This window comes from Saccostrea echinata, unplaced genomic scaffold (genome assembly GCF_033153115.1).
Source record: "Saccostrea echinata isolate AGI-Se365-2 ecotype Australia unplaced genomic scaffold, CSIRO_AGI_Sech_v1 ptg000030l, whole genome shotgun sequence".
In the NCBI taxonomy this organism is placed as follows: Eukaryota; Metazoa; Mollusca; class Bivalvia; order Ostreida; family Ostreidae; genus Saccostrea; species Saccostrea echinata.
In genome coordinates, this window is record NW_026889779.1 from 10,441,129 (window position 1) to 10,700,178 (window position 259,050).

Sequence of the window (259,050 nt, forward strand, 5' to 3'; positions counted from 1 at the left end):
TATCTATGGATTGACCAAATAAAAGGGCTACATTCTACAAAGGCTTCATTTGATATATTATTTTTTAAAGAAAGAAAAACTATGTCCTTCAAAACATTTTGTGTTACAGTATGCTTGTCATGGAGTTGGTATGGCTAATTTATTCGATCTAAAGCGCTTTCTGTTCTGTATAAAGAAAATACCCCCTTTTTTTGAGAATAAAAATAAATTAAATAAATAAATCGACAAAAGATGGCACAGGATCGCTGCTTTAATTCCCCTATGGTAGGGTCAATCAAACACGTGTTATTTTTTTAAGTTAGTTTGTTTGTTGTTGTTATCGTTTAATCTTTTATTTCCTTCTATTTTATTTTTTCGGTTAGAAGAAGATCGAATGAAAAGACAGAGTGACGGATGGCTGAACACAGACAATATTTCTTTTATAAATGAGCATATTGACTTCTGCAGATTGTTGAAATTATGTTCGGTTGTGTACATTTAAAGCTATTAGATCGTCATGGACAGCGTTTTGCACAGATAACGCAATGGATAAACGCAATTCAAACATGGTAGCACTAAAAAAATGGACATTTATTTTCAAGGTGACAAATGGGATGTACTTGTTGGCAATTTTATCCGTTATTGTCCTTTATCAGCTTTGGGACCAGAATCGTCAGTTGTTCAAATTTTCCAACTCGTTCAGGAAAATAAAAGGGGATTTATTCTACTTCTTTAACCCCACAATTCTCATCAAAGCTAATACCAGCTACCCAAAACATAACATCCATAGTCATTTTGACCAAGAAAACTACGTCTTTCAATCTAGTGGCAATCAAGGAAGAACAAAAACTGGAAGAAGAGCAGTAAGACCTTTGTCGTGTAATTCTTGTTTTGTTCACAACTTTGACTATGTTTTAAATAACAGAAACATTTGTAATACAGATAATGGCGATAGTTCAATTTGGGTTATTATCCTGATCTTCAGCACACACGCAAATTCTGACAGACGAAAGGCTTTGAGAGAATCATGGCTTCTACCATCTAGACGTAACGAAGGCAACTTCCGGTATGCTTTTCTTATAGGAATGACTCCAAACAAGAGTTTACAATTGGCACTTGAGACAGAGAGTGCAACCCATAAAGACATTGTTCAAGAAAATTTTCTAGACAGTTATTTTAATCTTACTTATAAAGCGATAATGGCGTTAAAATGGGCTAGCACATACTGCAAACACGCCAAGTATATGATGAAGACAGATGATGATATGTATGTGAATACAGGATCTCTAAAAATCGCACTTAATCAACATGAAGACCTTTTATTTAAATCCATCGGAGGACATTGCTGGATGAGGGGAAAACCTCTGAGACAAAAAAGTTCTAAATGGTACGCATCGTACCGGATGTATCCACAGAAGAAGTATCCGGGCTTCTGTTCCGGAACCGGATATGTGACTACGGTTCATATGGTTAAGAAATTGTTTAAGGTTTCCCCAAATGTTCCTTTCTTCCACTTAGAAGATGTGTATATGGGGCTTTGTCTCTATGCCCTTGGTCTGACCGTCACTCCGATCAGAGGGTTCCATATAGAACAGGTCCCCCTTGGTTGTGTCTATAAAAGCAATTCAGTGATTATACATCACATAAACTAGATCCCCACAAACTCATTTCAGTGTGGCATTTAAATTGTTAAAATCGTGCTCTAACTATTATAATAAAATAGTTGACTGCTCTGTCGATGATGTTTAAGGACTAAAGAAACGATGATTTACAGGAACTGTGACAAGAATGCACGACAAAGAAATGGCTCATGACGATGCACAACTCTTTGTACATACGTGTATTTCAGTAGCATTTACAATCTGAATTATTATGAAATAGTTCTTGTGAATAATGAATTTGTTCAAGACTATTCTTACTTTTCCCGAAATGGTATATAAAACACAAAGAAAATCATTGAATTTTTTTTTGGGGGGGGGGGTATATTGGACTATCTTTTGTCTCATTGGTTCCATTCGTACTCTTAGACATTTAAACCATTTTAAAAGGTACAAACAGACAAACAAATCAGTCTGTAAAAATGTCCTATCATTTTTGTAAGGAATCTGCATGGTTTGTTACAACTGCATGGCATCGAATACATGTAAAGCCAAGGTTGTCTGAAGCTCTATGATTATATTGAACTAAACTTATTGTATAATGTAATCTGACCTTGACTATATGTATATGTTATTAGTAATTTTAAATGGCAAACACCAAAAATTACTTAATTACTAGATACGACGATACATTGTGTAATAATTAAGCAGCTTATCAGTCTCGTAAAAATGAAGTAAAATGATGTAAGGCTTTTGATACTGCAAGTATTCTTAAGAGAAACATTATTTGACCACAATTTCTTTGAAAACATCAAAGGAGAGACTCTTCAGAATTTTAGTGGAAGTGTTGAAAAGTAAAATGGGAGTTCCGCAAACGTCCCGTAATGATTCCGATATCGTACCTCGAATGAAAACAAGTCGAGAGCTTGCGTACGTAAGTGCACTGAACATTAACAAATCTCATATTGGTAAGTACTCTCTCTTTCTTTCTCTATTAATCAAACTATTTCACAGTGACCAGATCCCAATGAATCTTAAATTCCGTATATCAATTTATTATTACAATTACACAAATTATCATATCTTTTATTATAATTTCCCTAATGCTTAAAAAAATTTTGTACCAGCACTTCTTTCGTGTATTGTTTTAATCTGATCATAGAACCTATATTCTCTAAAAGGTATTTCCACGAAAAAAAAAATCAAACTATAAAAAATGAATTATAATAATCAGACAGATTTTCAGAAATCTAGTTTCATCCCTTTGTAGGTGAAATCTTTCCTCCTTAGTAGGTGAAATCTTTCCTCCTTTGTAGGTGAAATCTTTCCTCCTTTGTAGGTGAAATCGTGTCCGGGAGGAATATAACAGAATCTAAGCTACTGGAAACCAGGCTGGAACTTCTAGAAAAAGACAAACGAGTTCTGGAAAAAGAACACTTTTGGAAGCAGAGGCAATTTTTCATACACAATGTGTTCGACAAGGATCGCCGTCTAAAGTAAGTTTCACCGAAAAATCGTTTAACATGGTATAAATCTAAAGACCAATGATAAGATATAGCATTAAGGTTAAATAAACAAGCTTTTTTCACAAAAATCAGCAATATATCTATTAAATTTATGTTCATATAGTTATAGTGTAACTTGAATGATGTTTTTGCCACATTAAATATGGTCATTTTGTATGAATTTTTAACAATCTTATAAAATGTGTTTATACACAAAATGCCACAAAGTCGCATATTTGAACTTCAAAGAATACTTACGATTTCTTTATATCTTAGGCATTTCTAAGTATATTTGACAGAGAGAGAGAGAGATAGAGAGAGAGATTTAGCTGAAGGTTTAGTTGTACTGTTAGTTTCTTTGGTATCTTTGATTTCTATTTTTAACTTAGGTATGCCGGTATTGCCAATAAGATTTCCGAGGTAAAGAAGGACCAAGAGAAATCCAGAACAGCCTCTAAACTTCCTAGCATTTCTAAGTCTGCAAAATATGACGTAAGATTTTACTCACACCTTACGTAATTTTCCCCCTGACTTACTATTATTTGATATATCACACGGTTTATCTCCTTTTGTTTAAAGTTATTCAATTTAAATGCCATTTTATGCCCCACCATGAATATGGCTGGGACGTATAGAGTATGTCATGTCCGTCTTCCGTCCTCCTATCCTTCTGTTCTTCCGTCGCGCTTTGCGTTAAGCTCAGTTCAAAGCTCAGTTTCAAAGAAACTATTCAAGATATTTTTATCAAACCTCATATGCTGATACATATTTATGAGAGCTATTCAACTGCATCAACATTTTTTGAACTTCACCTTTTTTTGTCCTTGACCTCACTTTTCTTAAATTAGTGTGTAGCTCAGTGTTAAAGAAACCATTAAAGATACATGTATCAAACTTCATATGCTGATACGTACTGAAATAAGCTACTTAACTGCATCAACAATTTTTTTACCTTTCCTTTGACCTTGACCTCATCTTTCTTAACTTAGTGTTTAGCTCAGTTTTAAAGAATCAAGATATTTTTATCAAACTTCATAGGCTGATACATATTTATGAGAGCTACTCAACTGCATCAACATTTTTTGAACTTCACCTTTTTTGTCCTTGACCTCACTTTTCTTAAATTAGTGTGTAGCTCAGTGTTAAAGAAACCATTAAAGATACATGTATCAAACTTCATATGCTGATACGTACTGAAATAAGCTACTTAACTGCATCAACAATTTTTTTTTACCTTTCCTTTGACCTTGACCTCATCTTTCTTAACTTAGTGTTTAGCTCAGTTTTAAAGAATCAAGATATTTTTATCAAACTTCATATGCTAATACAGACTGCTGAGAGCTATTCAACTGCATCAACATTTTTTGTCCTTGAGGTTTCTTTTGACCTTGACCTCACTTTTCTTAAATTAGTGTTTAGCCCAGTTTTAAATCAACAATTTAAGATATTTCATCAAACTTAATATGCTGGTACATACTAGTATTAGTGAGAGCTATTCAACTGCATCAAAAAACTGTTAACTTTGACCTTTCCTGTGACCTTCACTTCACTTTTCTTAAATTTGCATTTTGCTTAGTTTTAAAGAAACCGTTTAAGATATTTTTATGTAAGCTTATGCACTTATACATAATTTGGTGAGAATTTATCATCTATATCCAATTTTTAGATTCCAATTTCAAAGAAACTATTCATGATATTCTCATCAAACTTCATACACTTTTAATGTTGCCTTTCTTATATGCCCTCGGCGGGGCATTCATGTCCTATGAACATATTTCTTGTTTAAAATATCAAATACATGCTGCTGATAATGATACGTATAAGCTATTTTTCTTAATTAGGTCTCACTAACTAAGCATTTCTTCCCGGGGAAAATTGATCAAAGAAAGAGTGTTAATTATAAACTCGTACTGCATGGACAAGAGAAACTAAGAGCAGCAGTGAACGCATTTCAAGCTGCACTAGAAATTCGTAAACGTTATTTAGAGAAGAAGAAAAATGAAGGTCTAGAAAAAGAACAGAATAGTGATTTAGAAGACGAAAGACAAGAAGGCAAGAGTACCAACAAAGATGGTGAAGTTGATTCTACTGACAGGTCCATCTCCGAAATTCAAAAAAGCAATTTCATCAAATACGTTGTGAAAAATTGGAAAAGCTATAAAAAGTCAGAGACACACTCGACACAAACAAACAAAATTTCCAAAGAAACAATAAAACAAGCAAGCAATAGCAAAGAGTCCCAAGAAGGAAAGTTGCTTGGAAACCGGACACGTGACCGCCGTCGTCACTCCTTGGTGAAAACTGAAGAGGACAAATTACTGCTTAAACTGGCCATGACGCTTCCTCCAAACGTTTTGACGGAGGCTAACGACAAGTTATCAGATCTGAGTACTGTGTTGGGGTTCTCCTCACGAAATGAGAGACTCCGTCAGCAGGCAGAGAGTGTATTACACCGACCAGTCCTCACTGACCAAAGATTTGTTAATCTTCAGAAGACATTAATTAGGTCATCAACAACTCACAACTGATGTTTGAATGAGCTCTTTTGAAATACCGTTCACCCCCATCCGCCCTTAAGGTCAGACGACACGTTACTCGATTATATGTTTTGTATACCTTGGTATTATATCAAAAATTATTCATAATTGTCATTCTCTTGTGATTTCTTAATTGTTTTCAATATGTTTTAAAAAATAAGTACACCAGAAATTGTAACATTGGCCATTCAAAAGATTACCTATATGGATTATATAGGAAATATCACCCTCTGGTATCTTGCCCAAATGCCTGGTAAGGTACCTCAATTTTGGTGAGGAAACTTGTTTAAGTAGCAATACTTCAATGACAAATTCTTGGGAAAAATTATATATTTTTGAGGAACGTGTCGTCTGACCTTAACATCTGAAGTTTCCAAAAAAAAATAAATCATTTCATTTTTTTCAGCTTGTAAACAAATTTGTAAACAAAATATGAATGCAAGTGTATTTGCTGCAAATAGTTACATTGTGTCGTTTTGTTTTATTCAAATATTATACAGTATAAAAATCGTGAAACTGTCATTCATGATTTAAAAAATGCACGATACGTAGGTACTGCATGAATATTTCTTTAACTTTAAAATAAAACAAAAAGCATATCCCTGCAAATTTAAGAGGATATATATATGTTAGCGGCATGCAAATCAATAAATACCTAAATTGTACCAACTTTTTTCCTAAATTGCATTTATTTCATTAACATTTATGGACGTTTGCTTTACTGTGGTAAGCATACAGAAACAAGTAAATTAACAATACAATAAGATATATCTAAGCTATTTTTAAATGTGTCATTTTAAAATTAATAATCAGAATATTGACATTTTTCCTAGGTTAAAACATGCACACAGCTTATAACTAACAAGTCTGTAGCTTAAATGTCTTTGAAATAAATCATACATCAATTCAAACGGGCGTTGAAGTGGAAGAGGAAATTGTACATATATTCCTTTCTTTTCGTGGAATATAAAAAAATATCAAAATATTGACCTAGAATAGAAATACGTGATTGAAGAAAAGGAAAGTGAAGTTTTTGATGAACCTCGATAAGAATTCCACCGAGATGTCGCCAATTGTTCACCTTTCGTGCAAAGTTTGAATTTTATACCTTAACAATTATCATAAGTACTAGATGACAAGCGGTGATAGGTCTCAGTCAATCACATGTCTATTAATTGATAAATAAATTAAACGGTCATTTCGTTTATAATCATGATTGCATTTTTCAAAAGAATCCAATAAATATGAAGTGTGAATTGTTCCTTGTGAATGGAAGTTTCATGCACAACTTTAAATTCCTTTATGATGCTCTACACAGCGAAACCAAAAGAATAATTTTCACCTGTGAAGTCGAAAGGAAATGAATCGATCTTAAATCCCATGACCTAAACCCCACCCCCCACCCCCCAGCATCTCATAGATGAAAATATCGTTCAAGAAACCCGAGTATCTTAAAACCTGAGAATTTTTAATTTTGCTATTGTTAGAGTATCTTTAAAGGACCCTCATCACACTTCACACTGAAGAGTTAATTCAGAATAGAAAGGGACTTTAAAAGACAATGGCCCTCTGCATGCTTACAAAAATGAATTCCCCCTGAAAATATTACAAATTTCTAAATAAAAATGGAAACAACATTTTTCAGCAAATTTAGTAAATATTTGAAGAAAATCATTGTCGAAGATGAAAATAACATTTTAAATTTCAATTTATTTGATTTTAGCTCTAAGGGTAGATCACTCTTACTGCATAAAATTTGGAGTGCATGGTAAAAAAGATCCTCAATAATATTCAATCTTAGATATATTTCTTCTACCAGAGGGAATCTCTACTCAAAAGTAACAATAAATAAGAGAATCTGGTATTCTTTATGAATTAAAAACAAAACTCCCTCTCGTAAATAAATAATAGCACACAATAAACCAAATCCCAGTTACAAGAAAAACCAGGAATTTCGAATCAAAGAAAATGAATCAGGAGAACTGATAAAAACTTTATTAATTTAAGCTTATAAATAGAATGTGCATGTGCAGTTACTGTGTCACGTCGATGCACTATAGTTCAATGATATCATTAACTAAGAATTAAAAGCAAAAATAATGGAATTTTCATTAAGATTGTTATTAATATTTATGACATGCACTCGTAGGGACCCAAAGAACATCTTTGAAAGACACTGTCAATTAATATATTTGCAATGTTTCTAATTAACATAAATTTCGTGCATCTAATAACTTATTTCATACTTTCCCTACACTGGCCTCCTTCTTGTGTCGTACGTAAATTAATCACAGAGAAAACAAGATATTTAACAGAATAACAAGATCCCGGATGCGCATTTGTTTATTTTGTGTTGAACATTTGCCATGGAGGGACATAAATTTGTGGCACTCATATTCCTCATTTGTGTGGATCTCCATTATTCCTTGACCCAGGACACCCAGCTTCTGGGACCCGCCAACCTTGATAGTAAGTAAGCCATGGGAAACATAGATCCGCTACTGAAGCAAGTGTTATGTAGATTTATTCTTACTTATGATTTAATAGGAGCTTAATCTGTGTATCACCCTTGAGGTAAGAATGCATGTTTTTGTTAAATCTGAAAATCCAAGTGAATATTGCTGATGGAGTACTGTGTAATAACATTCTCTGACGAGGAGGACCGTGGAGAATACACGTGACACAGGTGCTGTAGATATTTCTTTAACATTCAAATTATTTATCAATTATCTTCGTGAATCAGTTACAGAATCAATGGCAAAGGGTTTTCAAAATTAATTACATGTATTCAAATTCTGCAGATTACATCATGGTACTAAGTGGGCGACGACAAATAATTAACACATTTTAAAATCTTCATTTACTCGTGGTTAATTAATGCACAGCAACAAAAAAGCAGTTTATTTGTAATTAAAATTCTCTTATAAAAACACACGATCATTCATGCATATAAGTGAAGTTTCAAAGGCCCTTATACACATAGATTGTAGCACAGTCTCCATGCAGAAATACCATGTTACAAAACTAATTGCTTGATTACATTTTAAATCGTTGCTTACACAAGAGTCTTAAACATAATGAAAAACTTAATGAGCTGTATATTCTCATAATGTTACATCACATTTATCAAATAAAGGCCGGGCGTTAAAATGTCCACATCTTTTTTGCTGGTCTTTCGGGATTTCAATTTGCTATAGCATGAGGTGAGAAGCATATCTAGTTATAGAACACCAAATTGTTCAGTATTTTAAATAATACCAACGTAGAATTTCATATAATCAAATCTTTTTAATGAAATTGACGTGTAAATAAAGAGAAGTTAATAAATGTATTTATTACGATATCAGTTAAACCGAAATTAGATCAATGTGTAATAAAATTGAAAACATCTTTAGTTCGGATGCACGCATGTGTCTTTGAATTTAAGATGGAATAAATTGTACACCAGATCACATATTTAATTTCACCTGGCCCTTTTTACCTACACCTAATGAAACATCTAAATGTATATTAAAATCAAGTACATATTGTAATGGATTAAAGAAAGGTTGATAGGTGCAATTAATCGAAGAAAAAAGATATGCAGATCAATTATTTATGACATTAAAATGTATATGTAAATAATTTGAAGATAAAGACAAAAATATTTTTGTAATTAACATCCTTAAAGGAATCGGCATCTATCTTCGGTAGATACTAGAATTTTTTTTTTTGTTTTTTGGGTTTTTTTTTTCGTATTTATTTGGTGTTCCATATTCTTGATAAATGATTCTATGATGTGAAATTTCAAAGAAAATGCATACAGTATTTCACAACAAAACCTAAATGTAAATCATTATTGCAAACGTATTAAACAATTTTGATTATCACTTTATAATTCAAAGATAAAATATGCATAGATACATATTCGTACTATTGCCAATGGCCAGGTTACTCAGTCATATCATCCCCCAAAATATAAACATACATAAATCATGAATGGACCTTGGTAAACATAGACATTAATTCATTTTGACTGGCTTTAGCTTTGAACAGAGAAGTTCGGAGACATCTTCTGTCAACCATTACACGAGAGTTGTCGACCGTGAAAAAGATGATAGATTCCATGCAGCCAAAAATGGCAGATTGTCAGAACAAGACGCATGCGCTGATGGGAGACTGCATCCACTGTGTCAATGATTTGTGCCAAAACAGGTTATACAAAAATTAATTTATCTTTTACAAATTAATGAGTACGCGTGTAGCCACAGTACGGGTAGTATTTAGCTATTATGGATGGGATTTTTATTATTAAAACATGTCAAAGTATTTCACGTGAGAAGTGTGACTTCAATCGACTTACTGACATTTTTTTCATTCAACCCCCCCCCCCCTTTTAGAAGGTTTCACAAAGGTAAAAATATAAAAAGATAAGAGAGTGGCAAATTCTACTTAATTATTAAAAGAAATGACTTGTCATCTCAAATAAGGCTCATTTCCCCTGATTATGTGCATTTTTTAATGAATAAATTCTGTTAGAAATCTGTACCACCTCACTCATTTGACCATTGGATCGGCATGATTATGTACATATATACATGGTTAATTTTAATTGTTCAAGTGGAATCCGACTGGCGTCACACGACCAATGGTCTGAATAATTGCTAAAATATCGAGGAAATGTCAAGTACAAAACGTAACTGATTTACAAATGTAATATAATTATTGATTACAGAATCAGGAAGTGCCGAGGAATCACAAAAGTTCTTCTACCTGCCACAGGTGGCGTCTCGGTCTCCAACCACCAAAACGAGGCTGGAGAATCCATCGTAAAGATCTGCAGCATCCTCCGCGATAACTCTAGGTCATGTCAAACGATCATGAATCCCGATGGTATCATGGTCTCATCTATTTCCAACATGGGGAACACTCTCCAGGTATATATATCAGGATTCAGGACAAAGAAATACAAAGACTATTTCTTGTGTTTATATACTTCTGCATTAAATCCACTTTTTCTTTAAGATTTACAGTTTTTGAAGGTCGAGTGTTTTTATTTTTATTTTGCCCATCCAATGTATAAGGAAAAAAAATAAAACTGAGAAAGTAACATTGTCGACTTAAAAGTGCATTTTCTAATTTCAAAACACCGAAAACCACAAAACATCGAATGACAAATGAGATCCCAGCTCTAGGAAACAACAAGAAACAACCAATCTTAATGTGTAAAATAGATAAAAACAGTACCAACCACATTTAAAGCGACACAATTTAACGTTAAATAAACTGGTTTTAAAAACAAAACAAGATGTTAATTTATGAATAAATGTTGTTTTCCATTCCTTTTGATAGGTGCATCTGCAAGGCGCAGTAAATGACCTTGGCGGAAACGTTGGAACATTCATCAACGGCATGCAGACCTTTATTGGAGGATTCAGTCCATCAAAATCCTCCCTAAATGCCTCAGAGTGGCAAGCCCTGCAACGGGCAGGGGAACAGTATGGACGGATTGCAAACGAAATGGGACAGCAGGTAAAAAGAACATACATGTACCACCTTAACTCATCAATAAGCTCTTTAGATATTAATTTTACAGTAAAGTGTTGTCTTGTTTAAATCAATCTCTTGTTTAAGTATGAAATGATAAATCATTCTATGCTCCATCTTAATTGTTGTTGTAGTTATGCTTACACTTTCCACTGAAACTATTTCACAAATGCTTAACGATATTCTATTTAATACAGAAGTTTACTTCTTTTATCAGATGACCCAGATGGGTATGGAAATGGGTCGTTCTATGAATGATTTTGCCCAGGGAATGAACCAAGGAATGAACCAAATGGCCATGGGATTAACAGACATGTTTAACAACATGGCTGCCAGTTTTGGACAATGGAACGTTCCAAACGGCGCCCCAGGCGTTGTCAACATCAACTCGCAAATACCAGGCAATTCACACAGTGTAGTTAATATTAACTCCAACATAGGATCATATCAAGATCCAGTTGTCCAGAGTCCAGTCAATCTCCAACAGGTTGATATGCGCATGCCTGAATTTCCTTCAACAGTGAACATAAATTCTCAGATCCACACACAAAACAACATACCCAACTCACCCAAAACACTTCACAATCACCAGCCTGTCTCGTCTTCGAGTGTCGTGAGGATCAATAATAAGGTTTATCGACAGAAAAATAATAATGTTCCGCATGTCTTAAATATCGACACACACATTCAGAACAAAAATGGTAAAGCTCAACGTAATCAGAACCTCAACATGGGAAACTCTTTTGGAGCATTTGATGGACACGCATTTGCAGCTAACATGAATAATTACATGACGAATCTTTTTAGTAAGTACAAGTCCTCACTTTTCCAAATATGATAAATTTTATAACGCACAATATATCAAAACACAATTCATGTTTTAAACTTTCCTCTATCAGGTAACATCTTTGGAAGGAAAAAGCGAGCCGTTCCTACTTTTAAACCAACAACAACAACTTCAGCTACACCTAGTCTGAAACGATTTAAAGTAAAAAGCAGACGATCGCGAAGGAGAAATTCAAAATCAAGAAAGTCTGGAACGAAACAGAGATTCTCTACTACCACCACTACACCTGCGCCAGTCAGCCCGGAAACAGCGCCTAAAACTGCGGCAGCACCCACCACAACCCCGTCACTACCAACTCCAGCAGTTAAAGTTCACTCTGATCAACTTGCCTCTCAACTGGAGCAGACCATTGTTGACCGATTTACGCAACCAAGCAAAGAAACGCCAAAAGTATTATAAAAACCGATTCTTATTCCAAAAGCAGCTATAAAATTTTCAAATTTGTCTTGCCAAAATCTGGTATTACTTATAAAATATAGTAACTTATTTCTTTCTTGATAGGTAACAACAGTTGTTATTGATCCACCAAAGACATCAGAACTGTCGTTTGATCCAGAGGTTATTTCGCAAAAGCTGGGAACAACAGAGAAAATTCCCAACTCGCATGATGATTCCCCTGCCCTGCAGGCATTGTTAGGAGTTATCCTGCCAGAGGAAGCTTATGATTTCCCCATGCAATCCACTACGGTGGCTCCTATCACGCCCATTAGCCTTGGACTGGAGGATCTGTTTAAGTCTATGACTGTTCCGCCAAAAGTTGATAGTTCAACGGATGTTCCCGACTGCGGAACTATAGTTATCGATCCAGATTCATGTGCTAGGTATAAATCCCAGTGTGCAACATGTGCCAACTACATCGACAAAAATAAAGGAGATATTCTACAAAAAGGTATTAAAATCTTTTTGATTCTTGGTAAATGTAATTTTCAAATGCATTGTTGCCCAGTGGGTGACAATATTCTGTTTTGCGTTCCTTTTGATTTACTACACGAGGTACTGCATATTCTGTATTGCATGATTACAAATACTAAAACCTTTAATAACGTATGAACAATTGCAATATGTTAAGATTTTCGGTAGTTGCTGAAAAATAAAGGTAAGGAATAAAATCTGGAAAATTTACCCGACTTTTCGCATGCTAACAATTGGTTTGCCTAGATACTTGAAGCCTTCCCCGAATTTTGGAATAATTCTTCATAATTCATGTCTGAAAAATCACACTAAACTTTGGTAGGTTCTAGCTATTAGTGTGTGCACATGGGTGACACTGTTGCTCGCTTCAAATAAGTGATTTGAATGATTATTATCGGCCGCAGCATCAGTGTTACCTAGGTGCACACTAATGCTAGAACCTGGTGAAGACATGAATTATGAAGAAGTGTCTGAGATTTGGTGAAGGCTTTAGTCCAGCTAAGCAGAATCTCAGCCGAGATAAGCTAACACTTGCTCAACATTTAAAGTATACGTCGTATTTGAAAGTTCGAAGTGACTTGAGTATGTTTGTCTAAAACTTTAATGTGAACCGTCTTGATTATTAAACTATAAATTAAAAAGATGCCATCATCATTTTGGCCTAAGAGAAGCCTCCAGTTTCAGTTTAAATCAGTGCCATGTCAATAGCCACTTAAAAATATATTTCTGAGAGAATTTTTCTTACCAACTTTTACCTACAATTAATACCATTAATCCGAATGCTTTTAATAACCAATACTTGACAGAAATTTGGAAAACTTAAACTAGTCATATCACATAGCAGATTGGCTTTGTTCAACGTGAAACGTAAATCAAACTATGCTTGACATTGTTGAACAGAATTCCAAGTCATTTGTCGAGTTTGACAGATCGTTAATCACACGACAGACAAGTTTTCATGTTAAATACTGTGTGACTGGTATTAATTAAAGTGTAACCAATTATTTAATTTGTGCACTTGACAATGATGGTTAAGCGTCATGGTATTATAACTCTCCCTATTACCTTTCCAGACTTATTTTGTTGTTTTCCCTCAACAAAATAATCATTGTGCCTTGCCATAATTTTGACATTATGGTGCTACAAATGTCAGAAAATTCAACCTTAGTGATCTCATTTTCACAGTGCATACAATACAGTACATACACAGTTAATACAATCTATCCTTAAGTCGAATGTTGACTGACGTTTTTCATACAGATTGTTAGGCCATTATTTTCTTACTGAATTGTCTACGGATTTTTCCGTTTGCCCAATCATGACAAGGAGCACAGGGCGGATGTGACCAGTCGACTGGGGATGCTTACTTCTCCATGGGACCTGATCCTACCATTGATATTTTTAGAGTTCCGTGTTTGCTCTGCTCCCCAATTTGTATTGTTTCAATTAATGGACTTTTGAGCTTGATTGTTGTTCGTTATCATCATGTATTAAATAATAACCATATTAACTGTTCTTGTTTTAAACAGTGTGTGGTACAAGAATTGTAAAGAATGGAAATAAACTGACAGAAAAGCTAGAAAAACTCAACGAAGTTTACGATCAAGTGATATCCTCCTCAAATTTTATCACAGAGGTAAGATTTTTGCCTTGTATAATGCAAAACAGTGTAAAGAAGTACTACAAAATATGCCAAAAATAATCTGAATTTCAAATAATAATATTTGTTGGTTTTTGTTTTGTAGGTTGAATTTCAAAGGTCAAACATCGATCCCGTGACCTTAACGGTTCCAGGGATGAAGGTCAGGGCACTAGTGAGAGGAAAGCCTCTCCGATTTTCCTCAAAGGCTCCTCTTTATGTGTTCGATATGACAAAAACAGCCAAGACATTATCTAAACAAATCTGGCAATACTGGTCTCCAAACCACTACAAAACACTATAGCATACTTATCGAGAGCATGCGCAAAGGACATGTGTAAGACTGGACTGCTTAGATGGTTAGGTGATTCCATTTCGTGAGATGCCCTTTATTTACAAGATAACCTTTATTTATTATACTGCGTATGTGTTAAGTATTTGAAGTTTTACCGTAACAAGAGGAAGAAAGACGATGATATTTTATGATTTCTCATAGGAGAAAGGTTGTGTTTTATTGTTTTATGTTTATTTATTTCATTTGTTGATCATTGTAATAAACATACAGAACTCTTCACGTATAATTTATTTTTATCAAGCAGTAAATAGAATGAATAATAGTAGTTCTGAGTGCTTCGTCACAATAAAATTCAATTGAATTTTTGGGATAAAGATTTAATGGTGAATCATTTTCATTGAAAACTGGTGACTCAGATGAGAACTCATTTTTCATCAAACAGAAAAATGCTTTGTTAATTAATTTTCCGATGTATAGAACAGACACATCTTGAATTTAAAAATACACATGTAACAGTTTTGGTCTGTTTTTCCTCCAAAAAGGTTAACCTTGCCCATAACTTTTGAAGGGTTGGTGCTAGGGCTTTCGTATTTCACATGTATATTCCTTGTAACAAGACTCTTTGGGAACTTACATTTTTGACCTCATGGCCCTGACTTCCTTTTTGACCTTTTTATGAAAATTTTAACCAATTTTCACCTTGGCCATAACTTCTGAATGATTGGTGAAAGAGCTTTCATATTTCACACAATATCTTATGACAAGGCCTTTCTTTGGGTATCAACATTTTTGACCTCATGTCCTTGACCTTGGAGTTTACCTATTTTTGAAAAAAATTAGACCCTGGTCACAATTTCTGAACAGTGGATGCTTAGGGCTTTCATGTTTTACACGTGCATTTATTGTGACCAGGACCTTTCTTTGGGTACTAACATTTTTGACCTCATGACATTAGGGTTTTACCTATTTTTGAAAAACTGTCATCTTTGCCATAACTTTAGAATGATTGGTGCCAGAGTTTTCATATTTTACACGTGTATTCCTTATGACCATGACCTTTCTTGAGGTACTGTTATTTTTGACATCATGCTTTACTTTGGAGTTTGACCTACTTTTGAAAAACTTTGACTTTGGCTTTAACTTCTGAACGGTTGCTGCTAGGGGTTTCATATTTCACATGTGTATTCCTTGTGACAAGACCTTTCTTTGAGTATCAACAGTTTTGATCTCATGACCTTGGAGTTTTACATACGGGGTCATCAGTGTTTCGCAACTTACATCTTATTCAAAATGTCATTTCTATGAAATTCTCATGACAGGACTAAAATCATCAAACGAACCGTACATTGAAAAAAGCATTACAAATCAGAGTAGAGGGGGAAAACTTTAACAAATCATCGTGGAATATCTATATATCTAATGAACACAGAATACGTTTACGTACTAGAACTTTATTTTAATTATCTGATCATCTAAATACATGTAATACTGAATGTAAAAGTAGATAACGCAGGCATTCAAGAATCCATTATCGGTATGGGAAACACTTTTTCGGATTTATTTCTTATCACCTGTTCCGCTTAAATTCTTATCACTTCTATTAACCATAGGTACTTCATGTATATCACTAATACTCTGAGAATATATGTGAGAATTGCTGCTTGAGTCTGCGATACCTGTCTCGAGAGTTGAGGTACGAACCAAATATGGCGACGACATTTTCTGTTTTGGATTATTGCTTATTTGCTGCAGTTCTTCTTGTGTCTGCAGTTGTAGGACTTTATTATTTTCTCAAAGAAAAGTTTGGGAAGAAAGAGATGACAGCAGACGACCTTTTGATGGGAGGACGTGATATGGGTGTGTTTCCAGTAGCCATGTCTTTGGTTGCTAGTTACATGTCGGCAATCACCGTACTCGGTCTGTATTACTTTACAGCAACATTACGATCATGTTCAAATTACGGAGATGGGGTAATATATACAGTATATGTATTTTAGAAAGCATATATTAGAAAATATTTGAAATTAAACCAAAGAACATGACATCTCTTTGCAGGCGTACCGACCGAGATGTACGTTTATGGTACACAATATTTTCTCGTGGGATTTTCTGGGCTGATGACCTATCCAGCCACTTGTTTTATTTTTCTTCCTTTTTTTCATAACCTTGGACTGACCAGTGCATATCAGGTATAATATTAGTATCCATTACATAAACACATTAAATATTCTCCCTAGTGGTTTAAAGTACCCCTGAACTTACTTCCGTTCAACGCGGATTGAAAGAGCTATGGTTTTATGCTTGTTTCTTATTGGGAAATTTAATGAAATACGCCATGTCTCGTATTAGCTTTTGCTTTAGACCAATAAACAATTCATACAAAGCTTTACGTAATTCCTTTGAAACTTTTAAATAGACTATTAAAAAAAAAAAAAAAAAAAAAAAAAAAAAAAAAAAAAACGAAAGCAAGTCTTTACTTGGATTCTCCAACATCAGAATACGGACTAGACAATTTTTTTTAGATATGGATGTTGCCTTTCATAGGCCCTTTCAACTGCCAAATATTTCAGAAGGTAATAAATCCGAATTATCCCGTAGGTCCTTCATGCATTGCATTCCACCATATTTTAAGCTGAAGTCTACAACCTGCATTTCCTACAGAAAGTTTCTTAAAACTGTTGCATCCAAACTTTTCACCATCCTTAAAAACAGTTTTATTTTATACTGCTTGATCTCAACAACATTTCAAGGCAACTTGCAGATTTTTACTTAAGTTTGAATTGTTCATGATCTTGGAGCCAGGTCTTCCATCAATCTGTTGGAATACTAATGGGCACAGATTGTGTGTGTGTGTGTTTTTTTTAAATAAATCCTTTTCTGTTTTTTGTATTCTTATGAAGCAGAATTTATTCAAAAACTTCTACAGTTGAAGAAAGCTCTTACTGTGGCTTTAAAATATACTGACAACGTCTATAAACTAACAATGTTCATTTTGATGTCGACTAAATACATGTATACTGACAACGTCTATAAACTAACAATGTTCATCATGATGTCGACTCAATACATGTATACTGACAACGTCTATAAACTAACAATGTTCATTTTGATGTCGACTAAATACATGTATACTGACAACGTCTATAAACTAACAATGTTCATCATGATGTCGACTCAATACATGTATACTGACAACGTCTATAAACTAACAATGTTCATTTTGATGTCGACTCAATACATGTATACTGACAACGTCTATAAACTAACAATATTCATTATGATGTCGACTAAATACATGTATATTGACAACGTCTATAAACTAACAATATTCATTATGATGTCGACTCAATACATGTATACTGACAACGTCTATAAACTGACAATATTCATTATGATGTCGACTCAATACATGTATACTGACAACGTCTATAAACTAACAATATTCATTATGATGTCGACTCAATACATGTATACTGACAACGTCTATAAACTAACAATATTCATTATGATGTCGACTCAATACATGTATACTGACAACGTCTATAAACTAACAATATTCATTATGATGTTGACTAAATACATGTATACTGACAACGTCTATAAACTAACAATATTCAATTTGATGTCGACTCAATACATGTATACTGACAACGTCTATAAACTAACAATGTTCATTTTGATGTCGACTAAATACATGTATACTGACAACGTCTATAAACTAACAATGTTCATTTTGATGTCGACTCAATACATGTATATTGACAACGTCTATAAACTAACAATATTCATTATGATGTCGACTAAATACATGTATATTGACAACGTCTATAAACTAACAATATTCATTATGATGTCGACTCAATACATGTATACTGACAACGTCTATAAACTAACAATATTCATTATGATGTCGACTCAATACATGTATACTGACAACGTCTATAAACTAACAATATTCATTATGATGTCGACTAAATACATGTATATTGACAACGTCTATAAACTAACAATATTCATTTTGATGTCGACTAAATACATGTATACTGACAACGTCTATAAACTAACAATATTCATTTTGATGTCGACTCAATACATGTATACTGACAACGTCTATAAACTAACAATGTACATTTTGATGTCGACTCAATACATGTATACTGACAACGTCTATAAACTAACAATATTCATTTTGATGTCGACTCAATACATGTATACTGACAACGTCTATAAACTAACAATATTCATCATGATGTCGACTCAATACATGTATACTGACAACGTCTATAAACTAACAATATTCATTTTGATGTCGACTAAATACATGTATACTGACAACGTCTATAAACTAACAATATTCATTTTGATGTCGACTCAATACATGTATACTGACAACGTCTATAAACTAACAATGTTCATTTTGATGTCGACTCAATACATGTATACTGACAACGTCTATAAACTAACAATGTTCATTTTGTTGTCGACTCAATACATGTATACTGACAACGTCTATAAACTAACAATATTCATTTTGATGTCGACTAAATACATGTATACTGACAACGTCTATAAACTAACAATATTCATCATGATTTCGACTCAATACATGTATATTGACAACGTCTATAAACTAACAATGTTCATTTTGATGTCGACTAAATATATTTCACTGAAATCGAAATGAAAGAAACCCATACTGCCATCCACAATTGTTTCATACTTGGATGTTTTACTTAATATAGACTTAAATGGCAAAACACAAAACAATATGACAAATGGAATAAATTCAGCTTTTCCATCAACTTTCCACATTTGGTAGCAACATTCTATTATCACCTGCATAGGGTGTTATGTTTCCCAACTGATTCGGTACGTAAAGGCATGTTCTGTGTACCAAATTGGACTAATCGCAAAAAGATTTGATGTAAACAGTTGCGTTTACCGTCTATGATCATTTTAAATGGCCTTATTTGCAAATGCAGAACATCACTCGGTTGAATTTTGAGTGACATATTTCATACCAATTGTTAGACCATGTTTTCATACTAATTTTATCTACGGGTTATCCTCTTCACCTGATCAATACAAGAGGGTTCACGCCAGGTGTGTCGGGTCGACAGGATATTCTTAAATGTACTTCGCCTAGGCACCTGATCCCACCTCTAATGTTTCCAGGGGTTCGTGTTTTTGCCCTCCTCTCCATTTGCATTGCCTTTAGATTTCTGAGATTGATCATTCAGTATCTTCATCTTTATGACCAATCAAATACAATATATATACAAGTTATACTGAAGTTCATCGTCGCAAACCATGGCCAAAATGTATGACCCTCTCCCATTCTGGAGAGAGCTAGATGCGGACTCCGGACGGTGGCTTGATACGATGACAGAAGTTTAGAAAGTGGTGTAAGTTTTTTTGGAATAGTGGAGGGTACTTACCAATCGAGTGCCTTTGAGAAATGAAATGTCAAACTTACATGATTTGGGTGTTTTTTTTTTTATCATGAGGAAATACTCTTCTCAACCTTTGTATGATATGTAATATGTCTTAACTTCAGTATCTGGAGCTCCGGTTCAACCGATGGACAAGATGTCTTGCTTCTTTTGTGTTCGTCCTCGAAATGGTAGGTAATTTTTTATTCTAGGTGTTGGAAATTTTTCTTGAATCTGGAAATAAACCCTGTCTTAAATTCTTTCAATTTTAGATTTTATACATGGCCGTTGTTTTATATGCACCTGCACTTGCTCTTAATCAAGGTAGGCATTTTCATTGTTTGTGACATTGTTGCACTAGGTTAATTTAAGATTTAGCGAAGAGAATCAGTTCCTACGATGCCTTTTTTTTAGCCCACACAAGCTCCATTTTCTGAGAGGTAATAGTTCGGTGCGTTGTTGACTGATCATATGAATTTTGTTTTAGTGACTGGGCTATCCTTGTGGGGTTCTATTGTCAGTGTCGGTGTCGTGGTGACATTTTACACCTCTCTGGTAAGCATTTTACTTTTCTTCAAGATAATAAAATAGAAGCATCTCAGTAACGCAGACTTTGCATATTTGTTTTGGGGGGAAAATAGAAAATAATATAATGCAAAAAGTGTATAATTGCATTTGTGGGCGTCTGTTTAGAGTACGTTAATTTTTATCGAAATATCTTATATAATAATCATCGATCCAAGTTCCCCCTCCCCTTTGACTCACCTTAGGATAAACTTTCTCATTACTGTGAAGGGTGGGCTACGAGCCGTGGTCTGGACCGACACATTTCAGACATTTGTTGTTGTCGGAGGATTGATTGGGATTATTATCATGGGAAGCAACAAACTGGGAGGAATAGGAGAAGTGTGGAGGATCTCTCAGGAGGGAGAAAGGATAGAGTTCTTCGAGTAAGGCTAGTATATAAATGACAAATTACCAGTATCTTTACTTGTAAAAAAAAAATGCAGTTTTCGATGATTGGTAAAAAAAACCTTACTGATATTATTATAAACATTATGCAAGAAATAATATGCATGACCTGATCTTAACTTTTATGGCATCATGTAGAACAACACTAGTTTTACAAATAACACACTTACAAACGGACCAAATGGAAATTATCAAAATAATCATCTTTCGCTACAGTTTTGACTTCAGTCCTTTCAAACGCTGCACATTTTGGGGCCTCATTGTTGGAAGCTTTATTGGTCAACTGACAATTTACGGATCCAGCCAGACCATGCTACAGCGTTACATGAGTATAAGCAATGTGCGCAAGTCACAACTGTACGTCACATCCGGTTTTTAAAAATCTTTTAACATGGAGTGTATTTTTTTTTTTACCAACTTAAGTTGACTTTATTTGCTCTTCAGTGCACTGTTCGTAAGTCTACCCACCACTATACTTCTCGTAGCTTTAGTCTGTGTGGCAGGTCTTGTTATATACGCTACTTACCATGCTTGTGATCCTCTCCTTGATGGGAAAATTATTTCTCGAGATCAGGTAAAACTTAATAAAATTAAACTTATAAAAATTATATATATTAAATAAGGAACACTTCAAAAATAAGTGAAATAGCCAAATATGTATAATTTATAATAGTACATACTAATGATTTTTCGGATCTCCTTATCATGATATGTTTGTCTTTTAAGTTGTTGCCTTATTACGTGATGGAGTCCCTTGGGGGGATACCTGGTGTCCCGGGCATATTTGTCGCCTGTATTTTCAGTGCTTCTTTGAGGTAACGTTTGGCCCTTTAATCTTGTGCTCCTAAATCGTTGCTTCATCTAATGAGACATTAAAACATTTCATCTCCTATTAGCTCCATTTCCTCTTGTTTGAACGCCGTGTCAATCACAATTCTAGAGGATCTTGTCAAGCCAGCCATGGAGTATTTTGACAAGACAATGTGCATGCAAACAGAGGCAAGGCTGGCCAAGTTCCTAGGTATGATTGCATAACCAAAAATATAGGCATATTCAGAACCATCTGAATGTTTCTTTCCTTCTCTTGCTCAAAATATATTTTGAATATAGCTACAATTTGTTCATGATTTTCAGGAATATTGGGAGGAGTCCTAGTTATAGCATTTGCCTTCCTGTGCACAATACTTGGCTCTACTGTGTTGCAAGTATGTCTTATCCTCGTTATGTTTCATCAAACAAGGATTTGAATGATCTTTTTTCGAATTTACTCTCTAATTTTTTTCACTTACAGATAATGATTAGTGTCTTTGGATTGGCAGGTGGTCCTCTGTTAGGTGTAATAGTACTAGGAATGTTCTTTCCTTGTGTAAATGGCAAGGCAAGTTATAATTTTATTCAATCTACAACAATTTGAAATAAAAGTGAATAATAATTGTAATAGTAATAAAATATTTCTTAAAAATCAATGAATGATTGATCAACAGGGTGCCTTGGCAGCACTGATCTTGAGCACAGTAATAATGTTCTGGATCGTGATTGGTTCCTTTGTTTACGAAGTGCCTATGCCCGTTCTTCCCTTTTCAACAGAGGGTTGTATAGCTGATGAAAGTACTGTATCTTACATTTTCAATGCATTCACCACTCACATCAGCGATCTAAGTCACGTGATTCCTCATACAGTAACAACGACACTTGCACCATGGATAGAATGGTAAGGAAAAACCATTTATATATTTTCGGAAAATATCTCTTGTTCGATACGATAAGTTTTGAATTTTCCCCCATATATTAAAAAGATTGTTCTCGTTGTTTGAGACAGGATTGTTATCACTACACGTTTAGAATTTGTCCCTTTTTTCCTAAGATGATGGTGTTCATTGTTTGACTATATTTTTTGACAATTTGAAATGTTTTAGCAATGGCATCTCCTTTTTAGTTCACCTGAGCCAAAGGCTCAAGTGAGCTTTTCTGATCAAAATTTGTCCGTTGTCTGTCGTTGTCGTCGGCGTCGTTGTACACTTTTCACAATTTCATCTTCTTCTCCAGAACTACTGGGCCAATTTCAACCAAACTTGCCACAAAGTATCCTTGGATGAAGGGGATTCAAGTTTGTTCAAATGAAGGGCCACGCCCTCTTTCAAGGGGAGATAATAAAGAATTAGTGGAAAATTAATAGCATCATTTAAAAATCTCCTTCTCAAGAACCACAGGGCCAGGAAAGATGAAACTCATGTGGAAGCATCCTCAGGTAGTGTAGATTCAAATTTGTTCAAATCATGACCCCCGGGGGTAGGGCGGGGCCACAATGGAGGATCAAAGTTTTACATAGAAATATATAGGAAAAATCTTTAGAAATCTTCTTCTCAAGAACAGCAAAGCCATTGTGAGTCATATTTATATGGAAGCATCCTCGGGTAGTGTAGATTCAAATTTGTTCAAATCATGACCCCCAGGGGTAGGGCGGGGCCACAATGGAGGATCAAAGTTTTACATAGAAATATATAGGAAAAGTCTTTAAAAATCTTCTTCTCATGAACAGCAAAGCCATGATGAGTCATACTTATATGGAAGCATCCTCAGGTAGTGTAGATTCAGGTTTGTTCAAATCATGACCCCCAGGGGTAGGGCAGGGCCACAATGGACTATCAAAGTTTTACATAGAAGTATATAGGAAAAACCTTTAAAAATCATCTTCTCATGAACAGCAAAGCCATGGTGTGTCATATTTATATGGAAGCATCCTCAGGTAGTGTAGATTCTATTTTGATCAAATCATGACCCCTGGTTGTAGGGTGGGGCCACAATGGAGGATCAAAGTCTTAAATAGTACTGCAAAGCCATGTTTAGTCATATTGATATCAAAGCATCCTCAGGTAGTGTAGATTCAAATTTGTTAAAATGATGACCCCTGGGGATAGGGACGGGCCACAATGCAGAATCAAAAATTTTACATAAGAACATATAGGAAAAATATTCTTCTCAAGAGCAGAAAAGCTATGTTTAGTCATATTGATATGGAAGCATCCTCAGGTAGTGTAGATTCAAGTTTGATCAAATGATGACCCCTGGGATAGGGAGGAGCCACAATGGGGGATCAAATTTTTACAAAGGAATATATGGGAAATTTTTTTTAAAATCTTCTCGAGTACAACAAAGCCATATTATATTGACATGGAAGCATCATCAGGTAGTTTAAAATTCAAATAATCTTTTCAAAACTGAACTGAATTGTGCTTTTGCCAAGCCAATGTGCTCAGGTGAGTGATGTAGCCCATGGGCCTCTTATTTAGTCTGTTTTAAATCATCTTCAGGTCTGGTTTTAAAATGATCTACAGTATATCCTTCCTTTGGTACCCCACCGTGGCCCTGTTTGTCGCTCTAGTGGTCGGAATTTTTGTTAGCTGTGTCACTGGTTTGTAAATCTTCAACAAGGACGTCCTTGCACTCCTAACACCTACACCAACTTTCTACATATCACTTGAGATGTATAAAGTATGTGTAATTTTACCAAGATTAAATTGATCCTTTTATTTTGAAGGTTGGACAAAACAGCCAACAAGTTCCCGATTTGTCTACCCTGTTGCAGAAAAGCTATGTTGCTGTTTTCCTTACCAAGCTAGATGGCAGTTTAATAAGCTTTTTACATATGTAAGAAAATTTATCGATTTACACGTATACATATTAATATCATTCAAATTCAATATCTGTGTGCAGAGAAAGTTTTTGAATTACGTTTATACAATATACTTGTATGTACTTAGCAGTATATCCCCAGTTCAACTTCCTGTTAAAAATATCATATTTATCTGTAGAATGTACTCTCCGCTGGTGGGGAGGAATTATTGACAGATGAAGAAGACGAAGATACTAACTCCTCGAAAACTCTAAAAATGTGTTCCCGGGAGACAGCCAGACTTCTTCCCAAGGAAACAAATAGATTGGACAGTTTTGAAACAGAACTGGACGTTACGACCCCTGTCTGAATCAATGTGTTTTTTTTCCAAGTGGTACTTGTCTCGACTGTATATTTGACGGTGTTTTTCTAGAAGTTTGTATTTTTTGAACGAAATGTACTTGTCTCGATTGTTTCCTTGACAACTTTCAACTGAAAGATTCAATAATACTGTGGATAATTATGTTTATGAATGGATTTTATAATAAACATGTGTATTTTAAAATTGAAAGTCTTCACTTGGCTCTTCTTTCTCCTCAAAGAAACGAAAGAAAAACAAACACAAAGCTGGGGAACAAAAAATATACACATAAAGATACCGTATTCTACTAGGTCCTCAAGGCTATGGGACTTTATGTATAATTCAAGCAGGCCTTTAATTTACTATATTATGAAAAAGGAGATTAAATTCCACTCTCAGTTTGTTATTCATAATTCACAAAATTAATGACAGTTTTCTACCATTTTTTTGTCGCCCTCATGGCGCATGCGCAGTAACTTGTTAGAGCGTCTGTTCTAGAGTCGTCGGAGTAAGGAGTTGATTCTTATGTCACAAGTTCGAATCTACTGCGAGACCGGTCTTTCGAATGAGACCGGAAATGCTGGCATGAAATAGATCCTTCACTAATGCGGAGTACAGGTCCAAATTTGCAGTCCTCCACCGGCAAGTGGTGGTGTTTCAATATGAGTGAAAAATTCTCTAAAGGACGTTAAACAAAAAAACATACCAATCTACCATTTTTTAAAAGTCTGTAGCTGACATTAGAACTGCTGAAAACAACGGTGACATCTTGTTTACGTACAATATTATTTCTATTGATGACTTCTTTAAACACCAGGATTGAAAGCATCTAATACCTATTAGAAAACTAACTAAACGTCTGCAATCAAAATACAGGGATGGAACATTTTCAAAAGCAAACACTTTTCTGAGTCCGAAGTCTGTACCCTTTTCCAAGTAAACGATATTCAAACTTTGGATTCAAAAACCTATCATGTCTTCTGTAGCAGTGCCTTCTAGTAATAATTAAGACGTTCTAAAGACAACTCCAGGTAGCTTGATTTTGCATCTTCCCTCTCTCAATTTTTATTTCCTTTTTGTGCATCAAAATAATTCATTTTAATCATATAGTATACGGGCACTGGAAGTTAATGTAAATATATATATATATAGTATGTGCATGTATGAAAAAGGAATTCAAGAGAAGGACACTCTTTTTGAGGCAAATTGAGAGTGGGGTACTGTGGATGTTTTTCAAACGCTCTAATGAGATAAATCATTCATATATACATTACTTACAATATGCATATACATTGCTTTGGTCCACTCCAATGCATTTTTCTCGAAAAACAGATATCTAAACACCTCCAAGTGCCTTAGAATTTGCAGGCCTGCCTTACTTCCTACTTCCGGTTACAATCACAGTGAAATTAAAAGTAAATTCTAATTGGTCTTCATGTACAGGAATATTAGTTTTAAAATTAGAAATTGCAAGATGGAAAAGGTGTCACTTTCTTCTCGATTTTGAGCCTTTTCTCAGTGGATTTTAGAGTTGTTATATTTTCTTTGGCAGGTGCTTCACTTCTGATATCAATTTCTGAATCAGAATTTGCCTGATTCGGTTTGGATTTGTGCAATGGTTACCTTTGTTACAATCCTAGCATGAACAAAATGATGCTTCGAACTATTTTATTTCAAACAAAATTTTATTATAAATAGTAATAAGACCATTCAACTCAATCCCAAAACATGTTTACACACAATAAGTATACTACCATAAACATGGTTGGCCCAAATATTCCGTACTTTTTTCATCATCACACGAGATAACAACCAGACGACAGACAGACAGTTCATAAACGAAAAATGATATGTGCCATGTATCCTACATGTATATTTTTGGAAAATACCGCGATACAATGGAACCCGCGATATAATGAGAACGGAAGTATATAAATACCAGAAGACGTTGATCTGGATTAAAAGCTTTAGATAAAGTCACTTTATTATCTTTTTTTGAAATTCATTTCATGATGATTCCATCAATTGAACTTGCCAGTGTTAACAAACGAGTAAGGCATCAGAACTGTTGGGATGATGAATTATTTTGAATATAAACTATGTCTTTAGGCAATTCAAATCTAACAGATGTACGAGATGTCCATGTTCAGGTGACCTCCCCTTATGTTGCATATCTTACAGAGTCGACACTTTATATCGATTTAGAGGTCCTTGTGTCGCACGACAGCGGAATTTATCGTTAATGATAAGCGATTCAAGAAAATTCGGAAGCATGCTTGATATAGATAACGGTACAGGGAAAGAGTTAATGTTCAAATTTTTCACGGAAATAACAGAGTTTAAAGAATGCATCTATTGACATCGAGTAATATCACCTGTTCAGTTATTGAAATTCCCTCTAATCTTTGCAATTGCAGGTTGTTAATTAATTTTCCAAGAAAATTATATAATGATTTAATTCAAAACGAAGTTATTAAAATTAAAAAATGCGTAACTTCAAAAATTTCAACTTAAATATTGGTTTTGTACATTTCATGTACACTCTACAAACGTAACGATTTTCTTTCTACATTTTAACATTTCCACCTTTCCCCTGATAAAACCCTGTTAAACCCAGAGACATTACGAAGGGAGGGCGAAATACGTAGGACTACGATAAAATATCAGCTGAAGCTAATCAACTATACCCTAATCAGGAATAAATGTTTTCACTTCAGGCAGCTGCACAAATGACATCAACAATTTCAACCAGTGTGATTTCTATTTTTCTCTAGGAAATTTAATTTGTTGTAAAATTTGTAATCTGTGATTGTAACATTTTGGACTAGTGTTTGATACCAGTGTGTGAGATTCACAATGGTGGCAGAGACTTGTCAGAAGGTCTGTGAGCTATGTCCGGGGGAGAAAATCGGGTCCTTTGTGGCCGTGGATTATGTCCTATTTGCCCTTGTTCTGGTCGTCTCGGCCCTCATTGGAGTATTCTACATGATCAAGGAGTACCGGGCAGTCAAAAACATGACGTCCGACGATGTACTCATGGGAGGAAGAGACATTGGGATCTTTCCCATCGCCATGTCTTTAATGGCAAGCTTCATGGGAGCTATCACGGTTTTAGGGACCCCCACGGAAATGTATAATAATAATACTAGTTACTGGATCGCTGGTATGGCCATGCTGATCACTGTGCCATTAACAAATCACATTTTCCTGCCGTTTTTCCATGACTTGTCTTTGACGTCTGCTTATGAGGTAGGTAACCGAAACGTTGTATTTATTTACCAAACAAAGCAGCACAGGAAATAAAACAGAATCCCTGAGAAAAGGATTTGTTTCCGTTATGCTTCAGATGTTTGAAGTTAATCAAATAAAAAAATTATCTGATTTTAGAATAATTATATAGTTCCAAACTTAGGATATACCAACACATATCGTTTATCAAAAGACACTTTGAAGGGTTTGAAAAGAGTACCTTCTACCCTGCAAACAATGTTATCAACGATATAGGACGACAAATTATTAAGGAAAACTTTTCATAGACGCAGTCCAGTCTGATATAAGGGTTATCAATAGGACAATTTGGTACAAGTACATTCTCTTTTCTTAAATACAAGGAATGATAAATTATATTTTCTCTTTGGTCGCAGGAAAGGATAAAGATTTATGTCTTAACGAGTGGAGGACAGCTCATCAAACTGAAAATAATTAAACAGGATTTATAAATGAGGTTTATGATATTTTCACTTAACTACATCTGACCTCAATAAGAATTTCAGAACTATTCTAATAGAAACAGTATTAAAGCATTGAGAATCTAGCAAGTACACGAACTAGTTTTGTTTGATGAAAGTAGTAATCAAATATAATCCAATGTGTTATATAACCACGCCTTCACCATCGCTTAGATCCCTGCCAAGTACTGTCGCTATCTTGGTATGTCAACTCTATTCACCCAATTTCCTCCCAGAATCAATAGACGCCCCCTTTTTATTCTCACATTATTAACTTTATCAGATAAGAGCGAATGATTACAATAGGTGTTAAATATGAAGTAGACAATTGTTTCTTTTTATTTTTTCCCCACTCAAAGTCCTGCCATCATATATACTGATTATATCTAGAAGGAAAACAGCATATTGGAAACACCCCCATAGATTAGACGATATACTAGTATATACATGTACATGTACTCTTTGTCCTATCAAATTGATGTATTTCTAAAAATAATTTTATGAATATGAAAAATAGGTGTTTAATGTTGCAAAAAAGTCATATCAAACAGACAAATCCATTAATCGTTTGGTATTTCATACTAAAATTCATTATTCTTCAATCATTGAATTTATAACAATTTTTTGACATGTTAAAGCAGGGTCAAACTTTTCAGTGTAAGAATTTTCATTTCCAACATAATGCATTTTTAGCCCTTTAGTTTATATATTAAAAAAAATGTTTATAGTCTTTTTCTGTTTTCCGGTGATTTTTTTTAATTAAACGGCCAAAATTGAGCGAAAAACTAACTGTTTTAAGTAATGCTTTTAAGTGGATGTGATGCAAGATGTCTGTCACTTTTGGAAAAGTAAGGAATCAGATGCAATTGCCAATCATAACATGCACTCATAAAGAATAAAAGTGTGTTCACTTTTCAAAATTTCTGAAATCGGCCATCAGGATTCTTTCTGGAAAATATAATGAATTTCGATTTCAATTTGAATTTTAATCATCTTGTAAATATAGGATCTTTGAATGTGGTTTTTATTTTTAACCTACGAGATGTGTTTTCACAAAAAATGTAGCGAGTTGGATTTTATTAAATTATTTGGAAATTTACTTCGATCCTCCATGTTTACTAAAGCAAATACATGTAATTATTTATATGATATCAATATCACTAGTCGTCGGAATACAAAATATTTAATAAGAAAACAATGCTATCGTATGTCCGATATCTCTTGTACAAAGGGTTAATATCTGATAAATAGCTTTGTCCGATAGATAAAAAAGTCCATATCTATTGTGCGACAATAACTGATTCTTTAGTTTATTTTAACTTTTCCACAAAATTCGTGTCATACGACAAACGAAAATAGTGAAGATGGAATGAAAATTAAACATAGAGGCAAAGATAAAATGTAATCTTAACGAGATGACTCTGGACCAGATTGTATTTTAATTGATTGTAAGATTATATTTTTTTAGTACATTACCAATTAATGTAACTGTATTGTGGAACAACAACAACAACAAAAACAAACAAAAAACAAAAAGAAAAAAAGTTGTGTAGGTTAAAGTTTCTCAAATGCAAGTCAAATTCCAAGGTCAAGGTCAAGAGATCAAAAATGTTGTTACCCAAAGAAAGGACTTGTGTCAATGGATAAACCTGGTAAATATGAAAGCCCAGGCACCAACCATTCAAAAGTTACGGTGAAGGCTAATGATTACTCAAAGTGAGTAAAACTCGAAGATCAAGCTCAAAAGGTCTTATTTAAATAGTGAGGAGGGGAAGACCTTGTCATAAGAAACACACGTGCAAAATATAAAAGCCCTAGCACCAACTGTTCAAAAGATATGGCGAAGGTTAAAGTTTTTCAAAAGTAGGTCAAACTCCAAAATCAAGATCAAAAGGTCAAAATTGTTGGTATCCAAAGAAAGGTCTTGTCACAAGGAATATACCTGTGAAATTTGAAAACCCTACTACTAACTGTTAAAAGTTATGGCCAATGTTAAAGTTTTTAAAAGTGGGTCAAACTCTGAGGTCAAGATCAAAAATATTTACACCCATGGAAGTTCTTGTCACAATAAATACATAGTCATGTAAAATATGAAAGTGAAGATGCCTCATATATAAGAAAATGCATGATATTTTATTGGGGAAATTGGCTCTGGTGGAAATCGCACTCTGTAACAATTACACAGAGTAGGATCCACCCCTACCCCCGGAAAATTGAATCTGGTGTGGGATTTCCTCGGGGGAAGTCCTATTCTGGAGTCATTTTTCCTTTAAGTTAGGGGAAATCCTACTCTAGAGCCTATTTTCCAGGGGGAAATCCTACTCTAGACCCAGTATTCCGGAAGAAAGATTTTAGAGGGGAAAGCCTACTCTACAAGACCGGTCTTTATCACCAAAATTTTGCAGGTCATCTCTTTGCTTTTAAATCATTCGTGTTTACATAAACTATATGCGGGAATTTCGTCATCTTTTTATATGGGTTGATTGCCATTTGCTCAAGGATCACACGTGTCCCACATTACAAGGGCTTCTTGTGCACTCCCTTGAAGAAAAAAACAAAACAAAATTGATCCCTATTTATGTCAAGATGTATTTGTGAAACACTGATGCCCCCGTATGGCAACTTAAAGCAAAGGTTAAACTTTCTCAAATGCAAATCAAATATGTTGGTACCCAAAGTAAGGTCTTGTCTCGAGGAATAAACCTGAAAATATGAAAGCTCTAGCAACAACCATTGAATAGATATGGAAAAGGTTAAAGTTTTTTTCAAAAGTATGTCAAACATCAAGGTCAAATGGTCAAAATTAATGGTGCCGAAGGAAAGGCCTTCTCCGAAGAAATACACAGTTGAAATATGAAAGCGGAAGCACCAATCGTTCAAAAGTTATGACCAAGGTTAAAGTTTTCCAAAAGTAGGTCAAACTCCAAGGTCAAGATCAAAGGGTCAAAGTTATTGGTATCCCTAGAAAGGTCTTCTCACAAGGATTACATATGTGAAGTATGAAAGCCCTAGCACTAATTGTTCATAAGTTATGGCCAAGGTTAAAGTTTTCAAAAAGTAGGTCAAACTCCAAGGTCAAAGGGTCAAAGTTGTTGGTATCTAAAGGAACGTCTTGTCACAAGGATTACACATGTGAAATATGAAAGTCCTAGCACAATTGTGGCCAAGGTTAAAGTTTTCCCAAAGTAGGTCAAACTCCAAAGTTAAGGTCAATAGGTCAAAGTTGTTGGTATCCAAAGGAAGGTCTTGTCACAAAGATTACACATGTGAAGTATGAAAGCCCTAGCACAATTGTTCAAAAGTTATGGGCAAAGTTAAAGTTTGGTAAGATTTTGCAAAACTGGATCAAACTCCAAGGTCAAGGTCAAAAGGTCAAATATGTTGGTTTCCAAATAAAGGTCTTGTCACAAGGAATACACTTGTAAAATATGAAAGCCATAGCTCCAACCAATCAAAAGTTATGGGCAAGTTTTTGCGAACAAACAGACAAAGAGAAAGACGGACGGACAGGGCAAAAACTATATACCCCCGAATGTTCGATACGGGGGCATAGAAATCCTCATATTATTGTATCAATGCAAACAAACTTAGTACTTAGACACTGAAGGACCAGTAATTCGCAGAAAGCACCGATCGGACAGCCCATCTTTAGACTGAAGTTAACTTGCATGCATGTGAATTCTTTTATTATTCAACGTCATTTTTTTTCAGTATTTGCAGAAGAGATTCAGCAAGTCAGTTCGGATTTTTGCATCTGTGATATTTACATTAAACATGGTGAGTTATATGAAACATTAAATGGAATATATAAATATGCTAACTGAAAGAGAAATGATTACTGGAATAAGATTTTTTTCCATCCTTTACATAATGTTCATCTATTTGCCATAGCCAACACTTATATCTACATGTTCATGTGATGTCATAGCCAATGATTTAAGTTTAGTGACTAAAAACCAAAGAGTTCTCAGTATAATGGTAGGAATGATGCCCTAAAGGTAGACTATGAATGATGACTATAAAATAAGTCTTTGACCATCTGACCTGATCTGAACGGTAGGAGGGTCATCTACCCAGCAAGACCAGTTTTTTTTTTCTTTTTTTAAATTGAAGACTATCAAGTATAAGGTTGTCATTACGTTGGAGCCATTGGTTAATATCAACAGATGTAAAGCAATAGACCATCTTTTCAGAGCAAAAATGTTATAAAATGTTATATTTAATGGTCATCTTTTTTTCAGCTTTTATACATGGGCGTGGTATTATATGCCCCAGCTTTAGCTCTGAATCAAGGTATTTAGCTTTGTGTTTTGCTGATTGTTTACTGAATATAACGAATGATTATCGGCCGCAGGATCTATTTGTTGTTGTGTTAGAATGTGCACATGGGAGAAATGAGACTATTTTTTCATTGCGTCGATTGAAAAATTCCTTATTGATAATGTACATAAAAGTTATGAATAATATGTTTTAAAAATTGCTTAATACTAAGTCTGAAGGGGTGTTATTTCAATTTGTTTTTCATTCTCATCAGATATTTATTAATTTTTAAGATTTTATATATATATATATATATATATATATATATATATATATATATATATATATATATATATATATATATATATATATAAAAGAAAAAAAAAGTTACATGAACTGCTCCTCAACATGGACGAGCGTAAGATTTAAAAACAAAACGTATTAATATTCCGGATATGAATTACAGTACCTAAAATAATTATAAATTGTAAAAATTTTAAGGAGAGGTGAATTTTGTTTGAATGCACTACAGCTGCAAATGACACAATGATTTTTTTATCTGTACTTCACATTTATTGTGATACATATCATCGACATTATTACGATCCAGGGTATCAGCAGGTGAAGTTTGTTTGTCCTTGTCAGCATTCAGAAATTTATTATTAATTATTTTAGATATTTGTTGCATTTGTATCAAATAATTTGATGAGAATACATTCCTGTTCGGTTTTTATTCCCATGAATTTATTTATCTGGATTGATCACTGAAAATTAAGCATAAAAAATGAACAGAAAAGTAAGGCAAGTGTAATAATTTTTTTTCTTTGGACTCTTCTTGTGGAAATACTTTAAAATGCTAAAATTAATACATTTTTGTGGCCGATTTGATGCTTTACATCACTTTAACTTGTTTTCTCGTGTTTTTCTTTTTCAGTGACTGGCCTTAGTTTGGCATTATCGATAGTATTGATTGGACTTGTTTGTACATTCTATACCGCTTTGGTGAGTATACCAAAATGTATGTAAGATAAAAAAAAAAAACTTCAGTTTGGAAATGTACCACACGTGAGCTATTTCAACGTTTATCACCTGTGGGACATATACAAAACAATGCTTATATGGAAAACTTGTACAAAGAAAAATTTTGACTTTAAAGTAGCCTTTTTTCATTCAGGATCACTTATCATCCTCACAACAGAAGCAAATGTTACACCTGTATTCAACTGGCTCTTCCTTTCATCTTCAGATTTTTTACCCCATTATGTAAATTTTTGATCCCTGTTGTAGTCTCATCCATATACTCCAAATCCTGATCCTTCGGCCCTTAGGAGCTAATGTGATCCCGTGGTCTCATCCATACTCCAAATCTTGATTCTTGGGCTCTGGGGAGCTAATATTTTCAATCGTTGGTAAACTTAGAGGAGTTCAACAACAAAAAAATCATCCAAACACACTTGATAAGGGTAAAATTTTAGAAGTCATTGTTATTACAACTGGGATTCTTAAGAAAAAATTCCATATACCACTGAAAATCAATCAAATTCGTCAACAGGTTGTGATTTTGTTGTAGTCTAGGGTCCTTAAGTACTTAAGTAATATCACAAGCAATTGTTAAACCATATGAGCTATCTACACGAATATGTTTACACTAAAATTGAAGATGTTATATTTTCCTATTGTTTTAACCTAAATTGTTTCTGTAAATCCATCTTCGTTTACCCCACCGTGTACCAGTGTTGATATATCGGAAGAAAAAGGAAGTGTCAGGTGTTTTCAGACTAGTAGCATTGAATCCATTTCCATTATCTTTATTGTTCTGTGATACTTAGTTTGTAGTGCTTAGGTACTAAAAGCTTATTTTTACCCAGGGAGGACTACGAGCAGTTGTATGGACAGATACATTCCAGACGTTTGTCGTTATGGCTGGTTTGATTGCTATCATTGCTCAGGGTTCGGTAGATCTTGGAGGCTTTGGGAATATCTGGGACATTGCTAACGAAGGGGGCCGTATATTTTTCCTTGAGTAAGTCAACATTCTTCAGTAAGGAACTTGTTCAATTCTTTAAAACATTTTTCTTCATAAAATCATCAGGGAAAGTCTTTAATACTAGACACAGATCTATTGGTAAGGGGAGTAAAGTCAAATTAAGAGCTATGCCCTTCATCTGCTAAATAATCAGAAATGGTACATAATGCCTTAACTACACAAATCCGCCTTTTGTGTTGCATGTTCCTTATTTTACGAATTTACAGCGATATCATAATTTGCGAAAGCAATCAATTTCAAAAACTTTTCGAGAACAAGAAGGCTTTAATTTTTATACTTCCTGAAACAAAGTTGTTGACTTGCTTGTATTTGAATTACCATATCCGTTCGTTTACCTATGTTCTGAAGAACAAGGTTAAGATAATTCTTTTGGTCGAGTAATATATCCAAATCAATCAAACGTTTAGTTACATCTATAAATACTTAGTCTAAGGCATGCTTAGAATGCTTTATTTGCCTTCTAGACAACACTGACAGTGCCTAACGTCAGCATTGAAGGTTATCTCATCTTCTATTCCAAACTTGCATTTTGGTGCATCTATATATGCTTTGCATGACACATACTTTCGATGCTGCATTTGACCTATATTTTACGCTTAATTGACTCGGGTAAAAGTCAGTATTTGGTTTGTTAAAGCTTTTAATATCCAAAGGATTTACTAGTAGTTCATTTCATACCTGACATACAGATTGTGATTTTAATTTCATATATTGATGAGTTTGTTAGAGGTAAGAACACACTTTACTATAAATCACTGCGCCTATGATTTTACACAAATATCTGGGCCTTAGATTCTATAAAATTAACTTTCTAGTTGGAGTGGAGACCCTACAACACGCCATTCTGTTTGGTCTCTTGTGATTGGTTCAACATTTGGTCAGCTAACAATATATGCAGCCAATCAAACCATGATTCAACGATATCTCGCCATTAAAGAAATAAAAAATTCTCAAAGGTAAACGAGATACCTACACATCTTTATACAAATGAACATGCATTTCTAAGTAGATTTTCCTGCTACATATAACTGGTTTCTGTCTTTTATTTAGAGCACTCTATCTCAGTTTGCCTTTGACCCTTATTTTGTCTACAGTGGTGTGCTTGGTGGGACTAGTTATATACGCCACCTATCATGAATGTGATCCCTTCCTTCTAGGTCAGGTACATGCACGAGATCAAGTGAGTATTTATCATACAATACATGACTTCAAAATCTTGAGATGTTACAAAATAAAGACATAAGTATTTGTGATATGGAAAGCTTTGTATCAAACATAAGAAATAGCGAAATACACGTGCTTTTGAATTTTGTCTCGATTTGAAATACTTAGTAACTTTGATACGTGGATATTAAACAACCAGTTAACTTTTGCAGTTGTTACCTTTCATGGTGATGGACAGACTGACATTTTTACCGGGACTGCCGGGATTGTTTGTAGCTTGTCTCTTTAGCGCCTCTTTAAGTTCCATTTCCTCCGGATTAAATGCCCTAGCTATTGTAATTTTGGAAGACATATTGAAATTATATTGGGAGAAAACAGACACCACTCCATCAGTCATATGGCAAACCAGAATAGCCAAAATACTGGGTAAAACGCGCCAAATTACGATATATTGGGGATTTTTTTTTAAAATTAATTTGATTAACGTTCTACTTATTTTTTAAAACCTTTAATGTTTCTTTCAAAAGCAATATATTACATTGAGACTTTTTGAACATTTGCTGTATTGATATTATAGGTTTTGTTGCCGGTGGTATGGTGATAGGAATAGCTTTTATTGCTCAGTATCTTGGACAGACTGTTTTACAGGTGCGAGATTCATACAAAACGCACTTAAGTAGTTGATCAGATTGTTTGTTATACTTTCCGGTTGCTATAACAATACACCAATGACAAACTACCATATTACAGATCATGTTGAGTATATTTGGAATGGTTGGTGGACCTTTGCTCGGTCTTTTCATTTCTGGAATATTTTTCCCATTCATCAATGCACCAGTAAGTACAAAATCAATGAATTTGATATATAACAATTGTGTCTGTACCTATTTTTCAACAGAGAATGATAATATATAAAACAAAATCACTATCATCGAAACTTCTATTCCTTAGTACAACAATTGTGCAGTTAGAAAGATTGCTGAGAACTAATGCAAATTAACGAAATCGGTTATCTCGATATATTTTTACTATACGGATACCCTTTATGTCAATATAAGCGTTTCATATCCCAGGCGTTGTATTCCAACTCGTGATACAATGTACATACCTTTGTATTTGTAAACATGGAAGGTTTTCATAATAATAAAATAAAAGATTGCATAAGATAACACTTTAAAGGACATTTTTGCTTTTATTTTAATATGCACTATTTTTAGAGGTGTAATATTGTTTACATGTTATTATACGGTTTAAATTCAGCCGTTTTGTTTTGTTGAATTTTTAAAGAATATCTTGAAAAATTGTTCAGTTGTACAAAAATTACACCACCAAAAATTATATCCCTTGCCTTGAACATTGAACAGCATTTCAACCAATGAAATAATTGAATTTTTTTTTACAAAATGCATTTTCTACCAATTACAAAAGAAAAGTGCATAGTCGGAAGACAGTAAAACAAATTTGTATACCGTCTTCCGTGGAAGACGGTACAGTGTAATAAAGTACATGTATCCACATATACATATATAAAATAGATCCAGGCACCTGTGGGATGGGGATGAAAAAAAAAACCCTTACTTGTTGGGTAGAAATTATAATAAACCAATCACAAACCATAGTCCTGAAATTTATTGTTGGTTAATGGTCATGGCATCCATGTACTAGGATTGGAAAAAAAAAACTACAAAAAAACCTAAAACAAGTGACTGTCCTTATTTTTCTATTGTTGCATAATTACAGGGTGCTCTTTGTGGACTAATCGCGAGTGCGGTCCTGACATTTTGGGTCGGAGTTGGCGGTACAGTATTACTTCCGGTTCCGCCGATAACAGGTGTCAGCACTGCAAAGTGTGACTTGTTTCCCAAAAACTGTAATGGAACTGTATTTAATTCCACGGATTTTAATTTTACATCTACAGCGACAGTGAATACTTTGTCAGCCACAGATATGACAACGACAATAAACACAACTGCAGCACAGTCAATGGATGATTATCTGTTAGTGTCCCTTATGCTTTTCTTTCTTTATTTTAGATTTTTTTTTATTGTATTTTTTTTCTAATTTATGTTTAGTTGAATAGAATGTTTACTTTGAGTTATTTTGTTTATTTTCCAGGTGGATTTATAAATTGTCTTATTTATACTATGCTTTATTTGCTGTGATCATCTCAGTTGTTACGGGAATTATCGTTACCATCATATCAAGTATATTCACAGGTGGGTCGAATAATGAAGTTATCCCTCTTTGAACATTCTGAACATTTTTGTGAATGACGATGCTAACTTAATTTTTTGTAGATATGAACACGCCTAATGATTTTGATAAGAAATACGTCCATAAATGGGTAGACCGTGTTTTTTGCTACTTGCCTCTTGGCTGCCAAAAAGTCACCAGGCTTCAAAGATACGTAAGTGTAATGCATCTTTTTAAGAAGTTAGAATAAGAAAATTTTAAAAATGAATAATTCAAACGAGCAAAAACCGACAACATACCAAACGTCTCCACCAGAACTGCCATAAATATTCTTACTAGTAAAACAAACACAAAAACATTCAAGATATCCATTTCAAGCTATATCTTCATGATTATCTTTTATCGAGTAAAAATCAGAATATTCGCATAAATCAAATATTAACTATCGTTCTCATACCTTAGTATCTTATGCCAGACGAATAGATTGAAATTGTTCAAGCAGTACGTCTTAAGTGTCAAAATTTAAATTTTCCAGATCACATTGTAAATTTTAGAGCATTACATGTTGACACAAACATTTATATATTTGTATTATAAATTACTTAAAGTTTAACTGTCTTAAAACTTCCGTTGAATATTTTATTTTACTGGGTGGCCATAAAAACAAACATGACATTTTACAATATGAAGTAAAAATACCACGAGATGGTTTGAATCGAATCCAAGACTCTTTTTGTCTTACTTTCAGAACGAAGAGATCTCAACTATTTCCGGAGGAGGGTTTCATGACAATCCAGTGGCATTTGATTTAGAAATGAAGGACAGAAAAACTAAGAATGGGGCACCTTATTCATCATCGGACACAGAAATTGGAACCCAATTATGACGTTTTAAAACGAACCAAAATCCTTAGAATAACTTGATAAATTTTACCAATTGTGTATTTTTGCGACTCAGGGTTGTTAGGTGGACAAAGCAACGTCTCTCAGGGAATATGACGTTGCACGGTTTTAGGAGGAGATCTGAATGCACGTGATTCTTTTACAATATAAACATTTGGTGAGTGAAGAAAAGAACCACCTTCTTAAATGGTCGTCACGGATATGAAAACTTTGTAATATCGTACATATACTGTTTAGAATGCCATTGTTTAATTATTTTAAAAATATTAAAATTGACACAAAATTTGCTTCTTTGTAAGGCAAACGTGTTATTATTTGAAAAGTGTCGTGATTTTTTTTTAAGTACGTACATTTCGTACTATTAATTGACTGCATGCGTCTGCATGGCATTTTTTGGTGCAAAGTTATATGTACATTTCATTAAAATTTTTATAAGAAGGAAACTCTAATAAGTCGAAAAGTCAACAATATTTAGATAGAATTTTACGGGTTTTTTTTAATAAACCAATAAATGATCAACAGCACATCGTCACTGGTGTACTTTATAAGCGTCCTCTCCCTAGGTGTAAATTGTAAGCTCGTCATAAATACATGTGATAATACATTCAACTTTCAGTGCTCCAAGTCTAAATGAAGATAAATTGTAAAAAGGACTCCGCCTGTTACCTCCAGCCTGTTACGTTTCAAGACTTATCATCCAGTCGTAGACAGACTCGAGGGAATTCTCCATTTTAATTGGACGATGTCGTCTGCTGAAACCTTTGTAGTTCCCGCGCTGCAATAAGTGCCGAGATAAACCCTCTATCTAATCTTTTAATGATCCTTATTCCTCTCTCCATGTGTGCATAATTGCAAATAATTGTCAATGCATCCGAGTCATAAAGAGGCACGAATGAGGTCCGGTTATTCTATGGCGTTTGCCAGTCGAGTTTTATCGGAGAAACCGAACCCTCCGCGAGACCGCTAAGAAAATATTAGCATAATGATACCACCCTGATGATATATACGGCCCGGTATCTTCATCAGATGGAAGATTAACGAGAATGCACACGGCTATAAGTATGCACGATAAAAGCTGATGTTAGACATTTTGCGGAGAGTTTTTCTTAGCTATTAAAGTGAAGGAAACTTAATTTATCGAGCCATTCATTTTCTCTGGACAGAAATCGCTACGGCCGATTATTTCTCTGGAGTCGAAGAGTGATGTGCTCTATCGCTAATCTGATAAAACTAGGGATTTGACAAGCATTGCATAAATCATCAGCTAGTTATAACCCAAAAATCATTAACTGACGAGAGCTTTTCTACAGATTTTTAAAGATTCGTTAAAATGCGAAGTTACCAAAAAGATGGTTGATTGTCAATGGGTTCCACTCAAAAACAGTCCGTACCGGTCGGCTAGTTTAGAAATGAACATGCATTAAAATAAGAGATTTGTTCTTGAGAAAGATGACATACCACCAGTAAAAGCCAAACGACCAGTTAATCAGCACAAAACCTCTGAAAGCTTAGAACACAAATGTCAAAATATTGCAGTTGAGAAAACAAATTTCTTCTTCAGTTCAGATGAAATATAAATACATTATGAATTATTTTGACTGTCTTGCTTTGCTTGTATTCTTTTGGCTTTCCCCTGTGTCTGATGTGCCATTGCAGACTCTGAGAAGAGAAATGACTCGACTTTCGTGGCGGGAAGCACTCGTCGTCAAGTTGTCTCTTCTATGAAGACTGACGCCATGTTTTCACGTTCTGGCGATCATCAAGAGCTTGTATTTCCGGTTGAAGGAAAAAACTGATTTTTCGACAACACATGTGATATGTGGCAACTTTATCGATTTCTTTCAAAAAGTGCAAAACGTCAAGAAATCGAGAAAAACTTTATGATGCATTTTGAAGTGCGGTAATTTCCTTTACAATGCGATGTCAGTGTCTTCCGAGAGAGAAGACGCAAAAACACCCTGTACATAGCAGGACTCAATGAAACTTGTTCGCTCTTCTCTCCTGAAAAGATGCAACTATTTATTTAGAAATTTTGTTAATTATCATTAGTAACATCTGAAGAATGTGCTCCCACGGTGAAACATTTTGTTTCTCGCAAAAAATACAAGAAAACACAGAGCACTCATCCGATGAAAAATCGTTTAGAGCACATATCGAATAACGGTTAAATGGCATTGCTTTCCGAGCCGCCCTGCCAATTCCAGCTTTTTCTTCCCGTGAAATGGGCATTTGTCTCTGGAGCGCCTGAGATGTCAGTCGGTGTTCAGCCTCTCCCGGCTCGCTGGCGTCTCTTACATATGTCTACCCTTCGGAAGACACTCAATGCTGCTGGTTACTAATTAGTGCTTTCTCTTCTTCGGAGATACTGCTTGGTTTTATGGCGGACTGAAATAACTGATAGTACTAGTTTTGCTGGCAGTCGTAAAAGTGTTAATTACACGCTAAAAAAAATTACATATATATCGGTTGTACGGGTTTTGAGATGTTTTCAGTAAGAATTTATATAAACTGACATATATGATTAACAGGGATAAGACTCTTACAAATTGCTACTAGAATTTGAAATTAGCGTGCTCTATAAGCTTTCATTTCTCTTTGACAATATGACAAAGCAATAAGCTGTCTATGAGAGACTCTGCCTCGGCAATGTCCGTTACAATTCCTTGTACAAGTGTACGATTATAACGAACTCTGATATAGAGAATCTAAGAAGATAGCGAGTTGATTTTGTGTCCCGTAGAGGCTAAGAAAAATGAAAGTTGCATCTTTTGTAGCGAATTTTTAAGGTCTCGGCATTTTAAAAATTTAAGTGCTGACGTTATTTTTCGTAAACATTTTTATTTGAAATTTTAATTCATTTAAATTAGCAAAAAACTAGATGATCCCCATGGTAATTAAGTATTTAATATTCCCGTGAGCATATTCGGTAGTCATAAAAGGAAAACATGTATGTATTGCAAATTAGCTATGTATATACATTTACGAATTCGTTATACGGATATAAGGAATAACTGATTGCGAAGGAAATTCACGGGTCCACAGGACTTCGCCATAACCGAGTTTCACTATATATTTTTTTAAAGGAAACTGTGGAAATTTTACAATTTTCCCTTTGAATAGGTGTGTTTCTTTCAAATATATTGCGAAATCATTGAAAGAAATCGCTAAATATTTCTGTCCTTTATTATTTCTTAAAAATATGCGTCAAACTAGCATAATCAGAAATTAACTACTGATATGCAGTTATTCCGTTGCTAAATTAAAATATAACAGAAAATTTCAACCTTGTTTTCTAAGTGCTGTTATTTAAATTGGAAAAAAAACTACTTCTATACTGAAACAAACAAATAACAGCAAAACAATTTTAGTATTTTTCAAATTAAAAAAGAAAACAGTCATATTTTTTGTTTCTTTGTGCGACTAACTCGTGTGCTCTCCGTGAAATAATGTGACGGCTCCTGTGATGAAATCTTTTAGAAAGACTTTATCGTCGATCAAGTTCTTTCATGACATTCTTTTGTTGTGCATTTCGCATTTTCTTCCCAGCATATTCAGGGTTTCTCAGAGAGTTATGTGTATGACATTATGCTATAAAATAAAGCAGTTCGAAACAGGTCGTGCCAACAGGAAATAGAGGGCCATTGTGACCTTGAACTCGATGCTGACAATTTTATCATATTCTTAAATTACCTCTTAACCTTGCCCTTTCTTGTAAGAGAAACGAAAACAAAATTTTCTCATTGTAAAGTAAGATTTATTGATATTTTCAAGTAAGTCTAAATACAGTGTTAGTGGAGTGCGTCTAATACACATAGGTCATGGAATTGATTTTATTACTTGAACCAAACTGTTTCATATATTCATTAGGAATTATAGGAACAATTCTGCAATGCTTGCAACTGTTATTTAACATATACCTGACACAACAAAGATTGGATTATTCTTATAAAGTGTGTGAAAGTACTAACATATGTACATATATATATTTTCGATCCGTTCGAAATTTAGATAGAAGAGCATAAAATATAGTTGACCTTTGACACGTCTTCCATGTTTGGAGTTATAAAGCCGGATGTTACTAGTTCAAAAGTAAATTGATCCTATTGTAACTATGGTTTTCAAAATAGATAAAGGAGAAAATATTCGTTTAACTGATGTTAATATTAAGTCAGAAACTAGACTTTAAATTGGAACTAGAGACCGGAAGTCACTCCTCTGCAAAATGCCTACTGAGGACAAGACCCCAAGACCATAAACTGAGAACAGACTTTAGTCTAAATTAGATCTTGTTTTTTTTTTATAACAAGCTTTTCTTAAAGGTGCAAGTTTGTATAATTTTTAGATACAAAGAGTATTTTTTTTTATCAAATTATTTCGAAAGTAAATTATTTCGAAAGTTAAACTACTTTGAAGTGTTGACTTTGAAGTCAACTACCAGTACATGTATATGAAAATTGGGATCCGCAAGCTCCTTCATTAAAAAACCCAACAAAAAACAAATAAAAAACCTGCTGATTGTTTTCTAATATAGTTAAGTATTTTTCCTATTACAGTTTTTTTTACCTTAACTGTGGCATCCTGGCGGCACATGCAGATATTTTGTGTGACTCCATGGTCTTTTCTATACAGAACCAAGTGTAATACTATAATCTTATGAATTCTTTAGGCTTGTGCTGAAAACAAGTTTTTTTTCTCAAGTTTTTCACAACAGTTTGATTCTATGTTAAACGTTATACTAATATAATGTATTTTTATATTAACCGTGTGAAAGTAAATGCATAAGATTACAACACAAACATGTATGTTGTAAGGGGAAGGAAATGGAAAATCAAAAGGTAAACTAAATGAAACGAAAGCAATGAAATTCAATGTCGTATCCTTAAAAAACACCAAATGAAGTATTCATTTTATGCATATTCAATCTTCTTCTTTTTTTAATATTTTGCTAAACTGAAGAAAGTGTGTATGTCAAATATTCGATTGGTTAATGGACAATGGTACTGTCCGAAGTATGGGGCATTTGAAAATAGAAATAATTTGTACATCTTGCATGGAATTTCTACAAGCAACTTTTAATCGCCTTCCGATTTTATCATTGTTAGAATTTTTTCCAAGCATATCCTTAATATGCACGTATATGTATGAACCATATAGCACAGAGTTGGCTCTTTATGTTTTTCAGTGCATACATACTGATTACATGTATTTCAGACTAACTGTTATGAATATTACCTCGTTGAATATTTTAATTCGCATGAAGTAAAGATCATTGTCAATTGCTTTTCGAAGTTTCATCATCTTATTTCTGTACTTTAAAGATCAAAGGGAACTAATATTATTTTTTCATATTCGGTCATGGTTGCATTTGTGAGTAATTTGCTTAGCCGATAAAGTTACAAAAGTAAAGCAGATCTTGATAGCGCTTTATGTACATCTATAATTTCGTTCACTGCAGATTAGGCGTACAGTTATTTGGTCCAAGATATCAAAAATGAATATTTTTTCGATTAGAATTTTAAAATAATACTTATTTGTCTCTCGACAGAAAAAAACAGCTTTAATGAATAACACGTAACGTATTGGTCCGCATAGTTTAGAAAGTTTATTTCGCTTTTTTTCTATTTCTTACTTTTTTGATTTGGATATGGATGTTCAAAAAGTGGGATCAAAGAATACATGATTATATGAAAGGGGACAATATATAGGCATTACACTGCACTAGATGCAACGTTGGGGCGAGAAACATTTTCTACTCTCATGTAAATGTAGGATGAAAGAAATGTTCTATATGAATTAATAAACAAATCCTGTAAAAAATTCATAACTTGGACAGTGACAATAAGTTAACTTGGCTTATGACCAATGAAGATGTGCAATAACTAGTTCAAGTCAGTAAAATGATTATAAAACATCATGTAGTAACTCAATTCATTAAGGTCTGTTTTATGTAAAGTACATAGTTATTATGTTGGTTTTTAGTTCACTTTGAAATGTATATTAAATGAATGTCATGAATACTTAGAGTACAGGTTTACCAGTTAGACTGACTGTACACAGGCATCGTTCTTTGTACCCTCTGTATTCCAGTCACCGTTGTACACTATACAATAGTATGCTGCTATTATCATATTATCATTACTCAGTATTTATTTATCTTATATATATATATATATATATATATATATATATATATATATATATATATATATATATATATATAGTACACAGTACTATTTCAAATACTAGTGCAAGTCAATTTAGTGATTTTAAAAACTGTAATATAAGATATACCTGTAACTCATTTCAAAAATGTCTAGTTTGTGTAAAGTACACAATAATTTATAATGTACATTTTTTTACTTTTCCTTTCACTTTTATTATTAAATGAGTGTTTTGAATACTTAAAGTACAGATTTACCATGCAGTCAGAGTGACTGTACACAGCTAGGCACCGTCCCTTGGTACCCTCTGAATTTAAGCCACCTTTTTTCACTATAAAATAGTAGGCTGCTATTATCACTATATCTTCATGTGGTTTTCTACTTCTTCAATATTTTTACCTAGTTTCAGACAACTGTGGGAATGTTACATATTTTACATTTGCACAAGTATCATAAATGTGGTTTTATATATCTTCCATTTATACCTCCATTGTATAAATGATTCATATTTTATAATATTTAAATGTGATCATACTGGTATGATTATTAATGTCCCCTGAGGACCCTTGATTGATGAATAAACAGATTATTATTATTATCATATGAATTTAAAATGTGAAATCATGGAATATATCCACGGCATCGGATGCAACACTTTTTGACCGACTTCCAATCTTTATTCTTTTATCTTCTATTCTTATAGGAGTTTTGTTTAATTTGTTAATAAAACACCAAATTATACATTGACTACAAGTTTCCAATAGATATAACGAGAATCTATAAATGTGGTAAATGGTGTTTATGTATTAAGTGAAGCAATATGTATATCGCCACAGTTTAGATGTTAGAGGAAGGGTATTTTTCTTTGGATCTATGCATGAAAATTCATCATTCTTGGGCAATTAAATTGCTGCTTATTGTTCCTATAGTAAAAAATATAAATTTTGTCATAGAGTTTTCTAAATTGAAAAATTAATGATTAAAACATATTTGGAAATTTTGCAACAAGCTTTTTTTGTAGAATTCCAAAGATGCTAGCAGGTAGTTGTGACAAACTGGTATGTCAACTAATTTTACTAATGAAGCAGTTACTGTTCATGGTGTTCTAGAACACAATCTGTTCTTTTTTCATGAAATGATTTGAGATTTTAAACCTCATTTCTTTATTTCCTGAGTACTAATTTGTAATACAGAGATTTTTTGCTAAAAAATGTTGGAAGCAGTTTGATGGATGAGAAGTTTTGAAAAAAGCCTTCATAATTACTAAACTATATTATCATACTAAGTTATATCAAATATTGTTTTAGCTTTTCTAAATGCATAAATCTACATTTATTGAGGTTCTTTTTTGTATGTAAATCAAATGTTGATGCTTTTATTATGTTACTTGAGAAAAACATTAACATTACAAAGAATATTCTCCGGTAATCTTCCGTAACATTTTATATTGCAAAACGCTCAAACAAAAATAAATACATGTCATGTTGTGTTAGTCAATAGAAAGTTTCACATCCGCAACTGAGTGGGTGTTTCTTTTCTGCGGAGCGCCTCCCAGCGGGAGGTATGATAATCCAATCATATGCCTGCTTTTTTGTGACTGACACCACGTTTCTTGGAGGCTGGAGATGTTCTTTCTAAGAGGCCTGTGGGAGGGATTCCGTCACGGCCTGCACATGTTCTGATCCCACTACACTCTCTGTTTTGTCGTATCGCCTTTCAAAGCTTTGGCTTACAACTACATATGTTGGGAAGTCACTATGTAGAACAGTTATTTGCAGTAATACCTTTCATTCCGAGGAAGTGACCACAAAAAGAAGATTAATTTTTGCGGATTTTTACATTATTTTCCTTGAATGCCTGTGAAGTTACTTTCAGTAGATTTGTGATTTCTGTGTGCAATTCTCTAGCACTTGACAGTCGTCTGAAAACTCTTGATACCCAATCAGAAGAATGAGTACTTACGGCCTAGCATCTACTGAACATCACCATCAGTTTGCCAACAGCTTTGACAAAGTTGCAGCTTACCACAATGCCTTACAGAACAATAAAGCTAACTTCACCGTGAGTCACCTACTGGACTTGGAGGAATTACCCAGCGAAAATTGTGCCATGTATGCTAACACTGATCCCCAGCCAGGCCTTCCCACTCAGGCATGTACCCCGACCCTCAACGGCAATCCTCCAGGAACAGGAATGACAGACCTAGGCAATAATTCCCCCTCCCCGATACAGGACAGAATGCAACAACCCTCACCGAGTGATGGTAAAAGTCAAAGTGAGTTTTATTATAGTTTTGTCTTGTAGTGAAGATGATTCTTCTCTAGGTAGAGAACTTCGTCTTGTAGTGAAAAATAACTCTAGGTAGAGATTCTCATTTCTTAAAGCAACTGCGACGTAGTTGATGTGACTTGAGTAGAAGAAATTTGCGTATATTAAATTAGGGTTTGATAACAATGTCGAGATATACCTAATTAACCTTTGATAAGACCCAAAGCGTTAACGTTCATTACAAAAAACAACCAAAATATGTATCAAATTTTGTTTAGCAAATAGTGCATGTTAATGATGAAAGAATTCATTGAGTGATCTTCTTAAAATGTTCTCTTTTAAATAAAATACACGAAGATACGTTTATAAGAGCCCACCATTTTCTTGAATCACCATAGACACTTAGCATGTTCTTTCATACAAATTTATCAGTTCAAAGCAAATATAGATATTATCAAAGCAAATTATCATTGGGAACAGCCGTTTTATTTTTTCCCGACAGTAGGAATTGGTTGTGATGATTGAGAGGAAACTATATACAGTGGAGAAACGTTTGTTGCAATAAGCTCTCTAATATCCGGGGTAATACTAACTGGGCATGACAGGGCATTCCGAGATAAGTTAACTGATTTCATTCAGAAAATAGTGTTACTAATTAATATGGCGGTAAAATCTGTCACAACGATTTGCGGAGGAAATTAGCTCGTATGCTTATATTAGTGATGTGTATCTGGTAGCAAGAAACGTGTTTTCATTTATTAGTGATAATTTGTGTATTTGAGAATTTTTTGCGGCTGACGGGCGGTGGTTTTGATTAGGCATGGCAATGGTATACCGTTTTCAATGAAAACGATGTGGAATGAATTACCTATTCATTAAATACTGATTACCGTTTGTAAACACAAATTATAGTGGCTAGTAAATGGTTGCATCCTCTATGTTAAACAAGTGTTTGAATATCACTTTACACTGTGGTTGTTTCATTTTAAATTCAAAGCTAAAGAACAATACTTCTTAGGAATTTAGTGTTCTCTAATCATTTTGAGATTTTTGGCAGTTAATTTTCTTCTTGATTGCAGTAATTGAGTTTTTATTTAATTTGCAATTGATTACAGTTTGTTTCTTTTATCATAACATTTGATTTTAGCCACTTAAAAAATTTAATCTAAATGTAAAAATCTCAATCATCTATCATTATATAATTTATGCAATTTTGTTACGTGCGGTGATTTTCTGCAGATTTCATATATATATAACTTATTTTCCTTCATCAGATGGAGAGTTCTTTTCCGCTAAATTGCCTGTTTATGTACAGTAGTCGGTGTTTTGATTTGACGGTATCTGTCTTTTGTCAGACATCAATTCGTGTGCTCTAAATGTTGATATATGTTGATGAGTCTGTAAAAAGAACACTGCCGATCAATTCATGATATCTGGTTTATATATCATTTTACTTTTTCTTATTCAGTTGTTTCCATATTTTAATATATAGAAGTAAAGTTGCGAAAATTCACGTTATTTTTTTCACAAAGTAATTCAAAATAATTTCATAGAGGTTTGTTCGATAAAAAGTGGTAAAATTATAGGCATCTTTTACGAGTTTTTAGAAAAAATAGACACTTTATTATTATTTTTTTAAACATAAGATTCATTAACATTTTTTGCTACTTCATTGTACTTTGGAATCAATCAAAATACAGTACATGTAAAACAGTTACTGTTATAAGATAAATACAGGTTTTGGATTAAAAAATTCAATATTTTAAAATATAATTTCAACATAAGGATAAGTTCTTAATTTTAAAAAATAATCAAGGTTTGACAAACTTTTTCAGAACATCAATAAATAATCGGAATAACATTCCTTTGTTAGAACATCAATAATTTATCAGCATAGCATTAAAAACTAAATACACTATAGTGTTCATATTTAAGGCCCCTCTCTATACATTGCACGCTTCATGCACGAAGTTAAAGTGAAACTCAATATTTACACTTTTAAGTGAAATAATTTTTCAAATGATCCCAAAACGTTTTTTATTTATGAATCGTATAAATACACAAATTTTATGAAGCTCCATAGAATTTACCTGTGTTGCCACGCATGATAAAAAAAAGAATCCGTTCAAATGCGTTTGAACTCCACAAATTCTGTTTACTATGTTGAAGCAAAATAATATGCTGATATTCGAATTATAATACAAAGCTATTTTATAAACTAGATCAAAATAGTAAAGTGCCCTTAAAGGCTTTTTACTGCAAAAAAACAAAATTTTTGCGATACATTAAACATAAGGATATTCTCTTTACATATTAGTACATAGGATATCCAGTCTTATCGACATGTTTCCTGATTAATAAAGGACCTTGTAAATACATGTGCTGATCACTAGGGTTAATTCTGTTCACCGACGATCTCCCCATCCTATTTCCCTCGTTATAGGTATCGCTTTCCCGGGTTCTGTGGAGTCGTTATGATTTTGTTTTGATACCGCTGTGTTACTTGATGGGTTAGGAAAATGTTTGTCTACATCACATACGGACTGACATGACGGAGCGTTCGAAAGATAACATTAATTACCATCCTGGAAGTCCTGCTAATAATAGTAACTCTTCTCTTTCTCTCAGGAAACAATGTAATATTATTTATGTGTTTTGTATTCTCTGAATCAGCCTCTTGACATTTGCCGAAGCTTCCATATAAATCTTGAAATGACAAACTTGGGGTTGGTATAGTTCATTGATAAAATTAATGAAATAAATGGTGCGAATGAGATGCCCTCTCTAATCAACAACTGGTTGATACCGCCGTGCTTTTAATTACAGTTTCAAGTGTTAGCAGAATGATGGACGGTATTACATGAATTTAATTATTGGCATGTCGGACGGGTAACGTTCAGGGGTGATGAACGAGAGCGGAAATTTAAAGGGCTTCCAGTTTGGTTCTTCCAATTTCTCATTAGAATTTAATTTTTGACTCATGACAGTACCAGCATTGAAAAAAAAGGTTTGCAATATTACACAGAAGTTCTGAAAGAAATCTGAAAAGATAAATTGAAAGTTTTATTTAATTATAAAAATCGTAACTGCATGTTGAATATTTTTGATCTTAAGAAAAAATACTGCAGTCAGATGATAAAAAATATTAGCAAACAAAGTCTGAGTCGATTTGAAAATACCTCGTACGCTACATAATAAAGAAGAGTGGCCAAAAAACGGATAATGAAAATACAAACAGCAGATACATTTTCAAGGCACGTCACTTTCATGAACTTGCTCCAAAACTTATTATTATGCTTCATAAAATAGAAAATATTGCTAGTTCTGCTGCGGTCATACCGGTAAAGTTTGACATTTATTACATTCTGACATTTGTTGTCTTCAAAAAAAAAAGTAATCTTGGAAATAGCTAGAGTTATTTGACCCTACTTCCAACAATTTACGGTTTATCAAAAGCGATAGAAAACTCAGAAAATGCTCTGATAATCGCGAGATATTTTTCTACAAATTCTGATTATTACAGAATTTGAAAACGTTCAGGGTACGTGATGAAAGAGAAATTTTCCTTCCTTTTATCATAAGAGAGACCATACATAATTTTACTTGTCTACTGAGTGAGCCTAACGAGGCTCGTATTTTACAGTTATTTCCATGTTAAATCGTGCTAATGTCAAAACGATAGCCGCTGTAATACATTATTCCTTGCTATCACTCCCTCCCCCTGCTTATATTGCTATTGATAGATAAGCAAAATTGTGATTTTTAAAACAGAAAATAAATAATGTTTTCCGATGATAAAACATTTTATTACGATTTACTTAGGGATATATGATATCTTGATATTGTACCTTTAAAATAAAATCTTTTTCCCCCCATTGAGATTTATCAAAGAATTTGCTCTGGTACATCTTTGATACACTCTATTCAGGGTCATTTTTGCGGTTGACAATATGTAGACTGCTTGGAGCCTTTGCAAGCACCTATCATACCAAGAGGTTTCTTAATTATATAGATTCACATACGTACGACTGGCAGAATTAGGCTAAAATGGACAGCATATAGGATTTTTCGAATTTTTATTTCTCTAAGAAAAAAAGAAGTAAAACATGAGTAAACTTTTATTTGGTTGTTTGTTTATCAGTTAAGTCGATTGCTTTAGAGTTTTTTAGTGATAATTTTGAATTACAGAAGTTTTCAATGGCGATATTCTGTAGTCGTACAAAACATTTTATAGCAGCAGTCACGAATTACACCGAATCTAATTAGTGTGAACATCTACTGATAAGTAAACGGCTAATTGAAATGATAAAAGTCTTATATCATTATAAATCGATCTGCAAGCGATCCATGATCGTTTTTTTTAATTTTTTTTTTTTTTTTTTTTTTTTTTTTGAAAGGCAGAACAAAAACATTCATTTTATCTACGCCAAGTTTGAAAAAAAAGTTGTTTCGGCTTGCCATTGAAGAAGCAAATCAGCTTTACGTTATTTTGATTTTCAAGTACCATAGTTTCTAAAAGTTACCTTTGATAGTATAGTTAGGGAAAAAAATCCGTTTCTTTTTAGGCTAAAAAATTAAAATTATCAGTTCAATAATAATAGAAAAAAAAATTTAATCATGATAACTGTTTAATATTATCATGTAATAGATTATCAAATGCTACATGATAGTTGGAAAATAAATTCCCCATATACAGATTTTTTGATTACTGTGTAAGAATGTGTACATAATGTGTCCCAAGGGTCTTGTTTGAATGTGTATACATATCCACACACCACCGTGTATCTGACAGCCTCAGAAACACATGCCACATCCATACACACATGTAAACCCCCCTCTGCAATGATGGACTCTTAGTTGTCAAAAACTTGACATGGAAACATCGCTCAATAGTAGTCGTAAAGGATAGGAAGGAATTCTATACCCAATGTTCAAAATTCAGATCAAAGCAATATTAAATAGTCTTCTGAGAGAAGGAGAAATGTACACTTTGTCGAGTAGCTGCCATAGATTTCGAAACTTCGTCAAGAGTTACACTGCCTATTAATTAAAACATGTACAAATGAGGTTTCTGTGTTTCAGACCCTTCAAGCACTAGGTGCTCTCTAATCTGTTATTTATTACTTCAATTAACCGGCAAATTATTATGCTTGAACAAGAGAAACGTATTACCATCAACATTTCAGTGAATATATATCGCATAAAAATTCTCAACGATTGAGTGAAAATGTAACAGAAGGGCCCATTGTTCAATTCTGAAAATGAGTTTTGAAAAGTCAAAATGTCATCTTAGCCACATGGTACGCAAAAAATCTAAATCCTCAACAAGGGATAAACATTTAAGGTGTATCAAATTACCCTAAATAATCACTCCTCTTCTTGTCAGTTAGCACAGTCTTCGAGTCTGTGCTTGAAAAATACGGGCACTGCGGATATACAGTTTACTCTGGACCTAATAAATTTGTACATATTCACCAAGTTTTTCTATGTTTATACCACATAAACCTGAAAGAACAGTATTGTAATAAATTTCAGTGCCAAATTAATTTTTGGAGGATTTTAGTACTATTTTTGGCTGTTAGAGAAAAATGTTTTTCTTTAAAGTGTAATAAACCATTTACCCATGTCACATAAACATACAATGACATTACTTTATCATTGTGTTTTACGATTGTTCAAACACCTGATCCGATATAAGCTTTTGAAGCATAGCATGTCTACGAAGAGCTCTGCCAGAAATGGGATACTTTCTTGACTGAGGGGCAAAGATAAAAGTCTAATAAATTTCAGTCAAATTTTCTCGTATAACAAGTAATTACGTAATAGTATTTTGTCTTAGAAAATTATACGTGCCATATGATCCTAAGGAGTAAAGGTGTCTATATAAAAATTCAACGTGTCACAAAGTTTAAAAATGTTATCATGGTTATTGAAAATTCAGCTAAGATAGTAAAAAAAATATGTTTAAGGCAACTTATTATTATTTTTTTTTCACTAAAAGTATTTAAGAAAAATCTCTTTTTTCCAACTTTGAGATTACAGAAAAAAAATAAATAACATCCTCAACCCTTTCAAAATAAGAAATATTAGTTGGCATTTTTGTCTAGAAGTTTTAGTAAGGACGTGTATTGCTGGAAACAAAATCTCCAAAAACACTTGATGAAGACCGCTGGCGCCTTTGATGTCTTCATTTCGACAACATGACAGACTCCTCTCGCTGAGCAATATTTGAGCTTGCTCTGGGGTTAAGTAGAAGCGCTGCTACTAAGGCGCACACGTGGTCCGGTAAAGCCGGGTCGGTGTATTTTCTTAACAAAAGTCAACATTTGTGTTCATAATGTGCATTCCTGCCGAGCATATTGAGGAATGGTCGAAGAGACGTGAATGACTTCTGCCATAAAATCTCCTGAGGATTTTCTCCCTCCAAACAATGAATTATTTTAAATATTTTGTGTGGTAAAATATTTAATTTTGATTTTTCTCATTATCACGTGTACCTTATTTAAAATCTACAACGTTTTTCATGAGGTTTAAAAATTTATCATATTTAATCACAGTATTATATTATATTCTATTAAAAGTAGACAATTCATGTGAAACTTCAAAAAACATACAAATCTTCACTACAAACAGCGAAGACTTTCCTTTGTTTAATTAATCTAAAAATATATTTCATTCATTAAAATGAAGAGAATTGGGCATCAGGTAAAACAAATAAATACTCTGTTTCCTTCGTTAGAAAGTTGAACACTGAACTTGCTGAAGATTTTCCCATCATGCACATGGAATGGAACATGATTATAATGTTCGATAGTTCATTTGCAATCGTTTTCAGGTCTTTGATCAGAATCAGAATATAATCTGACATGCTATAAGCATCATATATATCTTTAATTAATATGTATATCATAATAGATTTGTTTATGATCGGTTTTTTAAGGAATAAATGAGGAAAAATTGACATATTTTAATTTGTGACTATTAATAAATCCAGATTTGATTGTTATGACACAAAAAGATATTGAAAAGACTTTAAAGACATTTTCAAGAAATGAAATTTTATTCATTGTCTTTTAAGTGTACTTTTTTCTGCATGTGAACAAAATTCAGTTATGTCAAGACCGATGATTAGCCCAACTGAACCATACACAACAACTAAAATGTACTCAATTTATAGGTGGAAACGAAGATGATGATAAAGATGACAAAGACAGCAAGCGGAGACGAAAGCAAAGACGCAACAGAACAACATTTAACAGCAACCAACTTGCAGCTTTGGAGCGAGTGTTCGAAAGGACGCATTATCCAGACGCGTTTGTTCGAGAGGAACTCGCAAGAAGAGTTAACTTGAGTGAGGCTCGAGTACAGGTAAACATTGGACTATAAGTTACCATTACGCAAAATCTTGAACAAAAAGCATTAATTTCACAATACTTGTACAAGAAAAAAATATATATCACAATATTAGTCAAGATATTTTTTTCCTTCAGGTTTGGTTCCAAAATAGAAGAGCAAAATTCAGGCGCAACGAAAGGAACATGATGGCTCAGAGAGGTAACTTGTATGGGCGACCAGAGACAACACCCATTGAGCAACCCATCACACCCAGACAATCTTCTATGGGATCCGCCGATACAATGAACTGGTACGCCCCTCCGGCCTACAGCCCCGCGTCATCATCTTCAAGTTGTGCTCTTGCAAATCATTCGTACTCCCCACCGCCTAATATTGGTTCAAGCATAGCATGTCTCAGGCTGAAGGCCCAGGAATATAACACTGTAATGCATAATCCATATTCTCATCAAATGCCACAGTGACCGGAGAGCAAAATGACCCGGGAACATTAAAAATTGTGACACCGTTCTGATGTAATTAATGGTGAAGTGAAACTGTGATTGTTTTGTGGGATAACTTTACCAACAACATGTTCATACGTGACGTGATTGGAATACATGGAGAAGGCAGTGATATGTCGATGCGATAAAAACTCAGGATACTAATGCTAGTATGGAATATGGCCTCGTCAAGTGTTGAGAGCAGAGAAAGTGAGATGGTACGACTGATTCTGTCACCTAACGGAGGAGTAGATGCGCTAGATGTCTGAACGGAAGCATTATCGTCACATCGAATCATTGTCATCGACATCATAATCGCTAACATCAAATAATCCTTGTCACAAATTCCTGCAACTTAGTTTTCCCTTCTATTTATAAATCAGTGGTTTAAATGGACATCTTATGTGGACCTAGATATCTGTGTCTCAATATTTCACAGGTGCGCATGTGCAAAGCATGACTTTGTCTATTTGTTTTGTAAGAATTGATATTTACTCGTCACAGGTTGTGGTTGTTGAAGTTGTATAATCACGTGATCTTTATGTTTAATCTGTTATTCGAACACACCTGTTCCCCTTATCCATCCGTCCTAGCGTCGGCATTGTACAGGGGCTTCCAAAAATTAAATGTGTAGATATATTAATTGTTTCATATTTGTTGAATATTGATATTGTCATTTTTACATGTACATTTTATCTGCTTGAAATGAAATGTAGAAAAAAGGTGCATGTGCAAAGCTGGGAAATGAATTTTATTATGAACTTCTCGATGAAAAAGACAAATACGTGTGCACGATTTGTTAAAATTTCCAGATAATTTTATTGACGTGTTTTTAGATTTTTTCATTTAAGAGGGATGGAAATCCTGCATGTTTTATTATCTAAATAACTCTATGCAAAATTAGTTTTTGTTTTCACATTTTTTTTTTAGTTTTTTACAAGGATGGTGAAGAAATTCCTGATTTATTAATGTTCGTGTCTTAGAATATTTGATTTGAATTAACTAGTAAAATGAACTATTTGTGCCTTGTCAATTAATGTTTTGAAAAACGATAAACAACGAACTTCCAGACTCAGATGAAATGTATATCACTCCATATTCAAATTTTCACTTGTTTATATTATGACTTTTCCAGAAGAACTCTCAAATTGCGTTTTGTAAATATATTTTGAATATTTTGATACCGTTTAAATGTTTATAATGAGGAGATATGCAAAATAAAATGTTATATAAATATATAATTTTTGTGAAGTCTGTTCTTTGGGTTCAATTTCATTTAATTCTGTATGCTCTACAGTTTTTTCCGTTACATTCCAAGAACACGTCTAATGCGCTCTCTCTCTCCGCCTATGTTGTGTTCCATGGGATTTTCGAGGAGCGCTTACATGTCTTCTTTGTCACCATGCCAACACCAGTGCTCTCTGCCAAACGAAAAGGAAATATTGGACACGTGTGTCTGAAAACAAAAGTTTTCTTAAGGGATATACGTTGTACATGTAGTTGTATAAAATAATAATGCTTAATGTTATTAACAAGAATATTATATAGAAATAAAAAGTGAGAAAGGAAAATAAAAGAATTATCTACACTAAAATAATTATGAACATTTCAATATAATGTAAGTTGACAAAGAGGAATATTTGCCATGTAAAAATCGAAGTAACCTTGTAATATACTCGTGAAAACATAAAACAATTCAATTTGTATACGCTGACCTTATTCTTTGGATTTGAAACGATATCAGATTGCATGAATTTTGCAAAACATGACGATAAATACTGATTGCACTTTGAATAATATTTGATAGTTGCACATTAAAAAACAAGCACTTTAGAACTATCGAAAAATCGTGCCACGAAATGTATGTTTGAAATTCATAATTCGTATAAAAATTGTGCCGCGGTATAGTAAAACATTAAGCGGTATTTTCAGATGCGATATGCATAGAATGCCTCGTCAAGAATCATATGGCGCACAGATGAGAAATCGTGCATGACTTTTATATATCTTGTGAACATATCTTTGGCGAAATGGATAGCCATTAAATGCCGTCCCGAGCACCCTTACTAAGCATGCTAAGTGTTTGTTTCCGCGCGGTTTCCCGGCTCGATGGTATCACAGACACACGGACGACAGGGCGAGACTTGGGGTGTCCGTTCCTGGGAACAATCTCTACCTCTTGGTTTCAAAAAATTTTATCTCTGATTTTTATGGGTTTTTGCTGTAGTTAGGCTGATCCTAATTCTCTGACCGGAAGTTGGTGATCTTTGCTGGCGACGCTAGACAATGCTTATTTTTAAGATCTAAGATCAATATCAGATGAGTGAATTTCCTACCCCAAGATTCTTTAAACAAGTAAGCTTTGGTTATCCATTTGAAATGTTTATATGTAACACAAAGGTAGCAGATGGAGACTTCAGTCTGAGAAATGTCTTATGATCACAACACCATGGTCACTGCATATTTGGTTGAGGGTTGTCTTAGTGACTTACCAGATAAAGCAACCAATTAAACAGATAATCCTTTCGCGTGTGGATTGCCCTCCGCAGGTTAAGCTCTAATTGTCAATTACTACCGCGCGTTATAAAATCCGCGGCAAAAACAAAGCATTAGGCCTTGTCAACACTTAGGTCTTTTATTGCATTTCCTTATCTTGAAAATCTACAGATGCAGTGGTTGTTGTTGCTTTGAGAAGAATTGTTAGATGTATCAGCTTTTTTTCTCTTTGGACATACATGTATATCTCTTGGTCAGCTGTAAGCAATGGTAAAAACGCTAAAACCATTTTCACCTTAAAATAGTGTGCAGAGTGTCATGGTCACCATTCACATCATTTTGGTAAAGAGTCAAAAATTCAAAATTATTTATCAAGTACATAAAAATAGTTTTGTTTTTTTTCTTTTCGATGTCGTCATCTACAGAATGAAACATTGATTGTTGGACAGTTGCTGGGAGGATGTGTGAATTTTTTCGGTGCGTTTGATAGGCGAGAACGTCTGACTCCGCCTTGTGTGATAACCTACATCAACAAAATATGAAACCTTTATTAATGGGAGTTTATGCATTATTTCACAAGAAGATGATAATTTGTAAATTCTTAAAATTTCCCAAGCGATAAATAGACTTTTAGCAAAACGCAAAAGTGGTTAAGAACAAAGAGAAACAACTCGTGTAACAGCACCAATAATATCTTTCGAGATACTTGCGTTACATTGATGGAAGAACACACTTCTTTCACTTCTTTATAGCTTTTAGAAACCGGTTCTAATTAGTTTAATTTAAATTGATTGTTTTAATAAAAAATAGTACTTAAGGAGAAATATTCAATGGATGTAAGAATAAATAAGTTACATGGCAAAAGTTATTCATAACACAATTCGCAAGAAGTCCCTAGGCCCATCCATTTATTGTAAAAGGACATCAAGAAACCTTCTACTGAAAAGCTAAAAGCTGAGTTATTAATCGTGTGTAAGAAATGCTCATAAGGTTAGCAGTTGACTCATGTTCTCAGTTACTCACAACAGAACGTGAATAAAACAGTCTAAGGTGTAATCGACAATACTTACATGTATCATCGCAAAAGGGTTCTCAATCTGCTTTTCTCGAATAATTATTGATTTCTAGCATCAGTTGTTGATTTATAGCATAAGAAAAAAAAATATTTTGCCAAATAAATAAAATTCTATACTAGTTTCCACATTCCTTTTCTTGGTATTATAACTTCATTTTTAGTGATTTTACAAAGGACCAGCATACTGAAAAAAAATCAAACAAAGCTGATGAAATGTTTCAAATTTCTGAATATTGCTTGTTGAAAACTTGATGAATGTTACAACAGACGTTTTGATGACGCTTTGCATTTTAATGTTTTAAGATCCTCATATTAAAAGTAAAAATTCATCATGAAAAAAAAGTTCATCTGTGAATCAATGTTAGCTGAAGTTTGGCTATTTATACGGAACAGTCCTTAAGCTGTTAAAAAAAATCAAACCACATATTACCATTGATTAATTTCTAGTTGCTGCATGGAAGACACATAAACTTTCAATAACAGTTTGCATAAGTATATTGTAGAAGCGTGTAAGACTGCACGGAGACAGAGACACGGTTTGTACTGATATAAGTGCACCTCCATTATGCTTAGATGAAATATGTACATTTATTTGAGGAAAAAAAAGAAACTTCTTACACAAGATTGATCAGTTGCTCCATTTTTAATATCGTCTCATACACACTAAAAAAACAGACACTTATTACCGATATTTACATAAAATAAGAATGCATACTTAAGGATTTATAATATGTTCAGATGTATCTTGCATTAATAATAATAAAACATGCTCTACATATTGAAATTTGGAAATAATGGTATACCACCAATATCCATACATGTATGTACTCAAAGAATTACTCTTGTGTTGTTTTTTGCACTTATAACATATATGTTGGATGATTATGCCCATTTGGGTCCTGACTTGGTAATAATTGCTGTTCTTTCATTTCTTTTCATACTTTACAGAAACTAATGAAGCAATTTGTTTTCTTCTATTTCACGTTGTCTATGTGGCGCAGTTAGTCTCATTCTTCAGAACTGAGAGTTACGTCCTACTGTAAATCAAAGTACCTCACAGCTCAAGTGCCGCGTAAAAGTCTAAGTTGTAGTCTTCCACCAGCAATTAATGGTGTCCCAATATATGAATCAAATATGATGGAAAGGAAGTAATCCAAGACAAAAATAATCTTAGACTTTCCGATTCTGGCCTCTGATTTTTTCCTACCCTTGGCCCCTCTTTCTTTTCCTACGCCACGCCTTCTCATACGACAACTAAGGACAAAATCAATGGGGAAATTTAAAAAAAAAATAGCAAGGAGTCATGCGGTTATAAAGGTTCAACCCTGTATTTTACTGGGATTTTTATTATTATTCAAATATATTTAATATAAAAGAGGCCCAAAGGCCTAGACGGTCACCTGAGTGTCATGAATTTCTCGGGCTATGAGTACTTTGGGCTTGGAACTGGTTTAGACTCTTGTGACGAAAATGTTACTGTTTGGTGAGGATTATATAGCCATAGTCATGCAGGTTGCCTCATAGAGGTTCAGGAGTAAAGAAGATATATTTCAATATGACCTGGTCCCTTGTCCCGGAGGCATCAAGTTTATAGTTGTGTATGTTTGTTGTAGAGGGATATTACTTATCATTATAATTATGCCAATAATTTTCCTTCTTCGTGTCCATGAGTAAAGAGGATTTTATAAGACATAATGCATTTTCAGTATATGACCAATAGCCCAACCCGGGCGCCAAAACCATGGACCAGAGGGACATAAATTTTCAAATTCTGTTAGAGGGCTTATAGTTAATTATATTCAAGAAAGCTGTAAGTTAATAATGAGATCTTCAAATTTATAGTGTATATAAAAATTTGACAAAATTAACTCCACTCTGGGGCCTGAACGTTAAACCATGCAGGAGGTATAAATTTTAAAATTTTAGTAAGGGAGTTATTTCTCAATTTCTTATTGTAATCATGCAAATAATTTGCATGATACAAGTCAATGGGTAAAGAGGAACATTTTCAAAGTTGTAAATAATGTGTTTTGTAAGATGACCAACTTAGCCTCATCCTGGGGCATAAACCTTGGATGCAGAGGGCCACGACTATCACAATTTTGGTAAAAGGTTGTTTACTCATTACAGTCATGTTTAAAGTTTATCTGCTAAAAGTCCGTAAGTACCGAAAATTTTCAAAGGCGCCATGTATTTTCACTTCGTAATCAACTAAGCCCCACCCTTGCATGGGTGTGAACGCTGGAACAAGAGGACATGAATTTAAGATTTAATGAAAATGAAAGAGTTCTGCACTCATTGTAACCATATATTTTTGCCCACTAGATGTCCTTTAGAAAAAGAAAACAAATTTTCGAAGATGTAATGAATATCCAAGTAAGACCAGTCCTGGAGTCTGTACCCTAGACCCAGGAGCCATGAAGCCTTAACCGGGGTATCATAATCATGTTAACAAGTTTTCCATGAGAAGAAATGAAGATTTTCCAACTTTAATGTATTTTCAATAGATGATCAACTTAGCCTCACCCTAGGGTCTGAAACATAGGCCAAGGGGATATGAATTTCACAACGTTAGTTAAAGGTTGAGTACTCAATAAAAACATGCAAACGATTTGCCTTCTAGAGTTCTTGAGTAAAGAAAAAGATATAATTTATGCATTTTTCAAAATATGACCAACTTAGCCCTAATCTTGTACCTAAACCCTGGAACCAGGGGCCATGAGTTTCACATAATCATGCCAACAGTTTAACTGCTAGATGTCCAGGACGTTCAGCAAGCTGAAAATTGACGACCACCAGCATTACGACCGACGAACGACGATGGACAAAAACAGATAGTAATAGGGCACCTGAATGACTCAGATGACCTAAAAAACTTTTCATGGCTTGTATTATTTGTGATCGAGTAGATAATGCCAAACTTATTTAAAATTATCACTATCTATTAATTGGATATGTGATATATGCAGGTATACATGTATATGTGGTATGGATCGAGACACTATACAGTTTGAAGGAACATATGCACACATCATATTGATACAGTATCATTGGCAAATGCTCGAAATCTTATTACTGAGTATAGGCTTTATATACATACACTTTATTTTAAATTTTATTTAATTATTTAATAAATTTTCTGAAGGAAATGGCTTTCTAGGATAATTTTAGTTGTGGAGCGACATAGCACAAAGTTTCATTACGACAGTCACTTCTACATGGACACTATATTTCAACTTTTTTAACATTTATTTCCCAGACCTATAACATTAAAGGAGATATTTAGGGCAGCTTCCAGGGATGGGGTCCTAACTAAGCTCCCTCTTTAACAATATAATAATTAACACTACAGAACAACGCAGGGCGCTTGAAATCGGAATACAATGTCACACATATTTATTTATAACATACATTGAACAGGTATATTAAATTTATAACAATTTAAAGCAAATAATATATCTATAAATTTCATATTCTTTAAAATTGTTACATTGTGTAGGATGACACCAACCTTTCAATGGAGAAAGGTAAGGATGGTCATGTTTTTGCTATACGTGAAGTAGTTTCTTATTGATCGAATTCATTTCACATCATTGCTCATCTCTTCAAAACAAAGGAGCCATTTCTGTTGGATATAAATTTCTATTGTAACATATCATTGCAAGTCTTCCATACTTGCTGAAATCATGATTTAATAAGCTAAGTAAGCAGAGAATGCAATGATCTAGAATTAGAGGAAGATATGAGATTTCAAAAATCAAACACGTCTTAAAAAATACCGTTTATTATTGCACATAAATCAACAAATTCATGAAAAAAATTTTAGGCTTCTTCTTTTTTATTTTTTTTATTTTTTAAACACTAATAGGTTTTCGTTTCTTTCAGTCCGTTTAATCACCAGGAGAAACAAAATAACATGAAAGAAGTTTTATTCTTGAGTTGTAAGAGTGGGAGGGATAAACTCTGATTTCTGTGTCTCACTATGGATAGATTTTCAGTAATAATCTGTTTCGAAGCGCTTCTCCTTTCTGAACTAGATTAATTCGAAGTGAAATGAATAATATTTTGCAAAACACATGAAGCGTTTTTAGAATCTTCTAATACATTTACGGTTCGTAAAATGTCATGCGAAATTAGCGGTTACTAGACACCAGTGGAACATCACAAGGGTCGTCGTAAATGAACCCTACCTAGGCAGATTCACTCCGTGTCTCGCTGAGGTATCCCCACGCACAATATGGCGGACCGAGTAATTGCAATGGCGACATACTAATTACTTCCGGTGAAGATCGGTTTTCTGGCAGTGTTGTGTTCTTTTCCAGTGTTTTGAAAACTTGAGTTATGACTAAATTTGAACACTTATTAAGATATTTAATAATTGCATCGGACAATTTCTAAAGGGAACAATGGATTTCTTCAGAGATGATAAAGATGAGGTTCCTGTAGTTGTCAGAGACAGGAGACACAAGGTCGACAAACAAGGAACAACGTTTGAATGCTTCAAGAGGAAAACAACATTTCAAGTCATCAGGAATTTCTACTTTAACACAAAAACATGCTGTAATCTTGAGAAAGATTAATGCTTTAAAAGTGCAAAATCTAATATCATATCCTTTGCCTTTGTCCTTGACTTATTTAGTTCCTTACCCAGCTGTTACCACGGCTTACAAAACAATACTATTTTACTGTGTGTGGTTAAAAACGTATTTCTCAAAGTATTCTTTTTTTTTCAGATAGTAAACATTTGATTCACTTTTCTCTTTCATAACTCAAAAAAATTTCCTTCCCTACATGTCCCGAAATATATCTTGAACTTAATTCCATAATATTTATAATTGGCATAAATGCATTGTACCAGATCTATACACATAAATAATTATATATGTCTCTGATTGTACATAGATGAGTTAGTATAATTTAAACTCACATGTACTGGAATAATCTTTGCCTGTAGTTTTTGATGGTAATGTATTCCTTAAAAACGAGACTTAAAGATAAGTTCATTAGTACTCGAAGAAAAGTTTAAACTTTTATTTTTTGTTTCAATTGGTTGAAAAGATATTTTTTTCCTGAATGATAGTTCCCAAGCTGAGAAATCTGTTGTAGTAATTATGTTATCGACATCAAACCGTTTAAGAACAGATATACGATTTTATCTTATACGACACTGTATCAGTCTGCTATTAAATTGGAGCAGGAACTCTCCGATTCATCTGAGAGAGAAATACATCACTCTTCCTGTTGGAATGATTGATTTTGTTTAAAAGGTATAGGAGCGTGAAAATATTAAATTTCTATAAAATGAGAGCCATAGTAGGCAAGAATTGTTGCTTTATAATGCAGATTTTTAATAGTATAATTTAGTATAGTGCCAGAATTATTTGCAGAAAATCTTGCTTTCATGTTTTCATTGCATATTCACTTTTTATGATCGGAGTCACTATCTTTTTTTTTTTTTTTTTTTTTTTTTTTTTTTGGTTTTTGTAATTTTTTTTTATAATGACCAAGAACTCTGTTAAAAGGAAGTAAGAATACTGCGGTAGAAGCTTGAATCTTTCATAAGTTTCGAGTGTTGGTTCCATTGGAAATAACCGTTAGTCAAACAACACGCCAATTTCTGGACATAACACCTATGATTTCAGAAATGGGTTAATTTTGTACTGCATTGCATTTCTTGGGTTCAATTTTAAATAATCCTTATGAAAATAGGGATTGCCTTTTACAATGACACAGTGGTATTGTCCAATCAAAACTCCATGTTAATGCAGTGATGTAATGTAGTGTTGTCGCATTGAACCGTTTTAGACCACTTTTTTTGTCTGGCTCACTTTGTAAATACTAAATGACCCAAGCCATTATATATAGTTAGAATGGTGCTCACTCGGGTCATGTAGGTGTAGGTCAACTTAGTTCTTTATCGTAAACCGAATTTGCAGGTGACTTACTATGTTTTCAAATACACGAAAAAGAATAAAATAATACTAAAGTATAAAACGACGGGCAAGCGAAAACAGCGAACACACAAAGATTTATTATGCAGAAGCTTCGAAGCTACGACTTTCCGGCAGGTGGCGTTATAATCTGACGACATAGTTCCTCTTTAAGTGTCTGCTCGAATCAAGTAGTTGTAATGTCTTGGAACGTCCCCCGCTAGTACATTCAGCCATCAAATGGTCGTTAACCCAGAGTCATGCAGTTCCTAAACAGAAACCGTTTTTGCCTTTTGTTTGTTTTAGTGTCTTTTTTGGGGGGTAATGATTTTCTGTGAGAACCTCCAGAATCAACTTCAGCCCATAGTATTTACACACAATACCCAATTAATGACCTGCTAAATCAAGAACGTCTCAGAGATATGTTGACGTTTTCGTAATGTTAAATATAACTTACATGTCAAAATAGATATACAGGAGAACTTTAGAGCTTGTGACGGTCTTTATTTTTTTTAAAAAAAATCCACGTTATGCACATCCTACAGTTAAATGAAAATTGGTATTCTTAATGAAATTTAAAATAAAAACCTTGCTGCATTGTAATTCACTAGACTTTTTTATGGTGAAAAAGTTAGGTTGAGAAAAAAAAATCTTTTTTTTTTTATTTTGGTGTTTAATTTCAAAAAAGTATACCAAAGTTTCTATTTTTCTCCGGAAATTAATATGCATAATTACAGATTGATTAGCTGTTTTTCAGATAAGTTATCACGGCCAGATTTGTAAGATCCAATAATTTTTCCATGAGATCAGTGTTAGAACATCATATGTTTGGTTTTTTTTTATCTCTCCTGCAAATCTGAGCAAAAATTGACGAAGAATTAACGACTTAGAATTGTTGAAAGTTTTACTCTCTTCTTCATATTTCATATCGTTTATATTTATATTTTTCAAATAAAATTCAAAAATGGTTTGGTAATTGTGTGAAATTTTTCTTTTGTGAAAAAGAACCGAATAACATGACATGATTGCTTCTCGGTTATATAGCACAACAGTTTTTCTGCAAATTCTACAAGTTATAAAAACCCCGAAAAAATGTACTTTGGCCCAAAGAAAAATACATGTACATTTTACTGTATGAACAAACATGATCATTTTTTTACTTGCTTTGATATGTTGGGTGGTTCAACAAATCAAACAAACAATAATGCCATCCATATGAGAAAAAAAAATCGATGAGAAAAATATATAAATATATATTTTATTTCTTTCAGCATTTCACAAAATTCTGCTACATATAATGACACATGTCTGTAATTGAATTTACGGACAAGTTATAATTGTGATTTGTGTTCACAGCGAACATGGCGAAAGCAGGTATTTGTTTGTTTAAAACTAATACTAAAAACTGTTTAATTATTTGGCACTGCATAGAGAGAAACAGATATTCGAGAATTCAGATGTCAATTACAATGGATGCAAAAAAATAAATCGAATAATGCATAAAATTATTTTTCGAGTACAACCAAAAACAGCAATATATAATATTCGTACACAGAAGATATCACTCGAGTGGAAAAAGAAAGAAAATTTTTTGATATAAAAGTTATTCGATTCCATAATCTGATAATGCATTCATGCAAACAGAATAGAGGATGCGCGGAACCAGCGGAATTAGGAGAATTCCATTGCTGTGCAGCAGCGTTCCAAGATATTTCTACATCAAACACCGATATTTCTTGTCCTATCTGGAGGTAGATAGTGAAACAGATAACCCTTACGGAGAATCACAGACACCAGAAGGAAGCGGTGACGGTGAAAGACACCGCCGCCATCGATCACACGCCACCGTAACGCCACGGCCCCAGACCCGGGAACTACAAAGATCTGCGCGCGACTCGACGTCTCTTACCTAATGGCTTTTCTAATTGGCCGAAACATCTTCATATACTTTTCTCTTTTCTGACAGAGTTTGGCGCGAATTGTTTTGATATCTTTCTATTTTCTACCATAATGACAATGATATTGTTTGGGGTTGAGATTTTCATACAATGTTTTCTAGCTTTGTGCAGTTTGCATGATAAGACTTGATGGAAACGTTTTTATCAAACACAAACGCGTCTGAATTTAATAATGGTTATCAATGTAAAGGTGATAATTCTTTGATTTAAAAAATTGTAACAACCCTGTTAAAAATTACGTACATGTATTCAGAAACTGAATTCTTTGAAATTATTCATTTTTAATTCTTATTAAACTTCTCAATATTTTAACATCATACTCACTTTATGTCTCGGCATTTCCATGTACATGTTGTATATTTCGTGCATATTTGTCTATTTGCACTTAAAAAAAAAAATCTTTTTCATTTCTGTTGTTTGTTGCATTCTTTCATTTTCTTTTAAATACTATTATAATATGGATATATGCTGAGTTATACTCCTATGTATATTTTAACCTTTTTCATTTCTTTCTTCCAAATACACGAGCGAAAATAAAATGTTCAGTTTTTCGTCTTCGGATCTATTATAAACAAATCCAAAAAAAAAAAAAAAAAAAAAAATCGGTACTAAGTATTCTTAGTTTGTTAATGCATCAAATTAATTCAGCATTGCCAAAAAGACCACGAAAACAAGCATTTAAAAGAAATGTCTGATAAAAAAAATCAAGTAAGGAAAAGAGACTGTTAAATAGAATTCTAAACGATTTTTAATTTCTGCAGTACAAAGTATTTACAAGGTACTGAGTGATAAAGATAAAATTATGTCAAGTTCAGCGATTTTTAAAAGGTATTTATACTCAAGTTCCGAGGGCCTAATTAAAGAAATCTTTTGATTAACTTACAAAAAAAACAACGAGGGGGAAATGAAATTGTTCCTATCGATATTTAAGATTATAATGTGTAAACATAAATTAATGTTCTAAAGTTATTTTTCCTTATTAAATTCGTAAACTACCAAATGATGGAGGAAACATTTCGCCTCACTTTCAATTTTTTGTTATCTCTACAAATTATTGCACATAATAAATGTGTCATAAAATAGTATAATATCATATTTAAACTTAAAACTTTAAACTCGTATATTATACAAAATATTAAATATCAAAGTACAAAATATATATACAAATATCTCATGTACTATATTGCAACCTTAATTATAACATACCTTAATTATAACATACTTTCAATTAAAGTCCTGACAAAAGTGACTGGCATTGTAAAAGAAAAACTTGGAAATCCATAGAAGTAATTCTGAAGTTTACAACTAATGAAGATCTGTCTATTGTAAAATAATAATAATATCAATAGAAACTGTAAATTTGCTTAAAGTTGTTAAGTGTTAAGCTTTTTTCTTTTAAAATAAAAATGTATTTTATAACAGAAATTTTTAAAAAGAGAGATAACTGCTACAATGGAATAGTAACTATGGCGATTTGGTCCAAAATCACTTACATTATTTAGCGAACTAGTTTTTAGAATCGTTATTCAACCAGCATCTTTCTTCGATGTATGAATACAGCTTAGAGTCTCAATAAATGTGCTTATTCGACTGAAAAAAAAATGTTCGCAGCAAGAAATAGTTTCCAATAAAATAAAAATTCATTATGATGTAATTTTAAAAAACATATCCGTTTTGGACTCATGTAACATATACATGTATCAATTATCGTATTATGATCATCCAGATTGCTTCGAATTGTTGAATTAATGAAGATAACTTCAAAAGTTTTGTCCTAAATGACTTCAGTTATTTATAAGGAAAAGGTATATTAATCAAAATGTGTGTTCCTTTCTAATTTTGCTAAAAATTAATTTCTTTAAAGGATATTTCAGGCCTCAAATATAATTTAAATCTGTAAAATCAATAAACTTTCTTGAATTATTTGTTTTTAAAAATAAAAAAGAAAGGAAGATGTTTTCTACAAAATATGAGGCCTCAACATTTTCGTTCTATTAACTTCAAATAAATTTCGCTCAATTAGCTAAAACTATATCTGAAAAACGATTGGAAATATTCACGGTTATGTCGGTTCTGATTGGTCAAATTGACCGTGCAGTTGTTTCAACAATTCTGGTTTTTGTTGGAAGCGATTAAGAGTCACGTGATTAAAATTTCTTTCTGAATTGTAAAACGTGTTGCACAAAAAAATTCAGATCATAGCGAACAACCATTATACGCAAACCTGTTTATCTTCATTTTTTCCAGACATTCTGGTCAGTGTCGTTTCCCCTTTCTTCAAACAAAATATATTCACTCAAGCAATATAAATGAATTATTTCATTTTTAATTGTGTAAACTTATGAATCGATTTTTTGAAGAAAAAAAAAATCGATATTATATATCTAACATATTTTAAAAGTAAGACATACGTGTTTACTTACCATTGAAAGGATAAAGAATAACATTTCAGAGAGTTTATAATTTTCCTAAATGTCAATTTCACCTTAAGGTCTTTTAACTTTTCAGTCTGAAAGCTTTCGAAACACCAAATGGTTTAGAACAAGCTTCACAAATTTACGTAAGTGTTTCGTTAGCCAGCAATTTTCTTTAATAGAGTTTAGATTTAATAAAGAAATGCAATTAGTATAACGAACTGATTTACAACATATTACTGTACAAGATACGTATGTTGTACAGCAACGCTGAAGTTTTAGTGTAAGCAGGTTGATAAGGAATATGTTGTAAACGACAAATTAAAAATGGCATTCGAACAAGGAAAATGATTTGTACACTTAAGATGTTTTGTTAATTTATGAAGATTTCGTATTTTTAGGAGAAACTTTGAAATAGAGCAGTGTTTATTTATTTCACTAAAGGCTACTTAAAAAAATTACAATGCACTAAAGTATCCGTTTTAAAAATATTTCAAGATAATTCAGTGTATTTTAATTCTTAAAATTTCTCGCAATGAATTTATTTCTGGAAAACTAATCACTTGTACACGATAGAAAGGTTCTTCAAAAATATTTCATGTGTACGCATGTGTATTCTTTTTCTTGCAAATGAAAAAGGTAAAGTTATATAATATATCCTGTAAAAAAATCATCGCCAACGGGGCACAAATACGAACCCACGAAAATACAAAATGTGTACCTGGTATCCTCTTTTCACTAAAGATAAAAAGTTGACAACTTTGTAATTCCTTTGTTTCATAAAGATATTTTTTGTTAAATGATATTCATATCATATTATATTCTTAGTATGCAATAGACTTCTATTGTTAAGATATTTCTTTGATAGTTGGAATAAATTTGTCTAATTCGTAAAATATTTTGTGAAAAGGTTACAGGTACCTAGGAGTTTAAAACATCCCCTGTCGACCGCTCACAGCCGCCATGAGGCTTGATGCATAGTCTTCTATTACATTATTTACTGATCACACCAGTACAGCGCTTTCCAAGAGTTTCATACGGTGTGAATACCAGCAGTACGTCCATTAATTAATAAATAAGCTTTGCAAGAAGAGAAAAAGAAATGAAATAAAGAAGATAAAAAAATGAAAAAAAAAAATCTAGATTTTTTTCTTTTTTTTCTTCATTTCTTTTTCTCCTCTATTTCCTGCATGGAGTGGAAATCGACTTCCCCATTCGTTTCAGGCATAACTTCCAATTTCCGAGCATTGTACATATGAAACAAGCGTCTCTCTCTCTCTCTCTCTCTTTTTAAATTAAATTGTGATTGCTTGGTTTTTGTACTCTTTTTTTTTTTTAAAGTTTGCAGTTTCGGTCTCTCTTATGATTGATTGATTGATTGGATGTTGTTTGACGCCTCGTTCAGATGAAGCATTCCAACAGAAGAGAGATAGAAATGAAGAAGAAAAAAATGGGAGAAAAGATTCAGCTTCACAAAATGGTTCAAGTATGAGTTTTTGTCTTACTCCTAAACCACGCATTACCTAAATATTAAAAAGCTTAAAATATCTTTTATTTTTAATTTGTGCAAGAGTAATATTTTTTTTTTTCAAACTAAAATATAATAATGATCTATTAAACCTGAATACTATATTTCTTGAAAAATCCATGGCTTGTGGATTGTGCAAAATTATTGTGTTTTACGAAGGATAACTCTAAAAACATAAAATCTTAACCAAATTTATTCTATAATGAAGCTATATAACACACATGAAAACTGAGAAATCTGACATGAAATTGCAATCTCAAGTAGAAAAATAATGAAAAGTGGTTGAAGGCCCATGAACAACAATTCTTTACGCACCGTTTTGTCTACTTGGGTTTCGTATACTAGTATCTACGTGCTACGGGTCACAAAATCGACAAATACGGTATTCTACAGGGCGTTTGTCTGTGCTGATATTTGACCTTGATGCCAGTTTAGTACTTCCTTATCATTTAAGCAGAAGAACACGACGAAAACGCTATCACTCACACAATGGTCGGTCTCCAGTTATTATTTCTTCCCTTAGTCCTTGGTAAGCGAACAAGATATTTTCTCCCAGTAAGCGAACAAGATATTTTCTCCCAAGTAAAATACAATCGAATACTCTTTTTATCATTAAGGTTCAATTTACATGTGTATATTATTTGCAGTATCACTATGATAGTATTTGATCTCAGTCTATTCCTCTCGTCTAGTTCATAGTCTTGATCCATGCCTCCATTATAATTCACATGACGATCCTCACAGAAGTGCGTTATTTCAACCAGAATCAACAGACAAGGAGAACTGTGACCATCAAATGAAAGAAGGTAAAGTGATTTAGAATCATTTAAGTGTTGTTGCACTTTTCGCTTTTGTTTTGAAAAGTCTCCAATTGGCTTGCATGTTTATTTGTTTCCCCCCCCCCCCATTTACCGTACCCCTATGAGGAGATTTTATAGAGTTGTACAGAACATGTACTCCTCATAACAACCCCAGTGTTGGTGGGGATTTAACCAAAGTACGAGTCATTTAATATATTTCCCTGTAACTTGCAAGCTGATGAAAAGTCTTAGTCATTTTATTTATTTTTTTTTTTAATTTTTTGGTTTTATTATAAATAAGAAACTTTTTCTCAAGCACACGACCTTATAATTTATGACAGGTTGGTATGTTTTTAATGGAGGGAATGACACAATTCCTAATCACTGCGTTACGAAATACCACTGTGGTACCAAGTTCCCAGTTTGGATGAAGGGTCAATTGCCATCTGTGAGGGATGGGGTCGTAAACAGACATGGTTGCATTGCGCTCACCCACTCTACCAATGTTCTTTGCTGCGAGATTGTTCTTGACATGAAAGTCAAAAACTGTGGATCTTTCTACGTGTATTACCTTAAACCAACGCCATTTTGCCCCGCTGCGTACTGTGCAGGTAGGTACCTGTAATCAAAAAAAGTTTCAGAAGTTTATCCCGAATATTGAATGCTTTTATGGTTTCATGTATTTATAAAGGGGAGACATACACGTGCAATGTTGGGAATTCTGGAGGACAATGCAAAGGTATGATGTTTTCCTACATAAAAGTCTTCAAAACTTCTACCTGTCGTTGTATTTTTGTGGTGATAAGTTAAATACGATTGATAAGTAACGCCATCTGAATTAGTAACTTATTAAAAATGATCTGCAAAATAGATCTCTATCCCAAAATGACCAGCTTTCCTGTGCTCAGAAAACCGGAAATTGTTTTGAATACAACGGTCAGGTTCCCGTGTGATGTGCAATATCCTCCTGGTCAACCGGATGTTGGGTTTGAAGTCACGTGGACTGTTGATGGCCAAACATTGGTGGATCCTGACACAGGGACACTAATTGTCGAACATCTCACCGGCGACTCAAGAACAGTATACCTTGATTACAATAAGTTGAAAGGAAACTTCGGCAAAACGGTAAACAAATTTGCTTTGAACAGTGGCCTAGTGCGGGCCTTGATTTTTGAATAATGGGCATAAAATCTATTTTGTTTTTTGGGACTAGTCTTTTATTCAGGAATATTCCTCTTCAAAAAATCATCGGATGTACGTGTAATTAAATACAATGACTGCAATTTTAAGCTATACTAGGTAAAGATCAGATGATCTTATATTGGCAGGTGTCCGTATGTCTGTCGGTTCATGTGTAAGCATACTCCTACTTCTTACTTATACTATATAAAGTTAGATTTTTCCAAGTGTCGAATGTTGATTTCTTAAGATTATCAAAAATGGAAAAATAGTTTAAATCTTTTTAAACACTTTTCATGACACAGTATTTATTCGATTATTGCAAATACCATCAAGATAAAAAAAAAATCTACATAAAAACACATCCTTAGGTTTTTTTAAATATTGATGTACGACATTTTTATGGTTTCAAATATAAATAAAATATAATAGCAGATTATCTCAAAATGCGTCTACTCCTCTAGTTTGGCCTTATTTCAATAAAGCATGGTCAATTTGGTACAAACATAGAGAAACATGCAAGACATTTAATTCTGTATTATTTGTTGATTTTTCATGTCGATGAGGATGTCACTGTAGTGCTAATATCTACCTTTTTAAGAAAAAGAATTTCAGATTGCTAGTCTTTAAAATACGAAGTGTTGTCACTTCAGAAAAAAATAATAATTCAAACAGATATGTAAGAAGTGACCATACCTCTAAGAACATCGTAAATTCAAACCAGAAGAGCTATACTGTCCCATAAGAAGCTTTTGATATGTTATAAGAATACTCTGGCTTTTATTTCAGTTGAAGTGTAGGGTCCGTAGCTACTACACAAACACTACAATTATCAAGAGCGACAGCATCACAAGTGATGGATACTACTGTGGAATCAAGGTATTAGAAATTTTAGTAGAAATTTCATCTTTATTTAATTTGAAGCTTATTTTTCTTAATTTAGCAATTATTAAAGGATTACATGTACATGATATTTTACACTTATTCTATCGAGTTGCACATATATACCTGTGTAGGTCCTAACAGAAAAAATCGTTGTGGATGAAAAAGGCCCGGAGAAGACGGTCCAGGTGGAGTCCACAATTCCGGTTCCGTGCAACACTGCGCACATAGACGAATGTAAAATAAGCTTCAGTGTGGATACACACACTAAAGGTTGTCTCATTTTTCCTTACTCTAAGTGATAGATATCACAGTTTGTATGAACGTCATGAATCGGTCAAAATAAGAAAGAGTTTATTCCCAGCTAGCAAATTTGTTACAATATATAAAAAAGAAAGGGGAAATTAATTGTTAATTGGGGAGCATATATTTTGCATTAAACGACATGTTTTAACTCGCAACTTTCTACGGTTCCAGATGCCATGTTTTCAACCTGTAGCTATGATATCAAACTTGACCCCGTGACCGGAAGATACCTGGGATCATTTAAAGTGACAGCCACAAAGGACTTTGTTAGCGATGGAACTCAAACACACGAAGTTTCGTTTAAGCCAATCGTTGACTTCAATCATCCAGTATGGATGGGCTATAACGTACATCCAATCCATGTAAGAACGACCTGGCTTCTATGACGTTGTTAATTTGATTATAAATTAAAATAAAAAAAAATCGATTGAATATTTTGAACAAGATTGACGAATTTGCCTTTATAACCTACATGTATTGGTATGTTTTTGATACTGTTCTTACGGTTACGTCATATTACTACTCACTAATCCTGTAAGTTCTATCATTAGGTGGAAACCCTAAGTCATGGTTAGTGTACGGCAACTATATATATATATATATATATATATATATATATATATATATATATATATATATATATATATATATATAGAGGCTTGTTCTTTTTCAAAGGTGACAACAGTAAGCAGTGAGCATGGCCACTGTAACGCCCACGGGGATCCCCACGTAATAGGAATGGACCATAAAAGGTATTGTGTTAAGAGATGAATTTACTTTTTGAGAATTCATGTGGACATGAACTACGATGCTTCACGCCTGCGTATTTGATGGAGCGCGTTAGCGCTTCATGATAAATATGCAGGCGTGAAGCGTTGTAGTTCATGTACATGTACCTCATGAATTCTCAAAAGTAAATTCCTATCTTATATATACATTATTTTTCTGATGACTTGCCACATATTTTTGTCATTCAACGATCATTTTTGAAAAAAAAGTCTGCACTATTTTTTTTTTACTTCAATCACATCACTATGGAAATATTTTTACTCGTCCCACGGTTGTTCATGAGAACATGAACTTTTTCTAATTTGCAAAGAATCTTAAGGAAAAATATTTGGAAATGTAAATATTAAGTTATATCGTCTGATACATGATGTACGATTATCCAAGCTGTTTTGTAAGATGGCCATTTCAAATTATTCCATAGGAACACCAACGTTTATGTTACTGGTGAAATGACACTGTATGAATGCAAATCAGCCAGCAATCCTCTGCAGGTACTAAACAGTGAAAACTACAATGCTGTACAATTATACAAAGTTGAATGAAATCTGAGTATAAATTATTCTTTCCCCATTTCAAAACAACTGTAGGTCCAGGTGAAGACATGGCCTTGTGGGAATTATCACCCCTGTATATGTGCTCTGGTTGCTAGAGAGGGTAACGACGCCGTACAAATTGATATGTGTGAGAGACGAAGGAACAAACATGCTGTACCGGAAGTCACGATTTTATCCGAACGTGGACTAAATGGAACCACGCTGTCTAGGGACCAAAGTGGAAAGAGCTTCTTCGTACGTTCATTGGTTTCTCATTAGGAATGCCAGTCATAATTTACTCTCTCAAAACTAAAGGCGTATTTTAGTATGACCTCAACATGACTGTCAGTAGCAAGTTTTTTGAAACAGTTTCATTCCAAGCCTAAAGACGGCCGATTGGAACTTAAAATGTAATTGAGGTAATAAGCATCGAAGTAAATTATACTTTTAATCAGCGGAAACAATGTTTCAGAGGAGTGAGAATGCAAAAAATGCGAGAAAAATAGCCGAAACGCGCGACAAAAAAGTGTCACCATAAATCGCAGGTTTTTATAATGGGTGGATCTGTAGATTTCTGTCCGAATTTTCTTTTCCGGGGAGCTACATCTCTGCAGCTAGAGATAGACAATATGGGTATATTCTGATTATGCAAAAATCAGTTCCCATTTTTTTTCTAAATTACGTAAGAGAAAACAAACTTACACCCAATGTCTTGTTTAAATTGACTTGCAGATTAACTTTCCATCCGGTGCACGCGTCTTTGCCAGTACCTATGTACTGAGCCCCCACGGTCATCCACATGAAAAGGACGGAATGATTAATGTAGATATTCAGGCCCCTCCTGACAATAAAGGATGTGGTCAAGGAATATGTGGCCTTTGGAACGACAATCCCAATGACGATCTAGTAGGGGCTGACGGAAGACATTACTCACATAAGCAGGTCACCGAGTTTGCCAACACATGGCGGTAATAAAAAAATTCTTAATAAAATGAATATAACTATTTTTAAGATTTATTTAATATAGCGATATCTGATGTAGTGAATAACTTTTCTTATTGTAATATTTTTATTCTAGAGTTAAATCATCAGAGAGACTTTTTAACCAAATCCTCAGCTATCAGCCTTTTTATTCCACCCAACATACGTACTGCACCTGTAGTAATGGAAGAGTTGATTGCACCAAAAAATCAAAAAACCCAAATAAAAATGTAAGAAATAACAATCAAGTATGAAAGTTACTGATACAGGAATGTTTCATTATACTGTGATTAACCGACTAGACATTAAAATGGTTCTGATAACAAATGCAACATACATTTGTCTTTACAGAATTGCAATGGAAAATGTAAATCTGTGAGAGCATCCAAATTAAATAGACACCGCTACAGACGTTATTCTGATGATGACTTAGACGGCGAAGAAGCAGTCGATGACGTCATCACACAGAAGAGAGGTATATCTTTTACTTTGAACCATTATCTTTCCTGAAATATCTTTTGTTAAAAATACAAAAAATGGTGTGCAATACAAAATTCCCTAATGTGGCCCTACCTTACCTTGGGGTCCACTTTATTCCGTTTGTAGAAAACTTTAACTACAAACCACGCGATGTGTTCCCCACCGGAACAGGAATTAACGAAACACAGGCAAAGAAGGTTTGTGTTGATGGTCTTGGAAAATCCACTCTGTACACCCGCTGTCATCATGAACCGGGAATGAATATAACAGCACTCATTGACTCCTGTATGGAGGATGTAAAGGTACAGTACTTTCTGTACGATAGAGAATCATCTAATGAGAAATTTGGCGGTCAAATTTTGGAGCAATGAAGGACACATGGTCACATGACTCTGTTTAACTACGTCATAGTCTCCGTTTATATAAGTGCAAAACGTTTAAACCATCAGTTCTTGTATAAATTTTTGACAATTTGTTTTACTTTGATTACCATCTTGTATTCAAAAAGTTTTAACATTCTTGTAAACATTAACAAATTATGATACTGCTGGAAGGTATATGTAAAAACCGTAAATAACCCACTAGTGTTTTGATGTCTGCGAGACTTTTCGCAATATTAAGTACTGGCGTAAAATAAGGAATCTACATGTACATAACTGGTCAAAATATTCAAGTACATGTAGGTTAAAGAAGAAGGGAAGAAGAAATGCAGATTCCCTAATGATATTTTTAATTACTAAACAAGAGTAAACAATAATCTTTTAGGGCAAAAATGAATTTCATTTTCAATGAAATATATGGAGGTAACGAACAGTATTCAAGCTCAAAAGTCCATTAAACAACACAAAATAGGAGCAGAGCAAACACGGACCTCCAAACATCAGAGGCGGGATCAGGTGCCATGGAGGAGCGAGCATCCCCCGCCGACCGGTCACACCCGCCGTGCGCTCCTTGTCATGATCGGGAAATAACGGAAAAATCCGTCGACAATTCAGTGTGTAAATAATGGCCTAACAATTTGTATGAAAAACGTCAGTCAGCATTTGACTCAATGATAAATTGTATTTGCTGACAAGGTCATTGTATCGACCATAGAACTTACGAAATGATGACTTTAAACGAGACAGCTGATATTCTTGTTTCATCAACTTATTTGTCAATAATTTACCTCGTTTTAGAAATTGAACATACGTAGAGCATGCTCTTGCGTATCGAATCAACTGAGAGATATATACCCCGTATGCAGGTGATGAAGGTATATTGCTGCATAAGTAAGGGAAGTTGACGATTGAAAAGTTAAAGTCATCACGTTTATCATAAAGCTTAGTTGTTAGATTACCATTAACGTCTTTTTCAAGTAAAATATCCAAATACGAAACAGATGTGTCAGACTCTGTGGTATCTTTTATCTCAAGTTCACCAGGATATATCGTATCGACATAAGAATGGAAATAGCCATTGTTAATTGACAATACGTCGTCGATATATCTAAATGTCGAGTTGAAGGCCACAGCAAGTGTTTTCTTCTTTTTTCTTCTTTTCACGTACAAGATTTTGGACAAATTGCTTCATATGAATACAAAAAAGGTCTGCTAATAACGGGGCGTAATTGGTACCCATGGGGATTCCAAGAGATTGTTGGAAGACCTGGTCTCCAAAAACCACATAGATATTGTCAATCAGAACCTCAAGCATCTTTTTAATGTCAACTTCAGAGTTCTTGTGTGTACAATCAGAATGTTTTTAACAAAATAATTTTGCAAATGACCAATGACAAGGTAAGTATATTAATTTTACGAGTTCCATTTTTATTGAAAAAGCAGCTGTCAATGATATCAAAAAGTCTGGACTTTAATTTATCGTGGGGAATGGTTGTGTATAAAGTTGAAAAGTCGTAAGTTTTTAAGCTGTTGATTTTGGTAAAATCTTGTGATTTCAAATTTTCCAAAAGTTCCTAAAAGTTCCAAAAGTTCAATAAACAGCTGTTGATTTTGGTAAAATCTTGTGATTTCAAATTTTCCAAAAGTTCCTAAAAGTTCCAAAAGTTCAATAAACAATAAAATAGAATCATTAGTCAATATTATGATACCATTATGCTTTTTAATATAACAGGCCTCCGGAAGTGATTTGTTCCTTGTCACACAAATGGCCGCATTCGATAGCTGGTGTCAAAACGAGGCTATGAAGAACATATCAAACTACAAAAAGAGCCCAGATGGAGATTTGATTCCCCCTCTCGACGTCACGGACCACGTTTGTCCTAATCAGTGCAGTCAGAGAGGGACTTGCCTTTTTGGTCAATGTAAATGTGCCCCGGGATACACAGCTGTAGACTGCAGTGTCAAGTCAAATGAACCACCAAACATTGTTCGTATCAGAGGGTAGGTTTTATAAAGCAATGATATATACATTCAACACAGTCTGGCGTGAATTCAAAATTTTGCAGAATTACAAAAATTAGTAAAAACTTTCTCATTAGTCTGCTACTGTAAAATTATTTTAATTGGGGGTGGGGGCAATGTTTGTGTAGAACCATAATTTTACTGATTCGATCGATTGTTTGCAGATTTACTTCCCTTGAAAGATTATTTCATTCATAAGAGACGTACATGCATATAGATACCAGTGAAGGGCTTCAAATTTAGACCTTTACTCGGCATTCGGGGCCCTTTTGAAATTCTTGATGCCTTCCGTGACAGGTAGCCTCGGTTAATAAGTTTCATCCGAAAACCTGGCAACTATACTTCAAAGTGCTGAGTGCTTGGAGCAGTTGTTTCTCGACTTGGGTTTGTCGCGGTGGCCGAGGCTTGAAATCGCGATCTTCCAATCAAGGAGCAAGCGCTCTACCGAATGAGGGTAGGGCGTATATACAGAAGAGACAAAAGCCGATATGTTAACAAATTTATTTCGTGTGCATGTCGATCCTGATATGAATTATTACTTGCCTTACTTCACTGTACATCTGTACATAGGTAAGTCAAGCTCAGGCGCGGACCCAGGGATTTTTCCGGGGGGGGGGGGGGCTGGTCCACCACAATCAAAAAATTTCAATCCAGAAATATTTGAAATATTTTGACAAGCCAAAAAACAAAAACAAACTGAAAGTCCATTCCCATATGTGAAAACCCCCTCACTATTTCGTGATGCTGGTGGTAGGGTCCACGTTTTCTAAAAGGGGGGGGTCCAATTTTTTTTTTGTTTTTGCTTCAGAATATACTTTTAATAACTCTCCCCCGACTTAACCGCCCTTCTAGATCCGCCCATGTAGCTAAATATTGTGATTGTACAAGTGTTGTTGAGAAGTAAATGTTTAAATACAATGTACATGCTTGAAAAATTCCGAGAATGATCGTGGAAACGTAAACCTGTAATTGTCGATTTCACTGCATTATTCAAGCTACATAGCTAAATATAGTTGATGTTGACAATAAATTTCGAATTCGATTGCACACAACTCAATATTTACATTTGGAAAAAGCAAAATAATGTATGTTATGTTTTATTATCCCCTAGTTCAATTTTATTTATGTGACTGGAGTACGAGAAGATCTAACAATAGATGAATAACGCGAATTCATGTCCACCACGAAAGGTAAAATTCCATTTATGTAACTATACGCAACAATTCTTCATCCACGAAATCAAATCCCTTACAAACCCGTAATTTTTTCCTCACACCGAAAAATTTTGACCCCACAAAAAATATGTGATTTTGGTTTATAAACTTGAATTGTCAAACCGGCGTACGCCGAATGCGCCGCTTGACCTTTGGTTAGCCGGCTTGTTGCTTCATTTGACAAAGGAAGGTTCGCCGATCTTGCCTGTTTGAGGTATTCGCCGGTTTTAGAAAGATGGAGGGAAGATATAATAAGTTGCTAAAATGCAAATACATTGTATCAAATTGGTATTTTCTTTGATTGTTTGCATTCAGTCAACAAATGTTAATTCATACCTTAAAAATCTATTTTTACCTAAAAAAGAAAAATCATCGTGAGGTCCATTAAAAAAATAGTCTATAGTTCCCTTAAATGATATACGTGTATATGAAAATGATATGAAAAGTTTATATGGAGTATAAAGTAAATATTTAGGTATCTACCTAAACAGTAACAAGTTGTTGCCTTAGTCCATCCTTAACCAGAAAATATTTGAATGATTTTATTTAGGTATGACTGCATTTAGATAATATTTGTTAAAAGTGGTCTTTATATTGAAAATGATGTAAATATGTGTTCAATTTTCTTCTCATATTACTTAAAGATTTGGCAATTTATCTAAAATTTATCCTTTCTACATCATCGATTTCGTGGTGCAGTGGTATGATTGCTGGAATGTAAATGTTGTGTTTTCGAGTTCGAGCACAACATTTCATATTCATGCCTTTTTGATATTTTCTTTGTGTAACTTTTACCACACTTTCTTCATTATGTTTTATAATAAGCATACTTCAAAAATCATCATAACTTTTGCCCGAGAAGGAAAATACACTTGTACATGAAATATTTTCTTTTATTTAAAAAATAAAGTTACTTTGATTACCCCTAAAGCCAGCCGCTCAATGTTTAAAGATCCTGATTGATGTTGAAAACTAAACAAGTATTCTTTTCTGAAGATGATTTTTTATTGCAAGTGATGGATTGTGTGACATAAGGAAAAGATTCTGTGTAAGGACGAATGTTCTTGCTGAGAATATAATGGAAACTGAGAAGATGACATGTCGTTTCCAACCATTGACAGTATGTTCTACATCTGAACTTTTAATTCTAAATCTTATAAATAATTTAAACTGAAGATTTTCGGAAAATAGAGCTCTAGCAAAAACAAGTTGTATTTTGCCGTTATGAAAGCGTTATGCATATCTTGAACGAAAGTGAGATTAATGACTCTACTATATATGAACGACAGAATACTAGTATACTGCGTATTATAACGTTTTTTTTTTTAAATTCAATTTAGGGTTCAGGAACCCTGAAAATTGTACCTGCTGAGCTTGTGTCAGCTTGGGAGATCCTCTGTCCAGTGCCTGTCCACTACGATGCTCATACAGGTGACAATCATACAATGATGATATTTACACATGTATGGTATTTAAACAGATACATATTTTAGCAATTTGTTCAATTAGGCAAAACGGAAATAGCCTTTCCATTTATAAATCTAATGACAATAAACTCGTGAAGTAGGGGGTCGAGTCTTATTCGGGTATGTGTTATTTATCAGGAAGAACGCTGCAGCAGTACAATGTCTCTATCTCATTAGACAATACTACCTTTAGCAATGAACAAACATACACAGTGTACGACTCCGTTTGTCAACAGTGTGACGTCACAGGACAATGTCTTTTTAAGGTATTTAGAGCCAATCAACACTTAAACAAACATGCGTTAGATATTTTTTATATGGAACTGGTTGATTTTAAAAACACTGGAAATTGACAATTAAATCCTTGTTTTACTAGAAAGACGCTTGCTTGATTGATGGAAACTGCTTCCAATCGGGTTACCTTAATGAACAGCACAATAAAGTTTGTAATCCATCTCAGTCGCAGTACCAGTGGTCAAGTCCAGGTAAGTCTTAATATGAAATCAGTCACATTACTAGTGGTCAAGTCCAGGTAAGTCTTAAGTTGAAATGAGTCACAGTACTAGTAGTCAAGTCCAGGTAAGTCTTAATATGAAATCACATCACGAGTGGTCAAGTCCAGGTAAGTCTAAATATGAAATCAGTCACAGTACTAGTGGTCAAGTCCAGGTAAGTCTTGATATGAAATCAATCACAGTATGAGAACCAGTCATCAAGTTCAGGTAAATCTTGATATCAAACAAGTCACAGTACAAGTGGTCAAGTTCAGGTAATCTTGATATCTAAACACACACATTACTAGTGGTCAAGTCAAGATAAGTCTTGAAATCAAATCAATCATTTTATTAGTGTCAACTCGAGTAATTCGGTAATCACATTAGTCACAGTATTAGTGGTCAAGTCTAGGTTAATCTTGATATTAAATCAGTCACTGTACTAGTGGTCAAGTCCAGTAAAGTCTTGAAATCAAAGCAGTCACATATAATATCAATTGTAAAACCCAGGTAAATGTTGAGATAAAATTAGTTAAAGTACCATGCAGTTGTAAAATCAAAGTATATCTTAATGTCAAATCAATCACAATATCGTCGGTCAAATCTAGCTAAAGAAATTTAAAGATCAAATCATTCATATTACCATCGGTCAAATTTGAAAATCAAATCAGCTATATTACCATTGGGCAAATCCAGTTTAGTAAATCTTAAAACAAATCAATTCCAGTACCAGTTGTTAAATCCTGGTAAATATTGAAATCCAATCAGTCAGGGTCAAACGAAGGTATTGAAATGAAATATTACAACACTTTTATATGTAAACGTTTCGAAGATCATGTAAATTCCAATACATGAAAATCTTAACCCTACCATAGAGCAACCCACCACTGGGGGCTGTATACCTACACTTGGGGGACATATATTGTTTAACATTATTACCATAGGAATGACATGTATTAATAAGAGCATATAAAGTCCAAAGAAAATGAATATTTAAAGCTAGGTAGGACAGGGACATGAATAAATATATATTTCTAAATTTTAAGGATGAAAGAGAAATTTTGAAGATTTAGCATTAGAAATTTTATGTGAATTATCTTCCAGAACTGGATCATTATACTGCCATTAGCTTCGGCTGTCAATGTCAACACGAGCAGTCCAGTTACAACTGCGCATGCTGTAGAAACGGTGGTTGTCAGTGTCCGAGGAATCCGAACAAATGTGGCAACTGTCACCACTTAGACTGCTAATGTGGCAACTGTCACCACTTAGACTACTAATGTGCAATTAGTTATCAACTTAAATCTACCAAATATACATGTATACAATTTTCTATTTATAATTTTCTTACACTAAGAAAACAGAATTTTGGTTTCCTCACAGCTTATCTCACAGGACCTTTAAGATAGTCAAAGAATATCCGTGGAGTAATAACGTAATAAAATATAATAATGTGTCGAGATAAGACACAAGAGCAGTGTTCAGGTTTTGCTTTTTTGTGAGACTGGCAGATTTGGGGAACTTTTCAAGCAAAATAAACTATGGCAAAAAATAATAATGGATATACTTACTTCAATAATACTTCAATAATTAAACTCAAGAGAGGAGCAGATCAGGAATTTCAAAATTGTATTTTTATCATGCTATTTAAATTATATCATTATATTTCTATTAATATTTCACCATTTAAGAGTAAAATCGATTTTTCAGATTCCCTGTAAATTAAATTACCGATTCCCTGAAACAGATGATTCGATTTTACTAGTTGATGTACATCTGTTCGGAACACTTATGAAAAAGATATTTACTGAATAAAGTCAGGAGTATTCATTATTGTTTATTTCGGTTAAATAGAAGGGAGTTGGCAAGCCTATTTACCGAGGCAAACTGTATATCATTGCATATCATTCAGGTGCCTTTTGTGTTTACAATCCTTTTAAAGAGAAATAATTTATTCAAAGAAATCAATATAAAAGATCAAATGGATACAAATCATCCAAGTAAAAGTTTTAAACGAAATGCGTGTGGTATATGCAATGCAATATTTTCCCCAAGGCGAACTGTATATCGTTGCTAATTATACGGGTACCCTTTGCGTTTATAATTCTGCGAAGAGATAGTTTATTCATAGCAATCAATATATTCATATATAAAAAAAAATGGATACAAATAATCCAAGTGTAAATTAAGTGGTTTATGCAACACAGTTTCTATATGCATTTTAAGTGATACTTTACCACACTTTAATGCTAAAATTTCAAAGGTTCCACTTTAATTTGCAAAGTCTTTGTTTTCGATTTCTTGTCTTTTTCTTTCTGCAACAAGCAGGCAAGTTCATACAGAGCCAGAAAATTGTTCACAAAAATGGGAATAATTAAAGCAAGAACAATAACTCCACTGACTGCGCAAAGAGTCCCAATTATGCGCCCGGAAGCGGTGACCGGATACAGATCACCGTAACCGACAGTTGTCATGGTGATTATTCCCCACCACCACGCCTCTGGAATGCTGGATATGTTCTGTTCGACAAAGAAGAGCATATTGGCAAAAATGTTGACTCCGACAAATAAAAATAACATAAGAATCAGTATTTCCTTGAAATTGGTTTTGAAACAGAAAGCGAGTACTTTGATAGCGGCAACATTCTGTACAATTCGGATCAGACGAAACACACGAAGCTGCTGAAGATAGACCAATATATCAAGATCTCCCCTGTCGAAGGTAAATTTGATTAAAAGATTTTCCAGAGCATATCCCAAAATACCACAAATTAGAACACCGGTGTCAATAACGTTCAGCGCTGACTTATAGTACGAGGCTAAGCTCGGACAAGTTACCAGTCTTAGGATTAGATCGACAGTGAACACTGCCAAGACAATTATGTCAATCAAGTCGAAGACTTTGAGGCGAGCGCTTTTATTTGGTAGTTTTATTTTTTTAAGTTTCCATTTGAATTCAATTTGCTTGGTATCCTCAATGTCCATTCCAGACGCTTTCACTTCTTTTATCTTTTCTCGAAACATTTCATCCGTGTAGGCTCCGTAATCTCCAAGAAAAGTCCTTAAAACGTCTTCTGCAGTTCTGTCACACTCCATGTGAGCGAAGTAATTCTCAACATCATCTTCATAGTCATGATAGTAAAATAATAAATCACGTGCTTCGCAAATCGTCAGTTTCCGCTGGAACGTCGGTAACGTGCTTAGTGATAGCGAGGCCAAAGACAGAAGAACAAAAAGAACGATGAATCCAAGATATAGCTGCAAAAACAACTTTAATTTGTAAGTATTCAAGTAATCAACTGCATTTAATATTGTTATTACTCTCACTCATTTTTTATAAAATCAACTCGATGAAGTCGAGATGCGTTTGTGCTATACCCACGGCATTGACGTCGACGTCTCGGTTAAAGCTTAGGATCAAGATCATTCTTAAGTACTTAACTATAAGCTCTTATTAGGCCAAACTTGCATGGATGATACATCTAGGAATGGACACCACCAGATTTGCTTCAAATGCTGGATCTGACCTAGATTTTCCAGATGAGTGACCAGGTTAAAGTTTTTGAAACAGATCCATTCCCAAGTAACTATAAGCCCCACCTGGACCAAACTTGCATGGATGATGCATCTATGAATTGACACTACCAGACACTCTTCAGATATTTGATCTGACGTACGAGGGCTGTTCATTAAATTATGTCCACGGTGTTCGGAAAGAAACAAAAAACACTTTTCAGTGATTTTGTCCTAATGATTTCCCTTAAATACTCTTCTTTAATTGAAACACATGTATGTAACATTTTTATCCAATTCCTAATTGTTTTTTAAAACACATTTTTGAGTATGCCCTTTGTATACTGGAATATGGTAGATCCTATGTTTTCCTGGACTTCTTTCTGAAAGGTGTTTTTTCAAGTTTGGAAAAAGAAACAAGTTGAAGGGTGAAAGATCTGGCGAATATTGTTGGTGTGACAAAACAATAACTTTCTGTTTATCAAAAAAAAACTTTTTTACTATTCATGACCTGTGGGTTGTGAAGAAAATTAATGTAGCAGATTCTTGATTCTGGTTCCATCCTTTTATAAACCTTTTGAATTTTTTTGCAACAATTGTGGTTTCTAGACTCGTCCAGAAATTGAAGGGCCTTCCCGAATAAGAATCTGAACAACAAGACCACTACTATTGACGAAAATGGCATATACAACGTTCCTTGTGTTCTGGCAATTCTTTGCTCTACCCAGACCTTTGCTGATTTTGGTCAAGTGTATCTTGTTGTAAATTTTTCTTTGGGGCTCAAAGAAATGGATTCAAGTTTCATTACCTGTTAGAATTTCAGACAAACGTGGATAACTACAATTTTTGATTTTTTTTTTTAAATGATTGTTTGGATATTCTTACACGATGCTGTTTTCACTCATTTGTCAAAACACAGGGCAACGATTGAGTACTAATCTTTATAGTGTCAAATGTTTCTTTAAAACTGTGTGAACTACCCCCAAAAATATGCCTACCAAATTTGCTATGCGTCTTGAAGTCATTCAAAAATCTTCAGTAATAATTTGTTGAATTTTGGCAAACATTACATCGGTTTTTATAAGTCCTAGTCGCCAAGGACGGTAATTATCTCTGATGCCCATTTTATCATTTTCTGATCATTGAAATCCACCTGCACATTTGCCTATAATACAAACATTGGTTGTTGTAAACATCACATATTTCAGTGAATATTTCTTTGGGATTCTTACCAAGTTTTACAGCAGCTTTAATGAAGCTTATAACTTCACTCTTGTTAACTGATTCTTTACCGTTCATTTTTAATGCAGTGTCTCGAATAGTCCTTGTTTTCCAGCTTCTCAAAATGAAACTTTATGATGAAACGTGGTCACATAAACGGTTATCGGTTTATCAAAGATTCAATCCTGAGAGAAAGTCGAGATTAATGTCATATGCTTTCTATGGTGTATGTCATAGAGTTCAGGACATAATTTATTGAACAGCCCTCGTACATTTTAGGATGAGTGAACAGGATGAAGATTTTTTAGGCAGATCCATTCTAAAATAACTATAAACCCTACCGGGACCAACGTATCATGGATGATATATCAAGGGATGGACATTACCAAACTTGCTTCGGATGCTTGATTTTACCTACATTTATCAGATGTGTGAACAGGTTTAAGTTTTTGGAGGATGTCCATTTCCAAGTAACTATAAGACCTACCTGGACCAAGCTTGCATGGACGATACCAGACTTGCTTCATATACTAGAAATAACCTTCATTTTTCGGACAAGTGAACAGGTTAAAGTTTTGGAACAGGTCCATTCTCCAGAAACCAAGAAACTATAAGCCTTGTCTGAACCAAACTTGAATGGATAATGCATCTATTGATGGACACTACCAGACATGGTTTTGATGCTTGATCTGACCTCATTTTATGGATGGGTAAACAGGTTAAAGTTTTTGGAGCAGGTCCATTTCCAAGTAACTTTAAGACTTACCTGGACCAAACTGGCATAAATGATGCATCTATGAATAGTACTACCAGACTCTCTTCAGATGCTTGAACTGACTTACATTTCCAAGTAACTTTCATCCTTACCTATACCAAACAAAACCCAACCCGGAGACCATGCATGGATGATATAATAGCAATGGACACTTTCAGACTTGTTTCAGACCCTAGATCTGACCTACATTTTCTAGATGAGTGACCAGGGTAATAAAATCATCGTAATCTGCAAGTGTGTACGCAAAATTGTTTTAAATTCAAGAATGAACTCGGATGAATTCAAATTGCTATCTTTTCTTCAAAACTCATGGCTACCATAGTATCCAAACACTCCCCAAGCATATATAACTGAAATCTTCTTAATCTAACAGGCTTTTGTGAAAAAAAATTAAATACACGTTTTGAAAAGAATTGTATTGCTTCTAAACTGCTTCTAAACAAACCGTCACGGTAGCTCATTCGGTAGAGTGCTCGCTCCGTGATCGGGAGGTCGTGGGTTCGAGTCCCGACCGCGACTGACCTAAGTCGATAAAAAATAGGTAGCAACTGTTCCTTCTCCAAGCGCTCGGCACTTTGAAGTGAAAGTTGCGGGTCCTTCGGATGAGACCTTAAAAACCGAGGCCCCGTGTCACGGCAGGCGTTGGCACGATAAAGATCCCTCACTGCTCAATGGCCCTGAGTACCGAGTAAAGGTCTTAGTTTGAAGCCCTTCACCAATATATGGTGACGTCTCTGTATGAGTGGAAAATTCTCGAACGGGACGTAAAACAACATGCAATCAATCAATCATATTGCTTCTAAACAAAGACCAAATTAAACATAAGATGAATTTTGCAATTTTATTTTAGTTTCACATTCATGATTCATATTTTACTTTCTGCTATTTAGTTGCTCCCTTTATGCATGAAAAAACATCCTTCATGCGATAAGGTATGCTTTGAATTGAGTTTTCACACAATACTTTTGAAACGGAGTTCCATTCCTGCTGGAGTGTCTTCCACATATCTTTATTAGTGTTTGGTATGTTTTGACCAAGTGTCCTATTCAACTCAACATGTTTTTTTTTTAATTGAGTTAAAATCGGGAGTGTTTCCTTGCCGTATAAGTTTAGAAACTACGTTCGGTTTTAGAAAGTATTCATTACTCAGGAGGAGATGTTCTACCATATGTGATTGTTTAGTATTTCATAGACATTTCCTTATTTAGCACCATATCATAACACAAAATTAATCCACAAGAGAGTTTTCAAACGTAGTGTTGTTTCTACAATGCCGTGGCCGGAAAACAGTCCTGATTTAAACCCAGTTGAAAATATTTGAGGTCGAAAAAAAGAGACGTTTGCTCAAATTATGCCGACAACTAGAAGAATTGCAGAATGATGCTCAATTCAGAATGAAAGTTTTGTAAAAACTTAATTCATAGCATGTATAGTAGCATTAAAGTTATTTGTGAGAAAAAGAAGAGCAATTATTTTAGTGTAAAAAAGTAAAAATATCAATGATGAATTAAAAATTATTTTAAAACTGCAATATTCACAATCCGTTTTGTATTCCTCTATGTTTAGTAGCAATAAAAGCTAGGTAGATAAAACATTCAATCAAACCTTGGCCTGCAATGACGATTCTCTGTTGTCTATGATTAACCAGAGCCTCTGTCTCCAGGAGGAGCCCGGGTTAATATTGGGGTGTAATGTCGGTGGAATTGTTTTTACGGAACTCTCTAGATATTTCCTCCTGTTGTTTGAACGACAAATATCTAAAGAAAAACTGTAGCAATTGTGGAAATACTGTGCATTACTTCATATTTTGCGCTACATTTTAATAATATGAGGTGGCGAAGACTGAGGTAATGTTATGCTAAAATTGGCTGCACAAATTGAATATTTGAAATTCTAAGTTCAACATTGTTTTCAATATCTTTCTTTTAATTACATTATATATATCTCATTTGCTCAAGAAATATTGATGATTTTGAATACTGGTACTAAATTTTTAGTTACAAATATTTTATAATTAATTTTATTTAAAAAAGCCTTTCTTTGAATAGTAATGTATTTAGAGAAAAGTAAATGCTATTAAGGAATTAATCATTCAACAAATGTGCTCTCTCTCTCTCTCTCTCTCTCTATATATATATACATATATGATGTCGATTTATATAATTGTTTTGGCCATAGAACTTGAAATATGTTGACTTTAATTGGGAGTATTGATATCCTTGTATCAATAGCTTGTTTGACAATAACAATAGTTTGTAAATACATGTACTAGCATACTGGATATATTGGTATGACCACATGCTATCTTTCCGCTACATACAAAAGTTTGAATCTATCAAATTGTGCAAATAGCAATACACAAAAAGAAAAGAAAAGCAACAAGCATTCCTTGGTAACTAGTGCGTAATTCTCCAACATATTTTTTTTTAAGTTCGATATCAAATATATCTTCAAGTTTTGATTTTTTTAAAAAATTTAATTTATACCTGTAAAGACAGCATGGTTCCAAAATCTCTGTCTGTATTCCCCAATATTCCATTTCTTCGGCGAATTCCTCGGGGCACAGATTAAGGGGCATATGTAGCTTGCCGGTAAGATAGAAGCTCCGAATGGCTTTGAAGGAGTCAACTGGACGGTTGAAAGAAATTTCCTCTCTTTTTTCCTTCGTTAATTCGGGTAACTTTTTTTCCAATAAAGTCCCTGGATGTTTAAGAATGTTTTCTACAGGAATTTCAAATTTTGTTCCTGACACAGAAATCTCAACAAAGGAAGATTTCGAGTATTTTGTATAAGATTTCGTTAGACTTTCTGATTTTCCTTCCATCTTTATAAGCTGAAAAAAGATGTTCAATAAAATATTTTCTTTTGGGAATACAGTTAATAGATGAAATGCGTTCAAATAGTTGATTCTTTAGCTCTAATGAGATATGTTAAAATACGATATCGATCATTCTAATTGCAGGATTAAACATGCATGAGTCTTATGCCATGAATAAATTTCAAAATACTAACGTATGAATTTGGTGAAAGACATAGGCTGTGTAAAATCATTACATCATTGTGTACAGTCGAATGTCAATATCCTAAAAAGATCAAGTTACAGCAGCAATTTACCAAAAATCATTGTTGGGTACGGTTGAATGACTTCGTTCGATAATAGCATCTCAATAGCTGTAAAAGCCCCTCTTTTCAACAGTAAAAAAATTCTGTTTTCTGGTCCACAATTTTGATACGCAGTATCATGAAAAATTAATATGATCTGCAAAACGCCTAGATAGAACGTTCTATCGTTAAAATGATATTGTCCTACGGACCCGGTTTAACGATAGAATTCGTTCCGTGTATTGGCAATGTTGCAAAATAAACACGGGCGATAACTCGTACTCTGTATTTTCTATGAACAATCCAGAGAGTTTCGAATGTCAACATGGCGTTAAATTTGAAGAGGGAAATAAACGTTGAGAAAATGAATTGTATTTTCGTATCTATATGGATTATTTTTTAGGTTAAAGACATATACCATCTCAAAAAGGTTTGTTATGATTACTTTGTTAGTTATTGTCAATGCAACTCCTTCTGTATTCTTTAAAATCGTTTCGGAGTGGATCCACTCCGATTTGCTACATTGCAAGTATATGGAACGTATTCTAACTGTGGTGAGGGCTTGTCCTGAGACACAGTTAGATAATTCTAACTACAAAACGCCATTCGATATTGATGAAGTCAGTCCAGTCATTCTACAATATAATTCGTCTCCAACTTTTTATAATGATAAACTAAAAAAAGTGGATGAGGTATTTTGGGCATAGCTGCAGAACTGTAGCTCTCTGGTTGAGAAAAATCGGACAGACAAACCAAGAGAGCTACAGATCCAAGCATAGTAAATACCTTCGATTTACGGTGTCGCTTTTTTGTTACTCGTTTCGGGTATTATTTCTTGTATTATATGCATTTCGCCGCAATAAGGATGATATTATGTAATTAACCATATTTTACTTGTATCCGCTTTCCGTTCCGTTTTCCGTTCCGCGTTTTAGCAACACCCTTGGATTGTCAGCTTTTAAAATTCGCATTCCGACGTCCATGTGGTGGGATCATGCTAGAAAAACGCACCCTAAAGGTAAATAAAGTATCAGGAATAAGGGTTAAATATATGGTTTATTAACAGATACCATACTTTAAGCCGGGGAACGCATATACTATACAGTAATACAAGAAACCCGAAGCGAGCGACAAAAAAGTGTCGCGTTAAACCAATTTTGTCAACAGAGAGCTACAGTTCTGCAGCTATTTTCGGCATAGATATATTGCTAAATAAGCAGGGACTCCCAAACGTATTCTCCTTTATTTCTAAGTTAAATTGTAATGATATGATATTGTCTGTTACTTTCACGTTGTGATTTAAGAAAAAAAAGGTTTCAGGTTCATTATTAGCTAAAATGAGCTTTTTCTGATTGAAATTTGTCCTTTGTCTGTCGAAGTCGTCCTAGTCGTAAACTTTTCTCATTCCCACTTTCTTCTGCAGAATCAACCAGACTTGGCACAGAGTATCCTTGGGTAAAGGGGATTCGAGTTTATTCAAATGAATGGCCACACCCTCTTGCAAGGGGAAAATTTTTATTTTGAAAATACTCTCAAGAACCATTGGGAAAGAAAAGATTAAACTAATGCGAAATCTTTCTAACATAATGTAGATTTAAATTCGTTCAGATCATGACCCCTGGGATAGGGTGGGGCCACTATGGACGATTAAAGTTTTACATCTGAAAATAAGGGAAAAATCTTTAAAACTCTTCTTCTAAAGAATAGCAGAGTCATGATCAGTCATATTTATATTGGAGCATCCTCAGGTAGTGTAGATTCAAGTTTGTTCAAGTCATGACCCCTGGGAGTAGGGTGGAGCTCAATGGGTGATCAAAATTTTACATAATATATAGGAAAAATAAAAATCTGATGAAAAACAGCAAGCCGTGATTAATCATTTTTGTTTAGAAGCATTCTCAGGTATTGTAGATCCAAGTTTTTTAAATCCTGATCCTCGGGGGATAGGACAGGGCCACTATTGGCGATCAAAGTTTTACTTGCAAATGTATAAGAAAAATCCTTTTAACCATTCCTCTCAAGAACAGAGAGCAATGATCAGTCATATTTATATGGAAGCATCTTCAGGTAGTGTAGATTCAAGTTTTTTTTTTTTCAAATCATCAAGCTCTTAGGTAAGGTAGGCTACAACAGGTGATTAAAATTTTACATAGGAATAAATAGGACAATCTTTTTTAAAAAAGTTTTTCTGAAGAACAGAAAAAATCATGATTACTCATATTTGTATCCACAGGAAGTGTAGATTCAAGCTTGTCAAATCATGACCTCCGGGGTAGGACGGGGCGACAATATCTGTCAAATTTTGACATAGGAATACATAGGGAAAACATCTGCTGCTGAAGAACAGAAGGGCCTTAGCGATTCATGTGAGCGTTATGGCCCATGGGCTTTTTTTTCTTTCTAATGGAATTTATTAAACTAAGAACTAAACGTATTCCAACACTACTTCTTATTCTACTGCATAGGCTACAGAATATCTGTCAAATCCTACACACTTCCTCAGTATTTTCCACGTGACGTCTTGCATGTCGTATATTGTAAACGTATCACATGTAACTTTGTATTCTATTTAGCGCCTTTAAAATTTGATGGTAGCCTTCCGCTAAAGCATGTCTTTTATATATATATATATATATATATATATATATATATATATATATATATATATATATATACATATTCATTTTGAAGTTGTTATATTGAGCATCTATGAAGAAGACTATTGGGAATTTCATTTGACACTGCCATACATAAACTAAAATTATTTTTGGTTTATTTATAAACATTTTAAATACAATGGTTTTGATAATACTTTTACGAATTACACTGGATAACATGTTGCCAATATAAATTTTGACCATTCCATTTGTATAAAAGTAGAAAACGCAATGATATCTTGCACGATACACAGCTGTTCTACATTCATGTATCCTTAAACATGTTCTTGCCTACCAAATACGTGTCTTGAGCACTCGATTCTTTAAGATCTGAAAATTGAACTGAAAAAGTGGTTGCTTAGTTGATGAACCAAAATTTTCCCTTTTAAAACTCGAGTTGTTCATGTTTCACTATATCCTTTCGTATAAGCAAAATATCTAGCGTTCGTATTTCTGGAGTAAACACTTTTAAATAAAATAGATTCTTTCTTGCTCTATTTTAACTTTTTGCTAGAAAAAAATCAATTAAATAAGTTAACAAGTTATTGAGACATTTTTCAGACATACAATGGACTATAAAATAAACGAATAGTAATCAAGCTCCAAGTATATTGAAACAATACAAATTTGGAGCAGAGCAAACATGGACCTCTAAAAACATCAGAGATGGGATCAAGTGCCATGGAGGAGGAAGCATCCCCTGTCGACCGGTCACACCCGCCGTGTGCTCGGACCAACGGAAAAAAAATCTGTAGACAATTTAGTGTGAAAATAATGGCCTAACAATTTGTATGAAAAACGTCAGTCAACATTCGACTTATTGATAGACTGTATTTGCTGACAAGGTCATTGTATCGACCATGGAACTTGTGAAATGTTGACTTTAAACAAGACTGTTGATATTCTTGTTTCATCAACTTATTTGATAATAGCTTGCCTCGATTTAGAAATTATTTGTAGGTAGAGCATGCTCTTGCGTATCGAATCTACTTGAAGACATAAAACCCATAATCAGGTGATAATGGTATATCGCTACATAAATAAGGGCATTTGACGATAGAAAAGATGAAGTCATAAAGTTTGTTGAACATTAGGTTACCATTAACGTCTTTTTCTGATTAAAATATCCAAAGATGAAACAGATGTATCAGGCTCTGTGGTATCTTTTAATTTATTTCGAGTTCAAAGGGTTATATCGAGTCAACGTAGGAATGGAAAATAAATGTTGTTAATTGATAAAACGTTGTCGATATATTTAATTGTTGAATTGAAGGCCACAGCAAGAGTTCTTTTCATGTAGAAGTTTTTGAATACAAGTATCTTGCAGCCAGCTTCGTTAGTTGAAACAGTAACAAAAGCATGTCATTTTAAATTGGTAATGTATTGACTTCGCTCTCTGATGAAAATTCTCAAATAATTGTAGATCAACTGAGCAAAATGATTTGTAGCATAGTTCTAGGACAATATTTTACCTTCGCAAACGGTTTTTTTTTAAATATCTCTCGGCTCATAGAGTAAGTTCTAGCTGTTTTTTAATTAATTTTCCATTCGTTGGATAAATCGAGTCCGACATGAAAAATGTTTACAAGTGCCTTAAAATTAATTATTAAAGTACCCGGATATTAATTGACTCTCTTTGTGAAATTCAATGATTAACACGTGTCACTATCCCATTAATTATTAATGTTTATTGATTAAAACAAAGGAGCAAAATATTGAACACCAGATTTTACAAAAATATTATTAATATATTTATTTACAGTTTGATTAAATCCTTTACAAAATTGATTTAGCTCCTACTAACCCCCCCCCCCCCTCTACAAAAATCTTTCGTTTTTATAGGTGTCGCTAAAAGTTTTCATTTTTTCTATTATTATCAATACTAAGCTAATTTAATTAAGAGGACAATTAATATTAATATTCAAATGCTTTATCTATTGGACTAGGATATCCCACGGGTAATCATGGTGCTTCATTTAGGTTAGGGTGAATAAACTGCTCACAAAGTACTCCGGAGCATTTGTCAATGTGTTTGATACTGGATATATTGAAGGCAAATATTTTTTTTTTTTCAAAATCCCGATACGGAATCTATTGTAATATAGTACATAATCTATTAAAATAAAATTTTAGTGGTGAATTATTAGTTAAGGAAGATACTCGTATACTTTTATACATTGATTTATATTTGACCAAAATTGATTTGAATGCTTAGAACAAAATTGTCGTTCAATAGATATAATATGGAGATAACGAATAGTATTCAAGCTCAAATTCCATTAAACAATACAAACCGGGTGTAGAGCAAACACGGACCTCCAAAAACATCATAATTATTAGGAGGAGTGAGCATCCCTGTCGACGGTCACACCCGCCGTGTGCTCATGATCGGTAATTAACGGTAAAATATGTCGACAATTTAGTGTGTAAATTATGGCTAACAATTAGTATGAAAAACGTCAATCAGCGTATGACTTAATGATAGATTGTATTTGCTGACAAAGTTATTGTATCGACCATAGAACTTAGGAAATGATGAATTTAAACGAGACTGTTGATATTCTTGTTTCATCAGCTTGTTTTTCAAGAACTCACCTCGTTTTAGAAATTGTTCATACGTAGAGCATGCTCTTGCGTATGGAATCAACTGAGATATATACACCCACCCCAAATGCCGGTATATTGCTGCATAAGTAAGGGATATTGACGATTGAAAAATTAAAGTCACCACTTTTACCATCAAGCTTTGTTGTTATAATACCATTAACGTCTTTTTCTCGTAAAATATCCAAATATGAAACAGATGTGTCAGACTCTGTAGTATCTTTTGTTTCAAGCTCTCTGGGATATATCGTGCCGACATATGAATGGAAATAACTATATTGTTAATTAATAATACGTCGTCGATATATCTAAATGTCGAGTTGAAAGCTACAGTGAGAGATTTCTTTTCTCATGTATAAGATTTTGAATAAATTCTGCTTCATATGAATACAATATTAGGTCTGCTAACAACGGGGCGCAATTGGTACCCAAGGGGATTTCAACAGATTGTAGGAAGACCCTGGTCTCCAAAAACCACATAGATATTGTCAATCAGAAACTTAAGCATCTTTTTAATATCAACTTCAGAGTACTTGTGTGTACAATCAGAATGTTTTTTTTAACAAAATAATTTTGCAAATGACCAATGACAAGGTAAGTAAATTTTCGAGTTCCATTTTAATGAAAAAGCAGCTGTCAATGATGTCAAAAAGCATGGACTTTAATTTATCGTGGGGAATGGTTGTGTACAGAGTTGAAAAGTCGTAAGTTTTTATGTTTATTGATTTTGGTAAAATTTTGTGATTTCGAATTTTCAAAAAGTTCCTTTGAATTTGTATGTATCCACATCTGATTTACACCACTTCTCGAATATATTGTTGCACAGTACTCCTGAAGTTTCTCCTTCACTGCTGTTAATATTTTAGTGAGGAGTAAACCCGCTAAGTATTTTGGTTTGTAAGGATTATTATAAAGTTTAGAAATCCAATATAAATATGGTAATTCAAATTCATTTTGGTTGTTGGGAATATTAAAAATATTTAAAACTGACATGTGATTTTGAAGAATTTCCTCCTTAGAAAGGGAGCTATGTAAGAATTTCCTCCTTAGAAATGAAGCTATGGGTGTAAGTTGGATTGCCGCGTGAAGAATTAAATTCCAGTTCTTCTAAAATACAATTATAATAATGAGTCTTACAAACAAAGGCAATGTTGTTACCTGCTTTGTCAACTGGGACCAGCACATACTGTTCGTATAGTCTATTTAATTCTTTCTTTTTTTTAACTTCTGAATTATTGAACATAGAAGGATAGATGGTTTTATATTGCCCCTCAATCGCTTAATGCGAGATTTTAACATACATCTGATACATTTAATTCATTCTGACAAAGTGTCAAAATCTTCTTTTTCATGTCTGGCCCATCGCCTGGTGTAATCTTCCACAGATTTCATAATATTTATGAAATTATGATTCCAGTTGAAAGATTTGATTTGCACAATTGGTTTGTATCACACAAAGTAATATATTATAAAATAACAACCATAAAAATCTAAAATAACTCAACCTTTTATTGACTAATCTTAAAAAATTATTGTATAAAAGCTATCCAGAGTGTTGCATTGTTTTCATGTAGGGCGCACTTTAACTTGCAATGTTTTTAATTTTTGTTCCTCTAGTTCATTATTTTCAAACAAATGTGCCATTTCATATAATGCAATGAAGTTGTTCACAAACAGAGGAATGATTAAAGCAAGAACTATAACTCCACAAAGAGCACAAAAAGACCCAATAATGCGCCCGACAGCGGTGACCGGATAGAGATCACCATAACCAACAGTTGTCATGGTGATTATTCCCCACCACCACGCCTGTGGAATGCTGGATATGTGCTTCTGTTCGACAAAGTAGAGCACGTTTGCGAAAAAGTTAACCCCGACAAATAAAAATAATATAAGAACCAATATTTCCTTAAAATTTGCTTTGAAGCAGAAAGCGAGTACTTTAATGGCGGCAACATTCTGGACGACGCGAAGCAGACGAAACACGCGAAGTTGCTGAAGATAGACTAATATATCAAGGTCTCCTCTGTCAAAAGTGAAGTCAATCAAAGATTTTTCCAAGGCATATCCCAGAATTCCACAAACCAAGACGATCGTGTCTATCACATTCAGCGCTGACTTGTAATACGAAAATATACTTGGACAAGTTGCAAGTCTTAGGATAAGATCCACACTAAAAACAACCAACACAATCTGGTCAATTAAATCAAACTCTTTCAGACGAGCAGTTTTATTTGGTATTTTAATTTGTTTTAATTTCCACTTGAATTTAAGATCATCGATGTCGTATTCAATCTCTGAAGAAGTGTTCCATTGACTGTTCCACAGTTGTATCGTTTCGTTAAATTTCTCGTCTGTGTAGTATGCATAATCTCCAAGTATGGACTTCAAAGCTTCATCTGCATCATCGTTGCAATGGACATTATGGGAGAGGTATTCTTCTACGTCATCATCGACGTAATGATCGTAAATCATTAAATCACGAGCTTCGCAAATCGTCAGTTTCCGCTGGAACTTCGGTAACGTGCTCAGTGATAGTGAGGCCAATGACAGAAAAACAAAAAGAAGGATGATTCCAAGATAAATCTGCAAAATAGTAAGAAATGCATACTTTAATAGTAAATGTATTAGTTTCAACACTGCAAGAAAGAAAAATGAAACTAAATAGTTTCCCCTATTATGTCAAACCTTGGCTAGAACCGACGATTCTCTATTGTCTATGATAAACCAAAGCCGCTGTCTACACGAGAACTCCCCTGAAATAGTTCCGGGATGCTTGGCCGATGGAATTGTTTCACGAAACTGTCTCGACATCTCTTCCTGTTGCTTAAAACGCAAAAACCTGAAGAAAAACAACAGCATTATATATATACTATATGGATAAAATTCTGAGAATGGTTCTCATCTTCTCAAAACTTATGCCCTAGAATCACTGGCGCTTGTTTTGTATACAGGGCACCCTACTTTTTCTTACCACAAGGTACCTGATTCAATTTCAGACACCCCCACTTTAAACTCGTATTTTATTAATTTATCGATCATAAATCTTCTTTAATCAAACATATTTTGCTTTGAGATATATTTTTTTCTTTTTTAATGAATCATTCCAGACGTCCTTCACCGAGCCTCTTAATTGTAAACCATTCATTTATTCCTATAAAATTATCTTAACACATTTTAAGACTTTACAAAGGACACATTAGCTTCTGGCAAGGCTTATAGCGGGCTGTGATAGATTGCATTAATTGTATACATGTATATATACTTCTGAATTTAGTCATTTAACGCCAAAATTCAGTTTAATTGTGCCAATGACCATGAAGAAATGTCCACTATATATAATACAATGTACCTCATGATAAAAAGAACATTTTTGATAATTTTCTGTATATTAAATCTTGATGAAAAAAGTATTGATATAGAAGATATCATTAAATATCAGTCGGAAACGGAGAGAGTCGGTCCTGGATAAATATAATAAGAATCAAATTTAACGTAAATCACTGTAAAGTAATTAACAAAACAGATGTTTAATTATCCTTTTATTCCTTCTGAAATCGTTTTAATAGCTTAAATTAATGGCATTATTGATAGCTTCGAATGAATGATTTTCAGTCCATATACGAGGGGTTTATCAAAAAGTTCGTGGACTGAGGCGCCGAGTGAGGATGAGATATAACAATTTTCGTTTCATAAGCACTACTATGGTAACTGCTTTTTAATACAGTATTTACATATTTTACTTCCGTGAAATGGATTGATGAAAAACATCAATTTGGCTAAGATTGTATTTGTCCAACAAAAACACAATTTCTATTCATACCGTCAGATTGGGCCTTCTTCCATTTATGTCAGCTCGATATATCCCTGTGAAATTGAAATAAAAGATACCGTGCAGAGTCTGACCTATCTGTTTCATATTTAGATATTTTACTAGAAAAAGACGTTAATGGTAACCTAACAAAAAATTATGATAAACGTAATGACTTCAACTTTGTATCCTCAACTTCCTTTTTTATGTAGCAATATACATGTACCCTTATCAATTGCATATGGAGTTTATGCCTCCCAGCTTATTCGATACACAAGAGCATGATCGACGTACAAACAATTTCTAAATGAGGTAAGTTCTTGACAAACAAGTTAATGAAACAAAGATATCAACAGTCTCGTTTAAAGTCATCATTTGGCAAGTTCTGTAGTCGATACAATGACCTTGTCAGCAAATACAATCTATCATTACGTCAAATTCTGACTGACGTTTTCCATACTAATTGTTAGGTCATTATTTTCACACTTTATTGTCTACGAATTTTTTCCTGTTTGCTCGATCATGACAAGGAGCACACGGAGGGTGTGACAGGTCGACAGGGGATGCCTACTCCTCTATAGCACCTGATCCCACGTTTGATGTTTTGTGTTTGCTCTGCTCCCAATTTGTATTGTTTAAATGGATTTTTGGGCTTGATTACCGTTCGTTATCTTCATATTTCATTTTCTGAGAGTTTCTTGATACTTTTATGTTTAAAAATTCCTTAAAATGACATATATTTCAGAGCAATATTTTACAGGTTTAATACCCCTTTTTTAAGTAAAACATTCCTTCTGTATACCAAGCACACTAAAAATATTGGTTTTAGTTTGTAAGAAGAAAATTTAAGATTGGCACAACAACTGAATTTGGACGTTAAATTATATATTTTTATTCTGTCTATACTACACATACACATACATGTCTGGTTTTTTTGAGCTGGAATGTAGTTACTACATTTGTATTATATGTGCTAAAATTACATGTAGTATTTGGACTTAGGATTTGTACTTTGGAATTTAATGGGCTAAGTTCAGATCAAGTTTTTAAACAGTTGTGCTAACATATCAGTAGCTAGACACTCTTAGATTCTTGTATGTAATTTGTATATATTACATGACATGTTTTTTATTATTTCAAAGGAAATATATTGTAAAATAAACCCATAGCAAGTAGGGAATTAATTAAGACAAGGTATTACCATTGCAATGAAAAGTAAAGAAAAATATCAAATAACATTTCGACATAAAGAACTCAAACTGTAAACAATATCATGCTTGATAGTTAATGCCGATGAAAAGGTTCCTACTATGCAGATTACATGTACGTGCATTAACTCGAACAAAATGGTGTATTACATTACATTACATGCATTTAACCTCTAAAGTCATCGACTGTAAAGACTAAAACCATTCCTGGCCTTATACATGCAATAGATCTTTTCTTATATATATACGAGGGGTTATCAAAAAGTTCGTGGACTAGCGTCATAAAATTAAAACCGCTTAAGATACATCAATGAATTTTTAAACATTAAATAAGCATCTTCTTTTCTATCCGTAAAATAAACTATAAATCATAAGTTTTATTTTTGAGTGAATCGTAAATGTTTTTGTAAGCAATGGTATGTCAAGGCGGCGCAACCTCGAACATGACGTATTTTCTACCTGAGTGTAACTGAGAAAAACTCTTCTAATATGAGCATTTGTCATCCGAAATTCCCATTAATTCACTCATGTGATATGACATAATTTTTCCGTAAAAGTTGCAATTTTTACCTGATTCTATATATTCTATGAAATTTTATCGTAAATTTTATAGGGAATGTCCAAACAATATAGGGGTTAAAAATGACGTCGAAAGGGGGTAGGGTGTCATTTTACAACTTTCTATAAAGTTTCAGCCCCTGGAAAACCTGACATAGACCTAGAAAATGTTTAAACAGGCTACAGAGAAATAAAATACATCCAGAGTACTTGTGTTTAAATACCAAGACAGATTCAGCAAGAAAAGAGACACACGGTTAATGTCGATTTGTAGTCAGGGTGTCCAAAGTCAGACACGTCGAAAAGTGACGTTGATCATTGGTTGACATTGAACACCGGCAAGAAAATTATGCAGGCAAATCAAGCGAGGATCTTTTCCAATGTATAGATTTAATATTTACAATATTAATGCATTGAAATCATGTGTTCATAACATTGTAAAGTCATATAAACAAGACGGGTTTAGGTCTTTACTTTACTCAAGAGAATCTCATCAAGATAAGTGTATTGAGGCAAAGGGAGCGGGCATGGAGAAATAATGACGTTGTCGGACGTCATAAAAATAAACGGCGACAGCGCCGGGTGATCATATAATGCTCTTTTTATTTAATGATAATTTGGCAAATTATCAACATATCAAGCTGAAATTTTCAACACTTCTTAAACTTTTGTTGTTTTATGTTCCCTACAAATTTTGTAATCATCAACTACATAGTATTAATTTTATCGCATCAGTCCACGAACTTTTTGATAACCCCTCGTATATTGAAACGATTCTTTATTTAAGATACGTAAATCGCAAGGGAAATCTTTGTTTTACTTTGCTAAAGCCAAACTTAACACACATTTGCAGAGAACTTGTGTGTTTTCTGCAAACGTAATTTGTTTATAAATAAAGTTAGCAAAGTAACATTCGTGTCCCCCCATAGTGCTCTTTTGTGCTGAATCAGAAACTCTGACAATTCTAAATTTGACGACGTATTTTTACGTACTAGTAACTTGACGAGAACGCTTACTTTATATGCGTTTCTATTAAGAAGATACATGTATATTCTTTCAATATAAAATATACAATGTATATGAGAGAGCACGTGAACTTTATCCCAATGTGAAAGAAAATTTGCCAGGCAAAACAAAATCTTTTCTTTCAAATTTTTGTCCAGTATTCTGTCTGATTGGTTGAAATAACGATTTATGTATTTTACCTATATCGACAACATGGTTCCAAAATTTCTGACCGTATTCCCCAATAGTCCATTTCTTCGGCGAATTCTCCGGGACACAAGTTCAAGGGCATATGTAGCTTGCCGGTAAGGTAGAAGTTCCGAATGGCTTTGAAGGAGTCATCTGAGCGGTTGAAGGAAATGTAATGCCCTCTACTTTCCTTCACAAGTTCAGGAAGCATTTGCTCAAGTAACGTTCCCGGATATTTAAGAATATTTTCCTTAGGAATCTCATATCTTGTTCCTGCCACAAAAATTTCAACAAGGGAAGATTTTTCATATTTAGTGTAAGATTGCACATGAACAGGTACTTTCTCTCCCATATTTGTGGTACACAAGTTTTGGATAATAGTTCCACGATCTGCACTTCATCAGAAGTATCGTCAAAGAACGTTTTCACGGGGTTTATTTCAGTTTATTATCCCCATTTTAAACCCGTGGTAAGTATGATAAAAGAGACACCGTATTGATTATTAGTTGAATTATCACATATACGCAGAAATGACAGATGAAATATTGATAAATTCCAAGTACAACACATCCCTATTATTTGCATTGCCTTGGACAAAGTAAAAATCTTGACCACTTAACACTTTTCAATATTAATGTAGTACTGACCAAATAAGCCGATATAATGAAGTTACACCACCTGATTTACCATTTAGCTTTATAACTCCCTCTCTTTCATTTTCTTTTAAAGTGTACTTCTAAAGATAATTCATCTTAACTGTTGACATCTCTGACTGTTGACACCATTCAGTGTGATAATTTGACTTTCGTTCCCTTTGTATGGAAATGAATCTCATAGGAATCGACTCTTTCATTAACATAAATGGAAGAGCGTATTGTTTGCAGTAAAACTCTCCTGGGTTTCTTTCACGGAGTAGCTGCAAACTTGTGGGTCGTTGGTCGGAAAAAAAAATTGGGAGGGACGACTAGAGAGCTATAGTGCCACCCATTGAAAAAAGAGAATATTTATTGTGCACAAAAAAGTGCGCTATTTCTCGATTTATTTCTCCATATACATGTATTTAAACTATCTCAAAATATCACTAACCGTCTTTTCCTAACATATTCTTTTACTATTTCTACAACAAAACATTCCCCATAATCGTTGTTTAAATAGCCCTTCTGGGTCTGAATTTGGTCTAACAAGGCGTACAAAATGCCTATAGCTTTAAATTTATAAAAGTCATATTCATTTTTGTGAATTTAGCATTAAGAGTAATATTCTTATCATTGAAAGAAAAGAAACTCTTCTGCGGAAAATTCTTTTGGCAAAAATCATTTCACACTTTTAAAAAAGATGTGATATTCTTGGGGTTCGATCCCAAGCACTAAAAATCTTGAGTATCAATTTTTCCTTTGAGACTAACACGCTAACCACTATATTGCTCATAACAAATATCGGCATTTAAATCATGTTCGTGATATGACCCTTGACGAAATGGACCAAAAGTTTCTCGGAAAGGTGCGAATCTTTTGTCATGTAAGTGTATTTTAGGTTAGAATGAGTCTTTGCTCCATTTTTACGCATACTTTGAATATAATAAAAATGGAGCGAACAAACACTCATATGAAAAAATTGTTTTAGTATAAAAAATTGATCATTTTTGCTCTCTTTTGTGTATTTATGCTATTTCATAGACGAATTGTTTCAATCTTTGTGAGATTGTTGCGACATGTGGATATTTAACATAAGGTACAAGTTAATGTTAAATGAAATATCAAAGAAAATTTTGATGTAATTGAGATTTAATTTTTCACTTTCATATTTGTCGCACAATAGGCATTTTGCTCGCCTTGTTCGCCAGTCCTCTCTCGTCTATTTAGCTGCCATTTTTGGGTGACGAGACATTTCGGTCCAACACGCTTCGTGCATATGTCAGATATGAGTGTATTTGATATAGGATGAAAGATTTTATTTTTTTGAAATCGAGCTTTCGTGCAGTTGAAGTAAAAATTTGGAGAAATAAATTCAGAACGGTGCGCAACTTTTTGTGCGCAATATATATATATATATATTTTGTTGTTTCAAAACTTTGAAGAAGAAAAAATCTTGATCATGTGTGGATCTGGGGTAGACATTATATATTGTGTAGGTATCGCCTTAGACAACAGGCTAATCCATTGAAAATGTTACTATATATTTCCTATGGATCGCCAGTCAAATGAGCTTGGTACCTATAGGTGTCACTGTGCTTGATCTACTTCAAACTTCATTTGATTTTTTTAGGTACTTCTTGATAAAAAAAAAAAGTCAGATCTCTTCCAAACAAAAAGACTGAAAATGTTGCTAATTCATTTAGGTGATTTTTCTACATATTCTTTAGTGCGTACAGACGATTTCTCATAATACTCAATCCCATCAAGTTGAAGGGTCGACTCGCAGGCACCTCAGGCCTTTCATTTTTTAAAGGTATTTTACATTAATCATAAGTTTTCAATTTTTTTTAGATTGAGTATTCTAAGTGATATCCTCTTTAGTTCACCGAAACTGAGGATTCAAAGAAGCTTTTCTGATCACCTGTTGTTCGTCGTCTGTGTGTGTTTCTGTCTGTGTGTGTTTCCGTCTGTTATCTTTACACATTTTCATTCTTTTCTTCAGATCCATTTCAACCAAACTTGCCAAATACATCCTTGGGTAAAAGTCCAGAACAGGGCGGATGTCTTTAAAAATTTCTTCCCAAGAACCACTGTTCCAGGAAAGATAAAAACTTATGTGAAACATTTCTGATATAGTGTAGATACAAGTTTGTTCAAATCATTGTCCACGGGGTATGGTGGGGCTACAAAGGTGATCAAAGTTTTACCTGGGAATAAAAAGTAAAAGAATCTTCTGAAGGTATCTTCCTCTAAAGAACAGCAAAGTCATGATTTGTCACATTGATATGAAAGCATCCTCAGGTAGTGCAGAATTCAAAATTGTTCAAATCACGGTCCTTGCCGAATGGATTCAAGTTTGGTTAAATCAAAACTCTTTGGGGTTAGGGATGTCCCACAACATGAGATAAATAATTTTCATGGGCATAAACGGGAAAATTAAAGTCTTATAAATTTAATCTGAAGAGAGCAGCCGGGTTGGTGACTTGGGTGAGCGTTTTGGTCCATGGGTTTCTTTTCAATGAATTATAGCTCATTTGTCTTCAGTACACATTATAACAATGTTCAAAATGTTTTCAATAAAAAATTCCGTCAAAACGATTCTTAGCCAAGCTTTTGTTCCGAAGCAAATACTGACTTAAATTTTTAAGCCATTATGAAAGCCGTAGTATTCGATTTTTACTCTGAATTTTTATGGATGATTATTTTCTGATGATGTGATCGGTAATGTGATCGCTCTTCTGAGCCTTGCGTGTTTTAAGTGTTTGCAAATACATGTAATTATAACCACGAACCATTAGTGATGGGAATCCAATGAATTCATAGCTTTTCGTTTCCCATGCTTGAAACTTTTCAATTATATTTTCAGGTATTCTGTTCAACTGATCAAAAGAATACAAATTCAAGAATTCATCAACAAATAATTATGTATTTATGCACTGGTTAAAACTAATTTCGTATTAAAATTTTAACTAGGTAGTAGCTTGCAATTCAAATGAAAATCATCTGAGAAAATGAAATTTAGCCGTAACCTTTTGGTGAGTTCTCTTCTCTTCGGCTTTAACCATGAGATGGGTATCAGAAAATGTGGTGTAAACTATGACCTCGGCTTGCGGGTCAGAGGGCAAACTGATGGTTAGGTCACCTAATAGAGAACAAGTGTCGTCTGTCACAGACTTGGGATTTTTGGCGGTTGATATATACATCATAAGAATCATTGAGGCTTGGTAAGGCGAAACTTTGTTGTAGGTTTTCGTTACCTGGTGTCTTCCTACATCTACTGCTTGGCCTACCTCTACAAGTTTATCAAAAAATCCAGCTTCTAATCGTCCGTCTTGTATAGTTCTGTCAAACGGGACATTTCTTTCGGAAGTTTGAATAGGTTTCACAGCCATGAATCCATAAGTATATTTGCATATTCGTGTTTGTACAGTCAGAGGGGCGTGGCCGTATATGACCGCGCCCTTTAGAATCGCCATAGATGGATGTTCAGGAATAACAATCCGTTTGTCTCTGAAGGTGTCTCTGATGGCTTTCTTTAGAACAGGGGATTCCGAGAATCCTCCAACAAGAAGCAGAGTGGACACATCTCGAGATCCATTTTCCTTAAACATCTCCTTCAGTTTACTTGTGATATTATCTATGGATACTGAAAACAAACTTTTAAAGCGCTCTGGTTGAACTATTAGTCTTCCAGAAGTCCATTCTAAGTCACCATCCATGGTCGACTGTTGGATGACATCCATTAATTTTTCGTCTGATTCGTCTTCGAACATCCTCACCAGAGACTCCGGTACCTTTAGCACCACTTCTTCATCATTTTCAAAAGAAATAAATTGTTTCTTGATTTCAAACTCGCTCATCATTTCCAAATAATCAAAGAATTTTTCATTTTTGAATTTAGTGATAATTGGTGCTCCCACAAGCTTGATGAGGAGATTGAGGAAGGAGCTATTGACTTGGGTCCCTCCCCAGTCCCCACCAACAGGTGGGTGTATCTCTGCGAGTGCCCGGTTCTCTTCAACTTTGTGTGTTACGATATCGACTGTTCCTCCTGTCACATGTAAAAAAAATATTTTAGATCAATAGATGCATAATTTTATCTTTCTTAATTCAACACAAGTGTCATAGCTGATAAAGATGAGTTATTATTATAAGTACCTCCCATGTCTAACACAGTGTATGACGTTCCCGGTGTGATAATTTTTCTACCATCAGGACTCTGATTGTGCATGGACCAACAACAAAGAGAAGCAGCTTCTGGTTCCAGGGCAAGGAGCAACTTGTTCTCATCGATACCCGCCTGCCAAATAGGAGTCACTCCTATACATACTGACGAGGAATTACTAATTAATAAACGCTAAATATTATTCTAATTCAATTTTGAAAATAAACCTGGAATTCTGTTGCTGAGACTCAATAAAATGCTTTTGACGCATACCCTGATTGCAGCCTCTTTCATGAACTCTTTGGCTGGATCAGTCCATATTGCAGGCACTGTAACGACCCACTGTATCTTCTGCATTGCCTCGTCCTTGTCTTTCATGCCTTGTTCCACTAATACGCCCAGCAGATGGTCTTTAAGATACCGTATTGAGCTGGTAAACACGTCCATGGCTTTGATACTTTTGCCCATTTCGTCCTCCAAGATGGAATCCAGGCTGAGGCGATCTTTGCCTTTCTGTAATTTTTTCCAAGATATTTTATCCCTCACACTTACTAAGTAAAATTCAGCCTCAAGTCATCCACATGTGTCCATGACATACGAATAAAATAGTCGGTTATCATAAACGAAAATTATTATTTTTTCTTCATTTCCGAAAAAAATCATTAGATTTCATTACTAAAAATTCAAAATGAGAAATACAGTGACTATGTATCTGGGGCCGTGTTACGCCAGAATTATGTCAACTTTAACTTTGGGCTAGCCTGTCAATACTCTGCAGTAAATGATATGCAAATTATCGTGTAAATTGTTGAAAAATATATATGTTTTAATCGGGTTTTAAATCGACAGTAAACAATGTTTCGCTAGAAATCGTGCTTAGAATTAATTAAATTCTTTCATAGCATCCTGCTAAATTTCCTTATTCACCTCTCCTTGTTCAAAAGGGGGACAACAGTACAACTGACGGAAAAGATAATTATCAAAATGAGACTTTCGGAAATGCTATACATTGTTTTGGAAATTAGCGAATGATTTTTTCGGTAATGATATAAAAATATTTTCGGTAATGATAACAAAAAATTTCGGTATTGCAATATCAATTTTCGATAATGCAAAACTGCGTAAGAGTCCTGTGTTCTTAATTAAAGGATGTAGTTTAATTGTTTGCAATTGGCAACTGATCAAGTATACATTTCTGCATTTGATACATGATTACATACACATTAAATTTTTTTTTTAAGATTTTAGATACAACTATATCAGTAAGAACTAATTTTTGGAATAAAGTTAATTGGACTCAGCGAAATTATACACTTAAATTTACATTTAATTTGCTACGATTGATTTAACAATCCCACTTTTTGTCAGTGCCTCGTATGAAGCGAAGTACCTTGGATTCGGTACTTAGCAAAAACATTTTTGCTAGCTTTTCCTACGTAGCAGCTAGGTTAGCATATCGTTCAAGATCATATCTCTATATCCCAGATTTCATTGTCGTGTTCGAATGGATGACGTACTTGTGTCGGTTGTCTTGTATTGCCTTTGTGTTTTCATTTTTTACTGAATGCAACTAATCTGACAATATAAATATTCAAAATTTAATAATGCTATACTTTCTTGCACTTACATCAACTTCCCTTTGGTGGAGGCGCATTTTGAAATTCCTGAAAAAGTACCAAGATTCATGTTTGTCCCTTAAAACTAGATTCAGGTACTTTTTCTCTGCCTCAAATCCAAACGAGTGAAATGTTTTGTCCTTATCAAACAAAACTGTGGTCGGAGTCTTCATGAACTTATCGCTGGTTCCCGTTCCTGATTTCCAAGCGCTGGTCTTGATGGGTGGGAATTGCTGTTTGAAGTCATTTTTAGAACAATATGCATACCCCGAGTATGTTGTCCCGAAGTCAATCGCGGCTGATATGTCGAACTCGTTCATTGCTGTTTTTGTCGTTAAACCGAAAGCGGAAGTGATATAACAAGATATTGGTAATCGATAATTATATTTTTTAAGATATCTTACCAATTTTATTTCGGTCAGTTAAATCATTGAATTAAAGCGACCCATTTTTAGCTCATCTCAACGAAGTTGGGGGAGTTTATGTAATACCCTCGGCGTCGGCCTCGGTGTGTCGGCTTCAGCGTCCCAGACACAGGCACTTATTTCGTATACGGGGCACCCCTACTTATTTTTACCGCAATAAGTAGGGATGCCCCGCTTATAAGAACAAGTGTGGTAAAAATAAGTAGGGGTGCAACGTATACAAAACAAGTGCCTGTGGTCCCAGGTTAAAGTTTTTGGTGCAGTTTTCTTTACAAGTACTTCTATGCCCTATATTAACCAGAGATGCATGGAGGATGCTTCTAGCATGTTACATTGTACATGTAACAGTCAAGGTTTCAGATGCTGCAATTTCAGCTGAAGAATGACCAGGTAAATGTTTTTGGAGCAGGTTTAAGTTCTTGGAGCAGGTAAAAGCTTTTGGAGCAGGTCTCATTTAAAAGTAACTATAAGCCCTTTATTGACCAAACTTGCATGCAAGATCCATCTAAGGTGCACACTACTGGACTTGCTTCGGATGCTGGATCTGACCTACATTTCCAGATGAGTGACCATGTTTAAGTTTTTGGAGCAGGTCTCATCTCCAAGTAACTATAAGCCCTATATTGACCAAACTTGCATGGATGGTACATCTAAAGATGCACACTACTGGACTTGCTTCAGATGCTGGATCTGACCTACATTTTCCGGATGAGTGACCAGTTTAAAGTTTTTAGAGCAGGTCTCATTTCTAGGTAACTATAAGCCCTATATTGACCAAACTTGCATGGATGATCCATCTAAGGATGCACACTACTGGACTTGCTTCGGATGCAGTATCTGACCTACATTTCGCAGATGAGAGACCAGGTTAAAGTAAACTATAAGGGCTATCTGAACCAAACTTGCATGGATGATGCATCATGGGATGAACACTCTCAAACTTGCTTCAGATGCTGGATATGACTTACATTTTCTGGATGAGTAACTAGTTTAAAGTTTTTAGGTAAGTCCTTTCCCAAGTAACTGCAAGCCCTATCGTACCAAAATTGCAAAAATGTTACATCAAGGGATGCTCACTACTAGATTATTAGTTTGGAAGTTTGCCTTACTTAAAGACAACATTCGTTGAGGTGAGCTCTGTAATCTCTGATTACATATGTTTTATTAATGATTTTGCCATTATAAACTTGAGTTTATTCCGATAGCCTAATACACATGTACAAGTTTGTCAATACAGAGCGCCAAATTACATAAATTAATATTTAATTTAACAGATCTTTAATTGAATGATATCTTTCAATTAATTGATTTACATCTTTAATTATTAATATCCAGCCGGTGTTATGGTTATTCTGATACTTACAAAACTATATAAAACCTCAGATTCCATGAAGTGAAGGAAAATGAGGTTGATTAACACTGGATAATATAGTGGGGGCACATGCCCCCAACCAAAGTTTCCAGAAAATAGATTACATGTGTTGACATATAAATTAAAGAAAAACTGTCATGATATTAAGATGAGCATATTAGAATACGTTGAAAATTGAAATAGATAAATGCATAAAATACAACATTTGGTACAACATGTATTGCAAAGGATCATAACATGGATTTTATACTTTTAAAGAAATCAAAATCATCGGTGAAATGATTTCCTTAAACATCTATTATGCCATCAGGTTTTGATACCAAAAATATTCTTAAGATGTCGTTTAACAGAAATTCTTTCAACCTCTGAAAGTGAAGAAGAATGATTTTGTTTACACGTGAAAATGGCGACCGTGGATCGGCAAAAAATAATGCATTTTCTCTTCCGTTGTTGATGAATACTAAAGAATTGGGGGGGGGGGGGTGGGGGGTTAAAATGACAACATCAGTAGTGAAATGTTTTAAGAATTTTTGGCATAAAATACTCCGAGATATGCTGTTTAGGAAACCAAGTCCAAAAGAGGCGCACATATTGCATGTGTAGCTTTATAATTTTTTTTCATCGAATCGTGCAGCCAATTGTAAACATGTATTTCAGAAAGCAGTTTAGTTTTACAAGATATCATAATTAGAGGGAAGGCAAGATTTAAAATATCTGACTAAAATGATACTCATTATAATTCTATCTTTTTATACTGAGTTTCACACAGTTTTATGAAATTTAAAGATATTGGAAATAATGTGTTATTTTTGTTGTCTTCGTCATTTGCACAGCAAAGTCATTCTGAATCAGAAATCATGCATTTCTGGGGGGGGGGGGGGGGCTAATATTTCCTAAAACTATTTCAACGTCTATTGATTACTACAAAAATGAGAAGACACCCATTGAGTCAAGAGGTGTCATCACACAAAATGAAAGAGGGCATGATAAATTAAAGAGTGTGTGTGTGTGTGACATGATCAAAGACAGGGAGTGATGTATACACAAGAAGTATAAGTAGATGGTCTCAAATCCCAGCTGAGTGACGAGCAAATAAGTTTGACCAGAAGGAAATGTACTTTAATGAGAAATTTTGCACAATTTGATTATCGATATAAAATGTGTTTGTTTTTGGAAGGGTGTAGCTAAGCCTATGAGGGCTAATTATAAGGATAAATTTTACTTCAAAAATCACTAAAATTCAGGAGCTTCGCCCCCTGGGCCCCACAAAGGCTTTGCCCTGGATCCACTGGGGGCCTTAAGGCCCAATACCCCCTGCCTCTGAAAAAACAAGAGGCCCAAGGGCTCTAACTGTAACCTGAGTATAATACAACACTGTGAAGGATCCATAGAAGTATCACCGAGCAGAATTAACCCTTTTTACCAATTTTCTTTTGAACTTTTATTTTGCACTTAAATATATAATTATGTTTTATCAGTTATCTTCATTGAAATTAGTTCTGAATCTTTATTCATTGTTGGACTATGAAACACCGAATTATTTTACTTAATTGCATAGTGACACTCTTTGGACAATTGCTGAGAACTACAAAGGGACAGAGTGTTAATACAACCACTCATTTCTAATACCTTATAAAAACATTCATGTAATTATTTTATTTATCTTTCTTTCATGTCTATCTTATCAAAACTCCTCACAGATTGTAATTTACTCAGCATATGTCATTTTGTCACTCAATTTGCTAATTGTTGTCAAAGAACTCTTTTATATACCAGTATCTGAATTGTATGTGGAAGTTCGGAGGCCTGACGCATTACTGGCCACTTCCGTCTGTGTTCCCCGCATGTATTTCTTGAATGTTAAAATTGTTGACCATCATTAAATTAAATGCTTTTATTAATAAACTCGGAAACTAAATTACCCGTTACTTTGGATTTATGATATGTGATTTCGGGAAGACCCCTAGGAATACGGCAATACTTCTTCCGGCCCACAGCGCCACTCGTTTTACGCCAACATTCCCTCTTACCCGATCAACGACATATAATATTTTTGACCCAAACACGTGGTCATAGAAGTATAAAACAAAATTAACTGATAGACGAAGCAATGTTGCCCAAGAATTTCAAAAATCTGGTAAAAATACCCTTGCTAATTGTAACGTGTGAGACCCGTGTGATCGTCTTGGGATCACACTTGATTTTCCCAAGCCTTAAAGGGATGATAATGAATGCAAAATATACAAATACAATGAACACTTGCCTATTGTGTAAGGTATTCAATATATACCACTTGCCTAGTGCTACAATTCAGTACACAGAGACTTGGCTGTATAATGTAGCTATTTGCAACATGTCACTAATTATAACAAGTCACCCTGGCTCTCTGTGATTCTTTGTTCTCTTTGATAAAGTATAAAACAACTTTATCCAGTCTCTTTGTCCAGTGTACAATTTCAAATTTTGCTAAATATTAAATAATCTTTCTATCAATCTTTTATATTGCTTTCCAGGCAAGAATATGACTTTGAGCATGCTTTGCTCATTTAAACATTCACTTTTATTTTGTTTCTATATATATAACATTCTTTCTTGTATTCTCATTCAATCAAATAACCTGTTAATTAAATTATATACAAAGATTTCTTGATTAACACAATCTAGCAAAGGGGAATAACTCTCATTTGCTTCACTTATTACAATTGTGTACTCTGTTTGCCTCCTAGATACCCAAGAGCAAAGAAAGGGCACATTTACTTATAATAATATCTAATACATGATATTATTGCATTTAGTTTGTTTGTTAAGTACTAAGGGGCAGAGAAGAAGATTGTCAAAGCATAAATGCAATTTTGCTGATTAATCAATAGAGCCCCACCAAAGCACCAGAACTCCTGACCCTGGGACCATGAAATTCACAATTTTGGAAGAGGCACACTTCCTAATCATAGGTATGTACTTAGTTCATCGCCTTAATACCCAGGAGCAGGGGAGAAGATTTTTAAAGAATTAATGCATTTTCTCTATATTATCATTTGAGTCCTGCCCTAACACAAGAACCCCTGACCCAGGGGTCATGAAATTCACAATTTTGGAAGAGGCACTCTTCATCATCATAAATATGTATTTCATTCATTGGCTTAATACCCAGGAGTAGAGGAGGAGATTTTTAAAGAATTAATGCATTTTCACTATATTATCATTAGAGCCCCACCATAACACCAGAACCCCTGACACAGGGGTCATGAAAATCACAATTTTGAAAGAGGCACCTTTCCTCATCATAACTATGTACTTAGTTCATTATCTTAATACCCAGGAGCAGAGAAGAAGATTTTTAAAGAATTAATGCATTTAACTACATAATCATTAAAACCCTGTCCTAACACCTGAACCCCTGACCCTGGGGCCATGAATTTCACAATTTTAGAAGAGGCACCTTTCCTCATCATTATTATTCATATATTCATATTGTTTGTTTTCTTAATTCCCAGGAACAGAGGAGAAGATTTTTTAAGAAATAATGCATTTTCACTATATATTCAACAGAGCCTCGCCCTTGCACCAGAACCCCTGAACCAGGGGCCATAAATTTCAAAATTTTGGTAGAGGGCTCAATGTTCATTACAATCATGCCAACTGTTTCACTGCTTGATGTCCAGGAGTAAAGAGGAAGATTTTTAAAGATTGCATTAATTTTAGTGGTTTTGGCCCCAACCCTCAGGCCCCAGGGGAGTAGGGACCATGAAATTCATAATTTTTGTTCCACTTCACCCATAGATGCTATATGCCAAAATTGGTTGAAATTGGTCAAGCAGTTTCAGAGAAGAGGCTGAAAATGTTTAAATGTTAACACACAATGCACGACGACAGACAAACACAGATAGCAATAGATCACCTGAGTAAACTCGGGTGACCTAAAATTTCATCCTCCAGCTTTTACCAATGAACTGAAATTCTGAATATAAAAATATGTAGATCAACAATCCTCCTTTCAAAAAAAAAAAAAAAAAAATATATATGTATCTCTGTATTTTTATTTTTATACACCTGTTCATAACCAATTCAACATATAAACAACAACAAAACACAATAACCATGCCAACAACTACCGGTATCATAATGTTAGAACATCAATTGCAGATATAACATCAAACAAATATTCTACCAAAGAAAATTAACTGGAATGTCTTTCTATAAGATTTGAGGATTTGTGATTTGCAGAATATTAATTATACTGAAAAAAATTGTCCCAAATGTTATTTTCACTCCCTTGATTTAATTTAAAACTTGAATAATTCATCAAAGAGCATGCACCAGAAAAAGGAAACAGCTTTGAGAGATTCCAAAATGAAATGAAAAGTATAGCATTGTCAATATCATACAGCTGAAGTATGCTCATAATCAATAATCATGACCTATTGACCCTGACCTATAACCCAAACTGTAACTTGTTTAGTGAAGTCATTAAGTTTAATAATTAAGGTCCCATTTCTGCACCACATGAAAATATTGACAAACATATCAATAATATTGACCTTTTGACCCCACTCTTTGCATAGTAGAACCAGACATATCAATCATCTTGATTCAATATCTGGAAGTGTCTCCCTGTTTCCTATCTGTGTAGTGTAGTATTCAACCCTTTCCTGTGTAGTGTAGTATTCAACCCTTTCCTGTGTAGTGTAGTATTCACCTACTAGTATTTCCTTTCTTTTCTGTGTAGTGTAGTATTCAACCCTTTCCTGTGTATTGTAATATTCAACCCTTTCCTGTGTAGTGTAGTATTCAACCCTTTCCTGTGTAGTGTAGTATTCAACCCTTTCCTGTGTAGTGTAGTATTCACCTACTAGTATTTCCTTTCTTTTCTGTGTAGTGTAGTATTCAACCCTTTCCTGTGTATTGTAATATTCAACCCTTTCCTGTGTAGTGTAGTATTCAACCCTTTCCTGTGTAGTGTAGTATTCACCTACTAGTATTTCCTTTCTGTGTAGTGTAGTATTCAACCTTTTCCTGTGTAGTGTAGTATTCAACCCTTTCCTGTGTAGTGTAGTATTCACCTACTAGTATTTCCTTTCTGTGTAGTGTAGTATGCACCCTTTTTTTATCTGTTTAGTGTAATATGCAGCCACTGGGAGCAGAGGAGCTCAAAATATTGCATCAGAAACACATTAAAGTGTACTAACCTTCACCTCTGCTCCTGGGTGACTATGTATACAGACTGAAATAATTGTCTTATATTGTTACTATGAACAATTCAAATATTTGACACCAAACATGAAATTCCTATACAGTTCCAATGTTGATGAAATAATAGTTAACAGCATATTACATATCAGAGATTGAACCACCAAGACCTATGCTATTAATGAATATATTCCAAGATGAAAGTGCTCTTTCAATGGAACACGAACACAAGTTTATCAATCCACCACACAATCATTAAATATTGATAGATTCTCTTACATGATAAACACAACCATATACTGAACTTGAATCAAAGTCAATACACTCAAATACACAAAAAAGCACCACTGTAAAAGAGAAGCAGACATTAAAAGATGTAGAAAGGTAGATCACAGAGTAAAAACTATCCTAAATTCTATGTCAGAAATATTTTATGCTAAAATTACAATCATTAACAAAATCTAAATAAAGATATTTCAGTGTTAAAGACACTATTCAGAATTTCAACATTCGTATGGGTGTTTTTATGAATAAGGCACTATATTAACTGAAACAAAATAGAAGTTTCTTTTATCAAATCATTTACTGTATGGAATACTCTGTCATCAAAGTGTAAATCAATTTTTATTCATAAGAACATTATTTTAGCATAATTATAAAGACGCTCTACTTGTGAAAATTTCATTTTAGGGAATATTTTATTCTTTAGAAATAAAATATGGTGATTTACAGTAGATGTTAATAATCACCTTTTTATTTGTGTGCACCTAATCTAATGCAAAAGGAAAAGAACCAGTAATTCCAAGTATAAATTATTGATCAAATCCATGGTCAGACAAATTTTTCTCTCTCTCTCTCTCTGTAATGTTTCATTGTTGTGTTTTGAATGTTGTTTGTTTGTTTGTTTTTTGTTTTTGTTTTTGTTTTTGTTTTTTTTTTGGGGGGGGGGGGGATGGGGGCACCATGGTTTTATAGGAAATAAAATACAGGTACAATGTAAAAGATTATTCCACTTATTTTACTGCTAGACAGCTGTATTCAAAATAATTTGAGAATGACTTCAAACTGTTTATTTAAAATGAATCAAACTGATTAAAATGCCAGCACTGGCATATGTTTACTGGTATATATAAATGGTTCTGCACACTTCTATCAAAGAGATACATGACTGTATGCAAGTCTAACAAAGATATTCTTTTTCTTAATCAAAAGTAAACTTCCATGTTCTTTGAAAATTCAAAATCTGGTTGTCATCTTCAATTTATTCACAGAAAAAGCAGCTGAATAACAAAAACAAAACCTTGAATTGTTATTTTAAGCTCCATTGCAGTAGTGTTTTGTGTATTTTACTGACTGATGAGGTAGAAGGCAAACACGGCCAGTACAGCGACAGTAACTGAGAGGAAGACAACCTTCCTATGTCTCTGTAGAAATGATGGCTTCTCCTCTTCTTCTGTAGCCTTGTGTTGACGTCTTTTTCGTCCCTTCATCTTTCTCTCATACTCTTCCAATTCTGCTTGCTGCTTTTTCCTTTCCTCTTCTTTTTTCTGTTTTTCTTTATCTTCCTCCAGCTGTGAGGGTAAATATTTGTTTACTAACTTACATACATGTAGATGTAACATATACTTGTAAGTGTTTGTCTTTGTATGCGTATATTTTTTTCACAGCATGTTCGAGTTATCACTTTTTGCACAATACATAAAAAATGTAAGTACATGTACGTGTATATGCTCAATGAATATTTGTTAAGTACATGTAAATGTTATTCTTTATGCTTTCCAAAAAGATTTTGTTAAGATAAATTATATCTGCCATGCAATCCTTCTGTGTACTGTACCTTTTTCTTACGCTCCTTTTCTTGCTGACAAATGTCATCACAGTCCAATTTTTTCCCATCCTTGACCTCTTTACACAGAAAGTCCTTTTTCTTGCGGCGACATTTACAGCGGACTGTGACCTTCTTTTCACATTTTCCAATATTGGGACATTCCCCAGCATGACATACAGCTCCACATGGGTGTCCACACGGCATCTACAAGGTCACCATAAAATACAGTCACCAAAAGTTTTGATCCAAAATAAGCAACATTAAATTTTTATAATTTTTTTAAAATTCAAGACTTCTTTATTTCAATTGCAAAGCAAGATAAATCATAAAATGGAATGCATTCTAAATTTCAAGACCCAAATTTCTAACTCCTCAAATGTATCAAAGTAAGCACCTTTGCTGCATCATATTCAGTACTGCAATATAATAGAAAATGGACAGCAAGAGAAAATTACCAGCTTGGGACACTCCCCACCACAAGACTGCAAGCTTTCTCTTTTCTCTACATTCCTGATCCATTCATCACAGCTGACGTGCTGCACACTAATCTGACAGTGGCACCTCATACGTAACATCTGCTGACAAGGGGGGCAGGGGCCTGGATGACACTTCATAGCTGGGCAAGTGTGGGTACAGCCCTCAGGGCGGGGCTTTTGACAACTTAACTCACATTCTTCACAGTTATCTCCACACTAAAATCAGAATATAGAAGTTTTATAATGATGTTGTTTGGGGATATCATAAACTGTAAAAGAAAGGAAAAACAAGAAGTCTTCGAGCCATTGCTCACTAGTAATACGCCCACTTTGATGTGAATATACATTCTGATGTGACTGTACACAAGTTCAGTTATGGACAGACACAATGATGAACAAGAAGTTGACATCAGATTCGTACAAAAATGAATCCCACCATATTGCAGGCTTAACAAAGAGTGCTTAAATTTCAAGCATCTGCAATCAGAAGTTGCTGAGAAAACTGTGACGAAAAATTTGTTCTGTATGGTACGGACAGACGCACGGATAAACAGGAAGTTGACATCAGATTCGTACAAAAATGATTCCCACCATTTGGCATGCCTAAGCAAAGAGTGTGCTAAAATTTCAAGCATCTGCAATCAGTAGTTGCTGAGAAAACTGTGACGAAAAATTTGTTATGTATGGTACGGACAGACACATGGATAAACAGAAAGTTGACATCGGATTCGTACAAAAATAAATCCCACCATATGGCATACCTAAGCAAAGAATGTGCTAAAATTTCAAGCATCTGCAATCAGTAGTTGCTGAGAAAACTGCGACGAAAAATTTGTTATGTATGGTACAGACAGACACGCAGATGAACAGGAAGTTGACATCAGATTCGTACAAAAACGATTCTCACTATACGGCATGCCTAAACAAAGAATGTGGTAAAATTTCAAGCATCTGCAATCAGTAGTTGCTGAGAAAACTGCGACCAAAATTTGTTATGTATGGTACGGCCAGACGCATGGATAAACAGGAAGTTGACATTGGATTTGTACAAAATTGAATCCCATCATATTGCATGCCTCAACAAAGTGTATGCTAAAATTTCAAACATCTGTGATGAGTAGTTGCTGAGAAAACTGTGACAGAAAATTTGTTACGGACAGACAGACAGACAAACAAGGGTAAAACAGTATACCCCCCTCTACTTCAGAGCAGGGGTACAATAAAAACACACAAAAAGTACCAGTAATAAGTAAGCAGTTAAAACAATTTATAACACTTAAATAGCACCTGTCCAGTAACATGTAAGCAGTCAAAACAATTCATAACACTCAAATAGACCAGAGTTCTCCATCATTTGAAATTTTACTGTGTTGCAGACTTTATGTGAACCACCAATATTCGTGGTATTTTCACAATCAAATTTGCAACTGAACCACTAATCATTATAATTACAAAAGCAAACACACACCTTTTTTGAATCAACAATTCTGTATACAAATTGTATGGTTGTACAGATTAATAAAAAGTAAATTAATGGAATGGATATTTAAAACAATTAAAATTTTTCAATACATGTATAATAATGTACATATACTATAAGACAAACTAACTATAAATCCCCCCCCCCAAACACACAACTTAAAATAATAAGTACGATATAAAAACAAACTGAAAATAATATACTTGTATCACTGTCTACAAGTTGCATGTGTAAATTAAACCTTGATATTTTTCAATTGTATATACAATGTTTATTACATTTTCAACAGTGAAATACTGTGATTTATTCATTGAATAAAAGTGATATCCTCTCACAGTGTGAAAGGATACCAAAGTGATATTCTGTCACAGAGTGAAAGGATATCGAAGTAAGTAAAATATAATTTCTGCCCTGTAACAAGATTGAGATAGAAACTAAACCATCTTGACAGAGATTAAAACTGCCAATTTCTTCCCAAATATGTTGCTAAAATCTATGCTACAATGTTTTCAATCTCACAACTGCGAAGCTATGACTTCTTAACTGCTACAACTATGACGCCACAGCCTATGACAGTGTTAAGAGAAGAGAGAGGCAAAGGGAAAAATCAAAGAAAATGTAATAAACAGAAAATTCAATGTTTTGTAGTTGGATATAGAATTTATTTTGCTCGTGAGACAGGATTTTTTGATATTTTCAAAAAATATCGCGCTTTGCACTCGTGAAAATATCAAAAATCCTGTCCCATTCGTGAAATAAATTCCATATCCAACTACAAAACATTGAATATCCTCTATATACATGTATTTAACTTCATATTTTACACATGCTCTCAGGAACAGAGGAAATTCTGGTAGAGATATACTTTTAGAGGATGCCTTTAAATTCTTCAGCAATATATTTACATTAATGAAATGATTACAGTACAACGTTTGACTCACAGTGCCAACATAATTCTAAAGACGTGGTTCTGAAGTATAAAGACATATATTTATGATAAATTTTTAATTTTCAAATAATATTTAAAAATTCAACTAGCAATTATACGGTTACATGGAAGTGTGAAAACAAATTATTTGTCTTTGTTCCTTCATGCGTAAAGACCAGCGAGAGTCTAGGAGATAATTGAGTATGCAAGGTGAAGCAAGACAGAGTGCCCTAATTAAGAGATATATGTAATTAAGTGCTTTGCCTTAAAAATTGATAGACGGTAGATTTATTTGATTAAAGTTTCAGTTAAAGAGAATTTATGTTCTGATTTTCTGATAATCAGGGATCTTACTGTGTCGCAAAATTTTTACTGTGTTGCATGCATAAAATTTGTAATCGTTACTGTGTCAGGGAAAATTTTACTGTGTCGGCCCCCGACACAGTAAAACAGCTCAAGAAGAACCCTGTAGACATTTAAAAAAAACAGTTCAGAGTAAATTGATGTGGGACTAGAATCTTGTATACTCATGCAAAATACAAGGTATCAGTTACTAGTAAGTCCATGAATATGAAAATTAAAAAAAACACTCATTTAGGAAGCTCAGCATACTTTTATAGTGTCTGGGGCATTAGTAACCAGGTGGCACTCCTTAGAACAGGTGTGATTCCCACATTCCAACTTGCGACCACACTTTCTGCCACATGAGTATTTCCGAACTTCTGAACATGGGAAATTAGAAATCTGTTGACAAAGAAACAAAAGTGTAAACTTGTAATACTGGTGTAACACTTGTATATATACATGATACCCTCTAGCTTTTATTTTTTGTACATGTATTGAATATATGTATGTAAAAAACAGGTATACTGTGGAATTATTAATTTTCATGAGGGTTTAATTTTCATCTTCAAGGCATGAAGAGACCCATAAATTCATGCCCACCATGCAATGTAAAATTTCATATACAAAACTACTCAACACTTTCCCAACCATGAAATCCAATCCCTCCTAACAAATATTTTTTCTTCAAACCTTGAAAATTTGACCCCACAAAAATATGTGATTTCAAAGTATCCACAAGGTATAAATGTCTATTTTCCCTTTCATGAAGTGGTGCAATAACTTCCTCTTACAAATGTTATAATTTCTCATAAAAACCATTCAAAATACTGCAGTCACAAACACTTAAGCTAGTGGAGAAATTTACAGTATACATTTTGCATGCACAAATACTCTAAATTGTAGGTTTGAATGCTGAAACTAAATGGACAGTTAGAGAATATCAATCCTTGTTCCCTATCAAAACATAAATAGAGATTTTAATTATAAATACTGAATAATTTAATTAATTATAAAAAAGTTTTGTAAAAGCTTACCTCATGGAGTCCCAGGCATTGTACAGGGATAGGAAACTGACAAGGTGGGCAAGGCTTACACACTATTTCCTCCTTTATGGTTGGCCTACCTTCCCATGGGCCTGCTCTCACAGTCTGAGGGAAATAATGCCAATAAAATCAAGTTCATAAAGAAAAAAAATCATATATTAACAACTAGAAATATGTCCATAGGACATGAATGCCCCGCCGAGGGTATATTAGTAATGCAATATTTTAACACAAATTGAGAAAAGTGAGGTCAAGGTCAAAGGAAAGGTCAAGGTGAAAAATATTGATGCAGTTGAATAGCTTACATCAGTATGTATCAGCATATGAAGTTTGACACTAATTTAAGAAAAGTGAGGTCAAGGTCAAAGGAAAGGCCAAAGTCAAAAATTGTTGATGCAGTTGAAAAGGTTACATCAGTATGTATAAGCATATGAAGTTTGATAAAAATATTATGAATGGTTTCTTTAAAACTGAGCTAAACACTAATTTTAAAAAAGTGAGGTCAAGGTCAAAGGAAAGGTCAAGGTAAAAAAATATTGATGCAGTTGAATAGCTCTCATCAGTATGTATCAGCATATGAAGTTTGACACTAATTTAAGAAAAGTGAGGTCAAGGTCAAAAGAAAGGTCAAGGTCAAAAAATGTTGATGCAGTTGAATAGCTTACATCAGTATGTATCAACATATGAAGTTTAATTACACTATCTTGAATGGTATCTTTAAAACTGAGCTAAACACTAATTTAAGAAAAGTGAGGTCAAGGTCAAAGGAAAGGTCAAGGTCAAAAAATGTTGATGCAGTTGCATAGCTCTCATCAATATCTATCAGCATATGAAGTTTGATAAAAATATCTTGGATAGTTTCTTTGAAACTGAGCTTTGAACAGAGCTAAACACAAAGTGTGACGGAAGGACAGACGGAAGGACGGAAGGATGGAAGACGGACATGACAAACACTATATGCCCCTGCCATATTCATGGCGGGGCATAAAAATGGTTTTGAAATATTAGAGTTAAGGGATTAGCTTTAAAATGTATGCCTCTTAATAAGAAAGACTTTCCTTCACATTCGGACTGTTAAAGAAAGAATATTGTTCCATACACACGAAAAAAGAAGAAGAAGCCTATAGACAAACTGAAAGACAAGATGGTTCCAGTACATCCCCAAGACTTTATTTGTGAGGTTATAAAAGATGATCAGAAATAGCTCATCTTTGAACTATATCTTCATACATGTATTGAAGCTGCACTTAAAAGGATTATGATGTCAAAAAAACTATCCCCTGAAACATGTTTTCTAGTAACAATAAGAAGTAATTATGGATTGACAGATGGATGACTGAACAATTCAACTGCTTACTCTTTATTATTTAAGGCATGGTCATTTTTGAGTTAAAATCAATTTTGCATTGAAAATCAATAGGGATCATCCTCTTACATGTAACCTAAGCACTTACATGTGATTAGAGAGAAAAACAAAAACAAAACAAATCAATTTTAAGTTCGATATATTCCAGAAATATGTTTTTTTTATTTCCATGTTAAGGTACCATTGACCTTTTATCTTAAAAACAATATGGAATTTCCTCACATGATTTGCCACCTATTTATTAAAGTTATAGAATGACTCAAAATCATGTGTTTCTTTTAAAATATCTGTCTCATAAAATGAAAGATTTATGAAAAAATATGAGTATAGCAAAGATATGACAAACTCAACTGCTTTGTAAAGCAAGAAAAGACTGCAAAATATAAGTGTCGGAAAAACAAAGGTTGTATCTAACATTTTGTTGTTATTTTGCATGTCAAGGTCACATGACTGTATTTTAGCATTAACTTGTAAACATTGAATTGGAGCATGCAAAGGTGAGAAATATGTTCTAAAATTCTTTTTTGAAAATTGTATCAAAATTCTTGGTCTACCGACATTCATTTTTTGGTAGTTGAGACCATGGTAATTTCTACAACTTTTCTGTGTATGTGTACAATAGGGTGGAAGAAGTGAAGCAAAATTTTCATTTTGGGCCAGACAAAATTTTTTTTCTCCATTACAGATTTTTTCAGGTTCCAAAATCTGTAATTTTTGGAAACCCAATACTTTCATAGGTCATGCACAAATTCTATTTTTGTCAATTTTCCCATTTGTGTGTTACAGTGTCACTTTAAGTTTGAACTTAAAAGAGCAATGAATTTAAGAATTTTCTGCAAGAAACCAGTTGGGTGCTTATCCATCTGCCCACCAGAACATCAATAGTAAAACGATACCTTGCAACTTCGTAAGCAGGGTATGAAGTATATAAGTTGCAGTTTAAAGCAAGTGACTCATGAATATTTACATTGTCTCTGATGATCATTTTAACAGCTGTGTGACACTGGGCTGGACAAGAGTGAGGACATCCTTCCAGCTGTTTCCCACAAACCAATCGACATGGCGGACAGTCTCCAAAATGACATCGGTGTGGGATCTGACTAGAGTGATGGCAGATTGGGGTTTTTCTAAAAACAAAAATAATAAACAAATTTATCTGATAACTTGCAGTCTTTCTCCAAGAATATTTTTTTAAATAATGTAACACCATTAAGAGTTTAATGAAATATACATATATGTACATACAGGTATATTGTATAAGAATACATCTTAAATATCAGAATCTTGAAGCATTAATACATAGTCATGATCTTGACAAGAAGACTTTAACATCAATGGTTTGAGTTTGTTCACAATAGTTTGGTTCATGGCCATGGCATATCCCCTGGCTATGCATAGACAACATTTATAAATATAACCTTCACATACCCAAAGGAGGTTCAAATATACATGTACATTTGATTTAATTTGAATTATGAATGCATTGTGTACAACCCTACCAGCATGGGTAGTTACATCTGAATTATGAATGTGTAATGAACAACCTACCTGCATGGGTAGTTACATCTTAATTATGAATAGGTAATGAACAACCTACCTGCATGGGTAGTTACATCGAGGTGGGCGAGTGACTTTTTCTTTCCCACATGGCACTGTGATACGAGTTGCTTTACAAAAGCAGGTTATCTGTACAGTTAATGGACAAGGATAACATGGTCCTGAAATTAAAAGAAATAAATGTAGAAAATCCAAGGCAATACGTTCATAATTCACTTTTTTTTTTAAATAGAATAGGGCTATTGTACGTTACCTCTATGACATCCACTAGCACACTTGTGGTTTTTACAGCTTAGCAATTTTCCACAAACTTGTTCACAGCTAGGACAGTTTCCATCACAACACTGTAAAATAAAACATGAACAGTTACTAATAAATCCATATTTCCTACCGATCCATGAAGTCCTGAAGTAGATTGCAGCAATACAAATCATGATAAGTTGCTCAAAATTCCAACTCATTTCACCTGTACTGAGATATTGTACATGTATGTACTGATCCTATTGTGTGTATTGCAAATGTTAATTACATGTATATTGTGTGTACTGCAAATGCTAATTATGCCTTTAATGACATTTAATTTTGCTTCAATTTGACTTGTAGTAAAATTAAATCCTCAGATGATCAATACACATAAAATTATATTTAACACTGATTTATACTTCACAATAAAAGTATATTTTTTTAATAAACAAAGTCTAACTTGACACTCAAGTGTTCTTCAGATATTTTTGAAATAAATACATGTACTGCTGTTTACAGATAAAATCTGCTAAGAAGAAAAAAGAAGAGGAATATGCTCACAGCCCTTACCCCTTTTTATTAAATTGCCCACTGACTTTATTGTTTATATTTATATAATTAAGTAATTATTTGCCAGGATCAGTAATGAGTAACCACAGCAAGATTAGTAATTACATGTAATAATTCTCATTATTATTATACAAGGACTTTATTTTTACTATAAAACAATTCTAAAAATAAAGTCCTTAACTTCCTGTGAATAAAATGTTTATTACATTGTATGTTTTTCCTACAACTTCCTCAATGGTCTTTAAAATGTTACATAAAAGACATATAAGGAATCTTATTTCCCCTCAGTAATCCCCACACAGACCTTTCTCTTACACTGGTGTTTGTTGCAGTCCCTCATCGCTGTACACTTGATTTCACACAGATATTGCTTTGAACATAAGACCTCTTTTTGCTTCTGTCCACATCGACATTTCTTTGTTACTAATTGTAGGCACTACACAAAAGAAAAGAGGAGTAAAATCTACATTTGTACATACAAAGAAGTATATGAATATACAGTTGCATAAAAATAGAAGCTATATTAATTAGACTACAGAGACTTAATTAAGGAAAATATTCATGTAATAGTTTCAGAAAGCAAGAAAAGAATGAAACATTGCTGAAACATTCTGTAAAAGAAAAGTTTTGAAGGAATATATATTTCACTTTTCCTTTTAGACAATAGCATAAATATAAGATCATGCTGAGACAATGACACACTCACAGATCCACAGTTGCCAGTGTGACAGCGTTGTGAACAGGTATGCATCCCACAATCCAACAGTTTACCACAAGTATCACCACAGGTTGGTACATCCTCTGTACAAGGCAGGTTGTATTCTAAAATTTATTTTTCTAAATTACTGCAAGATCTATATGAATGAATCTGTATGCTCTATATTCTGCACACATTTTCCATCCTACCCTCTCTAAATGCATCAAAGGTACCTGTTTTCCCACAAGGACAGAATCGTTGGCCAGATCTTGGACAAGGCCCACAACTCTCCTTGTGACAAATCTTCTCACATAGGTGGTTTCCACAGGAAAGTGTTTTGCCACAAGGCTGCAAGGGAGGGAAATAAGATTTAGTATTATCAGATCACAATATCATTCAATTTAGGACAACTCTAAATTAACAGATTTTAATTAGAAAAAAAAGATACAAAATTTCATCATTCATACCAACATACATGTACCAAATAATCTGATGCAATCTATAAAAAATAAAGCATATTCTAACTTTTTGTTACACAACTTGAACAGATACAGATTTATTATGTACCTGATCACACTTCCAATCTGGGCTGGCACATGGCCGTGTAGTGACTTTTTTCCCACAATAACAGGACTGCTTGCTTGTTTTAGGACAAGGGGCACATTCGCCTACTCATAATAAAGATTATTCACTTGTGTTTAAACAGGTACCTTGTCATAAAATTATAGCAGACTGTATAAGTTCCATTCCTCATGAGTTTAACTTTTCAGCAAGTCTTACCTTTGAAGGAATATCATTATTAATCTTAAATACTAGAACTATTAGCCAGAGTAAATTGAAATGCTATATTTAAAAATTACATGTATAACTCAAAAATTTCTATCATCAAACATTTCCTGCTTTACAACATATGTTTTTTTTTCCTTTGTAGTAAATGTTTTGCTTGGAATCACCTGCATGACAAGGGAGCTGGCAGTTGTGATGGCCACATGACAGCTTTTTCCCACATGGTTTTCCACATGACCATTGTTTAGCACTACACCTGACCACTTTAGGTTTCTGTTTACCACAATGACAGGTTACTGTCACGGTCTTAGGGCATGGAGGACAGGCTCCTACAAAAATCAAACAATAAAACTTACCCACTGAGCATACTTTAAGATAATCAGTCACATTTTAGCTATCATATAAAAAGAAACTGAAAAAGTAGCACAGATGCTGAGAGTATTTTTGAGAAAGGAAAACCCCAGTGAGAGATTAACCTGTATCACCTGAGTGACATACCTGGATGACACAGCAAAAGACAGGTGTGTCCACACTCTGGCTTCAAATTTCTGCCACAAGTCTGTCCACAGGAATGAGGTACTAACCATGGGTCAAACTTGGGGTTCACTTCCTTTCCACAAAAGCATAAGTATTTAGAGGGGCAGTCTTTTTGCTGGTACTCTGTTCTACATTTAGGACTGTAAAACATTTGCAAAACAGGAGTAAATCCATTGTGCATTTTGACACACATTTAAGGCATTTTATTTTCAAAAGCAAATAAGAAGGAGCAATCGTTAATGCCTTTACCAGTGCCAAGGAATGTCTTTGCTGGGAGTTTGTCCATCTGGTGATTTGTAGGCATGCTGATATATCCCTTCACGCACCCACTTCTGAATACACTGCATATGGAACATAGCATAGCAACCACTACAGTTCCAGATCTGAAGAAATAAAATTCCATCATTTCATTATAAACAGTGATGGCACTTGATACATGTATCTGACATTTCACTTGTTTATGAAGACATCCTGCAGCTTATAGGGAATAATGTAAATATGGAAATATCCCCAAAATGTTAATTAAAAAAATCTATTAAACCAGTCTTTGACAAATCCCGGGAGTCCGAAGCCCGGGACCTGATAAAATTGGAAGCGGGCATGTGGAAATTGCATACTTACAAGCCCGAAAGGGCGTGTAAATTCTGAGGCCTAAGCCTCCGTATTATCAACTTAAATAATACCAATAACATTAAATGTACTTTAAAGTCTGATTTTTCATCTAAAGTGGAGCACCAAATAAAATATTAACAACAGTTTATTCTACTGTGATTTCCAAAGAACTCTTTTGCAAAGGAGACACAAAAGGTATAAACATTGAAAACAATACGTGACTTCCAAGGAACTCTTTTGCAAAGGAGACACAAAAAGTGTACAGGTTGAAAACAATATTAATGGCGAGATAATAGATCTATAGAAATGGATTTCGGATCATTTCCTTGGCATGAAAAGGCAAATAAGAATAAAATTACTTGATAAAATTCTGGGCATGTAAATATTTGTTCGGGCTAGCGTAATAAGTGGTTAAACCTGCCCGAAGGGCATGTACTGAAAAAAAGATTTGGCGAAGACTGTTAAACAGACTGTGAATACATTTTGGGTTTATTTCAGCAATGCAGGCAAGTCTGACTCATTTCAGAGAAGGCTCTAGTCATAGGACTATTAACCCAGAAATTTCCTTATCATAAACATGTACCCAGTAGTTACTGCATAACTTTTCTGAGCATAATAATTCCATATTTACAGACCTTAAGAATAAAGTACTGATAGTGTAAGGCTTCAGAAATGATAATGCAGGACTTACAGCATCATTCTTTTTAATTGTTTCAATACAGATCAGACAGGCAGAAGAGCTGGAGCGGTAAGAATGTACCAAGTCTTCTTGAGCTGTTCCCTGTTCTCCAGTAGTGTCCCCTTCATTGCCTATGTAAAGCAAGATAAAAATTACCAGTCTAAAAAATAGTGATACTTGTGCCTCAATCTACATGTATGTCTTCCTTGTAGAAAAATCAAACCAAATAATAAGATTAAATATTGATGCCAAAAAACTGTCACACAACACATTTAATTGGATTACCCTATTCAAGTTTTTTGTATGTTTAGTGTCCATGTGCCCATTGGTTTTTTGACATCCAAGATCAGAAAAAAAACAAACAAAATCAGTAGTCTTGAAATTGATTATTTTGGTGGAAATCTTTGAATTCTGTCAATTTCTTTCAAAATTTGACTAGAATCTGTCAAATAAGGTATACACTGAGCATTTAATACCTTGATTTTGCAAAGAAATTATCTTTCTGCAAGAAAAATAGATTAATAAAATCAAATCCTTTGAATGATGTTGATTTTATGAATATAAAGTATGTGTTCTATTTATCAGCTTGTATTTTTTGTAAAAGTTTTTGAATGATAGATGGATGCTAAACCAAGAAAAAAAACTTGGAATGGCCTTATTATATATTATATATACAGAGAGGAGGTATATTAAAGTTGTACTGGTTTTGGCTTACTATACAAAGAAGAATAAGATTTAAACACTGTGTTGATGATGTCATCAGCAATGTCTTCCTCCTCTTCTTCCTTCTCTTCCTGCTGTATATGTTGCTGGATGGCCTGCTGGTGAGCTGTACTGGCCTGTAAAAACTTCTCCTCTGCATTCTTGTGTTTTTCTGCATTTTTGCCTTCAGAAAGAAAAAATATACACAGCTATGTTTAAATATACAAATGTAGAGGAAATCATTCTAAAAAAAAAGTTTATTTTCCTGTGGGGACAGAACAGGTGACATTTACAATTCAAAATATACAACTGAACTGCAGTTTCTCCAAGATCAATATTTTGAATTCCACAGACATGTTCAAGAGAGTTGGAAGTTCCAAATATATTTTTTTTTTATGTACCAGTATTTTAACCTCAATACAGTAAAACATGGTAATAGTGAACACACTTATGATGAATTCATGCTTACAGGAAAGTGATTTCCAGTCTGAATGGTTTAGTGTCTTTTGAATCATTGGATATCTTGAAGTGATTTCTTTGCCCCATGGAGTTCAAGATAACAAGGTTTAACTGTGTCTTATCAATTGATTTGTAAACCATCTTTACTTTTGTCTCTCACAAATCTTATTTCTTCCTCTTTATTGAAAAGTTTTTTTTACATATTTTGAAAAAAAATGTACTCTTTCAGACAATCTGACGTAAGCCTGCTAAGCCTTAGTTATGCTAATGATAGCATAAATAGAAGTCAGGCATTTAAATGTGACTGGAAAGAAGAAAACGTATGACTTGACCAGGAAAGGGACCCAGGGCCCGTGCATCACTAGTCAGGTGCTCTACCAAGCTACCCAGGCCAATATCCACAGCCCGAATCATTACATAAAAAATAAGATTGCTCTTTCAGAGTGAAAATCTTTTAATAATTTATCTCTTTGTCCTCGAAAATCTTTAAAAAAGGAAACATTTAAGATGGATTAAATTTAAAAGAAAGACAAGCTAATATTATCCCACATTCAATGGCTGCTAAGTAATAACAACACTTATAAAAGAATTTACCCGGTACCAAAGAACTACTATTGGTGTTATTTGTAGCACTGAAGTTGCTCCCCCTTCCTCTTCCACGGCCCTTTGGTTTTAGATACGATGGAACATGTGCCATTACTTACATCTGAAAAGGAGGTCATCTTTACTTAAATTAATGGGTTTATATAAAATTCAGTCTCTAAATAGCAGTATCAATCCTCTAAATAAGTACAGAACTCTCTTTTTAATGTTTGACATAAATGTGTGTGCATGTGGTGGATTTTCATATTATCACTATAAGATTTTTTTCTAAAATAAAAAAATGACAAAAGTGCACAGAAAGTCTAGAAAGGTCAGCACAGTTTCTGACCTCTCCAGACTTTCCCGTGCAATTTCACATAGTTAGAAATAATCACTTCTGTCGCTTTCCTTTTCAGTGCTAGGTATCAAGGATGTTTTGCTTCACTGCTTGTTTTATTCAGCAAGTGCAAATCGGCAGAAAATAGAAGGGAGTTATTCAAGCATTTTTGAAGCTTCTCTCACCCAACACTGGCAGGAAAAGTGTAGATATTGATTAAAATCATGTGTGAACCAAGGCACCCCCTAGAATTCCAGATGGCGTTTGTCATCCCTTGTGTCTTTTATTATGTACATTGAAATATGATTTTTTAAAGACTGCCAATTTCAGCGAATTTACATTTTTAATCAGTATATTTAGACAGACATAGAAATCACGCACTATACATCATCCTTAAACCGAGTCCCTATGAGGGCGAACAGACCCAATACCCGGCCTGATCACAGGGCTTGACATGATCAATCAGTCTTCTTTCTTTTTGACCACGCTACACCACGAGCCCCTGACCCTGTCCGACTGTGGTCTGTAATCTCAGTGAGATTCGTCGAGACTAAAAATTTTGGACAGGCGTCGCGTAAGAGATTATGTGGTCTGATTTCATTATTATCGACGTTTTAAATGATTGAAAGAAAATTCTTGTTATGAAAGATATAGACTATAATTCAATTAGTTAACTACTGCAGAAAATAGAGCTTCTCATACTCATTATACCGCACACGTCAGACTCTTTCGTCAATCGTCGGCATTCGACATGGGCGCAGCCATGAAATCAGTCAACCGTGAAATTATTTATATTTTTCATCTTTAAAAAAAAAAAATAATGTGTCGGCTAATGTTCCATATTTCAAAACAAAAAAAACCTGTCTTACCAGGAACTAAATTTTCAGTTTTTTTTTTTAAATCTCGTCCAAAACATATGTGCGAGATTACATAGATGGCGACAGAAAAACAACTGACGGTGGTGACATAATCATCTATTCTTACTTTTGTGTAAATGAAATGGAAGTATGGACTGCCTAATTCACATCAGAAGCTAAAACCTTCGTATGAACCCAGACGAGAAAAATTCTGAACAAAGTGGAATCTCTGCCGCAAGGTATTTTGTGTTTTGGTGTTCATTCATTTCCTTGTGCTGCTAAATCAGTAAATGGTATGCAAAATGAAAGTCCACTAATGTCACCTCCAATAAAAATATTTGATTGCCATATGTCTTATCTCTACATAACTGATGAGTTAACGTTCATGGTGTACATTGTAAACAGGTGTGAGTACATTGATTTTTTTCACACGTTCTATTTCACACCCCAGCATGCTGTACAGTCCCCATCCCCCCCCCCTCCACATACACCACACACACACACACACACACACACGATTGGTACTGGACAACTCTTGAAAGATATCTCATCAGTTTTGCTATTGTCCATAGAAATTGCCAATCGTATGAGACAGGTTTTTTTACTTTTTAAAATTTTTTTTGGATAGGATATTTACGTTGTATGCTATATAGCTGTTTCAGAATATAAAATTACTGTAGGAATCTAATAGCTTGTCTATAAAGGGGGGAAAAAAATAAATTTTAAAATAATCCAATCATCGATTATAATAAAAAAAATAAGTCGATTGCTGGCATAACACTGGATTACAAAATTTTTATTCCGTTTTATCGTTTTTTAAATTTTACAATCTTAATAGTTTTAAGCCAAAAATTCCAGCTGCAAGTTATCTATTATCTTATTTGTGTATCGTAATGACAAAGACGAACAAACAATTGTATCCATACCCGGGTAATAAAACACGTTTCTAGTTTTTGAATTTGTTTATTAATGTTTAGTTTAAACATGCTTTAAGGGTTAAGGTCAATGTTTGCAAAAATAATTTTTGTTTAATGAAAAATCTTTCCAAAGATACCATTTTTTTTTCTACATAAGCTTTTCCCTAGATTTTCAATTTTCCTATATAGTACACTTAAACAATATTCAATAATTTACATAGAATAAATAGAGGATATTCAATGTTTTGTAGATGAATATGGAATTTATTTCACGAGTGGAACAGGATTTTTTTTATATTTTCACGAGTGCGAAGCACAAGTGAAAATATTAAAAAATCCTGTCTTACAAGTGAAATTTCATATTCATCTACAAAACATTGAATTTTCTGTTTATTACATTTTCTTTGATGTTCTCTTTGCGTAACACAGTCACTGTGTCATAGGCTATGACGTCATAGTTAAGCGGTTGAGATGTCATAGCTAAGCGATTGAGAGATTGAAAAATGTTTTAAACATGGATTTTTAACAACATATCTGGAGAAACTTTGGCAGTTTTAGTCTCAGTCAGGACGGTTCATTTACTATATATTATGACAGACCAGGGAGTTTTTAAAAACACTCTTCGTGAAGGAAGAAAAATCTCGAGTTTTGCCGCACTTCTGATATTCTCTCATACTGTGAGAATATCATTGTAATATCCTTCCACACTATGTCAGAATATCACTTTTATTCAATAGATAAATTACAGTATTTCACTGTTGAAAATGTAATTATACTGATTTGAATATTTTTATAGAAGGAGTGAACACTGAAAACTTGGTGAAATAAAGGGGGAAAAGGCTATTTTAAAACAGCAAAGACAATTTTATAGAGTTAAAAGGAAATGTCTTAGTTTAATGTGCTATTGTATTTTATTATTAAAAGTGATTAATGTAATGCTTTATTTTATTTTCAAAAATGATAATATCTGTAAATTGAATGTTTTTATTTTCAGGGGTCCCAATTCTTTGTCAGAACAAATTCCAGAAAAAGAAGACGGAATGTAAGTGTCAGAGAAAAGATGTGTAAATTTTAGCACATTTTTGGTCCGATTTTAAGAGTGAAGCAGATATTTGGAATGGAGGAAAGAATTATTGCATCCACATTTGATATTGTGAAAAAATTATTAGGAAGTATCTAAAGTTAATCAATGTTGGTTATTTAGTGTATGCAATACAACTTAAGATCATTTTATTTTACATATGGCCATATCATTTAAATTTTTTATTTTTTTTAAGAGAATGTCATTTATTTTTTTATAACTCATCTATAGGAAACGTGCGGCAGCAAGACAGATGATAGAGAAGTATTACTATCAGCTAACGGATGGTTGTGGAAATGAAAATTGTCAGAATGAAGACTGTGCCTCTTGCTCCTCCTTTGCATTTAAAGATAAAACAAAGAATGAACTTGCCATCAAAGCAATTGATTTGTTCAAGGGTAAAGCTGACTTGTGTGGATCGCAGCCCAGCAAAGTACCACGTGCTGAAAATGTAGCAGGACCTTCAAAAGTCAGCAGCGAAGAAAAATCACCAACAGCAAAGGTCATCACAGAGGAAAAACCATCCTCATCCAAAGGGCAAACAACTGCTCTGTTTTCACAACAGTCAACATGCAATGTTATAAAACCTATTCCAACTTCTGGTAGGTTATTGCCTTCTCACTGTGTATCTTTTAACCATGGAAGATTGCTGTCATAAATTAATACTTTATATAAATAAATTTATGTATTCAGTATGAATTAAAGAGAAAAATTGGACTCGATTTTATGTCACAATTCAAATTTACTTCACATCATGATTTTTTTATTTAGACCTTTATTTGATTCCCTGTATAAATGGAAATAGTTTTAAATCCATATGAGGAAGTTTTTACTTTAAATTCTGAAGTTCCTTGTGCTTAGCAATGTATTTTTAAAAATTTGTATCATGTTCTTTCACCCACTTCCCGGCATTTGTATTAAATGTAATTATATTTATAGTGATATATGTACAAAAATATATATTTAATGAGGAAGGAGAACTTTTACATTACCGTAATTTTTCTATTTGTGCATTACAATCAAACCACCTTAAACCAAAAAAAGAAAAAAATTAGGACATTCTTAATATCTAGTAAAGAAACTATAATATAAATTATGGAATAATACCTTCCCTTTTTAGGTCACCTGAGTCGCTCAGGTGTCGCTCAGGTGACCTATTGCGATCTTTTTCGTCCATCATCGTACGGATGTGCATCATGCGGGTGTGCGTCGTGCGTAACTTTTCACATTTTCGACTTCTTCTCAAGAACTACCGGGCCAATTTCCACCAAACTTGCCACAAAGTATCCTTGGGTAAAGATGATTCTAATTTGTTCAAATGAAGGGCCACACCTTTTTCCAAGGGGAGATAATTAAGAATTAGTGAAAAATTAATGGTATCTTAAAAATCTTCTCAAGAACCACTGGACCAGGTAAGATGAAACTTATATGGAAACATCCTCAGGTAGTGTAGACTCAAGTTTAAAATCATAATCCCCAGGGTAGGGTGGGGCAACAATGAACCATCAGTTTTACATAGAAATACATAGAAGAAATCTTTAAAAATCTTCTTCTCCAGATCCACTGGGCCAAGAAAGATGAAACTTATTTGGAAACATCCTCAGGTAGTGTAGATTTAAGTTTTTTCAAATCATTACCCCCAGGGTTAGGGTGGGGCCACAATGGACAATGAAAGTTTTATTTGGAATATGTAGGAAAAATCTTGAAAAAATTCTTTTCTCAAAAACAGCAAAGCCATGATTGGTTATATTTACATGGAAACATCCTCAGGTAGTATAGATTCAAGTTTGTTCAAATCATGACTCAGGGGATAGGGTGGGGCCACAATGGAAGATCAAAGATTTACAAAAGCTTCTTCTATCAGTATATTTTATACTCTATGGATCCTCTGTAGATTGTTGTTTTATACTCAGGTGACTATTAAGGCCCTTGGGCCTCTTGTTTTATTTGTGATCGTTAATGCTGATTTAACGGTCACAAACAGAGTTTAACCAGCAATGCATAAGTGGAGCCGATAAAACAGATGTTTGTGACCCTTAAATCAGCATTTAATAAGTGTTGCTATTAACAAATGAGAAGATGGTTATTCCCATTCTAATGCAAAGTTTGCATTTTGTTTGATGTTTACATCTTATTTTGTTGAGTTTTTCTTTTTTTGGTTATATGGGTTTTATGAAATACATCAGATATGTGTATGCTTGATGTTGAATTTTGGATCCTTCTATTCAGACGTCACACTGTCTGAAAAGCTTTCACTCAGTAATGCTCATTAAACTGCCTCAAATGCCAGTGCATTAGCCATTCAAAATGCAGATTTACAAAACAGTTGTAATTCGAATTAAGATTAATGATGACCATTGACAGAAAATATATTTCACTCTTTTATTGACATCTTTATTCTCACCCCACTCCTCCCCCCCCCCCCCCCCCTTTCACAGATTAGTAGTACATGTATTCATGCATGGGTATTTTTTTAACAAACTGACCTGTTTCAACAAGTTTATCAATATGCTGCATGCGAAAACTTTTCAAACTTCAACTTAATATTGTTTGTAGTAATTTTTGTAATACCTTGAATTTAATTCTTTAAATTTTAACTCAAAGTAGAAGTTTATGTATACACTATTGACATGTTTATTCTAAACAGAGCCAGAACACTAAATTTTAAAGCTGAACATGACTCGTAAATAGGCATACGCCATTTTAGCTTTCTTGTCACTGGTACCTGCGTGGAATGGACAACACTGATTACACTGAAATGTGACCAAGTAATCGGCTTACTGTAAAATCTCTTATTTTCATGGGGTCAAATTATTATGATTAGGGGAAAAATTACTGGTTCGAGGGGATGTGATTTCGTGGTTAAAGGAGGATCATGATAAATCAGTATGTAATTTTCTCATTTCATGGGGGATATGAATTCGTGGGTCTCTTTATTCAATGAAACAACGAAAATTAAACCCCCATGAAAATTTGTGATTTCACAGTATATAAGGGCGGTACAGGTAACGGAAAATGCAGAGTAATATGGTAGACAAACATAGATCTTTGCCTTTTACAAATTGTGTTCAGCTTTAATTTGAAAAAAAATACATTAATCTTACTATAGAAATGGTAAAAGATGTGTTCTGTACAACCTGATTTGTCATTAATTATTATAATAATTCCATAATTATATGTTGTTTTCCAGCTGCTGAAACAATAAACTATTTAACAGAAGAGAAAGTTCTTAAGTTAATCAAAGATTGTGAGGAGGAAAATAACTGGTCCAAATTGATCCGAGTGATTGGTGCCACATTTAATAATGCAGACTCACTCATCATGAGTTTCCGTAGAAAGGAGGTTATGACAAGCTCCACCAGCACTGTGGAGGAGGAGAAAGTTTCTGAACAAGAGAGAAGTCAGTCTAGTACCTGTGACAGAGAAACGGCTCATTCTCTAGACTTGGAGGCTGTTCGTAGAACATTTCGCGCCTTAATGAAGATTCCAGACCTTCCTTATCAGGGTGCTCTAGTGAATGCTCTGTCTAGTTTGTCAAAGAATGTGGAAATGGAGCTCAGATATAGAAGACCTTTGGAACAAAATCCAAATTACATGAATATATTTTTGATTGTGATGGAAATTCCCCTGGACGAGCACGTAGATTTATTGGAAAATGCATTTCCAGAGTTCTGCAAGGCACTGGGTCACATGGATGTTTCAGGAAAAGCTAAACTTGCCAAAATTTGGTCCACTTTTGGAGCTGAATGGCTGCTGCAAATGACGAGAACTCTTCATCAAGTGATTACTGTCAGAATTGCACAAAACCATGGACGCTGGGGCCGTATGTACCAGTTAAATGATGATGAAGGCATTGGAGGTGCAACAAAAGTGATGAAGATTTTGTTCTATGCTAGCATAATAGGAGGAGGATTAGACCCAGATGCTGTTCTGGCTGAGGAGAAAGAAACAAATGAGAGGGAAGAAAGTTTACAGGATATGTTGCAAGGTGGAGCTGTGGGACATGAGCACAAAGACCTGATTAAACCCAAGGAAGATCCGCTGGCTCAGGAATTAAAAGTATCGGTTTTAGATTGTCGCAAGCCATTAGTTCCATATGATGAGTTTGTAAATGAACTTCTGAATGAATATGTGGACATTGAAGTAGACTATAAGAATAAGTTGGAATCCAAGTTTTCTTTTATGAATCACAATTTTATATTAAGTACTGCTTCTAAGCATATGTGTATGTATTATGACAACAGAGTTAGAATGTTTAATGAGAGAAGATCTTCCATATTAAACACGTTCTTAAGAGGACTACCCCCAACTCCTTTCTTACGACTTAGAGTGAGAAGAGATCACCTCATAGACGATGCCTTAGTTAATGTGAGTCAGATTGAAAGAATTTATGGTTTAGCATGTATAAGTCATATTGCAAGACTAAATGAACAATGAACATATATTTTGATTAATATTTTTTTTGGTATCTGTTAAATGCATGAACTTTTTAAGATAGCTATATACCAGTACAGTCAAACCTCATTATCTCAAACTCCATTGGGCTGAGAGAGAAAAAAAAAAATTGAGATATCTGAGGATTCGAGAAACTGAGGGTAAAATACATCAAGAAAAAAATACTCTGGACTTCCAAATGACTTTGACATATCCATGGTATTCGAGATATTGATGTTTGAGATACATGTACTGAAGTTCAACTGTAATGTTTAACTTCTTGTATATATGATGAATTTTCAAGTAATCCCAAATTTTTATTATGAATAATACAATATATGCATATGGTTGTCCATCATATTGGAACTGAAATTTGAATCTTCTGAAATAAGGAGTATAAATACATGTATTTGTTTGATTTTTATTGACAGTTGGAAATGACAGCTATGGACAACCCCCAGGATTTGAAAAAACAGCTCATCGTGGAGTTTGAAGGTGAACATGCAATGGATGAAGGGGGTGTGTCTAAAGAATTCTTCCAGCTTGTTGTTGAAGAAATCTTCAATCCAGATTTTGGTAAGCTATTTGATAACTTGCTAAACTTGAAAAACAGTGCTGTGTATCCTGATTTTTGGCTGCCAGGAGGGGTGTCAGCCATTGGAAACTGGAAAAAGTCGCAACATACATGGGGTACCTGTAAAATGCGAAACGAAATAGAAACGAAACGGAATGAAATGAAACGAAACGAAATCTACCGAAACGAAATGAAATCTTACGAAACGAAATGAAACCTACCGAAACGAAACAAAACGAAACTTACCGAAACGAAATCAAAACGAAACCTACCGAAACGAAATGAAAACTACAGAAACAAAAAACGAAATAAAATCGAGCAAAAGTAAAATATATATATATAAACATTATGATTTAAAATATATTATATAGTGTATATTTTATAAGTAACGAGTCTCTTTTGATACGCAGTGAAAGATAAAAAAGATTTTATGTGTTTCTAAACGTGCACATTTGTAAGTATGGATTACACTTTTAAATAGATATTGCTCATTTTAGTGCAACACATTAGACTAAGCCTATACATATAACCCAAGTTATCACTTTCGGGTTCTTGTTAATACAATCCATTTGTATGTATACTTGTATACTCAAAATCAGATTTTAAGACCTGGCGATTCTTGGTCTGCTTTTGTCCAACACTAAACTATATCAGATCACACACTTTTATAAACAGTAATTTAAAAGCGGAGGATAAGCATTTTTTTTAAAAAAAATAATAATAATAATAATACGGTAAAATTGAAACATAAAATTTAAATTAAATTCAAAGCAAATATTTATCGAAATTAAAATTCAATTTTTATCAAATAATTTGAACAAGCCTTGAAACCACCAGAGGAGGGGGGTGTGGTCCTTCTCGGAACTACCTCTCAAATAAAAAAAAAAAGCTGGACTCGACAATAATCAAAAGTATAATAATAATTAGGCTTTGTATAATTGATCACATATATATAAATAACAGTAATGCACTTTTTTCATTTAACTCAATGTGTACAGTTTCTTTTTTTTTTTTTTAAAGTTATGTTTAAAGACATTCGCAATACAACGGTACAGTAACTTTATTTCAATACGTAAATAGGAAAGCTTTTACATGTAGCACATCAATTATGAGAAATGTATTGTATTTCGATGGTTAAAGACTAAAAATAAAAGTAAGACATAAAAATTAGAGAATACTACGCTTATTTTGAAATGAGTATTTTGAAATTATATAGTATGCTCGTGCATATTTGTAGCTGGCAGTTGATTTACAGTATATATAAGCCTGTATAAGTAAATACATCACTAAAGAAGGGAGCATTTATCGGTGTTTAAATATTATATTAACAAGTGCTTGAACTATATAAATTTTATATGAAGTAAAAATAGTCCATATACAGTTACACATTATAATTTATATAATGATATACCTTGATTTGAAAAACATTCTGTTTCGTTTCGTTTCGGTAGGTTTCATTTTGAGTTCGTTTCGTTTTGTTTCGTTTCGGTAGGTTTCGTTTCTATTTCGTTTCGCATTGTACAGGTTCCCGTTTCGTTTCGGTAGGTTTCGTTTCATTTTGTTTCGTTTCTATTTCGTTTCGCACTTTACAGGTACCCACATACATGTAGGTTTCAGAGAGAAAAGTCAGTTACAAATGAAAATCGATAATTAGTTTGAAACTTTACCAAAATTTTGGGGGAAATAGTATGTTTTTCCACATTTACATATAGGAATGAGGCCAAATGTTTCAATTTTAGAGTCAAAAACCCTGCATGGATCTCTTTGGTAAAATATATATTTAAGCTCTGCAGAGCAACATTTTCTTTTTGGCATCTCCAATTGTTCTAAACTCAGCTATTTCCTTTTGTAGGAATGTTCACATACAACGAGCAAACCAGACAGTTTTGGTTTAACCCAACATCATTTGAAAATGATGGCCAGTTTACTCTTATTGGAATAGTGCTTGGACTAGCCATTTATAACAGTACCATCGTAGATATCCATTTTCCTTCAGTAGTTTACCGCAAGTTAATGGGAAAGAAAGGCAGATTTGAAGACTTAAAAGACTTAGATCCGGTAGGCTGAACTTTTATAGTGGTTATTTTAATTCAGAGACAGCATTTTTGTCCTCAAAGTTTACATTTCTTCAGATTCTAGTGTAGAGCATTTCTCGCTGGAGAAAAGACGAGAGAATGAGATCAGTTTTAGTTACCCGGTACTGACATTTTGAATGTAAGATTTGCTACTTTCAGTGTGGTATTACGTACCATAAAAGTAAGTCCTGGCCTTTAGGTCATAATATCTGTTATTATATACCCGGTACACTTTTTGAAGAGTGTAAATTTCCTTTCTGCAGACATTGTATGCTAGTCTACAACACATGTTAGAGTATGAAGGAGAGGACATAGAAGATGTGTTCATGCAGCCATTTAAAGTTGGATATAAAGATGTATTTGGATGTGACCTGACACACGAACTCAAAGAAAGGGGCGGGGAAATGCATGTCAATCATGAAAACAAAGAGGTGAGTGTAGATTTCTTGTCTCTAATTAAAACAATGCAGAAAAGTATTGTAAGCTAACCCTGAGTATATATGAATTCAAATATGATCTTAATTTTGCTTACTGGAAGGTAGAGGGATTTTAACCTGTGTTTCTGTAGAAAACCCCTGTCTTCTCTTGCAGACTTAAGTGTGTGTGTATGGTAATTTTTTAATGTTAACATCTTATATTAGAATTGATACTACATTTATTTAATTTGTACAATAATTATAATTATTTGAAGGTAGCTATTTATAAGTTTTTTCTTTTTTATCAATTTTCAAATAGGTCTTATCATTAATGATTTTGTGAAATATATATTCATGTACATTAGTGTGCATTTATTTGATGTAGGAATTTGTGGAGCTGTATTCCGACTTCATGCTCAACAAATCCGTCGAGAAACAATTCCGAGCTTTTAAGCGTGGATTTAACCTGGTGACCAGTGAGAGTCCTCTACGCATTCTCTTCCGACCAGAGGAAGTTGAAGTCTTGATCTGTGGGAGCACGGTGAGAAAACTTGCCCAAATTTCAATCTAAATGCTTGTTATATGAGATCAAAACATAATTATTGAATGTTTAAGTAAATTATGGGTGCGTGAATTTTAAATGTGAATCTTTTTTTTTTTGGGGGGTTAAATTTTAATTAGCTGAAAGTGCATGTATAATAATTTGGTGAGGAGTATCCACATGATAAAGTATTTGTTTATCAAGTTGTGATCTATTTTACAGCATTTTGATTTCTATGATCTACAAAAGTCAACAGAATATGATGGAGGTTTTACAGCAGATTCACCAACAATCAAGTAATGTTCATTTCTCAGAATCCCCAAAAAAAGATACAAAATGTACATGTATTATAGGCCTTTAGGAATATTTCTCCAGCTTAAAACTTCCATTAAATCTTATTCTAACAAAATTAGAAATGTTCCATTCAACATGGGAATATGTTTCCAAAATTGTTTACTGTTTTGTGTATTTCACATGGTAAAAAAAAATCTCATAAGCACTGTTTCAAGAAAAGAGAAGTTCATGTTGAAAATAAGGGCTAACATCCTGCATACAAAAACTTTTTGGATCGTAGTAAATTACAGTGTATTATCTTTATAATAATTAAGAATACTGCATCATTAAAAATATCTCACTAGCATTATATACATGTATATATAACTTTGTAGGCATTTTTGGGAAATTGTGCATGAATTCTCAGAAGATCAGAAAAGACGATTATTACAATTTACAACTGGAACAGACAGGGTTCCTGTAGGAGGCCTCACAAAAATCAAACTTATCATCGCTAGAAATGGCCCCGACTCGGATAGGTAAAGATTGCCCTGCTGGCCTCTTGGATATCATCAACTTTAATACTTACCTTCCATTTTGCTTGTTTAGTAAATGATAAAAAAATAATGCACTTATACCATGACAGTATACACAAGAGATTTCGCTTTAGTTAATATTTTTATTTAAAATACATTAACTCTTTTACAGGTTGCCAACTGCCCACACTTGTTTTAATGTGTTGCTTCTGCCAGATTATTGCACCAAAGAAAAGTTGAAAGATAGATTAGAAAAGGCAGTGGATTACTCAAAAGGATTTGGAATGCTGTGATATATACAATGTACATGTATTTTTTATTGCCAGTTCTGTTTATACATCAAATGTATACTGCATCTTCTCAAATTGCAAGACATTATTTTTTTTTAAATTTTATGCAAAACAGTGAAAACAATTTGGGATAAAAATCCCTAAGACCTGATGTAAGGTATTCCCAAGGTCAAATGTCCAACCATAAAATCTGACTTAAAGACCATGTAGAGCAAGAAAATGTTTTGCAGAGCTCTGTTGAATATTTTCATTGTAAAACTAAACTGAAAACTATTCATACCACATAAGAGGGTTTTTAAAATGTATCAAATGACTAAATTTTATGCAACCATTTAGGTTCATTGATTTTGAGTTTTAGCAATGGGAATGAAGTAATTTTTCAGTCATTAAAAATGGTGATCAATAGGACTATGGTAGGAATCTTTGGATAAATATGTGTACTTGAAGCTTGTACATGTACCGTACCTTATTCAGTGACTTTTTTAAACCTGTGCCTCCAAGAGTTATTAATTTAAAGAGTACAGTTGGATATGAATGCTAGTTACTGATATTTTTTTCACTTCATTCATAAGCAGAAGCCCTTCCCTATTAAAATCCTACACAAAGAAGGTGATGATTTTAATCTGTATCATTTGATTGATTCAGACGTTTGTTGTGTACATGAGAAGGAAACAGTCATGGTTATTTGACTTATGGTGTAAGAAAGATCTCTCATAATTGTTTGTTAAGAGCCACTCTCTTACAGTGCATTTGTAGTAGTCTTAAGCACTATGAAATGTCTCTGTTGCCATACATACCTGCAAGAGACTCGGAAATGTTGCAAAAACATTATATAAACTGTGTTAGAGGATACATTTATGCATGCAAGAATAAAAATAATAGCTATTGTAAAACAGGTAATGTTCAGTTTGTGTATTTAGATTCCATGGTTAGCAGTTTGTTGTGTGTGAAAAGAAGTCTGTAAAATCTAGTCCCTTTCATGCAAATGTTAAATGTACATGTATTTGATAGTTCTTTCTGGAGTTTTCAACATAAAATACAGGGTGATCTCTGGTTTACTGCAGTGTGTAACTTTTAAAAGTACAACTTTATTTTCAGAAATCAACTATTAAGACTCTTTAAAATACAGCTTTATTTTCAGAAATTAACTTGAATGGACTCTCATGGTTCGAGAAAAGTTAACAAAAATAATAGCTTGTTTGTTGTGTGCATTGTGGATTTCAGTTGATTTTCCAAATTGGGATACAAAGTCTCGTACATTTTTTCAACATTATTAATGGTTTTTCAATGGACTGTGTCAAAAAAGATTGTCATTAGAAAGAAACGGTTGTATACGATTGTGAGGAAAGAATAACAGGTGAAATCCAATTTGTTTAAGAAAACCAAACTTAAAGCATGCTTTCTGTTGAGTGTTAATGTACTGTAACTTCAGCATGAACATTGACTTGGAACATGCCTGGAAGTGTGTCAAGACCAATAAATTTAAAATGAAAAAACATTTCTTTTGTGCAGTTTATTTTGTATGGAAACCTTTGGAAAGGAAATTGAGATTTCTTCAAATAAATGGCCACACCTGATTTCAACACAGGACAATTGGTAATTATTGCCCCTGCAGGTCCAGCTGTCCATTTGCAATCTTGTTGAGACAACTTTCTAAGACTTGACACAAGGATTGCTTATAACCTGAGAATGTGTCTTTATTTCTTCAACCGAAAGCCTGTGTATCAAGAATGAGAGGAAATTACTAACCTATTTTGACACAACAGAATATCCATGAAGTTGCCTTTGGGCTTTATCTTTTAAAATCTTAAACTTTTTGGTCAGGCTTATTTGCTGCAGGCCAAGTACCCATCTTCAGTTAGCACTTTGTGTGTGAATCCAGTTTGCATTTATTCCCTTCTTGTTACAGGCTTTAGGCAAGCTTGTTGTATTCAAGATTGAAAGGTTATATTTTTAGCTCACCTGAGCTGAAAGCTCAAGTGAGCTTTTCTGATCACATTTTGTCCGGCGTCTGTCTGTCTGTCTGTAAACTTTTCACATTTTCAACTTCTTCTCAAGAACCACTGGGCCAATTTCAACCAAACTTGCCACAAAGTATCCTTGGGTAAAGGGGATTCAAGTTTGTTCAAATGAAGGGCCATGCCCTCTTTCAAGGGGAGATAATTAGGAATTAGTGAAAAAATAATGGCATCATTTAAAAATCTTCTTCTCAAGAACCATAGGGCCAGGAAAGATGAAACTCATGTGGAAGCATCCTCAGGTAGTGTAGATTCAAGTTTGTTCAAATCATGACCCCCGGGGGTAGGGCGGGGCCACAATGGAGGATCAAAGTTTTACATGGAATTATCTTAGAAAAATCTTTAAAAATCTTCTCAAGAACAGCAGAGCCCTGATATGTCGTATTTATATGGAAGCATCCTCAGTTAGTGTAGATTCAAGTTTGTTCAAACCATGACCCCCGGGGGTAGGGCGGTGCCACAATGGAGGATCAAAGTTTTACATAGAAATATATTGGAAAAATCTTTAAAAATCTTCTCAAGAACAGCAAAGCCATGATGAGTCATATTTATATGGAAGCATCCTCAGTTAGTGTAGATTCAAGTTTGTTCAAACCATGACCCCCGGGGGTAGGGCGGGGCCACAATGGAGGATCAAAGTTTTACATAGAAATATATTGGAAAAATCTTTAAAAATCTTCTTTTCAAGAACAGCAAAGCCATAATGAGTCATATTTATATGGAAGCATCCTCAGTTAGTGTAGATTCAAGTTTGTTCAAATCATGAGCCCTGGGGGTAGGGCGGGGCCGCAATGGAGGATTAAAGTTTTACATAGAAATATATAGGAAAATTTTTTAAAAATCTTCTTCTCAAGAACAGCAAAGCCATGATGAGTCATATTTATATGGAAGCATCCTCAGGTAGTGTAGATTCAAGTTTGTTCAAATCATGACCCCTGGAGGTAGGGCGGGGCCACAATGGAGGATCAAAGTTTTACATAGAAATATATGGGAAAAATCTTTAAAAATCTTCTTCTCAAGAACAGCAAAGTCAGGATGAGTCATATTTATATGGAAGCATCCTCAGTTAGTGTAGATTCAAGTTTGTTCAAATCATGATCCTTGGGGGTAGGGCAGGGCTGCAATGGAGGATCAAAGATTTACATAGAAATATATTGGAAAAATCTTTAAAAATCTTTTTCTCAAGAATAGCAAAGCCATGATGAGTCATATTGGAAGCATCCTCAGGTAGTGTAGATTCAATTTTGTTCAAATGATGACCCCCAGGGGTAGGGTGGGGCCCAATGGGGGATGGAAAGTTTTACATAAGAACATATAGAAAAAATATTTCTTCTCAAGAACAGAAAAGCTATGTTTAGTCATATTGATATGGAAGCATCCTCAGGTAGTGTAGATTCAAGTTTGTTCAAATGATGACCCCTCGGATAGGGAGGAGCCACAATGGGGGATCAAATTTTTACAAAGGAATATTGGAAATTTTTTTTAAAATCTTTCCAAGTACAACAAAGCCATTTGTTATATTGACATGGAAGCATCAACAGGTAGTTTAAAATTCAAGCCAATGTGTTCAGGTGAGCGATGTGGCCCATGGGCCTCTTGTTATTATGCCCGCCATGAAAAAGTGGTCCGTACGTTGGTCACTCAGTGGACCAAGTGTCATCTGCTCAATATCTTGAGGACCCTTCGTTTGACCAACATCATACTTGGTACACCATTTCACCCTAAGGAGTAGATGGTCCCTATTAATTTTAAGGTGACAAGATTAAAGGTCAATAGTCAAGATATTGACTGTTCAATATCTTGAGGATGCTTTGCTTGACAAACATCAAACTAGACACACTGGTTTCCCTCAGTATATAATCCCTGAGGATTTTGTTCAAGGTCATAGGTCAATCTGACATAGGAAGATGTTGACCTCTCAGCATCTTCAGAATCGTATGCTTGACATTAAATTTGGTACACTGGTCTTCTCAAGGACTAGATATCCCTGTGGATTTTAAGTCAACAAAGTCAAAGGTCAAAATACACTGACCCAAAATCAATTTTTAAAAAATTCAATACATTTCAATCAGCAATTTGAATTATTTTGAATTTCTATTTTCTCTGGAGGCTTTCATTAAACACTAAAATTTATTCCTTTCGCACACCATTTCATATATGAATGCAACTGGTGAGTGCAGGTTCATAGGGGGAGATAACAGAGAATAGGTATGCAAATAAAACATATTAACAAATACATTTCTGATGATTTAATGATTACACTATTATTCTATGACAATTATTTTATGAATGATGCTGTGTGATAGAGCTATGAAAGGATAATGAATGATTCTCCAAGGTGTTGTAAACAACCAAGGTACATAAAAAAAAAAAAACTTTCATAAAATACAAATTTACATTGGACACTGACAACATGCACAACTGAACAACTACATAAAAACTACACTAAGTATGCCATACATTTACATTTATCTGAAACGGACATACCACCCCTGAAACATGTATTATGGTAGATTAACCTGTCCTATTTTTTTAACTTGTGATCCACAGTTGGATAATAAGTTAAATTCAATTAAAACAATTCTTTCCTCGAATGCCATAAAACTGTAGGAAAATCACAAGTAATTTGAGATTACACCATTTTAGTCTGTCATAAAGAGATTCACTTTTTCTTCTTTGGTCGACCCCTATTGTCCATAGCATCAGCTTTTCTTTTCTGTCCTTTTGGGGTACCTGATTTTCCTCGTCGCCTTTTTTCTGCCTTTTCTTTTTCTTCTAGTTCCATGTTTTCTCTTTCTATCAATGTTATTAACGTATTGCACCTTCTTTGCAACTCCTGTAAGATAATTTAAAATGATAAACTTCCACACTGGCATTCTTTCCAAGTATATCTGATGTCTAATTTCTTTCAATTTTTCCCTTTCAGTTAAATCATGGTTTTATGTTAATTGAGATTGGTACTATTTTTTTTTTATTGTCTCAGTACATTCCAATATTATTATTATATAAAGATTGTTTTTTTTTCTCCCACAAGGTATATACTTGTTAATAAAATATAGTTTAACATGGAAATTGCCTACCATTGCTGTTCTTGATTTGATGAACCAGTCAAATCTGAATTGTGGAGCCTGGCGTACCGACGTCCTTAGCTCATCATACACATTCTCCTTGTCAAAGCCCAGCTTGTGTAGCATACAAATCAGAAACCTGTCCTCTTCCTCGGTGTAATTCTTGCCTTTGTTTGTACCATACTGAATTCTCAGCTGGTGGAATGGAGCTCTGTATCTGGCCATCTAAAATACAGTAAATATTACATGTATAAAGCATTCCATAATATCATTACATTGTCATCCAAAATTAAGTTTTATTTAATTCTATGAAATCACTAATTTTTCTGAGGGTTTAATTTTCATTACTTTCATGGTATGAAGAGACCCACAAATTCATGTGAATGTAAATTTCCTAATACTGTGAAAACACACATTTTTGTGGGGTCAAATTTTCGAGGTTTGAGGAAAAAATATTGGTTCAGGGGATTTGATTTCATGGTTGGGGAAGTGTTGAGTAGTTAGTTATATGTAATTTTTCATTTTCTGGTGGACATGAATTTGTGGGTCTCTTTGTACCTCGAAAAACCACAAAAATTAAACCCCCACGAAATTACTGATATCACTGTATATTATAACTGAACACTTATTCAACCACAAAATCAAACCTCCACATACTAATATTTTTTCCTCAAACAATGAAATTTTGACCCTAAGTGATTTAACAGTAAACATGTACAGTACTCTATACTGGAAAGACTGCCTCTTTAAAGTACATGTAGCTCCCCTTGTACCTTAGCATCCAGTGCCTTTTTTATGCTGATCCTGCGCTGAATCTTTGCTTCTCCACGTTCTATCTGAGCCATGATTTTCTCAATGTCAGTGAGTTCATTACAACGATCCCAAAACACCCCAGAGTATTCCATCACTTCCTCTGGTGTCTTTCCCTCAACATCACGGGCAATGCTGTCCAAGTCATCACGACCATACTTTTCATTGGCCTTGATAAACTGATTGAAATCTCTTTTGCTCCAATTGGTAAATCCCTGTTAAATGTTTCATGAATGTTTATTTTAAATATACAAAAAAGATTCAAGTACTGTAGTGTCACTTGAAAGAAATCATTCCCAAGTTTTGACCAACCCCACTTTAAAGCCTCACCAACCTCTTTGAGAAGTTCCTCCTTTTCTGCAAGCTCTTCCTCTGTTAAGACATCTGCCTCATCAATCTTACTTTGTTCTTCTTTCCTTACTCTCTCAGCATCAGCACCAAGGTCGGGATTCTTGGGGACCTGTCACAAAATGACATTTGCGATTTAAAACACAGAATATAGGATCATGCAAGAGTATTATTAAATCACAAACTTCCATTGATGATATTGACATTAATATAGTGAAAACATTATTTCATAAACACTTTCTTTAAAACCCAAATTTTAAAACTGACAACTTGTGCACACATCTTCACTTTATTTCATGTGTAAAAATTTCTGTCCATTCCATAATTTTTTGGATCAAACACGATGTACAGTGTACATCAGACTATCTAGCTTCTCGTGTCCTTTTACCCCGTAATAAAATTTGATAAGCAAAGACTTATGATCAAGTCTATCAAACCAATATTTCCTGTACTCTGAGTGCACATGAAAAATAATTTAAATTCTGCACATACCCTGTATCCTATAGACTTCCTGAAGTAGTAGATTTCCTTGTCCAGTATCTCAAACAAGCGCGGTGGGAAGAACTGGAAATCTTGTACATTGGGTTGTTTTGGAGGTCTTGGAGCCTGAATTTTAGGGAAAAAGATTATTATTGTTAATTGTTGGTAACAAGCAGCATTCCTTTTATCTAGAAAAACAGATGTTACAACCAATTAGAAGAAAAAAAAACTTAAAAGTATTTACTGCTTACCTTGGGGGCTTTGGGTTCACTGACTCGTAGAGCCTCCCTGAAGTATGCGTCAACAGCATAATTAGCTTTTCGCTCTCGTTTGGGTGGTTCAATCCAATTGCCTATCCCCTTGTGTCTCTCTCTGTAATCCTGTCCCTCAAACTGATACACACTACCCCCTTCTCCTCCTCCTGTATCCATGGTAAACGACCTCAGGGAACCCTCTCCTAGCTTGTCAAACTTAGCTTTGATTTCCTCTGTCTGCAAAATAGAGGAAATCAGTAGACAGATTTTTTAAAACTGATTTAAAATCAGAAGATAATTTTTTTTTAATTTAAAAATTTCATTGCTGATAAAATTTGTTCAAAGATAAGGAATTTTTTTTCTAATCTTTCCCATACCCTCTTCTCTCCTTTTTCGATGATAAGATCAATATCTTCATCTGTAATCTCGCTGTCTTTGGAAGCAAATACATGACTGGCCCCATGTCGGATCATGCTCAGAACTTCATCTTTCCCAAGTTTGTTTGTACTTGGGTCTACCAAACGACCTATGTTGAAAAAAGAAAGATCAAGCATTAAAGCAATGGTAAGAAAGATTAAACATGATACTGGTATCTAATGAAGTTAATCTGATAGCTTAATAGACTACATGTTCTAAACCAGCCACTTCCTCTGAGAAATAACCTTTGGCTTCTTTTCCAGTTAGATACTTTTTCGAAAACCTGAATTTAGCAATACAGGTGCCTTAATTCATGTAGCTTTAATCTGAGCTTCAATCTAAACTTCTTTGGAATGTTTGCTTGACACTGTCTTGAATGTTGCATTTTTATGGTCTATATGTTGCTAGGTAAATCTTGCAATCCACATTATGGTCTAATTCCTGTCCCTAGACCCAAAAAATGTCAAAAGCTCGACTTTTTACCCATTTTTAGTCTTGTTGCTTATAAGAGAAAATTCTACTACAATATAAACTAAATAACCCTTTTTCTTTGCAATTCCTACCCCAAGAGAACATGATTTGCAGTAGACTCATAAACAGATCTCCAATGATAGAAAATATTTTCACTCTTTTCTAAAAAAAAAAATTTAGTCAGTTGCAAAATCAACTTACCTTGCTGAATGACAATGTTATCTAAGCGCAGCTTCATCTCTGCTTTTTCCACGATTCTTTCCTCAACAGAATTTTCTGTGATGAATCGGAAAACCTTGACCTGCTTCTTCTGACCAATACGATGGGCACGATCCTAATGAAAACATGTCAAGATTCATGATTATCTTTTAAGAAAAATCAATCATTACTTTTATTGTCACATTTCATTATGTTTCTTATCCATTACACTTGACATCACAGTTAACCTCAACTTAGAGATCCAAATGTTTATTGAAGTTACATGTGGACTTATCAATATTTATTTTTCATTTTTCCTTGCCATGATCAGAACACTTTTTGCTGTAAAAGATTTCCTACTAACCATAGCTTGTAGATCAACCTGGGGGTTCCAGTCCGAGTCATAAATAATGACAATGTCTGCTGTAGCCAAATTGATACCTAATCCCCCTGCTCTTGTACTCAACATGAAGACAAATTTTGAACTGTTTGGCATGTTAAAATCATTTATGTAGTTCTGAAATAGCAAAAATACAGTGTTCAAATCTCTATAAAATGACTTAAGTAATATACTTGTACTGATATTTAGAAAGTGAAATACCCTTTCAATCTCAATAAGTGAACTGATAACTGGTGATTTAGTAGAATTTAGCAAATATCAGAATGGTAACATTACTTTAGAACAAAATGTGAAAGTTTTCATTTTTGGCTTTTAAACTTTTTTTTGTAGAAGTACATAAACATATATGAATATATGTGTAGAGTCTAACACTGTGCAGCATTCTCTCTGATATAATACCTTTATTTCTATTCAAGATTTTTTTTTTTGCAGCTTTAATTAAATCTAATTGTCAATGAATTATTTTTCCCCAGAATCACTAACTGTTCTGTCTTCATGTGGAGTTTGACCGTCCAGTCTACAGTACTCGTATCCTCTCCAATGGCAATAATCCTCTAGAATGTCCAACATCCTTGTCATCTGACTGAAGATTAGAACTCGAGAACCTGTCAATGTTAACACATTACAAAACATGATACATGCTGCTACAGTAAAAATGGGTTATAGCAAAATCTTGAGGACCTGTGAACTTTACTTCACTATATCAGTAATTCATTATAATGAATTTGTGAAGGCATATACTGTTACAGTGAATTTGCAATATTTACTTAAAGTATGACTACCGAATATGTTCAAGGAAGTATGAAATACAAAACTATACTTTATAAAGTTGAACAAGTGGTCACAGAGAGCCAGAGTGACTAAGTGACATGTTGTAGTTACACGTGGCAAATAGCTGCGTCGTATAGCTAAGTCTCTCTTTGTGTACTTAATTGTAGCACTAGGCAAGTGACAAATTATAAAAGATTACTAATACATGTAAACTGAATTTCAAATATGAATACTTACGAAAAAAAATGTCGGTTCAATATTTTTAATTTAGGTATCTTTAAAAATCTGTTAATAAATGATATAAATTTCGGTATTTTTAACATCTATGAAACATAAAATTAGGTTGCTATATCTGTAAGTCCATCATAACCATAAAATTTCACAAGAATTTGTTAAAAAATTTTCAGGGGATCCCAAAAAACTTTGCTATATCCATAAATTTGCTATGTCCATGTTCTTACTAAACAGCTCCCATACAAATTGCCTTTGTCATTATGAGACTATACAATTCATCATGCATGAGAGAAGAATACATACCCTGGGCCTGGAGTTTTGGTAGAAGTTTGTCAAGGATAGCCATTTTACCACTGTTTTCATACAGATGTTTGTCAGTGGTGTAAGGAGGACCTGTAAGACAATCATTCATTATCGATCAAAACGTATATTAGTTAGTAAATGACTCCTACTGAATCACATGTGTTTATTTTCACATTGACTATAAAACTACATCTACATGTATTCTTTAATGGCCTGTATCAAATTTACTTAGGAACTATGTTATAATGCCACACATGTGAAATATAAATTTACCTGGCTCCGCTCCATCAAAGAGATAAGGATGATTGGCACACTTCCTCAGCTGCATGAGGATGTTCAGCAGTCTCATTTTGTCCGACTTTCCAGCTCCATTGACCACATCAATATCTTTCATGAGGATCTTTGTGTACCTGTAATATCTTTCTTTTTAACATACCTGCCTCACAAAACTAAATTGCATGTATATAAGTTCCAGCTTTGTCTACACTGAAACACTTACCATTCTCTCTGCATCTTACTGAGGCCTACAAAGATCTTGATTTCCTTTTTGGGTAACAGGGCTTTCTCTACATCAGACTTTATACGTCTTAAAAGGAAAGGCCTTAAAACCTGGAATCATTAAATGCAAGTATTTTCAAATTCACTGTACTAGGGATAGCTTAGAAAACTTCTGTTTTGGTCTAATGCCAAGATCTTCAAGACAGTCATAAGTTCTTTGCATAGTAATACAACTAACAAAATAAAGGTCAAATTCTGCATCTGTATTAATAGTTTTACAATGACTGTTCCTGCCTTTTAGATTACTGATGTATTTATACATACTGCGTGAAGCCTTTCAACTAGAGCTGTGTCTCCAAAGCAGCTGTTTGTATTAAACCATGAATCAAAGTCCTACAAAACATTCAAAACAAAAGAAGTTTTTAATGCCATACAATATGAGTAAATGACACTAAGAAAAGTTCCTCTCACTTATTGTATGATTTTTAATGAGTCACTCTCATTTTTCCCTTTTCATAAATGTCCAAGAGTGCCCAAGTAATCTCCTTGAATTCATGAACACAAACTAGAAATATCACAAATCAAGGGATTCAAATTCTCTACAGCTGTCATCTGTACTTTTCCTAACAAATACTTACTTCTGAGGAGTTGAAAACATCTGGAAGAAGGAAGTTCAACAGGGCCCACAACTCATGAAGGTTATTCTGCAGTGGTGTTCCAGTCAAAAGCAACCGGTTTGTTGATTTAAATTCTCTGACAATTTCAGACAGCTGACAAGATAACACAAACGAATTGATACAAATGTACTAGATGTCATTCATAGCTGAAACTTCACCTTTTTACTGTAAGCTGAGTTTCAATGTCTTCGAAATGATACTAATGGATTTTCATACATGTATGTTAAACAAGGTATTTAAGATTTGTAAAGAAATGTTTTTGATGTTGTTAAGTAATACTAACAAAGATATTAATTAGTTAGAATTTAGCATATTAACTCACCTTTGACTTTTCATTCTTGATTCTGTGAGCTTCATCAATCACCAGATATCGCCAATTAAATTTCTTGAATACTGATTTTTCTCTGATACACATTTCATAAGAAGTAATACAAACATCCCATTCTCCTGGCATCATGACATCTCTGATAAAAGCAGTCTGACAAAAACAACACATTATACAGTTAAAACAGAAATCTCTGACTTCTAAAAAATGCAACGACATTTTCTGTTCAAATTTAAACAGTGTTTTTCTCTGTGTTAAAACCTTAATGAATGCATACCACTGTTCTTTAATGCAAACTTACTCTTTGATCCTGATTTCCAATGAGACAAACTGCCCTTAGTGTTGGACACCATCTCTTGAACTCTGCCTGCCAGTTAGCCAGAGTGGACTTTGGACAAATGACTAAGTGAGGAGAGGGAATGTGTCTGTAGTGTTTCATGTATCCAAGCAGGGAAATCGTCTGTAGCGTTTTACCAAGGCCCTACAACACACCATTCATATCTCTACAATAGGTTTCTGGTCATACATCATTCTTTTTCTTAAGCCCCAATATGAACAATGCCTTATTACATTCAAAATAGAATTGAAGTTTTGACAAGCATTGCTGTAATATGTGGAGTAATTTAGGCTAAACAGGGGATAATAAATGTTTTGCTTAAATATTACCCATTACCAATATCTTCATATAACGTTTTTTTTAATAAAATAGTATGGTATATTACTGTTGAACTTCATCATCTTGAATATCGATATCTTGAATACTATAGATATGTCGAAATGATTAGGAATTCAGAACCACTTTTGTATTTTAACCATGTTATCTCAAACCCTCAAATATCTTCAAGTTTTTACTTGGTCCCATCCAGTTTGAGATACTGAGGACAGAGGCTTGACTGTTTATTGGTATTGCATAAATCATCCCAGCAGGTAAGGTTTTTGCTACCATTTTGTGTAATTAGCATGTGTTAATATCCCGGTTTACAGTATTGATCTCTATTTGTTATTACATTCTTGTTATTATTTATAACAGTTGTGCACTCCTCTTTAACAACATATTAGTTATTACATAAAATGTTTACCATTTCATCTGCCAAGATGCCATTGATTCCATTTTCATATAATGAGATCATCCAATTTAATCCACGTACTTGATAATCCCTCATCTCTCCTGACTTGATATCTATCAGAAATTTTTTAAAAAATGTTTAAAAAAAAAAATACAAAAAAATTGTATTTGTTGCTATGAAGAATTGTCAGAATTACTAGTTTATTTCTTACGACAATTACATTCTTACACCAGTTTATTTCTTACATGAAGGGCTGTTTTCAAATCTGAATGTAGCTGCATTAGCTTTTTTACTCTCGGACAATAATTCTTCGTCCTCCTCCTGTTCTGTACGTCTATGGCGATGACTGTAATACAATAATCAGGTTCTATAATGTTTAAATTAAGTTTCTGAATCAAAGATTTCTTATTTGACTGTAACTCTACTGGTTTGTACTTAGAATTGCAAAGTAACACTGTTACAACGCACTTTGAAAAATTATGCACTTTGAAAAATTTTTTCAAAGGGCATTAATTTTGGGACCACGTTAATGCACTTTGAGAAATATGTGCACGGCTTGGTCAATATTCTTGCAAACTTTAGGTATGATAAATAATTATTTGAACCTGGTTGGATAACTTTTCGGTGATGACGTCAGGATCTGAGATATAGACGTTTTAAAGATTTTTAGGAGTTGTCTTGTTTCCAAAGGTTCTCGTAACTGTTATAAAAGGGAAATGGGTCCTAGAAATAATGGAGGAATGATTGTTTAATAGCACAGTTTCGTTTCTTTTTTAAATTTTATCTAGTCTCTAATAAGTTCGGTAGATGTAGGTGTCGATAATGACTTAATTAAAGCATCGCATTTTTCTTAGGGAAAAGGGAGCAATCATGATTTTTCCATACCATGAAAATTCTCTCTCTCTCTCTCATCTATTTTTCTATCATATTCATCTATCTATCTATTGTGAACATATATGAAACAATGGTTGACTCATTTATTTGATAATAATAAAATAAACCTTAGCCACATTAATCACTCGACTGAAATTTTTACCTCGTTCACTAATAACTTTTTCTCAAAAAGTTATGCAGTCAGATTACTTCTAAATCTGTAATTTGATATCATAAAAATGCTAGACATGTCAAATAGCATGTTTTAATTACCATGTAAATGCATTTTTCTGAGGAATCATTGTGGATACATTTGGAGTAAAGGTTATGCCGCTCTCTTCTTTAATATAATAGGGAGCGTATCTTTTTTTTTCAGGAAAGCTTATCTCAATTTTTTCGTCTATTTTACGTTAACTCAAATTTATTGAGAGAAATAATATCAGTTATGTAAATACATATATTTGTGTAGGATAGAGAGTTGGGCTGAGGGACTTTCTACCTGTCTTCTCCTCGTTCTCAATGAGGGTAGATCAATTCATCAGTTTTTCGGAAGAAATATAACAAATTAATGCTATCTATTATTAAAATCTGAGTCCAGAATATTTGTTTTTTACGTATTTTTTCAAAGTGCGTTAAGTGTCTCCATGGTAAAAAATGTTCATGTACACTCTTAACTTTGAAAAAAAATTTCAAAGTGCGTTGATTTAGTCCAAAATTTAATGCACTTTGAAAATTTTTTTCAAAGTGTGTTGATTTTGTCCCAAATTTAACGCACTTTGAAAATTTTTTTTCAAAGTGCGTAATTTTTTCAAAGTGTGTTGCCACATAGCACCTCATCAAGTATTACATTTATAGAATTTACCGTATTTTGCTGAATATAATACACACTTTTTTCCTAGAATATTTCTTTGCGAGAATGGGGTGTGTAATGTACACCATAACAGGATTTTGATGTTTCTCTTTCAGGTGAAGCATGGCTTTCATATGGACATACAGACATAGCCAATATCTTGTTGTTTACTGCTATATTTAAACCTTACGAAATTATTATTGGAACGTTAACTTGTCGAAAATTTTATATTTTTAAGGTGTTGATAGTTAAATTGGGCGTGCTTGATTTAGCTTAACTCGATGTACAAAATTGAGTTAATTCCCTTTTCAATACGTCAATTAAATTGATCAATGCAGCAGTTTTTGACTTGATGCGGCGGTGCCTGAGAAACTATTGATTAAATTTTTTTGGCCTTATTGAAATATAATTTTATCTGAAAAGATTACCACAATGCGTAACGTCGGGATAATCATTAGCTCAAAAACAAAATCAGCACATAAAAAAATTATCGTGTTTAAATTGCAGATACATTATTTCTGCAAAAATTTTCGGTAAAATTACCGCGATGTAAAAGAGTCAAGATTATCACTTGCTCGATTTTTTCTGCGTATAATACGACTGAACTGTGTTTTTTCCCCAAATTTTCAGGCCCAAAAAGGGGGGTGCATATTTTACAGAATGTGTGTCATATTCAGCAAAATATGCTGTGCATTTTGATTTTTCTACACTTGTGGAAAGTTTACTGAAATTAAACCAAAACTATATGAGGATTTACAATTTGAATCAATTTCACAGATAATTTTATTTTTAGTTATCTATTACAATATCATTCATAGAAATTGAAAATCACTATATAGAAATATGTCTACCAGAGTACCACTTTTCACTGAAAATGCAACATACTATTAATGAAGCAAAACATATGATATCTAAGCTTGCAGTGTTAAAAAAAACATGTTGAAGACATTTTTTAATAGAAATAACTGTTTTTCTTATTTCCGCTTTCTTAATCTCCTAAAATTTTAGAACTATCAGACATTTCATACAAAAACACATGATCCTAAATACTTACTCTCCTGCAGACACTAGTTTGGCCCTTTCATCTTGTTTTTTGCCCTTGGTTGGTCGACCTGGTTTCATCTTCAGTGGACTTGTAGGCGTTTTGCCACTTCCTGTTTGCCCACTACCCGTGTGCATGAAATGGGAAAATAGTTCTGTCTGCTTGAGTAAGAACTCAAATCGATTTCCCCTGTCTGTTTCCTGTGAAAGAATTTGAACATCTATTGCCTCTGACTAACAACTGAACATTTCATATACATAAAGTCCAAATATCAATTGAAGGTTTTGGTCCAATTAACCTGTAACAGGTCTGGACGATTTCCAAATATGGAAGTCAAGAAGGATAACTGAAAGTTGCTACAAATATACTTCATGTACAGGTAAAAATGTTTCTGTCCAATCAGAAAACAGCATTTTCACACACCCCAAAACAGATAAAAGAGAACATGTGCTTTTGTTTTTCTCCTCAAGAAGATATTTTTACAAAAAATCTTTTGAAGATGAAAAGGTTGAAGGAATAAGGTATCCCCCACATATTTATCATGAACAAATGAGATATTTTCATCTTGAAAAAAAAAAAACAACACATTAATGCATGTAACAAAATGTGATCGTTTATGGAGGAATAGATCACACCGTCAAAATATTATCAATTACAACATTTACCAGAAAATGCTTAAGGTTGGTAAATATAATGTTGCTTAGCCATTCTGATTTTCATCATATATGTGAAGCTTTCATGCATACAACTCTAATGCACATAAGTGTTCATCGTTTATACAACATGTACGTTTAAACATCCCGGGTTTCATGAGTGCTGAATATTGTGATATATACATAATGATGTACAGTGAAACTTCTCCAAACCAGCCCCCCTGAAAAACCGGTTCTCCCTAAACTTCGACCGAATTTATAAGTCTCGGCAAAATTTTTAACATTTTTTTTACACATAAATTCTCATAAAAACAGCCAACCCTGAAAACCGGACACCTGCCACTTTTCTAAGAACAAAATATAAGAAACATAGGTAACTTCCCCTCATTATACCAGCCACTTTTTGATTGCAAGAATTATAACTGTCATTGGCCAGAGTGGTAGTAATGACCGACCAGAGATGTGAGATGTGAAAAATACCAACCAGAAGTCAGAGGTGTGAAAAACTGCAAACAGCCTCTTAGGGATTTCTATTGTTTACCTGTGATTTGAAGGGGTAGTCATCATGCCAGGCTATGTAAGTGACCGGTCTAAGTTGTGTACACATGATTATAAGCTTCATGAATTGATAAAAATCAAACTATTGAATTAATAAAATATCAAACATATAATGAATACACAAAATATTGCAAGCCATGTTGCATCATACTTTTAAATAGACATAAGAGGCCTTAGAATTGGACACTGAAAGAAGACAAAAGCTGAGAAAAAAAATCAATAATGTTTATCAAAATATATGTTTTATGATTAAAAGAACAGAAATTTTGCTAAGAAATGTTCTAATTATTTACATTTCACTACAGTACAAAAAAAATTTATTAATGTCAGACGTGATAGGCATATACATGTAGATAGTTTAGGTAAGGAGGTGGGTTTTTTAATTGATTAATAAAGTACCTTTCCACGTTTTTTTTTTTTGTTCTTATTTAAGATTATTTAAAATTAATCTTAAAAAAGTCACCATGCAGCTATGTCGAAATTATCTTTACCAACCAGGGCTCGACATTAATTTTTTTTTTCCTACTTGTCCATTCGGACAAGTGACCAAGACATTTACTTGTCCGAACTTCAACTTCACTTGTCCGATTTTTTTTTCAATAAAGATCTAATACTGTCAATTGGAAAACTAAATAAAGTCCATTACATGTGCGTGATATTATTCATAAATACAACAAACACATAAAACAAAATTTTATCTAGACTTTCTGTCCTGACAACAACATCAATGTTCACAAGTGAATCTGTCAACATAAATTCGCAAGTTTCATGCCTTTGAGTATGCAATAAGTGAACTTCGATCCCGATCGAATGTACTGTTTCCGTATCTGAAGTACCGGTAAACTTTCAAGTCATTTTTAAATTATTTGGAGACGTCTTTACATTAAAATACACTTGTCCAATCGGACAAGTGCCCAGCAATATCCACTTGTCCGTAATTTTTTTCCACTGGTACCGGACAAGCGTTAATGTCGAGCCCTGCCAACGGAATAATTAATTTTCGTGAATCTTTAGGCCTTTGGTATACAATAGGTACCTAACGATAATTAATCATGTGTTGACCAACAATCATATGAGATGCCAATTTTATATCTTTCCTAGTATCTGGCAGATAATTCCACATGCAATGATCATCTTGTATAATTTTCTAAAGTAAATCATACTCAAAATTACTTAGTTTGAAAAGTTGTTTGTACATGTATATTGTTTATTAGAGAAATACCGACATCTTACGAACGAACGTAACTCGCCCTAACTTCCCGTATCTCGGTAGTTTTCCCGGGACCAGTTATTGCACCTAGTTTAACATTAATAAATCAGAAGAATTAAGTATATGCGTATAATAGAACGGACAGTATGTTAATGACTTTGTAAATGATAATTTCTCCTGTCTAATTTTCTGTGATCACTTACAATGTAATTAAAAGCGGACAAATAGAAGAAAATACGCCAAAATACCTAAGACGGGTTAGGAAACACATTTGTCATGCGTCAGTGGTTATACGTATATACTAGTGTCAGCTGTGTTCATTTGGGGAAGTTACGTTTTATAGCATGGATGAAATCTAAACTCACACCCTGTATAAATCCATGCAAAGGCAACAAGTTACCAGGTGATGCGATTATATAGTGTCTTGTATTTAAAAGTATACATTTATGTGCTTGTAAGAGAGAGAGAGAAAGAGAGGGAGAGCACATGCAATGGACAATAATTGTTGTAATGAATTATACAATGTAGCATTGTTTTCCAACGTTTCAGAAATCAACCATTAAAAATCAGAAAATAGTTGGCACTTCTCCGGAAAATGTAATATTTTTAAAGTGGTCGCGCGTAGATGTCTGTGTACTTGGGGAGGGAGAGGGGGTCGAAGCTCAACTAATCGAATTGAATGTCCATTTTCATTACATTTAACTAAATACATGGAATACTACGATCCATATACTACAATCCTTATGAAAGTGGAATGGGGCAATGCATGCATATGCAATAAATTTTTTTCCATATCGTATCTAGTAAAAGAAAGAGTAACTTCATAAAGAAAGAAGGGTAGGTTTTTCTTTATGCGAAATATCACTTCAAAGAAATAAACGAGCATTCATATGATAGACGGTATCTTCTTGGATGATGTATTATGTTGCAATCTTCACTTAATTTATCTGTCGGCTGCCTTTCATGATATATGTTATATCTATATAGATATGTGGATTATAAAAGCTGCAAATTATGTATTTGGGTAGGGTTCACAGACATAGCATCGTTTTTTTAAAGCTGGGGGGTGGGGGGGGGGGGGGAAGCCAGAGAAAAAAATTCAACTTACCTGAAAAACCTGACAAGCAAAATAATTAAAAAAACACCCTTCTTTCGGTACCAATTTTTTTCCCATACATTACTACATTAGCCTTATTTGACTGTACTGCAACAAAGTGGGGAGGGGGCAATGAGCCTTTCAATGAACATTTCCAACAGTAAAAAGTAATGTGTGGAAAAGGTGGGGGCAGGCCCCTCTGGGTGGTGTATATTTATTTATTTTTCTTTGTACTCAAGCTATGTACCATTATATCGTTTGTTAAGCATGCATTATTCGTCAGAATATAAAATTACAAGATACACTGTATACGTGAAGGGTAACTTTGACCCCGCACTCAGAGTAATTTCGAGCGAAGCTCTAATGTACAGGAAAAAAAACTATAGTCGAAATTATAACTTGCGTCACCTCTAAGAAAAAAAAATCCTTGATTTATTCAAGTACACTGACAAAAAGATACTGTAGTTCTCTAAATGTGAATAATTTGAAGACATCAAGTGCATGACGCTGATTCACTGAGTTGTCAAGGCATGCTTCAAATGTACATGCACACACAGGCAAATAAACAGAACAAACGAGTTTTCACTGATTCTACTGATATTTTTTTTTCATTTTTTAAAACAGTCATAAAATCTTTCTGGTAAAAGTTATATTGCTGTAGATTTATTTATTATTCATTAGTCGAATTAGAAACATATAATTTTCGTTTTTAAAAGTGGGAGGGGTTTGGGGAGCCAGAGAAAAAAATCAACTTACAAGAAAAAATCTGACATGCAAAAACAAAAACAAAAAAAACAAACAAACAAACAAACAAACAAAACAAAAACAAAAAAGGGGGTGAGGTTTAAACTCGAAAATCCTTTTTTCATGTGGGGTGGTCCAACTTTTTTAGAAAAAATTTCTTTATACATTATCATATAAAAATTAGGTCGGTAGATAGGTTATAAATTTTTTTCCAGAAAATGTCAACATTCTTATTGATGGAGAAAGAAAATTCAGGAGGAAAAATTATCGTTTCCTCAGATTAAACAAGTTTTGAGTCGGGTCATTTTTAACCAGTCGGTGAGAGCAAAGAAACAATTTTTTAAAGATAGTCTAACCTAATTTGGTTGATACCACGTGTCTGGAAGTTACTCACCGAAGCAGCATTCATGTGGACAGGGGTTACTAAGGCCAATTTCTGTTCAGCTGATTTAATTGCATTGCATTTTTCTTTGTAAAAAACTGAATATTTTAAAATGAGTGTGCATGAGTTTCATTTACAAAAACATTCTCATATATGTCACGTCAGGAATGGCTATTGATTAATTTTCTACACAGATATTGTCAGAGATGATAATTCCTTGTAATGGCTAAGAAAACTATCAAAATAAAATTAAACCCGGCTTCAATATACATGTACATGTATTATAGCCACATCATGAATCCCTGGGAAAAAAGCCGGTTCGTAATTTTTCGGCTGATAAGGCTTCTTCTTAGATATATGCGATCCTTCGATGTAATTTTGCTCCAGTCTTTGCCCCCCCCCCCTTTTCAGCTCTTTGATTTTTTTAAAATTAAATATTTCGGATTTCCAACGATTCAGCATGAGCATTACTGTAGATTCCTAAATATACGCGAGGAATAAATTATCGCGTAATTACGTGAGAAGCGCCACTCGCGAAATAAAATTACTCGCTTTTATTTTATGGTGCTTTACTGTATATAAAATCTTTAGATAAATCACCCATTCAAGAATTATTGTTCTCGCGATTTGATGCCCTTCGGCCATTTTGCGATATTAAGTACTCGCGTAAAATAAGGAATCTACTTAAGAGACATAATTTGTTTAAAGAGACACTGTGACGGACTAACAGGAAAACTGACAGAAGTAAAATTTTTGCAAGACACATGCAGATTTAATTCAATTCTTGAAAGTATTAGGTTTAAGAAAATTTCAGGTTTCAGAACCTAAAACATAGGTAATCAAAGATTACGAAGCTCACCTCGACGAATGTTATCTACATGTAAGGCAAATTTCACATCATATTTTTTTTCTAGTTAGGGTACATCCCAAGATCAATGTCCATGCAAGTTTGATTTAATTACAGACCTGCTCAAAAAACTTTTGACCTGTTTAGTAATCAAGAAAATTTTGGTCACTTCCAACATCCAAAGCAAGTCTGGAAGTTTTCATTCTTAGATGCACCATCTATGCAAGTTTAATCATAACAGGCCATAATATTATATAGCTACTCCAAAAAATTACCCTGGTCACTCATCTGGAAAATGTACATCAGATTCAGAATCCAAGGCAAGTCTGGAAGTGTCCATCCCTAGATACATCATCCATGCTAATTTGGTTAAAATATGGCTAAAATTCACTCATGTGGAAAATCTAGGTCAGATCCAGCATTCGAAGCAGGTTGGTTAGTGTACATCCCTAGATGCATCATCCATGAAAGTTTGGTCCAGGTAGGGCTTATAGTTACTTGGAAACGAGACTACTCCTAAATCTAAACCTGGTCTCACATGTGGAAAATCTAGGTCAGATCCAGCATCCGAAGCAAGTGTGGTAGTGTCCATCCCTGGATGCATCATCCATGCAAGTTTGGTACGGGTAGGGCTTATAGTTACTTGGGAATGGACCTGCTCCTAAAACTTTAACCTGGTCACTCATCTGGAAAATCTAGATCAGATCCAGCATCCGAAGCAAGTGTGGTAGTGTCCATCCCTAGATGCATCATCCATGCAAGTTTGGTCCAGGTAGGGCTTATAGTTACTTGGGAATGGACCTGCTCCTTAAACTTTAACCTGGTCACTCATCCGGAAAATCTAGGTCAGATCCAGCATCCGAAGTAAGTGTGGCCATGTCCATCCCTAGATGCATCATCCATGCAAGTTTGGTCCAGGTAGGGCTTATAGTTACTTGGGAATGGACCTGCTCCTAAAACTTTAACCTGGTCACTCATCCGGAAAATCTAGATCAGATCCAGCATCCGAAGCAAGTGTGGTAATGTCCATCCCTAGATGCATCATCCATGCAAGTTTGGTCCAGGTAGGGCTTATAGTTACTTGGGAATGGACCTGCTCCTAAAACTTTAACCTGGTCACTCATCCGGAAAATCTAGGTCAGATCCAGCATCCGAAGCAAGTGTGGTAGTGTCCATCCCTAGATGCATCATCCATGCAAGTTTGGTCCAGGTAGGGCTTATAGTTACTTGGGAATGGACCTGCTCCTAAAACTTTAACCTGGTCACTCATCTGGAAAATCTAGGTCAGATCCAGCATCCGAAGCAAGTGTGGTAGTGTCCATCCCTAGATGCATCATCCATGCAAGTTTGGTCCAGGTAGGGCTTATAGTTACTTGGGATTGGGACTTGCTCCTAAAACTTTAACCTGGGACGCCGACGCTGACGCCGACGCCGGGGGGTATAGCATAAGCTCATCTCGACTTCGTCGAGGTGAGCTAAATATCTACTTTTGTGGAGAAAAATATTAAGGAAAAATAATTTTAGTTTGCCCCAACACGAAAAAGAAAACTTAAAAGAAACACATGATATTGACTCACTATGTAACTTTAAATGCGCATCTGGTGCATCAAAATTGGCACCGTATATGATTTACATGTGCAAAGTTTAGCCAGTAGCATGAACAAAAAGGCCATTGTTTTATGTTTTTTTTTTTTTTTTAACTCTCCCTCGCCCTCTTTTTCGTTTTCGTAAGACAGAATCTTTGACTTCATGCTTCGAAATGAGACATTTTTCATTTTCCTTTTACATGTGTATTTCCCTTTTCGGAACCCCTTTGCTCGTTTAAATGTCCATTGAAATGTATTGTAGCGTCACGGTAGCGAGGTAGTTTTGAGGTATCCTGCGGGGATTTTATCTTTATTTTATCTCAATAACATTGAAGAATTAAATAATGCAACTGTGAATACAATGAACGATCCCCTTTTTTGGTTACGTTCGTTCGTAAGATGTCGGTATTTCTCTATTACAACATTAGCCATTAACACTATATTAATACTGTAATTCTGTAAGTACTGTTAATCTGCAATTCTTCAGTTTGCTAAATTCGTGGTATACCGGCCACCCCTCTAGTCCAGCCATTTCATCCAGTCTGTCAGCAGGCCGATTTAGAGAAGTTTTACTGTATACACTTTAAATGGCGTAAGGAAAGGTGTAAAATGTAGGGAAAGGGGAATGAAGATGAACGCTTTTTATCACCATAACTTACCACACATACCAGAAACTGGACAATTTTGTTATACATGGGAAATTTAATTAATAGTTCTAACTGTTGGGATTGCTACCTCATACTGACAGACTTTAACCCCACTTAGAAATTACTCTAAGCTTTCGAGTCATGTTTGTTCATAGTAGAATTGTTATATATGCTGTATGATTCCTAAATGTGCATTAAGATTTCAAAAAATTCTAAAAATTTCTTCTGAGCATATTTGGAAATCATCCAGACCTGTTTAATGCAGATTTAAAACTTAGTTGCTGAAACATATGTTGTCAGGATGAAGTCTGCAAATTGAAGGACACTCAAGTTTTTCTGTCATATAAAATATTTGACAACTTGAGATCTTCACATATAGAAAGTTGCATCTATTGAAACTGTCAATGTCCACACAAAATTAGCATATGTCATGAAAAAAAAAAATCCATTAAAATTTGTAGTTCAAATCAAAACAATTTGTGTTGAACAAGTTATTGAAATTGCACAACCTGCATTTGTGCACATGGAACTTGCAGTTTACACTTTTTTATTCCTCAAAAAAAAGAGGGAGGTTTCTCCTTTTTGTTTACAAGATTTGTAAATAAATATAGGTTGATGAAACTTATGAAACTGCCAACTTTACACTTACAATTTTGGTATCGAAATCCTCCTCATCCTTTTCTTCATTATCATTTTTTCCTTTTGGTGGATTCTTGAGTAAAACTGTTGGGCCAACCACAGGCTGAAAAAAAAAATTACAGCTGTATGTATGCCCTTCACACCTATTCTGATTCACAATCGAACTCAGTGTACTTATCTGTGTACACCAGTGCATAACACAGATACTTTTATACCATGAAATATGATCAAGAAATAAGGTGAATTTTAAACATGTACTGGGATATAAATACGGGTTGGTCAAGTGATCAAATCCCATAAAGCAATGGCACTCTCAGAAAAACATTACAGTGCCGCAGTATTAATTATATTGTTATAATCATGATAAAGATTTTTTCATTTCATTTATCAAGAAATACAAACCAAATTTTTTTAGAATTTTTTCCACAATCTTATATTATTGTCATCTCTAATGACAGCATTAAGAAACCATAAGAGACATGATCTTTTCACATTACCATCGTCATCCTTCATAATTAAAACCTCCTTATATATAGGATTCTCAAGTACCCAAACTCCGTCAGCACAACAGGGGACGAAATTAACGGGAAATACTTGCTAAATGCGAATTAAAAACAGAAATTGTGAGTTAAAAGCGACCTGTGGTCGCCAACTTTTGCGAGTAAAAAAAAAAAGAAGGTTTTTTTCGGATTTTTTTTTAGTTCCAGGGATGTGCAATTACCATTGCCTCACACCGGGGCTACCATTTTTGGGGGTCGGGCTAGTGATTTCATGCACAGAGGTAGCCCCTCAGGCTAGTAAAAATTAAAATTACCCATGTAATACATGAAAAGCACTACAGGTATTTTTGTTCACTTTTTTGCTATCAAATTCTCAAACAGTGAAAAATTTCCAGGTAGCATGCTCCTATAGTTCGTAAATCTTCATAATCTTATCCATTTTGCAATGCTACAGGGCTCGAAATCATTGATGGCCCGCTGGTCTGGGGCCGGTGAATTTTCAATCCGGGCTAGTGCATTACAGAGGGCATGTGCTCTTTGGGTCAGCATTTTTTTTTATTCATAATAAAATTCATTCACAGTCAGGCTAGTTAACTTGACAGGGTTGTGTGTCCCAACTTCTGCTGTTTCTTGTTTTTTTAAGTTGTACTTCTAAATATCACAATATAAAAAAATATTACTATTATTATTATGGTTTTGGGCCAGTCTTTTTAAAACCTACTGGCCCAGTGGGACAGTGAAAGTACTAAGCTGACCAGTAAAAACTTAAGGCGATAGCCCGAGTGACCAGTAAACAAAAATAATTATTTCTAGCCCTGTACTACCTGACTTTATTTACTTCCAAAAACGATCGTTTTTTTTCCCTAATCCGAATTTCCTCCATTCCTTTGTTTATGGTAAATGCATGTAAATATCCCATTTAATTATTTACGATCACTTAATCAACTAGAGGAAAAGTCTTATGTGATTTTCAAAAAATATATTTAAAGAGTATTAAATGATTTAAGATGAAAAAAATATGAAAGATAATTTATTTTTAAATTATTTTTGTTATTTTCAATCATAATTGATTTATATACGATTCAGTTTTTCTAGTGAGAATTAAACTCTCAACTTAAAAGAAAAATGACCATAAGACCCTGACTTTTTCAACAATAACTTATTTTTCTTTCATTGTTGGTTACTTTTTCCACTTACGTTTGAGCTAGTAACTTTTTACTTGGGGCTAGTATAGTCTGTGGGCTAGTGCTTGAATTTTTTAATTGCACACCCCTGTATCCATTCAGATTTCACCTTGTATAAAATGACCTTAATACTCACAAGGTGTAAATTAGTTTTCTGTGAAATCATTCAAATATTTCCTATGTTAATTACTATGAGAAGAAAAAAAATGCTAGTGAAAATTCAATATTGCTAGTAAAAAAAAAAATTCCACTAGTAAAATTTGCTAGTGTCAAAAAAGTTAATTTCGATCCCTGCACAAGCGAAAAACATGTTGCGTTACCTTCAGAATTATTTTTCAAATTGAATTTTAATTATAACACTTAGATATGACCTTAAACATTGTTTTTAGTTGTTGACAAAAACTTGCAGTTATCAGGCTTATATAACACTACTCAACTGATTGTATATCACATTCAGGTACCTTATGTATGAATGTAGTTCCATCACCTGGACATTTTATACAATATGCCAAAGTGTTGAAATAATTTTTCCTGTTTTTTTTTTTATTTTTCTTTTTTTCTAAAATGTATAAACATAAAAAATTAGTTTTCACAGTTTAAAGACAATATTTAATTGTTTTTGAATAAAGTAAACAACAGCATAAAAAAATTCATTAATATAACATCTTTCATATGGATAACAACACACTACTGTTATCTCCAATGTGAAGTGCACAACAGCAAATGTAGAAACTAGAAATATGTCCATAGGACATGAATGCCCCGCCAAGGGTATATTAGTAATGCAACATTTTAACACAAATTGAGAAAAGTGAGGTCAAGGTCAAAGGAAAAGTCAAGGTCAAAAAATATTGCTGCAGTTGAATAGCTTACATCAGTATGTATCAGCATATGACGTTTGATTCAGAAACTAATTTAAGAAAAGTGAGGTCAAGATCAAAGGAAAGGTCAAGATCAAAAAATGTTGATGTAGTTGAAAAGGTTACATCAGTATGTATAAGCATATGAAGTTTGATGAAAATATTATGAATGGTTTCTTTAAAACTGAGCTAAACACTAATTTAAGAAAAGTGAGGTCAAGGTCAAAGGAAAGGTCAAAGTCAAAAAATATTGATGCGATTGAATAGCTCTCATCAGTATGTATCAGCATATGAAGTTTGACACTAATTTAAGAAAAGTGAGGTCAAGGTCAAAGGAAAGGTCAAGGTCAAAAAATGTTGATGCAGTTGAAAAGGTTACATCAGTATGTATTAGCATATGAAGTTTGATGAAAATATTATGAATGGTTTCTTTAAAACTGAGCTAAACACTAATTTAAGAAAAGTGAGGTCAAGGTCAAAGGAAAGGTCAAGGTCAAAAAATATTGATGCAGTTGAATAGCTCTCATCAGTATGTATCAGCATATGAAGTTTGACACTAATTTAAGAAAAGTGAGGTCAAGGTCAAAGGAAAGGTCAAGTCAAAAAATGTTGATGCAGTTGAATAGCTCTCATCAGTATGTATCAGCATATGAAGTTTGATAACACTATCTTGAATGGTATCTTTAAAACTGAGCTAAAAACTTATTTAAGAAAAGTGAGGTCAAGGTCAAAGGAAAGGTCAAGGTCAAAAAATGTTGATGCAGTTGCATAGCCCTCATCAATATCTATCAGCATATGAAGTTTGATAAAAATATCTTGAATGGTTTCATTAAAACAGAGCTAAACATTAATTTAAGAAAAGTGAGGTCAAGGTCAAAATAAAGGTCAAGGTCAAAAAAATGTTGATGCAATTGAATAGCTTACATCAGTATGTATCAATATATGAAGTTTGATTACACTATCTTGAATGGTATCTTTAAAACTGAGCTAAACACTAATTTAAGAAAAGTGAGGTCAAGGTCAAAGGAAAGGTCAAGGTCAAAAAATGTTGATGCAGTTGCATAGCCCTCATCAATATCTATCAGCATATCAAGTTTGATAAAAATATCTTGGATAGTTTCTTTGAAACTGAGCTTTGAACAGAGCTAAACGCAAAGTGTGACGGAAGGACAGACGGAAGGACGGAAGGACAGAAGGACGGAAGGACGGAAGACGGACATGACAAACACTATATGCCCCGGCCATATTCATGGCGGGGCATAAAAAATTATATAAATCTTTTCCGAATATTTCAAAGTGAAATATCATTTAAGTAATGAGTTATCACTCCGTTATATGAGAGAGTCAACTCGTATTAAACCAGAGTCTTGTTTAAGAAAAGACATTTGCCTGTTGGTTTATAGGGTTAGGAGTCGGTCAGGTTAAGAGTTGACCAGAAACCTTCAAAAGCAACAATGTTTAAACTATCTTTGCTCTAGGGGTTTTTTTTTTGCGATTTTTTTGTCTACTAGTACCTAAAATAAACAGCAACAAGAGGCCCATGGGCCACAGCGCTCACCTGAGTAACTTTGGCCTTGCTGTTTTTCACCTGATTTCTCCCCCCCCCCCCCCCCGTAGTACTTATTGTGGCTGTGGCCCTGCCCTACCCCGGGGGTCATGATTTGAACAATTTAGAATCTACACTACCCCAGCATGCTTCCACATAAGTTTCAGCTTTTCAGGTCCAGTGGTTTTTGAGAAGAAGATTTTTAAAGATTTTTCTTATATATTTCAATGTAAAACTTGGATTCCCTATTGTGGCCCCGCCCTACCCCCGGGGGTCATGATTTGAACAATTTAGAATCTACACTACCCCAGCATGCTTCCACATAAGTTTCAGCTTTTCTGGCCCAGTGGTTCTTGAGAAGAAGATTTTTAAAGATTTTTCCTATATATTTCAATGTAAAACTTGGATTCCCTATTGTGGCCCCGCCCTACCCCCGGGGGTCATGATTTGAACAATTTAGAATCTACACTACCCCAGCATGCTTCCACATAAGTTTCAGCTTTTCTGGCCCAGTGGTTCTTGAGAAGAAGATTTTTAAAGATTTTTCTTATATATTTCAATGTAAAACTTGGATTCCCTATTGTGGCCCCGCCCTACCCCCGGGGGTCATGATTTGAACAATTTAGAATCTACACTTCCCCAGCATGCTTCCACATAAGTTTCAGCTTTTCTAGCCCAGTGGTTCTTGAGAAGAAGATTTTTAAAGATTTTTCTTATATATTTCAATGTAAAACTTGGATTCCCTATTGTGGCCCCGCCCTACCCCCGGGGGTCATGATTTGAACAATTTAGAATCTACACTTCCCCAGCATGCTTCCACATAAGTTTCAGCTTTTCTGGCCCAGTGGTTCTTGAGAAGAAGATTTTTAAAGATTTTTCTTATATATTTCAATGTAAAACTTGGATTCCCTATTGTGGCCCTGCCCTACCCCCGGGGGTCATGATTTGAACAATTTAGAATCTACACTTCCCCAGCATGCTTCCAAGTAAGTTTCAGCTTTTCTGGCCCAGTGGTTCTTGAGAAGAAGATTTTTAAAGATTTTTACTACATATTTCAATGTAAAACTTGGATTCCCTATTGTGGCCCCGCCCTACCCCCGGGGGTCATGATTTGAACAATTTAGAATCTACACTACCTTAGGATGCTTCCAGATAAGTTTCAGCTTTTCTGGCCCAGTGGTTCTTGAGAAGAAGATTTTTTAATGACCCCACCCAATTTTTGTATTTTCTTGATTATCTCCCCTTTGAAGGGGACTTGGCCCTTCATTTTAACAATTTAAACTTCCCTTCACCCAAGGTTGCTTTGTACCAAGTTTGGTTAAAATTGGCCGAGTGGTTCTTGAGAAGAAGTCGAAAATATGAAAAGTTTACAGACGGACGGATAGACAGACGGACGACGGACAACGGGTGATCAGAAAAGCTCACTTGAGCTTTCAGCTCAGGTGAGCTAAAAATGTGAACTTGCATAGCAATAGCTAAATGGAGCTATTTGAAGTACCTAAATAAAGCTAGGATAGGTAATTAAAGTTATGTTGCTAATTGTACTGATTATTCTGCACCAACTGGACTGTTAAAGCGTCTCAATATTTGATAGCCGATTTTCTGAATGTGGAAAATAACATCAAAATCGCATTCGTTTACAAACAGTGCAGAGTTTTTCTGAAAGTGGCATAGTCAGGTCCCCGTATTACAAAAGAACTTACGTCTAAGACCAAAATGTTATTTTGTGAATAACTTTCTAATTTACATTCATTTGAAAATGGCTTTAATCTTTTAAATAAAAAAAAAGGAAGTGTCTATCGGCACGACGGTCGTGCCGATTATTTTCGTTATTCGCACGACGGTCATGCTAATTACAGTTCTTATCCGCACGACACAAGAGAGATAACTCTATAGTACATTATATACACTTTTTACCAAAAATGTAATACAAAGTAAAAAGAGATGCACCTAATACACATGTAGAACTAATTATAACATACAGTAAAGTAAAATGTGCCTATGTTGAATTTTCTTCGTGAATCGTCGTGACACAGTATAATAAGAATGAATTTTTTATTCGTCCTTTATATCATCTCTTGAGTACATATAACGTACTTCTGACGTTATTTTGATTGGAAATATAAAAAATATATAGCGATTTATATTCAATAATTTTTTTTCGTTTTTATAGTGTTTATATTCTCTTTCCATAATTTTCCATTTTTCTGGAAGGTCTTCATAATCTCTCTCTCTCTACTTCTAGTATACTGTAGACTTTTTTTAATCTTGGGATTAATTAGTAACGCTATATGTGAAAATTTATCACAGCGTACAAATTTAAAAATTTTTAAGACGTGCAAAGGCAATCAAAAATTTGGATAATTTAATATCCGCGAATTGAACAGAATTCGTGATTCCGTGGAATTGTGACCCCGTGGAAAAAATAACGTTTACATTACTTCATATAGATATTATAAAATGATTAAAATATTCTGTCGTATTTCCCCTATTTCTTTTATTTTAAAAATAAATTTTATGTTAAACAGTAAATCAATTAATTTCTTATATATTCATAGAGGATTTTTTTTAGTCAATTTATGCATTATTATATACTTTGATAGTGAACATATATAGTTTCATCTAATCGTTTTCTTATTTAAGTACGTTGATCAAACTTGTTTGGAGTTTTTCAAATATACAGGAACATTTAAATTCATTCAAAAATTCTTTAAAATTAATATGATACGATAAAATCCATGTCCATGAAAGAAAAGACACTGATTTTAATTTCAGAGTAGTAAATATAAATATTTTTAAAAAAGCATGGGATAGATTCACATCTAGTCTACTTCAGTTTATTGGAATACTGAGACCGTGATCTTGATTCCGATATAATAATTCACGTGTACATGTACACGTATCAGGCGCGGATCCAGGAATTTTTTCCAGGGGGGGGGGGGGGGGATTCCACCCCAGTCAAAAGAATTAAAACCCAGAAATTTCTTGACAAGCAAAAATATATTTAAATAAAACGTAAATTCCTTTCCCAAACGTGAAAAACCTATTTCAGAGGGGGGGGGGGGGGGGTCACATTGACATCTAAAGCTTCATACCAATGTCTTTTCAGACCAACTAGGGGGTCCATGGTCACTTTTAGTTGGTTTAGTATATACATTTTATAACTCTGCAAATTCCAGGGGGGGGGGGGGTTCCTCTAGATCCGTGCATGTGTATTATAGGACGAAGCCCAGACTACCAATTATTTTGCTATAATGTACTCCTTTATAACATAAAAATTAATTTAAAGAATTTCACCGCCTCAACTCACCTGGAAAATCAGGGAAATTCGTAGTGTACAAGCCATGCTGTGACACTTCAAATAACCCCTACACTGCAATTTCAAATTCCCTTAAAATTTGAGAAGCAGATAAAAAAAAGAGAGTCTTTTTTGTACCCTTCCTAAAAGGAAAGATTCCAAGATTGTAATTTTTAAAAAATTCCAGACTTGTTTTTTCTATCTAAAATCAACCCATTCCACCCCATACACATTCCAGAGGATTTTAAAGGGGGAAAAAAACTCTATTTTTTTTTTAAATGGCACTACTTGCACAAAATGGGGTAAATTAACCATCAGTGTCAGACTGTCCAGAAGCTTTTTTTTTTTCTAATATATAAAACTGAAATTTGAGTGTCGTATTTCAGAAAATCTTAATTATGCCACGGCAAACACTCTAGCCTTTGAATGAACTAGGAATTTCTGAAGAGTTAGGGATAAGTTCACTTTTTGTGTCCGTCTAATATGTAAAATTCGCTTTGAATTTCTACACACAATAGCAAAACACCGAGTAAAAATTTATTTATACAAATAAAGTATATGCAAATATAAATAATATAAAGTTATAAACAAAAAAATTATAAAATTGTTTCAAAGTTTGTCGTGCTAATAGCCTCCGTAATCGGCACGACTGTCGTGCGGATAATAACAGTAATTGGCACGACCGTCGTGCGGATAATACCGGTAATTAGCACGACCGTCGTGCGGATAGCCTCGGCCAAAAAAGAATTAGAAAGATATTTTAATGCAAGCAGTTTTTAACAGAATCATTCATTTTGCAAGCTTTTACAATCAAACTAACCTTTTTGGTCTTAGTTGTAACTTCTTTTTTAAAACGCGCCCCAGGGTAGTGACGGAGATAAGGATTAGACGATATCCGTAGTTTGTAACAGTTTAATTAATACAAATCATATAAAACTTGATGATAACCAGCAATAACTACAACTGCATTCAACCCCAACGGTCGCCCCGTAAAATATAAAAGAAATAAAATATATATATGTAAATATGTGAGTGGTTGATAAAACTTTAAACATCATAAACATAGGATGTATGTAGTTAATATTTAAAAACGTGAAAGCATAGCAAGATACGGTACGTTTCTTAGAAGTTAAAAATGAAAGAAACATAAACCTACAGCAGTTTCCATTGGTTCCTCTGGTCCACTATCTTCTGAATCCGACATGGTCGTTTATGGATGACAAGCCCTTGCTAATATATAATTTTCTTTGTCACGTTTTCACGGTTTTGTCTGAAAAATTTCAAGCGGCTTGGCGGCTATAATGGCGGTCAACAATCAATTCAATTTTCGTATGCCGAACCCGATGCTAATGAAACAGAGTACTCTTAAGGAGGTTGGATCCTGCCATCAAAAGTAATGAGAATTTTTTATCAAGTATATTTTTAGAATTTATACACATAGCTTTATTAAAAATCAAAACAAAAAATGGGGGTCAATGCGCTTCTTTTGGCGCTACAGAGCATTTAGTTTGACCTTTTTGCACTGTAAATACGTCTTACACATAAATCAATTTTTAAAGTTTTTCCTTCAATATTTTTTGTTCAAATAAATTATGGTGAACAAACACAGTCTTATTTCATCTTAAATAGACACATTAAAATTTGTAACAACGAAGAAATTTTTGAATTACTCCGCATGTTCAATTATTTGACCTTTTTGCACTCAAACATTTTCATTTTTCTGGTATTAAAATTTAACAAGCAAAAAAAATCATTTGAAAGTAATGACATTTTACTGAATTTAAGAAGAATGATTAAAAGTATCGTAGTATCGTATATATTCAGAAAAGAAAATTAAAAGTGGGGGTCTGTGATGTTAATTTTTAGATATTACTAAAATAGTGCTAATTTTAAGCTTAAATTAGGGCTATTTTTTTCTTCATTTCCACAATATATTTGCTATATTTATCAAATATGATGATAGAATTCATGACAGGTTTTTTAATAGATAATTTAGGACCAGTATAAAACAGTCCACTGCACAAAAGAACTATGTGTGCAGACTACATGTAAAAATAGGAATCCAAACTTAACATACTTTTAATTCTTCGATAGGAAAAATGATCATTTTCTTCTAAAAAAAAACCTTCCGCCACAAAATATAGTTCCTCACTTAATGCTTTTGGTATGGAATTTAATCATGGAGTTTTAACTGAATATAGTTAAATTGGCATTGTAGAATCCAAATTTATTGTAAGAATTAAAACATTATGCAGAATTTTTGAAATATAGGTTAAGATAAGAATCTGCTCAAAAGCTCAGGAGCGAACCTCGTTAACGTCGAAGGTCGGAAAAACGTTTGCACCAATAAAATATTTGTATTTGAGGTTGTGGCCCGAGAAGTTTCTATTGAGAGTACCGGTTGCTCATAGACAACCTTAGTAAAATTTGCCAATTTTAGCCAACTCTAATCCAGGGCCCATAATTGTTGGGGAGGGGGGGGGGATCACCAACTTGGGAATGATTGCAAAATAATGGTTCTGTTGTGGTTTTTAGTCAGACTTTTGAATTTTTTTATAGTCCCATGTAAAACTCTGATCCCCTATTATGGCCTCACCCTGCCCCAAAGGACCCATGATCTGAATAGTTTAGAACATATATTATGTCAACAGGAAGCTTTCACATATAGTTCAGTTATTCTTCAATTGAATCATTGTGCACATAAATTCAATTGTGATATCTTTAGTACATTTAAAGAGAGTAACACTGAATTCAATAATTATAGAGCGCATCAAAAAAGCAATTAAAAAAGGTCTGAAAATAAAGGAGGCACAGTTAGGACCCATGGCAATTTCATGATTGTTGGGAGACCTGCAGGTCAGCAAAACGACATAGATATTGTCAATGAAGAAGTTGGGCATCTTTTAATATTAACCCCAGAGTACTTGCGTGTAGAATCAAAATAGTTTTTGACAAAATAAGTTTGTAGATGACCAATGAAAAGATATGACTAGATATGAAAATTTGTGAGCTCCATTTTTATTGAAGAAGCAGTGACTCTTGTCTATGATGTTAAAAAGCCTCGTCTTTCATTTATTCTGGGGAAAATATGCATTGAGTATTGAAAAGTCATACGTTTTGATTCGGTCTGTTGTTCATTTTCAACTAGAAAATACACACAATAGTTATTTTGGTACAAACATATTTAACGTTTTGTATTATCCCTTGTATAATATGATTAACTATACGTAATACTATATCGATTAATTTTGACGAAAAATGAGTGCATGTTGATAAATAGCTATATTACTTTGCGAATTCAGTGATTTTTTTTTAATCAGTATTTCAGCCATTTAACTGACGATTTTTAAAATCTGAGGGATGAACTACCTGAAAATAGTTTGAGGACCTCGACAATCCTATCTTCACACGAAGGTTAAAACAATTAACACGTTAGTGTATAATCAGGGCACTGCTTACATAAATGAAGTCGCTAATGAACAGATTTTAAAATCGGATTTATTTAAAACACAGAAGTATGATTGTTCAGCACGTTTCACATGTTTGTCGTTGATTGTGAATAAAAACATTTTTCTTTTTGGGGGGTGGGGGGGATGGGGGTTGTTTTTGTTGTTTGTTTTTGGTTTTTTAAATAATATCCTCATCTCAAAAATGAAATTCTTGTAAATTAAGTCATTTTGAACATATCTCAAACACCATGAAGGGGAACAAAAATTGTGAATTTCATTGTCTTTGCCTTCCTGGGGCCTGAGGGTTGGGGCCAAAACCATAAAATTTTATGCAGTGTTTAAAAATTTCTTTGATGATCCTAGTCCTTTTAGTGGGCAAAATTTAAAAGTTTCAACAAAAAATCATGTTAGGTCACTTTTGAAGTGACCTTGAGACCACATTCTTTGCCTCATGGTGATATCTTGAACAATATTTAATCTACACATATCCTCATCCTTATGTGTAAGTTTGGTGATCTGCCCCATGTTCTTGAGTAAAAATTTTTTTTAGCAACTACTACTTTTGTTTTTATTTCCCTATCTTCCCTTGGTTAAGTATCACATCCCTATTTTCAGTACAAATGAAAGCCCTTGGATTAAGGATACTCCCAACAAAGAACAAGGTTCACTTAGGGCCTTTTTTGGCCCTGTGAATTTCTGAAAAACTGAAACTGCTTAGTTTTAGTTGACAATGCATTAAATTTCAATTAGACATATGGCGATCGCGAATCTACTAACAATGACGTAATTTTCTGGTTAGTCAATGCATTATGACGTCATGAAATGCATCATTTTCCTCGTATCCTGAACAATTCTACAAAAACAGCCAATTTTTAAAGGTATTTTTCGATAATTAATATAGAGCGCAATCTCTGATCTAAAATATGCAATTATCTACTGATAGAACTGTTTCTGAGGATTACAAAACATGTTTTATTTTTTAGATCAGAGGGTGCACTCATATTATTTTTCTTCTCTGAAAGTACTCAAATATACCTGTTTTCCTTAAAATTCAAGAACATTGCAATTCCATAAAGCTTGTTTTCCAAGACCTGGACTTTGAGGAGAAAAATTTTAATAGGAAATGAAAGCACTAGGACTCTACTTTATCTTGATGTTTAAAATGGAGCATAATGTGTTAGTCAATAAATTGGTATATCTACAGGGCCATTTTATGCATAAAGTGAACCTAGCTCTTTGACAACTGGTCAAGGGTTCTTGAGATATGGCCCTCACAAAGGTGTCACAAACTGCATAAATGGCAATAGCATCCTTTGGCTCAGAAGAGCTAAAACTTCCACATGTGCAGAATTTCTTTTTTTCATTAATATTTCTTTGTGTTTTCATTACAAACAAAAATTATTTGTTAGTTATTAAAGAATAACAAATGCCATTTACAATAACTTTACTTTTAATAAACACTGTATGATACTCCACATCTAACAGACATTAACAGAGTAATAAGAAAGATTTATTTACAGGGCATTGAAATACACACACTTAAAATTTCAGAAAGTATAATTTACAGTGAAAGTATACATTTTTGGCAAGTATAAATCTCATCATGTACTATTACTTAAAACAAAACAAAAACAATAGACCACAGCACATACAATTGTCAAGAAAATTGAATCTTAAGCATCATGATTTGACCTCATCATCAGACATATCTATCAATGTGCTGTACTTATACACAACAGTTTGCCAGATAACAAAATCAACTTGGATGCTAAACAATTTGTTTGTATACTTAAGCTTCAGATTATGCTAGTTAAAGGATGGAAAATGATAACACAATGTTCTGAAATTCGCAACAAAAAAGATTATCTGCAAAAATCAAATTCATTACATACATCTATCAGATGAAAATATTCTTAACTGGCTGCTCCTCTTCAGTATATCTTTTATTTTAAACAGATGTGTATGACCAGTAATTTAATTAGTTAGTGCCTTGTGTTGGGGGACTGTTAGTGAACTGTGACAGTGTTACTCTGTGATTTGTTTTATTTACAGGTGTTACTAGTGATAGACCTTTATAAGCCATTACCTCTCTGTGAATACTGAGGACGAGAAGAATAAAATAATATTGCTCACCACTTAGACATTCTGATCACTGCTGTACTCTACACTTAGTTTTTGTGACATCTGTGTACATTTATGGTCAAGTAACCAATCATACAGAAAAAAAAGGAAAACCCCAGGCACAATTTAAATTGCTTTGTAATTCTTACAAGGCACAACCATATACATTAAGTAAAAGTCATTTGCAGTTTTCGAGCAAGGTATATATCAAACTTTGATGCAACTTTGACCAAAACAGGAAAAAGTTAGAATGAAGCATGGTACTGCCTTGTAAGTTTCAATCAGACTTACATATGAAATGTTCAAAAAAGTAATTTCCTTAAGAATAACCATAGTTTTTATAAGAGTTCTAAGTAATGAATCAATTCATATGATCATCTCTGACATCATAACTGACATTATGAGGATGTGGGTTATTAAAAACATGACAAATCAATATGCCACCTTTTGTAGATGTTCCAACTGAACACGACTTAAGCTGCCTTAAATAAAACTACAAAATACACTGTAAATGCAAATAGCACTACTTCTTGGGTTCTAGATTTTAGTGTTACCCAAAACAAAAACCTGTCTAAGAATCACTGATTAACAAAAACCAATGACCTGATTGCATTTACTTGGTAGCATCACACGTTATATGTTCTTTGTAAATTTGCAAAGCACATCGCAAAAAAAAAAAGCATTGTTTAACACATATAAATTAACCTGTAGATCTTTGTAATGAGGCATAGAGCACTGTCATAAAACATAAATATGTAACACATAATATTCAAGCCAAATAAAGGTAGAACTTCTTTAAATTGTGTAAATATCAATAAATAAACAACATCAACAAGATATCACACTGCTGCTGTGCTAAAGACATCTACAAACCAAAGTCATTTCTACATGGGTATCCTTCTGAAGTGGTGCTCTTAACAAAAGCAAAAATTTCATCAAAATTTCCAAAATTAATGAGTACGACTTTTATCTTTTAAGAATTTTAATAAAATTCTCTAGACCGGGTATATATATATATATATATATATATATATATATATATATATATATATATATATATATATATATACATATATATATATATATATATATATATATATATATATATATATATATATATATATATATATAAGTGTTCAAACTTGTTTAAGTCAAATCTTCAATGCAATTTTCATAAATAATACCAAGAAAAATCTTTTTATGAATAAAACAATTAAAACACTTCCAATTTCTTAATGTCTAATCTTAATTCTAAAGAAGGATTTGATGCTATTTCGTGAAGAGCTGATAACAAGTGCAACATATTTCCATATGATAGCCAGCATGCAATAAACCTACATAACATTAGCACAACTGACTTAAATTCGTTGTTTGCAGGGCTACACTATATGTGGGAAATAATTTCAAATGTAGCACAGCAACATAAATAAGTAACATTCAAATAATATCCTGTTGAACAAGAGCAACACAGATTACCAACAACACATAATCTGGAGCCTTGCTCCCACTTTCACTTCAATTATGCTCCACTTTCACTTTTACTAGACTGCACTTTCACTTCATTCTCCACTTTCACTTTACTCCACTCAGTCTGAACTTGTCCTGATTCTTCCCCGTCTCAAATTCTCCATCCTTTCAAGACATCTCATGCAAGATATTGCTAACTTAATATATACTGTATATATACATTTTTCATTACATGTATTATTCTTTCCAGATTTTATACATTATTTCCATGGAGTGACTTTGTCAAAAAGTAATGAAATATTTCACTTAAAATGTACAGAAACAGTATGTAATTCAATTCATGCTGCTTTGACATGATCTGGTATGCAAATAAGAAAAACACTGCATGAGGTGTCCTAAATAATCAAGGATGTTCTAATGACTTTAATATTGAAATGTCAATCTAAGAGATGACCCAATTCCTTACTTTGAAATCAACTGCATCTCTACATACACACTCTTTCAGCATCACAACATATTTACACACACTAATATATTACAGAGAATTACAATGCTTAATTTCACAATATGTGAATTAACTTGGTTGGTACATGTACAGTGAGTGAACTGTGACTATATGCATTATAAACACTGCAATAAGCAGAGACAACATTAATATATATTTATCTATTGATGCATTGGCTTGCCTACCAATAATTAAAACATACAATTTATCAAATGAGTAAAATAGACATTGAAGTTAACTTACTATGAAAAATATATCAAAATCACCAAATATTAATCATGTTTGTAAGCAAGACATTTGATGCTGATTTAAACCTCAATTATAAAAAAAAAAATCATGTAAGAATTGGAAACTGTGTTCATTTAAGCTCCACTAACAACCAGTTCCATGCTTTGTACCTATGAGAGATCCTACAATGGAAATATGATTCAATGCAAAAACAGGTATTTATACAAAGCAAGATGAATGAGATTTCAATACAGATACATGTTTCTAAGATAGCCTCTGTCTTTTTTCTTTGGCCTCTTCTGTTTTAATCTACCCTCTTTTGTTCTTTGGTATTGTGACGCAAGGTTTGCTTCTTACTGATCAACCTCTAAACATCACTAGTGTCATGAAGACTTGATGATCTTCTCAGTTTATCATAGGATCGTGACTTTTCTCCTGACATTAAGGAGTTTCTTTCTGAGCACTCATTTTCACTGTCCGAGTCCGGATCTATGTCTATGACTTCATGTTCACTCTCAGTAGGAGAGGAAGGCTCAGTAAGAGCTTCATGCTCTCCATTGTCATCACAGAAAGTATCTGATCCATGATAGTGCACTGATGGATGACTTATCAACAAGACCTCCACTCCCTCTCTGTGGTGGAGGTGGTGGTGGTCCTCGGGAGATATCATGATGGGATCCCCATCCAGTCCAGAAGCTGTTAGTTCATTACTATCAGGCTCAGCATGCACAGATTCTTGGCTGCTGTTCAACTGTTTGTAGAAATAAAAACAAAAATGATGATAAAATTAATATTTCATATTTTAGAGCAGCTTTCAGATCTTAGACTAGAAGGTCCATAGATGTTAAGATTTTGAAGTGAAATATTGAAGTAAGCAAATGTTCCCCATTCAAAGCATTGTCATTGAGTTTTTTATTGCTGCAACTTGAGCATGCAGAAGGCTTAAATAATAAGATTCCTCACTGAAAAAGCTGAGATACATCTCTATTGAATTGCCTTATTAATTATCCCAATCTTTTGATATTACTAGAAAAAATTCTTGTGCACTAATCATTCTTCTTCTAGATGTATAATATAGGTAGTCTTTTGGTTTGATACTAACATGACTTACATGCATCCCGTACGCCCTCAATATATCCAGCTTACACATTGGACAGCTTCTTTGATCTAATAACCATGGATCTACACAGGACTTGTGAAAAATGTGTCTGAAACAAAGACAAAAGGTCCATAAGCTACAAAGCTCACCTGAGTTTCATTTTCCCTTATAATGAATATGCAAAAATATGAACCTCCTTATTGTACTCCATAAAGTCCATGGTTTTATATTTTTAATTAATATAATGAGACTTGACATCAAGCTTACATATGGTCGTCTTATTTCTCTTTGAGAATTCTATATATTCATGTGAAACTTTGAATCCCTATTGTTACACATCCTAACTCTGTAATCTACGGCTTGAACAGTCTGATTACAACCTGGGGATGCTTGCAAACTGATAGAAGTTACCCCTCACAAAACTTTGACCCTCCCTCACTTACTTGCGAACAATCCAAGCTTTGAGTTATAATTTTCCCCTTCATATTCCTATGAAACACCTTGACCCTATAGTGTGGCCCAACCCTCACTCTACCAGACACAATTTGAAAAAGCCTCAATGTACATGACATGGAAATGTTTGCAATTTAATTTTAATTCAAAGATTTTCCAGATATATTCTGATAAAAAATGCCAACCCCCTTTAGTTAGTGGCCTCATTCTAAACTAAAGGATCATAACATACCTTGAAAAAAATAATTACTGCATAAAGGACCTTTTATATCAAATGTCTTTTCTAGCTAATATGTTCACAAGAAGACATAAATGAAACCTTCCTGCTTTTTTCTCTATCTCACTAAGCTTAAATTGCCTTTACCTAAAAAAGCAATGCAAAAATTTTGATTGTAATTAGTCCAAGGGAGAAAGAGGGAAATTTAAATATAAAAAAAGTTTACAACATCATAGTTACATAACACATGATAGACAGACAGTTAAATGAGAAAAACTAACTTAAACCCTTGGCCTATGTGAGCTAAAAACTGGATTATAAATAGATTATTAATAGAATTCATACAATTTATATCCTTAAAAAAAACAAACAAAAAAAACCTTTAATACTAGTAAGTTTTTGCACTCACAGGTGCTTGTGGACAGGAACCCCCCCCCCCCCCCCCCCCCCCCCCCCCCCCGAATTGCACCCTGGGTCCAAGGATATTTTTATTCACCTTTTTCCAGAAATTAATCTTTTAGTACACATTTACAATGTATTCCATATGAAAAATAAAAAAAATAACGTAGAATTAGCGTTTTATTAAAAAATCATAACCACGATAGAAGCACCTATGTTCTATATATTAAGTAAAATAGTTCTGAAAATATGTAAAATTTAAAAGTACCTTTCTACTTCAAAATAATACAACAAACATCATTTCATCCATTTAAGCTGAATGATAGTGATTTCCATCACCTATCTAACTTCTTAAGTCTGTGTGTAGGTTAAGTGAGTATTTACCCAGAGATAATATTATTGCATGCAGATATAAATTAATTTTGATTGAAACAAAGCATTTGTGGACAATCATGAACCAGTTATATACATACAGTTAACAATCCTTTTTGGCTGATTCTGAAATTTTGGATAAAAAGTCTAGGTCCCCCTTTCTTTTGACATTTCTTAGAACAACCTTACTTATTAAAGATTACGTCTAGGTCATCCCATAAGCATTTATCCCCATGATTAATTAAAATCAGGACCCCTTCCCCACCCCAACCCCTTTGTACAAACTGCTACAAACTACTTAATTTATCTTTGTGTGTCTAGAATCCCCCACCCCTTTCTATGTCTGTAAAATAGAAATCAACTGAAGCAAGAAAATTCTGGAAGTCAAGACATTTCTCAAACATGAATTTTTGAAATACTCTTCCATTGATGTGCAAGTGATTTTTGATGTGTAGAATAGTGCATGAGTTTTGATTCAACATCAGTAACATTTGTGTTTGATTAAATCACAATTTTATTCATTATCATCTCTTTCATTATTCTTGGTAAATGTGTTTCAACTGTCTGCTGAAATAATCTGACATGTATAATATTCAGCCTCAATGAAATAACAATGAGGGTTGCATTATTTACTAAATTCAGTAAATCACCAGATGGCCATATTTGCAGTACATAACATGTGAATGGTGTGATTTCCTGCAGACAAAGGTGTGATTTCCTGCAGACAAACTTACTTGCATGGCAATGTTCTAACAACATCTGAAGTCTTGTATCCTTCAATACACACTGCACACTGATCAAACTCAGGATCCAATTCCTACAAAACACATACAGATAAAGGTAAACATTTATGTTTAAAATTACACAAGTCATTCAGTAACCTAACTGGAAACATTACATAACAAGCATAATACAAAGCAATTCATTAACTTCTAGATAATTCACTTGTCTGTGGACAAAGAATATGCAGGGATGATTCATGAGTCAATGAGTAATATGTGCAACTTGTTCTGATTTGGATTTTTTGGTAAGTACAACACATGTTAAAACTGAAGAGTGTTTCAATGGAGGATGAAAAAACACTGCACAATATGCCAATGAGCCTCAATGCTCATATGGATTTCTTTTGACACAAGTGTTCAGCCTTGATCTTGAATAGAATATTTTTATTTATCATAAATAATGTGTTTGTGTGGGTAGTTCCAATGGTCCATGAGCACTGTGGCTTATTCAAGCTTTATAAAAATAAGAAACTAATTTCCAAAGCCATTTTCAGGCTAGTAAAAGACTGAGAAGTATAACTGTGCCCCTCTACTACAAACCCAGTGTTTGAAATAACCGTGCACCCGACCGCCTGAGACGCACAAATTTTGCAGCGGGCGAACAAATTTGCATGTACTGAGGTCCAGATGGACGTGTCAAAATTTTTGATAATTAAAATTCATATATTTGATAAATCTTTTTCATATCAAGTAATAGTATTGGTAGCAAAGTGTAACAAGCCAATAGGAAGAATTCATCAGTCTATAGATTCTGGTTTGATGTTATGGTGACCTGGTTCCACATTATCGTTAAAAAACAAATTTATAAAAGACAATTTTTTTCTCGGGCAAGTAGATCTTTGGCAGGGCTAACAACTTTTACTAGCAGTCAGCCCTGCATGTGCACTAATTTTACAGTGAGTTTCAAACACTGGTAAACCAACCATTATCCACAACATCTTTTATTCGCAATTAATACTTCAGTTTGGAGTCAATCTGCAACATCTAACAATGTTTACTTGAATCAAATTAACCCTGCTTATCATAAGAAGAAGAGTTTAAAAGATTCTTTCCTATAAGTTTCCATGTATAGCGTGAAGTTCCTAAGAAGACTTTCTGAAGCTATTCTGGCCTCTGCAGCCATGCACTGAATCAACATTAGTCTACACCATATACAGATGCTTCTTCATAAATTGACATTTTGTTAATCTTTATCATCCATGTATGTTTTATTTCAATTGGTACAGTGCTTCTGTAATTCTAAGAGGTCAAAATGTTAAAAGTTTACCTTCAGCAATGGACAGAAGCAGCAAAACTTCACCTGAATGACCCTGGTGTCCTAATCCAACCCACAAATGTTCTGTGCCAAGTTCCAATACATGTATATGTACAGTAATTGACACATGTTAAAAGCATATCTTATTAAAAACAATTTTGCAAACAAAGACAAATAAAAAGTTCCAAACTATTTAAAGTTAACACCTAACAAACTTAACTTGTCCTTGTTTAACTTTTACAAAAGTTCACTTAAATTCTGACCCACGTGAACTTACTTAGTAATGGATTAGCTTATTTTGTAATGTATGAACTTATTTTGTAATGTATGAGCTTCTTTTGTAATGAATAGGTCTTCTTTGTAATGTATTACTTAAATTTACAAAGAAATTAAGATCTTAACACAGATGACCATATTTGATTTAATTATGTAGTATAAGCTCCTATAATCATACAGGTAAGTGATGCTGATCATTAGGTAATAACAGGTAAGTTAATCTTAGTATTACACCAATACAAGTCTTGCTAACTGTATGACCATAACATGATTAATGACCATTGACACTTTCTATCATGTATGAATTTAAAGTACATTAAGTACTAAACACTTTTCACAAGAGGTACATTTGGCGTTTTACCATGAATCATTTCCTTTTGAAGTAAATGATCACTACTTTTTGTATATACAAAGGCATTAAATGAATGAAACTAAAATCACTGACCACAGTGTTATGAGTCACGGACATGTGCCAGAACTTTTAACCAAAACTGAAGGAAGTTTTAATGCCAAGAACTCACATTAAAAAGGACGAAAGCTGCACTTGTATCAGTAAAAACACTGGTAGATGTAAATATTTTTCTGAAGTACATCAGCTGTCAATCACAGACAAAAGTTACAGACTTTCTGAAGTATGTACTTCTATATATCTACAACAACCACATAATGATTCAGTTTGTAATTTGACTGTCTGGGGAAAAAAGCCTTAAAAATAATTCTGTGTTAATTAGCCTTCATTAAGTCACAGAGTGCAGGAAACTAAGAGGCAAACATGCCATAGTTTTCCCCTTGGCTATGCCTGTTGCAAAAGATATGCATGTAAGAATGTTCTGATAAACATATGCATACATATTTATCTTCGTAAACACATTGTGTTTTGTTGTTTATCGTTTTACTACTCCCTTACATAAACTATTGCAGTCAAGTAATCAATTTAGATTAAAACACTCCCATTACCTTTCCTATTATGTATTTATATGTGTTTTCTGAACTAAAAAAAAATTAACTGCAATTATTTCTCTTTCAATGTTCAAATGGAAAATTTTCATAAGTTTTTTATTACTGCATTTGTAATACACAGTACCCTGGCTGTTGGGGACTATTTCTTTTCTGACCAGGGATCCACATTGGTTATTAGCATTATTGGTGTAGTAGCTGTGAAATTAAAAGTTCCTAACATATATAATGTAATTCTAGAGTTTTGGGCATATTTCACATTTCTACTAACATATACATATCATATACCGGTATATCAGCTTAAGAAAATCTAGTGAAAGTCCATACATGCAGATTATTGCTGCAGTCACTTGATTGTCAGGGGTCACCAAGAAGCATGTCTGTCAGTGTCAATAACTGATAAATGTCTCCCATTACTAATAATTCAGCTCTGCTAGCACTGCCTAAATAAGCTTTTACAATCTTAAAACTGAGTTTTCTGTCTTCCTGCAGACAATTTTTCCAATAGCTTGTATGCCATAAATCAAAGCAAAAACTAAGCTGCTTTTCAGATATTCTATTGATTTTCTATCAGAGCAACCTATGCAAATGAACACATTTCATAAATATTGTCATTGAGCAAAAGTTCAAGTACACTTGTCCTAAGGAAACAAATACTGTACAGCGGGTTTCTTTAGTGGGTGTAAAATTTTGCATTTTGCTTGCTCAAAGGTATGCTAACTAGAACTGTCCAAAATGGTCAAATACCCCCCCCCCCTTTCAGAGAAGGTGCCAAGTCACTAATACAAGTATTTGATGGATCTAAGAGGTGTTCACAATTTGCTTAAACACTTAGAGTGAAAATTTACCAGGTAATTGCTCATTATATTTTTTTAATGAATGAAACTAAGGCATGCCTAATAAAACATCACTACTAATAATAACATTGTTTTTTATTACATTGAAAAAATAAATAACTATTTTTCATGTATTTATCTATTGGAAAGTATGGATGCATTATTTATCCATTTTTTCTACAGTGAATATAGGTCAAGATCATGACACACCCTCAGGTCATAAGCAATCTTTCTGTGAAGAGGAAACTCAAGTCCCAACATTATTCTCCATAAGAAAAATACGGACCTGACATGAATTATGAACTTTATCTCTCAGTGACTTTGAACTTGTGCAAATGATCTTGGGTCAAGGTCATGACACACCCTCAGGTCATAAGCAATCTTTGTGTAAAATGGGAACTCACCAAGTTTATCTATAAGTAAGATATGGACCGGACATAAATTACGAATTATTCTTTCACTGCCCTTGAACTTGCCCAATTGACCTTGGGTCAAGGTAACAACACACCCTCAGATCAAAAACAATCTTTGTGTAAAATAGAAACTCACCAAGTTTATCCATAAGAAAGATATGGGCTGGACACAAATTATGAACTTTTTCTCTCAGTGATCTTGAACTTGTGCAAATGACCTTGGGTCAAGGTCATGAAAACCCTCAGGTCATAAGCAATCTTGGTGTAAAATGGAAACTCACCAAGTTTATCCATAAGAAAGATATGGACCGGACATAAATTACGAATTATTCTTTCACTGACCTTGAACTTGCCCAAGTGACCTTGGGTCAAGGTCATGATACACCCTCAGGTTATAAGCAATCTTTGTGTAAAATGGGAACTCATCAAGTTTATCTATAAGAAAGATATGGACTGAACATGAATTATGAACTTTTTCTTTCAGTGACTTTGAACTTGTCCAAATGACCTTGGGTCATGGCCATGACACACCCTAAGGTCATGAACATCTTTGTGTGAAGTAGTAGATTTGAATGTTACCCCTTAAGAAAGATATGGACTGGACACGTTTGCTCAGACAGCTAAACAGATGGACAGACAGATGGATGGACGGACAGACTGACAAGGTGATTCCTATATACCCCCTTCCTCCAACTTCATTTGCAGGGGTATAACAAAGTCATGATGTTAAGCTATTTAACATCTCCAGTGTTTTCCAAGGACCTACTGACAAATAGGACACATTTTAACATAAAATATGTACAGTATGCCAAATTTTATTTTTTTTTAAAACAAACTCAACTTAAAGGTCACATTATCAGTACATTATTAAGATGCACAGTCCAATAAATTTTGCTTCAAACAAATGTAGGGTAAAATTCATATAAAATTTCAAGTTCAATGCCATAAGGCCTGTAAACTCAATACTTTATGAAAGTTCAACTGACATTATGAAATACTTCTTGTAAATTTACTCTAGTAAAGCAAAAGTCAAGTTCAAGGTCATTCAGTAATACGGGTATGTTCAAAAGCCATTGTGCTAAACAATATTATTATACATAGGCAAAATATCAAATACAAGTTTATCCCTTACAGTTCAAAAGAAAGAGGATGTAAATGATTGAAAAACCTACCAGACAGAAACTAGGCAAAGTGATGATAAGATCCCAAGTGTTACTTTGCATTGAAGTTGACACAAAATTAATGATCATTGCAGGTGCAATATGAACCAAGTATACTTCTTTGTGATGCATGATTATGCTACAGTGGCATTTTTTAGATGTCAATACAAAGTTATGCTGGTTTAGATGCATTTAACAATTTGTAATGTTAACTTCAGCATTAGAAAAGTTCTCTGTTGTGTTGATTAAGAAGCTGGTATACAATTTCTTTTTTACAATATTTTTTACACACCCTGAACAAGCCCCTGTGCTTCAAAATGCATAACTCAGTGACATGCATCATGTGGATCTTCATGAGGTTTTATGGGTGTTAATAAGAATTGCTAAAAATTTAAATACCTTTGATGATAAAAGCATTTGGCCCAAATAATGGTAGATCATTATAATTAAAATACATAATTTTCTAAGAAGGATTTTAACACAGCTAGTGTAAACTAAAGCATTAGAAGACAATAGTAATGACATGATTTTGGGTAATGTCAATGCAGGGTTTGACACTAACATTTTTAGGCTTTAGTCCAGCCGGACTAGTGCTTCTTTACTTTTACTAGTCCGCACACGATTTTATGAGTCCGTCCAAAAACAAAAATGAATAAATAAATAAAAAAAAAAACATCAATGTTTTGTAACAATTAAATTAAAAATAAACATTGCAATGAACTTTTTATACTTTTTTTGAAATAAAAAGGATTTACGTGAAATGTTGATTCCGAGATTCGTTGAAATCTCGTTATCAGGAACTATGATCATATTCCCGATCTCATTTGTTTTTCTTTATACATTTTTTACAATTCCAAATATTTTCTTCAAGATTCTTTGCAAATTAGAAGACTGTTCATTTTCTAATGAACTACCATGGATGAGCACGAATATATCCATTGTTATGTCATAATAATACCGTACTGGATGTCAAAACTATAAAACAAACTGTTTTGCTTTAAAAATGACAGTTGCATGACGTAATTTGTTGCAACTCATCAGAAAAATAATGTAAATATAAGAAATGAATTTAATTTTTGAAAATTCATGAGGTACATGAACTACAATACTTCACGTCGGCTTATTTATCATGAAGCGCTAACACGCTTCATGAAATATGCTGGCGTGAAGCGTCATAGTTCATGTCCTCATTAATCTTCAAAAATTAAATTCATTTCTTAATTACATCCAAACATCCGACCGACATCTTTCCTATGTGTCATACTAAATCATGATTGCTAAAATGTTTAATTTCATATCAATCAGTCCTAAAATTGAGTGCCGAATTGACTCGGAATTACCTAACTTCCTGCAAAGAAGCTAGAATGCTAAAAATACATGTGGGGTTTTCCATTGAAAGTTGTGGAGAATCGAACATTGGTAATTTATTTTTTTTTACAGAAATTTTTATAAGTCCGTTCGGACTAATTAGCCACATATTTTATTAGTCCGAATGAAAATGTATAAGTCTGAGACTAACGGACTAATGTTAATGTTGAACCCTGCAATGACTTGATTGACCTGAAAAATTGAAATTATATAACCATACATGTTTCACTATTCACACAATTCTTGCCCTTTTTGATATATTTTTATAAAGAAGTTTGAATGCAGTTTCTGCACCAGATACTGGTTGCTAAAATTTCCTTTGAATATATCCCTACGACACAGCACTATTAGCAGCCTACGATTATTACTGTAATATGTTTTAAGTGATGTGCATATATATATCTGCATACCTTGTCGCCTCCTTTGAGTGTTCTCTGGGGAATCTTGGCAATGGCTTTTTTGGCAGCGCTGGCTAGACGTCTCTACAAAAAACAAAAACAAGTCAGTGTAACATCACCATATCAAAAAATAATGATCATAATAAGAAAAACTTAAACAAAATTGCTCTGTGCTTACATCAATATATTCTCTATACATTAACACTTATTTAAATCAGATGCGAGTCAAACTGATTGTTAAGTAGACTTGATCCTAACAGTGAGTGATCATGTAATAGACATATTACCATGATTACAGTATTTATAAGAATGTGGTTCAGAATTTCATTTTTATTTCTCATGTATGCAAGTATGACTAAAATAATGTACCAGGTAATTGGTGGAGTTTTTCTATAGCGACAACTGTATTTAAACCACTTCATCCTAATCCTTATTTGTGAAATGACTACTGAAGTTGTGGGCAGGAAAAAAAAAATTTAATGGTAAACAAACACACAAAATCCTAGTTATGTAAAAGGTTATAATAAGATATTAATATAGGACATTGAGCAAAACATGTTTTACCCTACTTTGTATCTCTCATGCTTATGTATATATAATTTTTTTTCACATAACTTCAGGTATAAATCTGCTACACAGACATATTTATAGCAGGAATTTCTATCGTATTGACTTAAGTATTGATGGTCTTGACAAATAAGCAGTACTTGTTTTCTGATTATAGTGATATATTAAGTAATCTCTACAATGAACTCTGAAGACAATGAAATGCAAATTGATGTGGGGGTATTGACCTCAACCAGTGCTTAGCTCCCATCAAATTATGTACACAGCATTGTCTACAACTCATGCCATCATTCCTTAGAAATCAATATGTCTACCCTCTCACAGAGATATTTAATGCCATCAAATAAGGCCTCAGTTTGTGAAGGAAAAAGCACTGCCATAGCAACCAAAGGTAGTTATTGTGCACGCAGCAGAGAAACAACACTGATACATGTAAATTGTCAACAACCTCTAAAACAGGTCCCTTACACTGTCATATCTAATCAATTCATCATACACAAGCAACACAAAAGATTGAAGCTGATTTATGTCATCACAATGCTGAACAAATATTTTTTTTTATTTCATAAATAAAGGGCTAAAGAAATAAAAGATTCATTAAATAATCTTAAAATATATATTTGTTTTTAATACACAAACAATGGATAGGAAAACCTCAACTTACTATTATATGTCAACGAGCTATAGCAAAAATGTTAAGTATTTTGTTATTTACATAGTCTAAAGACCTTCCCACTCCATTCTATTAATATTTCAATATTACTATATAAGGCATAAAATTAAATATCTTCACCATGACACTTTTTTTTTGGTTCTTTAACAATGTAAAGTGAATTACATAACTCCTAGTTGACTTGACAATAAAGTTGCTAAGACATGTAAGTAACCAATACTGCTACACTAACTCTAATTGTGCAAATGGTATCAAGAGAAATGTATGTATAATTATGTATACACTCTCTCTCATTCACTTCTTTTCAGTTGTGAGGTCAAAGAGTAAGTCTAAAGGACCTTGTGTGTGTGTTTTTTTTTGAAATTCGTACACTACATCACATTAGCCAACGTAAATCTTGGCAGATCAGGCTTAAATTACTGTACATCTTATTTTGTGCATAAAGGTTCATGTATCCATCAAAATATGTTTACATTCCATATGAAAACATAAATAACTTAAATTCTCAATCTTGTTCATCAATCTTCAAATAAGATTTTTGGATTTTTTGTAATATGAGACTCAAGTTTGGTAACAGCTAAGGAAAGCCCATCATCTCTAACAAGGTAAAAGCTTCAGCAATTATGTAATCAGATTATGTATTGCTTTAACAAGATATGTTTTTGGTTTTTTTGTAATATATATTTCCTTTGCATAGTCAAAATGAGAGAATTATTTTGAAAAAAAAAAATTGACTAGACATACAACATGAGCATTGTTTATGTTTCCTAAATGTCAATGCTGCTCACTTCCTTTTCAAAGAGTACATGTGTGTTAGCAGCCATTATGGTTACAAATTTTAGCCTATAACAGAGGCCCATGGGCCACAATGCTCGTCTGAGTAACTGTTCTTCATCAGCATTCTTTTTGAATTTTCCTAAATACTTTTATGTAAAATTTTGATTACATATTATGGCCCTACCCAAGGGGGTAATGATTTGAACAAACTTCAATTTACACCACCTGAGGATGCTTCCACATAAATATGACTATTCAAAGCTTTGCTGTTCTTGACAAAAAGATTTTCTATATATTCCTATGTATAACTTTGATACCCTGTTGTGGCTTACCCTAGCCCAGGGGCCATGATACAGTCTTCGACAAATCCCGGGAGTCCGAAGCCCGGGACCTGGTAAAATTGGAAGGGGGCATGTGGAAATTGCATACTTACAAGCCCGAAGGGCATGTAAATTCTGAGGCCTAAGCCTCCGTATTATCAAATTTAATAATACTAATAACCATAAAATGTACTTAAAAGTCTGATTTTTCATCTAAAGTTGAGCACCAAATAAAATTTAACGATAGTTTATTCTACCGCGATTTCCAAGGAACTCTTTTGCAAAGGAGATACAAAAAGTATACACGTTGAAAATAATACGTGACTTCCAAGGAACTCTTTTGCAAAGGAGACAAAAAAAGTGTACAGGTTGAAAACAATATCAATGGCCAGACAATAGATCGATAAAAATGGATTTCGGATCATTTCTTTGGCATGAAAAGGAAAATAAGAATAAAATTACTTGATAAAATTCTGGGCATGTAAATATTTGTTCGGGCTAGCATAATAAGTGGTTAAACCTGCCCAAAGGGCATGTACTGAAAAAAAGATTTGGCGAAGACTGATGATATGAACAAACTAGAATCTACACTACCTAAGGAGTTCTGTATTAATATGACTAATAATGGCTTTGCTGTTCTTGAGAAGAAGGTTTTTTAAAAAGATTGCCTTTTTTCTGTGTAAATCTCTGATCATCTATTGTGGCCCCACCCTAGCCCAGGGGGTCATAGTTTGAAAAAAAAAAAATTGAATCTACACTATATAATGAAGTTTTCACATGTTTCACCTTTTCTGGCCCAGTAGTTCTTGAGAAGATTTTTTAAAAATGCCACCAAATTTTCATAAATTCTTAATTATCTCCCCTTGAAAGAGTGCATGGCAATTCAATCTTGAATCCAAGTTTGGTTGAAATTGGCCCACTGGTTCTGGAGAAGAAGACGGAATTGTAAAAAGTTTACTACAACAACAACGATAGACAACGGACAAATTTTGATCAGAAAAGCTCACTTGAGCCTTCGGCAATTACCTGCCTTAATTAAAAAAGACATACAGACCTACACACAATATTGAAAACATTGACATGATAGATAAATATAACAAAGTCTTACTGAAAGTCTTTCTTTGGCATGTGCATATCGGAATCGTTGAATGTAATAGAAGACAAGCCAAGCCAGGGAAATGATCATGAGAACCACAAAAGAGATTGAGACGAACATGACTGAGGTCTTGCTGATGTTGGTAGGGGTTGACGGATCTGTATTGGTGTTCACATTCTTTAAATGGCCCTCAAAAATCTGCACATTTACAACTTTGTGTTTTTTCAGGATATCCAGTAGCTCCTGTCCCTCTGGTTTGGTGACAAAGATAGCCAATATGTTACCTACAGAAAAAATAGGAATCATATACAAACCTTATTATCTCAAACTCAATAGGACTGAGAAAAATCCTACGAGATATTCAGGGATTAGAGGTAAAAAGGTTAAAATACATAAAGAAAAACTGATTGGGATTTCCATTTCACTTTGATATATCATGTTGATGTTCCAGATACCAAACTTTGATTGTAATTATTTGTTCTGTTATTTAATTAATAATTACATACAAGATATGAATTTGTGTTTTCTTAATTTTTAACAAATGGACATGTCATTTTGTAATAATTGACATTTGATAAGACCCCAATGCTCATTTAAATGAAAAATTTTACCACTTCTATGTGTATCATTGTATCATCTAGCAGGATTTTACTTGGATGATATGCCTACCACACATACATAAGAATGTAACTTTACATCTAGCTTAATGTTTTTAATTCAATATAATTTTCTTTGAACTTAAAAAAATTATGACTTGTTAGGCCAATACAATGCAAATACTTGATATACCCAACAAATCAGGCAAGATGAATATTGTCTTTTGAGGGTAACAAACAATACTGATCAAATACAAGAGGACCATTTGATGGGGGGGCGGGGGGGGGGGTGTCATTTCAAACCTGGGTTTGCATTCTATAAGTTTTCAACATAAATTTTCTTTAATCTGGACTAAGTCTAGATGTTTTTTTAGGAGAGTTTTTAGCACGTATAATGATATTACCCTATTTCATGTCATGGGGCATCATTCGAGAAAGCTTTCACACAAGTTTTGTCTTTTCTGGTCCAGTGGTTCTTAAGATTTTTAACTAACACCGCATTCTTTTCTCATCTCTGATGAGACTGTAGCTCTACTGGTGGGTACTTGGTGTATATTAATATAGTTTTCTTGTGTACCAAACAACCAATATACAGAATTACCGGTAGGTATCTTAGTAATAGAATACTTGCATGTGTACCAAGTCTTATTGAAATTGGGCAACAAACTGTAGGAGGAGAAGCATTTAGAAAGAATTTCACAGAAATTGTTATTTTTAGTAATCATGGCAACACCGTTTGTCAAAATCAAAACCATTAATTAAAATAGATATGTATCTTAGCATAATATACTTGTGTACCAAGTCTTACTGAAATTGGAGGAGTAGCATTTTGAAAAATTGTTTACAGACAGAAAGACAGGATGGATGATGGATACTTTACTATTGCATAAGATTTTCTGGTCTCTGACTAGTAGAGCTAAGAACATACATTGGACAAACTTTATCAGAAGATCCTACTTAAGCTTTGGCTCAATTGAGTTACAGAGTAAATATTTTTTTCTATCGCTCTACGGCTTTAAAGGCATTTTTTCTTGACTTCATTCTCTAAAGAAACAGATAATACTACTTGAAGTGGCAATTAATACATGTATTATAATGTGTTGTCATAATTTATGTCAACCATCAAACAAGATCAACAAAACATGTAGGTCATTCAGCAGCATCAGGGCTTGACTCACACTTTTTGGGCATGAGGCCAGGGCCGTAAAGATTAGGAAAAAAGTGCCCTTTTCGGAAATCTTGGGATAACCATTATACTTTAAAATCATGATTTATTGGGTTTCTGGTCTTTGTTATCAGCTAAATTTTTGTTCTACAATACAGGGGAATATGAATAACAAGTTACTATATATCCAATTATATTTTCTCTAAATAGTAATTTTGGGAGAAATGACTATTAATTTTGGGAGAAATGATGAAATGAGAAATTATTGGGAAAATTAACCAGCGTTTATTTCCTTATATAACTAGTAACGATAAATTGCACCATTTCGAATGCCCCCCCCCCCCCCCCCCCAAGTTAATTTTTCCAAATTTTGAGCCTAAAAATTCCCAATTCAACTGCTGAGAAACAGACTTTGATGACATTGTATTATCCTAAATGTTTTACTCCCTCTTAAAACGAAAGTAGAAATCATGGCGGGCTGCTTAGTGATGGTAGTCATGTTAACTTAGTGTCTTACATTCTCAACAACTTGAAAGCAAGACAAAGTGAGAACAAGGGACATTCATATACTAGTATATAAAACAATGAATGCTTGTTGATTATTCTTTAAAGCATGTATTAATGGGTATAGAGGTTAGAATTAAAGCAAAATAAATTTCATTTGTTAACATGACAGAAAATTCCCTTTTGTTCTATTTCGGCGCTATTTTTCTCAATACGAAAGTTTTGAAATTGTAACTCTCCAATGATAGAGGCGCAAAGAGTATCCATATCTGCAGGTTCATGAGGTTGTTATGTACACAAACTTGCATAAAAAATGAGCAATGTCTAGGGCTTTTAAAATTCATTAAATGTTACAGAAAGATGAAATTGTCAAGCAGTGATGATTTTGATGAATTTATTGAGCTCTATACATGTACAAAATCTAGTTCAAATTAGGATGCTTGAAATCAAAAGAACCATCATAGTCTCTGTGAAACAGACACTTCACTGATTGTACAAACCTCTTCAAAAAAAGTTCGTGGGCTCTTTGAAATTATAATAAGGGTAAAAGTCGTTGTGTCATTCAGAATGCCGAATGATCAGAAGCCTGTGTATTATTGGAGATCCATGTCTCTCCCCTCATCTGTGAAGTCTTATATCTGCTGATATTTTCTTTGTTCTGTTTTTTTTTGTCTTGGTAGAAAAAAAATGACACCCATAGAAAAATTCAGTAATTTTTTAATTGAAGAGTGTACCCCTAAAATCATTTGTGATAGATCGGCATATCAATGTTGTAATGTATCCAGTATAAATAACTGTCCCACCTGTCTGTTGATGGGAAAACAAAACTCCCCTCCGTAACGAAAGAGCGCACCAAGGGAAATAATCTTGAAACTTGCATATTGAATCGGAACCGAACCGATCCAAATGGGTAGAAAAAATCACTGTTAATACATTTTGAATTGTGAATGGGGCCCTTGAATGGCCTCAATTACAGACAATTGAGAGCCCTGAGTTTATGCAGGTCAATATGATATTGGGATTTTTTTTTTTACTCAGATAACATGGATAAATTTGTTTAAAATTCTTCTCAAATAATGTTGTTTCAACATTTTTTTTTTTACTACCTTACTATTTGAACATGTATGTACTATATAACCTTTGTTATTAGGCCAAACAAAAAAATATGTGTGGTTCCGGTTACACTTCAACAAAAATTAGGGTAGAGAGGTAGGGAATTTTTTTTTTTTTTTTTTTTTTTTTTTTTTATAACCAGTCAGGGGTGAGACTGAAATCCGTCATTTCTGAAAAATGATGGATAATCGTCATATTTACTAACTACGTATTTTCGTCATTTTTGTCAATATGACTTACTATCGTCATATTTTCTTTTTCAACTTAATTCTTCTATCCTTGTTACATAAAAGCGAAATTTGAATTCACCGCTGAAAGAAGAGTGTTTACGCAAGTTTCATTTCATCCGGGTCACTAATTACTGCCGACCACGTGCGATAGAAGATCAACATGGAAGGTGAAAGTTATTATTTAGCGGTAAAATGTCGAATTTTGGTAGAACTAATTCGCCATTTTTACATGGCTTTTAAACCTATAAAAACATATAGTACACCGTCTGGAAGAATACGTACTTGTAGAGAAAAGTCTTGACAAAAAGTTAAAGCCATAAAAAAGTAGTGCGCCCCGTAAAACAAGCGAGATATTTCAGTGCGCCCAGACCCTCCATTTTGAAAAAAGACGGCATATCATCATTTTCGTCTTCTTTCCTATTTAATGCAAATAAATTGACAAATAACTCTTCCACTCTTATTTTTGCTTGGGAAATTTGTACTGTCGACATAACCAGTATTGTAGTCAACTGTATTAGAGAAATGAAGTTTGTTTACGATGTTTTTTGTCCTTTTTTCGGTTGGTGGATCTAACATTTTTCAAAGAGAGGTAACTCGGTATTCTAGAAACACTCTAAATTTTTATGACTGTTTTTCGTCATTTTCTTAAAAATGACGAGTTTAAGTCATAATAAAAATTTTATTTTATGACTAAAAATCGTCATTTTAAAAATGACGGATTTCAGTATCACCCCTGACTGATAACAAAATGATTTTCTTAATTTTTTCTTTAGAAATAATACCTATCACTGCTTTGCAAATGGCATTTAGATGTGGTGTGATAATATACTAGTCAATATTGGTAGGGGACACCTACATGCTAGTTTGCTTTGGATTTAACACTATTAAACTATGTTTTGCAAGGAGGCCACCATTGCTGAAACTAAAACTTAAGGACGTTCGATCCTGGGTTTTTGAGCGGATTTTGGTCCTGTCCCTTATTTATAAACTTCTGCGTCATTTTTAATTTCTAACATTAAATCTGAATTCTACAATGCAAATTGAACTATATTCAATGAAAAAAAAAACGCGATTAAATTTCATTCAAGTAGAGTTAAGCTTGGAACTATATTTTGTGGCGGAAGGTTTTCTAGAAGAAAATGATCAGTTTTTTCCCTTTTGAACTATAACAGTACTGCTAATTTTAGATTCCTATTTTCCATGCTGGTTGCACACAAAGCTGTTTTTTGCAGTGAAATGTGTTATGTTGGTTCTGAAATATCTATTAAATTATTTTTATGCATTCTTTCAACGAAGTGTGACAAATATAGTAAATATATTCTGAAAATCCTGGAAAAAATTGAGCCAATTTTAACGTAAAATTGACACTTTTTTAGTAATATCTGAAAATTTACATCATATACCCCCACTTTTGGTGTTCTTTTCTAAATATTTAAGTTAACTTTGACCTATTTGCTTAAATTCAGAAAAAGTTTAAGACTTTAAAATAATTTTCTTGCTTATTCAATTTTCAATACCAGAAAAATTACAATTTCTTAGTGCAGAAAGGTCAAATAATTGATTATGCGAATCAATTTGAAACATTTTCATAGTCACAATTTTAAAGCGTCTTTTTCTAAATAGACTTTGAGTTCATTTTGTTTCATGCTTTAATTGGACAAAAATATTGGAGGGAAAACGTGAAAGATGTAATTTTCAATTAAGACACAAATTATAGTGCAAAAAGGTCATATTAAATGTACTGTAGCGCCAAAAGAAGCACATTGACCCCCATTTTTTGTCTTAAATTTTAATTTAGCTAGATATGTAGAAACTAAAAATATACTTGGCAAAAAAAGTTTAAGACTTTAAATATCAGGATCGAACGTCGTTAAACTGGAGCCATTGATGGAAATCGGGGAAAATTCCGGAAAAAATATGAAAATTGCCAAAAAAAAGTTTAGGGTCGGGGGTATAAAATAGGGAAGGTCGGGTAACCGGAACCACACATATTTTTTTATTTGGCCTTATCATCCCATGGAGAAATTCAGTCAGAGGGTCAGGTTCTGTTGACCTATTTTTTATTTATCAACATCCAATCAAAGGATATCATGATGATCTATTTGATTGCATAAAAAGATAAGAAGTTATGTTTATTAACAAAATTAAGATATTTGCAAAAAAAAAAAAATGCATTTCAACACCTAACAGTTTGCTTGCTTTGTATCTATATATTTTTTTCTTTCGTTTCCTAAAAAATCATATCATTATATATGAGACAAATGCATAACTCATTAACATGATTAAACTTCATTTTCAGAAATATCCATAAATGTGTTGAAAACACATTTCAAATCAAGACATATTAAAATTTCAAATTATTATACTTTGATATTATATATAACATGTATAAGACCCTCTATCAGTCGTTTACAAAGATGGGGTCTGATCAGCTTGAGAATATATTTCATTTTATCCCAAGTTTACCCCTTTATCCCGTGGATATGACTCATTGGATAAATTTTTCATAATCCACAGTTAAGTGCAGTTGTGACGTCACAATGGTTTTTGCATTAGCGTGATGAAGTAACATAAAGTGGAGTCCTATATAAAACAGTGTAAAACATTGGTTGTGAAGTATTAAACAAGGGATAAAAAGAATCTCCCATGATTTGTAGTTGGATATGAGTTTTATCCAACTCGTTGCGTGTTTTTATCCCCTCGCCAAGGCTCGGGGATAAAAAACACACAACTCGGATAAAAATCATATCCAACTACAAATCATGGGAGATCCTATATATATTTCTTTTCATTTGTACCTTATTAGGGTGACTTTCTGCAAAAAAATTATTATTCAATTATGCAATCACTGCTCTATAATTATTGTTTTGAGTTGGCCACTTTGAGTTTACAAAATGTTATTTTAATACTTAAAGAAACAAATTGTGATTAGAAAGTTTGATTAGCTTCACATTTCAGAACAGAGAGACACAATGCAATGAAAAAAACATCAAATGTGAAATGTCATGGTATGTATCATGATACAGTATCAGGTTATGATACACTTAAGCCATATCATTTCACCCCCTACTGGATATGTTTTCATCACTGAGCCTTTGACAAGGGGATAGAACAAGTATTTACCCTTTAACAGTGCCATAAGCAGAATTAGATAGTGATATTTTTAGCAATATATATAAATATATATATATATATATATATATATATATATATATATATATATATATATATATATATATATATATATATGTAATATATAGAGTACCTTTTAACGAGTGTATCTTCAGATATTGGATGAGGGGGCTTGCCCCCCGAGTCCGATATCTGAAGATGCACGAGTTAAAAGGTACTCTATATGTTTGGTATCATTGTTCTCAGGTATTGAGCTACCCATGATCTATCAAATTCATGTTAATAGCACTTAATTCAACTACATTTTCTCATGCACTGAATTAGCCATGATCTATCAAAATTTCATCATACCATTTTATATAACCAATGAAAAAAGAGCACGTGATTCGAAAAGTATTGCGCACTGTACTTCTTGAACTTTCTACCTCGTCCATTCATATTCTGAACGCCATGGATGAGGGCTGTGATTTTATGCTTTCGCAGTTCTTATAGACATGGAAACCGAAATTATGAAGGAAAATTCCTTAGATCAGTTAGGAAACCAGATGCAGGTTGAAGATTCTTTGGGAAGTATGACGTTTGATCTACGGAACTAAAAATTGAACCTATTATTATGGATTTCGATATAGGAGATATTTTAGACATGATGGAGACCGAGTTGAGTGCGTTAATTTCACCAGTCTCGAGGTCGACACGAAGACGAAAAATGAAAGGTTTGTACAAGTGTCCGATCATGAAATTCAGCGTTTGATAGACTCTCAAAAAATATCCTCGTAACGTTCAAGCTAAGGAGTGGCGTGCGGCACAGGAAAATGTCCACTTTTGACCGAGATGAACAGCGATTCTCTAAATTACTAGATTTATTATTTGTGTTGGAATTAAAAACAAGGAATATCCACCTCGCTTCCTGTACTACATTGTGTGTGGTTTGTTATGCTTCAAGTTTATGAGAGATGAAAACATTCATGTATAAAAATGTGCTTGTGTGAATATCGGTATGGATTTTAAAAAATTGACGTGCAGAATTTAGAATTTATGTAGACATAAGGAAAGGTATACCTTCACTATGTTTATAATTATGTGCTTGTATTTTGCTCATAAAGTCATCTACTTTGTTTATATTCTTTTTCTTTATCAATGTAAGGTCAGGGGTCATTGGAATTGTTGCATCATTACCCTGGTGTGTTCTATCTTGATAGAGCATGGTTGTTTGAGCACAGTTAGTCATGGTGTATCAAAAATAAAAACACAGTGGACATCAAAGGAAAAACACCGCAGCAATGATACAAATAAGAAAATGATACAATAAGTATGGCATTACCTTTCAAGTTATATGTCGAGTAGTCTCTAGTAGACTTGGGTTCCTCGTTGTCATATATGATAACTGCTGATGCATTTGCTTTCCAACATGTCTGAACTTTCTGTGGCAGAGTGCATATCCCTCTCTGAACCAAGGCCACCCATCGCATATTATTGGGGGCATTTGTTATTGTTTTACATGCATCTGTTTTATTATCCACTGTACGTACATGCACCAAAAGCCCAGGCGCTGTGTGTACCCGTGAAGTTGCATCGTTTCCGAACACCCCCATCTCCAACACAGACGATTTACTGTTCCTTATATCATCGTAATAAGTAACATTGACTTTAGCTGTATATATGGCGTTTTCACAACTTACAAAAATCACATTCTGTAAAATTAACATACTGCACAAGAACACATAATATGTAAGTGGAAAGTGCGACCTCCATCTTGAAATACTAATCCGACAGTTCTGACGAGATTTCTGGTCCAATTTTGTCCTTTCTGTCATCTCAGCGTCACACTCTGGATACATTTTTAGAAATCTTATCATCCAAAAATTCAATTCTTAATAAATAACGCCATTTATATGAGAAAACATTTGTAAATTCATGAAAACATACAACCTTCCCCGTCACGCATTACATTAACATTGTTTTGATGAGTGACGTAAATAGTCATGTGACCGTCTAGAAAAGAGCGCCACCTATAAACAGGGAATTTATGAATGAGATGAACAGAGCTATACAAGAACTTTAAATTTAACTCCATTCTGTTGATCGCATTTTGATCTATTTTAGCGTCATTTTCCATAATAGCCCCGTTCATATGCACCTATTTACACACTGTATACAAATTCAAAATGTACGCAAATTTTGCACCAGGGTGTAGTACATAAGCACTTGAAAAGGAAGAGTCTATTACTTAACCAGTCAGGCAGTTCGGAAAAACAAATTCCGGTATGACTCTAGATTATGTAATTGGAGAGGGAAGGCCTAACCCGATTGAATTGAATGACCTAATAGTTTATGTGTTTTTCATATAGATGTTGTAAAATCCTTTTTAGTCTAGGTATCATTAAGTCAGGCAATTATTTGAACTTAGGTAAGGAAACTGCTTATATAATTTTAAAAAAGCACAAATATAAATTAATGGAATGGAATTAAGAATATTAAAGAATGGATTAAAATAGCTAAAAAAAAAAAAAAACCCTGTCCGCATCCACCAATCAACAAAGGAATCTAAAAATTAAAAAATAACAATAACCCCAATCTCACCCCCTAAAAAATAACAAAGGCAGTTTAGAACTTGGTTATCAATTTCAAGCAGGTATATAAGGGAGTCCATTTGTTTCTTTCTGGCACGTTCTATCATCTTTGAAAAAAAAACGAGGGGAGGAGGGGAAGAAAACAAAGGCAACTTGCTTAAAATAACTTTGACAAACCAACAAAAGAAAAAAAGAAGAGGGGGGGGGGCAAACTCGAAAATCTTTTGTTGTGGGGGGGGGGGGGGTTAAGGTTAAGACTTCTTTCACAGCAAAATAATGTTTATACTTATTCATACACATTTGCCTAGTTTGCCTATACTGCCAAAAAAAAGTGGTGGGCTAGGCAGCTTTTCAACGAACATTTTAAACAGTAAAAGGATGTGTCCCCTCCCCGCCCCGTGATATACTACGACCCTGTACATGTATTTATTAAGGAAACGGAACAAAAATACTAGTACATCTGATTTACACATGAAATAAACATAAAATATAAGTGAAAGTAACGGTTAAGCAGAACATAAACGGTCACTTTCATAGCTATCCCAGGTTGGTTAAATCCTTATCCAGTCTGGAAGGAATAAAAACCATTTGCTAAGAACATAATCCGCTCAGGTAGAAACATTATCAAGTAACTTTTAAAACCTAAAACTGAACCTAAAACATTCAGTTTGAAACCTTACCAAGTCGGGCAGAAATTATGAATAAGGCAAATTAGAAACCTAATCCACTCATGCAGGAACTGCAAATAGTCAGTTTAGAATGTAACCCAGTCAGGCAGAAACATGAACAAGTCAGTGAAGAACCTAACCCAGTAAGGCAGAATCATAAACAGTCAGTTAAGAACCTAGGCAGGAACATAGAACTGTCAGATTAGAACCTAACCCAGTCAGGCAGAAACCTAACCCACTCAGGCAGACTTATAAAACAGTCAGTTAAAAACCTAACTCAGTCAGGCAGAAACCAAACCCACTCAGGCAGAGTCATACAACAGTCAGTTTAGAACCTAACCACTCAGGCAGAATCATAAAACAGTCAGTTTAGAACCTAACTCAGTCAGGCAGAAACCAAACCCAGTCAGGCAGAGTCATAAAACAGTCAGTTTAGAACCTAACCACTCAGGCAGAATCATAAAACAGTCAGTTTAGAACCTAACCACTCAGGCAGAAACCTTACCCACTTAGGCAGAGTCATAAAACAGTCAGTTTAGAACCTAACCACTCAGGCAGAAACCTTACCCACTCAGGCAGAGTCATAATACAGTCAGTTTAGAACCTAACCACTCAGGCAGAAACCTTACCCAGTCAGGCAGAGTCATAAAACAGTCAGTTTAGAACCTAACCACTCAGGCAGAATCATAAAACAGTCAATTTAGAACCTAACCCAGTCAGGCAGAAACCTAACCCAGTCAGGCAGAATCATAAAACAGTCAGTTTAGAACCTAACCACTCAGGTAGAAACCTCACCCACTCAGGCAGGGTCATAAAACAGTCAGTTTAGAACCTAACCACTCAGGCAGAATCATAAAACAGTCAATTTAGAACCTAACCCAGTCAGGCAGAAACCTAACCCAGTCAGGCAGAATCATAAAACAGTCAGTTTAGAACCTAACCACTCAGGTAGAAACCTCACCCACTCAGGCAGGGTCATAAAACAGTCAGTTTAGAACCTAACCACTCAGGCAGAATCATAAAACAGTCAATTTAGAACCTAACCCAGTCAGGCAGAAACCTATCCCAGTCAGGCAGAATCATAAAACAGTCAGTTTAGAACCTAACCACTCAGGCAGAAACCTTATCCACTCAGGCAGAGTCATAATACAGTCAGTTTAGAACCTAACCACTCAGGCAGAAACCTTACCCAGTCAGGCAGAGTCATAAAACAGTCAGTTTAGAATCTAACCACTCAGGCAGAATCATAAAACAGTCAGTTTAGAACCTAACCACTCAGGCAGAAACCAAACCCACTCAGGCAGAGTCATACAACAGTCAGTTTAGAACCTAACCACTCAGGCAGAATCATAAAACAGTCAGTTTAGAACCTAACCACTCAGGCAAAAACCTTATCCACTCAGGCAGAGTCATAAAACAGTCAGTTTAGAACCTAACCACTCAGGCAGAATCATAAAACAGTCAGTTTAGAACCTAACCACTCAGGCAGAAACCTAACCCAGTCAGACAGAATCATAAAGCAGTCAGTTTAGAACCTAACCACTCAGGCAGAATCATAAAACAGTCAACTTAGAACCTAACCCAGTCAGGCAGAAACCTATCCCAGTCAGGCAGAATCATAAAACAGTCAATTTAGAACCTAACCACTCAGGCAGAAACCTTACCCACTCAGGCAGAGTCATAAAACAGTCAGTTTAGAACCTAACCACTCAGGCAGAATCATAAAACAGTCAGGTTAGAACCTAACCCAGTCAGGCAGAAACCAAACCCACTCAGGCAGAGTCATAAAACAGTTAGTTTAGAACCTAACCACTCAGGCAGAATCATAAAACAGTCAATTTAGAACCTAACCCAGTAAAGCAGAAACCTAACCCAGTCAGGCAGAATCATAAAACAGTCAGTTTAGAACCTAACCACTCAGGTAGAAACCTTCCCCACTCAGGCAGGGTCATAAAACAGTCAGTTTAGAACCTAACCACTCAGGCAGAATCATAAAACAGTCAATTTAGAACCTAACCCAGTCAGGCAGAAACCTAACCCAGTCAGACAGAATCATAAAACAGTCAGTTTAGAACCTAACCACTCAGGCAGAAACCTTATCCACTTAGGCAGGGTCATAAAACAGTCAGTTTAGAACCTAACCACTCAGGCAGAATCATAAAACAGTCAATTTAGAACCTAACCCAGTCAGGCAGAAACCTAACCCAGTCAGGCAGAATCATAAAACAGTCAGTTTAGAACCTAACCACTCAGGTAGAAACCTCACCCACTCAGGCAGGGTCATAAAACAGTCAGTTTAGAACCTAACCACTCAAGCAGAAACCTTACCCACTCAGGCAGAGTCATAAGACAGTCAGTTTAGAACCTAACCACTCAGGCAGAAACCTTACCCAGTCAGGCAGAGTCATAAAACAGTCAGTTTAGAACCTAACCACTCAGGCAGAAACCTTACCCACTCAGGCAGGGTCATAAAACAGTCAGTTTAGAACCTAACCACTCAGGCAGAATCATAAAACAGTCAATTTAGAACCTAACCCAGTCAGGCAGAAACCTATCCCAGTCAGGCAGAATCATAAAACAGTCAGTTTAGAACCTAACCACTCAAGCAGAAACCTTACCCACTCAGGCAGAGTCATAATACAGCCAGTTTAGAACCTAACCACTCAGGCAGAAACCTTACCCAGTCAGGCAGAGTCATAAAACAGTCAGTTTAGAACCTAACCACTCAGGCAGAAACCTTACCCACTCAGGCAGAGTCATAAAACAGTCAGTTTAGAACCTAACCACTCAGGCAGAATCATAAAACAGTCAATTTAGAACCTAACCCAGTCAGGCAGAAACCTATCCCAGTCAGGCAGAATCATAAAACAGTCAGTTTAGAACCTAACCACTCAGGCAGAAACCTTACCCACTCAGGCAGAGTCATAAAACAGTCAGTTTAGAACCTAACCACTCAGGCAGAAACCTTACCCAGTCAGGCAGAGTCATAAAACAGTCAGTTTAGAACCTAACCACTCAGGCAGAATCATAAAACAGTCAATTTAGAACCTAACCCAGTCAGGCAGAAACCTAACCCAGTCAGGCAGAATCATAAAACAGTCAGTTTAGAACCTAACCACTCAGGTAGAAACCTCACCCACTCAGGCAGGGTCATAAAACAGTCAGTTTAGAACCTAACCACTCAGGCAGAATCATAAAACAGTCAATTTAGAACCTAACCCAGTCAGGCAGAAACCTAACCCAGTCAGGCAGAATCATAAAACAGTCAGTTTAGAACCTAACCACTCAAGCAGAAACCTTACCCACTCAGGCAGAGTCATAATACAGTCAGTTTAGAACCTAACCACTCAGGCAGAAACCTTACCCAGTCAGGCAGAGTCATAAAACAGTCAGTTTAGAACCTAACCACTCAGGCAGAATCATAAAACAGTCAATTTAGAACCTAACCCAGTCAGGCAGAAACCTAACCCAGTCAGGCAGAATCATAAAACAGTCAGTTTAGAACCTAACCACTCAGGTAGAAACCTCACCCACTCAGGCAGGGTCATAAAACAGTCAGTTTAGAACCTAACCACTCAGGCAGAATCATAAAACAGTCAATTTAGAACCTAACCCAGTCAGGCAGAAACCTATCCCAGTCAGGCAGAATCATAAAACAGTCAGTTTAGAACCTAACCACTCAGGCAGAAACCTTATCCACTCAGGCAGAGTCATAATACAGTCAGATTAGAACCTAACCACTCAGGTAGAAACCTTACCCACTCAGGCAGGGTCATAAAACAGTCAGTTTAGAACCTAACCACTCAGGCAGAATCATAAAACAGTCAATGTAGAACCTAACCCAGTCAGGCAGAGTCATAAAACAGTCAGTTTAGAACCTAACCACTCAGGCAGAAACCTTACCCAATCAGGCAGGGTCATAAAACAGTCAGTTTAGAACCTAACCACTCAGGCAGAATCATAAAACAGTCAATGTAGAACCTAACCCAGTCAGGCAGAGTCATAAAACAGTCAGTTTAGAACCTAACCACTCAGGCAGAAACCTTATCCACTCAGGCAGAGTCATAAAACAGTTAGTTTAGAACCTAACCACTCAGGCAGAATCATAAAACAGTCAGTTTAGAACCTAACCACTCAGGCAGAAACCTAACCCAGTCAGACAGAATCATAAAACAGTCAGTTTAGAACCTAACCACTCAGGCAGAATCATAAAACAGTCAGTTTAGAACCTAACCACTCAGGCAGAAACCTAACCCAGTCAGACAGAATCATAAAGCAGTCAGTTTAGAACCTAACCACTCAGGCAGAATCATAAAACAGTCAACTTAGAACCTAACCCAGTCAGGCAGAAACCTATCCCAGTCAGGCAGAATCATAAAACAGTCAATTTAGAACCTAACCACTCAGGCAGAAACCTTACCCACTCAGGCAGAGTCATAAAACAGTCAGTTTAGAACCTAACCACTCAGGCAGAATCATAAAACAGTCAGGTTAGAACCTAACCCAGTCAGGCAGAAACCAAACCCACTCAGGCAGAGTCATAAAACAGTTAGTTTAGAACCTAACCACTCAGGCAGAATCATAAAACAGTCAATTTAGAACCTAACCCAGTAAAGCAGAAACCTAACCCAGTCAGGCAGAATCATAAAACAGTCAGTTTAGAACCTAACCACTCAGGTAGAAACCTTCCCCACTCAGGCAGGGTCATAAAACAGTCAGTTTAGAACCTAACCACTCAGGCAGAATCATAAAACAGTCAATTTAGAACCTAACCCAGTCAGGCAGAAACCTAACCCAGTCAGACAGAATCATAAAACAGTCAGTTTAGAACCTAACCACTCAGGCAGAAACCTTATCCACTTAGGCAGGGTCATAAAACAGTCAGTTTAGAACCTAACCACTCAGGCAGAATCATAAAACAGTCAATGTAGAACCTAACCCAGTCAGGCAGAGTCATAAAACAGTCAGTTTAGAACCTAACCACTCAGGCAGAAACCTTATCCACTCAGGCAGAGTCATAAAACAGTCAGTTTAGAACCTAACCACTCAGGCAGAATCATAAACAGTCAGTTTAGAACCTAACCACTCAGGCAGAAACCTTACCCACTCAGGCAGGGTCATAAAACAGTCAGTTTAGAACCTAACCACTCAGGCAGAATCATAAAACAGTCAACTTAGAACCTAACCTAGTCAGGCAGAAACCTATCCCAGTCAGGCAGAATCATAAAACAGTCAGTTTAGAACCTAACCACTCAGGCAGAAACCTTACCCACTCAGGCAGAGTCATAATACAGTCAGTTTAGAACCTAACCACTCAGGCAGAATCATAAAACAGTCAGTTTAGAACCTAACCCAGTCAAGCAGAAACCTAACCCAGTCAGGCAGAATCATAAAACAGTCAGTTTAGAACCTAACCACTCAGGTAGAAACCTTACCCACTCAGGCAGGGTCATAAAACAGTCAGTTTAGAACCTAACCACTCAGGCAGAATCATAAAACAGTCAATTTAGAACCTAACCCAGTCAGGCAGAAACCTATCCCAGTCAGGCAGAATCATAAAACAGTCAGTTTAGAACCTAACCACTCAGGCAGAAACCAAACCCACTCAGGCAGAGTCATAAAACAGTCAGTTTAGAACCTAACCACTCAGGCAGAGTTATAAAACAGTCAGTTTAGAACCTAACCACTCAGGCAGAAACCTTACCCACTCAGGCAGAGTCATAAAACAGTCAGTTTAGAACCTAACCACTCAGGCAGAATCATAAAACAGTCAATGTAGAACCTAACCCAGTCAGGCAGAGTCATAAAACAGTCAGTTTAGAACCTAACCACTCAGGCAGAAACCTTACCCAATCAGGCAGGGTCATAAAACAGTCAGTTTAGAACCTAACCACTCAGGCAGAATCATAAAACAGTCAATGTAGAACCTAACCCAGTCAGGCAGAGTCATAAAACAGTCAGTTTAGAACCTAACCACTCAGGCAGAAACCTTATCCACTCAGGCAGAGTCATAAAACAGTTAGTTTAGAACCTAACCACTCAGGCAGAATCATAAAACAGTCAGTTTAGAACCTAACCACTCAGGCAGAAACCTAACCCAGTCAGACAGAATCATAAAACAGTCAGTTTAGAACCTAACCACTCAGGCAGAATCATAAAACAGTCAGTTTAGAACCTAACCACTCAGGCAGAAACCAAACCCACTCAGGCAGAGTCATAAAACAGTCAGGTTAGAACCTAACCCAGTCAGGCAGAAACCAAACCCACTCAGGCAGAGTCATAAAACAGTTAGTTTAGAACCTAACCACTCAGGTAGAATCATAAAACAGTCAGTTTAGAACCTAACCCAGTCAAGCAGAAACCTAACCCAGTCAGGCAGAATCATAAAACAGTCAGTTTAGAACCTAACCACTCAGGCAGAAACCTTATCCACTTAGGCAGAGTCATAATACAGTCAGTTTAGAACCTAACCACTCAGGCAGAAACCTTACCCACTCAGGCAGGGTCATAAAACAGTCAGTTTAGAACCTAACCACTCAGGCAGAATCATAAAACAGTCAATGTAGAACCTAACCCAGTCAGGCAGAGTCATAAAACAGTCGGTTTAGAACCTAACCACTCAGGCAGAAACCTTATCCACTCAGGCAGAGTCATAAAACAGTCAGTTTAGAACCTAACCACTCAGGCAGAATCATAAACAGTCAGTTTAGAACCTAACCACTCAGGCAGAAACCTTACCCACTCAGGCAGGGTCATAAAACAGTCAGTTTAGAACCTAACCACTCAGGCAGAATCATAAAACAGTCAACTTAGAACCTAACCTAGTCAGGCAGAAACCTATCCCAGTCAGGCAGAATCATAAAACAGTCAGTTTAGAACCTAACCACTCAGGCAGAAACCTTACCCACTCAGGCAGAGTCATAATACAGTCAGTTTAGAACCTAACCACTCAGGCAGAATCATAAAACAGTCAGTTTAGAACCTAACCCAGTCAAGCAGAAACCTAACCCAGTCAGGCAGAATCATAAAACAGTCAGTTTAGAACCTAACCACTCAGGTAGAAACCTTACCCACTCAGGCAGGGTCATAAAACAGTCAGTTTAGAACCTAACCACTCAGGCAGAATCATAAAACAGTCAATTTAGAACCTAACCCAGTCAGGCAGAAACCTATCCCAGTCAGGCAGAATCATAAAACAGTCAGTTTGGAACCTAACCACTCAGGCAGAAACCAAACCCACTCAGGCAGAGTCATAAAACAGTCAGTTTAGAACCTAACCACTCAGGCAGAGTTATAAAACAGTCAGTTTAGAACCTAACCACTCAGGCAGAAACCTTACCCACTCAGGCAGAGTCATAAAACAGTCAGTTTAGAACCTAACCACTCAGGCAGAAACCTTACCCACTCAGGTAGGGTCATAAAACAGTCAGTTTAGAACCTAACCACTCAGGCAGAATTAAAACAGTCAATTTAGAACCTAATCCAGTCAGGCGGAAACCTAACCCAATCAGATAAGTAGTGTCTGGAGTATAAATATCAAAATACTAGTATATCATTGAATAAACAACTGGTTCTTTATATGCAACAATTGGTCTTGTTAAAGCTGAACACAACTCTTAAATAGGCTGAATTAAGCCATATTATTTTTCTTGTTTCCTATGTCAGCACTGGAACCCACACCTGACTAATTTAACCTGGTCACTGTTGGGTGTAGTGCATGTATTTTTTGTTTACATTTTGTTTTATTGAGGGTGCATTTATGTTTATTTTACTTTGTAATGCATTGACCAGTGCAACTGACATCGAATATCTTTGGTAATTATTTTTCTTGAAGTGGCAGAGGCACACAGATGTCATTTCTGTTGTGCCCAAGTCCATCATAATGACATGAAAGAGATGTCTGTTCAGGTAAACTCTGTAAAGCTAAATACATTGAACATGTTTTCTGTGCTTTCTACATCTTTATTCTTAAATTCTCCCATATCATTCTTGAGGTGTTGATTTCTCAAAGTTCAATTTTCACCATTTAAGGATAGTGCAATTATAGACTTACTCTGTTGTCCAATCCACTCAGTATATTTGTATTTTATATTTCACTTTATAATCACAATTCGTGTGTATAAAAAGGAAGTTTTTTTTTTTTTTTTAAATCACCACCTTTTTCTTTAATTTGAACTGAAAATGAACACAAGAAAATCTACAGAAGTTCATAACTTTATTGCTTTCAATCCGTTTTGTATTCTCTGTGTACATTACTACATCATTCATCAAGTGAATGATAAAGGCCTAAAACAATGAAATTACAGTCAAACTTTGATACCTCGGACTCAACGGAACTGAGAAGAAACTTGGAGGAATTGAGAGACCAATGATGAAATATAAATACAAAAAAGTGACTGAAACTTCCAAATCACTTTGAATTATCCATGGTATTTGAGATATCAGTGTTCAAAATACTGAAGTTCAACTGTACTTAGAGTTCCCTTAATCCCCCAGTCAGGTTCTTAATGAAGCAAAATACAATCTAACAAACATGTAGTAATGTGACTGAGGTTACACCAAATTCTTCAAATAATAAACAACATAATGTTATACAGTTATGGAATGGGTATGAGGGAAATAGCAAATTTATGGTTCCCCAAGGGAGGAAACTTTTTCCCGAGGCAGCGAAGCCGCTGAGGGAAACAGTTTCCTACCGAGGGGAACCATAAATTTGATATTTCCCAAGTACCCATTCCATAACTGTTTTATTATACAGAAACAATCATGGGAGATTTATTAAACTAGAGACTCAGACATTTTTAAAAACAATACAGAGGTATTTAAATAATCACAATTGCATATGATCAAAAATATTGTAAGATAACTAATACATCAATACCGAGGAAAATAGAATTATTTAAAAAAATATAAAATAATTTCACTGACACTTCAAAGGATTATTGTTGCCTTCATTTTGCTAGAATATTTCAGTATGATTTTGACATCACATGTCGAAATGTTTTGACGTCATACTTACATTGCTAATAACATTACGTCACAGACTCGAGATTCCTTGAATGCTCCACCCACTGTTCATTTTAATTGGTTAAAATTATTAATATTCATGAGGGAGTAGTCCCCGGGAGTAGCTCCGATTTTTCAGGGAGTAGTCCTCAGATGAGGGAAATAGTATCTTCTCAGGGAAATAGACAGTTTTATGGTATTAATTTTATATAGAGTAATAACAGTAGAGGTATAATAATAAAATCTACAGTACAATGTTCTCTGTGTACACTTCTAGATCTTTCATTAGAATGGATTACATAGGCCTAAAATCAGTAGAATTTCGTGTTAAATGCTTCAGCCAATTTCCTTGAACAAAGTTGCCCATGTGGCACAGTAGTAAGAGTGTCCGCTCTAGAGTCACAAAGTAAGGAGTTGATCCTTACGTCATGGGTTCGAATCCCACTGTGGGACGTGGATACCAGTCCTTCGGATGAGACTGTATAAACCAAGGTCCTGTGATACAGTAGGTGCTGACACAAAAAAGATCCCTCACTGCTCAATGGCCCCGAGTGCCGAGTATAGGTCAAAATTTGCAGCTCTCCACCAGCAGGTGGTGGCGTCTCCATATCAGTGAAAAATTCTCAAGCGGGACGTTAAACAACAAACAAACGAAGTCTTTATGTACATGAAAATAATTAAATTATGAAAACAGAGCTTCTAACAAAATCTTCTATGAAATATACATGATGTAATACAAGAATTATATCTACAATACAACACACATGCACACATACATCTTTAACAATGATATGCTATACTATATAGTGTTCAGTTTGTTTTACGATGTAAAGCTAATCTCAGCATCTTCTTAAAAATTATTGACAGGCTGGTTTCTTTCAAGCACTGGCACCAAGTGAAAAGAAGACGTTCACAGTAGGATTTAAACATTAATTAGCCCCCAAAAATGCAGATCAATAAGAGACAAGTATAAATCTAGTACAATAATACTGATTGTGCATCATAAAATGATATACATGTCACTGACATTGAAGAACAATAAATTGCATAAACACAATGAAAGTGCTGAAATTTTTAACTACATTTGATTTACAACGAGTTGGCAATAAATAAACAAAACATTTCACTAAAACATAAAGTCTCAATCGACTTACGGACCAGAGTTTTTTTTACACTACAATGATTATAAATATAGACTGGTGACTAGAAACCAAAATGTCTTAGATTTATACATAAGACTTATACATAGAATAGTGTAGCTAATCTTTCTGATCAAATTCTACAGCTGCATGCAGAGAATATGACAGATGATTTGGTGACAATAATTGACCTGCATGCCAACACTTTCACTGAAAGGGAGTGAATATTCCCTCGTAAGTGCAAACATGCTATATGTACATTTGCAATGCAACTGATTTGTTGTTTGTGATCTTAGTTAATCATACTTATAAGTTAAATTATAGACATTTCTATTTTAAAACATCTTTTATTCCTGTCCTCATATGTCAGGCCAGTACTGTGGCAAACTAAATTTGTAACAGCTTCCTTTAGTATCACAAATGGAAGGCATTTGTGTCTCATTCTGAAAAAAAAGGAAAAATTTCAATATAATAATATTCTATATATATATATATATATATATATATATATATATATATATATATATATACATATATATATATATATATATATATATATATATATATATATATTAGGGATGTCAACGAGTACCCCGTTAACTGGGTACTCGATCGAACGTCCGAATATCGAATACTAAAAATGGTACTCGGTTACTCGGATATGTATTTTTTCTTATTTCAATGGACATATTTTTTCAAAAACTTATCAAAAAATAACTTAAATATGCATATGGGTAATTAGCGTGTCATCATCTACACATGTAAACACCCAATATAGCCAATGGCTGTGTATATACAGTAATTAGTGACCAATCACCTGGTACACAGCTGTTCTCACTTATTGTGGTCCTTAATTTTTTTATGGCTTCCATGATTGTTTTTCAGTGAACATTGTTTAATATGGTCTATTATCTTCAAATCATTTTTACATAATTTAGTTAATATACGGCAGCGAAATCGGACATGCATAGAAATGCCCCTACCCACTTCAAAATAAGTAAAGATTTAAAAAAATGTTTAAAGTCAGTTTCCATAGCAAGTTTAGTGTATACAGGGGAAACAACCAACATATGAAAAAATATTAGACTAGCGATCCAAACAACATCCGTTCCTTCTCTTTCGCTAGTCTAATCATCACAAATCTGCATAACAGATTGTCCTCCTTTTGCATTGATGAAACAGATCCTAAACAAGAACTGTAAACTATCTGTAATTTTGATGTATTAATTGCGTCATTTGTGTTAATTTAATAAATAAATTTAGTACCAAAAATCATTTCTGTTGGACTTCATGTCTCCATGTTTACATACATTCATAAAAAGCGATAAAAACAGCTTTGGGGTCTAACAAATTAACAATTAAAAATTAACAAACTTGTATTTACGTTCATATATATATATATATATTTGTGTCTGCTTTCCTTTGATACCAAATACAAGAGACCCATGGGCCACATTGCTCATCTGAGCACATTGGCTAAGAAAAAGCACAAATCAGTTCAGTATTGAATAGTATTTGATTCCCCATTATTGCCCAACCCTGGCCTAACCCCTGGGATTATCATTTGAACAAACTTGAATCTACACTACCTGAGGATGCTTCCAAATCAATATGACTAATAATGGCTTTAATGTTCTTGAAAAGAATACCGGTTATTTTTAAAGATTCATTCTACCCCCGGGGATTATCATTTGAACAAACTTGAATATAAACTATGTAAAGAAAGTTTCCTGTAAGTTTGAACTTTTTTGGTCAAGTGGTTCTTGAGAAGAAGAATTTTAAAGATGCCACCACATTTTCACTTTTTCTGAAATATCTTCCCTTGAAACAGGACATGGCCCTTCATTTGATCAAACTTGAATCCCCTTTACCTTAGGATGCTTAATGGCAAGTTTGGTTGAAATTGGCCCAATAGTTCTGGAAGAGAAGTCGAAAACGTGAAAAGTTTACAGACAGAAGACAGACAGACTACAGATAAAATGTGATCGGAAAAGCTCACTTGAGCTTTCAGGTCAGGTGAGCTAAGATGTAAGGAAAAGTCCTGAACTTCTATAATTTTCTTGGATGTTCTTAAATAGAACAGGACAGGACATCTACTGCATAAATGTATCAGAAGGAATAAACTTCCAAACTTACCAAGAAAAATCAATCAAGATCCTCTCCAGTTCTTCATTTTCATAGTTAAAAAGAACTCTGCTCCAAAAACTTTAACCTGGGACACCAACACCAATGCTGAGGGTATCACATAAGGTTCCCCAATTTCGTTGAGTTGAGCTAAAAACTAAGAAATGACTTTTTGTATTATATTCTATGGCATTTCTTGTATAAGTATCTCATTCATTTTCAATTACATCATTTACAATGATATATTATCACAGGTGAATAGCAGAGGGGAATAATTTCTCTCAGTAGAATATAAATTAATGAAGCCCAGTTCAAGCCCTGCCCCAAACCCGGACACTTGACCAAGTGTTCCAAAATTTAAAACATTTGTTAAAAATGCCCTTGCTCAACACAATTTTGTACTCTTTTTGTCTCCTAGTTGCCCAGGAGCATAGATGAAGATTTTCAAAGAAATAACGATGTTCAGATTCCACACAGCCCCACATAAACACCAAAAGACCTGACTCAGGGGGCTATTATTTTCATAACTTTAAAAGAGGTATCCTTGCTCATCATAACCATACCATTCATTTGTCTGCTTAATACCACTAGGTAAAGAAGAAGATATTTAGAAAATTTATGCATTTCACTATCTTATCTAAAGAACACCTAAACACTCTGACCTAGATTGGGCCATGAAATTCACCATTTTGAAAGAGGCACCTTTGCTCATCATAACTATGCTTTTATTTTTGGTTAGCTCAATATCCAGGTGCAGAAATGAAAATTTCCAAAGATATATTGCATATATATATACTTTAATAGGTCCCCAAAACACCAGAACCATTGACCTTGGAGCACCACATTTAACAATTTTAAAAGAAGTTTCTTGCTCATCAAGCACTAAATTCATGTGCTAAATACCCAGTAAAACCTCACCCTGACACCAGAACCCCTGACTTTGGAGCCACTTATACTTAGATTTCTGCTTAATACCCAGGAGCAAAGAAGATTTTCAAAGACAAGAGGCCCATGGGCCACATCGCTCACCTGAGCACATTGGCTAGGAAAAAAAAGCAAAAATCAGTACAGTATTGAAAAGTTTACAGGGAGGGGGTGTTGAATTTTGAACTACCTGATGATGCTTTCATATCAATATAACAAATGGCTTTGTTGTTCTTGAGCAGCAGATTTTTTCCCCATATATTCATTTGTAAAAATTTGATCCCCCATTATGGCCCCACCCTACCCCCGGGGGCCCTCATTTGAACAAATTTCATTCTACACTACCCAAAGATGCCTCCATATCAATTTGACTAATCATGGCTTTTCTGTTCTTGAGAAAAAGACTTTTTCCTATATATTCCTCTGTAAACTTTGATCACCCATTGTGGCCCAAACCTATCCCCGGGGTAATGATTTGAACAAACTTGAATCTTCACTATCTGAGGATGCTTCCATATAAATATGACCAATCATGGCTTTACTGTTTTTAAGAAGAAGATTTTTAGAGATATTTTTCTATATATTTCTATGTAAAACTTGGATCCCCCATTGTGGCCCCACCCTACCCCCGGGGGTCATGATTTGAACAAACTTGAATCTACACTACCTGAGGATGCTTCCATATAAATATGACCAATCATGCCTTTGCTGTTCTTAAGAATAAGATTTTTAAAGATATTTTCCTATATATATCTATGTAAAACTTTGATCCCTCATTGTGGCCCCACCCTACCCCCGGGGGTCATGATTTGAACAATTTGAAATCTACACTACCCCAGGATGCTTCCACATAAGTTTCAGCTTTTCTGGCCCAGTGGTTCTTGAGAAGAAGATTTTTAAAGATTTTTCCTATATATTTCTATGTAAAACATTGATTCCACATTGTGGCCCCGCCCTACCCCCGGGGGTCATGATTTGAACAATTTAGAATCTACACTACCCCAGGATGCTTCCATATAAGTTTCAGCTTTACTGGCCCTGTGGTTCTTGAGAAGAAGATTTTTTAATGACCCCACCCTATTTTTGTCTTCTCTTGATTATCTCCCCTTGTGAGGGGACTTGGCCCTTCATTTTAAGAATTTAAATTCCCCTTTACCCAAGGATGCTTTGTACCAAGTTTGGTCAAAATTGGCCCAGTGGTTCTTGAGAAGAAGTCAAAAATGTGAAAAGTTTACAGACGGACGGACAGACAGACAGACGGACAGACAGATGGACGGACGGACGACGGACAAAATGTGATCAGAAAAGCTCACTTGAGCCTTCTGCTCAGGTGAGCTAAAAAACATACCGGCACACAAGCATCAATAAAGCCCCACCCTAACACCAGATCCCCAGGGCCTGGGGCCAAAAATTTTACAATTTATGTAGAGGTGCCCTTGCTTATTAGAACCATGCACCTAGTTTACCTGATAAGTTATACAGAGAGGAGAAGGTTTTTAAAAAGAATTTATCCATTTTCATTATATGATCATTAGAGCTCTGCCCTAACTCCAGAATCCCTAACCCTCCTTCATGAATTTCAAAGTTTTGGTAAGGGCTCAGTGCTTATTACAATCATGCCAACAGTTTGACTGCTAGATGTCCAGGAGTTATGATGAAGATTTTGAAAGATTGCACTAATTTTGATGGTTTAAACTCCACCCCTCAGTCCCCAGGGGGAGGGGGGGAGTGACCATGAAATTCAAAATTTTTGTACCCCTTCACTTATTAATGCTATTCCAAAATTAGTTGAAATTGGTTCAAAGGTTCAAGAGAAAAAGCTTAAAAAAAGACCTAAAGTTTATGACCAACAAATGACACACATCCACAGAAAAGTGACTCAGGTGACCTAAAAATATATTTCTTTGTACATAACTTGTCTCCTAATGTGGTCTTATCCTATATGGGGGTCATGATTTGCATAAATTTGAAACTGCACTACTTGAGGATCCTTGCTTATTAGACTTCCTTAACAAAGCCAAGCTGCTCTTTAGAAAAAAAAAGATTTATAAGTATTTTTCCTATATATATGTATTCCTGTGTCAAATCTTTCCTGATCCTAAATTCTGGGACCACAGTTTGAACAAATTTGAATAGATCTACTCTTTTGTCTAATCCTAATATAAACTCCTTTAGTTGCATGATAGGCTTCTTGATTGTAAACATGACCTTTTATGCACTATAGCTACATATAATCAGTACAATATAAAACAAGAGGCCCATGAGCCACAATGCTCATCTGAGGAATACAACCCTTCTTCATCAACAGATTCTTTTTCCTGTACATATTCCTACTTAAAATTTGATATCATATTGTAGCCCCACCCTTTTCCCAAGAGTCATGATTAACAAACTTGAAATTACACACCCGAGGATGCTTCCATGTAATCATGACTAATCATGACTTTGCTTGAGAAGATTTATACAGATTTTTCCTATATATTTGTAGGTAATACTTTCATCCTCTACTGTGTCCCCACCCTACCCCCAGGCATCATGCTTTGAAAAACTTGAATCTAAAAAAGTTGTTGTGGGTGCTTTATTGTCAATATGACTAATCATGCCTTTGCTGTTCTTAATACAAAATAAGATGTTTCCTATGTATTCCCATGTAAAACTCTGATTGCCTGCACTTGCCCCACCATACTCCCAGGGACATGAATTGTATAAAACTTAATTTATTCTATGTCAGGAAGCTTTTACTTGGGTTTCGTATTTTCAAGCCTAGTGGTTCTTAAGAACATTTGAACGATCAAACCAAATTTTTACTGTTTCTTAATTATCTCTGCTGGGAAGAGATGTGGTCCTTCGTCAGAATGAATTTCCTTTACCAAAGCATGCTTTGTACGAAGTTTGTTTGAAATTGACACAGTGGTTCTAGAAAAGAAGGTGAAAATGTGAAAAATTATGAAGGAGATGGACAAATGCACAAATTTTGATCAGAAAGAGCTCACTTGAGCCTCCAGCTGATATGAGTTAATGCTAAATAGAGATGTTAGTGTGAAATAATTAATTCAGGAGGTAATTGAATTAGATCTCTCTTCCTTAAAACTTTTATCATTTTTTGTGGTACCATCCTACCCCAGGAGATCATGAATTGAACAAACTTCAATCTACACTACCTGAGGATGCTTCCCCCACTTCTGCCCCACTCTACACCCCGTGGTCATGATTTGAGCACACTTCAACCTACACAACCTGAGGATAATTCAATATAAATATGACTGATCATTAGTTTGCTGTTCTTGAGAAGATTTTTAAAGATATTTCCTATATATTTCTATTTATAAATTTGATCCCCTGTTGTGGCCCCATGGCTAAGCTGTGCTTAAGATGAATATTCTTTAATGAGTTTTCCTATATATACCTATGTAAAAATTGTTCCCCTGTTGTGACCCCGCCCTGAAAAAAATAAGGCAGAACATTCAAGAACTTAATGAAAATTGTGGACTTCCTGATACCACATCAGAGCGGAAGGACATGCCAGATATAATAATGCCACCTTCAGTGCCATTGGAAAAACCCCATTCCAAGCTGCCACCAATGTGACTTATACCACAAGTGAAAATGTTACTCAGAGGAAAAATGTTGTGGCAGTGTTGTGTGGGAATAAACTATGCAAGAAAGGCAGACACCTGAGAAGCAAAGGAAAGGAAGTTATCTGCCTAAGACACAAAGACTGCACTGCAACCATTCCTCCAGAGGCCACCACTGAAGATGAGAAGAGATGGGCTGCAAAATGGTGAGTTACAAAGTGATGACCGTCCACTAGTCATTTCCCATTTCACCAGTGATGGAGATGGAGCAGCTGCATCTGGTGAATCTGAAAAACAAGGACATGTCATTGAAAACCTTAAAGACTTGCATCATTTCTTTGACTCTCAAAGACAACAGAAGAAATCCAAAACTGCGAAAAATCCAAAACTGTTAAAATGCATGTACAGTATATATCTCAAAGAAAATACTGTAGATCTAAAAGATATCAGCTCTACAATAAAACATAGGTAATCAAAGATTACATAACTCAACTCAATGAATGTTTGTGTAAGGCAAAGTCCAACACTAAACAAATAACCTAGTAGTGTGCATCCCTAGATGCAACATTTATGCAATTTTGTTCTGATAGGGCTTTACAGTTACTTGGGAATGGACTAATCTAAGAACTTTTAACTTGCCAATTATCCAGAAATCCAGCATCTGAAGCAAGTTTGAGAATGTTCATCCCTTGATGCATCATCCTTGCAAGTTCGGCTCAGAAAGGCCTTATAGATTCTTGGTAATGGACCTGAACCAAAAACTTTAACCTGGTCACTCATCTGGAATATGTAGATCAAATCAAGCATCTGAAGCAAGTCCAGTAGTGTGCATCCTTAGATGTATCATCCATGCAAGTCGGGTCAAGGTACAGCAAATAGTTACTTTAGAATGATCCTGCTCCAAAAACTTTAACCTGGTCACCCATCTGGAAAACGTAGGTCAGATCCAGTATCCGAAGCTAGCCTGGTAGTGTGCATCCTTAGATGTATCATCCATGCAAGTCTGGTCAACATGGGTCTATAGTTACTTTAGAATGAACCTGTTCTATAAACTTTAACCTGGTCACTCATCTGGAAAATGTAGGTCAGATCCAGCATCTAAAGAAGGGTGGTAGTTAGCATCCTAAGATGTATCATCCATGCAAGTTTGGTCACGATAGGGCTTATAGTTACTTGGAAATGAGACCTGCCCCAAAAACTTTAACCTGCTCCAAAATCTTCAACCTGCTTTAAAAACATTAACCTGGTCATCTTTTAGCTGAAATTGCAGCATCTGAAACCTTGACTGGTACAAAGACACACTATAAACATCTTCCATGCAACTCTGATTTATGTAAGGCATAGAAGTGCTGAAAAAGAAAACTGCTGCAAAAACTATAACCTGGGACGCCGGAGGTATCACATAAGCTCCCCCAACTTCTTTGAGGTGAGCTAAAAATCTAAAGACACTTACAGTAAATCAGTAACAGATTCAATATTAAAAAGGAAGTTGTGTGAAAAGGGAGGGGGGAGGGAGGGGAGTGGGGGGCATTGATGCTGTGTATTTAATTTAAATGTATGAATTTTGTAATTAATAAATAATTTGTAAATTTATAGACTATATAATAATTGTTGTTATGTTTTATTATGCACTGATTCTATTCAACTGTGTAAATGGGGAAAATGTGGAAATGTAAATGATGTATAATTGTATGAGTAAAATGTGACATTTTCTTATATGAGGGAGTCCATACATGTAAAAATGTTTTAATTTTATCTTATTAAAATTATTTTAATTAATTGTCTTGTTTTTCTTACCTATCTGATGAACACAACAAAGGTTACAGAGGTGATTGGTAGAAATACGGGTGTCTAAACTCTCTGTTGATGACCAGACAGCATACTGCATTGTATATCCGCCATTACTGATCTTAACATGGGAGACAACTCCTGAAATCAGAGAAATTGTAGTCAAAATGAGAGTTACCTGTTACTCTTTAGGTCCGACACAATGAAATAATTTCACTACATGTTACTATATAGCTTCAATTAAATTAATTAATTAACTAAGACTCTAAGCAGATAATCAATGAAAGAGAAAATAAAGATTAATGCTTAAACAAACAAGAGGCCCAAGGGCCTTAACGGTCACCTGAGTACAATACAACAATTTAGAGGATCCATAAACTGATAAATGAAGCTCTGTTGCCCAAAAGCAAGAAAATAGTATGATTTGCATCAACAAAATAATTGGTCTAGTATCTATCTGTCCCCCATTTATCACTATTACCATGCAGAATATCAACAAACTGTCTATTTTTTAACCCCATATTTTTACTTCTCACATTGGCCTCTCTTGGCCTTTGAAGAACAATTAAAAAGGATAAGTTATTTTTGTCTCAATTTTATTCATCTATTATTTCCAAGTCTACCTGGGGCCATGAATTTCACAATTTTGGAAGAGGCATTCTTCCTTATAACCATGCACTTCCTTTGTTTGAAAAATACCTAGGAGTAGAGAAGAAAATTTTGAAAAAATTTATGCATTTTCCCTATATAATCAATAGAGCCCCACCCTTACACTAGAACCCCTGATCCAGGGGCCATGAAATTCACAATTCTGGAAAAGGCAACCATGCTTGTCATAACTATGCACCAAGTTAGTTTATTTAAAATCCAAGAGCAGAGAAGATTTTCAAAGAACTAATGCAATTTTACTATATAATCAATAGAGCCCCGCCCTAACACCAGAACCCCTAACCCTGGGGCCATGAAATTCATAATTTCTAAAAAGGCAGCCATGTTCACCAGAACTATGTTCTTAAATACTTTATTTAATACCCAGGAGCAGAGAAGAAGATTTTCAAAGAATTAATGCATTTTCACTACACAATCAATAGAGCCCCGCCCTAACACCAGAACCCCTAACCCTGGGGCCATGAAATTCACAATTTTGGAAGAGGCACTCTTGCTCATCATAACTATGTACTTAGTTACTTTATTTAATACCCAGGAGCAGAGAAGAAGATTTTCAAAGAATTAATGCATTTTCACTACATAATCAATAGAGCCCCGCCCTAACACCAGAACCCCTGACCCTTGGAACATGAAATTCACAAGTTTGGAAGTGGCACTCTTGCTCATCATAACTATGTACTTATTTAGTTTATTTTATATCCAGGAGCAGAGAAGAAGATTTTCAAAGAATTAATGCATTTTCACTATATAATCAATAGAGCCCCAACCTAACACCAGAACCGCTGACCCTTGGGCCATGAAATTCACAATTTTGGAAGAGGCACTCTTGCTCATCATAACTATGTACTTAGTTACTTTATTTAATACCCAGGAGCAGAGAAGAAGATTTTCAAAGAATTAATGCATTTTCACTACACAATCAATAGAGCCCCGCCCTAACACCAGAACCCCTGACCCTTGGAACATGAAATTCACAAGTTTGGAAGTGGCATTCTTGCTCATCATAACTATGTACTTATTTAGTTTATTTTATATCCAGGAGCAGAGAAGAAGATTTTCAAAGAATTAATGCATTTTCACTATATAATCAATAGAGCTCCAACCTAACACCAGAACCGCTGACCCTTGGGCCATGAAATTCACAATTTTGGAAGAGGCACTCTTGCTCATCATAACTATGTACTTAGTTGGTTTATTTAATATCCAGGAGCAGGGGAGAAGATTTTCAAAGAAATAATGCACTTTCACTAGATGACCTATAAAGCCCCACCCTAGCACCAGAACCCCTGACCCTGGGGCCATGAATTTCACAATTTTGGTAGAGGGCTCAATGCTTATTACAATCATGCTAACAGTTTGACTGCTTGATGTCCAGGAATAAAGAAGAAGATTTTTAAAGATTGCATTAATTTTGGTGGTTTTAGCCCCACCCCTTAGGCCCCAGGGGGGCAGGGACCATGAAATTCAAAATTTTTGTTCCCCTTCACCCATAGAATGCTATATGCCAAATTTGGTTGAAATTGGTTGAGCGGTTTCAGAGAAGAAGCTAAAAATGTTCGAATGTTAACACACATTGCACGATGACAGACAAAAACGGATAGCTATAGGTCACCTGAGTGACTCAGGTGACTTAAAAATTGAGACCAGAAAAAATACACCCTGACAGTAATTAACAGTAAACATATCTACCCTGAAATACACGTAGGCTTCACATGTTAACAAACATACTACACACCATCCAGGATGTTGCACCATGCACACCTAAAAAAAAGTTCCATTTAATTAAGTGGGACAATTCTGCTAAAGATATGATATTCTTAGCTCATGAGTCCAAAATTAATACTGTAGGCCTAAAATAAGATGCCAAAAATGAAAAAATAAAAATAAATTGTCTCTCGTTATATATACAACTATAACTGACTAAGTTCATTTTGATTGGCTGTTTCCTTTGAACATACTCACGTCTTGTAATGAAATCTGTATTCATTTCTGAAAATATAAGTGCATAACATCAAAATCACTTTTCTTAAAGTTCTCCTCAGAAGAATATTATCTATGAGTGAAGGCAATGTTTATCATAAATTGAATGTTCTAGTAGTGTGCACATCTACATGCCTTACCATACAAGTTTGGTCTAGTTAGGAATTATAGTTTCTTGGGAATGTCCAAAAATAATCATCCTGAAAATAAATGTCTTATCATCCACTTAAGTCAGAAGCATCATCCATGCAACTTTTTGTACAGGTAGAGCTTATAGTTACTTGAAACTTTGGTACTTTGTAAAAGTTTTATGGGCAAGTTCATTCCCAAGTAACTATAAGCTCTATGCTTAAAGTTACTTGGGAATGAACTTGCCCATAAAACTTTTACTGGGATGTCAACACACTTATAAAGCAAAAGCTCATCTCGACTTTGTTGAGGTGAGCAAAAAATATTCAGTTTACTGCCTTTTGAACATTTGTTGTCACATTGTAGAATTGGTAGTGTTTTCTTTAAATATGATTAATTATTATGCTGAGGAGTGTCCAAGAAATGTAAAACAATGTATTCTCTGGGGGAAAAAGTGATTCTATCACACCATCTAAGTTTGTTGGTATGCCAGTCTAACCTACCAAATGAACCACTTGTAGAAATCTTTATGGATGAGGAATTAGTGTCTTATAGTCATCCTGCCTCCCAATGATGGCATCATCAGAATCTGTCTCCATTCACTGTAATTATGACAAACTATTGCATAATTTTAAGTTGAAAGGAAAGCAAATGATATTTATATGAAATAACAAGATGTGTTTGTGAAACATTGTTGTCCCCTATGGCAGTTCAAGACAAAGGTTTGGATTTTTCAAATTTAGGTTGAGGTCTACAAGGTTAAAGTGAAGAGTTCAAAAAGTGTTTGTATTCAAAGAAAGGTCTTGTCACAACAAATACCATCTTCTCTAGTCAAAGGTTTCTGATCTGCTACTCTCCTTACAAACCCTTGGCATATGGTGCTGTCAAAAGATGGGAAGTACAGCCTAAGCAAAAAGTCTGAATCAGATCTGTTCATCAATTTTTAAAATCTCTTATACAGATAAAATGCAGGAATGTTTTTGAACTCAGTCAAATTAGTTTATGAGCTAAAAGACATGTTCAGGACATACATGTATATCAAAACATACAAAAAAAGTGATTACAGTCTTTTGTCCCTTTTAAGTCTATTTGTTTTAAGGGGAGGGGATGGGTGGGTACTGAATAGCATCTTTTGATTTTATCAAATGACAACTATGTTAACCTATCTTTTCTCATCTTTGCTCCAGCCTTTTCTTTCTACTTGTTTTACCTGGAAAAATGCACAAAATTTTCATTTTAGGTGTTGTACTACATTTTAACATCTTAGAATTTTATGAAATGGGATCTTTTTTCACAGTTTTCATCAAAAGAGCAGATCTGAAAAAAAATAATGACCTTCTTAAGAGATATATGAACATGTATATGCCTATTATGAAAGCATTTCCATATTCTAAGAAAATAAACCACCAAATACATGTACTTGTTTTTAACAAAAAAAATACTGTATAAGTGGAAATCTTAGTGAGATGCCAATTTAGAAATTTACCCCCAAATTTTTAGCAAGAAGTAATTTAAGTGATTTTGTAATATCAAGAGAGAAAGCTATAACAGCCAAAATAGAATAAATTGTTAGCAATATTCAATTTTAGCAATCTCAGTTCCCACACTAAAAATGCCAAAATTGAATCCTCCCTAAAAATTCTGCTTCTATGGTAATTTGAATTCTCAGAAATTCAAATGATTTCTTGCAATGACAAAGAATTTAAAATAAGTATAGACGATTATAAAATACAATAAAAATCTTTGAGTATATCTGGTGCAGTTTTTTTGGGTTATCAAACACATTTTTAAAATTGTTCTTTCATTTGCAAAAATTCCAGTGAAGTAAAATATGAAACTAGGAACATTACTTCATCAACCAAACAATAATAAAAACAAAGGGGGAGTTTCGATAAGGCGGTTTTTCGGCCCCTCACGAAATTTTCAGAAATTTTTTATATTTTGTAGAAAAACTCCTTATCGTCCAAAAAATATGAAAATAATTTATGTGACGCATTTTCCAGTCACGTGATAATTGAAAATTTAAGTATACCCCCTTTCGTATATTTTTGGAGTAGACATTTTTATAGGGGGAAAGTGGATTTTTTAAATCGTCAAAATAATAAATGAAATAGGGTAAATATGAATAAAGACATAAATTAACCAATTTCAACAATTTTTTTTACGGAAAATGGTATTTACCTTACGCGAATGTTTTTTTTTTTAAGGTGCGATATTTTTCTGGTGTGTTAAATGTTACTTTTCTTTAAAAGAGGATGAATTGATCTTATAAAACGTAAACATATATAGAAAGTTTTAACATCATAATTAATCGACAGTTTATATGTAAACTTTACAATCAATATTTAACATTTTCCCATACGAAAAATGCAAATGAAAAGATATATGGACATGAGATAGGTAAATGTAAAAACGTCATATACAGGGATATGCAATACATTTTCATCAATGAGATTATACAACTATACATATTTTATAAAAATATACCTTAATATCATAAAATTGAAATGAAAGAGGCTGGGGGGTTGTGGCCATTTTTAGACTATATTGATCTCCTTTAGAAGAAGAGCTCCATATGAAGATATAGAAAATGATCAAATTTTAAAACTAAAATTTTTGAAATTTTTCTTTGCCAAATGATAGTTGACAGCTTAAGATATCATATCTAAAAATCAAAGTTAAATCTGGTGGTTAATTTGTGGTTAATTTGTTGACCCCCCAGCCTCCTTAAATAAAATGTTTTGAATTAAAAAGATTAAAAAATAAATGCAACTTTATATACATACATGAATAAGAAGTTTATTTAAAAGAATCATATTGCTATGTAAGCCGGTACGTTGTAGGTGCAAGGTAAGAAAAATATTTTATCTGGCAGCCACCACATAATTATTTGGTGGCCACTAGAAAAATATATCTGCCAAATAGCTTTCCTGCGGCCAAAACATAAATAACTGGCAGCGACCAGAAACTTATTTGGCGGCCAACACATAAATACATGTAACTAGAAGCAGGCAAGTAAGTTTCTTGCAGTGTAGACATGTAATCTTGCTAATAAGGCATGAAACTCCCAGATTTGACTACAAACAGAAGTTGTAGATGTCGTTAAAGGCAGAGATTTTAAGCACCGCCTTTAAAAATACCTGGTCTGTGTACCTCTGTCAATCAAGTGCATTAAGGTACATCATTGGGTGCTACAACTTGATAGGCAAACCACTAAATTTTTTCTGGCAGCCGCCAGACATTTCAATGGCAGGCCAGATAATATATTTTTTTTTTACCTAGCACCTACCGGCTTCAGTATATTGCAATGTATTTGATAATATGAATAATATTAATTACAGTCAAAAATATTTTATCATGATACGTAATATGTGAATAGCCAAATGATGGAAAAATCTATAATACATTGAGTGTTTCCTTTTCATTATGAAACTTAGAAGTATTTGCCTGCATTATGTTTTCAGCATAACTGAGAGAATCCCAGCCAGGACTAATTTCCTATCGCTTCCCCGCTCTCCATAGATACTTAAGTTGCTTCACCAACTCTAGTCACTCCTCATTTAGAGAGTTTTAGAATTCATTATAAATGATTTGCTAGACCAAAGCGCAGTTCGAAATACACATGTAAATGCCAAAGATATGTGTTTAATCCTTAATCAGGCAGACATATGCGCCTAGACATCCAGACTTAAAACAATCCACGTTCCCTATATGTCAATCACATGGAAATACATGGGCACTTCTGTAGCATGTTGGAGTGTGAATTTCTATACAAGAAAGTCAAAAATATTTGTATTTTTGACTTTCTTGTAACTATGCATGATAAATAACGTTAAGGAATGGACTTGCTTTAAAACTTTTTTGTTCAGTCAGTCAGAAAATGTAAGAAAGTTCCAGCATCTGAACCATGTCTGGTAGTGTGCAATCCTAGATGCATCATCAGTGCAAGTTTGGTTATGATAGGGCTTATAGTCACATAAGAATGAGACACACTTCAAAATCTTTAACCTGCTCTATCATTAAGGAAATGTAGGTCATATCCAGCATCTAAAGAAATCTAATAGTGTGCATCTGTAGATGCATCATGAAGCAAGTCTGATCAACAAGTGCTTACAGCTGCTCTGCTCCAAAAACTTAAACCTGCTTTTAAAACATTTACCTGGACATTCTTTGGCTAAAATCCAGCATTTGAAACCTTACTGGTGACAAGGAAACATGCTAGATCAGGTGACTGTGATTAATATAGGGCATAGATATACTTGAAAAAAAATCTGCTTCAAAAACTTTTACCTGGAACACCGATGCTGACGGTATTACAAAAGCTCCCCCAACTTCGAGGAGGTGAGCTAAAAATGTGACGTTAGCGTTAACATTATATGTTGGCGACAAAAATAGTATCAAAATGAAGACAGGATACGATAATGTTTTCTACTGTTAATACATGTATAATCGAGAATCTTCTTTAATTCAACAAAATATGCTACTTTTGGCTTAGTATTTTAACACAGAGTCAGATCAAGAAACCACGAGTTTCTACTTTTAGATATGCATGTTATGCAATTTTCAATTTTTGGATATGACGTGCACAGGCGACACTCATCATATTTCAAGAAATTAGTGTGCAGAGTATATCTAATTACTGAACAAATTTAGGTGAGTGTCCCTCATGCACTTCATATTATAAACATCGATTTATAAATGCCACCCTCTTATATTTTCCCATGAGCCTAATGTTAACGAATCTGAGTGTACATCTAAGTATGTATCAGCTACGGTGTTAATTCTTCTCATATTAACTTTTAAAATATAAATAACAAAAGTTAACATATTTATCTTGAATTCTAAACTAGTTTTGAAAAAATAAATTGAAATTTATTTTTAGGAAAAAGTGGGCCGCTGAGCGGCCTTATCGAAACTCCCCCTTTAACATCAAAATTTCAAACTCAGAATGTCTGGATCTAAACTGACTTGTTTTGTTCCAGCTTGACTGGGTTAGGTTTTAACTAGAGTGGGTTTGATTCTAAACTGACTTATTCATGTTCCTGTCTAACTGGATTAGATTTCTACCTGACTGGGTTAGGCTCTAAACTGACAGTTTTATGATTCTGCCTGACTGGGTTAGGTTCTGAACTGACTTGTTCATGTTTCTGCCTGACTAGGTTACATATTTTCCTGACTGGGATAGGTTCTAAACCAACTGTTTTATGTTTATATCTGACTGGGTAGGTTCTAAACTGACTGTTTCATGATTCTGCCCGACTGGGTTAGGTTCTAAACTGACTGTTTTATGTTTCTGCCTGACTGGGTTAGGTTCTAAACTGACAGTTTCGTGATTCTGCCTGACTGGGTTAGGTTCTTAACCGACTTGCTTATGTTCCTGCCTGACTGGGTTAATTTCTTAACTGACTTGTTCATATTACTGCCTGACTGGGTTATGTTTCTACCTGACTGGGTTAAGTTCTGAACCGACTGTTTTATGCTTCTGAATGAGTTATGTTTCTACCTGACAGGGTTGGGTTTTAAGCTGACTGTTTTCTGATTCTGTCTGACTGGGTAAGGTTCTAAACTGACTTGTTCATGTTCTTGCCTGACTGGGTTAGGTTTCCACTTGGCTGGGTTAAGTTTCTGCCTGACTGGGTTAGGTTCTAAACTGACTGTTTTATGATTCTGCCTGAGTGGGTTAGGTTCTAAACTGACTGTTTTATGTTTCTGCCTGAATGGGTTAGGTTCTAAACTGACAGTTTCGCGATTCTGCCTGACTGGGTTAGGTTCTTAACTGACTTGTTTATGTTCCTGCCTGACTGGGTTAAGTTCTGAACCGACTGTTTTATGTTTCTGACTGGGTTATGTTTCTACCTGACAGGGTTGGGTTTTAAGCTGACTGTTTTCTGATTCTGTCTGACTGGGTCAGGTTCTAAACTGACTTGTTCATGTTCTTGCCCGACTGGGTTAGGGTTCCAACTGGCTGGGTTAAGTTTCTTCCTGACTGGGTTAGGTTCTAAACTGATAGTTTTATGATTCTGCCTGAGTGGGTTAAGTTTCTACCTGACTTGTTTGGGTTCTAAGCTGGCTATTTCATGATTCTGCCTGACTGGGTTAGGTTTTGAACTAACTTGTTCATGTTCCTGTCTGACTGGGTTAGGTTTCTACCTGACTGGGTGGGTAAGGTTTTAAGCTTACTGTTTTACAACTCTATGTGACTGGGTTAGGTTCTTAACTGACTGTTTTATGATTCAGCCTGACTGGCTTGGTTTCTTAACTGAATTGTTCATGTTCCTGGCTGACCGGCTTAAGTTCTAAACTGATTTGTTCATATTACTGCCTGACTGGGTTATGTTTCTGGGTTAGGTTCTGAACTGAATATTTTATATTCCTGCCTGACTGGGTTAGGTTTCTACCTGACTGGGTTAGGTTCTGAACTCACAGTTTTATGTTCCTGTCTGACTGAATTAGGTTTCTTCCTGACTGGGTTAGATTTTAAGCTTACTGTTTCACAATTCTACCTGACTTTGTTAGGTTCTTAACTGACTTATGTTCCTGCCTATCTGGGTTAGGTTCTAAACTGACTGTTTTATGATTCAGTCTGACTGGCTTAGGTTCTTAACTGACTTGTTCATATTCTTGCCCGACTGGGTTAAGTTCTAAACTGACTTGTTCATATTACTGCCCGACTGGGTTATCTTTCTACCTGACTGGTTAAGTTCTGAACTGACTGTTTTATGTTTCTGACTGGGTTATGTTTCTGCCTGACTGGGTTGGGTTCTAAACTGACTTGTTCATCTTCCTGCCTGACTGGGTTAGGTTTCTACCTGACAGGGTTAGGTTCTACACTGACTGTTTTATGATTCTGCCTGACTGGATAAGGTTTTAAACTGACGGTTTTATGATCCTGCCACACTGAGTAAGGTTCTGAACTGACTGTTTCATGATTCTCCCTGACTGCATTAGGTTCTTATCTGACTTTTTCATGTTTCTCCCTGACTGGGTAAGGTTTTTTCCTGACTGGGATAGGTTATAAACTGACTGTTTTATGTTTTTACCTGACTGGGTTACGTTCTAAAATGACTGTTTCATGATTCTGCCTGACTGGGTTAGGTTCTGAACCGACTTGTTCATGTTCCTGCCTGACTGGGTTAGGTTTCTACTTGAATGGGTTAGGTTTTAAAGTGACTGCTTCATGATTTTGCCTGACTGGGTTGGGTTCTAAACTGACTTGTTCATGTTCCTGCTTGACTTGGTTATGTTTCTACCTGACAGGGTTAGGTTCTAAACTGACTGTTTTATGACTCTGCCCGACTAGGTTAGGTTCTAAACTGACTGTTTTATGATCTTGCCGCACTGAATAAGGTTCTGAACCGACTGTTTCATGATTCTGCCCAACTGGGTTAGTTTTAAACTGACTTGTTCATCTTCTTGCCCGAGTGGGATAGGCTTCCACCTGACTGGGTTAGGTTTCTGCCTGAATAGGTTAGGTTCTAAACTGACAGTTTTATGTTCCTGTTTGACTGGGTTAGGTTTTAAGCTTACTGTTTTACAATTCTACCTCACTGGGTTAGGTTCTTACCTAACTACTACCTAGTCCTTGTTGCACCAGGAGGCACATAGGGCAAGGATTAGGGATTAAGGGTTAGGTTCTTAACTGACTTATGTTCCTGCCTGACTAGGTTAGGTTCTAAACTGACTGTTTTATGATTCAGCCTGACTGGGTTAGGTTTTTAACTGACTTGTTCATGTTCCTGCCTGACTGGGTTAAGTTCTAAACTGACTTGTTCATATTACTGCCTGACTGGGTTATGTTTCTACCTGACTGGGTTAAGATCTGAACTGACTGTTTTATGTTTCTGACTGGATTATGTTTATACCTGACTGAGTTGGGTTTTAAGCTGACTTTTTCTGATTCTGCCTGACTGGATTAGGTTCTAAACTGACTTGTTCATGTTTCTGTCTGACCTGGTTATGTTTAATCCTGACTGGGTTAGGTTCTAAACTGCCAGATTTATGTTTCTACCTGACTGGTTTATTTTTCTACCTGACTGGGTTAGGTTCTTAACTGAATGTTATACAATTCTGCCTGACTGAGTTAGGTTCTAAATTGACTTGTTCATGTTTCTGTCTGACTGGGATAGGTTTCTTCCTGACTGGGTTGGGTTCAAAACTGATAGTTTTATGATTCTGCCCGACAGGGTAATATTTCTGCCTGACTGGGTTTGGTTCTAAACTGACAGTTTCATGATTCAGCCTGACTGGGTTAGGTTCTTACCTGACTTGTTCATGTCCCTGCCTGACTGGGTTAAGTTCTAAACTGTCTTGTACATATTACTGCCTGACTGGGTTATGTTTCTACCTAACTGGGTTAAGTTCTGAACTGACTGTTTCAGTTTCTGACAGGATTATGTTTCTACCTGACTGGGTTGGGTTTTAAACTGACTGTTTTCTGATTCTGTCTGACTGGATTAGGTTCTAAACAGACTTGTTCATGTTTCTGTCTGACTGGGTTATGTTTAATCCTGACTGGGTTAGGTTCTAAACTGCCAGTTTTATGTTTCTACCTGACTGGCTTAGGTTTCTACCTGACTGGGTAAGGTTTCTACCTGACTGGGTAAGGTTTCTACCTGACTGGGTTAGGTTCTTAACTGAATGTTACGCAATTCTGCCTAGGTTCTAAATTGACTTGTTCATGATTCTGAACTGACTGTTTTATGATTATACCTAACTGGGTTAGGATGTGAACTGACTGTTTTATGTCCCTGATTGACTGGGTTACATTCCTGACTGGGATAGGTTCTAAAATGAATGTTTTATGATACGCTCCGACTGCGTTAGGTTCTAAACTGACTAATTCATGTTTCTTACTGACTAGGTAATGTATCTTCCTGACTGGGTTAGGTTTTAAACTGAGTGTTTGATGTTTCTACCTGACTGGGTTAGGTTCTAATATGACTGTTTTATGTTCATGCCTGACTGAGTTAAGTTTCTATCCGACTGGGTTAGGTTCTTAACTAACAGTTTTATGATTCTGCCTGACTGGGTAATGTTCTAAACTGACTTATTCAATTTTTAGCCTGAGTGGGTTTTGTTTCTGCATTACTGATTTGGATCTGAACTGACTATTTCACGTTCCTGCTTAAATGGGTTAGGTTTCTGCCTGACTGGGTTAGGTTCTAAACTGACTGAAGGAAGTCACTTTAAGTCTGGGTAAGCTAGGTTCTAAACTGACTTTATCATGTCCTTCCCTGACTGGAATATATGTTGTTCTGAACAAGATTCCTAAATGACCACACTCAAGTTTTTGCTTATTCTTAATTATTTCCACTTGAAAGGGGGCATGATCCTTCATTTAAATCTTTACACAAGGATACTCTGTGCCAAATTTGGTTGAAATTAGTTTCAGAGAAGAAGAGGAAATTGTGAAAAGTTAACCAAAAAATCAATGATGTAAATGACTACATGCTACAATCTAATTGAAATTAAATCCTTTGATCAGCTCACATATGATCGCTACACAAAGTGTGTAGGGATCATATGTGAGCAGATCAAAGGATCTAATTTTAATTAGATTGCACATGCAATGGACAAATTTGGATCAAAAAAGCTCACCTGTGCCACTGTGCAAAAGGAGGAAGGGGTATTGATGCTGTGTATGTAGTTTATATATGTTCTATTTTTATTACATATTAAAATTATTTTCAACAATTACCTTGTTATTTTACCTGTCCAAAGAACATGACAAAAAAGATAACAGGGTGATTGGTAGAAATATAGGCATACAGGTGTCAAAACTCCCTTTTGGTGAACAGTCTGCATCACTCATTGTTTATCCACCATTAGTGATCTTTAACAGAGGAGACTATGTAGGTTTCACATGTTGACAGTCTACACACCATTGAGTAAACTACATCATTTCCAACTAAAAGAAATCTTTTTTATTCACAATAAATGGATTGAAATATGCTGCTCAAAATAACTTCAAAATATCAATAACTTCCTCATTCAATTTAAAATAAAATCTTATTGAAAATACCAGATCATAAGTTTAGTTTAAGTACACTTCATACTTTCTTGGACGTTAACAAACCTAGATGAAAATGGCAGATAGGCAAGTTCAATTGCTGGTGATCAGATACAAGAAGCTCAGGCAGGTCCAATTGCTGGTGACCAGATACACTTAGTGGTTTGGATTGTGCTGACCGGGATGTCGGCATGGGTGGATTAGAGCAGCTTACAAGCTATACAGGAGTCCAAGTTTGATTCCCTGTCAATCCTTTCCAGTTATAATATTAAATTAACATATGAAAAAGCATAGATATTAGCGAGTGCAGCGAGCAGCGCAAAGCGCCGCTCCTCACTGGGAGCTCTAAAAGCAATGCCTGGGCAAAGAGAAAATTCTGACTTTGCAAATTGATCCAAATGAATTTTTTTCCACAGTTACCTGTGGTCCCATATTGCTTTGCGAATTGCTTCTCCCCACAAACAACGTTCTCGCGGTAGCAAGAAATTCCAAAAAAAATATACACCCACGTTGATTTGATGGATATATAGCAGACAAATAGTAGATTAAAACTTCTTTATTAAAATAAGCCCTGTTCAGACTTTGTTTTGGTAATGCTACTTACAAGCGACATTATATGACGTCAGAGTCTAGACGTACTAAAAGTCTCGTGCAGTTTGATAACTTTGAAGAGCCCGATCTAAATTAAAACTGAATATAGGTATCTGCACTCACCCTTACGGTTGCACCGTCAACATATTAAAAATATACAAGACATTGTACGTTCGAAAATGACAAAATAATTCCCCTACTCTCGCACTGAAAGTCTTCAAACTTCTATACATTTATAATATATATATATACACACTTTTGAATAAATTCACTAAATTCTAAAGAAAATAAGGAGCTGTGTAAGAGTGTGGGGTGCTAACTTTATTGAAAAATGAGAGGGGTAGATGTTGATTATACTAGGCCTACGTTTTCTAGTGGGGTTTCTATCATAAACCATAAAAATACACCTCACCCTCCGGCCGCCAGTCCGCTTCTTTTTTCTTATACAATGCACATAACACAGCTCATCGATGTAGCATCAATGTTTCGGTGTATTTTTCTTTGTGACCTCTTCATTTCTACTTCCGTTTCATTTTCAGTTCTTGCTAATCATGCCAAACGTTATTTCTCCCGCCGCTAAACTAACTTCGGGATCGATGTACTCAGCTACATAATATAAAACTGAAACCATACCGGAATTAATTTTCCCGAACTGCTTGACTGGTTAAGTAATAGACTCTACCACTTGAAAAGGGGGGGGGGGTAACAAAATATTTGCACACTTACTCCTAGCGCTAAATTTACATCTAGTCAGACTTGGTGCAAATTAACTTTACTGCTAATGTTTTTCAGAAATAGAGAGGAGAAGAGGCATGGACAGTGTTCTTCTGAACAAGTGGAGTTAAAAACAATAAGAAAACCTACCAAAAAGTATTCTAGCAAAGCATTTTTAAGATTGCTTGGAAAATACCAAATTAATACTGATTTTACACACAGATTGTTAGTTCGTGTAAATGTATCGCAAAAATTACATTTACACCAGGAGTAGAAATTGCATATGTGTTAAACATTTTTAAAAAAAAAAAATAAACATTAGTATAAATGAGCGCATGTGAACGGGCTTATACACAGGGGCTGATCCTAGCAAAGCATTTTTAAGATTGCTTGGAAAATACCAAATTAATACTGATTTTACACACAGATTGTTAGTTCGTGTAAATGTATCGCAAAAATTACATTTACACCAGGAGTAGAAATTGCATATGTGTTAAACATTTTTTAAAAAAAAAAATAAACATTAGTATAAATGAGCGCATGTGAACGGGCTTATACACAGGGACTGATCCTCGTTTACATCAGTATATATAAGAAATGTTGTATATTCTGCACAATAAAATCAGTTTCGGTCTGGCACTCTATAGACCACATACTGTTTGAAAGTTCATTAGGTCGTGGACATTCTAATATTTATAATGGGCATGTAAAAAAAAAAAAAAAAAAAAAAAAAAAAAACAGGAGGGGGAGGTAGGCGAGCTTCCGATTTAACCAGAAAATTAAAAAAATATATTTACCATATGCTTAACGGAAATTCTTGACCAAGAAAGAAAAACACACGTAAAAACACCACCACCTCACTCACCCCCCAAAACTAAGGCGCATGCAAAACCGTAAATTAAATAGCTTTACCCAGACATTGGAAAAATGACCAAGATAAGTTCATTTGCGAAGCACTGATTTAAAACATTACTGTATACTAAATCATGATCTATATAAACAAAACATTATAAATAGTACCTTATGTTTATGTGGGAAAAAATGAAGATGTGAACCATTTCTTTTTTGCATGCAAAAATTATTCTAATGTAAGATGTACTCTTTTTAATCGCTTGTTCATTCTTGAACTGGTTACTATTGATATAAATCTATTATTATGTGGTGATGTTAATTTGCCGTTAAAGATAAATAACAGTATTTTTGCTGCTGTTCATAAATTTATTGACGAAACATGTAGATTCTCTATAGTTGATATGTTATATACATTAATTTTGTAATTGCTTTTTCACTTGTATAAATTGTATTTTTTTTTCTTTAATTTGTATGATATATTGTAATATATAAGGAGAGGAACTTACATGTAGTAAGTTGTATAGAACTTGTTTCCAATCATTTTGATGTACTCAAGCAAATATGTTCAAAACAGCACTGATTTTTTATTTTGAACAATACAATATATTTTATACACAACGTATTTAAGCCCCTTCCCTACATCAAGATCAAACTGGATACACAGGCAAAATACAGCATACAAGGAAGTCCACACCACAAATTCTAAGGTCAATGTCATATTTGGGTCATAATGTCATGTTCTAAATTTTGTAGTAAATACATAATTGTCATGTTCTAATTTTTGTATTTACTCCCATCCGGTAAATTCAAAATTTAGGACATGACAATAACACCATAATATGGTAAGTTGATACATTTCTCTACCGAATATAGAAAACGAAATTTTGATTGGACTTGCTGCACTTTATTTTATCCCTGTTGCACCCCTGCAAAATTAAACATTTTCTTAACTAATTTGCAAATAAAAAAGAGAAACGTGATAGGATTGTTGCGTTCGTTACAATTTAAATTTTATAAACATACAATCTAATGATCAATCTGAAAAAAATATCCAGTGAACAGTGGGTAAATCATTTCTCCAAACTTTTCAGCATTGATAAGAAATTCTGTGCCCAAAATCAATACTTTGTGTTTGAAAACTTACTTGCTTTATCAGAAAAAACACGAACATTTTCTGGATTAGACTACACAATTAAAGAAAAGGAAATCACTGATGCAGTAAAAAAGCTTAAGAACAATAAATCAGCTGGACTAGATAGCATTTAGAATGAAATGACAAAAACTAGCATACATCATATTTTACCACTCGTAATTTTTATAATCTGATCTTGTCTTCTGGAAGATATAAAAAAAATGGAAAACTGACCCATCAAATTACACGTGAATAACAATAACATCTTGTCTGTCTAACATATTTAATAACATATTGAATACAAGATTAAAAAACTTCTTGGATTCTAACAAGATTATCAATAAGGTTTAAATTGGCTTCCAACCAAAATTCAATAACAAGTGATCATATGTTTATATTAAGAACCCTTATTAAAAAATACACAAAATGATAAATCTAAATTGTATGTTTGTTTTGTTGATTTCTCTAAGGCTTTCGACACTGTTTTACACTCTGCTCTATTATATAAACTACAACAATTTAATAGAAATTCTCTGTAACCACTTAAACTTCTTGCCACGCATGGTCACCGATTTTGATGAAACTTTGCCCATTATTACAACTTGACACCAGAAACATATATCAAATAAAATTTCGTTGCTATGTGTCTTGGTTGCCATGGTAACAGCCAGAAAAGTTGAAAAAATTGAGATTTTCAGCCACTTTAAATCTTTATTAAGCCTTAATAAAGACTAAGAAAAACAAACAAACCATTCTCCCAAAAACATGACACTTTGTTGCCACTTATGCTATAAAGAAACTATTTAGAATTTATCTCTAAGTAAGTGGTAACCATGGGTACATTTGGAATACATTTTAGATGCTGAAAAATGCTGAAAATCGCTCTATAGCCACAAATGATAGATGTTACATGATCAAACTCAATCAACAACGTAAGAAAAACAATGAAAAATATTTGACCTCCTGTAATTAGGTATTGGCAATATTATTCTAAAAATAACTTTCATGGTTGCTATGGTAACACAGAGTCACCATGCAAAATATGTTGCTATGATTGGGTTAATGCTACTATCGTGAGGGAAAACAATAAAATTCATGACTGGCACATATGCATCCTTAGAGCCTTGCAACACCGACAACATAAGAAAAATTGAGATTAATTGTTACTTTGCTGTGTAACCATGGAAACAACGTACTAGACGTTTAGAGTGATATTTTTTTTGCTGCTTTAGGAATTAACCAACCTTTTCATCAAGAAAAATATCATTTGAATCACCTTGAATAGTACTTATCTCGTAGAACTAAAGTTGAATATCATATATTGATAAAGGTTGTTGAAAAATACAACACTGTTGCTATGGTAACCAAGAAGAGAAAATGTTCGATTTTGTTAATTTGTTGTCAATATTAGACCCTATGTGCCAGCTTTTTGCATCCAGTTAGAGATTGGGTGATAGTCAAAATTGAAAGTCAGGTTAGTTGTTCACATATATCAATCATTAAAGTTTTGGGAATCTACATACAACGGTACGTATCCAAGGAAACAGAGTATTTTTCAGATTTTTATGCATGTTTTTTCGCCTTATTTCCATAGCAACGCACTATTTAAAGAATTGAAATTGAATTTTTTGAAATGTGAAAATTAGGATCACACCAAGGCCTTTAAAAATTGATCATCAGTTATATAGAAATATGCTTTTTAAAAAGATAGGAAAAGATTAAAACACTAAGAGAGTAAATTTAAAATCCTTTCGTGGTATTAAAACCATGGCAACGATTGCCAACCCAGAAGAAATATCATATTTTGTCCTTGGTATATGTTACAAGGATCTCTTCTTTATTATTTGCTTGCATTTCAACCTATAATTGTTTTTATTCTTAAGTGTATGACTTTATAAAATTAAATGAACAAAATTATTACTTTTGAATACTTTGTTTCCATAGTAACGTAAGTTATAGATGATTTACCAAACATGTTTATCATGCATTTAAGACACCAGGCCTTCAACTTTCATAATCAGTCATTGCAACTTGTTTGCTTTGCTGCAAACGTTAACTGTGGGACTCTGAAGATGTTGAAAAATGCCATTTTTCAAACTTTAGGAAATGTTGCTATGGTGACCATGACACGTAGCAACCAATTTTTGCCTGATTTGAGTTAACGGTATCAAAGACTTTTATCATAGAGAGTTTGGAGAAATTCTGAGACTATGCGTGCCACAGCTCCTATATAAAAGTTCAAGTCATTACAGAGAATGGCTCTTAATATTCAAGGATGTTTCTATAGAATTATTAAAACATGTGCATGTATATGGAATTTTTTGTACATGTATCTATAAACCTTCATAATAAACTTACTAAATCATTTACACCAAAAGTAGGAGTCAGACAAGGGGATAATCTAAGTCCAAATCTATATTTAAACGATTCTAATCAATGATTTACCAACGATTTTTAATAACAGTGATGATCCTGTTAAATTGGGACCGTCTTCAATAAGTTGTTTATTGTAAGCTGATGACTTATTGTGAATTTCTAATAGTGAAGATGGTCTCCAGCAATGTATTGATAAATTGAATGATAACTGTGATAAATACTGCTTAACTGTCAATCTCAAGAAAAACAAAATTGTTATATTTTGTAAAAATGGTAAGAGAATAGCCAGAAGAATGTTCACTTATAAAAATCAAGTTAATTATTGAAGAAGCAACATCATACAAATACTTAAGAATTGTGTTCAGTTCATCAGGTTCATTCACAAATTGTCAATCTGATCTCTACAAGAGAGCCCTGAAAGCTTATTTCAAACTACTTTAAATTGTTTTCAATTGGTAACATGAAACCCAAAGTGCACACACTAATACATTTATTTGACCATACCATAAAACAATTTTTCTTTATGCATGTGAAATAATGGGGAACAATTAATACTGATGCTAATGTTGTCATTTTGTCTTAAAAACGTTTATAGTAAGATATACTGTGAAAAACTTCCAATCCTATAACATTTTTAAAGTTTATTTGTGGTGTTCATAAGAAAGCCTCAAATAAAGCAATTGTTCGCGAACCTTGTCGTTTTCCTATGTATGCTGATATCGTTAAAAGCGACCTGAAATATTTTCAAAGGATCATTAGTTCTGATGATAATTCACTACTTAAAGAAGCTATGTATGAAAACAATGTATTATATGAAAACAACAAAAGTTGCTGGAGCATTAGTATTTATTTTATTCTTAGTAAACTAGATATACACCATCTTGTACATAATTAAAATATTGTTTCAATACTTGCTAATAAGACTACAGTTATGCGAAAAATATAAAGCCACTTGGGTCAATACACTCTCAGATAATGCAGAGAAGCAAGTTGGCAAGCTCAGATCATATGCCCTCTTTAAATCAAGAAGATTTTGTAGAGAAAAATATTTTGCTGTTATAAGTCATCATGATATTTTGAAATGTTTTACAAACTTTAGAATCAGCTCACCTCCTCTTGCTATTGAAACTGGTCGGTATAAACAAATTCCTATTAATGAAAGAAAATGTCCTATCTGCAAGTCTGATTGTGTAGAAAATGAAATCCATTTTTTATTTGATTGTTCAGCATATCAAGACTTACAAAACCATTCTTAGAGACTATGAATGACATCTGTAAGAATTTATCAAGTTATCTAAAAGAAACAATTTAATATGGCTTATGAGTAATGAAAATGATAATGTTATCACAAGTTTTTCATATTACATTCATTTCAATTTTAAAAGAAGAAAAGTTAATTTGTCATGAGAAATAACAATAAACTAGTCTGAAGTACATGTATTATTATTGTATAATATCATTACTATTCTTTTATTATTATTATTTGTTCTCACTCTCTCTCTCTCTTCCTTTCATGTTAAATTGTATGAAAATTATGTGTATTCTTATCATCATTATTAATGTTAGTTCATTAATTGTTCGACAATCATTTAGATTCTCTATTTTGTTCCTTGTCTTTGTATGCCTTTCTGGGCCCAAAATTGGAAATAAATGCATTACTATAGTATTATTATACTATACAAACAAAAACAGAGATCGAAACAGAACAAAACTACTAGTATTTAAGGTGCTGGACGGAGAGGGGAAAACAAACACAGAAACAACCTTCAGTGCATGCTTTTTAACGAATATCGAATATACATTGTACAACTGAGATTTGCCTCAACAGTTTTTCTTCTTATTTTTTTTTTATTGTAGTTTAGAAAATATAGTACGGAAAGTTGTGGACCTCTTTCGATGACTTTACGTAAATAAAATGTGTATGACGTCTATGAATTAAAATAGCAAAATAGAGTTGCCTTTCTTTGTCCATAAATACACGATCTCATTACCATAAATTACACTAGTATTAGTTTTTAAATTTTCTTAAACTACTTGTACGTATACGAGGGAGTCTTCATTGAAATTAAGAACTACGCACGCTAACTCCCGATTTCCGCCTACATTTTACACCCATTTAATTCAATACTAATGGTAATTTGTCCAAAAAATCTTTGTTGAATGCAAAGAAGAGTTCAATGATAATTGATTAATAATTTTAATACCAGTGTTAAATAGTAAATTACTCTTAATTCCAGCTCTTTTTATAAGGGGGGTAGACGTTGTTTTCCATTGAAATCAGGCTTGAAAGCATCAGCATATTTTAAAATATTCTTGGATATGGATAAATGTTCTTTAAATCTTTCCTTATGATTTACGCATATAAAATTAAACATATGTAATTGGTGAAATACAACGTTTAAGTTGTAAACGCCTTCGAAATTGGTGAAAAAATTAGCATTTTAATTTGTCGTTTTTTGTCTGTAAACATATGTCCCCCCCCCCCCCCCCCGTGAAACACAAAAAGCTTTGGTATGAATTTGTGAAATAACAATCCATATTCCATTACATGTAAAAAGGAATTTTTGTTTCACGGGGGGGAAAGATGTTTTAAAACTATTTTCCGTTTTCCATTGATTTCTATAGTGAAAATAGAGTTATCTCTCTTCGTTTTCCCAAATAAGTCATGTTTAATGAAAATTCATATAAATATCTATATAAATATGAAAAATCATTCAAATATATTAACTTTTGAAAATTGGCTTGAAGGTAGGCGGGAGAACAATACTATCGTTCGCAGTTCTTTAAACTCTCCTCGAAAAAGGGTAGGAATGTAATTTAATTTATGTTTGGGATTTGTGACTCGCCCCCTTTATATCTTACAGCTTACATTGTAAGTAAATGAATTTTGAATGATACACAGTGATGAAGAACTTGATACATGTATAATCTGAAGACTGTAAAATTCGTTGAAATAATCTGAGAGAGAGAGAGAGAGAAGAACGTTTTAGTAAATTTTCAGAACTGAACACACACCATACAGGAAAGCAAAATCATTAACAATTTTCAAATACCCCGGTAGTTTTTATAAGTGAAAAAAAAACATGGCTCCAGATGAGAACGAAAATGTAAAATCCACATAAATGAGTATCAGGCAAGGTACTATAAAAAGGACTAGGGCGACGACAGAAAGCTGCAGAAATTATGTACAGCTCATTTACGGGAAGGGGGGGGGGTCTAGGATGTGAAGACGGTATCAATTTTGAAATTGACAGCGTGCTCACAATGTGACATTAAGGTCAGACGACACGATTCTAAATAATATATAATTTTTACCTAAGAATTTGTCTTTGAAGTATTGCTTCCTTAACAAGTTTCCTCACAAAAAATTGAGTTACCTTACCAAGCATTTGTGCAAGATACCAGATGATGTTTTCTATATAACCCTATTATAGAAATCTCTTGAATTGTCAATATCACCATTTTCGGTGTATTTATTTTATAAGACATTTTGAAATCATTTTAAAAATCACAAGAGAATAATAATTATGAATATTATTCTATATAGAAAGATATACAAAACAAATTCATGTCGCTGACCTTAATTATCTGGTTGTCATGGGATTATTATGGCTGTAACAGGAAGGGGCATCCGATTTTGGGTGTAATTTTGTTTCAAAGTTTTAGTTAGTTGATTATGCAGTAAAACACTGAACTTTGATAGTACTGGTAAATTCCAGTCCAAAAGTAAGTACGAAATTAAAAAAAATGGTCAGAGGCGTTCAGATATGCTCACTGGATGTTGCTGAATTTGCATTTGTTCATAGAATTCAGGTTCTGTTGAATCAAAAATAAATAAATAAATAAATTTAAAAAAATTAGGCCAGACCTAGAGAATTCTTATACTTGTTTATCTTATATATAAGATTAAAGCTAGGATTTCAGCCTAATTATTTACAAATGTAGCCCTATCTATCTCAATTTAACCAGAATCATCACAATGTTAAAATTATTTTTTCTCTCTCCCTCTTTCTCTCCCAAATCATCATTAAAAAGATAAAGAACAAAAATTAAATTTTTATTTATGTTAAGATTAACTCGTCAGTTTAAAATACTTAAGATTTGATTTAATTGGAGTATAAAAAGCATATTTTGACGCACTTCCGGAATCCTGAACTGTATTCTAATTAATATGACTGGCCGTCCTCCTCCAGGTATTTCACTTATTAGTTTTTTTTAAGATTTCAGGATAGAATTACTCATAAAGAGGAGGAATAGGCTTTTGTGAGCATAACGATGTTAAATATATCAACAAGGAATGTTTAGTTTCGCTAGTGGGTTTAACGGTAAAGTTAAACGAACAATCATAACAGTGGCCAGTGGAAAGGATGACTGCACTTAAGGACATGCGAAATTTGCGACAAAATAAACTTTCAAAACAAGCATTTTTCTTTTCATTGCAAGAATGGTCAAAATCCAATCTACAACTTTATGTAATTACGTTTAATAAAAGTGTGTATTTACGAAGTTTGAATCTGTTTTCAAAGGCAGGGGTCATCACAATTTCTTGAATCTCCGTTCGATAATGAGGACGCCCACTTTTTTACTGACTTTATACATAGTCAGCGCATGTTTGTCTATTGTTCTACGTTTAACAGTAGTTGTATATTTGCATAAATAACAATGTGCCAAAAGGAGATTAATAGACAAATATGCGCTCATGGTTAAAAAGAGAAAAAAACTGCGTCTTCTTACATTCGTTTTCTGTGTTGTAACCAAGGATTGTGACTTGTTGAATATTATAATTCACCACGTGATTTCTTACCTCAGGTAACTTTGTGAATACTAGATTCCGTCACGTGACTTGTAAGGTAACATGTTATGTGCTAACTAGGACATTGTGTTCGAACACGTTAAGTCATCTGGCATTGATATAAAATCTGCTTTAATCACATTAACGTGCTCATATTGTTAATTTCGTTTTGAAACCTTTGTCAGAAGTGTATTTGTGCCACACAGAATGGAGAGGGAGATTGGAAAGAGTGATCACGTTCTTTTTTCCAAACATGTCATTGTTATTTATCAAGTCTAATTTTAGACCCATTCTTACAATGTTAGCCCCACCTCTCTTGCATATCTAATGTTCAATCAAGGGCAGGTAAGTGTAAATTCACTATATTTGAAAAGCAGCAAGGACAAAAAACATTGAATCATTTTATTGTATCACAGTCTAAAATCATTTTAAGATTTAAATTTGGTTCCAAATTGACAGGATTCTTTCATAAACATACAAAAGTGAAATAAGATTTAGATATAAAAGCAACAGAAGCAATCGAAAAGGACCCAAAAACAGGCGTTAAGTGCAGTCATCCTTTACATGTACATGAGAGCAATGTGTAGTACAGATAATTAAAATAAAGAATGGGCTATCAGATTATGTTCATAATTAAATAGTTTAATATATTGTGATTTCCGAAGATTGTTCACGTTGAAGTAACATTTATATCTGGCTTATCAGGTCCAGCACAATCTCTTGATTTAGCTATATAGCTTGAAATAGCTATATAGCTTTATTAAGCTATTCAAAATAGCTTGATAAAGCTATTTATATGTAGTTTTTCACAAACATGTTTTTTTTGTAAGAAATGGACAATAAGTTGCAAGTTTTCATCATTTATTTGGTATCATATGTCATCATACATAAAACAAATACACATAAATATACATAATCATTTGAAAGACAATATTTCAGAATCCATAAATTTTAAATAGATTTAAGAAATGAATTTAATTTTTGAAGATTCATGAGGACATGAACTACGATGCTTCACGCCGGTGTAAAGACGAATAATGACCCCCATAGAATAATGACCGGGGGGTCATATTTCAACGACAAAAAATGACCCCCCACCCGTAGAAAAAAATAATTTTTTGTAGAAAAAGAGACCTAGGGGTCAAATTTTTATGTGTGCGTCCTATAAAAAATTGACCCCCGTTGAAAAATGACCCCCTTTCCAACAGAGTGCATGTACGAAATTTATAACGGGTTACTGATGCCAAGGTTTGAACCTCAATGTTTGATATTCTTCTTTATGCCTTTTTTGACCAACACTGGACGAACGCGCAATTAAAATGCAATAAAACCGCATTACATTTACCTGCATAATTCTATCTTTTAAGCCTATTGTGTTCTCAGCACATATTGAAAATCGCAAAATGGCTACTATTGGTTATAACTGATAACGTAATGTCCCTTTATGACTGTCTTCCATTTGTTTCATATTTGGATATTTGACTGATTATAGACATTCATAGCTAAATAACAGACAAGCGGGATGTTCTGGCTTTTCATTGGTAAACATGTCTCCCAAAGTAATCAGCATGCTTTGAGTAGGATCAACCTTTTTTTTTTTAAAAAAATGAAGGGAAAAAAAAAGAATAAGTTTTCAGAAATAAATACGGAAAGCTATGCAATATATTATATATGTAAATTTTGAATGACATAATGAGGTAGAATGTATCGAAAATGACGTAATAACTCGTGCGAACGACATACTGTGGATATATATATTTCTTAATAAAAAATGGTGAAGATAACGAACAGTGATGATTTTAAAATATCCACAATGAGTACAAATTTGTTAACAGGGCATAAAAAAGGACCCCCGAAAATTGCAGAGGTGGGATCAGGTGCCTAGAAAGAGTAAGCATTTCCTGTTGTCCCGTCACACCCGCCGTGAGAGCTCTGAATAAATCAGGTAAAGAGACATTCCGTTGTCGAATTTAGTATAAAAACAAGGGCCAAACAATTGACCTAATTATAGGTTTTATTTGTTGACAGGGTCATTGATACGACCATTAAATCTACGAAATGCTGACTTTAAACGAGGTTGTTGAAACCCCTGTAACATCAATTTACATGTATCTGTCAGTAGCCTGTCTCGATTTAAAAATTAATCGTTCTCTTGGGTATCGAATAAGTTGGTAGACGTAAACATTATATGCAAATGATTGCAGAATATTACTTCATAAATAAGGAAAATTGACAATAGAAAAGGCTGAAGTCATCCCGTTTTCAGACAATTTAGTTGTTAGTTGGTCTTTATGGTCTATAGTCAGTAGAACGTCCAAATATGAAGCAGACGTGGCAATCATAAGAAGGACATAAAATTTCTGCATGTCTGAAATATATACAATCTTAAAATGTGCATTCAATTTTATTTATAAACAGTGGTCTACTCTATGGGAATTTCTTTTCAAGTATATAGAAGTAATACAGGAGAATCAAGTCTGTTAACATGGTCGTCTGAGAATATGATACATACATGTAAGAGGAATATTTTTTAATCAACTTTAAAACAGTGATACATTTGTCAAATCAATATGGAAACATTTTCAATACAGTATATATTGAAGTAGATTAATGTTTTCAATTTATAATTAAAGACAAGACTATATTATTGACCTTCAAGGGGAATACATGTATAAGGATTTATTTTTCCTACATTAAACTAAAAATAGATTGAAAACAATTCTGAAAAGTTATTTCACCTGCATCTGAATTCTACTCAAGTGAACATAATATTTAGGCACAAAGAATCGGAGAAGAGGGAGGGATTGTTTTAGCAATTTCTAATATGAAAATGTTCATTGAAAGTCTTGTAACCACCCCCTCTTTCTTATACAGTATAGTTAAAAAATCTCTCCTACTTGGGTGAACAAGATGAACATTACATTCAGGCATATAGAATCAGGGATGGGGTGTCCACCCCCTTCCATTTCCATGAAGGTATTCTTTTTTTATTTTTTCGCTTGAAAATGGTCATTGCAAGTCTGGTTGTCCTACCCCCAACTTTTTGATACAATAGAGTAAAAGAAAATTCCACTTACATCAATAAACTTTTTGAGGGGTTCATCAAAGATATTTTTAACTAAAAGTATTTTTTGACTCTTATAATGCGCCATTTCCCCTTTCGATGCTATGCCCGACATTTATTTTTTCTACATTGCACCAAAACTACATTTCAAATGCAAAAATAATACTGGTTATGCTTATGTTAACTCCTATTCTTTCACTGTGTTTGGTTAGACTTGAGCAAATGTAAAGAAACTTGACATGTCTGCGTAATCAGTTTGTATCAATTTAATCGTTGAATCATATAATAAAACAATTATTGCTATTTTTCTGTCAGGACGATCAGTGATTTTCCACCATCGAAAAACAATGCTGTGACGGTACATATTGTCGTTTTGTACATATTGTCGTCGGCGACAATATGTACCTACCCTCACTGCACATATTGTCGTCCATCGGTATATATTGTCGCCGGCGACAATATGTACCGAGACGAGCCTTATTTTCTTCCTGCATAATGGACGACAAAATGTACAGTCAAGTACCAGCACATATTGTCGTCGGCGACAATATGTACAGTCAAGGTCGGCATATATTGTCGTCGATATATTGTTTTCACGAATACTAGTATTTACTTGAGAAAGGAAAGAGAGATTTACAAACACACACACACGCGCGCACGGAGGGAGACAAACACCATTTCTAACAATACTGTAGGGAGAAAACATTCTGGGCAGAAAATTGTGTCCAGGATTGATGTACATCACTATGATATGTCAAAATACTGTAATTCTTTGAGACATCTGATAAATCAGCCTATTCTTTTTTCTTGTAAAATATACTTGGGAGATTGAATACACGTATTAGTTTTTTTGTTCAGTAGTAATGATTTTTTTGGAAATTAATTTTGCGTTTTTCTTATATACAATCATATGTAGATTAATTGGTGTTGAGGTTCACATTTTTAGATCACCTGAGCTGGAGTTCAAATGAGCTTTTCTGATTGCATTTTGTCTGACCGTGCCTCTGTCTGTAAACTTTTCACAATTTCAGCTTCTTCTCAAGAACTACTGGGTTAATTTCAACCAAACTTGCCACAAAGCATCAGTGGATAAAAGGGATTCAAGTCTGTTCAAATGAAGGGCCAGGCCCTCTTTCAAGGGAAGAAGTTAAGGATTAGTAAAAATTTAGTGACATCTTTTAAAAATCTTAAACACCACTGTGTCAGAAATGATGAAACTTATGTGAAAGCTTCATTATGACTTGTAGATTCAGTTTTACATGTATTCAGATCATGTCCCTCGAGGCTACAATAGGTGATCAAATTTTTTTCAAAGAATATTTAGAAAAAAAAATCCTTCATTTTTTGTGCTGGGTCAGAAGAGATGATACTTATGTGAAAGCTTCGTTTTATAGCGTACGATCAATTTTGTGTAGCTGGCACGAAAAAAAATCCCTAACTGCTCAATGGCCATGAGTGCCAAGCATAGATCTAAAGAACTACACACGCTAGCTCTCGATTCCCGCCTACATTTTACACCCATTTAATTCAATACTGATGACAATTTGGCCGTAAAATCTTTGTTGAATGCAAAGAACAGTTCAATAGTAATTTTAGTTCCAGTGTTAAATAGTTATTTACCCCTAATTCCAGCTCTTTGAATAAGGGGGGTAGACGATATTTTTCATTGAAATCGGGCTTTAAAGCATCACCACGTTTTAAAATATTCTTGGATATGAATAAATTTTCCTCAGATCTTTTCTTATGTATTACTCATATAAAATTAAACATACACTATTAATAAAATACAATGTTTTAGTTGTAAACCCAAATGATATTGGTAAAAAAAAATAACCATTTTGGTAGTTTTTTGTCTGTAAACATATGTTCCCCCCGTGAAACAACAAAAGCTTTGGTATGAATTTGTGAAAGGACAGTCCATATTACCTGTAAAAAGGAATTTTGTTTCACGGGGGAGGGGGGGGGGTTCCGTTGTTTTCTATAGTGAAAAATCACAAGTTTTACCAAAATTATAGAGTTATCTCTCATTGTTTTCCCAAAGAAGTAATGTCTTATGAAAATTCATATGAATATCTATATAGATATGAAAAATCATTCAAATATGTTAACTTTTGAAAAATGACTTGGAGGTAGGAGGGAGAACAATACTATAGTTTGCAGTTCTTTGCAGCCCTCCATCGGCAAGTGGTGACGTCTACGAATAAAAAAAATCTCTAGATGGTCATTTTAAAAACAAAGAAAAAAAATCATTTTTGTTCAAATTATGACCCCATGGAATAGGTTGGGATCACAATGGGTGATTAAAGTCTTACATAGGAATATATACAGAAAATATTTAAAAATCTCCCAAACCAGACAGATATAGGACCGGCGCATCCCCCCCCCCCCCCGGTTTAATTTTTTGTCTGCTTTGGTAAATTCTGTTTGTTTAACTTGTATATACTCTCAATTTAGTCCACAGATAAAATTTCATATTTCAATAATTTACTTAACATATACAGTAACACACTTTTACATGCAAATGACTTTTTAAAAAAATTTTAGCTTGTCAAAAAAAATTCTGAACCACCCTCTCTTTTGTCTGGATCCACCACTGAGAACAGCAGTAAGCCCGTGAATAGTGATAGGTATATGGAAGTTTCCTCAGGTAGCGCAGATTCAAGCATCTTCATATCAAACCGGGCCTAGGTTTGGGCCACAATAAGCGATCAATTTTTTACATAGGAATATAATTCTTTAATAATTATCTTCTCAAAAAGAGATTAAGGCAATGCAACAGAGCAAAACAAAGCAATGATTAGTCATATTTATATGGATTGTTGATTGATTGATTATTATTATTATACCTCTACTGAATTTTTCCCTATATAACATTAGATCGCTAGATGTGACTATTTCCCTAGAAATCATTTTAAAAGAATGGACTAATCCCCGTATGTTAGTCAAGTGAGCTAATCCCCGCTTCGAAAGCTAATTCCAGGTTATCCGTAATCCTCTAGGTTTTACATTAAAATTGGTATTATATGTGAATGGACTAATCCCCGTGTGTTAGTTCATTGACCTAATCCCTGCTTTGAAATCGCGCTATCTGAATCCTCTAAATTTTACGTTTGTATCGGTTAATAAAACAGTTAAAAGTAAATCATAAAATAGTCCTGGCCTTGGGGAACTGAAATCTTGCTAACTCCCTCAATGATATACCTTAACTGTATATTGTTGTTTAACACCGAGTTGTCAATATTTCAGCCATATTTTGACGAGAACATTTAGTGTATATGGCCATTTTTGAAGTTTATAGTTTCTCTGGCCATATTTATATGGATCATTGCCGTGCATTGTCATGCGACATGTTCTGATGGATGACAATATGCACAGTGAGGGTAGGTACACATTGTCGCCGGCGACAATATGAACAAGACGACAAAATGTACCGTCAAAATCACGCTGCATGAAATAGCATACGAGACACGTCAAAAACTACCAAAAAACAACAAAAGAAGTCTTTAAGCAACAATATCTGTGGGGCGACAATATGTACAGTGAGGGTGAGGCACATAATGTCGCCAGCGACAATAAGTACATGTGTTACTTTTCAGCCGGTGACAATATTTACCGATGGACTACAATATGTGCAGTGAGGGTAGGTACATATTGTCGCCGACGACAATATGTACAAAACGACAATATGTACCATCACAAATGCTCTCCTCCCCTTTTGTACTCAATAAATCTTTAACTCCACTTGATTCTGAATCATTAAATTGACCTTAAAAACAGCAATGATTGTATAATGTAATGAAATCAATATATCATCGATTTATTCCCAGTGAAGCTCAAGTGAGCATTTTGGCCCTTGATTTATTATTTTTATTTTGCCCCCTAAAAGTTTCAACTTTAATCCGTTCTAATTCACAAGGGGTCATTATTCTACGGGGGTCATTTTTCTTCACGTAGGGTATGCAGGTTTTTAGGGTTATGACACTTTTTCTACGGGCAAAAGGGTCATTTTTCGACGTCGAATAATGACCGGGGGTCATTTTTCGCCGTTGAATAATGACCGGGGGTCAATATTCGACGTCGAAAAATGACCCCCGGTCATTATTCTATGGGGGTCATTATTCGTCTTTACACCGGCCTTGGTCCCCTTGCGTCGTCCCTCGTCGGAGGCCCTGAAAATATACAACTGAGAAATGGTTAGTAAACAATCACAACAACAAAACAAATCACAGAAATTCGCGTACACAAAATCATTACATGAAAATTAGATGAGAAATAAGTTAGCAAATGAAGACATTTAGGTCTGATAGGGTACAAGGGGGAGAGGGAAGGGGGAGTGGGGATGGTGGATGGTTAGTTATGTTACAGCAGGGAGGAGTTAAAAGACAGAATAAAGAGACAGAAAGGAATAAATCAAAAAAAGCTTCTCTTTTAGGCTTCCTGGTCACGGAATTGGTTCCTCGCGCTGTTCTTCTGACGGGCCCTGTCGGTCTGCATCCTGTCAATTGGAAATCAATAGGTCAAGGCCTGATACGGTCAACATCAAGTTGCATGGTCTTGTAAGGGTGTAAAAAGGTAGAGTCTTAATCTTACCGCATCTTCCAGTGGTGACTGCAGTTGAATGGGATCTCCTCACTACCAGATCCGGGTCAGCCTAATCTTTCTTCTGCTAACAAAGAAAAGATCTTTAACATAAAAATGCATATTTTTCCTCTTTATGAGAATTTTTTTTTCTTCTTGAAATCCTCAAAATTAGTGATATATCAGGCAAAGACTGTCTGCCATTTTACCAAGAATTTTATCACAATACCAGAAATACTAGTATGTGCTTCTGCGCTTTTTGCAGTGATTTTTTTAAACTCATAAGTCAATTGTTACTCAAAATAAATACTTTTTGAATACTTTCTTGAACAAATATATTTTGGATGTGATGTAATAATTTATGCACAATTTAATTGAATATGGACATATTCTAAATAAAATATTATGTTTACTTTTATTGACTGGTAACTGCATAATACCTGTAGATTCCTTATTTTTTTGCGAGTACTTATTATTGCGAAATGACTCTTTGACGTCAAATCGCGAGAACAATAATTCGCGAGTGGACGATTGATCAAGAGATTTTACATTGATTTCACCACCATAAAAATAAAAGCGAGTATTTTTATTTTGCGAGTGATGCTTCTCGCGTAATTACGCGTTAATTTATTCCTCGCGTATATTTAGGAATCTAAGGTACACTGAAATCAGCTCAGATTTACCTGTAAAAAAACATCGCTACACATGAGTGATCTTATGACCTAGATTTAAGGGCTATCACATAGATATAAAAACTGTTCATTGGCAGTTTAAAATGTATACCCTAAATGAACTATTCAGAAGGCTACTGAAAAACAATATCATTTTTTGTAATTCGATGTAGTGTTTTAAATTCACCAAACATGTATAGAAATCTATCGGAAAAATTTTACATAAAAAAATGCTTAATTAAAAAAGAGGTGTTTGGTACACCAAGAATTGACGAAAGTCTATAAACAATTAAAGTATCGTCTTTCCTCTTTCTAGCCTAGTTAATTTTTACCAATGGAGAAAAAAAACCGAATGTTGCATTATGAAAAAAAGTCTTCTCAGTCTATTCATTTACATATTATGTTTTCCTATGTATGCTTGGCAATATTAGTACATTTGAAGTTGCGTGTGCAAAAAATATAGAACTGTACAAAATAAAATTGTAACGCATTGTGTTAGAATCAAGTACCATGCGAGATTCGTGTCAGCGTATCTATAGTGGCGAGTTTTAAGGGGAGGGGTTACGGAGTTGTAAAATACTCTTTAAATTTGATGGCCAACAGAAAAAAATGTTCTCTTATGACCATGTACGTCTTTCCTATACACAAACACAGACACCCCCAAGCTTCTGAGAACTCTTATTAGATACAAAAACTTATCATACATACATGAATTCTTAATCAATTCATACCTATATTTCGGTGTCTGATATCGTTTTCCGCCTGAAAAGTGCAAGGGGGTGGGTTGCACCATCTATTCGTCAGGTGCCTGTGTACACAAGGAGATGGGTGAACATAGCGTGCAGAAAGCCTATATCTTCAGATATATAAAAATCATTTCAATTTGTGAAATTAATATTTAGAGTAAAGTTCTCATTATTGAAATTTATGAAATTATAATGAACAAAACTTTTCTGAGGAAAATTTTCTCGGCAAAATTTATTCTTTTATTTAAAAATAATATGGTATTCGTGGGGTTCGAACTCTAGCAATAAAAATCCTGAGTATCATATTCTTTCGAGACTAGCACGCTAACCACTAGACTTTATATGTCCTGATGAGCAGTGGCATTTAAATCATGTTTGTGATATGACCCTTGACTTAATGGACTTCAAGTATTTCTCGAAAAGATGCGAATGGTATGTCATAAACGTATATTTTTAAGGTATAATGGGTCTTTGCTCCATGTTTTTGGAAACCAAAAAATGTATATTTTTATGCAAACTTTGAGGATTAAGTTTCAAAAAAATGGAGCGAAGACCAACTCATAAAGAAAAATAGTGTTAAAGTGTGAGAAAATGACTCTTTTGCCCTCTTTAGTGTGTGTATAATATTTCATAAGCGAATAATTTCAATCTTTGTGAGATTTTTGCAATTTTGTAGAGATTTTACCTAAAGAATATTTTAATGTTAGATGAAATATCAAGGAAAATTTTGATATAATTGAGATTTAGTTTTTCACCTTCATGTTTGTCACACTATAGGCTTATCGCTCGTCATGTTCACCCATCTTCTTTAAGCGTTTTTGCTGTGTGATACGAAGTTTAAAAATATAAAAGGATTTTTAGGATAAAAGTTTTTTAAAAAAAAATCTTTTTTTTTTCTTTCATCGAAAATCCTCCTTATAAGCAGTTTATTTATATAATGCATATGCCCACTAGTTCGAAAGCCTATTAGGTCAATCTAGGGGGGAGGGGAATAAATGGGGTTATAACGCCTTATGAAAAGGCCTTATTAGCCTTTAAATTTTCTTTTCTCCATAGATTGATCCTTATAGGCTTTCGTTCACTAGGTGAAAATATTACTCAAGTTTTGTTTTGTTTTGTTTGTTTGTTTGTTTGTTTTTTTTGTTGTTGTTGTTGTTTTGTTTTTTTTGCGTTTGTTGGACACAGAATCAGAAAAGAATTTTTCAGTCTCCATCCTTGCAAGGATATGCCAATATCTTATCAGTTGACAAAACAAGAGGAATTCCTTTTTAACCTGTTCGAGTTATTGGTCATATAGCATTAAACGTACTTGTAGCGATCCTTACACAAACAATATATAGTATATAGTGTTTCATAGTTAACGTTATTTAGATACATAGTCTTTTATTTCCTTCATAACATATATTATAATTCTACGGACAATAAATGCATTGTAAGTATAAAACTTACATGGGAAACAGGAAATCTATGAGCCAATGCTTTCTAGTGATCACCCCCCCCCCCCCTGCACAGACTGACGGACAAGATTTGTACAAATATGAATCCCATTATATGACATGCCAAAACAAAGAGTGTGTTAAAATTTCTAGCATCAACTGAAACCAAAAAAAATCGGACAGACAAACAGACACCTACCCACACACAAAGAGACACGCAGGGGTAAAACAGTAACCCCCACCCCCCAAAAAAAATTTCCCTCGGAGCAGAGGTATTAATATTCATCTAATAAATAAGGGTGAATAAACCTAAACGAGGGATTTTTTGTCTAAAAATAATAATGCAATACGTTTATATGATTCAATGGATTTGTGTATCCCAAAAATGATAATAGTTGGGGGATGTATATATAATCTTGCAATTATACTCCTCAAACATATATTTCATTGGGATGCAAGTAAAAATAAAAAAAAAAAAATTACCATATACATTGTATATGATGCTAGTGCTAAAAGTGGCGTTTTAAGGGAGGATACTTTGCTCCATCTCGAATACACATTTAAAAGTATAGAAGCAATCAGGAGACGCATTTATCTCTCGGCCTTCACCAACCTCCCCTACCTGGAATTAACGTGAATCGCGTCTCATTTTTAAAGGTTTTATTATATAATAAAATGAAAAAGTAAGGGATCATTTTTCAACGTGAGTGAGTCTACGAATCTACGTAGAAATTTGACCTCCTGGTCCCATGATCATGAAACAAACTTAGA

The 259,050-nt window shown here is 34.2% G+C and overlaps 11 protein-coding genes, 2 long non-coding RNA genes and 2 pseudogenes across 14 annotated transcripts; 7 read left to right on the forward strand and 8 right to left on the reverse strand.

The window, feature by feature from the left end:
• The first annotated feature begins 524 nt into the window (after positions 1–524).
• On the forward strand, positions 525–1,702 carry LOC133196794 (beta-1,3-galactosyltransferase 1-like; annotated as a pseudogene).
• Positions 1,703–2,436: 734 nt separating this feature from the next.
• On the forward strand, positions 2,437–5,610 carry LOC133196795 (uncharacterized). The gene is made up of 4 exons (XM_061332653.1): positions 2,437–2,545; positions 2,917–3,073; positions 3,472–3,574; positions 4,924–5,610. The coding sequence occupies exons 1-4, from the start codon at positions 2,437–2,439 to the stop codon at positions 5,608–5,610; spliced, it is 1,056 nt and encodes a 351-aa protein (XP_061188637.1).
• A 2,275-nt stretch (positions 5,611–7,885) lies between these two features.
• Positions 7,886–25,240, forward strand: LOC133197269 (uncharacterized). Its single transcript, XM_061333229.1, has 24 exons — positions 7,886–8,088; positions 9,645–9,813; positions 10,334–10,535; positions 10,951–11,130; positions 11,363–11,951; positions 12,045–12,382; positions 12,494–12,881; positions 14,434–14,540; positions 14,650–14,828; positions 16,559–16,755; positions 16,894–17,027; positions 20,396–20,461; positions 20,543–20,594; positions 20,758–20,825; positions 21,066–21,220; positions 21,459–21,599; positions 21,687–21,816; positions 21,969–22,057; positions 22,139–22,263; positions 22,377–22,447; positions 22,727–22,953; positions 24,554–24,654; positions 24,781–24,890; positions 25,055–25,240. Exons 1-24 carry the CDS (start codon positions 7,986–7,988, stop codon positions 25,223–25,225), a joined length of 4,092 nt encoding a protein of 1,363 aa, XP_061189213.1. The 5' UTR covers positions 7,886–7,985; the 3' UTR covers positions 25,226–25,240.
• A 2,811-nt stretch (positions 25,241–28,051) lies between these two features.
• On the forward strand, positions 28,052–39,832 carry LOC133196322 (sodium-coupled monocarboxylate transporter 1-like). Its single transcript, XM_061332230.1, has 14 exons — positions 28,052–28,465; positions 32,656–32,721; positions 33,186–33,237; positions 34,139–34,206; positions 35,073–35,227; positions 36,067–36,207; positions 36,302–36,431; positions 36,628–36,841; positions 36,993–37,063; positions 37,166–37,252; positions 38,156–38,412; positions 38,531–38,631; positions 38,713–38,822; positions 39,357–39,832. The coding sequence occupies exons 1-14, from the start codon at positions 28,073–28,075 to the stop codon at positions 39,492–39,494; spliced, it is 1,983 nt and encodes a 660-aa protein (XP_061188214.1). The 5' UTR covers positions 28,052–28,072; the 3' UTR covers positions 39,495–39,832.
• Positions 39,833–47,318: 7,486 nt separating this feature from the next.
• Positions 47,319–57,015, forward strand: LOC133197270 (paired mesoderm homeobox protein 2-like). The gene is made up of 3 exons (XM_061333230.1): positions 47,319–47,946; positions 55,117–55,307; positions 55,430–57,015. The coding sequence occupies exons 1-3, from the start codon at positions 47,622–47,624 to the stop codon at positions 55,754–55,756; spliced, it is 843 nt and encodes a 280-aa protein (XP_061189214.1). The 5' UTR covers positions 47,319–47,621; the 3' UTR covers positions 55,757–57,015.
• A 6,736-nt stretch (positions 57,016–63,751) lies between these two features.
• LOC133196796 (von Willebrand factor D and EGF domain-containing protein-like) lies at positions 63,752–84,031 on the forward strand. Its single transcript, XM_061332654.1, has 21 exons — positions 63,752–63,905; positions 71,850–71,981; positions 72,317–72,586; positions 72,667–72,714; positions 72,847–73,100; positions 73,944–74,033; positions 74,171–74,309; positions 74,514–74,704; positions 75,018–75,094; positions 75,553–75,622; positions 75,719–75,919; positions 76,397–76,632; positions 76,743–76,875; positions 76,997–77,120; positions 77,252–77,427; positions 79,238–79,506; positions 81,756–81,861; positions 82,082–82,172; positions 82,346–82,473; positions 82,584–82,692; positions 83,806–84,031. Exons 1-21 carry the CDS (start codon positions 63,752–63,754, stop codon positions 83,949–83,951), a joined length of 3,144 nt encoding a protein of 1,047 aa, XP_061188638.1. The 3' UTR covers positions 83,952–84,031.
• Positions 84,032–84,734: 703 nt separating this feature from the next.
• Positions 84,735–91,077, reverse strand: LOC133197294 (potassium voltage-gated channel protein Shab-like; annotated as a pseudogene).
• A 7,047-nt stretch (positions 91,078–98,124) lies between these two features.
• On the reverse strand, positions 98,125–103,680 carry LOC133196323 (potassium voltage-gated channel subfamily B member 2-like). Its single transcript, XM_061332232.1, has 3 exons — positions 103,355–103,680; positions 99,261–99,414; positions 98,125–99,158 (listed from the first exon to the last, which is right to left on the reverse strand). Exons 1-3 carry the CDS (start codon positions 103,552–103,554, stop codon positions 98,139–98,141), a joined length of 1,374 nt encoding a protein of 457 aa, XP_061188216.1. The 5' UTR covers positions 103,555–103,680; the 3' UTR covers positions 98,125–98,138.
• Positions 103,681–106,967: 3,287 nt separating this feature from the next.
• On the reverse strand, positions 106,968–110,093 carry LOC133196324 (heat shock 70 kDa protein 12A-like). The gene is made up of 4 exons (XM_061332233.1): positions 109,771–110,093; positions 108,417–108,656; positions 108,137–108,278; positions 106,968–108,029 (listed from the first exon to the last, which is right to left on the reverse strand). Exons 1-4 carry the CDS (start codon positions 110,077–110,079, stop codon positions 106,978–106,980), a joined length of 1,743 nt encoding a protein of 580 aa, XP_061188217.1. The 5' UTR covers positions 110,080–110,093; the 3' UTR covers positions 106,968–106,977.
• A 7,897-nt stretch (positions 110,094–117,990) lies between these two features.
• Positions 117,991–132,743, reverse strand: LOC133197271 (NF-X1-type zinc finger protein NFXL1-like). Its single transcript, XM_061333231.1, has 19 exons — positions 132,673–132,743; positions 131,646–131,757; positions 130,606–130,776; positions 129,903–130,021; positions 128,849–128,982; positions 128,561–128,739; positions 128,230–128,391; positions 127,844–127,944; positions 127,510–127,624; positions 127,286–127,401; positions 126,884–127,015; positions 126,020–126,110; positions 125,807–125,927; positions 125,177–125,336; positions 122,835–122,948; positions 122,068–122,199; positions 119,027–119,263; positions 118,581–118,775; positions 117,991–118,314 (listed from the first exon to the last, which is right to left on the reverse strand). The coding sequence occupies exons 2-19, from the start codon at positions 131,746–131,748 to the stop codon at positions 118,090–118,092; spliced, it is 2,607 nt and encodes an 868-aa protein (XP_061189215.1). The 5' UTR covers positions 131,749–131,757; positions 132,673–132,743; the 3' UTR covers positions 117,991–118,089.
• Positions 132,744–132,885: 142 nt separating this feature from the next.
• LOC133197273 (ubiquitin-protein ligase E3A-like) lies at positions 132,886–145,462 on the forward strand. Its single transcript, XM_061333232.1, has 11 exons — positions 132,886–133,066; positions 134,739–134,786; positions 135,057–135,427; positions 138,016–139,193; positions 139,691–139,835; positions 141,686–141,891; positions 142,172–142,339; positions 142,710–142,865; positions 143,088–143,161; positions 143,534–143,677; positions 143,847–145,462. The coding sequence occupies exons 1-11, from the start codon at positions 133,017–133,019 to the stop codon at positions 143,965–143,967; spliced, it is 2,661 nt and encodes an 886-aa protein (XP_061189216.1). The 5' UTR covers positions 132,886–133,016; the 3' UTR covers positions 143,968–145,462.
• Positions 145,463–148,216: 2,754 nt separating this feature from the next.
• Positions 148,217–176,094, reverse strand: LOC133197274 (SWI/SNF-related matrix-associated actin-dependent regulator of chromatin subfamily A member 5-like). The gene is made up of 22 exons (XM_061333233.1): positions 175,975–176,094; positions 167,441–167,533; positions 159,081–159,268; positions 156,549–156,649; positions 156,316–156,416; positions 155,538–155,717; positions 155,234–155,389; positions 154,873–155,004; positions 154,559–154,627; positions 154,236–154,345; positions 154,010–154,146; positions 153,737–153,826; positions 152,912–153,033; positions 152,393–152,545; positions 152,032–152,164; positions 151,320–151,468; positions 150,940–151,179; positions 150,701–150,814; positions 150,195–150,320; positions 149,824–150,075; positions 149,063–149,275; positions 148,217–148,818 (listed from the first exon to the last, which is right to left on the reverse strand). The coding sequence occupies exons 1-22, from the start codon at positions 176,020–176,022 to the stop codon at positions 148,645–148,647; spliced, it is 3,081 nt and encodes a 1,026-aa protein (XP_061189217.1). The 5' UTR covers positions 176,023–176,094; the 3' UTR covers positions 148,217–148,644.
• Positions 176,095–181,539: 5,445 nt separating this feature from the next.
• On the reverse strand, positions 181,540–204,716 carry LOC133197275 (RING finger protein 150-like). The gene is made up of 6 exons (XM_061333234.1): positions 204,068–204,716; positions 196,019–196,290; positions 192,586–192,657; positions 185,863–185,945; positions 183,691–183,796; positions 181,540–183,339 (listed from the first exon to the last, which is right to left on the reverse strand). Exons 1-6 carry the CDS (start codon positions 204,600–204,602, stop codon positions 182,956–182,958), a joined length of 1,452 nt encoding a protein of 483 aa, XP_061189218.1. The 5' UTR covers positions 204,603–204,716; the 3' UTR covers positions 181,540–182,955.
• Positions 204,717–218,240: 13,524 nt separating this feature from the next.
• LOC133196325 (uncharacterized) lies at positions 218,241–228,220 on the reverse strand. 2 transcript variants are annotated; one of them, XR_009722320.1, is made up of 7 exons: positions 228,138–228,220; positions 227,822–227,920; positions 227,172–227,198; positions 226,899–226,970; positions 224,550–224,681; positions 222,852–223,039; positions 218,241–218,410 (listed from the first exon to the last, which is right to left on the reverse strand). It is a non-coding gene; the product is annotated as an uncharacterized LOC133196325 (long non-coding RNA). The 2 variants fall into 2 exon arrangements; XR_009722321.1 differs by lacking the exon at positions 224,550–224,681 and having other exon boundaries at positions 218,243–218,410.
• A 209-nt stretch (positions 228,221–228,429) lies between these two features.
• On the reverse strand, positions 228,430–238,594 carry LOC133197300 (uncharacterized). The gene is made up of 4 exons (XR_009722422.1): positions 238,331–238,594; positions 237,394–237,570; positions 237,016–237,225; positions 228,430–228,528 (listed from the first exon to the last, which is right to left on the reverse strand). It is a non-coding gene; the product is annotated as an uncharacterized LOC133197300 (long non-coding RNA).
• Positions 238,595–259,050: the final 20,456 nt, after the last annotated feature.

What these genes read in the sequence shown, in the direction of transcription:
- LOC133196322 (XM_061332230.1), top strand. Translation starts at nt 28,073, where the DNA reads ATGGTGGCAGAGACTTGTCAGAAGGTCTGTGAGCTATGTCCGGGGGAG. An exon ending in CTTTGACGTCTGCTTATGAG is followed by an intron (nt 28,466 to 32,655) that starts GTAGGTAACCGA and finishes ATTTTTTTTCAG; the next exon opens with TATTTGCAGAAGAGATTCAG. An exon ending in GGCCGTATATTTTTCCTTGA is followed by an intron (nt 35,228 to 36,066) that starts GTAAGTCAACAT and finishes TTAACTTTCTAG; the next exon opens with TTGGAGTGGAGACCCTACAA.
- LOC133196795 (XM_061332653.1), top strand. Translation starts at nt 2,437, where the DNA reads ATGGGAGTTCCGCAAACGTCCCGTAATGATTCCGATATCGTACCTCGA. An exon ending in CATTAACAAATCTCATATTG is followed by an intron (nt 2,546 to 2,916) that starts GTAAGTACTCTC and finishes CCTCCTTTGTAG; the next exon opens with GTGAAATCGTGTCCGGGAGG. An exon ending in CTAAGTCTGCAAAATATGAC is followed by an intron (nt 3,575 to 4,923) that starts GTAAGATTTTAC and finishes TTTCTTAATTAG; the next exon opens with GTCTCACTAACTAAGCATTT.
- LOC133197274 (XM_061333233.1), bottom strand. Translation starts at nt 176,022, where the DNA reads ATGTCGGATTCAGAAGATAGTGGACCAGAGGAACCAATGGAAACTGCT. An exon ending in ATTTGAAAACAGCCCTTCAT is followed by an intron (nt 156,417 to 156,548) that starts GTAAGAAATAAA and finishes AATTTCTGATAG; the next exon opens with ATATCAAGTCAGGAGAGATG. An exon ending in TCAAGAATGAAAAGTCAAAG is followed by an intron (nt 155,005 to 155,233) that starts GTGAGTTAATAT and finishes TTATCTTGTCAG; the next exon opens with CTGTCTGAAATTGTCAGAGA.
- LOC133197269 (XM_061333229.1), top strand. Translation starts at nt 7,986, where the DNA reads ATGGAGGGACATAAATTTGTGGCACTCATATTCCTCATTTGTGTGGAT. An exon ending in AGGAGATATTCTACAAAAAG is followed by an intron (nt 12,882 to 14,433) that starts GTATTAAAATCT and finishes TGTTTTAAACAG; the next exon opens with TGTGTGGTACAAGAATTGTA. An exon ending in TGACATTTTACACCTCTCTG is followed by an intron (nt 20,826 to 21,065) that starts GTAAGCATTTTA and finishes ATTACTGTGAAG; the next exon opens with GGTGGGCTACGAGCCGTGGT.
- LOC133196796 (XM_061332654.1), top strand. Translation starts at nt 63,752, where the DNA reads ATGGATTTCTTCAGAGATGATAAAGATGAGGTTCCTGTAGTTGTCAGA. An exon ending in ATAACGTACATCCAATCCAT is followed by an intron (nt 74,705 to 75,017) that starts GTAAGAACGACC and finishes TCTTTTTCAAAG; the next exon opens with GTGACAACAGTAAGCAGTGA. An exon ending in CAGGACAATGTCTTTTTAAG is followed by an intron (nt 82,474 to 82,583) that starts GTATTTAGAGCC and finishes TTGTTTTACTAG; the next exon opens with AAAGACGCTTGCTTGATTGA.
- LOC133197271 (XM_061333231.1), bottom strand. Translation starts at nt 131,748, where the DNA reads ATGGCACATGTTCCATCGTATCTAAAACCAAAGGGCCGTGGAAGAGGA. An exon ending in AACACCAGTGTAAGAGAAAG is followed by an intron (nt 126,111 to 126,883) that starts GTCTGTGTGGGG and finishes TTTATTTTACAG; the next exon opens with TGTTGTGATGGAAACTGTCC. An exon ending in AATGCCTGGGACTCCATGAG is followed by an intron (nt 122,200 to 122,834) that starts GTAAGCTTTTAC and finishes CTTTGTCAACAG; the next exon opens with ATTTCTAATTTCCCATGTTC.
- LOC133196324 (XM_061332233.1), bottom strand. Translation starts at nt 110,079, where the DNA reads ATGAACGAGTTCGACATATCAGCCGCGATTGACTTCGGGACAACATAC. An exon ending in TCCACCAAAGGGAAGTTGAT is followed by an intron (nt 108,657 to 109,770) that starts GTAAGTGCAAGA and finishes AAAAAATTACAG; the next exon opens with AAAGGCAAAGATCGCCTCAG. An exon ending in TGAAAGAGGCTGCAATCAGG is followed by an intron (nt 108,279 to 108,416) that starts GTATGCGTCAAA and finishes CCTATTTGGCAG; the next exon opens with GCGGGTATCGATGAGAACAA.
- LOC133197270 (XM_061333230.1), top strand. Translation starts at nt 47,622, where the DNA reads ATGAGTACTTACGGCCTAGCATCTACTGAACATCACCATCAGTTTGCC. An exon ending in GAGTGATGGTAAAAGTCAAA is followed by an intron (nt 47,947 to 55,116) that starts GTGAGTTTTATT and finishes CTCAATTTATAG; the next exon opens with GTGGAAACGAAGATGATGAT. An exon ending in TGAGTGAGGCTCGAGTACAG is followed by an intron (nt 55,308 to 55,429) that starts GTAAACATTGGA and finishes TTTTTCCTTCAG; the next exon opens with GTTTGGTTCCAAAATAGAAG.
- LOC133196323 (XM_061332232.1), bottom strand. Translation starts at nt 103,554, where the DNA reads ATGCTTCCTGAACTTGTGAAGGAAAGTAGAGGGCATTACATTTCCTTC. An exon ending in GAACCATGTTGTCGATATAG is followed by an intron (nt 99,415 to 103,354) that starts GTAAAATACATA and finishes GTTTTTCTTCAG; the next exon opens with GTTTTTGCGTTTTAAGCAAC. An exon ending in AATCGTCGGTTCTAGCCAAG is followed by an intron (nt 99,159 to 99,260) that starts GTTTGACATAAT and finishes ACTATTTTGCAG; the next exon opens with ATTTATCTTGGAATCATCCT.
- LOC133197273 (XM_061333232.1), top strand. Translation starts at nt 133,017, where the DNA reads ATGAACCCAGACGAGAAAAATTCTGAACAAAGTGGAATCTCTGCCGCA. An exon ending in ACTTAAAAGACTTAGATCCG is followed by an intron (nt 141,892 to 142,171) that starts GTAGGCTGAACT and finishes TCCTTTCTGCAG; the next exon opens with ACATTGTATGCTAGTCTACA. An exon ending in TCAATCATGAAAACAAAGAG is followed by an intron (nt 142,340 to 142,709) that starts GTGAGTGTAGAT and finishes TATTTGATGTAG; the next exon opens with GAATTTGTGGAGCTGTATTC.
- LOC133197275 (XM_061333234.1), bottom strand. Translation starts at nt 204,602, where the DNA reads ATGATAAGATTTCTAAAAATGTATCCAGAGTGTGACGCTGAGATGACA. An exon ending in ATGCCAAAGAAAGACTTTCA is followed by an intron (nt 192,658 to 196,018) that starts GTAAGACTTTGT and finishes TGTTTTTTGTAG; the next exon opens with AGACGTCTAGCCAGCGCTGC. An exon ending in CACTCAAAGGAGGCGACAAG is followed by an intron (nt 185,946 to 192,585) that starts GTATGCAGATAT and finishes TGTGTTTTGTAG; the next exon opens with GAATTGGATCCTGAGTTTGA.